Source organism: Neoarius graeffei, chromosome 25 (assembly GCF_027579695.1).
Source record: "Neoarius graeffei isolate fNeoGra1 chromosome 25, fNeoGra1.pri, whole genome shotgun sequence".
In the NCBI taxonomy this organism is placed as follows: Eukaryota; Metazoa; Chordata; class Actinopteri; order Siluriformes; family Ariidae; genus Neoarius; species Neoarius graeffei.
The window spans coordinates 20,544,949-20,833,306 of NC_083593.1; the positions used below are offsets into that span (position 1 = coordinate 20,544,949).

At 42.7% G+C, this 288,358-nt stretch overlaps 2 protein-coding genes across 7 annotated transcripts; one reads left to right on the forward strand and one right to left on the reverse strand.

Annotated features, from left to right (window-relative positions):
• Nucleotides 1-6,110: 6,110 nt before the first annotated feature.
• On the forward strand, nucleotides 6,111-236,959 carry fryb (furry homolog b (Drosophila)). 6 transcript variants are annotated; one of them, XM_060908228.1, is made up of 61 exons: nucleotides 6,111-6,134; nucleotides 118,727-118,917; nucleotides 124,677-124,730; nucleotides 129,558-129,697; nucleotides 130,170-130,260; nucleotides 130,394-130,473; nucleotides 131,359-131,439; nucleotides 137,870-138,038; nucleotides 138,707-138,799; nucleotides 142,223-142,321; nucleotides 144,563-144,664; nucleotides 148,243-148,346; nucleotides 148,466-148,574; nucleotides 148,787-148,873; nucleotides 150,710-150,881; nucleotides 155,775-155,907; nucleotides 156,372-156,479; nucleotides 159,579-159,813; nucleotides 165,346-165,519; nucleotides 165,811-165,897; nucleotides 167,012-167,271; nucleotides 171,617-171,806; nucleotides 172,090-172,217; nucleotides 174,547-174,604; nucleotides 175,106-175,197; nucleotides 175,301-175,473; nucleotides 176,106-176,266; nucleotides 178,601-178,711; nucleotides 179,090-179,244; nucleotides 180,941-181,040; nucleotides 182,989-183,160; nucleotides 183,282-183,538; nucleotides 184,035-184,181; nucleotides 185,603-185,771; nucleotides 185,875-185,965; nucleotides 186,120-186,202; nucleotides 187,671-187,821; nucleotides 194,264-194,367; nucleotides 197,752-197,937; nucleotides 201,346-201,547; nucleotides 202,394-202,515; nucleotides 205,065-205,252; nucleotides 205,329-205,423; nucleotides 205,676-206,292; nucleotides 208,526-208,623; nucleotides 208,793-208,969; nucleotides 209,695-209,835; nucleotides 210,702-210,884; nucleotides 215,861-216,025; nucleotides 217,906-217,980; nucleotides 218,204-218,371; nucleotides 219,267-219,467; nucleotides 220,860-221,003; nucleotides 221,387-221,547; nucleotides 227,059-227,269; nucleotides 227,482-227,631; nucleotides 227,777-227,875; nucleotides 227,972-228,055; nucleotides 230,247-230,357; nucleotides 230,582-230,781; nucleotides 235,508-236,959. In XM_060908228.1, exons 2-61 carry the CDS (start codon nucleotides 118,801-118,803, stop codon nucleotides 235,764-235,766), a joined length of 8,874 nt encoding a protein of 2,957 aa, XP_060764211.1. In that variant the 5' UTR covers nucleotides 6,111-6,134; nucleotides 118,727-118,800; the 3' UTR covers nucleotides 235,767-236,959. The 6 variants fall into 6 exon arrangements, with proteins under 6 accessions (XP_060764211.1, XP_060764205.1, XP_060764208.1 ...); XM_060908222.1 differs by lacking the exon at nucleotides 6,111-6,134 and adding an exon at nucleotides 61,602-62,077; XM_060908225.1 differs by lacking the exon at nucleotides 6,111-6,134 and adding an exon at nucleotides 61,602-62,077 and having other exon boundaries at nucleotides 205,065-205,246.
• Nucleotides 236,960-243,234: 6,275 nt separating this feature from the next.
• Nucleotides 243,235-254,227, reverse strand: zar1l (zygote arrest 1-like). Its single transcript, XM_060909719.1, has 4 exons — nucleotides 253,526-254,227; nucleotides 253,318-253,410; nucleotides 243,672-243,746; nucleotides 243,235-243,459 (listed from the first exon to the last, which is right to left on the reverse strand). Exons 1-4 carry the CDS (start codon nucleotides 254,117-254,119, stop codon nucleotides 243,316-243,318), a joined length of 906 nt encoding a protein of 301 aa, XP_060765702.1. The 5' UTR covers nucleotides 254,120-254,227; the 3' UTR covers nucleotides 243,235-243,315.
• Between the last annotated feature and the right edge of the window lie 34,131 nt (nucleotides 254,228-288,358).

The window sequence follows — 288,358 nt, forward strand, 5'->3', positions numbered from 1 at the left end:
TTCAAACAGAGTTGAAAGATGGCAGCCTCCGTGATCGAGCGTAAAGATGCAAATCGAGTTAAAGAAATCGACAGAATAGTGAAAAAAAAGTTCCGCTGGGAATGGTTGGAGAAAAACCGCGGCTCGCCTCGGGGCGAATTACGTCACAAGGCGCGGGGCTAGCGGGCCCTGCTCGCGCTGGTTCTTTGGGGGAGGGGGAGGGGTGAAAGAGAGAGAGAGAGAGAGTGTGTGTGAGAGTGAGAGAGTGTGTGTGAGTGAGTGTGTGTGTGTGAGCGAGCGAGAGAGAGTGTGAGAGTGAGCGAGAGTGTGTGTGTGTGTGTGTGTGTGTGTGAGAGTGAGCGAGTGTGTGTGTGTCAGAGTTGCATGTTGACCATTAAATTGGCTTGAATTTGTTAATCATGACAAGTTTTTTTTCTTGTGTGTTTGCTTGCCATTTTAGTACAATTTTTAAGTCAGAAAACCCCAGAACCCAGGAGCTTCGGGGGGCTTCCCCCCTTGTCCCCCCACCAGGCCGCTGCCCTGGACCAGCTGGGGGCCTGCGGCCCCCAGCCCCCCGGCTAAAATTTTCAGATAATTTCACCAGCCCCAAATCACATCCCTGTAATCAATTCCATCTATGGTTACCCTTGATGTGCTGTAAATCATGTTGCTGTCAGTGTTTTGGGCAATGTATGCCATGGCAATATCAGGGAGTGTGGAAACCATCACAGAAGAAACACTCGATGTCTGCTGGTGAGGTTTAAAGAAAGATGGGGCACTCAGATAGTATGCCATCATGTATTGATGCCTCCATGCTAATGTTTTTAGCGCATTCTTAAAGTTTTGTGTGTCATGAACAATACGCTTGAAAATGCGATGTTTACCCTCAAACCTAATCGTCCACAGGTGAACAACGGGGCCAAAACAACGAATGAGGTCGGGATAATGCTCAACATAGTGGTGTTTTGGGTGGAGTGTGACATTAGGAAAGACTTCCTTCAACATTTGCCGGTGGTCTTTTATCTTTGTCTCTAAATATTGGATAGCTTCCTCTGTAAATTTTGGGGACAGCACCAACTCAACTATTTCCTTCAAATCCATAAGCGCAATCCAAGCTCCATCATCCTCAGGAATTCTATCACCAATAATCAAAGGGAGTAACCTGAGCAATGTCATGTTCTCATGACCATTGCCTCCAGTGGTTTTCTTTTTAGCATATGTCTTTGGGATACGCTGGGGTCTGTCAACATTGTCTGTGTGCTGGTATGGAAATGATGCTATTCTTTTGTTCAAATACTGAAGAGTGAAGTATTTGGAACGGATCATCTTTCTAATACACAAGGCCAGTTCTACGGGCACAATGCCCTCCGACAGATCATGTAGGACATCAGGTGGGAAACCAGTGACAGTATGAAAATACTCCAACCTCTGGTTGAGAACACAGTCCCCTTGCACACCACGCTGGCTCACTTTCTCCCCCTGCTTCACAACATTCAAGTCATGATCATGGCTGGCTTTTGTCCTCACACTAAACTCCCCATCTGAAACCTCGTGAGACTGAATTTGGTCTATTGTAGCAGTTCAGAATCTGCAAAAAATATTTGGCCCTACAAGACTTCATAAAACCTGCAAAACAATGGGCTGCAAGATTGTCAGACACCACACACATGACAGTGCCCTTTACTACCTGACCAATGGATTCAATGAACACACCATCTTTTTCAAGAGTACAAAGTTCTCCCAAGAGAGGGCCAAGTGTTTTTTCATAACCAAATCTCTCAACGTCAGGGACTTTACATAATGCTGCAAGCTGAATTACATGCAAGTTTGACCTGTATTTACTAGGAAGATCCACAAAGGCCCAGTAAACGGCAGTGATTTTATGAATTTTTCTTGACGTGCCAAGCTGATTAGCAATTTCAAGATCATCAGTGTACAAAAGTAGGGGTAATGTTAGCTATTCTGAGGACAGTAGTTCATTATCTTTGAAATATGACCCATCTTGGTGGCTCATGTACTGACCTTGTTGTGCTGGTTCTGTTTCTTTAATTTTATCAAGAATGTCAGTATGTCTAAACATTTCCTGAATCATCTCAAGAATGGAAATGTGCACAGTAGTGTGTCCTGGCTCTAGTTCATACTGTACAGCCTTTACCACAGGGTAATATCTTTCAACATAAGTTTTCTGTCTCTTAGTCGTGGATAATAACTCACCTTTACCGGTTGCGCTAGTAAAAATGTTACAGCCCATAACAGCACTGACAAGCTCATCTAAACATGTTTCACTAACAACAGTGTCATGTCTCAATAAGACCTCTTGTATGGTCTTCTTGATGACGGGTTGGGACATGGAAAATATTTGAGACAAATGTTCTACAATTTCCTGAGTTGCCAAGTCAGAGACATGGAGAATAGTTTGGATCTTTAAAAATAATGCCGCCAAGTTATGGAGCAACTGGGCCCTCAATTCATCTGTGTCACTGTCACTCTCATCCTCAGTCTGATTAAAGTCATCTGTAGCCTCAAACTGAGCAGGCCCTTCATCAACACCATCAGCAGAAGATGCTGCTGGAGTGCCATCATTCTCTACAGACACCATACCATCTTCAAAATCTGAACTACCACCATGGGCTCTGCTTTTGTGTGCATTAAAGGAAGAATAAACATTTGTGCAGTAGTTACAGTTCCTGAATGGGCAAGCGACCATCTCATGCTTTCTCAAATGACTTCTCAAATGTCCAAACAGTACTGCCTCAGAAAAGGGATGCTTGAAGTTACACATGCGGCATGAATAATATATATGAGCACTCTTTTCTCTATCCAATCTTTCTGTATTGCTGTGACATCGTGATAGATGTGCTTTAAGTGAATCAAAAGACTGAAAACTACAAATGCAATCGTCATAGAGACATGGCAGAGGGCTAACTCTAGAAAAATTACTGTGTTGTAGGCGACAATGTCTGAATAATTTTACTCGGGACTGAAATGATGCAGTGCACAGCTTGCATTTCCACCCCATTTCCATCCTAACCGTAACTAGCCTTAAAGTTAGACCTGATACAGTACCAGGATTGAGGAGGAATTGCTTGTGCACTTCTCACCTTCCACTTGAGCCTACAAGAGAGAGCAACAATACAAATATTAACTTCACATAATACCACATTACTGTGAAATATAATAACAAAGTATCACATTTTGCATATATAATATATCCTTCAACTCGTTTAAACAAAATGCATCATGAACATGCATCAATAAGATGTACAATGGTGAACTTAATTTAGTCAAAACTCAATGTGGTCTTCTGGTCACACAGATCTTCCTCACTCCATCTCTAGCTGCATGTGCAGGCAACTCATTGCATCGCGAGCAAAAAAATAGGTTACCCATGAGAATCCGGCCATGTCTACATTCTTTTTTGCTTTAAGTTTTGTATAATTAAACATCCTTTATTTGCATGCTCAAATGTGCTTTCTAGCCGCAAGTTATTAACTTTACCCTAACCAACACTATAGCTTGCTAGTGGCAAAAGACAGCAGCGATCAGCTAACAATGGTTTGCGTGCGCAAACAACGTCAAAAACAACGACAAAAACATTTACTTACCAGATAAGGCCACTTAATACGAAAAGCAACGAGAATACTATAAAAGTATTTCCCCTGTTGAACACCCTTCCCACGGAGGCAACGTGCATGTAGAAATCAGCCCTGTCCGTCTCATCCACCAAAATTCTCCGCCATTTTCTTGATTCTGTTCAGATTGTGATCTGCAACGACGTCGGTGACGTCAGACGTCACGTTTGACTGATACTGAAAATATATTAGTAGTCAGGCAATGTGTACTCAAAAAAATAAATTCCAATACAATCAAAACGTGTTAACTTGCTCAGAAAACTATTACATTTATTGTTGGCTCAACTAAATACCAGGTTTTAAGTACTGAATAGATAAGTTGCAAGAACTGTTTGGGTTTACAGTACAGCTAAACCGTCTCAAAACGGTGCATTGGTTGAACTCGGCCCTGTTTTCTCTGTTGACATTTACTGACCTCGATCACGCAGACCTCTTCAGCATCAGCTCCCTTGTCACTCTCCTGTTCCTCACTCACTCTCTTAAAAAATTGTCGTATATCCATCTAGCCAATGAATTGAAAGGACACATTAAATCTTCTCTCGCCATAACTATTGCTACTAATGGCATTTAGTTTTCACTCGCAATAGCTGAAGAACATACCAATACACAGATGGGACAGAAGATAGAAAGCTGTCAAGTTTAACTGTTCATGCTAATATTGGCTAACATTTTCCATAAAGTTCAATTTAGCTGCCATAATGTTAAAAGGGACAAGTAGCCTACAACATCACATTTTCTTCCCCTTAGATAAACAGAGGTAACGTTAAGCAATTAACAATGACTGACATCAACTTACAATCTCTTGTTCACTGTATCATTCACTGCGAATTAAGTCCTCTTCTTCTCTTAACAACTCTGCCGGCCTCAGGAACGTAACATTACAGCAAGTAGGCCTAATAACATACAGCTCCTGCCTAAACTGTACATGCCCGCCTACCTGGCTATGCTGGGAAACATAACGATAATTTTATTCGTGTTGTAGCTAGAACTTGAAGACATATTATTGTTTGACTCGTTTTCTTGCTGGTTTATGTTATGTGCAAGTCTGCACTATTTTCAAAAAACACTGAAAATTATAGGGGGGCTTGGGAACATTTTAGGGGGGCTTAAGCCCCCCTAAAATGGACCTAACAACGTCCATGGAGGAAACCCACACAACATGCAAACTCCACACAGAAAGGCCCTCATCGGCCGCTGGGCTCGAACCCAGGACCTTCTTGCTGTGAGGCGACAGCGCTAACCACTACACCACCGTCCCACCCTGGGTGATTCTAATAAATTAAAATAAATGGTGTCAACAAACCTTAGACCACATAGTGGGGTTTCTTTATTTCATCTCATCTCATTATCTCTAGCTGCTTTATCCTGTTCTACAGGGTCACAGGCAAGCTGGAGCCTATCCAAGCTGACTACGGGCAAATAACGGGGTACACCCTGGACAAGTCGCCAGGTCATCACAGGGCTGACACATAGACACAGACAACCATTCACACTCACATTCACACCTACGGTCAATTTAGAGTCACCAGTTAACCTAACCTGCATGTCTTTGGACTGTGGGGGAAACCGGAGCACCCGGAAGAAACCCACGCGAACACGGGGAGAACATGCAAACTCTACACAGAAAGGCCCTTGTCAGCCGCTGGGCTTGAACCCAGGACCTTCTTGCTGTGAGGTGACAGCGCTAACCACTACACCACCGTCCCACCCTAGGTGATTCTCATCTCATCTCGTCTCATCTCATTATCTGTAGCCGCTTTATCCTGTTCTACAGGGTCGCAGGCAAGCTGGAGCCTATCCCAGCTGACTACGGGCGAAAGGCGGGGTACACCCTGGACAAGTCGCCAGGTCATCACAGGGCTGACACACAGACACAGACAACCATTCACACTCACATTCACACCTACGGTCAATTTAGAGTCACCAGTTAACCTAACCTGCATGTCTTTGGACTGTGGGGGAAACCGGAGCACCCGGAGGAAACCCACGCGGACACGGGTCCCACCACCGTCCCACCCTGGGTAATTCTTATAAATTAAAATAAATGGTGTCAACAAACCTTAGATCACATAGTGGGGTTTCTTTATTTATTCATTATTTATATAAATTAATTATGTCAACAATTTGGGTACCAAACTGCTCTTTTTGCATTTACGCCTTGGTTTGGTTGGATAAAATGCTCCTGCTCGCCTCCTTTACGTCTACTTGCTTGTTATGAATTTGTGCCCTCGCCATCAGCATCCCTCAGCATCCCGACAGGTGCAGCAACAGACCGGATATGCATGACGTGCTGCTCATCCAATCAGAGACGAGATCTGTGAAAGTCCTGTTTTTAATTGGTTGCCAAGGGCGGGGCCGCGCGCTCTCCTCACCCGCTGTCTGACAGTCGACGGGGGAAAAAACGGTTGAGGCAAAAAAAAAAAAAAAAAAAGACGCGAGAAAGAACAAGTGGAAGCAAAGCAGAATTCAGCGGTTCGGTTGAAGGAAGAAATGGCAGTTTAGCAAGACAAACACGGATATAAGGTAGGGAAAGACTGCGCGGCGCCTCAGTGACCCGGAGTGGATGGATGGCGTGTGCTGTGCTGTGCTGTGCTGTGTGTTGGTGCATTTTTCTCACTCAGGCGTTTGTGAGGCAGCGCGCGCGGCTACAGGCTGCTGAGCAGGATGACATCACTGTGACCGCAACAAACACAGCATTATTATGACTGTTATTATTATTATTATTATTATTATTATTATTATTTTTATTATTATTGAGTATATCCTTGGACGAGTATGCGCTGTAAAATTAGCGGTTAATATAAGCGAAGTGAAAGCGCTTTAACCCTGGCTGTGGCTTGCTCTGAGGAAATGGTGTCGGGGTGATGCGGTGATGCTGACGTCAACAAAGCAGCTGCTGTTCACGCGCACCAGGGTTTTAAAATGGCGCGTGCACTGAGCTCAGACTAACCCTGCCATTCAGATCCACCCGTGCTCGCTGTAGACGAGTCACACACATTATTTTGCTCCGTTTGTAATCTAATAGTAATCCAAAGACATACAATATGTGATTTGAAATGATTTCATCCTACATATTGTATAGTATTTTAATGCATTTGTATATTTGTAGGCGGCACGGTGGTGTAGTGGTTAGCGCTGTCGCCTCACAGCAAGAAGGTCCGGGTTCGAGCCCCGTGGCCGGCGAGGGCCTTTCTGTGTGGAGTTTGCATGTTCTCCCCGTGTCCGCGTGGGTTTCCTCCGGGTGCTCCGGTTTCCCCCACAGTCCAAAGACATGCAGGTTAGGTTAACTGGTGACTCTAAATTGACCGTAGGTGTGAATGTGAGTGTGAATGGTTGTCTGTGTCTATGTGTCAGCCCTGTGATGACCTGGCGACTTGTCCAGGGTGTACCCCGCCTTTCGCCCGTAGTCAGCTGGGATAGGCTCCAGCTTGCCTGCGACCCTGTAGAAGGATAAAGCGGCTAGAGATAATGTAATGTAATGTATATTTGTAGGTTAGCACTGTCGCCTCACAGCAAGAAGGTCCTGGGTTCGAGCCCCGTGGCCGGCAAGGGCCTTTCTGTATAGAGTTTGCATGTTCTCCACGTGGGTTTCCTCCGGGTGCTCCGGTTTCCCCTAAATTGACCGTAGAAAGAATTGACCTGGCGACTTGTCCAGGGTGTACCTCGCTTTTCGCCCATAGTCAGCTGGGATAGGCTCCAGCTTGCCTGCGACCCTGCCGGACAGGATAAAGCGGCAACAGATGATGGATGTAACGCTACGTTCACACTGCAAGGCTTAATGCTCAATTCCGATTTTTTTGTGAAATCCAATTTTTTTGTGAGGTCGCAATTTTTTTGTGAGGCTACGTAACGCTACGTTCACACTGCAAGGCTTAATGCTCAATTCCGATTTTTTTGTGAAATCCAATTTTTTTGTGAGGTCGTTCACATTAACAAATATATGCGACTTGTATCAGGGATGTGATTTTTCCGCGAATTCGCGGAATTCCGCTTTTTTCACCTCAAAACTTGAAAAAAAAAATGTTTCCGATTTTTCCCTCAAATCCACATTCGTATCCTATTCGTTCCGACTTTGTTTGAAAGATGGCAGCCTCGGATTTGCATCTTTACGCCTCGATCACGGAGGCTGCCATCTTTCAACTCTTTGTTTGAAGCGAGCGCATTCATTGGTTGTTACAGAGCGATGGCCCAATCATGTACCTCATTTCATCTCATTGACGTAATTACGTCATTTACGCAATTACGTCATTGAGATGAAACGAGGTACGTGATTGGCCCATCGCTCTGTAACAACCAATGAACGCGCTTGTTAGATAGCTGTACGTAAGCTCGCTTCAAACAGAGTTGAAAGATGGCAGCCTCCGTGATCGAGCGTAAAGATGCAAATCGAGTTAAAGAAATCGACAGAATAGTGAAAAACAAGTTCCGCTGGGAATGGTTGGAGAAAGAGGTTGCTACAGACGTTGGACATGAGACTGTGAGACATTTGTTCAGCGATTTCGTTCTTTGGGGAGAGGGCAGAGGACTCTGGCTGTCAAGTTTGGGGATACTGGGACCTCCCCTGCCCGAGCTACGAGCGTCCAAAGTCGGGTTGGAGCCCGGGATAGAAACGAAACCTAAGCGGAGCGCCGCGGCTCGCCTCGGGGCGAATTACGTCCCAAGGCGCGGGGCTAGCGGGCCCTGCCGCGCTGGTTCTTTGGGGTGTGTGTGTGAGTGAGAGAGTGTGTGAGAGAGAGAGAGACAGTGCGCGAGAGAGAGAGAGAGAGAGAGAGAGAGAGAGAGAGCGCGAGTGAGAGAGAGAGAGAGAGAGAGAGAGAGAGTGCGCGCGCGCGAGAGAGAGAGAGCACGAGTGAATGAGTGAGTGAGTGAGAGAGAGAGAGAGAGAGAGAGAGCGCGCGCGAGAGAGAGAAAGCGCGCGAGTGAGTGAGAGAGCACGCGCGAGTGAGAGAGAGAGAGAGCGCGCGCGAGTGAGAGAGAGAGAGCGCACGCGAGTGAGAGAGAGAGAGAGTGAGCGAGCGAGAGTGTGTGTCAGAGTTGCATGTTGACCATTAAATTGGCTTGAATTTGTTAATCATGACAAGTTTTTTCTTGTGTGTTTGCTTGCCATTTTAGTACAATTTTTAAGTCAGAAAACCCCAAAACCCAGGAACTTCGGGGGGGCTTCCCCCCTTGTCCCCCCACCAGGGTGCTGCCCTGGACCAGCTGGGGGCCTGTGGCCCCCAGACCCCCAGCTAAAATTTTCAGATAATTTCACCAGCCCCAAATCACATCCCTGTTGTATGTGATCCTCAGTATGAACGAAAAGCGACCTAAAAGTGTTCCGCATGCGCATTGCAGGATACGACGACGTCACACGCAGTGAGCATGGCCAGTGTTTACGGAAGTAAAACCGCCCGGTTGCGGTATGACCCATCCAATCTAGCTTGAATAGCTGTATCGCCCCCAAATGGAAATCAGCTCCCTAACCTCTGCGTCCTTCCATTGAGAAGATTCAGAACCTTCACAGCCCGAAGCGTCCCTCGCATTGATGTCATGCGCAGGGGCGCAGATACGTTTTTTGAACTGGGGGGGGACAAAGCTGCCAGCAAACCAACCCCAACCCCCAATATGCCTGTCAAACTTCTTGTGGGTTACCATAGCAACCAAGCTCGAGCTCGCAACCTGTGCAGGCTGCGCAGCTCAACCAACCGAATATCAGTCTTTGTTTTGTTTTATGTGAGTTGTTGCAACTATGTATACACTGCCGTGCACCTCAATAAACCGAATGGTAATTAGTCTTTTGATTTTTCCGTGAGGTTTGCCTTATGCAAAGAAAGACAGCATAGACGTTTTTTCCTCCCTATAAGTGGGGGGGACCGAACGAGGTGAATTTAAATCTGGGTGGGACGAATCCCACCCGTCCCACCCTCTATCTGCGCCCGTGATTATGCGCCATGTTGTTGTAACTTTTTTTGAGAGACCCGCCGCCTACTTCAGCGCAGAATAGTGATGTTTGTGGCTTGTTGATGACGTGTAAGTCGGATGAATGCGACCTGGCGGTTCAGACTGAAGTCGCATATGAAAAGAGCGGATAGGAATCGGAATTAGGACCACATATCCAAACGGCCTGGGTCGGATTTGAAAAAATCGGATCTGTGTCGTTCATATTGTCAATAAAAGATCGGATACAGGTCACATATGGGCGAAAAGATCGGATTTGAGTCACTTCAGCCTGCAGTGTGAACGTAGCCTAAGTGTTGATGATTCCAAGCACATACGGTAGGCATTTGAGTTTCTCCTCAATTCCTCCTTGTGTCTCTGTATCAACTTGTCCAGGGTGTACCCCACCTCTAGCCCATAGTCAGTTGGGATAGGATCCTGCGACCCTCCGGGTGCTCCGGTTTCCCCCGCAGTCCAAAGACATGCAGGTTAGGCTAATTGGTGGCTCTAAATTGACCGTAGGTGTGAATGTGAGTGTGACTGGTTGTTTGTCTCTGTGTCAGCCCTGCGATGACCCGGCGACTTGTCCAGGGTGTACCCCGCCTCTCGCCCATAGTCAGCTGGGATAGGCTCCAGCTTGCCTGCAACACAGGATAAAGTGGCTACAGATGATGGATGGATGTGTTCATCTGTAAGTGTTGATGATTCCAAGCACATAGCCATTTGAGTTTCTCCTTGGTGCTCATATATACTCATCTCATCTCATTATCTCTAACCGCTTTATCCTGTTCTACAGGGTCGCAGGCAAGCTGGAGCCTATCCCAGCTGGCTGCGGGCGAAAGGCGGGGTACACCCTGGACAAGTCGCCAGGTCATCACAGGGCTGACACATAGACACAGACAACCATTCACACTCACACTCACACCTACGGTCAATTTAGAGTCACCAGTTAACCTAACCTGCATGTCTTTGAACTGTGGGGGAAACCGGAGCACCCGGAGGAAACCCACGCGGACATGGGGAGAACATGCAAACTCCGCACAGAAAGGCCCTCACCGGCCACGGGGCTCGAACCCAGGACCTTCTTGCTGTGAGGCGACTGTGCTAACCACTACACCACCGTGCCGCCCTCATATATACTGTATGGCCAAAGTTCAGAGTTTTGTGGACACCTGATAACCACTCCCATATGTGCATATTGTACATCCCATTCCAGAATTAAACCTTGAGTGTGGCTGTGGGAATATTTATCCATTCAACCACAAAAGCTTTAGTGACGTCAGGAACTGATATCAGGTGAGGATGCCTGGGGTGCAGTCATTGTTCCGGCCATCTAAAGGCATTCAGTGGGGTTGAGGTCACGGCTTTGTGCAGGCCATTTGAGTCCTTCCACTCTTGTCTTCCATATCTTTCTGGATCTTGTTTTGGGGCATTGCCATTCTGGAACAGATTTGGGCCCCTTAGTTCCAGTGAAGGGAAACAGTAATGTTTCAAGACAGCTGTGCGCTTCCAACTTTGTGGCACCAGTTTGTGTAAAGACCACGTATGGGTGTGATGATGAGATGTCCACATAATTTTGGCCATATAGTATAGGTCTTTCTCACTTCTTTCTGGGGATCTGTCGTCCCCCCGACGCTGTCTCTCTCTTCATCTTGCTCTTATTCTGCTTTATTTTATAGATCAAAGAAATTTGCAACTGGATATAGCCTACAGTGCAAAGCATGTTTACAGTTATATCCTCCATTTGGGCATATTTGCCTACTGGTTGTTTTGAAGTTGCTGAATAATATGAGAAATGAGCAGTTATTGTTTAGGTCTATGATTCATGATCCTTCTGGACTTGTAGTAGCTGTGAGCTGTGTTGGTCATATGAAGCTTTATGATGTGATTCAGAAACAGTTTCTGTTTAGTTACAACACAAGCATTCGGCATGTTGTGTTATTACTATTTTATTCTGACTTTATCTGTCATTCTCAGACCCCAGGCACATTACCATAACTAATGTTGGTAAGTGTGTGCATACATTATATGATTGAATGTATGGGTATGTTTTTAGAGGAACTAGTGAGAGTGAGTGTATTTTGAAATTTCAGCTGGTTGCTTTTTTAAACATTAAATAAAAGTATTGGTACATCAAGGCCAATTCTTTTGGTTTTGCTTTCCACTGAAGACATTTGGGTTTGAGATTAAAATATGAATATGAGATGATAGATTAGAATTTCAGCTTTAATTTCCTGGTAGTTACATCTCGATGTGTTAAACAACTTAGAACATGATACCTTTAGTGGCAGACCATCCAATTTATAAGTGAACAAAATTATAGGAACAGATAGTTTTAAAGTGGATGACGTTTAATATCTGGTTGCGTATCCCTTGCCTGCAAAAACTGAATCAAACCGGTGATCCACTGACATCACCAAACTGTTGCATTCTTCTTTTGCGATGCTTTTCCAGGCTTGTACTGCAGTTTCTTTGACTTATTTTGGGGGATTTTTCGCTTCAGTCTCTTCTTCAGGAGGTGAAATGCATGCAGTTTGGTTAAGGTCGGATGATTGACTTTGACAGTCTAAAGCCTTCCACTTTTTCCACCGATGAAGTCCTTTGTTGTGTTGGCAGTGTGTTTTGGGACATTGTCTTGCTGCAAGATGAAGTTCCTCCCAGTTAGACTGGATGCATTTCTGTGTAAAGTGGTTGTTATGAGCAAAACTTCTGGTATCTAGCAGAAGTGACTGTAATAGTCAATGTGTGATGGAGTGTGTTTCTCAGGGCTTTCGGTAAATTACTATTGTTTGCTTGTTTTTTTTTCTTCGTGAGTTTTTAATACACACTGTAGTTTAACTATGTGGATCTTGAATCTCAAACCAAAATCCCTTCAGTGTACAGCAACAATGAAAGAATTGACTTTGCCTTCCAATACTTACGGAGGGGTCTGTAGAGATCCCTTATTCTTTCTGTGCTTCCGTAGGGATGACTATATCTTCAAAAGCACTAAAAGAATACATATATGTTATTTACCAGCTGGGAGGTCCGTATCGTGAAATACCGTGACTGAGGTCTTGAAAGTACTGAGCGAGGCCCTCTGGTCCGAGGTCAGTATTCAAGGCCGAGGTCACGGTATTTCACCATACGGACCAACCTTAAGCTGGTAAATCTCATCTCATCTCATTATCTCTAGCCGCTTTATCCTTCTACAGGGTCGCAGGCAAGCTGGAGCCTATCCCAGCTGACTACGGGCGAAAGGCGGGGTACACCCTGGACAAGTCGCCAGGTCATCACAGGGCTGACACATAGACACAGACAACCATTCACACTCACATTCACACCTACGGTCAATTTAGAGTCACCAGTTAACCTAACCTGCATGTCTTTGGACTGTGGGGGAAACCGGAGCACCCGGAGGAAACCCACGCGGACACGGGGAGAACATGCAAACTCCACACAGAAAGGCCCTCGCCGGCCCCGGGGCTCGAACCCAGGACCTTCTTGCTGTGAGGCGACAGCGCTAACCACTACACCACCGTGCCGCCCCTAAGCTGGTAAATAATATATTAATTTTTTTTTACCAAATTCTAACAGAAAACGAGAGCGCCCGAAAGAGAAAACCGAGCCGAGCCGCCATTTTGAATCCTCATTCACGGCTGTAATGCAAATTGCTTCCTCCTCGGTATACAAGTGCACTTCCATGGCAGGAAAAAAACTACATTTTGCCGCCTATGCAGTCCCCTATTTATACAAAATTGAGTCATTCAGGATTCAGCCATGTTTTTGCTCGGTGTTAGCAGCAGTTACAGGTTTTAGCTTTCTCCTGAAATGTTTTCTTTTATTTCTTCTTCCTCAGGGTAGTAAAACTCGCTTTCGCTGTGAACACTGTCGTTATCGCTATCCATGATGTAAAATTAATGCTATTCTCCTGAGAAATGCTGGCAAAAATTTATAAGATTTTTGACAATCTTATAAATAAATCTTGTGAAAAAAAAGATAAATGTTGACAAAAAATGCTACTATGTTTGTTGCTGTTGTGAACGAGCGAGTCGCCAGAGGTCCGTAATCGGGGTCTGTAACTGGGGTCCATATAGTAGGATAAAAAAATAAATCGCAATTATGGCGAAAAAAATAAATCGCAATTATTAACCAAGCATGAGGGGCCATACTCTATACTTATTACAGCACTTTTTGCCTGCCAGTGTTTCTTTTTCCTACCCTCCCTTGCTTTCTTTCTCACCATCTTTTGTTGACTTGGTGTGTGCTAGTGTCTGGCAGGCGTTTGTTTGACTAGCAGCTCGCAAAACCTTTCAACCCATGTACTGACTGTCAGTGCATGTGCTGTCTAATTACAGTTTTTGCACACTTATACGCTTGTTGTGGAATTTGGCTGATTGTGTCAAAACTCTACACACAAAGAAGTAAAAAACGTAGTCTTATTTAGACTACGTTCAGACTGCACCCTGAAACGACCCATATCCGATTTTTTTGCCCATATGCGACCTGTATCCGATTTGTTATTGACAATCTGAACGACACAGATCCGATTTTTTCACATGCGACCCAGGCCGCTTGGATATGTGGTCCTAAATCCGATGCATATCCGATATTTTCACATGCGACTGCAGTCTGACCGGACAGGTCGCATTCATGCGACCTACACGTCATCAACAAGAGACAAACGTCACTATTCTGCGTTGGCTAATCCCGCCTCTTTGGTGGAAAACAACAACATTTGTACAGTTTTCAGAATTTAAATAGACTTTTATAGAATTCATCAAGCTAATGGTGGATTTGGTAGGGACCTGGATGTTGATCTGTTAGCCTGATTAAATAAAACAGTTTCTATAACTGATTTATAACTTAAACCATCCTGTATTACAAGATTATAAGATTGTTCTGGAAATTTCAGGTAATTTGACACCTTCGGTCTCATTAGTCTGCTGCCCACATTAATCAGATTATTGTGTGAGTTCCGCCGCTGCCACAAAAACCACATCGCCAGGTCTCGCCTCATCTCCATAGCAAACTGCACTGGTGTTTCTGCACCTTGAGCCAGCGCTGAGAGAAGTTGCAGAATTCAGCTGGCTATAAACAATCTAAATAAATATTTATAAAAATGTAGAAAAAGTTTATTAATATGACGAAATAAATATGTGCAAATTATTAAGCCTGAATTAAGAGTTTGGTAATACAGCGGCCGTATCCCAAATGACTGCCTACTGAAGCTCGAGTGCACTATATAGAGTTTAAAAATCCATTACTTCCTAGTAACATGTAGTGCACTTATATAGAAATTAGAGAGACATTTAGGAGTCAACCCTCATTACCAGGCTACACGTTTTCATTTCAGTTCAGAAACAAAAACACACACGAGACCTCACACTTTAACACTAACCAGATAATTAAACAAACAAACAAAAAAGAAATAATTAAACATGACGAGTGCGGGGGCGGCACGGTGGTGTAGTGGTTAGCGCTGTCGCCTCACAGCAAGAAGGTCCTGGGTTCGAGCCCCGGGGCCGGCGAGGGCCTTTCTGTGTGGAGTTTGCATGTTCTCCCCGTGTCCGCGTGGGTTTCCTCCGGGTGCTCCGGTTTCCCCCACAGTCCAAAGACATGCAGGTTAGGTTAACTGGTGACTCTAAATTGACTGTAGGTGTGAATGTGAGTGTAAATGGTTGTCTGTGTCTGTGTGTCAGCCCTGTGATGACCTGGCGACTTGTCCAGGGTGTACCCCGCCTTTCACCCGTAGTCAGCTGGGATAGGCTCCAGCTTGCCTGCGACCCTGTAGAACAGGATAAAGCGGCTACAGATAATGAGATGAGATGAAGAGTGCGCTTTTTTTTTTTGTTTACGAATTACGTAGATGTGCTTATTACATGTCAATTTGCGCATGCGGGACACTTTTGGGTCGTTTTCCGTTCATATTGGAGATCGCATACAAGTCTCATATAATTGGTAATGTGAACGACCTAACAAAAAAATCGGATTTCACAACAAATCAGATATGGGTCGTTTCAGGTTGCAGTCTGAACGTAGTGTATGACACAACACTTGAAGATAAACATCTAATTTCTGTGTCAAAACTCTTACAATCAAAACCTAACTTTTTTTAACGATACACACATGCTCTTTCAAAGCAGCACCAGCACACTGATGTACAACCCAAAATCAGAAGAAATTGGGATGGTATGGAAAATGCGAAGAAAAAAGAAAGGAGTGATTTCTAAATTTACTTTGACTTTTATTTCATTGCAGGCAGCATGAACCCAAGATATTTCATGTCTTATCTGGTCAACTTCATTTCATTTGTTAACAGACATCCATTCCTGCATTTCAGGCGAAAAAAAATACAAAAAGTTAGGACGGGGGCAAGTAATGAGGTAAAACAATTAAATAACGATGTGATTTGAAAAAGGTGATGTCAAAAGATGATGTAATCATGATTTGGTAAAAAAAGAGTATCCAGGAAAGGCCTAGTCTTTGAGAAGCAAGGAGCAAAGATGGACTGAGGATCTCCAATTTGTCAACAAAAGCATGAGAAAATTATTGACGTATTTAAAATGTTCCTCAAAGAAAGAGATGAAGGGATTTGGATATTTCAGCATCTCTGGTGTATAATATCAGTGAACAATTGAAGGGATCTGGAGGAATTTGGGTAAGTAAAGGGCAAGGGTGCAAGCCTAAGAAGAAGAAGAAACCTTTATTTGTCACATGCACACTTCAAGCACAGTGAAATTCATCCTCTGCATTTAACCCATCTGAAGCAGTGAACACACACACAGAGCAGTGGGCAGCCACACTAGAGCGCCCGGGGAGCAGTCAGGGGTCAGGTACCTTGCTCAAGGGCACTTCAGCCCAAGGCCGCCCCACATTAAAGTGCCATTCCACCATTGGATGTATTTTTTTTGGCATAAAATACAATATATTTTATGACAACATGACTAGACAGAGAAATCTTTTAGCTTCAAAATGATATATAAAACATAATTTTTTGACAACGACAAGTATATTAATTTTGTGACCAAAGTCACCTACCCTTTTAATTTCCGCGCGGTAGTAAAACGTGATGTCATCGGCAGATTCCCCTTCTTGTGTACCACGTCACGTGTGACGTGGCACAGATTATCAGCAATGGCGGATAGAACGCGATTGTCAGCTTCAGAAAAGAAGCGAAGGAAAATAGCAAGTGATGCCCAAAGGAGACGGTCGATGGTGAATATCGGCACAGCAATCGACAAGTGGAAATCACGTTCTATCCGCCATTGCTGATAATCTGTGCCACGTCACACGTGACGTGGTACACAAGAAGGGGAACCTGCCGATGACATCACGTTTCACTACCGAGCGGAAATTAAAAGGGTAGGTGACTTTGGTCGCAAAATTAATATACTTGTCGTTGTCAAAAAATTATGTTTGATATATCATTTTGAAGCTAAAAGATTTCTCTGTCTAGTCATGTTGTCATAAAATATATTGTATTTTATGCCAAAGAATACATCCAATGGTGGAATGGCACTTTAACCTAACTGCATGTCTTTGGACAAAACCGGAGCACCCCCATGCAGAACATGCAAACTCCACACAGAAAGGTCCTCGCCGGCCACTGGGCTCGAACCCAGAACCTTCTTGCTGTGAGGCGACAGTGCTAACCACTACACCACTCGTGCCGCTTCCTCAGACAGCACTGCATCAAGAACCGTCATTCATTTATGACTGGTATAACCACATGGTCTCGGGATTACTTTGGCAAATCTTTGTCAAGCACTACAATATGAAGTTACATTCGCAAATGCCAGTTCAAATTTTACTGTGCAAAAAAGAAGTCTTATATTAACTGTGTTCAGAGGCGCCATCAACTTCTCTGGGCTTAGAGGCATCTGGCATGGATCATCACATAATGGAAACGTGTTTTGTGTTCAGACGAACCAGTATTCTGGGTCTTTTTTGCAATATATGGACACCATGCACTCTGAGCCAAAGTCGAAAAGGACCATCCAGACTGTTACCAGCAACAAATCCAAAAGCCAGGGTCTGTCATGGTATGGGGTTGTGTCCGTGCCCTTGGTAAAGGTAACTTACACTTATGGCAGCATTAATGCAGAAAAGTACATTAAGATTTTGGAGCAACATATTCTGCCTTCATGATGACATCTTTTCCAGGGATATTTCAACAAGACAATGCAAAACCACATTCTGCACTCATTTCAAAGGAATGGCTGCAGAAGAAGAGGGTGCTTGTCTGTTTTGTGGCGAATTTTGAAATGAAAAATATGACAACGGTGACCACAGACTGTTACACACGTTAAGATCTGTTTGCAGGAAGAATGGGATAAAATAACACCTGAAACACTTCATCACTTGATGTTTTTAGTCCCTAAATATATTTTAAAGGGGAACTGAAGTCATTTTAAAACTTGCTTTGCTTCTTAATTAACGTGTTATTCAATTACGTTTTCGCGTTTAGTAACCTTATATCGTAGCTCGTATTGGCAACTAATTGCAGTTAAATATTATACTTATTGGCCTATTCAGCTTTTAGCCATGTTGAATTTAGTTCGTTTGGTCCATGGCAGGCGTCGCTTATCCGCGCGATCTTCACGAGACTTGTGCGAGACTTCGAAACGTGAAGCGTCAGCCAGGTGTCAATGCCGCCATTTTGAAAACTGTTTTCCAAATGAAATATTGCACAAAAACGAGTTTAAATGACGATTACTGCCTACTTTTTTCAAACTTTCCTGATTGCTATCAAAACAAACAAAACTTCCGGCTTGATTACGTCAGCATTCGAAAGAGGGCGCGCGTGTCTTTTGACAACATTGGCAGATGTCGGTCACTTTGATTTCCGCTGTACGTTTTACTTCCGTCCTATGATGTCTCGCACAGGTCTCAACGAATCTCGCTTACGGCCATCGCTTTGACATATGGACTGATATATTACAGAGCATATTTCACACACACATAATTTGCTATAGCAGTGACAAAATCTCATCTCATTATCTCTAGCCGCTTTATCCTTCTACAGGGTCTCAGGCAAGCTGGAGCCTATCCCAGCTGACTACGGGCGAAAGGTGGGGTACACCCTGGACAAGTCGCCAGGTCATCACAGGGCTGACACATAGACACAGACAACCATTCACACTCACATTCACACCTACGGTCAATTTAGAGTCACCAGTTAACCTAACCTGCATGTCTTTGGACTGTGGGGGAAACCGGAGCACCCGGAGGAAACCCATGCGGACACGGGGAGAACATGCAAACTCCGCACAGAAAGGCCCTCGCCGGCCACGGGGCTCGAACCCGGACCTTCTTGCTGTGAGGCGACAGCGCTAACCACTACACCACTGTGCCGCCCAGTGACAAAATAACTATCAAAAATGCATTCTATATTTAATAAAATGAGAAATAGAATTTTGATAATAAAAAATTTGCCTTCAGTTCTCCTTTAAGTGTTGTGAGAAGGAATGACAATATTGCAAAGTGGTAAATGTGTTACCATCCTAACATTTTTTGAAATGTGTTACAGGAATTAAAGTCGATAACTGTTTATTTAGGGGGAAAAACCAACAATAAAATTCATTAGGTAAAACATCAAATAATGTGCTGTTGTATTGTTTTGAATGCACTCCAGGTAAAAAATTATTTACAAATCATTGTTTTTAGTTTTAATTTCAACATATCGTCCCAACTTTTTCTGAAATGTGGTTGTACTATACACAAAATACTGCTGTCTTTAGTACTTTGTATTCCTTTTTAATTTTCTCATACAGGCTTCTGTTCCAGTGCAGTACATCTATGCGCAATTCATTGAAAACAAAAACAGAAAGGCTTCAGAAGAAACAAAAACCCTCTAGTTTATTTTTTGCCATTCCAAGTTTGTACAACAGTAACAATCAAACCACAAAGAAAAGTAGAATTATGGTACAGTAATCAATGTAGTATGTTACTGTAAACTCACAGAAACAAAACGAATTACAGTAAAATTAAAGTGCAGTGATCCCCAAAAAATTAGTGTTGCAAGGGATTCCAACCCTACATTCACACCAAATGTAGCAAGAGTGCCAAAATGACTGGAAGTCATTAATTTTCTACGTGAGCCGGCGAGATCATTGGGGGCGCGTGTGGGGACGTCAAAATAAAGTTGAAGTACAGGCAACTTTATGATAATGAGCTATGACGTGGTTTAGCAGCAACTAATTGGAAATTAGAAGTGCTCCACTCTAAAGAATCCTGGAGAACACAGTCGTGTACATTTTAGTTCCAGGCAGACTGTTCCCAAGTAGCCATGGTAATTGCGGTGGTGGGTTTCCCCATTATTTATGAGTGTGCCTGTTTAAAAAAAAAAAAGCATGGACCAAGGTGTCTTTAACAATTCCATGAGGTGGGACAACGAGGAACTGGGAACAGGCACGACAATTCAAGGTGTGCTTTATTTTAATGCTCACTTTTTAATGGGATGAACACACATGTGTACACACACATTGGGGAACACAGCTCACTCTTTCGTTACTGGCGATCTGGAAGACACACAGAGACACACATTAATAGACGGCCAGTAATTAGACACAGATGTACTGTAACTCATCACATGTTACCTGCTGGCTCAGCCTGACTCCTCGCTGTTCACTGCCAACGCTCGACCACACCCTCGCTGCCACAGGGTTGGAAACTGTAGGTGTTTCAGGTGAGTTGGTGAAGTGCATCATATATTTTGTGAAAATAGGAGGGAAGTGTGGGGTGGCACAGTGGTGTAGTGGTTAGCGCTGTCGCCTCACAGCAAGAAGGGCCGGGTTCGAGCCCCGTGGCCGGCGAGGGCCTTTCTGTGTGGAGTTTGCATGTTCTCCCCGTGTCCGCGTGGGTTTCCTCCGGGTGCTCCGGTTTCCCCCACAGTCCAAAGACATGCAGGTTAGGTTAACTGGTGACTCTAAATTGACCGTAGGTGTGAATGGTTGTCTGTGTCTATGTGATGACCTGGCGACTTGTCCAGGGTGTACCCTGCCTTTCGCCCGTAGTCAGCTGGGATAGGCTCCAGCTTGCCTGCGACCCTGTAGAACAGGATAAAGCGGCTACATGAAATGAGATGAGACTTTTATTATTTTTTACAATTGTTAAGATATAAGATACCGGTTGACATCTTTGTTTATGGCCCTTTTAAATAAAGTTTGCAAGGGAAGCATTTTGAATGACTTTATAGCCGCCTATTGCATCTGCGTCACAGAGCATCCACAACCTGACCAGTGTTGTTGGAAGAGCAGCCAGAGTGAATTTTGATGCTCTCACTGCATTTGGTATGAGTGTAGGGTAAGGGTTAGGGTGGATGGTTTATGGATCCCACCTTCTGTTAGGGTCTGTCCACATCACCTCATCCTCATCCCAGGCTAGACAATGGGGAAAATATCGCTTTGTCTGCTGTATCTAACCCTGGACTGACCACAACTCAGTGTCTCTGCATGCTTTTTCTATTGCTTGCAGAAGAGGCAGGCGGGCATGTGGTTGGTGATTATACCCTTTCCAACACCAAGACACAAAGAATTCTTCAAGAAGATTGAGAAATGTGGAGTAACGGCCTTTACACACCGGACATGGCATGAAACTGCAGTGTGAAAACTGGGAAACATTTGTGTGCACAGACTGAGAATGTATGCAAACCAAGTCTGATGCATTTTTTTAAACAGATGATAAATTTTGCTAGTGATATTTAATAGTTAGCACATGCCTCAGTTTCCTGAGACATTAGGGGTGTTGATAATAAGTTAATAATAAGGAGACAGAAACTGAAGTGAACTACATACAGGGTGTTTCAAAAAAATAGATATTATTTGAGATGTAAATATCCCAGAAACTACATAGTCTAGGCAAATGAAACTGAACAGGCTTAAAGTGCATATCACGGGTAAATTCAGGAGCAAGCTCAATGTAATTCTCCTATTTTATATTAAACTTTGGTCAAATATCTGTCACATTTTGCATTTTGTGCAATTTTTTTTACCTTGCGCAATACCAGAAAAATTCAGTTGAAATCAAGCCATTTGAGGCGAATTGGTCCGCCTCTGAAAAAACTTGGCATTTGGATTTCCCGGCAAACGTTGATTTTTGTGACGTCGCGTGCAGGACGCCTCCCTCTGAATCCTACGTCAGCGCTGGTTTGTTTACGAGAAAACGACCTGGTGGTTTTCTGCAAATTTCTTCAACGTTATCACGTAATTATTAAAATGGTTAACAGATGTATCGTAGGAGGGTGTAGCAACACCAATCTTGATGGGATTAGTACTCATCGTTTTCCAAAAGACCGGACAATGAGAGAGAAATGGGAGCGCTTGGTCTACACAGGCTGTGCACTGAAACCGTGCAAAGCTCGCGCAGCCTGCTGGCGCTTCCACAGGTAACGTCACGAATCTGGCTCCAGACTCCCTTGGGATTTTTCCAGACGCGTTTTGTTATTTTATTTTTTTCTGCTGTAGACAGATGGCCTTGTGCAAAATTACCCTTCTGGATGAGTGTGTAAAGGGACATTCTTTCATATAAAAAAAACACGAAATTGGTCCAGGATATGCACTTTAATGTTGAGCAATATAAGATTTATTTCTGAAAATTTGAATGAGAAATTCAAAGGTATACAGTATGGATTCCATGAATGATCTCACAAATGTTCAATATGCACACCTAACCCTAACCCAGCCTTCCTCTTTGAACTTTTTGTGCTATGTCCAAATCTGCATTGCAGTTGGTGCATTTTTAGAGAATTCTCTCATAAATGCACGCTGCACAGTCTTGTATGACTGTGTTTGAGTGTACTCTAACAGAAAAAATGCTTTTTCTTTTCCAGTGAATGGCATTTCTATACAAAAAACATTCAACATAAAATGCTGACCTGTTTCCACACATGCTGTTAAAATATGAGGTCAACTGAACGAGAACTGGCAAAGTTATTAGATTGTGAAATGATATCAAATTTTTTGAAACACCCTGTACATTTAAAAAGAGCAGTGCAAAAATCAGTAATAAAGATGTCATAACCTTTGAATGTGTGTCTCAGGGAATGGTGGGAGATGGCTGTATGTGCAGAAGTACGCTTTATTAATAATAGTTACAAACAGGAAAACAATCCAAATCGGCAGGCAAGGTCATAAACTGGAAACGAGCAAAGGGCACAAACAGGCTATCACAGGAACAGGTGGAATCAAGAACGAGGAAACAAGAAAACAGAGATCAGGAAACCGGGAATGCAAACAAGGAACTACGGCTCGATAAAGTGTCCACAGAGTAACTCAATACTTCGCACTGAACATGCGTTTTCTCAGTCTTTATATAGGCATGCTGATGCGCCTTAATCCTGTGCAGGTGTGCATGATTAACAGCGTGTGTGCGAGAGTCCACTCAGCGCACGTGCAGTCCGGAGTGTGCCTGGAAGTCCGACAGGTGCGTGCGCCACGGTGCGCAGGTGTGACAGTGTGTGGGTGATAATATTTCTTGTAAAGTTAGATATAACCTCCCCAACCTATCTATGCCAATCTGCCTTAAAAATATCAGCCCAGGAAAACTTGACTTAGTCCCTGGTCTTTTCAATAGTTAGAAACGCCCTTGTGTCTGACCCAACCCACACTCTCACCCCAACATCAAGTGAAAATGTAGTCATTGTAATCCTGTGTTTTGTAATCTTAACTGTTGTTTTTGTCATGAGTGCTTTCACACAGAATGTGAATATTATGCAGCAAAAAAGCAACTTTTTTTTTTTGCACCAAGGTCAATTTTTCTGAGCTTTCTCACCGTGAATAAAAGCATCAACCTATCACATTGTGCGGAAAAGACCTCACATGGTGACATAGAAGACAGCAAGCAAAAAAGCCTCAAATGTAGTAATAAGCCTCTGTTATGCGCCAGAGTCACGTCCAGGAGCTGAGTGGCTATATTTCTCATCTCATCTCATTCATCTCATTATCTGTAGCCGCTATATCCTGTTCTACAGGGTCGCAGGCAAGCTGGAGCCTATCCCAGCTGACTACGGGTGAAAGGCGGGGTACACCCTGGACAAGTCGCCAGGTCATCACAGGGCTGACACATAGACACAGACAACCATTCACACTCACATTCACACCTACGGTCAATTTAGAGTCACCAGTTAACCTAACCTGCATGTCTTTGGACTGTGGGGGAAACCGGAGCACCCGGAGGAAACCCACGCGGACACGGGGAGAACATGCAAACTCCACACAGAAAGGCCCTCGCCGGCCACGGGGCTCGACCCCGGACCTTCTTGCTATGAGGTGACAGCGCTAACCACTACACCACCGTGCCACCCTTCTGCATAGGCTACATGTAGCATTAAAATGTGATTAAATTATGTCAGGGCAGCTATTGGTGTCTGCATGAACACAAATTGTTGTTGAGGCAAATAGACCACCACTGTAGATATTCATTAAACCACTCAAACTTTTGAGCTAGCCAGGCATACTAATCATACAGACCCGACACTGTAAATTCAACATAACTGGGCTACGTACACGGAGCGTTTTTTGTGCATCAACATAATGTGATATGTTACGTTGTTGATACATTCTATACATACACCCACAGTCGATGACTTACCATCTGTTTTCATCTTGAAAAATCCAACAATAAGGGATTGTTTTTCTGAAGTCGTCTTCCCACCAGTTCTGAATGTTCTTGTTCTGTTGATGGTTACCAAAATTTTGAATGTGTACTGTGCAGCGCTCAATGATTCCCCCCTTCTTTGGACGCTGTAAGTCTAGTTCCGATCTGTTTCAGTCAGTTATTTTCTATTAATCTCTTAGGTTTTTTTTTTTGAGAGTGAAAATACCCAGGACTAGGCTCAAAGTACCCAAGGCTATAGCTCTGAGTCATAGGGCCTAATGACACCACTGGTCAGACACATTCAGTCAAAACTACAAGCTGCAGGCAAGGCAGGTGGCTCCACAGACAACCCCCATGGTTGATAGTTTAATGGTTTGAGGTTATGCTGAAGAATTCTGAGGTCCTTCATTATTTCATCCACTTTGTGCAATGCAGCAGTTTCACTGGTAGCAAAACAGCCCCAGAGCATGATGCTACCACCACCATGCTTAACAGTTGGTACAGTGTTCCTCTGTCCCTCTGGTCATTGGGGCCAAACAACTCAATCTTAGTCTCATCTGACCATAAAACTTTCCACCAGAAGGCTTTTTCTTTGTCCATGTGGTCAGCTGCAAACTTAAGTGGAGCTTGAAGGTGTTGATTTTGGCGCAGGCGCTTCTTTCTTGTATGGCAGCCTCTCTGTTCATGGTGATGTACCGGTAACTCTCACTTGACTGTAAACACTGTTCTAGCAGCTTTCAGTTCATGGCAAGCCTGTGCTTTGGTGGTTCCTAGGTTGTTCCTGAGAATCCAAACTAAGTTCCTCTCAGCTGAAGGTGACAGTTTGGGTCTTCTTCCAGAAATTGGCAAAGTTGCTACACCTTCCAATAACTAGTGAAAGAAACCCTTATGTTGTGTACAGAGAAGCTACGAGCTGCTAACAGTAAGTTAAGAGGCCTTGTCCTTGGCAAGTTAAAAGACATTTGGAAATTTCAGCACCACTGAATTAATAATCTAAGTGGGTGTTCTAAGAACCAGAGTGCAGAGGCCCCAAATCCAAGACCGAGATATGCCAACCACCAATTCGTGTCTTTATGGACGATTTGACAGTGACTATTGAGTCAGTGCCTGGAGGCAGATAGATCCTGGAGGGTCTGGAGAGGCTGATGGAATGGGCAAGAATGTTGTTTAAACCAGCAAAATCAAAATCCTTTGTTTGAAGGAAGGCAAAGTAGTGGACAGATTTTGTTTTTCTATCTCAAAAACACCCATCCCTACCCTCTCTGAGAAACCTATAAAAAGTCTTGGAAAGATGTGTGGTTGGTAGAAGAGAGCAACTGGACTTGCCTGAAAAGTCTTGAAGACGTTTCGCCTCTCGTCCGAAAGGCATCCTCAGTTCTGTCTGTCTAATAGGGAGTATCAAGTATTTATCCTCTCATGGATCATCATAGAATCCGAATCAGAATGCTGATGGCTGCATTGTAGGTGGCTGATAGATGTCATAGACACCCACCTCTGTTCAGTGATGGTCGTTCCAGGTTGACAAAAATGAACGATCCTCTCTGGCTAAGATGTCTGCCAGTTTTCTGGAAGTCCTCTTGTACTCCCGCACCAGTCGAAGGGAACTCATCCCAAAGTGCATAGAAACATATCTGTGAAGATACTCAGTCATCCAGGTACATAGTAATCTGTGGTTGGTAGAAGAGAGCAACTGGACTTGCCTGAAACGTCTTCAAGACTTTTCAGGCAAGTCCCGTCGCTCTCTTCTACCAACCACAGATTACTATGTACCTGGATGACTGAGTATCTTCACAGATATCTTGGAAAGATGTTTGACAGCAGCCCCAGGTATTCACCAATCATAAAGAGCACCTGTGAGGAGCTGGAGAAATGGCTGTGGGATGTTGACAGGACTGGCCTTCCAGGGCATTTCAAGGCATGGCTTTATGAGCATGGAATTTTGCCCCAGGAATTTTAACCCTTGCTTCTCTATGACTTACCGATCTCCACCATTTCAGACCTGGAAAGGAGAGTCAGTCACTACCTGAGGAGATGACTAGGGCTAGCAAGGAGCTTGAGCAGCAAAGCCCTCTACAGAAACACCTGCAAACTGAGGCTACCCCTGAAATCCACTGAGGAGGAGTTCAAGGTCTTGTGTGCAAGGGAGGTGGTGCAGTTCCAAGAGTCAAGCGACCTTAAAGTCTCTGGGGCAGGGGTAGCAGTCAAGACTGGCAGGAAGTGGAGGGCAGCGGATGTAGTGGAGCAGGCAGAGTCATGGCTACACCATGGAGCCCTGGTAGGAGTGGTGACCAGAGGAAAACCCGGGCTAGGAACCTTCAGAACCATCCATGGAAGAATACTGCTAGTAGAGCTGGGCGATATGACCTAAAAAAAAAAATCTTCGATTTTTTCACAAAAAAATCAGATTTTTTGAAATGTGTCACAGTTGGAAAATGTGTCTGGGGCAGTCACTTGCTTTACTGTGGATGGTGCGCTCATGCTGCAGCTGTTTTCATTCCGCTGGGAGCAGCACTTCTCCTGCTCCGCTGCATGCTTCTGTTTAAGGGGTTGGAATAAATTCATCGTGCTGCTTCCTTTGGAAGCAACCGTTTTCAAACACACCTTACAACGAGGACTTGTTTGGTTTGCATCCGATGCCGCAAAACCAAACCAATTCCAGATCACGGAGGTAGTTACTCCTTTCTTGGGCACAAGTTGCGGCTTTCCCCCAATCGCTGCCATGCTGTTTGTGTGTGTCTATGGCAAGCACGCAGGAGGAGGGCTTATAGTGTCAGTGCCCGATCTGTTCTGCACAAGCATCGGTGGTGGATGTTAAAACAGAGAGAAAAACGATTTTCATAAAAACACATCGTCCTTAACTGTAAATTCGAATTAATCGATAAAATCGATTATCACCCAGTTCTAGCTGCTAGGGCACAAGTTGAGGCTTGTTCAACCTCAGTTGGGTCACCAGAGAGAGGGTGTTTGATGTCCAAAAGACCCAAAACACCCGATGACCTCTGGAGCATCCCTGAAGATGTGCCCTAGCACAGCATCGGAAGATGTTTCATTACAGCAGTATGTAAATTTTTGATCCTGTATGTATAATTCTGACCCTGTGTTGATTTCAGAAAACCCAAAATAACTTAAAACTTGTGCACTAAATTATTGGATTTTTTTTTTGTACTAAAGATGTATGTTGTACAGTCATTCATTTTCTGACTTCAGCTGTACCTCTTCATCCAGTTTACAAGTCTGTATTACGGACGCAATTGTGTAGCGATTCAAGTTGAGCTGGAATCTCTGCCTAGCCTCCCTCAACGTCAAGCCATGATTTATGACATGGTCCATCAAAGTGGCCCTAATGTCAGTGGAGATATGTCTCCATCCTTGGTCTCCTTCTTTGTTCTTGTCATCATCTTCCTGCAACTCCTACTCCTCTGTCTCTCTTCCTCATCCTTTTCTTCTTCCTCTGCCTCTTGCTGTCACTGTCTCCATGTTTGCAAAGTTCTCACAAAAGAGCTATGCTTACCTAAGGTCTATTTATAGTGCTAATGCTCAGATTGATTGGTGTTCAATTAGTGTAGAAGTGTTTTCATGTGTGTGTGTTGCCAATTTCAGGTATGTTTTGCATTTGAAACAGAAGTGGTTTGCCAATGATTGCGAGATATGTCATTCTTGAATGAAGTGTCTAATGTAAGAAACAGTGTGTAGTGTTTTGCAAGAAGTGTTTTGCAGAATTACAAAGTGCAAACTTTTGGTGACGTTGCTTAAGGCACGGTTACAAAAGTAATGGTTTTGATGCTTTTGTCTAAGCATTCACTTTCAGTGTGCAAGCAATCGACAAAAACTGTAACAGTTTCTGTTCCACTACAGGTCGAACCATGCCAAAGTTCTAAAAGAAATCCTTTACATTGTTTTTATTTTCTTATATTTAATTTCACCTATAGACTTCATATTAAAACAATAATGAATTTCCTGGTTACACAGTTGCACATTTTGACCACATAGGGCACACTTATAGAAGCAAGTTATTTATCATCACGCTATCTGTTATCACCCAAATGAGGATGGGTTCCCTTCTGAGCCCGATTTCTCTCAAGGTTTCATCCTCTTGTCATCTCAGGGAGCTTTTCCTTCCCACCATTGCCTGAGGCTTTCTCATTAGGGATAAATTTATTAGGGATAAATGTACAACCCCGATTCCAAAAAAGTTGGGACAAAGTACAAATTGTAAATAAAAACAGAATGCAATGATGTGGAAATTTCAAAATTCCATATTTTATTCAGAATAGAACATAGATGACATATCAAATGTTTAAACTGAGAAAATGTATCATTTAAAGAGAAAAGTTAGGTGATTTTAAATTTCATGACAACAACACATCTCAAAAAAGTTGGGACAAGGCCATGTTTACCACTGTGAGACATCCCCTTTTCTCTTTACAACAGTCTGTAAACGTCTGGGGACTGAGGAGACAAGTTGCTCAAGTTTAGGGATAGGAATGTTAACCCATTCTTGTCTAATGTAGGATTCTAGTTGCTCAACTGTCTTAGGTCTTTTTTGTCGTATCTTCCGTTTTATGATGCGCCAAATGTTTTCTATGGGTGAAAGATCTGGACTGCAGGCTGGCCAGTTCAGTACCCGGACCCTTCTTCTATGCAGCCATGATGCTGTAATTGATGCAGTATGTGGTTTGGCATTGTCTTGTTGGAAAATGCAAGGTCTTCCCTGAAAGAGACGTCGTCTGGATGGGAGCATGTGTTGCTCTAGAACCTGGATATACCTTTCAGCATTGATGGTGTCTTTCCAGATGTGTAAGCTGCCCATGCCACACGCACTAATGCAACCCCATACCATCAGAGATGCAGGCTTCTGAACTGAGCGCTGATAACAACTCGGGTCGTCCTTCTCCTCTTAAGTCCGAATGACACGGCGTCCCTGATTTCCATAAAGAACTTCAAATTTTGATTCGTCTGACCGCAGAACAGTTTTCCACTTTGCCACAGTCCATTTTAAATGAGCCTTGGCCCAGAGAAGACGTCTGCGCTTCTGGATCATGTTTAGATACGGCTTCTTCTTTGAACTATAAAGTTTTAGCTGGCAACGGCGGATGGCACAGTGAATTGTGTTCACAGATAATGTTCTCTGGAAATATTCCTGAGCCCATTTTGTGATTTCCAATACAGAAGCATGCCTGTATGTGATGCAGTGCCGTCTAAGGGCCCGAAGATCACGGGCACCCAGTATGGTTTTCCGGCCTTGACCCTTACGCACAGAGATTCTTCCAGATTCTCTGAATCTTTTGATGATATTATGCACTGTAGATGATGATATGTTCAAACTCTTTGCAATTTTATACTGTCGAACTCCTTTCTGATATTGCTCCACTATTTGTCGGCGCAGAATTAGGGGGATTGGTGATCCTCTTCCCAGCTTTACTTCTGAGAGCCGCTGCCACTCCAAGATGCTCTTTTTATACCCAGTCATGTTAATGACCTATTGCCAATTGACCTAATGAGTTGCAACTTGGTCCTCCAGCTGTTCCTTTTTTGTACCTTTAACTTTTCCAGCCTCTTATTGCCCCTGTCCCAACTTTTTTGGGATGTGTTGCTGTAATGAAATTTCAAATGAGCCAATATTTGGCATGAAATTTCAAAATGCCTCACTTTCGACATTTGATATGTTGTCTATGTTCTATTGTGAATACAATATCAGTTTTTGAGATTTGTAAATTATTGCATTCCGTTTTTATTTACAATTTGTACTTTGTCCCAACTTTTTTGGAATCAGGGTTGTATTAAGCGTATATGTTTAAAATCTGTATTTTTCTGTAAGGCTGCTTCATGACAATATCAACTGTTAAAAGGGTTATACAAATAAATTGACTTGACTTGACAATAGGTTGAGGTGTTTGTGTGCATATATGGGTCTGATGGTCAAGTCAAATATGGCTAGTGTAGTTGACCAGCAGGAATGGTAAGAAGAGTGCAGAATTGTTCTTCCTGTAGGCCACTAGAGGGCAGAATAATACCTCCTACTTCTGCTTAACTGTTTCAGTACTGAATAAATATGTTAACGCTCTGGTCCCCATGATAAATATTTTTGGCCAGAAATCATTAAAAAATTGACAACTGACGGAAACATTATTTTATTTATTTTTATATCATTCAGATCTGTCTTCAGTGTGTTCAATTTCGTTATCCCTTTCAACATCATCCATTTCAAATCCAATGTCTGATCGATGAGATTCATCATTGGCAATAATGTTCAACACATCCGCAGAATACTTTCCTTTTTACTATGCTTAGACCTTTACAATGCTTATTACTTCTTGATGACGCCATGGTAATATTTTCAACAAAACGGTGAAAGTACTTTAATATATTTACCATGCTGTCAACAACCGCTGAGTGTCACACAGTACTCTAAAACTAGGTTAGGCCATTGCTGCATATGTATGTGCCCTCTGGCTGCATGTGCCCTTTTATGAATGGTATTGACATTCACTACATTTGCAACATTTGTTGAAAACCACCATTGCTAGAAGCAGTCAACTTTGGTCAACTCCCAGATTGAAAGTGTTAAAGTGCATATCACGGGTAAATTCAGGAGCAAGATCAATGTAATTCTCCTATTTTATATTAAACTTTGGTCAAATATCTGTCACATTTTGCATTTTGTGCAATTTTTTTACCTTGCGCAATACCAGAAAAATTCAGTTGAAATCCGCTTCTGAAAAACTTGGCATTTGGATTTCCTGGGAAGCATTGATTTTCGTGACGTCGCGTGCGGGACACCTCCCTCTGAATCCTACGTCAGCGCTGGTTTGTTTATGAGAAAACGACCTGGTGGTTTTCTGCAAATTCCTTCAACGTTATCACGTAATTATTAAAATGGTTAACAGATGTATCGTAGGAGGGTGTAGCAACACCAATCTTGATGGGATTAGTACTCATCGTTTTCCAAAAGACCGGACAATGAGAGAGAAATGGGAGCGCTTCGTGCGAGGCACCCGTAAAAATTGGCTACATGCTACAGACTACAGCATTATTTGCGGTGCTCACTTCACAAGGCCCGACGACTTTGAGAACTATTTGCAGTGGGAAATGGGCTTCGCAAGGCAACTTGATCTGAAAAAAGACGCAGTTCCATCTGTCAGAATGCCCAAAGCAACACCGTCTCCATCTGTGTCAGCGTCACCAAAGGAGCCAGCCATGTTCGTCTCCCCTGACAGAAGGTGAAGTGCCACATCCACTGAGGCCCTCGAAGCCGAGGACCAAGCAGAGCCGAGAAAAAGACCAAGAAAATCGGCAATTCACAAGTTGACTGTTGCCTGGGTAAGAAATAATTCTGACATCTCTTTATATTCTTCATCCAAAGGTGAAGTAACATTGCGCTCAGGTGACAATTCCATATTTCAATGCAAAATTACTAGCTGTTAAACTTGGTCTACACAGGCTGTGCACTGAAACTGTGCAAGCTCTCGCAGCCTGCTGGCGCTTCCGCAGGTGACGTCACGAATCTGGCTCCAGACTCCCTTGGGATTTTTACAGATGTGTTTTTGTTATTTAATTTTTTTCTGCTGTAGACAGATGGCCTTGTGCAAAATTATCCTTCTGGATGAGTGTGTAAAGGGACATACTTTCATATTAAAAAAAAAACCCGAACTTGGTCCGGGATATGCACTTTAAAGCAAAGGTTCCTAGCCCTGGTCCTGATGTTCCCCCTGTCCCGTACAGTTTAATGTTTTCCTCATTTTGAAAGTTTGCTTGCAATACAGTTGATTCAGCTACAGTAAATAATCAGCAAATTAACTGATGAACAATCCTTCCTGCAGTTGAAGTGTGTGTTAGAGCAAGGAAAACACTGAAATGTGCAGAACAAGGAGTACTCCGGGACCAGGTTTAGCCAAGTCAAGTCAGTTTATTTGCGTTACAGATATGTGAGGGGGACAGAGACAAGCCTAATGAGAGCGCTATGCTGTTCGTTATTTACCTGTCACTGAAAATTATATTTGTCGAACAACTGAATTAAAATCAGCAAATCAGACCATGCTTTAGAGTTTATATAAATATATAAAACTTTGTGCAGCAGTTAACGTGAATGTATGTTTGACACAGTAGCGTGGCAAGATGCATCAGATAAGATAATAATCTGAGGTAGTTTCAGACTGTGGAAGTGTGACTATTTTCTATATTTAATCCAAAAGTTAGTATTAGTCAAGAGTGTGACCACCATTATTAATAGGTCTTATGACGTTCTGATTAAGCCCTACTGAATCTAGACTGGACACGAATGCTGTTTTCAGAGGGTCTTCTGATTTATCAAAGTGAATATTAAAGTCTCCAGCAACTAAAGGCCTCTGCATGCTCTTGCGACAAGGCTTTCGCAGATAGCTTTTCGCAGACAGTTGTAATTTATTGTTGAGCGGGGAGAAATAGGCGTGCGTGATGTTATACACCGGCACAACGCAAGGGGGCGCAAAGTCGCTAGGAGTAGTTGGTGGGTGTGGTTAGTGGAGTGTTTATCCTCCGGTTACTTATAATGACTAGAACTTTTTTTTTTATAATGACTAGAACTGGAGTCGTATAGATGTACGTACTTCCTCAATCAACCGCTCTTCGTGCTGCTCCAGCTTCGCTCGTGTTTTTAAAAATGCCGGTCGTGAAAACAAACCAAACCGGGAAAGTAGGGAAGCGGAAGTGCGTGTACAGCGGATGTAGAGTGGACCAATCAGAGCCCTCTTGTCTGCGGCGCTGTCTGCGAGGCTTCTGCGGTGGTCACAATTTTTGGGAGGTGCGCGCAGAGCGTCTGCGAAGGTGGGGGGGCTACGCAGACACTATCTGCGACACCGTCTGCGAGGACTGGGTTGTCAGCATAAATTGGCCTTAAGGCTTTGTCAAAGGAAACAAGCAGGTCTGAGATGAAATCTGCAAATTCAGAAAGGAACCTGTGGCTGAAAGCAATCTATAGGTTGAAAGAGTGTTGTGATAATTTACGTTTATCTCATTTGACTGATGCTTTTATCCAGGGCTGCATGGTGGTGTAGTGGTTAGCACTGTCACCTCACAGCAAGAAGGTTCCGGTTTTGAACCCCATGGCCGACGGAGGAGTTTGCATGTTCTCCCCGTGTCTGCATGGGTTTCCCCCACAGTTCAAAGACATGCAGATTAGGTAAAATACCCAGCCACTGGGGTTGTACCCGTACAAAACAGTGTGCACTTAGTGCCGGTCCCAAGTCCAGACAGATTGGGGAGGGTTGTGGCAGGAAGGGCATCTGGTGTAAAACCTATGCTAAATCAAATATGTGGAACAGGTCTGCTGTGGCGACCCCGAACGTACGGGAGCAGTCGAAAGAAGAAGAAGGCTGATGCTCTTATCCAAAGATGCTCTTATCTTCAAGTTGAAACAGGATACAGCTGAGTGTTAAAGGCCTTGCTCAAGGGCCCAACAGTGGTAGCTTGGTGGTGCTGGGATTTGAAATCATTATCGCCAGTCAGTATCCCAAAGCCTTAACCAGCTGACCTACCACTGTCCACTGATGATTTCACACACACACGTATGTTGTAGGTATCATGCCGCCATCTTGTGTCAGAACTACAATTCCCAGGCAACTTCCGTGTGACCTACGTCACGCGTGGGCGGGATCACCTACGTCAGTCTGCCATGCACGCATAAATCCAAGCGGAAGCTCCACCATCTTTGTCTCTCGTGTCCGGTTTTCAAGGAGTCTGGACGCATAAAGGGATGCCCTCTACCCAAAAAGACGTCTTCTTTCTTGCAAGATCCATCACTCAGCGCGATTTTCTTTCTTACCCTTGGCAAAGGTAAACTCTAGAGTCGCGCAATCTTTAAACTCAACCTGAGTTACAACCGGTTTACTTGCATTAGAAGTGACGTCACGACTGCAGCCCAGGCAGTCAAAAGTTAAGAAGCGATTGAATCCTTTTTAACTCAAAAGCGCTGTGCATCTTATTCTGATCAGAAACTTTTCCTCACGAACGCTGAGGTTCGGACCAAGAATCCTCTGCTTTCCATGGGAACCACCCAAGTGCTCCGCTGGACCTGAAAGTTTTCTGCGCCTCCATCACGAGCGGCTCACGTGCTCCCACGGCGAGGCCCGAAACTACACCGGCGAATAGTTCTTCATATCTTGCTAAAGGCAGGATTAAGTAAGATTTTGGCATTTGGGCATAATTAGGATAGTCTTAGGAATTTGCTTTTATTTGAAATAGTGTGAATTTAAACCCCGGTTTATCTGTTACACTGTTGAACACGCAGCGTGTTGATTTATTTTGATTCTATGTTCTCTCAATTGTTTAATAGATAGGCTGCGCATGCTTCTCTCTCTCTTATTCTGACTAACACCTTCATTTCCTTATCATACATTTTGACCTTATCAAGGCTTCAGTGAGTTTGGTAATGTTATGAGTGTGGAATCTTTTTGTTACCGAGAAAACACGTGCTCAACAGGCCTGACCAGGCCTGATACACTTTAGATAGCTTCCCTTTGTCTTTAGCTACCTCGTGCTCAGTAGGCCTCACCAGGCCTAACAAACACACAAGGCTAATCTAGGCCTCCACCACGTGTAGTTAACTACACGAGGCTAAACACATGGTCAAGTCCTAGACACACACAAGCACACGTTAGCAACAGAGCTAGTCCTTTGTTCTATTTAGATAACATTCTTTGGTTTTAGCTAGCAACAAGCTAGCCCCCCCCCCCCCCCCACACACACACACACACACCACACATGTATATACACACCTCACTGCTTGTATATATTGATTTATTATTTTTATCTTTGTTATAATAAATTCATTTATTAAACAAACTGTGTTTATTTGTGTGAACAACAATATGTGAAGTCCCCAATCTTCTCAAAGAATTCAAAAGGGTGCATATAAAAGTTATGTAATATGGTAAGTGATTGTAATAATTTGGAAATATACCATAATTTAGCTGTTTGGTAATTTATTGTTAAGCACCAGGATTAATGGTATGATTCATTAAATGATTCACTAAATGATTCATTGGTATGATTCACTAAATGATTCATTGAACGATTCACTAAATGATTCACTGAATGAGACTGATTCTATGGTATGATTCACTTCAAGTGAGTCAAAGTAAATGATTCAATGGGATTGATTCATTTTAATTATTAACCTTCAAAATTTAATGAGACTGATTTAACGAGCTTGATCACTTAATATCAATAATTAACTGATTGCACCCACATATGTACATACTTGTGTGTAAGAGAGAGAGAAAGCGAGCTTTGGAAAAAATTAAGAGACCACTGCATTTTTTTTTTTTATTAAATCAGCATCTCTATGTATGGCAGACATTTCATTCCAGTGTCTGTGCTGGAATTCCAACACAAATATACCTCATTTTACTTAATGATCTGATATAACGATGAAAAGTATTCAAACCACTGCTGTGGTCATTACTATCTGCACTACCTGCAATAGGACCACTTTGGATGGTAAAAAAACAGTGCTAGTAGTAACTTAAATTTAATTGGAATGCAAAAATATTTGTTCATCCTGCCAAAAGAGTTAAAAAGGAAGGTTGTGAGTGAGAAAATGAAGGGTTAAATTCTGCCTTTACTCGAAGAGAGCTACAGTGAGCGTCAGGTTGCTTCCATCCTCATTCATCTCATCTCATTACCTCTAGCCGCTTTATCCTTCTACAGGGTTGCAGGCAAGCTGGAGCCTATCCCAGCTGACTATGGGCGAAAGGTGGGGTACACCCTGGACAAGTCGCCAGGTCATCACAGGGCTGACACATAGACACAGACAACCATTCACACTCACATTCACACCTACGGTCAATTTAGAGTCACCAGTTAACCTAACCTGCATGTCTTTGGACTGTGGGGGAAACCGGAGCACCCGGAGGAAACCCACACGGACACAGGGAGAACATGCAAACTCCGCACAGAAAGGCCCTCGCCGGCCATGGGGCTCGAACCCAGGACCTTCTTGCTGTGAGGCGACAGCGCTAACCACTACACCACCGTGCCGCCTGCTTCCATCCTCAAAAGTTCAAAGACAGCAGTTCATAAGAACAAGGTCAAGCAACAGACATTCGGGACAACAAAGTTGCAAACTGTCAGAGGGCGAAAATAACTCTCTGCTGACCAGGATGATCGTCAACTTCTTCGAATGTCACTCAATAACCGTAAGATGACATCAAGTGACCTACAAAAAAAATGCCAAATGGCAGCTGGGGTTAAGTGCACAGCAAGGATGGTTCGAAACAGGCTCCTTCAGGCAGGGTTGAATTCATGCAAAGCTAGAAAAAAGTCCTTCATCAATGAGATGCAAAGAAGAGTCAGACTGAGGTTTGCGAAAGACCATAAGGACTGGGCCGTAGAGGACTGGACTAAGATCATCTTCTCTGATGAGTCCAATTTTCAGCTTTTCCCATCACCTGGCCATCTAATGGTTAACAAGTCTTGGAAACCATATGTTTCATTGAAAATAGTTTAAAGACAACATATCATATATTGAAATTGAGAATTTTTTTAAAAGATATATGCGCATTTTAAATTTGATGTCAGCAACATGTTTCAAAAAAGTTGGGACAGTTGCATGTTTACCACTGTGTTGCATCACTTCTGCTGTTAACAACACTCTGTAAATGCTTGGGAACTGAGGAGACCAATTGCTGTAGTTTTGAAACAAACGTTTTCTCATTCTTGCCTAATATGCAATTTCAGTTGCTCAACTGTTCACGGTCTCCTTTGTCGTACTTTGCACTTCATAATGTGCCAAATGTTTTAAATGGGAGACAGGGCTGGACTGCAGGCAGACCAGTTTAGCACCCGGACTCTTTTACTACGAAGCCATGCAGTTTTAATACCGTATGTGTATAAAGTGGTTTGGCATTGTCTTGCTGAATGAAGGAAGACCTTCCCTGAAAAAAGATTTTGTCTGGATGGCAGCATTTTGCTCTGAAATGTCTATATATCATTCGGCATTAACGATGCCTTCCCAGATGGACAAGCTACCCATGTCATGTGCACTAATGCATCCTCATGCCATCACAGATGTTGGCTTTTGAACTGTGCACTGATAACAAGCCGGATGGTCCCTCTCCTGCTTAGCCTGGAGGATGTGGTTTCCATGATTTCTCAAAAGAATTTATAATTTGTTTCATCAGACCTCGGGACAATTTTCCACTTCACCTCAGTCCATCGTAAAAGCGTTCAGGCCCAGAGAAGGTGGCGGCGTTTCTGGATATTGTTTATATCTGGTTTTAACTTGCATTTGTGGATGCAGTAATGAACTGTTTGCACAGACGATGGTTTTCTGAAGTGTTCCTGAGCCCATACAGTGATTTCCACTACAGACACGTGTCTGCTTTTAATGCAGTGTCTCCTGAGGGTGTGAAGATCACAGGCATGTCAGTTTTCAGCCTTGTCTCTTGCATACAGAGATTTCTCCAGATTCTCTGAATCTTTTTATGGTATTATGTACCATACATGATATGATCCTCAAATTCTTTGCAATTTTACATTGAGGAATGTTATTCTTAAAATGTTGTACTGTTTGCCCATGCAGTCTTTCACAGAGCGGTGAACCCCTCCCCATCTTTACTTCTGAGAGACTCTGCCTCTCTGGGATGCTCTTTTTATACCCAGTCATGTTACTGACCTGTTGCCAATTAACAAGTCTTATCGTACTCGAGTCCAGGACTCGAGTCCAACTCATGCCCTAATTTTAAGGATTCGTGACTTGACTTGGATTTGAGCACTGATGACTCAGACTTGGACTTCGGCACGTGCATTAACTGCATTCGGACTCGTAAAGTGGAAACTCGGACTCGGATTTTTTCTTTATTTTTTGTAACGTGCCATAATAATTTGCCATAAGATGTTTATATTTATATCTACATTAGTTTTTATACTAATTTTGTACAAGAGAATGGCCATTCACCTGTTCATATGTCATGTTCAGGAACAAACTAACATTAATGGCGCTAAAATGCCTGGAGAGAAGCCCCTAAGGTTGTCCGCTTTGCTTATACAGACTTCTCGTGCAGTGGGGAAAAATGCACTGCTATGTGCTCCATATGTAGAATAACTATCAAGGAGACGACGGGTGTGACATGGTTATGTTTTTGAAACGCACACAAGTGCATTTGTTACAGTAAAGCACATTAGAGTGTTATGTTTGTGAGAGTGTTATGCTTTTGACATGGATGCTTAACATTAGTGCTACTAGCCTTTTTCTAAATATTCCTGATAGAAGACATCTTTTTTGTGAATTTATTGTAGGCTATGCTATGGGACATATATTTTCACACTACTCAAAGCTATCAATGTGTTTTAAAGAGTGTGACAGCTGTGTCATTTGTGTCGGACTCGACTTGGATCAATAGTGGACCCGACTCCAACTCGTTTCAGAATTTTCTTTAATGACTTGACGTGGACTTGAACACTGGGGACTCAAGACTGGACTCAGACTCAGGGTTTAGTGACTCAACTACAACACTGCAATTAACCAATTTAGGGGTTTTTTTTTAGACTTATACAACTTTTTCTGTCTTTTGTTGCCCCTGTGCCAACATTTTTGAACTTTTGACATCAAATTCAAAATGAACACCTCTCATTCTCATCTCATTATCTCTAGCCGCTTTATCCTGTTCTACAGGGTCGCAGGCAAGCTGGAGCCTATCCCAGCTGACTACGGGCGAAAGGCGGGGTACACCCTGGACAAGTCGCCAGGTCATCACAGGGCTGACACATAGACACGGACAACCATTCACACTCACATTCACACCTACGGTCAATTTAGGCTACGTTTACACTAGACCGTATCTGTCTCGTTTTCTTCGCGGATGCACTGTCCGTTTACATTAAACCGCCTGGAAACGGGAATCTGCCAGCGTCCACGTATTCAATCCAGATCGTGTCAGCTCCGGCGCTGTGTAAACATTCAAAATACACGGATACGCTGTGCTGAGCTCTAGCTGGCGTCTCATTGGACAACGTCACTGTGACATCCACCTTCCTGATTCGCTGGCGTTGGTCATGTGACGCGACTGCTGAAAAACGGCGCGGACTTCCGCCTTGTATCACCTTTCATTAAAGAGTATAAAAGTATGAAAATACTGCAAATACTGATGCAAATACTGCCCATTGTGTAGTTATGATTGTCTTTAGGCTTCCCATCCTTCCACTTGCAAGTGGTAAGTGATATGCACTAGGATCACACACACAGCGGCTCAGTCCCGAATCGTGGCTTGTGCACTTCACTCGCGCGCTGTGTGAGCTGCGCAGGGCCGGAGTGCGCACCCTCCAGAGGGCACTCGCTGTTCAGGGCGGAGTGATTTGGAGCGCAGGATGCCTGCGGAGCCGAGCGTATCCGCGTATTGGTGTTGCTGTGTGCACGGCTAACGGTTTTAGTGTAAACGCGAATCGTTTTAAGAACGTTAATCTGATGATCCGCTGATTCGACGTAATGTAAACGTAGCCACCACCAGTTAACCTAACCTGCATGTCTTTGGACTGTGAGGGAAACCGGAGCACCCGGAGGAAACCCACACAGACACGGGGAGAACATGCAAACTCCGCACAGAAAGGCCCTCGCCGGCCACAGGGCTCGAACCTGGACCTTCTTACTGTGAGGCGACAGCGCTAACCACTACACCACTGTGCCGCCCAAAATGAACATATATTTTTCAAAAAACAATAAAATTTCCCAGTTTCGACATGTCTTTGTACTATTTTCAGTGAAATACAGGGTTTCCAAGATTTGCAAATCATCATATTCTCTTTTTTGATTTACGTTTTACACAGTGTCCCACATTTATGGAATTTGGGGTGTAGAAGAAAGTTATTTATAATCATCAACCAAAAGAGGATGGGTTCCCTTTTGAGTATGGTTCCTCTCAAGGTTTCTTCCTCGTGTCATCTGATGGAGTTTTTCCTTACCACCATTGCCTTGGGCTTGTTCATCAGGGACAAATAAATGTATTAGGGATAAAATTAGCTTGGGTACTGGCTGTTCTGTTCCTGTGTCCTTCTCGGTGCTCTGTAGGCTGCAGCAGGATGGCGGCAGAGATCTTGGGTGCTGTCGTTTGCCCATGGCTGCCCCAAGCCCTTTCTCATCTCAAGTGTAGAGAAGGCACACTCTTGGGCTGTGACCATGACCCATGGTGTCTTCGCTGCTTTTATCCCTACAGCTTTTCTTTCTTCCCCAGGGAGGGCTCTCAGGAAATTGTCAAAAGTGATGCGTTCCATTATTTCTAACAGGGCCAGCTCCTCTGGCTGGAGCCATCTTCAAGCGACACGCAGGAGGGTGTCCATCTGTCCCCAAGGTTCTTTGATGAGTTCATACACCCAGTAGTCGAACTCTGCGGCGGCTCGAGTGGAGGAGAGCCTGCAGCAGGCCGGAATCTCTTCCTTGAATGTAGTTATCTGCTGCTTCATCGGACAACACATAGTAGGCCTTCTGTGCTTCCCCAGTGAGTAGAGGGGCTAGGGCACAGGACCAGTGCCGTGTGGCCCAGGCCTCTCTGGTTGCAACCCAAGAACACCTCAACGTTGTCCTCAGTCGTCAGCTTTGTGATAGGGGTGTAACGATTCGTTTTAACAATGATTCGATTCGAATCACGATTAGTGGTTGCCGATACGATTCAAGGACGATTTTGGTTCATTTAGAACGATACGATCCGAAACGATTCAGTGACTTGAAATCGATTCAGTAACTTTTTAGCCAAAAATTAAACCAGTGTGACTGAATAAATATGTGGATACTGGACAGTGCAGGTGAAGTTTTCTAGATTCCTGTTGTTTCTTGTAAGGGAATCAGGTATATTTATGGATATAAACAAACAAGTAATGGCAAATGCATTGACATTTTATTTGAATTAAGTGCAACCAACACTTTAGGTTGAAAAAAAAATACTTCTAAAACTTCTGCTTTTGTTTTTCCAACACAAAAATATTCCAATATTATCAAATATAAATGTATATATAACCTTTTCTGAAAAGTGTGGTTGGCTCGGTATCTTGTACCTTGGCTCCAATGTTTGAATCATTTCACAGAACCCCGGATTTTCAACCACACTGTAGGGTCGCATGTCTTTGCAGATAAACTTGCCAATTGTTGCCGTGATGTTTTTCGCCCGAGCTGAGTTTTGGCCTAGTTTCTGACTAAACATGCTGGCAAGCCCTGAGGCTTCTGCAGAGCTTGCACCTTGCGCTGCTGTTGCAGCAGGAACGCTGTGAGAGGTGCCTGGCCTGTCGGTGTTAGTCGGTGAAATCCCATGGCGCCTCAGTAGGTGGTTGGAAAGATTCGTGGTGTTGCCGTGGTACTTAACTTGAGCTTTACATAGTCTACATACAGCGAGCGACTTATTTAGGACATCTCTGTCCTTGCAAAATCCGAAGTGTTTCCACACACTGGACCGTAGTACTGGTTTGAAAATTTCCCGCTCACTGGCTTTTCCTCTGCTATCCGCCATCATGCTATGTTTTGACTTGTGCTGCTGCTGGCGCGTGACGATGACGTCACAGACAGGCAGACTGAATCGGGTAACGTTTAACGCCTTTATCATTAAAAGTGCTAAAAAAACACACCAATATAAAGTCTGACGTGCTTAAATCCAATGCGTTATTTCCTAGTGTCGATACAATCGATTGATTACCTTTTAAAACGATATTAGATCGATGTATGTCGTCCGGAAGGCCAACTTGCCGAGCACAGATCGTTGTAGTTGGATCATAGGAAAATAAATCGATTCATCGATGTAGTGGATGAATCGTTACACCCCTACTTTGTGAGTAGACATTGAGTGTCTCAGGCCAGGTTTGGGAGGGGTATTGTTGCCACTGGGGTGGCCTGTTTGAGGGACAGGAGCTCTTGGGTGGCCATGTGGAGGCCCCTTGCAATCTCCTGTGAGAGCCGTGACTGCTGCAGGCTGATCTCAGGGAGATGCCACACGACTGGATCCAGGACAGGAGGTTTGGGATTTGAGTCTGTGCCTTCTGCCTGCATTCTCCACCAGTGTAGCGCCCCCTAGCATTTGGGCTTGGACATAGACTCAGGAGACAGACATTTCAGTGGGAAATCAGAAGTGTTCTTTTATTTACAAAGGTGGCAGGGAGTAGGGAAAAGGGATTGACGGTCCGAGGTGCTGGTGAATCTTCCCATCCTAGCGTGATAATATCCCTTGGAGACTGTTGAGGTTTCGCTGCTCAGGGGAAGCATCGGAGAACAGAGCCGCTTCCGTCTGAAGACCGGTGAGCGCTGTCGGAACTGAAATCTGTCGGCAGACAAAGAGAGCAGCACAGACTCATTACTTCCTCTCACCATCCTCCGACTCACCCAAATGGCGAAGCAGCATCCCTTTATATCCTCCCCCACGCGTCGTGGAGGGTGAGTGAGTATGCTGATTGCATTTTATATCCACCCCTCGGTTATTTGTGTGTTGTCTACCAGCAGTGGTACTGTGACAGCTCTGTCCCTTCAGCATCACTGCTACGAAGTGGGGCACTGTTTCTTCAGCACCACACACACACACACGCGCACACACACACACATACAGAGAGAGAGAGAGGCTTTTAGTTCAATTCAGTCTGAGCTCCTGATTGCGGGCATGTTTCTACTCACACACAGAGCAATTGCTTTAGCAGCTCATGTAGGCTAATGGCCTTGGGATAGCTGTTCCCACCAGCACTCACACAGCTGTCTGGAAATAGATGGACAGCCTACATACGAAAGGATTTAAAAAAAGAGAGAGAGAGAGACTCACGAAAGATCAGAATGATTTAGTAGATAATATTTTTTTTAAATAAGATGTAAGTTCAAGTAGAGTGTGAAAAGCAGCAGTCCATCCAAACCACACTCACTGTAACCGGTTTTAAAATACAACAACTGAGAAATGTCCTGGAATGACCTTCACTACTCACTCTTTCAGCATGTGCGATTTTGACAGTGTAAATTCCAATGGCCTGCTTTGGAACGTGTGTGTGTGTGTGTGTGTGTGTGTGCACGCTAGTGCTGAAACCATATTTAATCAATCATTCCTGTTAGTCTAGGTGAACAACAATCAGTCACACTGTGTGGGTGAATCACACACTGTGTGCGTGTGTGTGTGTGTGTGTGTGCAGGTTTTATTCATATTATGTAAACTGAGCTTTGACGCAGTGCGTATTGTTTATGTTTGGGTGATTGGGTGGGGGATTAAGGGAGGAGTGGGAACAGAGACCACTTCCATAGTTGTTTACTGGTTAGCGCTAATGAGTGGGTGTGCCCATGTGTGTGTGTTTTGTGCTATAGTTTGTCGGGATGAGCAAATCAGTAACCTGGGAGTCTGGGACAAGATTACGTGTCAAGGCTTTTATTCATAGTTGCCTGGTGGGCAAACAGGCTGAACAGGCTTGCAGTCACCAGCAATTTTTCTTCTTTCATTCAAATACCTGAACAACTGAGAAAAGTAAAATGCTGCATAAAGCTGCTTAGTAACTCTCCTGTTAGCACAACAACATCCTGAGAAAAAAATAAAGGCACCAACATCATGTGATTTATATAGTTTTTTTAATTTTGTTTTGTTTTTTTGCGATATAAAGAGAGAACACCATACTGTATCTCATAGCTGAATTTTGGCCAAAGACCTTTAATGTACGACTTCAAACATTTTCTTTGAAAACGATCATGATTATAGCAGAGTTGCCCCTACACATTAATTTATATCCTTTTTGTGTCTGTATAAACATATTCCAGCGAACTAGCTCACTATACTTTATTAAATTATATTATTACACGGCTTTTTTGCATAGATGATTCTGATTGGCCAGTTGAGGCATTCTACAGTCCGTTATTGCTATGACTAACAGACCATTGATATGGACTACATCATTATTGGAAAGCAATAAAATAAATTTAAATGAAAATTTTGTTTCAAATTATTGATCCCTCCATTGGGGGGGTTGTTTGTCATCCTGCATCACCCTCTCCCACCCCCATTATCAGTTTATTTTGTGATATTGACCAGCTTGCTGTACATTATGCCTTACTTAGCGACCACTTCTTTGCCCGATGGATTTGTTTCCAGGCAACCAAAACATAGGTAATGAATTTACACTTACCTGCCATTTAAAAAAAAAAAAAAAAAGTTGTGCACTCTAACCATAACTCTGTGTGCAGCACAGTGGTGTAGTGGTTAGCGCTGTCACCTCACAGCAAGAAGGTCCGGGTTCGAGCCCCGTGGCCGGCAAGGACCTTTCTGTGTATAGTTTGCATGTTCTCCCCGTGTCCACGTGGGTTTCCTCCGGGTGCTCCGGTTTCCCCCACAGTCCAAAGACATGCAGGTTAGGTTAACTGGTGACTCTAAATTGACCGTAGGTGTGAATGTGAGTGTGAATGGTTGTCTGTGTCTATGTGTCAGCCCTGTGATGACCTGGCGACTTGTCCAGGGTGTACCCCGCCTTTCGCCCATAGTCAGCTGGGATAGGCTCCAGCTTGCCTGCGACCCTGTAGAACAGGATAAAGCGGCTAGAGATAATGAGATGAGAATGAGATATATGTAGAGCTCTTTTCCAAAATGCTATAAATCCATTATGACATGTATTTACCCAGACCCATAAATTGTGCAAATATTTAATTTATCCTGTTATAATAGATAGTTGGTTCAGTCTGAACATTTTCAACAATAATTGACAGATCTAACAATGTTATTGATTATAAATCCAAAGTTTATTATATATATTTTTTCAAAACGCTATAAATCCACTCATTCTTTTTTCAAAATGCTATAAATCCATTCATTTTTTTCTGTCTTTCTGTTTTTAAAACAAGAGAACATGCTGTAGATATATACAGTGGTGCTTGAAAGTTTGTGAACCCTTTAGAATTTTCTATATTTCTGCATAAATATGACCTAAAACATCATCAGATTTTCACATAAGTCCTAAAAGTAGATAAAGAGACCCCAGTTAAACAAATGAGACAAAAATATTATACTTGGTCATTTATTTATTGAGGAAAATGATCCAATATTACATATCTATGAGTGGCAAAAGTATGTGAACCTTTGCTTTCAGTATCTGGTGTGACCCCCTTGTGCAGCAATAACTGCAACTAAACGTTTGCGGTAACTGTTGATCAGTCCTGCACACCGGCTTGGAGGAATTTTAGCCCATTCCTCCGTACAGAACAGCTTCAACTCTGGGATATTGGTGGGTTTCCTCACATGAACTGCTCGCTTCAGGTCCTTCCACAACATTTCGATTGGATTAAGGTCAGGACTTTGACTTGGCCGTTCCAAAACATTAACTTTATTCTTCTTTAACCATTCTTTGGTAGAACGACTTGTGTGCTTCGGGTCGTTGTCTTGCTGCATGACCCACCGTCTCTTGAGATTCAGTTCATGGACAGATGTCCTGACATTTTCTTTTAGAATTCACTGGTATAATTCAGAATTCATTGTTCCATCAATGATGGCAAGCCGTCCTGGCCCAGATGCAGCAAAATAGGCCCAAACCATGATCCTGCCACCACCATATTTCACAGATGGGATAAGGTTCTTATGCTGGAATGCAGTTTTTCCTTTCTCCAAACATAACGCTTCTCATTTAAACCAAAAAGTTCTATTTTGGTCTCATCCGTCCACAAAACATTTTTCCAATAGACTTCTGGCTTGTCCACGTGATCTTTAGCAAACTGCAGACAAGCATCAGTGTTCTTTTTGGAGAGCAGTGGCTTTCTCCTTGCAACCCTGCCATGCACACCATTGTTGTTCAGTGTTCTCCTGATGGTGGAGTCATGAATATTAACATTAGCCAATGTGAGAGAGGCCTTCAGTTGCTTAGAAGTTACCCTGGGGTCCTTTGTGACCTCGACGACTATTACACGCCTTGCTCTTGGAGTGATCTTTGTTGGTCGACCACTTCTGGGGAGGGTAACAATGATCTTGAATTTCCTCCATTTGTACACAATCTGTCTGACTGTGGATTGGTGGAGTCCAAACTCTTTAGAGATGGCTTTGTAACCTTTTCCAGCCTGATGAGCATCAACAACGCTTTTTCTGAGGTCCTCAGAAATCTCCTTTGTTCGTGCCATGATACACTTCCACAAACATGTGTTGTGAAGATCAGACTTTGATAGATCCCTGTTCTTTAAATAAAACAGGGTGCCCACTCACACCTGATTGTCATCCCATTGATTGAAAACACCTGACTCGAATTTCACCTTCAAATTAACTGCTAATCCTAGAGGTTCACATACTTTTGCCACTCACAGATATGTAATATTGGATCATTTTCCTCAATAAATAAATGACCAAGTATAATATTTTTGTCTCATTTGTTTAACTGGATGCTCTTTATCTACTTTTAGGACTTGTGTGAAAATCTGATGATGTTTTAGGTCATATTTATATGCAGAAATCTAGAAAATTCTAAAGGGTTCACAAACTTTCAAGCACCACTGTAATATCAGGAACTTTCATCATACAATTTATAATAAAATAAATTATCTCATCTCATTATCTCTAGCCGCTTTATCCTTCTACAGGGTCGCAGGCAAGCTGGAGCCTATCCCAGCTGACTACGGGTGAAAGGCGGGGTACACCCTGGCAGCGCTCGAAACTAACGGTGTCCCGATGTCCCGGGGACCATAAAAAATGTCATCGGGACACAAAATTATCATATCTGGGACAATCCCGGGACAATGGAAAAAAATAGATCTAGAAAAAAAGTTCTACATTAATATTATTTACAAAGCCGTAACACATACGTAGACATTCACTTAATTTGTCAATTTTAATTTTAAAACGTTAACAGCGAAAAATACATTAGTAGCTACACTTTCGATGCACCTGCATCCGTAGGCTACAGAGCAGCGCATTCTGTTCTAGAATCTTCGGCCGGAGTCCGCATTATATGGACTTGGAATGGAATTGCTACCGCACGCGCTGCGCCGACTCTTGCCAGAACAAAAATGCTGAAGTGGTTGAAGCGGACCGACCGCGGGGAAGAAACTGAAAGCCCAGACATAACGTCTCCGGGACCTTCAGGATCCAAAGTGTCATCGCCTGGTCTGCAGGCAACGCGAGCAACTGAATGAACTTAATGAACACTGTTAGACATGTTATAAAATACAACAGGAATGATGTGGATGATATTGACGGAAGATACCGTTCAACAGAATAAGTGAGTTTTCTTGGTGTCTTTCTAGTTCAGAAAGTTTAGTCAGTCAGCAGCACAACTAGGCTCGGACCTGCTGGCACTATGCTGATGTTGCTAACATTTGCACCCGGCAGCGAAAGTTCATAAAATGGATAACGGAAAGTTCATAAAAATGGATAACGGAAAGTTCATAAAAATGGATAACGGTAATGGATAACGGAAAGTTCATAAAAATGGATAACGGTAATGGTGAAAATGATAAGTTGGCCTTATAAGTGCCAACAGATATTCAAGGTATAAGTAGATGAAATGAACATAAAAGGGGTCTTATTTTCAACTAAAGTGTACTGCAGATGTAGGGAGTTGAAACATTTTCTGAATGAGCTAGTTGGCCCCTTTAAATAAACGGGTATCTATTCATACAGTGAGATCGCCAAAGTTTAATAAACTGAAAATGCAATAACTGTAATTTTGAAGTAGATGATGTATCGGACATGTGTCGCTTGTGTCTTGTGACTTATTGTAAAAATGATATAAAGGGTTCAAAATTGCATAGTTACAAATATAATAGTAACTTCATATGATAATATTAACCACTGGTTATTTCAGAGAGGAAAAAAATGGGGACACTATTGCTTCCATTCGGGACAATACAACACAGAATTCGGGACCACTGGGGGACACAAAGAAAAAAAGTTAATTTCGAGCCCTGCACCCTGGACAAGTCGCCAGGTCATCACAGGGCTGACACATAGACACAGACAACCATTCACACTCACATTCACACCTACGGTCAATTTAGAGTCACCAGTTAACCTAACCTGCATGTCTTTGGACTGTGGGGGAAACCGGAGCACCCAGAGGAAACCCACGCGGACACGGGGAGAACATGCAAACTCCACACAGAAAGGCCCTCGCCGGCCACGGGGCTCGAACCCAGACCTTCTTGCTGTGAGGCGACAGCGCTAACCACTACACCACTGTGCCGCCCCAAATAAATTATATAAACACTTAAATAACATTCATTCATTTATGTTTAATCTTACGTTTTAAGACTGTCCACCACAGAAAACAATGAACTAAATAACGAATGGCCAGTTAGTTCAATTCTTCAGAACCATCAAAAGTATTCACAACCACCATTTGCAAAAGTTATTTGTGCTCAAGAAGCTACACAAGCAAACAAAACTCCTCGCTTCAGGGCGCCGCCATGTGGGATAGTGTAGAACGCTGACCGAACTCTGATTGGTCTAGAGGAAATGTCGCATTCAGCCAAAAAACAGGTGTAGCGCCTATCGCGTTTGGAGAGAAACTACAATTTGCAGCACATATAAACAAGGAAATATAGCGATTTGGCATGAAACATTAATGGAGCAGTGAATAGGCTCAGTACACGGCAGAATAGCGCGACAAACTCGTTTTTTTTAAATTTGGCATTTATCGCGTTTTGTAAAAGAGCTCTTCTCATATATATATATGTATATATATGGCAGTGTTTGTGACATGGGTTTGTGAATGGAGGGCGGGGCTAGGGAAGGTGAGTGGCAAAGTCAAAACACCTGTTGACAATTAATGTTGTGTGTGTGTGTGTGTGTGTGTGTGTGTTTTGCAATGACGATGGAGGATCGGAGGATAGAAAAGGAGGGAGAGAGTGAAGGGAGTGGATCTCTCCCGACCAGAGCACATGTCTGTGTGTTGTATGCGTGTGTGTGACTGAACGAGTCAAGCAAAAGCTGAAAAGCAAAAGTAAAGAGAACCAAAATAAAATCTGTGTTAACATGATTTCCTGCCTGCTGCACTTCAGTATTCCACCTACGTCAGGGACCTATTACAATAAACAACACGTGAGTGGAATATATTGATAAATGTATATTTAAATAATATCGTCTGGCTTTTATTTTCATGGCATTTCAGATATATTCCATTTAGCTAGCATGACACTGAATGAGTCAAATGGCCCTTTTCCACTACCCTTTTTCAGCTCACTTCAGCTCGCTTCAGCTCACTTCAGCCCGACACAGCTCGCGTTTCGACTACCAAAGAACAGCACGACTCAGCTCGCTTCAGCCCTGCTTAGCCCCTAAAACTCGCACCGTTTTGGAGTGGGGCTGAAGCGAGCCAAACCGAGCCGAGTGAGGCTGGGGGCGTGAGCAGACACTCCCCTGTGCACTGATTGGTGAGGAGGAGTGTCCTCACATGCCCACACACGCCCCGCGAGCACGCTGGGATCTGTAAACACCGTAAACCCGGAAGAAGGAGAATTACGAATTACGAGAATTTCTGAAGCCTTATGCGCCTCGCCTCATCTATACGCTCTTGCCAGTATCTGTTGGCGTTGTCGGTGACAACAAGCCACAGCACCAAGACGAGCAACACTAACGACTCCATGTCCTCCATGTTTATTGTTTACTATTCGGGTTGTGAGACTACCGCTTAAAAGATCACTGATGTCACTGTTTGCGCCGCTTAACGACATCACGTGACGTCCACCCACTTTCGCTAACTCCACCCAATGTGTCCACCCACTTCCAGCCAGCACGGTTCAGCGCGGTTGTAGTCGAAATGCAACTTCAATAGCCCCGCTCAGCTCGACTCAGCCCAACTCGGCACGGCACGGCTCAGCCCGACTCAGCCGCGTTTGTAGTGGAAAAGCGGCAAAAGACAAGTTCAGTATCATGCTAGCTGAATGGAATATATCAGACATGCCACGATAAAAAGCCAGCCGATATTATTGTTATTATACATACACACTCTCTTTTCCAGTTTTTTGATGTCTGTTGGTATGTTTTTCTCTTGTAAACAGAGGGGAACCGTCAGGGCCTTCTAGGCCTTCAGAGAAGGCCCAAACATATCAGCATTTCAAAGGTTATATTTAATTGCGTTCATTCTTTGATAATTTCATTCTAATTATTCTGTTCTAATTCTAATTTGGCCTCCTTTTCTATCAAATTTGCTTCAGGAATGAAAGGGTTACTGTCCTGAAAACATTAAAATAGAGTTATCCTGTGAGATTTTTTTGTTTGTTGTCTCTAGGCAGAGAAGGGTTTCGAGCTGGCTCACTCATTGGTTACGATTTCATTGCTGGGACAGAAGGCCATGGCAGTGTATGTTTATGTAGGAAGTGACAGATGAATTAACCAATCAGATTTTGACTTTTAGTGGGAGGGACCAAAATTTTATCGCCCTAGACATTCTCAAAGGCCAACACTAGCTTAACCATGAATCAGCGCCGTTAGTACGGCAGTGAAGTCACCTTCCAGCTGGTGTAGCGTTCATCAGTAGTGTTAGCGAACGCTAATAAAGCAGTCAGGCCAGTGGTATCGAGAGCAAGTAGCACAGGCTAATGACTGAGAAACTAAGATTTCTGTCTCCAGACTCTTCTTCTACACACGCTCGTCACAGTATTTTTCACTTATTCTTGACCATTAATTTCCCTGTGTAATTTATTTAGTTACTTCTAAAATCAACATCGACAACGACACACAACAAAGCTACCTGGCAGCCTGCTGCTAATCCCTTGCAAAACCCTTTGCTCTGTTGCTTTTTTGGTGTGTCTGGCTAAGTTTTGGCTGAGCTGATAGTAACGGTTTGCCACTACTTGTAAATATGCGTGAAGAATATCTAATGAAGCTTTGGTAGCCTTTCGGGTGTTCAGTGCGTCTTTAGTTTCAGTTTTCAGTTTATTTATTTAATGCTTAATTATAGCCTAGCTAATCCTAGCATTGGATTAGCCTATTCTCTCTCTTTCCCAGTGAAAGAAAGAAATGGTTCTGCGCATGCACAGCAGAAAAGTTTCTCATTGGATATTCACATCAGCGCCGACTTGTGACATCATGTTGTCATGACAACATGCAATATCGTAAACGATTGTGGCAGTTCGTAGGAGGGGGAGGAGCACAGAAAGACGGCAGGCCAGAATAAAGCTCAATCACTGTTTATTTTTGCTCTTTTCATATGCAAACGACACTCTCTCAGCCATGCACGAACGCACACACACACACACACACACACACACACACACACACACACACACACACACACACAAGTCGTCTGGCTGGGGAGAGAGAGCTCCGTTCCTCTGCTCTCTCTCTCTCTTTATAGGGCGCGGTCACTGGGAAGACACAAACACAGGTTAATTGACAACAGGTGTAGTGATTCTGCCACTTACCTTCCCTGACTCCGCCCTCCTGTCACAGACCGGCGCTTGGCCATGCCCCCGCTGCCACATACCCCGGCCTGCAGCCGACTCCCCCCCCCCCCCCCCCCCCTTGACGGGAGAGGAAGTCCGCCACGACCATCTGCGCCCCCGGCCTGTGGACCACCTTGAAATTAAAGGGTTGGAGTGCCAGATACCAACGGGTGATCCGCGCGTTGGCATCCTTAATGCGGTGGAGCCACTGGAGGGGCGCGTGGTCCGAACAGAGGGCGAAAGGGCGCCCCAGCAGGTAGTAACGGAGGGCGAGGACCGCCCACTTGATTGCCAGGCACTCTCTCTCTATGGTGCTGTAGCGCCCCTCACGCACTGACAGCTTCCTGCTGATGTATAGGACTGGGCGGTCCTCCCCCTCCACCTCCTGGGACAAAACCGCCCCCAGCCCTCTGTCCGACGCATCGGTCTGTAATATAAAGGGGAGAGAAAAGTCAGAGGAGTGTAAAAGTGGCCCCCCACACAGTGCGGCTTTTACCTCAGAAAAAGCCCGCTGGCATTGCTCCGTCCACTGGACCGGATCTGGTGCCCCTTTTTTAGTGAGATCAGTCAGCGGGCTGGTGACGTCCGAATAATTAGGTATAAACCTCCGATAATAGCCAGCCAGCCCCAGGAACTGTCTCACCCCCTTTTTGATCTTGGGCCTCGGACAGGCCGCAATTGCTGCGGTCTTGTTAATTTGGGGCCGCACCTGCCCATTGCCCAAGTGGAAGCCCAGATATTGTACTTCCACCCGCCCAATCGCACACTTCTTCGGGTTGGCTGTGAGACCCGCTCGCCTCAGCGACCTAAGGACGGCCCTCAGATGTTTGAGATGCCTCGGCCAGTCATTACTATAGATGGTGATGTCATCAAGGTAGGCGGCCGCATAGGTGGCGTGGGGGCGGAGGACCCGGTCCATCAGCCGCTGAAACGTAGCGGGCGCCCCAAACAGCCCAAACGGAAGTGTGACAAATTGGTGTAATACGAACGGTGTGGAGAAGGCCGTTTTTTTCTCGGGATAGTGGAGTCAAGGGGATCTGCCAATATCCCTTTGTCAAATCCAGTGTCGAATAAAAGCGAGCCATGCCTAGTCGATCGAGCAACTCATCAATCCGAGGCATTGGGTACGCGTCAAATTTAGACACCGCGTTGACTTTTCTATAGTCCACACAGAACCGGACCGACCCGTCAGCCTTGGGTACCAAGACCACCGGGCTGCTCCAGTCACTGTGGGACTCCTCGACGATGCCCATTTCGAGCATGGCCTCGAGTTCTTCCCGAACCACCTTTTTTTTTGTGTTCGGGTAGCCTGTAAGGGCGGCTACGCACTACCACCCCCGGGGGCGTCTCTATGTGGTGCTCTATGAGGTTAGTGCGACCGGGCAGGGGCGAGAACACATCCGAAAACTCGGTCTGCAACTGGGCGACCTCCGCAAGTTGGGTTGGGGAGAGGTGGTCTCCACAGGGGACCGGAGGGATACATGACGCCAGTGCCCCTTTTTGGACCTCCGGCCCCAGCTCCGCCTTCTCCAGAACCACTGACACCAACACCACGGGGACCTCCTCATTCCAGAGTTTAAGCAGATTGAGGTGGTAAATCTGTAACGCCCCACCCCTGTCCGTTCGCCTCACCTCGTAGTCGACGTCCCCGACTCGCCATGTGACCTCAAAGGGTCCTTGCCACTTGGCAACCAATTTGGAGCTCGATGTGGGCAACAGTATGAGTACTTTATCTCCCGGTGCGAACTCTCTAAGGCGCGTACCCTTGTTGTACAGGTGGGTTTGCCGTTCTTGGGCCTGCCGCAAATTCTCCTGGATTAGGTGGGTGAGGGTGTGGAGTTTTGCGCGCAGGTCCATAACGTATTGAATTTCGTTTTTGCTTTGTGAAGGTCCCTCCTCCCAATTTTCGCGCAGCACATCTAGAATGCCGCGCGGCTTATGCCCATATAATAATTCGAACGGGGAGAACCCCGTGGAGGCTTGGGGGACCTCTTGCACTGAAAACAGCAAGGGCTCGAGCCACTTATCCCAATTACGTGCGTCCTCACTTACTAATTTTTTTATTATATTCTTGAGGGTGCGGTTGAACCGTTCCACTAAACCGTCCGTTTGTGGGTGATACACACTGGTGCGGATCGGCTTAATCCCCAATAACCCATACAGTTCGCGCAGTGTCCGTGACATAAACGTGGTGCCTTGATCAGTCAGAATCTCTTTCGAGATTCCAACTCGGGAGATAACGCGGAAGAGCGCCTCCGCAATACTGCGTGCTGAGATATTGCGCAGAGGCACTGCTTCCGGGTATTGCGTTGCATAGTCCACCAGAACTAATATAAAGCGGTACCCTCGTGCCGACCGATCTAATGGCCCGACAAGATCCATCCCAACTCTTTCAAACGGGGTCTTGATTAAAGGTAGAGGGCGCAAAGGCGCTTTTGGAATGGCCGCTGGATTCACTAACTGGCATTTGCAGCACGCCGTACACCACCTACAAACGTCGCCGCGAATCCCCGGCCAATAGAATCGGGCCATTATTCGGGCTAGTGTCTTATCCTGCCCTAGGTGTCCAGCCATGGGATTAAAGTGAGCCGCTTGGAATACCAATTCCCGGCGGCTCTTCGGAATTAAAAGCTGTGTGACTCGCTCCTTAGTTTGAGTGTCCTGCGTCACTCGGTATAACCTATCTTTCATAATCGCGAAGTAGGGAAAGGATGTGGTGGCGTTCGGCTGGAACGTTTGACCATCGATTACTCTCACTTGGTCAAACGCATGCCGCAGAGTCTCGTCTCGTGATTGCTTTAATGGGAAATCTGCGAGGGATTCCCCAACAGAGAGAGGAGGAGCCTGCTGCTCCTCACTCTGATGCGAAGATGACGTAGACGGCTCTGTGACAGCTGCTCCCGCCAAAGCGACACCGGGACCTCCCCCTGTTAAATGGCAGGACCCACTCTTTACTAAGTGTGTCATTAAATCCCAAAATCCCGGCCAATCTGTCCCCAAAATTAAAGAGTGGGTAAGGCGAGGATTAACCGCCGCCTTCACTATAAAATTTTCCCCTCTGAAAAAAATGTGGACCGACACCAAAGGGTAGCTGTGAACGTCCCCATGCACACACAACACCTTCACCCCCTGTGCTCCCCCCAGTGCCTCATCTTGAACCAGGCTTTGGTGGATTGAGGTCTGATTACAACCAGAATCCACCAACGCCTGATATGTATCCCCTTGGATACTCACCGGTATGCGATACGCTCCGGCCCGATCGAGGGCGGCTCCTGGCGCGTCAGGGATCCGAACCACCGCGCCCACCTCCATGACCGTGCACTGTTGTTGGAGGTGGCCCGGCTCCCCACAGCGCCAGCAACCCGGCTCGGGCTTCCTCTCCGCACCGGTGTTCTGGGGCTCACTCACCTGAGGTGGGGGAGAGACAGACACAGAAGGGAGAAACCGGAGGGCACCGCAGGTGTGGCGGGCCGGCACAGGTGGCGCCGGCCCCCGCGGTGGGGGAATGGGGCGAGGACGAGACACAGGAGGAGAGGGAGAGAGAGAGAGAAGAGGAGAGAAGAGAAGAGGCTGTCTGCTGTCCTGCCGCCGGGACAGCCGCCATATGGTCCTCCGCCAGCTCGACTGCCTGATCCAGCGACGCCGGGCGGTGGCACTGGACCCACTCCGTGGTTCCCGCTGGCAAGCGTGCGATGAATTGCTCCAGCACCACCTGGTCAATGATCCCCTCGGCGTCGTGGTTGTCGGCCCTCAACCACCGCCAGCAGGCGTCCCAGAGTTGCTAGCCGAACGCGAACGGCCAGCTGACTTCCTCCAAGCGCAAAGCGCGGAAGTGCTGCCGCTGCTGTTCCGGGGTGCACCCCACGCGCTGGAGGATGGCCCAGCGAAGGTCCGCGTAGGCCAGCCGGCGGTCGGCGGGGAGCTGTAGCGCGGCCAGCTGTGCCTCTCCCGTTAGCAGGGGGAGGAGGCGCGCAGCGCGCTGCTCCATCGGCCACCCCGAGGTTTCCGCGACTTGCTCGAAGAGCGTGATGAATGCCTCGGGGTCGTCCTGCGGGCCCATCTTTGTTAGGGTGAGGGGGGACGGGCCCGCGGTGGGAGTGTTGGTGGACCCCTCCGACGTGAGGAGGTGCCGGAACGCCTGTCGATCTTCTTGTTGGGCCAACACCAGGGCCTCGAACCGCTGTTCTTGCTCCTTTCGGAGGGTGAGTAGCGCCTGGTGCTGGCTTTGCTGGGCCGTGGCGAGGGCATGGACCAGTTCGGCGAACGGGGAGGACTCCATGGGGCTGTTAGGCTGCTGTGCTCCAGGTCCCAGGTTTCGGCACCACTGTGGCAGTTCGTAGGAGGGGGAGGAGCACAGAAAGACGGCAGGCCAGAATAAAGTTCAATCACTGTTTATTTTTGCTCTTTTCAGATGCAAACGACACTCTCTCAGCCATGCACACACACACACACACACACACACACACACACACACACACACACACACACACACAAGTCATCTGGCTGGGGAGAGAGAGCTCCCTTCCTCTGCTCTCTCTCTCTCTTTATAGGGAGCGGTCACTGGGAAGACACAAACACAGGTTAATTGACAACAGGTGTAGTGATTCTGCCACTTACCTTCCCTGACTCCGCCCTCCTGTCACAGACCGGCGCTTGGCCACACCCCCGCTGCCACAACGATATTGCAAGCTCATTCTCCATTGGGTAGAGTGACATAATACACGTAGGATAAGTGATATGCTAACAATATTGCATGCTATCAAACCAAATTAATGAAACCGGCTGGAAGGGAACAGAATACATGATTTTATTCCATCGAGAAAGTGTCCTGTATGTATAATAATTACCTCCTCCAAGGAGGTTATGTTTTCGGTAGCGTTGGTTTGTTGGTTTGTTTGTTGGTTTGTCTGTTAGCAACATTACAAAAAAAGTAATGAACGGATTGCTCTGAAATTTTTTCCAGAGGTGTGACTGGGCACAAGTAATAATCCATTAAATTTTGGCGGTGATCCGGATCACCTTCTGGATCCCGGATTTTTTTAAAGGATTAATTTTTTCCCCATTGAACTGAATGGACCCGCGACACAAAAAACAGGTTTTTCCTTCTGTAGGCCAAACCATAAGGTGTAAAGTCATGAAACTTGGTACACTGATAGAGGAGTGGACCCTGATTGAGTTCATCAAGTTTCATGTTGGTAAGTCTCGCGCTGTAGCGCCACCAACTGATCACAGTCTTACATGCGTTCATGCACGTAAATTTTGATCCGTATGTCCGATTTTCATAAGTCTGGTGCTGTTGGAATCCTTGGAGCTAGACGATTCCAACGCAGCCTATGTTGTCATTCTGTGCCTCATTAGATTTTCCGCCATTTTGAATTTTGTCCAAAGTGAAGGTAGAGTGACCCTGGCCACAGGTTTTGTCCGATCATCACGAACCTTGGCACACATGATCTCCAGTCTATGCCTAATGAATGACATTCGTTTCGCTCTCATATGTCAAAGCATTCGCCCGTGGCAGCCAATCAAAATCAATGGCAAAGCCACCAAACAGGAAGTGAGCTCATATCATGGAAATGCTTTGACATATCAAGACCATATTTAGAGGCATGACTTTGGACACCATCCAAACTACCCTCATCAAATATGGTGTCATTTGGCCACTAGGGGGCGTCACAATTGGCAAAAATGTATTTTTGCTCGTATCTCAGAAACGCTTTGACGTATCAAGACCATATTTGTTGAGATGACTTTCGGCACCAGTTCATGTACCCTCATCAAATTTGGTGTCATTTGGCCACTAGGGGTCTCCACAATGAGCAAAAACGTGTTTTGGGTCATATCTCTTTACGGATTTAGAATTACATCTAAATTTTCATGTAAGTGATGCTCTGGGATGTCCCTGTAAAGAACCTTGCCAGCCTGTCATCTCCGTATGAGAATCCGCCTTGTGTCTTGGCCAAACTTTCGTGTGTTGACACAAAACTTGTCGTGTGGGCGTGCGGTCGCCTCTCCTGCCGGGTCGCCATGGTGGCGCAACCTGAGCAAGCACACTTCCGCATTTTCTCCGGAAATGCATTCTAGTTATTATTATTACCTCCGCTAAGGAGGTTATGTTTTCAGTAGCGTTGGTTTGTTTGTTTGTTTGTTTGTTGGTTTGTCTGTTAGCAACATTATGGAAAAAGCAATGAACGGATTACTCTGAAATTTTTTCCAGAGGTGTGACTGGGCACAAGTAGCAATCCATTAAATTTTGGCGGTGATCCAGATCACCTTCTGGATCCCGGATTTTTTTAAAGGATTCTTGGCAGAGGTCTGCACTCTCCAAGTGCTTTTCTAGTTTGTTTGTTTGTTGGTTTGTCTGTTAGCAACATTACGTAAAAAGTAATGAACGGATTGCTCTGAAATTTTTTCCAGAGGTGTGACTGGGCACAAGTAACAATCCATTAAATTTTGGCGGTGATCCGGATCACCTTCTGGATCCAGGATTTTTATAAAGTATTCTTGGCGGAGATCTGCGCTCTCTGAGTGCTTTTCTAGTTAAATAATATTGTCTGGCTTTGAGTGGTTTATCAGATATAGTCCATTCAGCTAGCATGATATTGAACGAGTCGAAGACGAGTTCAGTATCATGCTAGCTGAATGGAATATATCTGATAGTCCATGAAAAAAAGCCAGCCAATATTATTAATATTATACACACTCTCTTCATATCAGCATTATCAAAGGCCAACGCTAGCTTACCCGTGACTCGGTGTTGTTAGCGTGGCAGTCCAGTTACCTTACAGCCGGTGTAGCAGTAGCATTAGTGAAGGCCAACGCTAGTTTGCCTGTGACTTGGTGTTGTTAGCGTGGCAGTCCAGTTACCTTACAGCCGGTGTAGCAGTACCGTTAGTGAAGGCCAATTCTAGCTTACCCGCAACACGGTGCTGTTAGCGCAGCAGTGCAGCTACCTTCCATCCGGTGTAGTGTTAGCGAAGGCCTAGTCTGGCTAACGCGACGTCAAAGCTCTACGAGCTATTGGTCTGGCCAAGATATTAAGCCCAACCGTTTCCCAGAGCCCGTGGTTGACCCGCCTCCCTGAAATGCCTCAGTTTACTCCTGGTCGAAGCCAGAAAAGACTGTGACGAAGCTTAAACCAATCACATCACTCTTTCCTCTGACGTATGTGACGCGACGGAAACTGGGGGCTAACTGGTAGATTAAACTCTTACCAAAGCCGGTCGGGAGCAAGGCGAAAACGTCCTTCCTTTCAATAAATACCTCCAGGGCTGCTCTTTGCTCCGTTTTCAATGAGAACTTCCCGTTGAATGCTTTCAATACAGCATCTACCGCTGTGTTAAAGGCTTGCCGCTGCTCCATGTTCGTGATGTGAATGAAGCGCTTCCGGCATAGATTCTGTAAACAATCTATGGCTTCCGGTCGCAGTTCTACTACGTCACTGCCTTGAACACGCCTCTACCCAGGGCCGTTGGAGATGCTCAAAGTTGATTGGTTCCCGATTTTTCGGGAGCTTGGAAGAGCTGTAGATAGCTTGCCTGGCCAGACTAAGCTCGCAACAGGCCCTCGTGTTGCGTCACGCTTAGGATGGGCGGGCCCAGGCTAGCGAAGGCCAATGCTAGCACAGTCAAGGTGAATATTATTATTATTATTATTTTCCCTGTGTAATTTACTTAGTTACTATTAAAATCGACATCAACAACTACACACAACGGAGTGACCTGGAAGCCAAAATTCTCTCAAAATCTTCCGCTTTTAACGAAGCAAACCTCACAGCTATGTTTGTTTACAAACTGTCACAGTCACTCGCTAGCACGGAAGTTTTACATCTCTGCTATGTCTCTTTTCTAGTTTTTCGATGTTCATTGGTATGTTTTTCTCTTGTAAATATGCATGAAGAATATATAATGAAGTTTTGGGAGCCTTTCGGGTGTTCAGCGCGTCTTCAGTTTTCAGTTTATTTATTTAGTGCTTAATCAGCACTGGATTAGCCTCGTCTTCTCTCTTTTCTGGTGGTCAAACAAATGATTCTGTGCATGCACAGCAGAAAAGTTTTGTCATTGGATATTTGCATGAGCTCTGACAAGTGAAGTTGTGTTGTCTTGATAACGTGCGATATTGTAACAAGATTGCACGCTTATTCTCCACTGGGTAGGGTGACATAATACATGGAGGATAAGCGATTTGATAACAATATTGCATGCTATCAGTAAACCCACGAGAAGGGAATAGAATACATGTTTTTATTCCTTCGAAAAAGTGGCTTATATGTATAATAATAATAATTATTATATTTATTTTTTTCGCAGTCTGGTTGCCATCAAATCCTGCGCTCTGATTGGCTGGTGAGTGGGTCTGTATCCTACGGTATGGACCCCAGTTACGGACCCTGGTTACGGACCTCTGGCGACTCGCTCATTCACAACAACAAACATAGTAGCATTTTTTGTCAACATTTATCTTTTTTTTATAAGATGTATTTATATGATTATCAAAAATCTTATATATTTTTGCCAGCATTTCTCAGGAGAATAGCATTAATTTTACAGCATGGATAGCGATAACGACAGTGTTCACAGCGAAAGCGAGTTTTACTACCCTGAGGAAGAAGAAATAAAATAAAACATTTCATGAGAAAGCTAAAAATCTCTAACTTGCTAATGCCAAGCAAAAACATGGCTGAATCCTGAATGACTCCTATTTGTATAAATAGGGGACTACATAGGCGGCAAAATGTAGTTTTTTTCCTGCCATGGAAGTGCACTTGTATACCGAGGAGGAAGCAATTTGCATTACAGCCGTGAATGAGGATTCAAAATGGCGGCTCAGCTCGGTTTTCCCTTTCGGGCGCTCTCGTTTTCTGTTAGAATTTGGTAAAGAAAAAAATAAATATATTATTTACCAGCTTAAGGTTGGTCCGTATGGTGAAATACCGTGACCTCGGCTTTGAATACTGACCTCGACCCAGAGGGCCTCGCTCAGTACTTTCAAGACCTCGGTCACGGTATTTCACGATACGAACCTCCCAGCTGGGAAATAACATATATGTATTTCACAGATGAGTGGAATAATAAATTCAATCTGCCTACCTTGAATAATAAAATCTAGCGATATCATTATTTATTATTAAATGTATAACACGAGTTGTCTTAATTAAGAATCTGCCTATCTTTTGTAAAATTTTCAACTTTAGACAAGGAGATAGAAAATGTTTTGAGCCATGAGAAGTTTCCAGGTTCCCAGCATGTTCTAGGGCATGGAGTCATAGCTCATGAATCAGGATCTCTTGCTCGGATCAGGTCTTATTGTTAGATGGCAGGAACAGGCGAATGAGGTATTTTGTCCTCTTGAGGGCATGGTTATCTTCTCTCTTACTATCCTTTTCTTCTGCTCTCTTCATCTTTTATGTTGTCTGTCCCTCTCTGTCTTTGGAGCCAAATTTCCAGGGCTCCAGAGACACAGAGAATACGACTCCACTTTCTGTGCCTGCTGAAAGAAAAATTACTTTACCAACTCAGTAATGCATGTCAGAGAGCAGGAGGTAATTTATTAGCTAACTTTAAACCAGGCTATAAAATACCTGATTTGAGACAAGTAGGTGTGGACAGGCTGCAATGCATATACAACTTCTTTTCCATCATCTTTATAACATCTCTTGGTCAGTCAGTATGCGTCTGTCAGCTTTATCGCTGCAGCCGATTGCAGAAAAGGTTCACAGTGGTTTAAAAATGCACATCCCAAACAAGGTTTACGTAAATCTGGATTTGGGCAAATGTGGAAACTTATAAATGGCAAGCTCAGAAGAGAGCATTTGGGCGAGACACTCAGGGGATGTCGTGTCTTGACGAATGTTAGAGAAACAGAGCACGCGCGCACACACACACACACCAATTTCTCATAATTGGTGTGTGTGTGTGCTACTTCAAACCAGAATAAGGCTACATGAAGACATGCAATTGCTCATTTCTTTTTTATAAGCATGAGAGCTTGTTTATCAAGAAAATCCAGAAAAAGGACTGCAATCACAGGAAAACCTGCTTCCTTTTCACACACACACCTTTACACTCCCTTCTACAGTTTACACCCATCCCTCCCTCTTTCTGTGCCTGTGAAAAGAGGCGGGCCTGGGTTGAGTAACCCTACACCTGCCTCATTCAGCAGTGTTACTGTAACAGGCTAAACAGTCTCGACCAGCGACAGCACAGGCTCCACCACACATGCTTGGCTGACAAACATCTAGGCTGCGCACTTTTACATGACATACAACGCACAGACAGTTAAGAGGAAATGCTGCTGACACGATAAGAGAAGAAAGTAGAAGACCACGAGCGCGGGGCGACTTCTGAAGACAATAGTTCAGAAAAGGAGAGGAAGTGAAGGAATATTGAAAGACAGTGGTGCCAGATTCTTGGACCCATGCTGCTGAGTGAGTGAACACGGTCGCTCTCAGTCACACTGGTATCGGATATGCCGAAAGAGGATGCGGTGCCAAGTGACACAAACTCCTGCGATGCCCAGAGCCAGGACAGCATTGTCCTGGTCCAGATGGCCAGCCTTTCCATGGATATGTTCACACCTGGAGACTTTAAAGGGAAGTTCCGAAAGATGCAGCCCAAGAAAAGACCCACGATTATCCGAGAAGTTACACCAGGTAGTGTAGTGTGTACTGTGTGCTATGTACTCCAGTGTATCCTTGGTATTCTATCTTCATACTGAACCTTCAAGTGCTCCAGCTTTGAATGTCCACAAGAGTGAATTTAAGTCTGTAACTGTTGATTCAACATTTTCATGTGTCTTGTTCTGACTTATAAGGTCTGATAAAACCTCTGCTAGATATCTTGCCAGAGCCACACATAGAGCCATGTAGTGCGTCTCTGTCTGAGGAAACTTTATTAAAGATGCGAAACTCTGGTATGACACAACATGATGTCATTGCAGAGTAATGACAGCCTTTGAAATGAGCACGCAAGCTTCACATGCTGTTACTAGACCAGCTCTTCGGTAGACTGTTTATAGCCAGACATTCTTACTGTTTTGCTTGTAATTTTAGTGAGCAGAGTGCTGGTGCTGGATCAGTCCCATAAGAACATTTTGTAGTAAAATGGGTATAATCAGATACTTAAGTATCTTACACTGAGACACATGAAAGGACAACAGTGCCCAAAAGCTGGCTGAGGCAGCTAACAATAAATGTTTTAGCAATGTGCTCAACTGAGCAAATAACAAGTTTATTGCAATTTTATTTACTCTTTTTTTTTCTTCTTCGTAACATTAGAATCATCCTATTTGTGTAGTACCATTTAGAACACATAAATAAGTCAAATGATTTTGACATTAGGGCGGCACGGTGGTGTAGTGGTTAGCGCTGTTGCCTTGTAGCAAGAAGGTCCAGGTTCGAGCCCCGTGGCCGGCAAAGGCCTTTCTGTGTTGAGTTTGCATGTTCTCCCTGTGGGTTTCCTCCGGGTGCTCTGGTTTCCCCCACAGTCCAAAGACATGCAGGTTAGGTTAACTGGTGACTCTAAGGCCCTGTCCACACGGCAACAGATTCAGGTGAATCCAATACAATTGTTTATCGTTTCGGCCTGGCGTCCACACGGCACCGGCGTTTTGGGTGCCCCAAAACGCAATCTTTTGAGAACGGGTTCCAGAGTGGAAAGATCTGGCAACGTTGCCGTTGCGAAGTCGTCTGGATGAGTAAAATGGATTTGTTTACGATGACGTCACAACCACATGACTGTGAGTGCTTCACGCCGGGTAGAAGTGTAACGAACTCGATGCGAGTTGTCAACAAATCCTATAACTTGGTTCATGAAACGCACTTACAAAATATTTTCACTGTGAATATTTATTGTGTAATGGTGCAAAGTAAGAGAGAGAGAGAGAGAGAGAGAGAGAATAGCCCTTAGGGCAGAGTCAATCCCGCCAGCAAAAATAGGGAAAAAAAAGGAGCAATCTCACCTCTTCAGATGTTGGTTTAAGTCCTACAATACATTCCTCAAAAAGGGCGTAGAAGAACAAATTAATCCATCAACGTGTAGCATTCAATTTATTCCGGACCATTAAAGACGCCGCCTTCCGCATAGAATCATACGTCATCCTCGCCGCCATATTGGATGGGTCAAAGCGGAGAATAAAGATGCCTCATTCATGTGCTGCGTTTAACTGTACCAGTTGGTTTGCCGTCCAAACGAGATCACATGGGATTACCTTTCACAGGTGAGACTGGAAAAATACTTTTCATTGTATTTGGTCATTATAATGTAATTTTACGAACAGATTTTTCTGACTTTGTGGCTAATATGAAGTCTCGCGCATAATAGTTTATGCGCATGCATCCTTACTTCTTCTATTGTTCTGGTGTCTCCGAAGGGACCGTCTTACAGTGCCCCTAGAGGTGTGGCATGTGTATTGCATCATTTTCAGCAAGCGTTGCGTTGCCATATGGACCTGATATTTTACTGATCGTTGCCCATTTGGACGCGATATTTTTTTAAATAACATCTCGTTGCCGTTGTCGTGTGGATGTAGCCTAAATTGACCGTAGGTGTGAATGTGAGTGTGAATGGTTGTCTGTGTCTATGTGTCAGCCCTGTGATGACCTGGCGACTTGTCCAGGGTGTACCCCGCCTTTTGCCCGTAGTCAGCTGGGATAGGCTCCAGCTTGTCTGCGACCCTGTAGGAATAATGAGATGACATCACTGTACTGTAAAAAGAACCGAAAACCCGGTTACTCATAGTTTACCAGTAAAGGAAATATAATTAAGCAGTTGTGCAAACTGTTGCATAAAAACAAGATTGCAGTCGTGCAGTTATACTGAATATCGGTCCAGTTGTGATTCGGCATTGTTATGAAGATGCGGGGCGAGTGCCTTAAGTGCTGATATTCAGTATAACTGCACTCTTGCTCATGCAACATTGCTTTTATAGAACAGTTCTATAAATGATAAATTAATATTGAGTAAGTGATATTGTGGGCACAGTATGGCCAAATACCCTGTTTATTTTTTCCAGTGGAAATAGATCCTAAAGAAGCCACATTCGCGTTATAGCACGCCAGGTAGTTGGCTAGTGAGCTCACATTGATCTGTGCATTCCTCTTAAAGGTATTTCTGGTAAAGCTGGTGTCCCTTCTTCCTTTTCATTTTCATCTTAGGGGCCTGCAAAAGTAGGTATACAGTAATGAAAAACAAAACGTTCGCACAAAACGTTATTTTATTGATTATACAAACATATCAGTAATAAACATATCAATTCCTCAAATGTTCAAACTGTTTGTCCCCGGCGTTCACACACTCCGCTAGTCGAGTGTGGGTGCCTGTGCACACTCTGGTACAAAGGTCTTTATCAGCATCAATTTCCTGGCAAGCTTCCCGTATGAACTGAATCATGGCATCAACAGAACGTGGCTTGCGTGCGAAAACCCTTTTACACATCCCCAGAAAAAGAAGTCCATGGGGTGAGATCCGGCGAACGTGGTGGCCAGTCAACGGCTCCCCGACATCCAATCTACCTGTTGGGAAATTCTTTGTCACGTCGCCTTGAGTGCAAAGTGCAGTGGCGCCCCATCCTGCTGAAAGTAGAAGTCGTCCTGCTGCTGCTGTTCATGTATAATCCTTACTGTATACCTACTTTTACAGCCCCCTGTATATACAGTGCTCAGCGTAAATGAGTGCACCCCCTTTGAAAAGTAACATTTTAAACAATATCTCAATGAACACAATTTCCAAAATGTTGACAAGACAAAGTTTAATATAACATTTGTTTAACTTATAACGTGAAAGTAAGGTTAATAATATAACTTAGATGACACATTTTTTCAGTTTTACTCAAATTAGGGTGGTGCAAAAATGAGTACACCCCATAACAAAAACTACTACATCTAGTACAACCCCGATTCCAAAAAAATTGGGACAAAGTACAAATTGTAAATAAAAACGGAATGCAATAATTTACAAATCTCAAAAACTGATATTGTATTCACAATAGAACATAGACAACATATCAAATGTCGAAAGTGAGACATTTTGAAATTTCATGCCAAATATTGGTTCATTTGAAATTTCATGACAGCAACACATCTCAAAAAAGTTGGGACAGGGGCAATAAGAGGCTGGAAAAGTTAAAGGTACAAAAAAGGAACAGCTGGAGGACCAAATTGCAACTCATTAGGTCAATTGGCAATAGGTCATTAACATGACTGGGTATAAAAAGAGCATCTTGGAGTGGCAGCGGCTCTCAGAAGTAAAGATGGGAAGAGGATCACCAATCCCCCTAATTCTGCGCCGACAAATAGTGGAGCAATATCAGAAAGGAGTTCGGCAATGTAAAATTGCAAAGAGTTTGAACATATCATCATCTACAGTGCATAATATCATCAAAAGATTCAGAGAATCTGGAAGAATCCCTGTGCGTAAGGGTCAAGGCTGGAAAACCATACTGGGTGCCTGTGATCTTCGGGCCCTTAGATGGCACTGCATCACATACAGGCATGCTTCTGTATTGGAAATCACAAAATGGGCTCAGGAATATTTCCAGAGAACATTATCTGTGAACACAATTCACCATGCCATCCGCCGTTGCCAGCTAAAACTCTATAGTTCAAAGAAGAAGCCGTATCTAAACATGATCCAGAAGCGCAGACGTCTTCTCTGGGCCAAGGCTCATTTAAAATGGACTGTGGCAAAGTGGAAAACTGTTCTGTGGTCAGACGAATCAAAATTTGAAGTTCTTTATGGAAATCAGGGACGCCGTGTCATTCGGACTAAAGAGGAGAAGGACGACCCAAGTTGTTGTCAGCGCTCAGTTCAGAAGCCTGCATCTCTGATGGTATGGGGTTGCATTAGTGCGTGTGGCATGGGCAGCTTACACATCTGGAAAGACACCATCAATGCTGAAAGGCATATCCAGGTTCTAGAGCAACATATGCTCCCATCCAGATGACGTCTCTTTCAGGGAAGACCTTGCATTTTCCAACATGACAATGCCAAACCACATACTGCATCAATTACAGCATCATGGCTGCGTAGAAGAAGGGTCCGGGTACTGAACTGGCCAGCCTGCAGTCCAGATCTTTCACCCATAGGAAACATTTGGCGCATCATAAAACGGAAGATACGACAAAAAAGACCTAAGACAGTTGAGCAACTAGAATCCTACATTAGACAAGAATGGGTTAACATTCCTATCCCTAAACTTGAGCAACTTGTCTCCTCAGTCCCCAGACGTTTACAGAGTGTTGTAAAGAGAAAAGGGGATGTCTCACAGTGGGAAACATGGCCTTGTCCCAACTTTTTTGAGATGTGTTGTTGTCATGAAATTTAAAAATCACCTAATTTTTCTCTTTAAATGATACATTTTCTCAGTTTAAACATTTGATATGTCATCTATGTTCTATTCTGAATAAAATATGGAATTTTGAAACTTCCACATCATTGCATTCCATTTTTATTTACAATTTGTACTTTGTCCCAACTTTTTTGGAATCAGGGTTTTATATTAAACTTTGTCTTGTCAACATTTTGGAAACTGTTTGTGTTCATTGAGATAATTGTTTAAAATGTTACTTTTCAAAGGGGGTGGACTCATTTATGCTGAGCACTATAAAATTTATATTCCTGAAAAGCATTGTTCACCATGTCTACTAATATCACTAGCTCTACTGCAGTAAACGTTTTGAACTAGGAAGTGCAATTTTATGTAGAACACAGATGAGCGGAGTGATGCATGCAGTGAAAAGTCCTAGTGCTGTTATAATAAATGCAGGCACTTTTGGAATGCTGCTTGCTCAGTCTTACTGTCGTGTAAGACCAGTTGTTGCAGCAGTTAATAGATGTTTAGAATATGTGATTATATCATGCAAAAACAACAACCTTTACTCTAACAATAACAATATGGTGATGAGGCAGGCGTGAGAGAAAGCAATGTTGTATGTAAGCTTTAGGAATTCTACAAAAACATCTTTGTTAAAATGTGTTTATTAAAGTGTTAATAGAGGAATGACCCTGTTGGCTTCCATTTTTTTCTTAGTACAGGGAAATGTGTCGATATGCTTGTCTGCGGTAATCTCATATGCTGCAGATGCAGTAGCTGGACTGGAGGTTGAAAAACATTGGAAATGTCCATTGCTGTTACAAAGAATATGTTTTTGGACTAAAATAAAAGGATTAGCATTATATTTAGGAATCCCTGTGATGAAAAAAAGACATCAGTCTTCTTCAGTTGCTCTCTGTAATTCAGGTGAATGTCTGTCCGCTGATTGCCTTTTCAGAGCGCTATTCAAACAGGTGTGTGAAAAGTCTGAGCTCAGGAATTCACATAGAAACCAGTGTTAACTCACTGAAGAGCGTCTTTGTCAAAGGGAATTCCTCTCGAGAGCTGTGTGTCCACAGCCAAGTTTGGGGCTTTGTTGTCCGTTATTAAGAGGCAGAATTTAATCTCTCTAAGTGAGTGCGCATTGATCTTGCATGGCTGATTTGTTTTTGTTGACTGCCATTTGACAGGCATCATTCTATGTTAGAAATGTCTAATCTTACGTTACTCAGCTGGGTCCGTCTAAAACTCCCAGCACTCCGTGACTTTACAGTGACTAAAGTACTGTAAGTACTTTACAGTTGAGTACACTATTGCATTCCCACCATCAGATGTGAACAGCTGGCTCGCTGTCAGAATGCCTGGAATTCTCGAAGACTTTTGTAAGTTGAGGATAATTGTTGAGAAGTAAAGACAAGCATGTTTATGGCAAAAGCTTCATTGTGGCTAAGTGTTCCTGTTGACGGTCCCGAAAACCAGCGCAACTGTATAACTCCGTGCAGAGTTGATGAATATATGTAATATGTCTTGCTATGGGGTGGGACGGTGGTGTAGTGGTTAGCGCTGTCGCCTCACGGCAAGAAGGTCCGGGTTCGAGCCCCGTGGCCGGCGAGGGCCTTTCTGTGCGGAGTTTGCATGTTCTCCCCATGTCCGCGTGGGTTTCTTCCGGGTGCTCCGGTTTCCCCCACAGTCCAAAGACATGCAGGTTAGGTTAACTGGTGACTCTAAATTGACCGTAGGTGTGAATGCGAGTGTGAATGGTTGTCTGTGTCTATGTGTCAGCCCTGTGATGACCTGGCGACTTGTCCAGGGTGTACCCTGTCTTTCGCCCGTAGTCAGCTGGGATAGGCTCCAGCTTGCCTGCGACCCTGTAGAACAGGATAAAGCGGCTAGAGGTAATGAGATGAGATGATGAGTGAAGTTTAGAAGATTCAAGAATAGCCTGAATAAATGTGACTGCAGCTCCTGTGGAGACAGATGGTGATTGCTGTGTGTGCTGTAAGAAGAGGTGGCTGGGATAGCTCCAAGCCTGCTAGGATGGCTCAGCAGTAGCAGAGGCCAATAAGGAAGCGCAAAAACTGTTAAGTCATTCCTTATATTTGGCCAGTGCAAACACTGTCATCAAATACATATTCATCACATTTAGTCGCTGCTTTTTATAATAATAATAATAATAAGTTAAATTTATATAGCGCCTTTCAAAAAAACCCAAGGACGCTTTACAATTATAGACAAGGAAAGAAAAAATAAATAAATAAATAAATAAATAAAAATATAATAAAAAAAAAGTAAAAAGTCCACCAAGTAGGGGTCAGGATGTATGTAATTCCCGTGGTGTAGCAGCCACAGTCCCACCAAAAGGCGCACGAAAACAAGTCCCACATCTCCAGCACCGCCGCCGTGACGCCGTCAGCAACATCGCTCGAACACCACGCCGTGGATCCACACAGCGAGCAGAGAAGCTCCGCCACGCAGAGCGCTGGTGTGTCCCAAACCGCCTGCACAGCCGCCGCGACGCCACCGAGCAACATCGCTCGGAACATCACGCCAAGCGTTAAAGCACAGAGCGCTGGACAACCACGATGTAAACTGAGCAACAGGCTCACTGCAGTCCACAGCTGGGAGTGCAGGCATCACCCACAGCGAACCAAGGCCTGGAGGGAACCGACGCCCCAAACTGGGTCCGGAGCTACATCACAACCGGCGGACAAAACACTCAAACAAACACCAAACTACACAAACACATAGGAAAAAAAAATAGAAAAAGAAATAAAATAAGAGCCCCGGTGAGAAGCGGCAGCCAGAACGCGCACGACGTACTCTCAACCGGAAACGAAAAAAAAAAACTTTGTTGGAGGAGGTTATGTTTTTGCCTCCATTTGTTTGTTTGTTTGTCTGTCTGTTCCCAACGTAACTCAAAAAGTAGAGAATGGATTTGGATGGAATTCTGAAGAAAGGTCGGCCATGAGCCAAGGAACAATTGATTCGATTTTGATGTGAATCCGGATATGTATGCGGATCGAGGATTTTTTTTTTGTCTGTTCCCAACATAACTCAAGAAGTAGTGAACAGATTTTGATGAAATTTGGTGGACAGCTTCATATTGTCCTCGGTTCAATATGATTTGATTTTGATGTTGATATGTGGCTTGGCAGAGGTATGCACTCTACCGTACCAAATGCCCTTCTAGTTCTATATGTAAATGGCTAACTGAAAGGTTACATTCTATGGTTTCTTAAGGATTAAGTATTATAAGTGTTTGGTATAGTCAGAAGTGGAAGATTACTCAATATTTCTGTTTGCAGATTCTGTTGGCATTGACGGTGATCAGATTAACAATCATCACTGACCAGGTTAATGCACCACATCAGCATTATATAGATATTTAAGCACTGCCTAAAAGCAGAGCTCCTGATGAGTGTATGAGCAAAATATTTGCAAGGGCACAAAAGCAACCTGAATAGAATAATAATAATATTAAAGCATATGAACCATCAAATTGTGTAGTGTTGTGTATTTCACGTCAATAAATTGCTGCATTGTCTTGTGTCAGTGATCCCAATAATGAGATACGGATCGCAGTTCCGAATACGTATTTATTCCTTTCTTTGACACCGCATGCCATGTGCCAGAAACAACACCACAACGTTTATTATGGTGTGACTCTGCTGGGAGCCTGCTGGACATTAGTGAACTAGTGCTTTCACTTTACATCATTACTATATACTGTAGTTACAATCGAGTACCAAACTTCATATGCCAAACAGTTGTCTGGTTGCATCTTTCACGTCCATGTGCATTGGAGCTCGGAACGCAGCCAGACTGGAAAGTGCACACACCATTAAGACTAAATAGTGTTTCTGATTAGGCCAAACAAAAAACCCCCTTTGTTTCCAGTTACCCGACCAACACCCCCCCCCAGTGATTCCGACCCCCTCTCAGTCTACAAAACGTTCATGCGATGCACACAGTGTGGTCGTCCCTGGTCATAGACCAACGTCCGTACGTTATGCATAGCACAAGTGTCTCTCACATCATAAATGGCCGATTGTACGCATGCGCGTGACTCCCTCTAACAGGAAGCAACGAAAATGGCGGTGGTTTGTGTGCTGAAAGACGCGTCTTGCACATCGCAAGCCCAGTCTTAGACAAATTATGTTGCTAGAAAAAGAGATATTTAAAGACATTGAATATTTGTTAGCTTGTACCAGTAGTTCTAGAGCATGGGTGTCAAACTCTGGCCCGTGGGCCAAATTTGGCCCGCAGTGTAATTATATTTGGCCCACGAGGCAATCCCAAATGACTACTCATCGGATTTGTGTATACGGCGCATTCACCGCTAATACTACAAATCCCATAATGCTCTGCTGTTGTTTTGGCGCGTCAATCAGGACAGGACCCAGAAACGCAGTAGGACGTCCAAACGCTGCAGTGAGGGCTTTTAAAACTAAACTGTGCCTGTGGGAGAATCAGATGCTGCAAGGAAACCTTGGCCATTTTCCCTGCTGCCAAACCATAAAAACGTACATCTCTACCACCGTGTTCCCATGCGCACAGTTTACTGAAAAACTCAGTGTACTTGGCGTTGAGTTTAGCCGGCGATTAGCCGACTTTGATGTCCAGAAATGTAGGTTTGAACTGCTCAGTAATCCCTTCGCAGTTGATGTGGAAAACGCACCAACCAACCTCCAAATGGAGCTGATTGAACTCCAGTGTAATGACACGCTGAAGTCAAAGTATGATGCTGTGGGCGCCGCACAGTTTCCACAGTTCATCCCTGACACAATGCCTCAGCTCCGCACCCAAGCTGCTCAGATGCTCTCCATGTTCGGCAGCACTTATCTATGTGAGCAACTTTTCTCCTCAATGAAGATGACCAAAACATCTCACAGGAGACGTCTGACTGATGAACACCTTCGCTCAATACTGAGGATTTCCTCAGCTCAGAGCCTGAGCCCAGACATTGATGAACTAGCATCCAAGAAGAGATGCCAGGTATCTGGCTTGGGCACATCAGATTAGATCAGTGTGTAGCAAACTGAGCAATAATTAACCTTTTCTTTATGCACTTTTTCTTGCTACTCCAAGGCATGGGCTTGAATGGTTGATTGATTTATTATTGTTGTTTTATTTTTAAAATTATTAGCCTGTGGAAAAAGTTTATTTTGATATTTAAATCAGAAGGCTGCAAATAGAAAAGAGGCATACTATTTTTATTTAAATTTAATTTAATAAATTAATGCCACTGATGTGTTTTTTTTTTTTTATTTGAAATTCGATTTAGCATGTCTGCACTATTGTTATATATTGTATAGTAATAAGCATTGCTTGTTCCATATTCAATGTTAAAGCAAAACTTGTTTGGGTCCATATTAAAAGGTTCATTTGTTTAATGTTGGCCCGCGACTTTGTTCAGGTTTTAAATTTTGGCCCACTGTGTATTTGAGTTTGACACCCCTGTTCTAGAGTAAATATAGAAATAATCTACGCGAAGCATCGGTTGACACACCGGCAACAAAGAGCACTCACTGTGTTGCCGTCAGAGTCCGAGTACACTTGCGGGGCGCCAGTAACACCCCCCGAACATTTTCTTGCCTCAGTTTGTGGTGTCAGAATGCCTCTCAACTGTGCAGATCCTGTTGAAATAGCCTACTATAGCAGTGGATTTGGAAGAACAGACATTTGTCCATATTGTCTTAAAGACTCTGTCTGTGGTAAACCAGATCTGAGAAAAAAGATTTAAAACAGTTAGGCCAAAAAAAAAAAAGATAGTGTGTTTCAGGTAACACGAAATACTAAAATAAGGTCGGTAGGTAGGAAAAAGTTTTTTTTTCTTAATTTTTTAAATTTTGTTCGAAAAAATTAACACAAGTAAACATCTTACAAAATAGTATTTTGGCACAGAATCCTTTATACCACACATCATCATAAAATAAAAGTGTTTTAAATCTTTAAACGAATAAAAAAAATATCGTGAGAGTTCGAGTTATGATCTACGGAAGCGTATTGCTGCCACACTCAAAAAAAAATTGGCTTAGAATCAAGTAATTACGTGAAAATATATTGTTAACAAAGTTATCACGTTTTTACAATATATTTATCATGTAATAACATAACATCACGTAATTTCATGATACGAACTTATCACGTTATTTCATGATATTTTCATGTAATAACGTGAAAACACCTTATCAAGAAATAACGTGAAAATAACGTCCTAGGCTAGGCTACTTCCATTAAAAGCAGACGGCCTAGCCTAGCCTACTGTAGAACTTGGGTCGAGCAAAAACACCGAGCAAAAACATGGCTGAATCCTGAATGACTCCTATTTGTATAAATAGGGGACTACATAGGCGGCAAAATGTAGTGTTTTTCCCTGCCATGGAAGTGCACTTGTATACTGAAGAGGAAGCAATTTGCATTACAGCCTTGAATGAGGATTCAAAATGGCGGCTCGGCTCGGTTTTCCCTTCCTCCTTCAGTATACAAGTGTGCTTCCATGTTTATGCAGGAGGGCTGATAGAAGTGGCGAAACATTTGACTTTTTATCGTTTCTTTCACAACTTGAATGCGTTGAAACAAAAAATTATGACAAACTCACGCCGCTTACACTAAAATATCGAGGGAAATTTGTAATAAAAACTTTACGGTCGGCAGTTTCGACGCGGAAATTCTCGATCGGTCGGGTTACCGGAAACACACTTTTTTTTTTTTTTGGCCTTATTGAAGTATGTGACAAGTGCCTTCAAACAGGCATAAAAGATATTTGCTACAGGCCGTATGGGAAGTAGACATTCAACAGCTGATCTTTACAGTTCAACGCACATATTCAGTGTGAGAAGTTTGTATATGGCTCGAAATAAATCTTTGAAAAGTGTTCTTTAGTGTTTATTTCTGAAAACAGAATACCTGCAAACATGCATTCAAACAGAGTGCTGGGTGGGTGGATATTTTATTGTGAATATGGAGGGAAATGAGTGGTGATAGCCATGGAAACATTTTTTCAAAAAAAAAAAAATCCCTACCGACCTACCCTAATTTTTCAAGGCATATAATAGGAAACAAACTTTTTTTTTTTTGGCCTTAGAGCTCAATCACGGCACATGCATATAAGGACTCTCAGTAACACACAGACTTTGTGAAAGCCTTGTATTTTGTATCGCTTTTCTGATTTTGACCCTGTTTGTGGACTGTGAGTATAGTATTACCTCTGATATCCTGTCTGTCTGTGCCTCACTTGACCACTGCCTGTTCTTCAGCTCTGCCTTTGTCTACATTTTGGATCTGTTTGCTAGCGTGCTTTCAATAAAACTCGTCCTGCACTTACATCCGTCTACCACCCTTACATGACAGAAACTGTCAACTGTCCAACAAGCTAGTGGACTAATAAAACTGTTTTAACTAGTTTTATATGAAACTGTTGTAGGTACAGCACATCTCCTCAACTACATTTCCCATAATTCCCTCAGTTCCTGCCCCGGACGATATCCGCTTCATCTCATCTTTCACTGCGCCACGATTGGGTAGCGTACTGCTGTGGATTGTGATGCAAGCTCGCCAATAAATTGGACGATCTGAGCGAATTTCGCTCTCTCTCCATTCTCTCTCTCGGTGCCCCGCACCTCCGCTTCTTGGACCGGCGTGCTAAGAAGCGCCTCTGCCTCTCTGACTCTATCTGCTTGACCTTCCAACATGAGCCTCGCCACAGCCACGTACGCGCGCAGCTGCCGGTGCCTTGCAACTCCGTCCTCCCAAAACCAGACGTGCCTTGCTCTCTGCCTCGCTCTCTGTCCGTTCTCTCAAACCCAGTGCTGTCTTTCTGACCGACGCTTTGTTGGTATTAAAAAGAGACACTACAGCTTGCAGGCAGAAGCGATGGAACAAAGAAACGAACATGCGTTGTGTACGGACCACTGGCCACGGTCAAAGGTGCTTCAGTCGCGTTGTTTCGCTTTTGTGGTGTTTGAAACTGGCCATTGTTATTATTACACCATAATAACGCAAATCAGGAAGATTAGGGGTGAGCGGTTCCCTCCACGTCTTCAGCGCACGAACTTTCAACCAAGGACCTTCTGGATCAACGAGATCCTACACGGGAAGGACTTTTGCAACAAAGCAGATCTGCATTAAACTGAATTGAAGCTGTGCTCCGCTCTTCAGAGATACACCGATACGGAAGATCACTGACGAACTCCTTCATGCTGCCACGCGAGAGTGGTCCCAAGTAAGCCTGGCATTTGGGCAACATTAATCTTAGTTTGATTAGTTTATGTGAAAAGTGCTATTTAAATCGAAGGTTGTTTCAAGTATGCACACAATAATCACATAGTTTTGGTTTGATCATATGTTATTTGTATTTCTCAATTTGACTCTGGTAGATAGATTTTGCATGCACTATCTCTATTTTTCTCTCTCTAACATTTTCTTACCACGCACTATTATGTACATCTCAACATTCAGACGTCAGGAAACTAATGTCTCAGTTGGTTAGAATGTGGTGCATATAATGTCAAGACTGGGGGTCTGAGCCCCGCATGGGCCAAAGATTATTTACGCGCCTTTGTCTAATCAGTCACACAGAGTGCCTATGGCCCTTTTTCACACGCTTTCACTACCCTGCAAGCACACACTTACACACATAATATTACTACCTCATATCACCATTTTGTGCCTTGATTGTTAAACTGCTGCTAGTATTATTGAATGTACCAATATTATCCTCACATGATTTTGTCATTTTAATAAATTAAATATTTACAAGAAACTGTATCTTGTCTGTTTTGCTGCAGTATTACTTGAAGCCATCCTCTGCCATCAAAGAATCCACATTGCCTTCACTGATCTAGTGTATCACAAGAGTAATTCATTTATTAATTTAATAATTAATAGAAATATCGATTAGTAAAATTAATGAACTGATATTTTATGAGACTGATTTAATAACGTAATTGCACCCACATAATTTTGGTGCCTCATGTGAGGACTGGTATTGTACCTACATAATTTTGGTGCCTCGTGTGAGGAGTGCAATTGCACCTACACTGTTGTGAATCTTTCCCATAAAACAGGTTAGTAAATTATCTCATGCTATTTTTTAAAAAGCGAATTAAAAATAAGTGCATACATGTCAACCTATACGGAATGTCCGTATTTTATACGGATTTGATTCAATAAACGTAGTATACGGGCGTACAAATAAAGTTATACGGATTCTTTTAAAAAACTTCAATATTTATTTAGAGCTATAATCAATTCCCACGATGATAAAAGAGCGCATAACGTTTACAAACATACTGTACACCACAGAAAGCACAGACAGCCAGTAAAGAGTCTTATGAAATCGCGTGTTATCTTGTGGTAGCGAGACTTCGTTCCACTTTTGATCATGCGCACACCGCATTGCGAGAATCCCGCCAACCGGGAAGTAACATTTTGTTTGAAAAGCGTCTTTCCACCTGAGCGACTTTCACTAGCGACTGAAAAGATTCTGAATGGGCACTCCGGCAAGATCAACACAGACACTTGCTGTGACATGCAGCCTCATGAGGTATTGGTGCAGACTGCTAAAAAAGCTGTCATGGAGTACAATTCAGAACATTAGGGTAACACTTTGTGTTTTTGTCAAACATTGCAGCTTTGTATTCATTCTGAAGGTTTATTGTTATTAATATTGAATAAAAAGTAACTTGGATATATCATTGTTAATTATCATTCAAATTTTAGGTAAATTATTTTAATTTGCATCTTATACGGATTTTATAAGGGAAATACGGATTTTGGAGGTTGGTTATACAGGTTTGATTGACCAAAGGTTGACATGTATGTAAGTGCTGGATAAAAACCCATCTATCTCATATAAATAAAGATACAGATTTCGTTGTCCAGTGGTCAAGTGTTTATGAGAGATATTGCCTTGCACTTACAGTTGGGTTCTCTGTGGTGGTACATGTTCGTACGGACAGACGTTGTACAGTCAAACCATCAAAAATCACCTCAATACATTACCATATCCTCTTAAATATGGGGCTCAGCTCCACGGTTAGCACGGTCGCCTCACAGCAAGAAGGTTCCAGGTTTGAACCCAGCGGCCGGCGAGGACCTTTCTGTGTGGAGTTTGCATGTTCTCCCCATGTCTGCGTGGGTTTCCTCTGAGTGCTCCGGTTTCCCCCACAGTCCAAAGACATGCAGTTAGTTTGACGTAGGGTGGCCTTGGGCTGAGGTGCCCTTGAGCAAGGTACCTGACCCCGACTGCTCCCTGGGCGCTCTGGTGTGGCTGCCCATTGCTCTGAGTGTGTGTGTGTGTGTGTTCACTGCTTCAGATGGGTTAAATGCAGAGGATGAATTTCACTGTGCTTGAAGTGTGCATGCGACGAATAAAGGTTTCTTCTTCTTCTTCAATAACTTTTGAACCCTCAAACATTCTGTGAAATTTTCATTACATGGCAGGTTGTTCAGTGTACAGTAAATTCCTTTCCTTTTTTACTCCCAACTTTGTACATGATTAGGTGACATTACTCACAAGTCAAATTATATTGTATTACACCGCAGCATGGTTGAATGCTTAAATCTGGTTGGTCAGTAGGTGTGCATTATTATTGTATAACACCACAGCTTGGACAATAGTTCCAGGTGTAACATGAATGATAGGTTAGTATTAATGTGCTCATTCTAATACAGTACGTCACTGTTTCTATAATAACAACTCCTACACAGGGACTTGTATTGCAGATAATATAAGACTAATAATAAACAGATTTTAAAACAATATCTAACAAAGTAAAGCTTTTGGTTAGAAGACATTTATTTAACATTTATGGAAGCAGTCTCAGTTGTAAGCGCTTGGAAAAAGTCAGTGCTTCAGCACAAGAAAGTCTCCAGGACAGAGTAGCTTATACTTACCGGGGTCTTTCTTTCTTTCTTTCTTTTTGTTTGTTTGTTTGTTTGTTTGAGAGAGAGAGAGAGAGAGAGAGAGGCTGGTGAGGGAATGACTGTTTATTATGGCTCTGACATAAGTAAAGGCCTCTGCATGCTCTTGCGACAAGGCTTTCGCAGATAGCTTTTCGCAGACAGTTGTAATTTATCGTTGAGCGGAGAGTAATAGGCGTGCGCGATGTTATTCACCGCTACAACGCAAGGGGGCGCGAAGTCGCGAAATCGCTAGGAGTAGTTGGTGTGTGTGGTTAGTGGAGTGTTTATCCTCCGGTTACTTATAATTATGCTTATAATGACTAGAACTGGAGTCGTATAGATGTACGTACTTCCTCACTTCCTCGATCAACCGCTCTTCGTGCTGCTCCATCTTCGCTCGTGTTTTTAAAAATGGCGGTAGTGAAAACAAAACAAACCGGGAAAGTAGGGAAGCGGAAGTGCATGTACAGCGGATGTAGAGTGGACCAATCAGAGCCCTCTTGTCTGCGACGCTGTCTGCGAGGCTTCTGCAGTGGTCACAATTTTTGGGAGGTGCGCGCAGAGCATCTGCGAAGGTGGGGGGGCTACGCAGACGCTATCTGCGACACCGTCTGCGAGGACTGGGTTGTCAGCATAAATTGGCCTTAAGGAGCTAACTTGTCTTTTGGACGTTCCACAGCATTAACTCAAACTATAAACTGATAAAATGCATGACATTTTGTGCGTTAATAAATTAGACACTGTAATTGTTGGCCGATCATTGTGGTGTAAGTGGCGTGCATTATTTTAGGCCCTGTCCACACGGCAACGGATTCAGGTGAATCTGATAAAATGGTTTATCGTTTCGGCCTGGCATCCACACGGCACCGGCGTTTTGGGTGCCCCGAAACGAAATCTTTTGAGAATGGGTTCCAGAGTGAAAAAATCTGGCAACGGAGCCGTTGCGAAATCGTCTGGATGAGTAGAACGGATTTGTTTACGATGACGTCACAAACACATGTGCTTCACGCCGGGTAGAAGTGTAACAAACTCGATGCGAGTTGTCAACAAATCCTATAACTTGGTTCATGAAATGCGCTTACAAAATATTTTCACTGTGAATATTTATTGTGTAATGGTGCAAAGTGAGAGAGAGAGACAGAGAGAGAGAGAGAGAGAGAGAGAGAGAGAGAATAGCCCTTAGGGCAGCGTCAATCCCGCCAGCAAAAATAGGGAAAAAAAAGGAGCGATCTCACCTCTTCAGATGTTGGTTTAAGTCCGACAATACATTCCTCAAAAAGGGCATAGAAGAAAGAACAAAGTAATCCATCAACGTGTAGCATTCAATTTATTCTGGACCATTAAATAATTCTGGAGGATATCAGAATGTTGGCGTACCGGCTTCCATCTACCCCCATTCCCTCCTCTTTCCGCATCTCCATTCAAAAAACGAGCACGTGATTTAAAGGGACTATATCCATAGGATAGGGAGTGAGAAAGTGTGTGCGTGTGACAGTGACAGGGATAGTCACTGTGCTCGTGCGCAGTTATGCGCATGCGTCTACTTCTATTGTTCTGGTGTCTCCGATGGGACCGTCTTACAGCGCACATAGAGTTGTGGCATGTGTATTGCATCGTTTTCAGCAAGCGTTGCTTTGCCATATGAACCTGATATTTTACTGATCCATTGCCTGTGTGGACGCGATATTTAAAAAAAAAAAAATCTCGTTGCCGTTGTCGTGTGGATGTAGCCGTAGTCATGAGTGCGGTCTGTTGTGTATTATTCCTTATGTAATCAGCGTAACGTAAGCCTGAAGCCAGGCAGAGCTGGCCGATTGCTTTGTACAACATGAAGGGTTAAGGAGTTAAGGAGTCTGTAGGCCAGCTGTGATAACGTCTGCCCCGAGTGCCGGTTAAAGGCCATCATCAAGACTAATTTACTTCAAATTGGTTCTTTTATCTATTTCTGGCCTTCTTAGTCTTGAAGTGAATGGGGGAGGGTACCAATCATCCACAAAGAACAGGAACATCTGTGAAGATAAAGAGAATAGGGAAGATTGATTTTAGTTATCTGCCAAGTGCTTGTCTCAGACTTGAAGTCTAACTACTTTCACGTGGAAGTCATTTTTACCAGAACTTGTAAGTCGGCTTGTCGTTCGTGCTCCTCTGACAGTCAGGATAGCATTCCAGCTGAGTGCTGGATGAATACCAATGTTGATACTCATCAGCAAACAGTGCAACATGCAGTCATATTTGTTCCAGCCTCCTAGAGGGTCTGGAAAGTCAGACCTGGAATATGCTGGACTAATGATCACAACAGAAAATCCAGTCATTTTTGTGCGACATCATATAATCCTGACAACAAGACAACTTATACAGTGGTGCTTGAAAGTTTGTGGACCATTTAGAATTTTCTATATTTCTGCATAAATATGACCTAAAACATCATCAGATTTTCACACAAGTCCTAAAAATAGATAAAGAGTTAAACAAATAAGACAAAAATATTAAACTTGGTCATTTATTTATTGAAGAAAATGATCCAATATTACATATCTGTGAGTGGCAAAAGTATGTGAAGTATGCTTTCAGTATTTGGTGTGACCCCCTTGTGCAGCAATAACTGCAACTAAATGTTTCCGGTAACTGTTGATCAGTCCTGCACACCGGCTTGGAGGAATTTTAGCCCTCCGTATAGAACAGCTTCAACTCTGGGATGTTGGTGGGTTTCCTCACATGAATGGGGGGGGGGGTGTTAGACCAAAAATTTTTTTCTACCCCCTCCAAAATATGGAGATATCTAAGTATGGAAATGCCAATATTAGGCCAACTGAAAAGTGCTAACCCCCCTGTACTGTGCATACCCTCTGAAGTTAATAACCCCTCCAAATAGTCCCTCCAAAACTGCCTTTTTTACTAATATAAGCATTCCTTAACGGAAATAACTCTTAAATATAACATCAAAAATCACAGTAATAACATTTTATTTCTCACAAAAAGAGTTGTTAGAAACCCTCATTTTGTCTCTGTTTACGGGTTTGAATCAGAGTAACAAATTCTCCATAAAGTTTCAAGATACAGTATGCTTCTTTATATGTCTGGTGTGGATGGCGTATAAGTTACAAAATAACCAGGGCTCTTGAACAAGTTCTGCCAGCAACTGAGCAGCAGCATCCCTGGATCTCTGTGCTTGACCAGCACGCTTCGGCCGCAGCAGATAGAGGATATTCTGAATGATGTCCTTCCCTGTTGGAAGCATCCCAGAAGGGAACTCAGCCTGCTCTGTGTACTCTACTACACCTAGTATCTTCTTAGCTTTTGACTGTGTTGCAACAGAAGCCATTATTTACCTGCAAGAATACAAATAATGACTATTTAGTACATTGGGAGATATAATTCACGTATGAATCATTTCTGCATACTGGTTCTTAAAACTAAATTAATAACCTTAAGTAATGATCCTCTGTGCTTAAAAATAGTTCATATTTGAGGCATTACTGAAGAGTGTGACATTCATCAATAACTTTAAAACTTGCTGAAAAAGAGCAGAATTACCATATGTTTAATTTACTTGAATGTAAGGTTACTTGCCACTAAGCTTATTACCTTAAAATAATGATCATCTGCACTGAAAATGTTGTAGTCGTACCTAGTGGCATACCTGAAGAGGTTCGCATTCATCGATAACTTTAAAACACATTAAAAAAGCAGCATTCTAATATCAAACAGCACTGTAATGTATTTTGTCATATTGTAAGAATGGAAACTTTCAGAGGGTATGTACAGGGGAGTTAGCAAGGTTCAATTTAATAAAATTTGACATTTTCTCACATAGATGGACCATCTCCATAATAGGGGAGTAAAACATGGAAAAGTCAAAATTCTTAAAATAACAACCCCCCTAACATGAACTGCTCGCTTCAGGTCCTTCCACAACATTTCGATTGGCTTAAGGTCAGGACTTTTGACTTGGCCATTCCAAAACATGAACTTTATTCTTCTTTAACCATTCTTTGGTAGAACGACTTGTGTGCTTAGGGTCATTGTCTTGCTGTATGACCCACCTTCTCTTGAGATTCAGTTCAAGGACAGATGTCCTGACATTTTCCTTTCTTATGCTGGAATGCAGTGTTTTCCTTTCTCCAAACATAACGCTTCTCATTTAAACCAAAAAGTTATATTTTGGTCTCATCCATCCACAAAACATTTTTCCAATAGCCTTCTGGCTTGTCCATGCTTTAGCAAACTGCAGATGAACAGCAATGTTCTTTTTGGAGAGCAGTGGCTTTCTCCTTGCAACCCTGCCATGCACACCATTGTTGTTCAATGTTCTCCTGATGGTGGACTCATGAACATTAACATTAGCCAATGTGAGAGAGGCCTTCAGTTGCTTAGAAGTTACCCTGGGGTCCTTTGTGACCTTGCTGACTATTACATGCCTTGCTCTTGGAGTGATCTTTGTTGGTCGACCACTCCTGGGGAGGGTAACAGTGGTCTTGAATTTCCTGTATTTGTGCACAATCTGTCTGACTGTGGATTGGTGGAGTCCAAACTCTTTAGAGATGGTTTTGTAACCTTTTCCAGCGTGATGAGCATCAACAACGCTTTTTCTGAGGTCCTCAGAAATCTCCTTTGTTCGTGCCATGATACACTTCCACAAACATGTTGTGAAGATCAGACCTTGATAGATCCCTGTTCTTTAAATAAAACAGGGTGTCCACTCACACCTGATTATCATCCCATTGATTGAAAACACCTGACTCTAATTTCACCTTCAAATTAGCTGCTAATCCTTGAGGTTCACATACTTTTGCCACTCACAGATATGTAATATTGGATCATTTTCCTCGATAAATTAATGACCAAGTATAATATTTTTGTCTCATTTGTTTAACTGGGTTCTCTTTATCTACTTTTAGGACTTGTGTGAAAATCGCTGGTTACGAATGTAACCGTGGCTCTATGACTAAGTGGAAGACCGCCAGGGCGGTGCTGAAAGCACTAGTGGAAGCATCTTTGCATCCGCGTGTTTCGAGAACCGCATACAAAAGTTGTCATCTCATGACGTATGACGTGCCTGCCTACATAAGGCAACATCCCACGTCATTTGGCCTCAAGATCATTCTTGCGCAATCCGAGTGACCAAAGACCCTGGCGTCTTCCACTTAGTCATTGAACCACGGTTACATTCGTAACCAGCGTTCTATTTCCTTCACTCCAGACCACCAAGGCAGTGCTGAAAGCACTAGTGGAAGACGAATATCAACCCAGTCATGAGGAATTCAGAAGAGCATCACCACCTTCTGGAAGAACAGCTGCACACAGCAATGGCATGGATGCAACATTTAGCCTGTAGTACCGGGCAAATGTACATGTATTTGACCAAGTTGCAGCAGCACAAATGTCAGAGAGTGGTATGCCCCGGAGAGCTGCCCATGATGTTGCCTGAGCACGCGTCGAATGGCAGTGGACAGGAGAGGGCACAGTACGTCCCATAGATTCATAGGCATAGGTGATTGCCTCCACAACCCAACTGGAGAGCCGCTGCTTGGACAGAGGCCTTCCTCTCGGAGCACCACCAAAACAAACAAACAATTGGTCTGTCGTATGAAAGGCTGCTGTCCTATCAAAATAAAACCTCAGAGCCCTGACAGGGCACAACTCTGCACGCAAGTCCGTCCTGTCCACCGGTATAGCAGTCAGCAAAATCATCTGGTTGCTAAACTGGGGCGATAAGACTTTTGGGAGGAAAGCTGGGTTAGGCCACAATGAAACACTGTCAAACATAGGGCCCCAACGAAGACAAACAGTACTCACTGAGAGGACATGTAGCTCACTCACACGCCGGGCTGTTGTGATGGCAAGAAGAAAAGCCGCTTTAACAGATAGCCACTTAATGTCAGCTGCTGACAGGGGCTCATAAGGAGGCAAGCAAAGGGATTCGAGCACAGTGTTCAGATCCCATGATGGACTCCGCACAAAATGAGGAGGATTAAGACGAAATGCCCCTCTCAAAAAGGCTACCATCAGCCGGTGGGACCCAAGTGAAACACCTCCAACCTCTGAACGGTGGGCTGTTAGTGCTGCAACATACACCTTAAGTGTAGATGCAGCCCTGCCAAGCTCTAAAAGGTGCTGCAGGAAATCTAAAGTCTGTGGAAGAGAGCAGCTTAGGGGGTCGATGTTGCGTTCCGCACACCAATCACAGAACACCTTCCACTTGCCTGCATGCAAGCGTCAGGTAGATTCTGCATGTGCATTCACCACAGTGTTCCTGGTCCCTTCTGAACACTCCAGTAGTAGCCCCAGGGCCCCAAGGGCCACACTCAGAACTTCAGGCGTTCGGAACATGGGTGTTGAATCCTGCCATCCATCTGCGTCAGCAAGTCGGGCCTGTTGGGCAGCTGACAAGGGGATCCCACTAGTAGTGACAGCAGGAGCTGGAACCATGGCCTGGATGGCCAATGAGGAGCTATCAATAGCACATGGTGACTGTGATCACGCACACAGCAGAGAGTCCTCCACAACAGTGGTAGAGGGGGAAAGGCATAAAGGATGGCCCTCGGCCAGTCGTGGGCCAGAGCATCCTGGCCCAACACTGCCGTTTTTTTCCCCAGGGAAAACCATATTGGACAATGAGTTGCCTGACTGCTCGCAAACAGGTCCACAGTCGCTCCCCCACAGGTTTTCCAGATCTGTTCCACCATGTCTGGATGCAGTTTCCAATCCCCTTGAGACACCTTGCCACGTGACAGAGCATCTGACACGCTGTTTAGGCGTCCAGGTAGATAAGATGCTCTTATGGAAAGGAGGTTGTCCTGAGCCCATACTAGGAGACTGTGAGCCACCTGAAGCGCAGCTACAGACCTTGTGCCCCCCTGATGATTGACATAGAAAACAGTTGCCACATTGTCTGTACGTACCAATACATGTTTGCCCTGTAGCACTTCCTGAAAGTGGCGCAACGTCAGAAACACTGCCATCAACTCCAGTGTGTTGATGTGGGACATGTGCCATGGAGCAGGCCAGGTGCCGTTCACGCCTTGCCGATGCCAGACTCCACCCCAACCCATGAGGGAAGCATCTGTCCGGATAACCTCCCACCGTCCCGGTGGGGGACCAAGTGGAACTCCACGAGTGAGAAAGTGTGCCTGGGACCAAGGTCTTAGCGTGAGCATGCAATGGCGTGTTATTCTCACTCTCATGTGTCTGTCTCGCACTGGACACAGACGCAGTTGAAGAAGCCATCTCTGAAAAGCCCTTAGCCACAGAAGACCCAGAGGAATGACTACTGAGGCCGCTGTGAGTTTCCCCAACAGCTGAAGGAGAGAAACATAATGCTGAGTTCCCCCGACACGAAGGTGGTTCACTCCAGTGAGAATTGAACTTATTCTGTCTGGCGTGGGACTGGCCAGCATAGTGTTCGAATCCAGGGCAAGGCCGATGAAATGTGTTGCCTGAACTGGGACCAGTTTGCACTTCCTCTGGTTCACCCTGAACCCCAGAGCCGTAATGTGTAGTAGCAACTGGTGAACATGTTCCCTGGCCTGTTTGAGCAATGCCACACAAAGAAGCCAGTCGTCCAAGTAAGGGAGCACTCTTATGCCCTCCTTCTGAAGGGGTTCTAGTGCTACTTGGACGCATTTTGAGAACACCCTTGGTGTCAGAGAAAGTCCAAAGGGGAGAACTCTGAACTGAAAAATCTTTCCCATGAACGAAAAACGAAGGAAGCGCCTGTGGTCCGCGGCAATGGGTATGTGAAAATAGGTGTCCCCGAGATCTACGGTCACAAACCAGTCCTAGTTTGTGACCGCTTGCAGTACATCTGTTGTTCTTAGCATTTGAAAAGGAAGCACCTACAAGAAACGGTTTAACCTTCTTAAATCTAAAATCGGCCTGAACCCGCCATCTTTCTTTGGAACGAGAAAATAAACTGAAAAGAACCCCCCTGGGTGAACAATGGGGTCGACCATCTCTATGGCTCCTTTTTGTAGTAACAACTGAACTTCTCTCGACAAGGCTTCTGCCTGTCTTGGATTGGTTATAACTGTCTGCCTCACACCCGAATGCATTGGTGGCTGGCGGCGGAATTGCAGGCAGTACCCTTCTGAGAGGGTTGTGAGTAGCCATTGGTTGGTTGTTATTTCACGCCAACACGCTAGCTGGCTGCCTGTAAAAACTCCTGCCACTGGCCCTGACCTGCCAGTGGTCCTGTCTACATTTTTCAGAAGGGATGGGGGGGCGACGACGGCAGGGAGGACCCGTCTGTCGAAAAGGGCGAAAACTCACGTGTGGCTGAGCGCCACCCTGTCTGGCTGAGGGAGGTGAGGGAAGTAGGGGATTGGGGGCCTGTTGCTGGGGTCGATGGGGAGACCTTTGTGCAGCTCTAGGGGCCACATGCCTAAAGCGTGAGGCAGAAGGATTTAGCGGAGCTCTGAAGGTGGGTGCTACGCCCACATGATGGGAGCGAGACTCTGTAACAGACACATGTCTGTCAAGGGCCTCTTGTGCTGCTGGCCCAAAGACCTGTCCAGGTGCCAGTGGGAGGTGCCTCAGGTTGTTCCTGCATACTGTACTTCTGGCAGAGGCGATTGAGCCAGCCACACTTGTCGACGGGCTTGCAGCAAGGTGCCCAAGGTAGTGCCACACTGGTTGGCAATGACACCCATAGCCTGCAATGCAAGTTCCAGTAGCTCAGCCGCCAGTGGGTCTGCCGATGATGTGTTGAGTGTCGAGTGCAGCATAACAAGCATGTGTGCCAGTGAGTTAGACACCCTGCCAAGAAAGGCAGTAGAGTTGTAAGCACGAGAAAGTAGCTCGTCTGTGCGGCGGCACTCAGCGTTAGGGCAACGCACCTGCTCCCGAAGTGCTTCATCGGGAGACACAATGAGCGAAGCAACGTTTGATTCGACTACTGGCATGCTACCCAAGCCAACAGCACCGGGGTCCTGCATCGCCGCAAGCATGCGAGACATCTGGTCTGGACGGGCAGATTCCGTAGCAGCCTCCAGGGCAGAGGCCACCACAGGAGTAAAGTCACAACACTGTGGAATTACCAGAGAGGCGCGCTGAACACGGCGCAGGAACATGTTCTCAGATCCAGTAGGAGGCGCCGGGGTGTCCAACTGCAAACGTGCTAGCAAAGCCTTCAGTGTGGCCTCCACCGAACCCACCACTGAGGCAGACTCCCCAGATCGCCCAAAGGTAACATCACTGCCCGAATCACGGGGCTCAACACCTGGCAGGACTTCGCTTGGTGGCTGTGCCGAGGAAGAAGACTGACTGAAAAAGGTGTCTGAGGCAGCCACAGACATCACTTCCTCTTGGTCAGGTGGCTGAGAACATGAGCCAACGGGTGACAAGGAGGCAGGTGGTGCAGGCTGTTCCTCTACATTACCTACCTGTGCCCCTGCTGTAGGGGGGCTTGCAAGCAGAGGCAGCAGACGCGCCACTGTAGATGAGAGCAGTTCCACTTTACGCTCTAACTCAGAAAACTTAGATTTTTTGCGCTGTTTTGCATGCACTGGTGGTGAAAGCCTATGCTTACGCTGTGTCTGAGAATCCGAGAGCAGAAAACTGCTAGACGCACGTTCCATACCAGCCAACCGCGCCTGTCTAACAGTAAGCGGCATTAACGCACAGGAAGGGCATGGATCAGACATTGCCTCCCTTAGATGTTGCATGCCAAGGCACTCCGTGCAGCGATCATGTGCATCCAGCACCTCCATTAGGTTGGGGCAAGTGGAACACCTCACTGAATCCATCTCAGTGTCTACTCACCCACGATTTTTTTTTTTTTAGAAAAGAAGCAAGGTGTAGCGCTGCTTGCTAGCCTGGCAACCAAGGCTAGCGAGTTTGCAAGCGCAACTTTACCGCTACAGACAACGATTTACTAGCAACCAGAAAACCGATGCTCACGTAAAGTTGTAAGTACACGTTAACGTTATTGACAACCAATTCGCTAACTCACTCAACACTGACAAACCTGCCGGCAACCGAACAGTTTGTGACAAGACCGATATAATAGCCGTCCCTGAAAATTTGGCAGCCAAGATTCAGTGACTATTGATACATAAAACAATCTCAAAATAATGTTAACCAAGTTACCTTAGCAACCAAACAGCTCGCGTGGAGTCGAGTCCCACTGAAGTCCTCTTCAGTCACGAGCTGCACTGTAGATTGTCACAGGTATTCCCACAGTTAACTGATAACACACACAGAATTCCAACAGAAGAGATGCGATTCCAAAAAGAAGAGGCCAAATGACGTGGGATGTTGCCTTATGTAGGCAGGCACGTCATACGTCATGAGATGACAACTTTTGTATCTGGTTCTCGAAACGCGCGGATACAAAGATGCTTCCACTAGTGCTTTCAGCACCGCCCTGGCGGTCTGGAGTGAAGGAAATAGAACTGATGATGTTTTAGGTCATATTTATGCAGAAATATAGAAAATTCTAAAGGGTTCACAAACTTTCAAGCACCACTGTAAATCTTAAGTATTTGATTTTTTGATGCTGTTTAAATGCAATCATACAGTATCTTTTTAAATTCATAATTATTTTGTAGGAATATTTGCAGTGAAATGCTAATTTCATTGCACAAGTACAAGATTAAGTTTGCAACATTTGTACTCAATGCTAAAAAAAACATTCGGGTAAAAAAGAACAGCAAATAAAATAACAAAATTGCTAATTGTTACTTAGCAATAAGTAACAATAAAGTAATGAACAGTATGAATAGTGTCTGGTGGTGGTAAATAGTTCAACAGCTCAGATGTGCAGTGCAGCACATCTCTCTGCCTTGCACGTTCCCTGCTTCCTTTGATACCTTGAGCACAAGCTATAGTTTATACATGCTATTGAGAGTGAACTCTAAATAAAACCCATCAGGTCGTACTCTGCCCGTGAAGCTTGAATACACATGGGATGGGTTTACAGGCAAAGTGAATGCTCTACATCAGGGGTCACCAAACTTTTTTCTCTGGGGGCCACATTGTCGTTCCTGACTGTGATGGGGGGCCGGGGTCGGGTCAGCTATATCACATAGAATTGTATGACCCAGACAAATATGACCACTAGCAGGCCTCATTGTGTAGTAGAGATTACTAGCCTGGCACGGCCATCCCCACTACTATATCCATACTACTATATCCCACACTACTATATCCCCACTACTATATCCATACTACTATATCCCACACTACTATATCCCCACTACTATATCCCCACTACTATATCCACACTACTATATCCCCACTACTATATCCCCACTACTATATCCCCACTACTATATCCACACTACTATATCCTCACTACTATATCCCCACTACTATATCCCCACTACTATATCCCCACTACTATATCCCCACTACTATATCCCCACTACTATATCGCCACTACTATATCCCCACTACTATATCCCCACTACTATATCCCCACTACTATATCCCCACTACTATATCGCCACTACTATATCCCCACTACTATATCCCCACTACTATATCCCCACGGTCCTTACACTCATAGTTCGAATTACGTGGGAGCCAATGGGAGCTGAGCTCCCATTCCCTCAGGCTCCCATGAAAGAAGCAAACTTAATTTTCTGTGGAAGTCTCTCAAATACGTCATATATCACCATAATAAGCTTGAATAGCCTATATCACATATAAATATAAATAAAACTCATTTCATTTCCGATCACCATGCAGCCATAACTTTGTATTGAACGTGTTATTAAACCGCAACATGTACGGCTGTACTTCACCACCACACCACTATGCGCGCAAACTGAAATTTGCAGCCTGCGAAATCGAATGTGAAGTTAAGTCCGAAGAAGAATTGTCCTCTATCTCACAACGATCTTCCTTTGTTTAACAATATATATAATTATATATATATATATATATATATATATATATATACACACAATATATATATAATTTGTTTAACTATATATATATATATATATATATATATATATATATATATATATATATATATATATACGCAACACCGTGTGTGTGTGCGTGCATGCGCGCGCCTGTGTGTGAAAGCTGTGCACTGCAGTGCGCAAAAGTGCGCTGGTCCAGGAGAGCGAGTATGCATTGCTTTTTTTTTTTTTAAATAGAGACCCCCATAGGGTCAAATTTATAATTCGAGCCCTGCTTACACTGAACGAAAAAATAATCGGTGGTCCACTGTTCTTTAAAAACTCTGCACTCTGTGTCAGCTTTTCGCTGACCGCTAGCCATTTTGCTGTCCTGAACACTGACAGTTCTCTGCGCGTGCGCTGCCTGTCACTGCTTGATCGCGAGCATATGACGAAAATTCGGAAAATATGAATAGTTCATTTAATAACTAAATATCAATTTTAATTGATAAAATCAACAAAATACAAGATGCAGACATGTTATTATTTGCCGAAAAGCAATTTAAAAAAATAGGCCATGACCACTTTTGGGGATTGCCTCATAGGGCCGGTTCAAGTGATGGGGGGCAGAGGGGCTGGGGGGCCGGTCAAAGGGGGGTGGCGGGCCGGATCTGGCCCGCGGGCCGTAGTTTGGTGACCCCTGCTCTACATGCTGCAGAGGTTCCTGTACATGACTTTGGCACATACACGATTCTCTCGTAATTTTAAGCATGATTTGAGAAGAATTGAGATGAAAGTAAATTAATCACTGCTGCCATTATCTGTGATTTCTGTGTCGAGAAGCTTTTATGCTTTTGTGCTGTTTGAAATTTGAACATAGAATAACAAATTTGAACGGTAGTTCTTTGAGAGGGCGGCACGGTGGTGTAGTGGTTAGCACTGTCGCCTCACAGCAAGAAGGTCCTGGGTTCGAGCCCCGGGGCCGGCGAGGGCCTTTCTGTGTGGAGTTTGCATGTTCTCCCCGTGTCCGCGTGGGTTTCCTCCGGGTGCTCCGGTTTCCCCCACAGTCCAAAGACATGCAGATTAGGTTAACTGGTGACTCTAAATTGACCGTAGGTGTGAATGTGAGTGTGAATGGTTGTCTGTGTCTATGGCCACATCCACACGACAACGGCAACGTGATGTTATTTAAAAAAAATATCGCCTCCAAATGGGCAACGATCAGTAGAAATCAGGTCCATATGGCAACGCAACGCTTGCTGAAAACGATGCAATACACATGCCACACCTCTAGGGGCGCTGTAAGACGGTCCCTTCGGACACACCAGAACAACCCATACGAAAAAGAACAGTAAAGAACTTATAAGAGTTTACCACTGTCTTAGTAGTAAATCCTTATAAATATAAATAAATATATATATGCCATGTATGATTTACTCCCGAAAGTGGCCCATTTTGCATTTTCCTCATGCAAATTTTTTATGAAAATCTAGTATGTATGAAGTGAACATTGTGCATGGTTTTTACAGATAATGTGTATGATGAATTACACTGTCTTTGTATGCTTCATGTAATGTTTGTAGTTTTAAATTATATTTTACAGTTTAAAATGTATATGCCTTTTATATGTAAATCCAACACAAACATATGTGGATTTACATATAAAAGGCATATACATTTTAAACTGTAAAATATAATTTAAAACTACAAACATTACATGAAGCATACAAAGACAGTGTAATTCATCATACACATTATCTGTAAAAACCATGCACAATGTTCACTTCATACATACTAGATTTTCATAAAAAATTTGCATGAGGAAAATGCAAAATGGGCCACTTTCGGGAGTAAATCATACATGGCATATATATATTTATTTATATTTATAAGGATTTACTACTAAGACAGTGGTAAACTCTTATAAGTTCTTTACTGTTCTTTTTCGTATGGGAATAGAAGTAAGGACGCATGCGCATAAACTATTATGCGCGAGACTTCATATTAGCCACAAAGTCAGGAAAATCTGTTCGTAAAATTACATTATAATGACCAAATACAATGAAAAGTATTTTTCCAGTCTCACCTGTGAAAGGTAATCCCATGTGATCTCGTTTGGACGGTAAACCTGTTGGTACAGTTAAACGCAGCTAATCTTTATTCTCCGCTTTGACCTTTCCAATATGGCGGCGAGGATGACGTACGCGGAAGGCGGCGTCTTTAATTGTCCGGAATAAATTGAATACTACACGTTGATGGATTAATTTGCTGTTTCTCACCTGTGAAAGGTAATCCCATGTGATCTCCTTTGGACGGTAAACCTGTTGGTACAGTTAAACGCAGCTAATCTTTATTCTCCGCTTTGACCTTTCCAAAATGGCGACGAGGATGACGTACGCGGAAGGCGGCGTCTTTAATTGTCCGGAATAAATTGAATGATACACGTTGATGGATTAATTTGCTTTTCTACGCCCTTTTTTGAGGAATGTATTGTAGGACTTAAACCATCATCTGAAGAGGTGAGATCGCTCCTTTTTTCCCCTTATTTTTGCTGGCGGGATTGACTCTGCCCTAAGGGCTATTCTCTCTCTCACTTTGCACCAGGCATTACACAATAAATATTCACAGTGAAAATATTTTGTAAGCGCGTTTCATGAACCAAGTTATAGGATTTCTTGACAACTCGCATCGCATCGCAATGAGATCATTGGCACTACTGGTGTTAAGAATCAGACCATTTTATAAATGAATATTTTGCTGTAGAGCTGCAGTGTTTGTACAATTGCATGTTTTTGCTTCACTATTACTGTCACTATTCTGCTTCTTGCCTTACTACTGTGAACTAACACTGAACATAATAATAATAATAATAATAATAATAATAATAATATCCAAGCTCGTGTTTCACTCTCACTAGTGCTCTGTAAGGCTTTTTCCTGGTGATATTCGTTACACTTCTACCTGGCGTGAAGCACTCACAGTCATGTGGTTGTGACGTCATCGTAAACAAATCCGTTTTACTCATCCAGACGACTTCACAACGGCAACGTTGCCAGATCTTTCCACTCTGGAACCCGTTCTCAAAAAGATTGCGTTTTGGGCACCCAAAACGCCGGTGCCGTGTGGACGCCAGGCCTAAACGATAAGCAATTGTATCGGAGTCACCCGAATCCGCTGCCGTGTGGACAGGGCCTATGTGTCAGCCCTGTGATGACCTGGCGACTTGTCCAGGGTGTACCCCGCCTTTCGCCCATAGTCAGCTGGGATAGGCTCCAGCTTGCCTGCGACCCTGTAGAAGGATAAAGCGGCTAGAGATAATGAGATGAGATGAGATGAGTTCTTTGAGAATATCAGATTAGTCAGTGCACTCACAGCATACGTCCTCGTGATTTGCTGGTGTGCTGTTTTGATATGGGGTATGTTCGCAGCCAAAACTTGTCACTTGTGACCGACAATAATTTGTGAGATCTTTATTTATCCTTATGTCCTTATTTTCTAATTATAAAACCTGAAACCTGATTGTGCAGCCTTTTTTTTCTTTTGCAGCATGCCTGTGTTTATCATCAAACTCGTACATGTTGTATCAGTGATCAGAATGTGATGGGGAGACGACTACAAGCTTGTACTTTTCATCACTAAACATACCCGTGAACAATGTTTACTTGCCATTAGAGATGAAACAGTAGGAAAATTTATTATCAGGATTATCATGACCAAAATGATCAGAGTTATTAGTATTATCAGTGTATGGTTAAATTCTGCTGAAAATGTCAAGTACTGATATACAAACTGGAATAATTTCACCAAGTAGTATATTGAAAATATACTTCAATATACGGAGCTCAGATATCAATGCGCTGCTGAAGCGCGCAGAAGGTGTTAGTACGCCTGTCATTATAGTGCAGACTTTCCATAGCATAGAAAATCGCTACGTTTCAATTTGTGTAACTGAACTTGTTTCATGTCACTGGTCATATAAACCTATGTAAACAGGAAAAACGCGGAAGAGTTTGGTCGCATCTAACTACAGCCCCAAAAAATACCATTGGCCATACTGAGCCTAGCTACATTGCTAACAGGAGTGACAGCGCGTCTGACTGCGTCTGACTGACTGGGAGGTCGCGCAAAGCTCGGAGAGGTACGGAGCAGCTCGTCTCAATTCAGATAAGAGCATATTTCATTATGGAAGTACGGTGGACTGTTCCTTTAAGCTGGTAAATAATATATTTATTTTTTCTTTATCAAATTCTAACAGAAAACGAGAGCGCCCGAAAGGGAAAACCGAGCCGAGCCGCCATTTTGAATCCTCATTCACGGCTGTAATGCAAATTGCTTCCTCCTCGGTATACAAGTGCACTTCCATGGCAGGAAATAAACTACATTTTGCCGCCTATGTAGTCCCCTATTTATACAAATAGGAGTCATTCAGGATTCAGCCATGTTTTTGCTCGGTTTTAGCAAGTTACAGGTTTTAGCTTTCTCCTGAAATGTTTTATTTTATTTCTTCGCTTTGGCTGTGAACAATGTCGTTATCGATATCCATGCTGTAAAATTAATGCTATTTTCCTGAGAAATGCTGGCAAAAATTTACAAGATTTTTGATAATCTTTTAAATAAATCTTATAAAAAAAGATAAATGTTGACAAAAAATGCTACTATGTTTGTTGTTGTGAATGAGCGAGTCGCCAGAGGTCCGTAACCAGGGTCCATAACTGAGGGGTACGGACCCGCTCACCAGCCAATCAGAGCGCAGGATTTGGACCGCAAAAAAAAAAATTTATTTTTTTCCCGGTCCAAATCCTGCACTCTGATTGGCTGGCGAGCAGTTATGGACCCCGGTTGCGGACCTCTGGCGACTCGCTCATTCACAACAACAACAAACATAGTAGCATTTTTTGTCAACAGTTATCTTTTTTTATAAGATTTATTTGTAAGATTATCAAAAATCTTGTACATTTTTGCCAGCATTTCTCAGGAAAATAGCATTAATTTTACAGCATGGATAGCGATAACGACAGTGTTCACAGCCAAAGCGAAGAAATAAAATAAAACATTTCAGGAGAAAGCTAAAACCTGTAATTTGCTAAAACCGAGCAAAAACATGGCTGAATCCTGAATGACTCAATTTTGTATAAATACGGGACTACATAGGCAGCAAAATGTAGTTTTTTTCCTGCCATGGAAGTGCACTTGTATACCGAGGAGGAAGCAATTTGCATTACAGCCGTGAATGAGGATTCAAAATGGCGGCTCGGCTCGGCTCGGCTTTCCCTTTCGGGCGCTCTCGTTTTCTGTTAGAATTTGGTAAAGAAAAAAATTAATATATTATTTACCAGCTTAAGGTCGGTCCGTATGGTGAAATACCGTGACCTCGGCCTCGAATACTGACCTCGACCCAGAGGGCCTCGCTCAGTACTTTCAAGACCTCGGTCACGGTATTTCACCATACGGACCTCCCAGCTGGTAAATAATATATATTTATTTCCATGGTTCCACAGAAATAAAAGTGCTAACTTGTCATTTTGAAAGAAAACAGAAGTGATCCACAAGGGCAGGTGGGCGTGAACTTGAGAATACAACGCGGATCAAATTACTCAATCAAAAGAAACATTAAAAGGGGCTATGTTAAGTCTGGGTCCAGTGTGTAATTGAGCCATGATTTCTGACCCTCCCAAAAAAATCCTGAACACCAAAATGATGAAAAACTGTTTACCAGTTTAACTGCACAATTCAGTACCACATACAGTAGTTCACAGTCTTTTCACATGTTTCATCATGTATTTTGTCTGAATTTGCTTGACATCGACTTTAACACCAGCTTTTCAAAGTGTAGTAATCAACTCTATCATTTTAATGATAATAACATTTGTAATGGTAATACTAGCCCTGTGATGACCTGGCGACTTGTCCAGGGTGTACCCCGCCTCTCGCCCATAGTCAGCTGGGATAGGCTCCAGCTTGCCTGCGACCCTGTAGGACAGGATAATCGGCTACAGATAATGGATGGATGGATGGATGGATGGATGGATGAACGGTAATACAAACCATCAGGAATTTTCCCTTCGTCCCTACTTTCCACTAACCGTTTCAAAAAAGCCCTTTCTTTGAACTTTATATTTTGTAACTAAAGATGCAGTGCTCTTTGAACTGTTCTAATTCTAGTGACTCTATCTTGCTGCAACAATTCATTACGTCACTGTGTTTAAAAGTTTTTCTCCACATAAATCATCGCACAGAGGCACGGAGAGCCAGTCGGGTTGATTCTGAAGCTTATAGCCAGCTAAGAGTGAAAAAGAAACAACGCATCTGATGCTGAGACGAGATCAGAGCTAGCGGTGCCCGAACACATCCCTGCCGAGGAATATTATTGTGTCTCTGCCTTTTTGTTTGTCTTTTATTAGAGACCGGTGTCGCCGTTTTCCTGATTTCTTTTGCATTCCGTTTTCCTGATGAGTCATGTTTATCTGTTTGTGTTCAGTGTGTCTGATTATATTTTTAATTATCTCAATCACTCTGTTTTATAAATAAATTGTATCGCCCAAAGATGTAAAGAGCACAGTGTGATGTTTTAAGGATTGTTTGTGTGATGCCTCAGGATGTCTCTTTCCATGTCTCCTGTACTAACAGCTTAGGATGTAATTAGTACGCTTTCTCTCTCTTTCTCTCTCTCTCTCTCTCCCTCTTTTAATCTCTATCTCTCCCACTCTCTGTGTCCCTCTGGACAGTTCTGTGCAAATGCTCGGGCCTTTGAGCCAATCCTCTTAAAGAAGGGAGGAATGAAGATGGAGGGGGATGAAAGCATGTCAGGGTGTGTGTGTGAGAGAGAGAGAGAGAGAGAGAGAGAGGAAGTGAGAGTTGTTGTTGCTCATTGCTGATCCAGGATGAGCTAGCAAGGAGGCTCTTTCTATTTCTGCTGCATCTCTTTTCTGTCTCTCCTTCATCCCTATATCCCTGCATTGCCGCAGAGACAGCACAGACATGACGAGTCAGCAGGACTCAGGCTTCTTTGAGATCAGCATCAAGTCCTTTCTGAGATCCTGGAGCAGCCGTGAGTACACGCCACTGCTTCTCTCTCTCTCTCTCTCTCTCTCTCTCTCTCTCTCTCTGTCTCTCATATGGCTCCAAGTTGCCTCCCTCTGTACTCTCTGTTCTGTCCTTGATACACTATGGAGTGAAGATGACTGGCTTGTACTCACCAACATACAGACAGGCATACATGTCGAACCTTTAGAATGAGTATGAGGACAATTGTGTGTGTGTGTGTGTGTGTGTGTGTGTGTGTGTGTGTGTGTGTGTGTGTGTGAGTGAGTGGGTGGGTGTAGCTGTGTGTGTTCAGTCTGGACCTCCAGAAGTGGTCTTATATAATAACTGCAGGCACGACTCGATGTGAAGGTTATTTGCTGACCTTCGTCTGTATTTGTATATTAAAGAACTTGATTGTTTTTGCTAGTACAATGAGAAAGTGCGTCCTGTGATGACCTGGCGACTTGTCCAGGGTGTACCCCTCCTCTCGCCCATAGTCAGCTGGGATAGGCTCCAGCTTGCCTGCGACCCTAATGGATGGATGGATGGATGGACGGATGAGGAAGTGTGGTGTCATTTCTATGAGTTTTAGCTCCCGTGTTCTAAAGTGGTTATGGATGGCAAAGTAAACGTGATGGCAAGTGTGTATCTGATTTCTCTACATCATCAGAGCAGACACTTTTGCCCACTGGTGTCTTTCCACTGTTTAGCGCTCATGCCTTATGCATAGAAAAGCCAACAACTTTATCACTTCAAACCTGACAGTAAGTCTGCTAACTCACTGTGAACAGAAGCAATAAGTACGTAAGTACTGACGGAATGATATGAGGGTTCAGCGTGCCGTGTCCGTCAGATATCAGTGTTGTTAACCACTCAGCAAGTCTCTCTCTCTCTCTCTCTCTCTCTCTCTCTCTCTCTCTCACATGCTTCTCTTTCTCAGAAAACAATGACATTCACGGCAAAAAAAAATCTTTGGATGTATCCCTGGTGATGGTAATCACTGTTTTTGCTAACTATTATGTTAATTAGTGGGAAAACTTTGAGAGCCTAAATATATAGACTAAATGTATGACATGACATGAATTTGCTTCAAAGGTTCTCTGATTAACCATAATGCTGTAAAACCATCAGTCATTATTATTAATAATAATAATAATAATAATAATAATAGGGGTGGCACGGTGGTGTAGTGGTTAGCACTGTCGCCTCACAGCAAGAAGGTCCGGGTTCGAGCCCCGTGGCCGGCGAGGGCCTTTCTGTGTGGAGTTTGCATGTTCTCCCCGTGTCTGCGTGGGTTTCCTCCGGGTGCTCCGGTTTCCCCCACAGTCCAAAGACATGCAGGTTAGGTTAACTGGTGACTCTAAATTGACCGTAGGTGTGAATGTGAGTGTGAATGGTTGTCTGTGTTTATGTGTCAGCCCTGTGATGACCTGGCGACTTGTCCAGGGTGTACCCCGCCTTTCGCCTGTAGTCAGCTGGGATAGGCTCCAGCTTGCCTGCGACCCTGTAGAAGGATAAAGCGGCTTGAGATAATGAGATGAGATGAGATAATAATAATAATAATAATAGGGGTGGCACAGTGGTGTAGTGGTTAGCACTGTCGCCTCACAGCAAGAAGGTCCGGGTTCGAGCCCCGTGGCCGGCGAGGGCCTTTCTGTGTGGAGTTTGCATGTTCTCACCGTGTCCGCGTGGGTTTCCTCCGGGTGCTCCGGTTTCCCCCACAGTCCAAAGACATGCAGGTTAGGTTAACTGGTGACTCTAAATTGACCGTAGGTGTGAATGTGAGTGTGAATGGTTGTCTGTGTCTATGTGTCAGCCCTGTGATGACCTGGCGACTTGTCCAGGGTGTACCCCGCCTTTCGCCCGTAGTCAGCTGGGATAGGCTCCAGCTTGCCTGCAACCCTGTAGAACAGGATAAAGCGGCTAGAGATAATGAAATGAGATGAGATAATAATAATAATAGTGAGGATGGCATGGTGGTGTAGTGGTTAGCACTGTCACCTCACAGCAAGAAGGTCCGGGTTCGAGCCCCATGGCCGGCGAGGGCCTTTCTGTGCGGAGTTTGCATGTTCTCCCCGTGTCCGCGTGGGTTTCCTCCGGGTGCTCCAGTTTCCCCCACAGTCCAAAGACATGCAGGTTGGGTTAATTGGTGGCTCTAAATTGACCGTAGGTGTGAATGTGAGTGTGAATGGTTGTCTGTGTCTATGTGTCGGCCCTGCGATGACCTGGCGACTTGTCCAGGGTGTACCCCGCCTTTCGCCCGTAGTCAGCTGGGATAGGCTCCAGCTTGCCCAAGACCCTGTACAGGTTAAGCGGCTACAGATAATGGATGGATGGATAATAATGGTGCAGCATGGTGGTGCAATGATTAGCACTATTGCTTCACAGGAAGAAGGTTCTGGGTTTGAACCTCACGGCTGGCGAGGGCCTTTCTGTGTAGAGTTTGCATGTTCTCCCTGTGTCTGTGTGGGTTTCCTCTGGGTGCTCTGGTTTCCCCCACAGTCCAAAGACATGCAGGCAGGTTAACTGGCTACTCTAAATTGCCCGTAAGTGTGAATGGTTGTTTGCCTGGCAAAGCTGTGACAGGCCTAGCAAGCCGGCGGTAGATGAAGTGTGCTCAAGCTGAGACGCAGGCCAGTTGGCCTACATGGTGTACGGTGGTGGGGGGAGTTCAATTTCTACAGCACCTTTCACCATCCTAAGGTTGCTTTACAGACATGATGAGGGAAGAGACTAAGCAGAAAGAGAAATGATCATGGAAAAGATAAGTCTTTTCAAGAGATTTGAAAGAAGAGCAGTTATGGTGAGATTAAGGAAGATAATTCCAGAGTTTGGGGCCAATCCATTGAAGGTGCCATGGTGGAAAGTCTGGTGGGTGGGACAGCAAGTAAAAACCTAAGTGAGCGAGAGGGGGTGTAGGGGGTCAGTAGTTCCCTAAGGTATGTCGGAGCAAGATTACGCAAAGCTTTGAACATAAGAAGCAAGATTTTAAATTTAATCTGGGACAGAACTGTTAGCAAGTGCAGCTGAGAGAAGATAGGGGTGATGTGAGCGGAGCGTTTAGTATGAGTTAGAACTTTAGCTGCGAAGTTCTGAGTATATTGTAGCTTTTGTAAAGACTTTGCATGAAGGCCAATGAAGACTGAGGGTGTTTTCACACCTGGTCCCCTTTAAAGGAATCAGACTCAGTCCTCTTTAGGGGTGTTTTCACACTTGGTCCCTTTCAGCCATCTAACCGAACTCAGATTGATGACTCAGCATTTTTTGCGCATATGTGAACACTCCAACCGTACCTAGACCCCTTTAAAGCGAACCGAACTGAGACCACCTCAGGAGGTGGTCTCAGTACGGTTCGCTAAAAATCAACGGTACGGTTCGCCTAATCTGCGCATTGTGAACAAAAAGCGCACCGGGTTCACTTTGCCTTTTTCACTGTAGTTTAACCTTCTTCATTTGCCGTAGTTGGTCACGTGACTGTAGCAGGGAAAGTCAACTTCCTTTTGGAACTTACCACAGCCGCTGGAATAAATTTATTTTCCTTAATCCGCACTATTTTGATCAAAGAATACAGCAGGGCAAGCATGGCAGCAGACATTTTGATTCAAGAGAAAATTACCCAGAATTCCGTGCACTGGGGGTCTGAGGGCTCTAGAGGACCTGGTGTGAACAGAAAGAGGACTGAGACCCCATCAAAGCTTAACTGGACCAGAAAGAGAACCCAGTCCTCTTTGTAATAAATTCACAGTGTGAACACAAAAAGAACTGAGTTCTTTTTCTGTTGGTCCACTTTTTGGTCCACTTACAGTAATCTTAAAAGGACATAATGAAAGTATGATCCAGAGTTTGTGCATCATTACTAGTCAGAAAGGGATGTAGATGAGCAATGTTACGGAGGTGAAAGAAAGCAAAAAAAGATTAGGTGTAGTATATAATTTTAGATGTAGTATGGTACATTGTTTGTTTTTTAAGATTTTTTTCTTTTATCTTCATTCTTGATGGCAGGATGAGACGGTGGGTTGCTACCTCGCAGCCCCAGGATCCCAGGTTGAATCCTGAGCTCAGGTTACTATCTGAGTTTCTTACATCCACGTTATTTTTCTCCAGCTTCTCTGGTTTTCTCCCAACATGCAGTAGGTGGATTGGCTATGGTGAACTGCTGCGAGGTGTGAATGAGCGTGAATGCGTATGTCACGGTTTGCCCAATGCAAAGGTTCCCTTGTGTTTGTATTGCAACCCTGGCTAGGATAAATCAGTTACCTAAGATGAATGAATGAATAATTTAACATGATAGGCTACAATAGAAAGAAGGACGTTAATATCATCTCCAGTTTCCGGTAGCTGAAAGTGCAGTGAAGTGCTGGAGGCTCTGACTTGAGCAGAAGAAGTTTGCTCCAAACATGATACAGTTTTGCCACACTCACCTAATGTGTGTAGTACGTATGAAGGTTTCTTTGCTGTGACGTAGTGTAACATGCAATGTTTCTTATGTTTCACTGGTTCATCATGTTTGCTGTAGTGAAAGCCATGACTTCTCGAATGTCTAATTGGTAAATGGTAAAATGTCTAATCGTTGCTACCATTTATCTTGACTGTTATGTCTTGAATACAGTAACTAACTCTTCTACATTTTCTCTCTCAGGGCTAAAATGAAAAAAAAAAGTAAATACCATTATTTTTTTCGCGGTCCGGTTTTCATCAAATACTGCACTCTGATTGGCTGGCGAGCGGGTCCGTATCCTATGGTACGGACCCCGGTTACGGACCTCTGGCGACTCGCTCGTTCACAACAACAGCAAACATGATAGCAATTTTTGTAAACATTTATCTTTTTTATAAGCTTTATTTATAAGATTTTTATCAAAAATCTTATAAATTTTTGCCAGCATTTCTCAGGAGAATAGCATTAATTTTACAGCATGGATAGCGATAACGACAGTGTTCACAGCGAAAGCGAGTTTTACTACCCTGAGGAAGAAGAAATAAAAGAAAACATTTCAGGAGAAAGCTAAAACCTGTAACTTGCTAAAACCGAGCAAAAACATGGCTGAATCCTGAATGACTCCTATTTGTATAAATAGGGGACTACATAGGTGGCAAAATGTAGTTTATTTCCTGCCATGGAAGTGCACTTGTATACCGAGGAGGAAGCAATTTGCATTACAGCCATGAATGAGGATTCAAAATGGCGCCTCGGCTCGGTTTTCCCTTTCGGGCGCTCTCGTTTTCTGTTAGAATTTGGTAAAGAAAAAATAAATATATTATTTACCAGCTTAAGGTCAGTCCATATAGTGAAATACCGTGACCTGGGTCTTGAAAATTCCTTATTTTATTCAGAATAGAACATAGATGACATATCAAATGTTTAAACTGAGAAAATGTATCATTTAAAGAGAAAAATTAGGTGATTTTAAATTTCATGACAATAACACATCTCAAAAAAGTTGGGACAAGGCCATGTTTACCACTGTGAGACATCCCCTTTTCTCTTTCCAACAGTCTGTAAACGTCTGGGGACTGAGGAGACAAGTTGCTCAAGTTTAGGGATAGGAATGTTAACCCATTCTTGTCTAATGTAGGATTCTAGTTGCTCAACTGTCTTAGGTCTTTTTTGTCGTATCTTCCGTTTTATGATGCGCCAAATGTTTTCTATGGGTGAAAGATCTGGACTGCAGGCTGGCCAGTTCAGTACCCGGACCCTTCTTCTACGCAGCCATGATGCTGTAATTGATGCAGTATGTGGTTTGGCATTGTCATGTTGGAAAATGCAAGGTCTTCCCTGAAAGAGACGTCATCTGGATGGGAGCATATGTTGCTCTAGAACCTGGATATACCTTTCAGCATTGATGGTGTCTTTCCAGATGTGCAAGCTGCCCATGCCACATGCACTAATGCAACCCCATACCATCAGAGATGCAGGCTTCTGAACTGAGTGCTGATAACAACTTGGGTCGTCCTTCTCCTCTTTAGTCCGGAAGACACGGCGTCCCTGATTTCCATAAAGAACTTCAAATTTTGATTTGTCTGACCACAGAACAGTTTTCCACTTTGCCACAGTCCATTTTAAATGAGCCTTGGCCCAGAGAAGACGTCTGCGCTTCTGGATCATGTTTAGATACGGCTTCTTCTTTGAACTATAGAGTTTTAGCTGGCAGCGGCGGATGGCACGGTGAATTGTGTTCACAGATAATGTTCTCTGGAAATATTCCTGAGCCCATTTTGTGATTTCCAATACCTGTGCATGCCTGTATGTGATGCAGTGCCGTCTAAGGGCCTGAAGATCACGGGCACCCAGTATGGTTTTCCGGCCTTGACCCTTATGCACAGAGATTCTTCCAGATTCTCTGAATCTTTTGATGATATTATGCACTGTAGATGATGATATGTTCAAACTCTTTGCAATTTTATACTGTCGAACTCCTTTCTGATATTGCTCCGCTATTTGTCGGTGCAGAATTAGGGGGATTGTTGATCCTCTTCCCATCTTTACTTCTGAGAGCCGCTGCCACTCCAAGATGCTCTTTTTATACCCAGTCATGTTAATGACCTATTGCCAATTGACCTAATGAGTTGCAATTTGGTCCTCCAGCTGTTCCTTTTTTGTACCTTTAACTTTTCCCGCCTCTTATTGCCCCTGTCCCAACTTTTTTGAGATGTGTTGCTGTCATGAAATTTCAAATGAGCCAATATTTGGCATGAAATTTCAAAATGTCTCACTTTCGACATTTGATATGTTGTCTATGTTCTATTGTGAATACAATATCAGTTTTTGAGATTTGTAAATTATTGCATTCCGTTTTTATTCACAATTTGTACTTTGTCCCAACTTTTTTGGAATCGGGGTTGTGTATATATATACAGTGCAATGCAATAATGAGTACACCCTCTTTGAAAAGTAACATTTCACACAATATGACAAGGAACACAAAGATATATTTCCAAAATGTTCCCAGACTAAGTTAAACACAGGTTCTGTTGAGCTTTTGAACTCAAAACAAAGGCTAATAATATAACTTAAATGATTTTTATTTCAGTTTTAGTGAAATTTGTGTGGTGCAGAAATGAGTACACCCCACTGAAGGGCTCTGAGTAAAGCAACTTTTTAGGCTACCAATGTGGACCTGAACAAACAATTAACCACAGGTGAGTCTAATTAGTCATTACACAGGTGTTAATTAGGCAGTTGGCTACAAAGGGCTGTTACCTAAAGCAAACCACCCTTTCCCATTTGACGCGGTACGCGGTGGTCCGGACTACCGTTGTGGTCCGGACCACGCCGTTTTCAGGTGTGGTCCGGACCACCAAGTTCAGAAGACAAATAAATTTTAAATTTTCAGCTACTTCTTCCCCTAATTTAGAATAAATTCTTTCCTTTGCCCTTTCTTCTGTTGCTTTGTAGTCTCTAGCACATTTTTTCTTATTCCTTAGAAGCTGTTCATAACCACCCTGAGACATAATGACGAAAGTTGGTAAAATTATTTTTCACTTCCCTCGTGGCAGCTCCCGCTTTTTTACATGCGTTAGAACTGGTATCTTTTATTGCGCGTGTGTTTTACACATGCATTTCTCTTCCGGTTTGAGAAAAAATAACAAATGATGTACGACTTTGTAAAAAAACTCGTATTAAATGACAAACACAGTATGATTTTGGTAAGTTTTTATTTATATCGTAATATAATACAGCATACGGTGAACCGGACCACAATCCAGGAAAAATAATTAATTAATGCCCTCGTTTTGTATGGAAAATACGGTGATCTGGACCACCGCGTACCGCGTCATTTCCTGCTGTCAGTAATGGCACCTCATGGCCAGGAAATGTCTCTGGATCGGAGAAAGCGGATTATTGCTTTACACAAGAGAGGTGAGGGCTACAAGAAGATCAGTAAAGCCTTACTTATCAGTAAGAACACGGTTGCAAAAGTGATCCAAAAATTCAAGACAGATGGAACTGCAGCCAAAGTACAGAGACGTACAGGCTGGCCAAGAAAATTAACACCCAGGCAGGAGCGGCTTGTAATGAGAAAAGTTGAGGAAAATCGGCATGCAAGTGCACAACAGGTATCTAAGGAAGTAGAGACTGAAATTGGAGTGAATGTGTCACGTGACACAATATGCCGTACAGTGCAGCGGAATGGCATGCGTGGGTGTCGTCCCCGAAGGAAGCCTCTCCTAAAGCCCAGTCACAAAAAAGCCCGTCTAGAGTTCGCCAGGGCACATGCTGAAAAGGATGAAGGCTACTGGGACTCTATACTCTGGAGTGATGAGACCAAAATCAATCTTTTTGGAACTGATGGCTTCAAAACAGTCTGGCGTCGCAAGGGTGAGGAGTACAAGGAAAAATGCATGGTGCCCACAGTGAAACATGGAGGGGGTAGTGTTCTTATGTGGAGTTGCATGAGTGCTGCGGGTGTTGGAGAACTGCATTTCATTGATGGCATCATGAATTCTCAAATGTACTGCTCTATACTGAAAGCTAAGATGCTTCCATCACTTCGGGCCGTTGGTCGTCGTGCCATTTTTCAACATGACAATGACCCAAAACACACACCTAAGGCCACTGCTGACTTTCTGAAGAGGAACAGGGTGACAGTGATTCCATGGCCAAGTATGTCACCTGATCTGAACCCTATAGAGCATCTTTGGGGAATACTGAAGAGGCAGGTTGAGCATCACTCTCCATCCAACATCCAGGCTCTGAAAGATGTCATCCTTGAAGAATGGAAAAAGTTTGATGTAGCCAAATGCTGTCAACTTGTGCACTCCATGCCAAGGAGACTTGGGGCTGTCATTGCAAATAATGAAGGCCATACAAAGTACTAAATGTACTGGATGTAATTGAGTTTGTTGTGGGGTGTACTCACTTTTGCTCCACCCCACTTTCACGGAAACAGAAAAATATGTAATTTAAGGCATCTTTTCACCTTTCTGCTTGAGTTATAATGTAAGAACATAGTGCAATAAACATCATCAAGGAACTGTTTGGGACATATTGTTTGTGTTCATTTTAATACTGTGAAAAATGTCGTTTTTCAGGGGGGGTGTACTCATTATTGCATTGCACTGTATATATATATATATATATATATATATATATATATATATATATATATATATATATATATACTATTGTTATCTTCTTTGCAGTTACTATGGTTATAATAACTCAATGAAATATATTTAATAACTTTTGAAATGCATAAGCAGACATACCTTTGATCTGATATAATCAGCATCTGTACTGTATGTCTGTTGTACAATGCATCATGTCAGAGGGGTTTTGTTCCCCTCTGACCTCACCAGCTGACACAGTGTGAACATGTGATGGTGATTACAGCATCATGGTCTATCTACAGTATGTTATATGCTTGCCACCTTTTCTGTTCCTCTAAGCACTACTGACTGCGCGCGCACACACACACGGAGACTTCTAATTATGTTTTTGTCCTAAAGCTGTCCAGTCTTCTCACTCATGCTGTTCTATACGCAACTATTAATTGTAAGTAAACCTGTCACAGAGCCACAGAGAAAAACATCTGCAAATCATGATACATACAGAGAGAATACATGGCATTAATATTTATACATTTCCACTTGGCATACACTTTTTATACAAACAGACTTGCAAGTGAGATGTTGAAATGTAGATAATTGGACAAGGAGTTGTGCCATATGTTCCAAACAATCTTCAAGATATTCATTCATTCATTCATCTGCAGTAATCTCTTTATCCTGGTCAGGACTACAGTCAATTCACCTCAGAATCCTTTATCTCAGGCCACTATGTACACTCATTCACATCAAGGGGGGAAAACATGTGAAAGTCCACCCAGACAGTAACCTGAGCTCAGGAACGAACTGGGAGCCATGGCTGAAAAAGTTTGATAGCTTCTTGAATCTTAAACAGTGGTGCTTGAAAGTTTGTGAACCCTTTAGAATTTTCTATATTTCTGCATTCAGATTTTCACACAAGTCCTAAAACATGAACATTAGCCAATGTGAGAGAGGCCTTCAGTTGCTTAGAAGTTACCCTGGGGTCCTTTGTGACCTCGCTGACTATTACATACCTTGCTCGTGGAGTGATCTTTGTTGGTCGACCACTCCTGGGGAGGGTAACAGTGGTCTTGAATTTCCTCCATTTGTACACAATCTGTCTGACTGCGGATTGGTGGAGTCCAAACTCTTTAGAGATGGTTTTGTAACCTTTTCCAGCCTGATGAGCATCAACAACGCTTTTTCTGAGGTCCTCAGAAATCTCCTTTGTTCGTGCCATGATACACTTCCACAAACATGTGTTGTGAAGATCAGACTTTGATAGATCCCTGTTCTTTAAATAAAACAGGGTGCCCACTCACACCTGATTGAAAACACCTGACTCTAATTTCACCTTCAAATTAGCTGCTAATCCTAGAGGTTCACATACTTTTGCCACTCACAGATATGTAATATTGGATCATTTTCCTCAATAAATAAATGAGCAAGTATAATATTTTTTGTCTCATTTGTTTAACTGGGTTCTCTTTATCTACTTTTAGGACTTGTGTGAAAATCTGATGATGTTTCAGGTCGTATTTATGCAGAAATATAGAAAATTCTAAAGGATTCACAAACTTTCAAGCACCACTGTAACGATTACTAAAGAGGTGGAACATACAGTATGTCACTATATTGAATAGTTTGTTGTCGAAATCATGCTGACTCCCAGCAAGTTTTCCTAGCTGAATCATGCTTTAAAGATGTTCTCCATCCACACCCTGTATAATTTGTTTCGTCTTAACTTTAACTTGTGTTTTGGAGTTGTTGTTGTTGTTTTCCCATTTATTTATTTATTTATTTATTTATTTTTACCATTGTGTATGACTATCATATTTCAGGGCAGCAGTGGCTCAGAGGGCATGGCTCTGGCGTTAAAATCCTGGCACCACTAAGATACCACTGTAGCACCCTTAAGCAAGGCCCATAACTCTCACCGGTTTGCACTGCATCCACGCTGAGTTGTAAACCACTTTTGGATAAAAATGCCTTACTGAGTATATTTGTATATAATATAAATCAGGGTTTGTATATTGGTGGTCTTGTTATGATTAGCACGAGATGTAGATGATGAGCTAATATGCTTGTGAAGAAAGCACACTAGCAGAGAGAGAGAGAGAGAGAGAGATGTGTACCAGAAAAGTTTTGTTTTTGCTATATCAAGAAAACCCAGGCTTGCTAGTTGCCATGATTTCTGAATGAAAACATACATTTGCACACAAAACGGCTCCCTGAGTGATATGTCGATGTCACTGTTGAGGAGCATGTTTGCACGCTTGTTCACAGTAATGCGAGATTAATTGTGCATATGTGCAAAGAGTGTGAATGTATTTGTGTACATGTATGTGTCTATGTATCAGGGCTGAGGTTAAATTTAGCTCCATATTGGCCCTCCCTCCTCTCTCTTTGGGCTTTGCTGAAATTCCAGCCTGACCTTCTCCTCAGAGAGGGCTCACTGCTATCACACATGGCTGTGAGGATTCACACAGGAAGACTGTTTTCCCTTCACCTTACCTTAACTCAGCAGGCTAGGGTCTTTTTTATGTTCCGCACCACTGGACTGATCCCACACTCTCAACCCGAAGCGAGCCTCCGGACAAAGGCAACATGAACACGGACACGATATGGCACAACTAGGATCACTTTTATGGAGGTTACTGGAAACGGCTGGAGATGATATGGAGCTAGTCGGCTAGATTGTTTGGGATTATTGGAAGAGGGACAGTATGGAGGTGACACCAGTGCGCTGGAGCCGGACCAGCTTTATCAACTTTATTAAGGGTCTGGGTAGGTGCTCCTGGCTGGACACTATATTTATTGTGTACGTGTAATGTGTATATGTTTGTCCATGTGTCCGTTTGCCAATGCCGAGACAAACTGTACAATGGTAGTGAGTATATGTTTATGTTTTGTAGCCTCTGTTGAGGGAGGATACATTCTGGACATACTTTGTTGCTTTGCCCAGAAGGATAAATCAGGCAAAACATTTCACAATACCGTCCAGACTGCACCCTGCTGTGTGACCCTCCTCCTGTCTTCCTCTTCTGGGCTTCCAACCTACAATGCACTCTCCTCTCATTCCCTTAAGCTTATTAGTGAAAAATAAAGCCTGTTATTAGAGTTTAGGCTCCAGTCTCGGCCTGTCAAAACACAATACAGTCCACGCAACCTTGATATAGGCACTGTACATATTAAACATGAACGAATGCAGTCTTGTAGCACGTAAGCCATCTGTAACTGATGTACTAAAAACAGCTTTGCTAAATGTTATTATTTCTACTCAAAAGTCATCCACAGTGACTCATATGTGTTACCCAAAATATTTCAACCATGCTCAGTCATATTTTCAGCAGCAAAAGTCCTCTCACTCTTTACAAACCAAGCATCATAAATTGCTGGGTTTCACGTGACGTCACATCCGCCTCACTAGTTCTTCAAAACTTTAGCTGGCGGTCTACCAAAGCTCAGTTGACAAAGTATTTGTACGTGGAAGGTGCGTTGCTCGCATGAAAAACGCCTTACGCTTGCGTTGTTTTAGGTTGTTCGAATCGATCAAACTGTGAAACTGATAAAAGTTTCTTCAGGGTTCCCCGTGAGCTAATAAAAAAGGGTGAACGAACACAGGATTTCACAAAAAGACGTCGAAAAAGGTGGCTTTTGAACCTCTCACTGAAACCGAAGGGAGCCGAGTCGAAGCATTGCAGTGGTCACTCCGTGAAAGGTTTGTATCTCCCTCTCAGCTCTGTCCTTAGTACGTAGTGGATGTTCATTATGTCTAACTATTACAAATATTTTAAGTTCGTTTCTTAGACAAGGATATTTTTTAAGCTTGTTACCTCGTTAACAGTTTCGGCGAGAATCTCCCGCCTTCTTCAGAAACAGTCACCAGATGTCGAGTGGTGACGTGCCTTATCAGCTGATGTTGCGTTACGGAGGCGTGAACGTCCCGCCCAATTTGACAGGTAGTTCACGCCTCCTGCTGTCAGGTCGCTCCTCCAGGACGGCGCTCCAGGAGGAAAAGATATGTTGATGACATTCTCGAAATAACCAAAACAGGACACACACAACAACTCACGGATCATTTAAACTCCATAGACAAGACAGGCAACATAAAATTCACACACGAAGAGGAAACGGACAAGACAATAGTTTTTTTGGACTTAAAAATACACCACACAGAAGAAGGGAACATTAGAATTACAACATACAGAAAACCTACACACACCGACCAATATCTTCTCTGGACATCTGAACATCCCATAGCACATAAAATGTCAGTAATCAGAACACTATACGACCGAGCACAGAGCATCACAGAGGAGAAAGACAGACAGGAGGAGGACCAACACATCCAACAGGCATTAAAAAACTGCCAATATCCACCGTGGGCAATTCGGAAAGGGAAATTACAGACACAAATAAAAGAAAATAAACAAACAAGAAAAAACACCGAAAAAACAAACCGGGGCTTTGTCACACTACCGTACATAAAAGGAGTCACAGAACATATCCAACGATCCATGAGGAAATACCACATCAACACCCCAGTCAAACCATACAAGAACCTCCGACAGCTGCTAGTTCACCCCAAAGACAAAATACAACTGGACAATAAATGCAACGTCATCTATGAAATCCCTTGCCGTTCATGTAATAAAGTCTATATTGGTGAAACGGGCAGATGCTTCCATACTCGAAGGAAAGAACACCAAATAGAATGTGAAAAAGAAACAACAAGAAGACTCACAAGATCCGAAAAAGAAAAAGCACACCAAGAAAACCTAAAATCAGCCATTTCAGACCACTGCAAACGGCAAAATCACATAATGAATTGGGAAGAGGCCAGAGTCATTCGCGCTGAAGAAAATAGATTCCAGCGTTGGATTTTAGAGGCAGTGGAGATACGTAAGCGGGCGCAGAGGACGATGAACCGGGACGAGGGAGCGTATGCACTGTCGCACACCTGGAGCGCCGTCCTGGAGGAGCGACCTGACAGCAGGAGGCGTGAACTACCTGTCAAATTGGGCGGGACGTTCACGCCTCCGTAACGCAACATCAGCTGATAAGGCACGTCACCACTCGACATCTGGTGACTGTTTCTGAAGAAGGCGGGAGATTCTCGCCGAAACTGTTAACGAGGTAACAAGCTTAAAAAATATCCTTGTCTAAGAAACGAACTTAAAATATTTGTCCTTAGTGTTTTCCAAGTACTTTTCAAGTCAAGTCAAGTCAACTTTATTGTCAAATATGCTATACAGGCTCGACATACAGCACAGATGAAATTTCAGTCCTCTCTGACCCACGGTGCAAACAGGCAATGCAATAAATAAAAAATAGAATAATTGAAATAAACAATATAAACAGTATAAACACTCTAGATAAGAAATAGACACAGAATAAACACTCATACACACACACACACACACACACACACACATATGTATATAAATTGGAGCAAAAGGACATAAAATAAACAGTCAAGGGCACTTGAGGTATAGCAGGTAAACATGAAATAAGCAGTATAAACAATAAACTAATAGCTGTTAAGGTGAGGTAGTGCGGAATAGTGCAAATGAGCGAGGTAAAGTGAAATGTGCAGTCCCTGAGTTCAGTGTGTGAATGAATGTTGAGAGTGTGTGTGTTGGGGGGGGGGACTGTGAGGGTGACATGTCAGATGCTGAGGGGGGGCAGGGGGGTGTGCGAGCAGAATCTGTGGCAGAGGGGGGAGGAGGGGCAGAACAGGGAGGGAGTTGAGCCTCCTGACCGCCTGGTGAAAGAAACTGTCCTTGAGCCTGCTGGTTTTGGCCCGGAGACTCCGCAGTCTCCTCCCCGACGGCAGCAGACTGAAGAGGCTGTGAGATGGGTGGGTGGGGTCACCTGCAATCCTGATGGCTTTGCGGGTGAGGCGGGAGTTATATATATCCATAAGAGAAGGGAGAGAGACACCAATGATCCTCTCAGCTGCTCTCACGATGCGCTGCAGAGTCTTGCAGCAGGACATGGTGCAGGCGCCGTACCACACGGTGATGCAGCTGGTCAGGATGTTCTCGATGGTGCCTCTGTAGAATGTGTGCATGATGGGGGCCGGGACTCTTGCTCTCCTCAGTTTGCAGAGGAAGTACAGACGCTGTTGGGCTTTTTTGGCCAGTGATGTGGTGTTGTTGCTCCAGGACAGGTCTTCAGAGATGTGCACACCCAGAAACTTGGTGCTGCTCACCCTCTCCACTGCAGCACCGTCGACACTTAGTGGAGCATGCTGGGTGTGCGCTCTCCTGAAGTCCACAACAATCTCCTTCGTCTTCTCCACGTTCAGGCGGAGATTGTTGTCCTTGCACCACATGGCCAAGCGGCTCACCTCACTCCTGTAGATTGTCTCATCGCCATTGTTGATGAGACCCACCACAGTCGTGTCGTCCGCACGACTTTTCTAGCTATGTGTCATTATTTTACGGTACTTCACGAAGCGCTAAAGTCCCCAGTTGTTTCTTTGTTTACTCCTCACAAAGTCCATATGCGTGAAGGTCGCGACAAAATTCTTACCCAGCTATACAGTTACAATGCGCCGTGATCACGTCTCCGTCTGTTTAACTAAGATCCAGGTCTTTAAAGGGGTTTCTGATGATCTTTGTGAATTATTTACCTGAGAGATAAGAGCCAGCACAAGTGAGAATCAAGCCAACTGTTGTTTGTTTCCACTTCATCTTGCAGCACTTTGTTGTAAAGACGCAAACAAAAAGCTTAAAAAAAACCCATACTTACACGGGCAAAAACAATACAGGATTCATTCAGCAGCAACTTGATAGCGAGGTCCTTTACCCAGCCATGTACAACAAAGTTGTAAGCCTCCATACTCTTCCACGCTTTCATCTGTTTTGCGGTGTAGAAGGACGTCTGCAACACCAGATAGTTCGAGATGTCGGGGAACTCGACTGAAGGGTAGTTTTCGAGATCGTATGACAAATCCTTCCTTCCCAGACTGTAGGGGTCGATTCCATTGCACATAACAATCTTCTGAATAGATCTAAAGTGAGCAGTGGCTTCTAGATTACGAGCATACTCTGATAAGTTATCGCTAGTTATTTGCACTACGGCAGCCATTTTAGTTTGCTAGACCACCAGCTGTTTTACCGGAAGTGAAATCGCTAAGAAAATCACGTGAAACCCAAGAATAGAATAAGCATTTAGGTTCATTCACCCTTTAAACAACACTTGAGTTCCAGTTAAGACGAGAACTCTTTTAGATATCCTGGAAAGTTTATAAATAGTTGTTATGCTGCTCATGTTGTTACATTTAACAGCATAACGCAATATTACAATATAATACTTTAAGCCTCCGTCACACTTATTCGGAATTCAAAGAGAATGCAGCTCGAATACTTAGAATGTACTTCGAATGTGCTTAGAATGTAGCATGAATGTCCCGAGTGTACCAAGAATGCCACTGGAATGGTCCCCGATAGGGTATAAAACGCTGCCGAATCTAGCATTTTCATCAGTCTCAGCCCAGACACCATAGAGTATGGACCCCCTGGACCATGTTGCTTTGCTCCAGATTGCTGTCCTCCAACAAGACCTGCTTGAAAGAGATGTAGAGGCGGCTAGGAGAAGAAACATTAGGAGGAGAAAACCCAGAAGGTATCAGACCCGACCATGGCCGCGGCCAGTGGTGGAGTTCTTGACCTTGGCTCCCTTCTTCCTTGGTGGTATGACGTGAGAAACTTGGGAAACTTTTTAAACTTTTTAAAACAATGGACAAAAGGTTGATGTTGAGCAGGCGACTCCTCAATGCAGACCGAAGTTCCAGCAGCAGCTAGCCGCGTTTTTATGCGATTCGGTGGTGTTCTGAATCACGTCCGGACTCATTCGAGAGCCAATCAGGACATTCCGACTGCATTCGAGATGTATTCGAGCGGCAATCAAAATATTCAGATGGCATTCGAAGTGCAATAGTCCAGCTGAACTATTTTAATATCGAAATAGATTCCGACAGCAATCGAGATGCACTTGAGGTGCATTCCAGCTCATTCGAGGCACATTCGGGACATTCTGGCAGGATTTGAAGTGGCTTGCCATTTCGATTTTTCCCTCGAACGCGATCAGAATGTTTCGAATGCGGTAAGAATATTTAAAATGCAGTTAGAATACACTTCAAATGCCGTTCGATATTTCTCCTCTTCAAATGCACCTCGAATGTTTTGAGCATGAGCAAAACATTCGGGCCGGCCACAAGAAGGGGCCCGAATGTTTGGAATGCACTCAGAATGCAGTCAGAATTTTTAGAATGCACTTCGAATATCCCGGAATATACGAAGAATTTTCATTCTGACGGCATTCCGGCTCATTCCGCCTCTAGTGTGACTACCCTATTAGTTTGTTACCTGTTGAAGACAGATTTTATTGTTTTCATATCTGTGAAATAAATTCTCATCTCATCTCATCATCTCTAGCCGCTTTATCCTGTTCTACAGGGTCGCAGGAAAGCTGGAGCCTATCCCAGCTGACTACGGGTGAAAGGCGGGGTACACCCTGGACAAGTCGCCAGGTCATCACAGGGCTGACACATAGACACAGACAACCATTCACACTCACATTCACACCTACGGTCAATTTAGAGTCACCAGTTAACCTAACCTGCATGTCTTTGGACTGTGGGGGAAACCGGAGCACCCGGAGGAAACCCACGCGGACACGGGGAGAACATGCAAACTCCGCACAGAAAGGCCCTCGCCGACCACGGGGCTTGAACCCGGACCTTCTTGCTGTGAGGTGACAGCGCTAACCACTACACCACCGTGCCGCCCCTGAAATAAATTCTATTGAACAAATTATAATTAAATAGTTTGGCCAATATTTTTAGTGAACTTCGGAAACTGTATATTGAAGAACTAGTTTCTAGATGTCTAATAGAGATTTTCCACAATGAATGAATGTAGCAAGTTACTGGAAAATCATGATTCAGTGTATAACTTTTGATTTTCATTGTTATTCAGTGTTATGCAAATAACACTGCTGGTTCCTCTCAATGAAATTATTTTCCAAATCAATGGCAGGAACATTCTTAACTGCTACAGAACAGTCATGTACTAAGATCAGCTATGAGTGCTTAAATAGAATTGGCTTTATTCCATTTGGGATATGAAATTTGATCTGAGTCTTGTGCTATGTGTGGTAGTGAAGAGACATTTCACATGTCACATATGTCATGAGCTTCCGCAGCCACATGAGTAGGGCTTCCTCAACCTTCCAGCCGACTCCAGCGACACGATCATGGCTAAAATGAAAACACCAGCTGCTCTCTGTGACCACCTTTGAAGCCAGAAAAGCTTTCTTCAATTTGCATTTTACATTCAGCGCATAAGCCAATATTGTATTGGCCTTTATAAGATTTTATGAAGTAGGCCTTAACAATGTAGGTTTTTTTATTTTATTTTATCACAATGTTGTCCTTTACAATAATGATCTCATAGAGTTCCAAAGTGTCAACAAACATTTTTTTTGTTAGGATATCAAACAGCATTCTAATTTCATTAAATCCAAGGCTCATAATCAGTGTTCAACCAAATATCCATAGACAGGCGAAAGCGAACACCAACTGGACTAGCAGGCAGGAGAAATTAGATCAGAAGGTGTAAGCTGAAGTACAGTGGTGCTTGCAAGTTTGTGAGCCCTTTAGAATGTTCTATATTTCTGCATAAATATGACCTAAAACATCATCAGATTTTCACGCAAGTCCTAAAAGTAGATAAAGAGAACCCAGTTAAACAAATGAGACAAAAATATTCTCCTTGGTCATTTATTTATTGAGAAAAATGATCCAATATTACATATCTGTGAGTGGCAAAAGTATGTGAACTTTTGCTTTCAGTATCTGGTGTGACCCCCTTGTGCAGCAATAACTGCAACTAAACGTTTCCGGTAACTGTTGATCAGTCCGGCACACCGGCTTGGAGGAATTTTAGCCCATTCCTCCGTACAGAACAGCTTCAACTCTGGGGTGTTGGTGGGTTTCCTCACATGAACTGCTCACTTCAGGTCCTTCCACAACATTTCGATTGGATTAAGGTCAGGACTTTGACTTGGCCATTCCAAAACATTAACTTTATTCTTCTTTAACCGTTCTTTGGTAGAACGACTTGTGTGCTTAGGGTCGTTGTCTTGCTGCATGACCCACCTTCTCTTGAGATTCAGTTCATGGACAAATGTCCTGACATTTTCCTTTAGAATTCGCTGGTATAATTCAGAATTCATTGTTCCATCAATGATGGCAAGCCACCCTGGCCCGGATGCAGCAAAACAGGCCCAAACCATGATACTACCACCACCATGTTTCACAGATGGGATAATGTTCTTATGCTGGAATGCAGTGTTTTCCTTTCTCCAAACATAATGCTTCTCATTTAAACCAAAAAGTTCTATTTTGGTCTCATCCATCCACAAAACATTTTTCCAGTAGCCTTCTGGCTTGTCCATGTGATCTTTAGCAAACTGCAGATGAGCAGCAATGTTCTTTTTTGGAGAGCAGTGGCTTTCTCCTTGCAACCCTGCCATGCACACCATTGTTGTTCAGTGTTCTCCTGATGATGGACTCATGAACATTAACATTAGCCAATGTGAGAGAGGCCTTCAGTTGCTTAGAAGTTACCCTGGGGTCCTTTGTGAACTCGCCAACTGCAACCCCGATTCCAAAAAAGTTGGGACAGCTTACATACAACATTGTTTTCTCTCATGTCTGCCTCATCACCATATTGTTATTGTTAGAGTAAAGGTTGTTGTTTTTGCATTATATAATCACATATTCTAAACATCTATTAACTGCTGCAACAACTGGTCTTACACGACAGTAAGACTGAGCAAGCAGCATTCCAAAAGTGCCTGCATTTATTATAACAGCACTAGGACTTTTCACTGCATGCATCACTCCGCTCATCTGTGTTCTACATAAAATTGCACTTCCTAGTTCAAAACGTTTACTGCAGTAGAGCTAGTGATATCAGTAGACATGGTGAACAATGCTTTTCAGGAATATAAATTTTATATATATAGTGCTCAGCATAAATGAGTCCACCCCCTTTGAAAAGTAACATTTTAAACAATATCTCAATGAACACAAACAGTTTCCAAAATGTTGACAAGACAAAGTTTAATATAAAACCCTGATTCCAAAAAAGTTGGGACAAAGTACAAATTGTAAATAAAAACCGAATGCAATGATGTGGAAGTTTCAAAATTCCATATTTTATTCAGAATAGAACATAGATGACATATCAAATGTTTAAACTGAGAAAACGTATCATTTAAAGAGAAAAATTAGGTGATTTTAAATTTCATGACAACAACACATCTCAAAAAAGTTGGGACAAGGCCATGTTTACCACTGTGAGACATCCCCTTTTCTCTTTCCAACAGTCTGTAAACGTCTGGGGACTGAGGAGACAAGTTGCTCAAGTTTAGGGATAGGAATGTTAACCCATTCTTGTCTAATGTAGGATTCTAGTTGCTCAACTGTCTTAGGTCTTTTTTGTCGTATCTTCCATTTTATGATGCGCCAAATGTTTTCTATGGGTGAAAGATCTGGACTGCAGTCTGGCCAGTTCAGTACCCGGACCCTTCTTCTACACAGCCATGATGCTGTAATTGATGCAGTATGTGGTTTGGCATTGTCATGTTGGAAAATGCAAGGTCTTCCCTGAAAGAGACATCGTCTGGATGGGAGCATATGTTGCTCTAGAACCTGGATATACCTTTCAGCATTGATGGTGTCTTTCCAGATGTGTAAGCTGCCCATGCCACATGCACTAATGCAACCCCATACCATCAGAGATGCAGGCTTCTGAACTGAGCGCTGATAACAACTTGGGTCGTCCTTCTCCTCTTTAGTCCGAATGACACGGCGTCCCTGATTTCCATAAAGAACTTCAAATTTTGATTTGTCTGACCACAGAACAGTTTTCCACTTTGCCACAGTCCATTTTAAATGAGCCTTGGCCCAGAGAAGACGTCTGCGCTTCTGGATCATGTTTAGATACGGCTTCTTCTTTGAACTATAGAGTTTTAGCTGGCAACGGCGGATGGCACGGTGAATTGTGTTCACAGATAATGTTCTCTGGAAATATTCCTGAGCCCATTTTGTGATTTCCAATACAGAAGCATGCCTGTATGTGATGCAGTGCCGTCTAAGGGCCCGAAGATCATGGGCACCCAGTATGGTTTTCTGGCCTTGACCCTTACGCACAGAGATTCTTCCAGATTCTCTGAATCTTTTGATGATATTATGCACTGTAGATGATGATATGTTCAAACTCTTTGCAATTTTACACTGTCGAACTCCTTTCTGATATTGCTCCACTATTTGTCGGCGCAGAATTAGGGGGATTGGTGATCCTCTTCCCATCTTTACTTCTGAGAGCCGCTGCCACTCCAAGATGCTCTTTTTATACCCAGTCATGTTAATGACCTATTGCCAATTGACCTAATGAGTTGCAATTTGGTCCTCCAGCTGTTCCTTTTTTGTACCTTTAACTTTTCCAGCCTCTTATTGCCCCTGTCCCAACTTTTTTGAGATGTGTTGCTGTCATGAAATTTCAAATGAGCCAATATTTGGCATGAAATTTCAAAATGTCTCACTTTCGACTTTTGATATGTTGTCTATGTTCTATTGTGAATACAATATCAGTTTTTGAGATTTGTAAATTATTGCATTCCGTTTTTATTTACAATTTGTACTTTGTCCCAACTTTTTCGGAATCGGGGTTGTATTTTAATGAATATTGTATCTGAATGATTTTTCTCTATCAGTGTCCCTTTTTTCAAAACGTCTATTTGTGTATTCTTATGATTGCATACTTTTTCATTCATATTTATAAGTAGAAAATCAGGACGTGTGTGTGTGTGTGTGTGTGTGTGTGTGTGTGTGTGTGTGTGTGAATTACCAGAAGTACATTAAAGAACAAGAATAAACATGTCTGCATACTTGTTTCCCTTCATTCTACATGTACTGTAGTTTGTGTTCACAAAATTTCCATGTCATAACAACCAAAACTAATGAAACTAAAGATAAACTTTTTAGCCAAAAAAAAAGTCAAATGTAAAATGTGATTTATCCAGCAGAGGCACAGATAATCAGCAAAGTAGAGACAAAGTGCTAGTTTCTAACTTGTGTTTGTGTGTGTTTGTGTTGTTAGCATCCCCTCTCGGTAAGCCCCCTCTGCCACAAGCAACCACCAGTCAGGGTGAGAGAAAAGGGCTTCCTGCCATCATGCCTCTCACTGTGGACCCTGAGAGCAAACCGGGCGAGTATGTGCTCAAGAGCCTCTTTGCCAACTTCACGCTGCTGTCAGAGCGCAAGATACGCATCATCATGGCAGAGCCACTGGTAAACGATGTTCAACTATTATTTTTGTTTGTTTGTTTGTTTGTTTGTTTGTTTGTTTTACGTTTCACTTATGAGTGTATTGGATTCTGTGATGATGTTCACTGGAGACTGAATGTAATTTCTTGCACAGTTTAACCTGATACATAAAATAATGTGTATATTAATGCACGTTCAATATTCTATATGTTACCATTGTGTCTATTTTATGCATCTGATATACCAAGCTGGTTAATTTGTATCTACAGAACAGCCAAAGGTCTACTACCAAGCAAAGTTTTGACTTGTTATAATGCTCAAACAAGATTTTATTTTGAGGTAATATCAGATGATGATGGCGGCACGGTGGTGTAGTGGTTAGCGCTGTCGCCTCACAGCAAGAAGGTCCGGGTTCGAGCCCCGTGGCCGGCGAGGGCCTTTCTGTGCGGAGTTTGCATGTTCTCCCCGTGTCCGCGTGGGTTTCCTCCGGGTGCTCCGGTTTCCCCCACAGTCCAAAGACATGCAGGTTAGGTTAACTGGTGACTCTAAATTGACCGTAGGTGTGAATGTGAGTGTGAATGGTTGTCTGTGTCTATGTGTCAGCCCTGTGATGACCTGGCGACTTGTCCAGGGTGTACCCCGCCTTTCACCCGTAGTCAGCTGGGATAGGGTCCAGCTTGCCTGCGACCCTGTAGAAGGATAAAGCGGCTAGAGATAATGAGATGAGATCCCTGTGCAGGACTTGTTACTATAGAAAAGCTATTATTGTTGCGTTAATATAAACTTGTGATTTGCCTTGCAGCCAAAAATTAATGAAAATTATTCAGTCAGCACCTTTTGATCCATCAGATTTGGGAATTCGACAGCACGGTGGTATAATTATCTGTATAACGAAGAAGAAGAAACCTTTATTTGTCACATGCACACTTCAAGCACAGTGAAATTCATCCTCTGCATTTAACCCATCTGAGGTAGTGAACACACACACACACACACACACACACACACCCAGAGCAGTGGGCAGCCACACTAGAGCGCCCAAGGTTAGGTACCTTGCTCAAGGGCACTTCAGCCCAAGGCTGCCCCATGTTAACCTAACTGCATGTCTTTGGACTGTGGAGGAAACCCACGCAGACACGGGGAGAACGTGCAAACTCCATACAGAAAGGCCCTCTCCAGCCGCTGGGTTCAAACCTAGAACCTTCTTGCTGTGAGGCGACAGTGCTAACCACTACACCACCATGCCACCCATGTAAATTTTCACTTAAGTATAAACTAAGTAAGGTATTAGTTTAATCATTAAATGATCAATGATTAAATTAAATTGACAGAATGAGAAAATTAATATTTTTGGGAGTTAGAAACTTTGTCAACGTATCAATCAGGGTTTTTTGGCTGAGACAGGCTTTGATGGATGAACTTCCGTAGAGTGAGCAAGAGACTCTGTTTCTAAAACTCCTCAAGTGTTTTCCTTCTTCAGATTTTTTTACATGTGTAGTCTGGAAAAACAGGTAGTGCATGTCAGTGCTCAGTCAGATGACGAGGGACGTTTGGCTGTAACTGACACGCTCCAAATCCTTTAATTAAAGCACCAACTCACGTGCTCTCATATATCAAGGAAGACGTGTGAACTTGGCATCAGGTTGCTTGTGAATACTTGCCTCCTGGCACATGTATGCACTCGTGACCAAGAAGACGTGTTATTGTTTTAATTCATAGACAGTGTGTATTCTCCAGAACCACTTCATAACCTACCTATAATATAAACCACGCGAAGCAGTGCTTTACACACTGAACTGCTCCTGTGGTGAGTCAGTGCTACAGTAGTTTAGGTTTGTAGGACCAAAAACATTTCCTATCCTCTCGCATCGCTGTTCATACTGCATCTCTTTACATCACCTCAACGTTGCTGAACTCTCTGTAGGGCCTTTTCCACCAAATCAGTTCCAGGGCTGGTTCGGGGCCAGTGCTGGTGCTGGTTCACAACTCGTTCAACTTGCAAGCCAGCTGAGAACCAGTTTGCTTTTCCATAGCTCGCAGTGCTAAGGGAAGCCACGTCATTACGTCGTTGTATACGTCAGTTACGTCGCTGTATATGTCAGTTACGTCGCTGTATACGTCAGTTACGTCGCTACGTTTGCATAAACCTTGGCGCGATATCGAAGCAAAAACAGCACGGAAGAAGCAGCAGCAGCAACAACAACAACAATAAAAATAATGGATGACTTCGCATTTGTACAGCTGCTGCTTCTCGTCGCTTAAAAATGGCGATCTTTCGCGGTCTTGTTATTGTTGTTGGTCTTAACAACTCCGCCCCCCGCTGACGTAAGCGGTTCTTTCCTCTGGCCCAGCAGAGAGTTGGTGCTAGCCTGGAACTGGTTTTTCTGGCCCCAGAGCCAGTTCTTTGTCAGTGGAAACAGAAAACCCGGTTCCAAACTAAGCACTGGCCCCGAACCAGCCCTGGAACTGCTTTGGTGGAAAAGGGGCATGTGATGGATTGTTAGTGAGGTCAGATTAGTTGAAGTTGGAGCAGGAAGCGAGAAACCTGACTTACAGGCATGTGAAAAAATTAGGACACCTCATGAAATCCTGTGTATTTTAAAATATATTTGGACATATGGGTATTTAATGTAAATTTTAATTAAAATGAGGGATCCAAGTAATATAACTAAACAATAAAAAAATAAGAAAAGCCTTTTTAAAACTTTCTGTAAAATTTAATTAAAAAATAATGCAATTTCTGGTGAGGAATAAATTAGGACACCCCCCTATATTATCCCTCTTAAAATGTTGAAAATCCCAAACAGGTGCATCACGTCAGGTGCACATGATTAGTACATCGTTACCCAGCATTTGAATGGAGCCTTGCCCTATTTAAACCTCAAATTTAGTTTGGTGTGGCCCTGACAGTTGGGATGTTGAGGTGAGCGCCATGGTGAGGTCTAAAGAGCTTCCTGATGCCCTCAGAAAGAAGATTGTGGCCGCTTACGACTCTGGTAAAGGATTCAAAAAGATTTCAAAAGCATTTAACATTAGCCATTCCACCATTCGCAAAATTATTTACAAGTGGAGGACATTTAAAACAACTGCCACCATGCCAAGATCTGGCCGTCCGAGCAAGTTTACCCCAAGAGCAGAACGCAAGATGGTCAAAGAGGTCCTGAAAAATCCTAAAGTGTCATCAAGGGAATTACAGCAGGTTCTGGCAACTGTCAATGTGAAAGTGCACGACTCTACCATCAGAAAGAGACTGCACAAGTGTGACTTGCATGGGAGGTGTGCAAGGAAGAAACCTTTGCTCTCTAAAAAAAACATCAAGGCCAGACTGAAGTTTGCCAGAGAGAACATAGACAAAGACCACGACTTCTGGAATAAGGTTCTTTGGACAGATGAGTCTAAAATTGAATTATTTGGACACCAGAACAGAAGACATGTTTGGCGTAAACCAAATACAGCCTTCCAAGAAAAGAACCTCATACCAACTGTAAAGCATGGAGGGGGCAGTGTCATGGTTTGGGGATGCTTTGCTGCAGCAGGACCTGGCCAACTCACCATCATAGAATCCACCATGAATTCTACTGTGTATCAGAGGGTGCTTGAAGAAAATGTGAAACCATCTGTCAAAAAATTAAAGCTGAAGCGTAACTGGATACTGCAACAAGACAATGACCCAAAGCATACCAGCAAATCCACCAAGGACTGGCTAAAAAAGAAGAAGTGGAGAGTCCTGGAATGGCCAAGTCAAAGCCCTGATCTTAATCCCATCGAAATGCTGTGGGGTGACTTGAAACGGGCTGTACATGCAAGACACCCCTCAAACATCTCACAGCTAAAAGAATTCTGCATTGAGGAGTGGGCCAAACTTTCTCCTGATCGATGTCAGAGACTGGTAAAAGGCTACAAAATGCGTCTCGTTGAAGTTATATCAGCCAAAGGGGGCAACACTAGCTACTAGGGGGTAGGGTGTCCTAACTTTTTCCTCCATTGAAATACATACTTTATTTTTTTTCTTTTTTTGGATTTGTCAAACAATGTTCATTTTTGTTGTTAAATTGCAATCAAATCACTTTCTTTTTGAAAAATACATAAAAACATGCCTGGATATTGGTATGTGTACCATTTCTAAATAAAAAGCTGATTATTTAATGGGGTGTCCTAATTTTCTCACATGCCTGTACTTTTGCCTGTATGTCAAGCATATTATAGATTCGCTGATCGAGTCTGTTGTTTCCTAGAGCTTAAAATAAATCAACGTATTTGGATTACTTTGTGTGTGTGTAGGCTCATTCCAACTGTTACCAGGCAGGCAAAAGGCATTGTGGGTAATGTAGGAAACCAACATGCCAATAAATAGATGTAGACTGCATCTTCTTTTACACAAGTGACAATTTACTAAATGTAACCAGCCACAGATCTTCATACACACCAGGAACAGCCAGATGTGCTTTCACTGCTGCTATACTGTACATGGCTTTCAGTTTTCAGAAGCAGACTCAGGCTTGACTGCTGACAGTCCTAATAGGGTTTTGTTCCCATTCACTTTCTCCAAACATGGGTGCAAGTTCTCTTGTCCTGTCCTGCTCAAAGACTAATTTTGATTGTTTGTGTTCAAGCTTTTCTCTTTGGGCTCCTGATGCTGAATGGATATGCCAGTCAAATACCAACCGTAATAATAAAAAAATCAATTATGCAGTGTTTTGTAAAGATACATTTTATAGATTTGATTGATGTAATATTCACAACGATGTTGGTGCTAAAGTTCTTGCATTATTTCTTTGTGCATGTTTTTATCAGGTCTTCATAAAGTCATTTTCTGAAAAAAAAAGAAAAAGAATCCTGTTGAGTGATGCTGCTTATTATTCTTGCAGTTCTCACTTCGTACCAGTGCTCGACTTGAAAGACTTCATAATGTCATCATTGTAATAAGATCTCTTAAAGTGCATATCACGGGTAAATTCAGGAGCAAGATCAATGCAATTCTCCTATTTTATATTAAACTTTGGTCAAATATCTGTCACATTTTGCATTTTGTGTAATTTTTTTACCTTGTGCAATACCAGAAAAATTCAGTTGAAATCAAGCCATTTGAGGCGAATTGGTCCGTCCGCCTCTGAAAAAACTTGGCATTTGGATTTCCCTGCAAACATTGATTTTCATGACGTCGCCTGCGGGACGCCTCCCTCTGAATCCTACGTCAGCGCTGGTTTGTTTATGAGAAAACGACCTGGTGGTTTTCTGCAAATTTCTTCAACGTTATCATGTAATTATTAAAATGGTTAACAGATGTATCGTAGGAGGGTGTAGCAACACCAATCTTGATGGGATTAGTACTCATCGTTTCCCAAAAGACCGGACAATGAGAGGGAAATGGGAGCGCTTGGTCTACACAGGCTGTGCACTGAAACCGTGCAAAGCTCTCGCAGCCTGCTGGCGCTTCCGCAGGTAACGTCACGAATCTGGCTCCAGACTCCCTTGGGATTTTTCCAGACGCGTTTTGTTATTTTATTTTTTTCTGCTGTAGACAGATGGCCTTGTGCAAAATTACCCTTCTGGATGAGTGTGTAAAGGGACGTACTTTCATATTAAAAAAATAAACAAAATCGGTCCAGGATATGCACTTAAATATTAAGTTATATAATCAGATATTTCTTCATTATATCAATGGATTTTTTTTTTTGCCAAATTCAGCAGACACTATCATGATAAATTGTAGGAAATAGGTGTCGGATTAAATAAATGTTTGTTTCTCTGGTTTTTAAAAGACCCCTTGCTTCTTTTTGCAGGAAAAGCTGCTCACCAAATCTCTCCAGAGGGGAGAAGACCACCAATTTGATCAGGTAAAAAAGAGCAGATTATTGATCAGTAAAGGGTTCCTGATTTTCATAGAGAAATGGAATGAATCTTCTCCTTACATCTTTTCTCCCAGTTCTATGTGTGGTCGATGTGGTTAGGTTGAGCTGATGGGGTTAAAGGAAAACTCCAGGGTTTTAAACCGGGGCCCTATTTTCTCATCTCTTTTGGTCCATATATTTACTGAGGACAAAAACGTTTGAAATCAGTCCAGTATTGAGTTAGAACAGTATAACTGGCAACCACAAAACGGCTATACAATGTAATTGTCTGGAGAAGTCATCCGCGTTGACGTAAACCGCTTGTTTTCACCACTGACAGGTTCATATTGTTATTATAAGTGTCTGACAACGTGGAAAGGATCCCTGCAGAGATATATCTGTGTCTGTTTCCCTCAATCACTGTAAAGAAACGATAGAAAAGTACTGTTTCTACACATTGTTTTTCATTTCTCTGTTCCTGATTTCTGACACAGCACCCCATTCAGTTACCGTTTGTTTGATTAGCGTTTGCCTGTTGACAGTTATCCTTTCCATGTTGTCAGACATTCATACTGTTGTAATCTACTAAATTTTCAGGCATTGCTTTAGAACTAGACTTATTCACAAATTCTGCGTGACTTCTTTTGTAAACATGAGAGCACAGCCCCTGTGCAATAATCGACTGCAGGCACTGAATGGAGTGCTGTGTCAGAGACCGGAAGAAGATTGCAGCATTTTTTTGTTGTTGTTTTAATGGAGTCATACAGTTACGCTATATGGCCAAAGGTTTGTGGACACCTGAGCATCAACCCCATATATTCTTTATAGATGAAAGTCTTCTGGATTTACCTGGAAATCCGGATATTTGACAAAACTCTTGAAAATCTCCAGTTTTCCGAATGGAGAAATTTATTTTTCGGATTTTTCGCGTTCCTAGACGCGGCATAATACTTCGCATCGTCCTTGCCTGGGCGCGGTCCTTAAATAGCCCAAACATAGTTCATTGATTAAAGACAGGTGTTCTTTGTTAACGGCGTGCATGCCGGAGCTCGTTAGGCGCGCGCGCCCAAGGCGCGCCTTCAGGTGCACGAGCTAAGGCACGCAGGACTGACACCGTTCTGCGCAAGCGCAACACGATCGCACTAGAAAGCATGTTTAAGCTGCCAGTGTAGCTGCAGTCTTTTTAGTGCGAATTACGAGTGTTTCCTTTTGTGTTAATAATTCGCCATGTCACAACAAGCGAAACTTTCCTCCTTCTTTCGACATGAAGAGAGGTAAGCAATTTATTATATAATTTTTTCCATCAAAGTTGCATTTTGTGGCTTCGAAGCTAAGTTTTAGTGCCGTTTCTAGAACACAACATCAAGAAAACGTGGAAGAAGCAGCAATAATGGAAGAGCCGGTTTCTAAGCTGCCTAAAACTAGCAATGGTGATTTATTTTTTTGTTACATAATGTACTCAGGCTGCCAGTCAGTGTGTGACACACACACCCTGAAAAATCCTAGCTACGCCCCTGATTTACATGAGAAATTTGGTATTCATTGGTGTGTTTAAATTTACAGACAATACGAACTAATGTAAACAGTTTGCTTCAACTCGCATAAATATGAATTGGAAATTTTTAGTTCACTTTAGCTTACGCAAACGCACAACTCTACTAAAAGATTGATAAACGAGGCTCAACGTCCCCAACATTGAAACCTGAAAGCTTTAGAAACTCTAACAGACCTTTACTTTTTAACAGTACTGTTTTGGGATTTTGCTGAGTTTACCTTCAACTGTCTGATTTTTTTCAAAGTAATGAACCGTGTAGCAGGAAAATCACGTTTTCTAAATGCACTCCTGAAAATTACTCATTAACTAGGGGAATTAAATTAGATATTTTTGACATGTTAATCATTAATGTACATGAAAGAAAAAGGCTTAAAAGTTATAACTTGTTTTAGTGAAAATACCAGTCCCCCCAGGATTTCATGGGCCTTTTTTGTGATTGTTGCGGGGGTTTTCCAAAAAATTGCGATGAAAATTGCGGTGTTTTTTAGGTTTTTGTTGTGATTACATTGCGGGAGGAAGTGAAAGTTGCGAGAAATTGTTGTGATTTTCTCTTTTTGTGATTAAAATTGAGTGATATGTTAAATATTAAGTTATTACTGAAAAACTATTGATTAAAAAGACACTGAGAAATGGTCCTATAAACAACTTTACCAATATAAAAGATTACCAGGACTACAAAAATGCAGAAAAATCGGCTTTACTTATCCAAATGCACCTGTTGGTTCAAAAGTTAAAGTGCATAGAACCTCACAGCACAACATGAAGTTACCTTAAAATATAATATAAATGCCTCAGCTTTCATGTAAGAAAAAAAACTATTAATACTAGTACTGTGTGCAGGCAGTCTCTCCTGAAGACTAAATTAAACAATAATTATAAACTAATAAAATAAATGGCTCAGGCTTCATAGAAGAAAAAAAAAACAATTTGAACAGAATCTCACAGTATGATGCTGAAGCTGCCTAAACAATGGAAAATAAAATACTATTTTGGCAAAAATGTTGGCATCCATTAATTTCTTGTATTAAGTAAAAAATAATGTAAAGTGCACATAGTCCTTCACTGTAAACATAACACACTTTCAGTAGCAGAATTTAAGCCTACAGAAACACTGACTCGCACATGCTGCTTCTCTTGAACGTATACACGGAAGTAAGCAGTGTTGCCAGATACTGCTGACGTTTTCCAGCCCAAAATATGTTCAAAACCCGCCAAAATGCACTTGAAACCGCCCAATCTGGCAACACTGGAAGTAAGGCGGAAGGTAGTTTGTCGACGTCACCTCAAGACGACGCCAACGATTGGTCAAATTTGCGGGAAAGTTGCAGTGATTGGATATAATTGCAACACCGCCCTGAATTCGTGGGGATTGGTTGAATTTGCGTTGAAGTTGCAGATCGCAACATCGTGAAATCCTGGAGGGTCTGATAAGTACTAAAATGCACTAGAATGCAGGGCTTTGCATGTTATGTTATTAAAATTATTTCGGGGGACGTAGCCCCCCAACTCCCCATCTTAGTTTAATAATAATAATAATAATAAGTTCAACTTATATAGCGCCTTTCAAGAAACCCAAGGACGCTTTACAATTATAAACAAAGAAAAAAATAATAACAATAAAAAATAATAAATAAATAAATGAACAAATAATAAAAAATAAAAAGTCCACCAAGTAGGAGTCAGGATGTAACTCCAGTGGTGTAGCAGCCACAGTCCCACCAAAAGGCGCATGAAAACGAGTCCCACATCTCCAGCACAGCCGCTGTGATGCCGTCAGCCACATCGCTCAAACACCACGCCGTGGATCCACAAAGCGAGCACAGAAGCTCCGCCACACAGAGCGCTGGTGTGTCCCAAACCGCCTGCACAGCCGCCGCGACGCCACCGAGCAACATCGCTCGGAACATCACGCCAAGCATTAAAGCACAGAGCGCTGGACAACCACGAATGTTAAATGAGCAGCGAGCTCACTGCAGTCCACAGCTGGGAGCGCAGGCATCGCCCACGGCGAACCAAGGCCTAGAGGGAACCAACGCCCAAAACTGGGTCCGGAGCTACACCACAACCGGCGGACAAAACACTCAAACAGACGTCAAACTACACAAACACACAGGAAAAAAAATACATAAAATGAAAATTGAAAAAGAAAGAAAATAAAAAAAATTAAAAAAAAAAAAGCTCTGGTGAGAAGTGGCAGCCAGAATGCGTACGACGTACTCTCAACCGGAAACAGAAACCAAAAAAAAAAAAGTTTGACTTTCAAAAGTTCAGGATTTTTTCTTTGCTCCACTTTCATCTCTAATTCTTGACGCAAATCCCATTCCAAATGTAGTCCCCACTTGTCAGTTATAATAAACTCCTGGGAAGGCTTTCCACTAGATTTTGGAGTGTAGCTGTGAGGATTTCTCCATTCAGCCACAAGAGCATTAGTGAGGTCAGGCACTGCTATCAGATGAAGAGGCCTGGGGCACAGTCAGTCCAGTTCATCCCAAAGGTGTTCAGTGGGGTTGAAGTCAGGGCTCTGTGCAGGACACTCAGCTTCTTCCACACTAACCTTTGCAAACCCTGTCTTTATCAACCTCACTTTGTGCACGGGAGCTTTGTCATGCTGGAACATGTTTGGGCTCCTTAGTTCCAGTGACGGGAACCTGTAATGTTACAGCATACAAAGACATTCTATACAATTATGTGCTTCCAAGTTTGTGCCAACAGTTTGTAGATGGTGAGGTGTCCATATTCATTTGTCCATATAGCGTATAATGAGAGAGAATGTCAGATATACGAAATAGTTTGGCTTGGTTTGCTAAAAATAGTTTTAAATGGTAAACTCCATTTGCTCTGATGTAGAAATACCATTGTGAAACTGTGTGTGTGCGCGCGAGTGCACGCGTGTGTGTGGGAATGCTGAGCATCCTCATGCAGACACTCCTCCCTTCCTGTGTTTGGTTTAGCCCGTCCACACCCCTCATTCTAGACTATGACTTTATCACTTTAGCCTGAATTCCAGCTCAAAATTCTCAGCCTCCACAGAGCTGCATCAATCACCGGTTCCTAGAAGGGCCCTCTCCTTTCCAAACTTCTCTGTCATTTGTTTGGTCAAATACACTCTTTTGGCCAGCGTGTGTTTACAAGTGGTTTTAAGGAAGACACATTTAATTAAAATCAGTGAGAAAAGTTCAGTTCAATGTAGCTTCGTTGACTTGAAGCTATTTTTTAAATTAAGACCTAAGCACAGTGTGCTTAAGAAAAGTAATCAGTTAAGAACATGTCTCTCCCAGGTGATTAGCACTATGAGTTCTCTGGCTGAATACTGCCTGCCGTCGATCCTGCGCACGCTCTTTGACTGGTACAAGCGGCAGAACGGCCTAGAGGACGAGTCTCATGAGTACCGACCTCGAGCCAACACCAAGTCCAAAAAGTAAGCTCTCCATTATTTTGCCAGGAAGTTACATTATTCCTGTTAGCTAATCATCTACTAGCCCTAAGTTTGTGATTACAAAACGCATTACATATTTTTTTTAACTTATTAAATTTGGGCCAAGCTATTTAATATTAATTTCACATACTAGCCCAGCTTACTGTGTGAACTGATGAAGAGTTAATATTTGTATATTTAGGGTCCCCCCCCCCCATAATTCATTATTATTATTATTATTATTATTATTGGAGCTGACTGTTTCCATATATATAATACACGTCAAAAGGATGTGATTGGTAACACAGAGTGATACCGTAATGTTTAGTGTAAGGATTTCACTTAGCCACCATTACGAAAACTAGGCTTGGCTCAGTTTACCAACAGCCTGTCCCACTCATGCAAATATGTTTTAGTACCACTAGAAACCACTACTACAAAATTATTGTGATCTGTTTGTCTGTCTTGGCCTCAGTGATGAACAACAAAAGGATTATCTGTTGGAAAGGAGAGATTTAGCAATAGACTTCATATTTTCTCTGGTACTCATTGAGGTTTTAAAACAGGTAAGTTGCACATATCTTAATCTTCGAATGTTTTACTGATAATTTGGTGAGAACTTAACATGCTCATCAAACTGAGATGGCATTTATGAGGGGGGATTCTTACTCAGCTGTGTCTCTGTCACTGCGGCTCTAGATCCCTCTCCACCCTCTTCTGGATGGCCTCATTCAAGAGGTCATTAACCTGGCCTTTAAGCACTTCAGATATAAAGAAGGGTAAAGATCTAATTTATTTCTGAATTCCTATGTGTATAGTCAAACCCTATACGGTGATAAGGTTGAGAACTGTATTTATTTTTTTTCGCGGTGTGGTTTCCATCAAATCCTGCTCTCTGATTGGCTGGCAAGCAGGTCCGTATCCTATGGTACGGACTCCGATTACGGACCCCGATTACGGACCTCTGGCGACTCGCTTGTTCACAACAACAACAAACGTAGTAGCAATTTTTGTCAACATTTATCTTTTTTATAAGATTTATTTATAAGATTTTTATCAGAAATCTTATAAATTTTTGCCAGCATTTCTCAGCATAATAGCATTAATTTTACAGCATGGATAGCGATAACGACAGTGTTCACAGCGAAAGCGAGTTTTACTACCCTGAGGAAGAAGAAATAAAAGAAAACATTTCAGGAGAAAGCTAAAACCTGTCAGTTGCTAACGCCGAGCTAAAACATGGCTGAATCCTGAATGACTCAATTTTGTATAAATAGGGGACTATTTATACAAAAAATATTTCCTGCCATGGAAGTGCACTTGTATACCGAGGAGGAAGCAATTTGCATTACAGCCATGAATGAGGATTCAAAATGGTGCCTCGGCTCGGTTTTCCCTTTCGGGCGCTCTCGTTTTCTGTTAGAATTTGGTAAAGAAAAAAATAAATATATTATTTACCAGCTTAAGGTCGGTCCGTATGGTGAAATACCGTGACCTCGGCCTCGAATACTGACCTCGACCCAGAGGGCCTCGCTCAGTACTTTCAAGACCTCGGTCACGGTATTTCATGATACGGACCTCCCAGCTGGTAAATAACATATATGTACTATAATTCATAAAAGCCACATATGGTGTTGATTTTTGAGTGATGTTCTGTGCCACAGGTACACAGGGCCCAACACATCCAACATGCACCTTGTGGCTGACCTTTATGCTGAGGTGGTTGGGGTGGTGGCTCAGTCCAGGTATGTTTTAAACATTAACATGTTTGTTGTTGTTGTACCTTCCTAGATACTAATTTCAGAAACACCAGCTGTCCCAAGTTTGATATAGTATGCTAAGGTGTATAATTATCTAATTGTGACTAAATGCTTTAATCATGACTGCTATCAACAGTCAGACTCCACAGTTAAGTTTCCATTTTTTCCAGACTAATTGTCAGAGGAATGTAGTTGGCAGTGCAGAATCCCTCAGCAGACGTGAGGTTCACTATCAGTAATGTCAGGTGCGCGAGAGAGGTGGATGTAAGTGCAGAAATGTTTATTATTACACAGTGCGATCTACACAAAAAGTGCAGGAAACACACACAACAGCAAACAGTCCAAATCAGCAGGCGAGGTCATAAGCACGAAAACAGGCAAGAGGTTGATCGAGGCGCGAACGGGATATCGGAGGCAAAACGAGGATGAGAACTAGAACCAGGAACAGGAGTCGAGAAACCAGGAAAACCCCAAGGACGGGAAACAAGGCTCGGTAATGCGCACGGAACGTGGCATAATATTTCGCGTCGCATTACCATCAGAACAGTCCTTAAATAGCCCAACCCTTAGTTCTCTAATTGAAAACAGGCACGCCTTGTTCACGGTGCGCGCGCAGCCTGAGGCGCACCTTCAGGTGCACGGGCCAAGGCACGCAGGACTGACAAATAAGTTCAGTATAATCAGTAAATTTTATTATTATTATTATTATTATTATGTAATTTTCTAATGTAACCTGCACCTATTTAGTGGTATATGAGAGGTAACCTGGCCACTATTTCTTTAAAATAAAAAAATAAAAAGGTTTTGTGCTAATTAACACATATCCAGGTTAACCACTCACACAAGTGCAGGCTGTTTTAGTTTCAGTGTCATAGAAAACTAGCCTGGCAAGCCAGACTAAATGTGAATATTTAGTCTGGCCTCGCTCGTAGACATTTCCGAAGGGGGTGGGAGGAACAAACCGCTGTCTTTCAAACTGTCTCTGTGCGTATAGGCCAACGCTCTGACCAATCAGCGCAACAGTGACTGTGACGTAGTCAGAGCGACAGAAAGCAGTGGGCGAGGCCTTGAAATAAATAATTTTTCAAAATGCGTATTAATTAATAAACAGGTTCTAGATATTAAGAAGTTTGGAGATAATGACCACAAGTTTGTAAAGCTGCTTTGCGACAGTGTTTATTGTTAAAAGCGCTGTACAAATAAACTTGATTTGATTTGATTTGAAGTTTGGAGTCTGTACCACATACTTAACATACACTCTTTTTCAAGTGTTTTTCAAGGGTTTGCTTAAACTGTTTTTGAGAGTTTTTATTTAGTGGTGTTTGGTGAAATAATTTCCCTTAAATTTAAAATAATGGGAAAATAAGAAACAATCAAAAAGTAATGTTTCAAAGCTGTTTATTAATTCTTCGTACTGCACAAACTAGCCCCATCCTTTTGGCTACGAGCGGAGCCAGCTGGTAGATCAGACTTTTGCCATAGCCGGTCGGCAAAACAGCGAAAACGTCCTTCTTGAAAAGGAATGAGCGGAGAGCCTCTTCCTGCTCATGTTTCAACGAAAACTCCAAGTCTAATTCTTCTAAAACTGATTCCAAAGCGGAGTCAAACTAGCGCTGTTCACTAGCCGTAGCCATCTTTCCTGCTGTGCTTTCTCCAGCGTCACGCAGCCTTGTCGTCACTCCTGCAAAAGCCCGCCCAAAGAATCCAAACAAAAACCTTGCGTTGTGATTGGCGGGCACGATTGGATGCCCGGGGTGTTTTGTTGATATGGTGCGAGGCTAGACCCACTCGTAGGCAAAAATATTTTTGGCCGCTAGGCGGGTGGGTCTAGTTTACTAGGCTAATAGAAAACCTGTACTATGTAGAAAAGATTCACAGCGGTTAAAGAAAGTCAGAATTCACTCACGTCAGCTAAGTGTGATGTCAAACAGAATCTCAGCGATGATAACAAATGATAAATTAATTATTCTATAAGAGCTGTAAACACACCACAGAGTGTCTGGTGTCTCCACAGAGGAGTGAAAGGACACACATGATGGCCAGCAATTAGGGAATGCTGCTTGTTAAAAACACAATCATTATTAACCCCGCCGACAGTAGTCGGAGGGGTTATTATTTTCACCTGCGTCAGTCTGTGTGTCTGTATCTGTCTGTCTGTCTGTCTGTCTGTGTGTCTGCAAGATATCTCAAGAACCAATGGATCGATTTGGACCAAATTTTGTACATGTGTTGCCAATCACCCAGGAAGGAAACCATTAAATTTTGGAGGTCAAAGGTCAAAGGTCAAGGTCATGGCAGAACTTCGAAATTTTCGCCCAATGTATTTTAATAAGGAAAAGGCGGGGTTTGCACTCGTTAGAGTGTCCCTGTCTAGTTTATTGTATTATAATGTATTGTACGAATAAAGGAGAATAGTTTTTCTTAAAAATAGAGCCCAATAAATTAGTATATTTCCAATCTGAGTGTGCAGTAAATCAGGATTTGTTCTGTTTAGACCTGGTTGTTATGCCTCCGCCACCGTAAGGTGCAGGAGGCATTATGTTTTTGGGTTGTCTGTCTGTCCGTGCGTCCATGCGTCCATCTGTGTGTGCGTCCGTCCCGAAACCTTGTGAACGTGATATCTCAAAGGCTAATGAAAGGAATTTCACCAAACTTTCACCATTTGTGCGCTTTGGGACAAACATGAACTGATTAGATTTTGAGATCAAAAGGTCTAAGGTCAAGGTCACTGTGAGGTCAAATGTCTGTCCGAAAACCTTGTGAACACAATGTCTCCAAGGCAGATACAAGTAATTTCACCAGGTCAAGATTACTGTAAGGTCAAATGTCCATCCCCAAATCACAACTTAATAAGGCGTGTAGTCTACCGGCGGAGGCATCCCCATCGACACCATTGGCGTCAAGTTCTATCTAGTTATTATTAAATAACTTCTTTATTACTTCATTAATGCATTTGTTAATAGTTTTTATGTACTATGTTTAGGTTATTGCTTGTGTGATACCTTTTTTCTTTTTTTTTTTTTTACAGTACAATACACCTTTATTAATTCTCCCAAATGGGTTTTTCAGAATTAATTTACATGAAGCTTAATATTAAAATATAAATAAAGGAAACTACATCCTTAATTACAATAATAATATATAAAAATTATATAGTACTAGAATAAATGATGTAAAATAATAATATATGCATATATACAAAATTAAAATCAGCGTCTTTTCAGTTCTTGTCTTGCTTGTCTCTTGAAGGAAGCGAGTGTTGTCGCGTTCCTTACTTCCGGTGATAATTCATTAAAAGAATTTACGGCTCTGAAGAAAAAAGCGTGCTGCGCTGTTGCAGCGCGGCACTTACTGTAGGTACATTTAAGAGATCCTTGCGTCTGGTATTATACCTATGAACATCAGAACGTTTGGTAAGCCTTGTACTTAAGTAGTTAGGTGCCAGGTTATTTAAACATTTATAAACTATAGTAACATCGCGCAGGCGTAACATATTATCTACAGTCAGCCAACCAAGCTCATTTAGTGTAGGAGAGATGTGGTCGTATTTTCTAGTATTAGTAAGTATTCGTGCAACAAAGTTTTGCATAAGTTGCAGCTTGTGGATGTTTTGTTTGAAAGTTCCAAACCAAACACTAGAGCAGTACATTAATTTGCTAAAAACAAAAGAGTTCAAAATTACATGCAAAACTTCCTTGGAGAATAAATGACGGACCCTACTTATTTGACATAGATTAGACAAAAGTGATGAAGACGGTGCAGAAATATGATCAGTAAAGGTCAAGCTGGAGTCCAGTATAGCACCCAGATCTCTTGCGGATAGTACAGGTGTTAACTGTTTGCCCAGGAAGGGTAATGTGACATCAGATAGCTGGGATAAAAGTTGGCTCACTCCAAACAGCACGAGCTCGGTCTTGTCGGGATTAATCAGAAGATGGTTTACACAGCACCAACCTGCCAAAAGAAGAAGGTCTTCAGCTACCTGGCCGAGGCATGTGTCGAGGTCCATAGTTGAAAAGGACAAGTAGATCTTCGTATCATCAACATACAACTCAATGTTACTAAACTTGATTACTTTGTGTAAATCATTCAGATACACGTCAAACAGCATGGGCCCTAAAACTGAACCCTGAGGTACCCCATGTGTTATCGTAAGAGGTTCCGATAAGGATGTCCCAACTCGAGTACGTTGTTGTCTGTCCCTTAAATAGCCGTCGAACCAGTGGAGAGCCCTATCAGAAGTGCCCAAGCTTTGCAGTTTACTAAGTAGTGTTGAATGACACAAACTGTCAAAAGCCTTGCTCAGGTCAATAAGCACCATCGCAGTGATTTGCTTATTGTCCATGGCTTGGAAAATATGGTCGGTAACTAACAAACTCAATGTTTCGGTTGAATACGATTTGAGATTTTTGTTTATGAAGTCTATACTACAGAAAGAAATTTAACTTATATAATGTTCAGTGTCAGTAAATGTCTGTACTTCTTTTGGTTTTCATGTATTATTAACCTAATTACAGCCTTATCTTATTACAAGTGGATGAAGTTGATTTTCTTTCATTATTACATATTTGTATTAAATATTTGCAATTATTCGTATGACCATTCATTATCAGCTAAAAGTTTATAATTATGACAGGCCTTAAAGTGCATATTCTGGACCGATTTGGTTTTGTTTTGTTTTTATATATGAAAGAATGTTCCTTTACACACTCATCCAGAAGGGTAATTTTGCACAAGGCCATCTGTCTACAGCAGAAAAAAATAAAATAACAAAACGCGTCTGGAAAAATCCCAAGCGAGTCTGGGGCCAGATTCGTGACGTTACCTGCGGAAGCGCCAGCAGGCTGCGCGAGCTTTGCACGGTTTCAGTGCACAGCCTGTGTAGACCAAGCGCTCCCATTTCTCTCTCATTGTCCGGTCTTTTGGGAAACGATGAGTACTAATCCCATCATGATTGGTGTTGCTACATCCTCCTACGATACATCTGTTAACCATTTTAATAATTACACGATAACATTGAAGAAATCTGCAGAAAACCACCAGGTCGTTTTCTCATAAACAAACCAGCGCTGACGTAGGATTCAGAGGGAGGCGTCCCACACATGACGTCACGAAAATCAATGTTTGCCGGGAAATCCAAATGCCAAGTTTTTTCAGAAGTGGACCAATTCGCCTCAAATGGCTCGATTTCAACTGAATTTTTCTGGTATTGCGCAAGGTAAAAAAATTGCACAAAATGCAAAATGTGACAGATATTTGACCAAAGTTTAATATAAAATAGGAGAATTACATCGATCTTGCTCCTGAATTTACCCGTGATATGCACTTTAATGTATGGGGTCTTGAAATATTTTACAAACCATATTTAGTAATTTGTAACACTGCTGAAGGCCTCGCGTCTTTCTGCTTGCAACTGCGTTCCTCTTAATTCTGAGCTGGTTTTAAGCAGACTCTTATGGGTGTACCGGTATGTTTTTCCTTTAACTGAGTATAACATGAGCTGGAGCTTTAATGATGACCATTACCCTTGATGGAGGATGTGTCAGCATAAATTCTGAGTACGTTACATCAGTGTCACACAGAAATGGAACCCAATCCTATTTTAGCAGAGTGACTTGGTTTTAATGTTAATGCCACTGCTTCATATTTAATGACCTGCTAAGTGTTTTTCAGACGTTGTGTAAAAAGACTGTAGCTACGGGAGTCAAAATTCTGTTATTTGTTCAGGCTGTCTTTTGAATCGGTGTACAGTACATGCAGTCACATCAAGCCCGTCAATCCCCTTTATATGTACTGTAAGGGAAGAGTACTGGCTATCAAAACTGAGCCATTAGAACTGAAAGAGAGAGACGGTCAGAGAGAGTGAGCAGAGTTCTCCTCCCATTTCTCCCTTTCCAGATGCCTTTCTAAATATAGAGCTCAAGATCGCTCCCGGTGTCATAGCAATCAAGCCTCACACACATCCACACTTACACACACACACACACACACACACACACACACACACACACACACACACACACACTCATACACAAACAAATTTACTGAAATTTACTTTATTCTCCTTGGTTTTCTATTGATGCAGCAACTTCTGTCATATTTATCAGTATGTGCGCTGTGGTTGTCCTGGTGTCCCTAGATATCCTTTTTAGGTGCATTTTAATCCGACCAAATGGACACATGAACAAAACGCACTTCTCCCATTCCCCACACGTTGAGGCAGTTTGGAGAGTTCGTACCGTAGCTCACAAGATATCAGAAACAAAGTGATTTTAAAATGCAAATTACCAGGAAAGGAAATCTTTCACACTGGGTACATTGGTATTAATTACACTTAACCATCCTTTGTCTGATCTGTCTCTCTCTCTGTTTCTCTCTGCCTGATTTCCATTTCTTCTTTATTTCTGTCTCTTAGGTTTCCCGCAGTAAGGAAGAAGTTTATCTCCGAGCTGAAGGAGCTCAAGCAGAAGGAACAGAGCCCGTACGTAGTCAAGAGCATCATAAGTCTCATCATGGGGGTCAAGTTCTTCCGTATTAAGATGTACCCAGTGGAAGACTTTGAAGCATCATTCCAGTTCATGCAGGTACAGTGATCTTTCTAGCACTGCAGTTATGATTGTTCTATTCTGGTACAGTGTTAGAAATATTAGCTGTATATACGTATACTCTCTAATATTGATCCACGATGTCTTTGGAATAATCTGAGAACGATGTGCAGCATTATCAATGGAATGGTAAGCCTATAAATTAACATTAGAAAGGACATTCGGGGGCGGCACGGTGGTGTAGTGGTTAGCGCTGTCGGCTCACAGCAAGAAGGTCCTGGGTTCGAGCCCCGTGGCTGGCGAGGGCCTTTCTGTGCGGAGTTTGCATGTTCTCCCTGTGTCCGCGTGGGTTTCCTCCGGGTGCTCCGGTTTCCCCCACAGTCCAAAGGCATGCAGGTTAGGTTAACTGGTGACTCTAAATTGACCGTAGGTGTGAATGTGAGTGTGAATGGTTGTCTGTGTCTATGTGTCAGCCCTGTGATGACCTGGTGACTTGTCCAGGGTGTACCCCGCCTTTCGCCCGTAGTCAGCTGGGATAGGCTCCAGCTTGCCTGCGACCCTGTAGAACAGGATAAAGCGGCTAGAGATGATGAGATGGGATGAGAAGGACATTCAGGGGAAAAAAATAGTTCTAAGACATAATGGGCCTGTAGTAGAACTTTTGGGTGTGTACATAATTAATTGTCGATGTCTGATTACTTTTGCAGGAATGTGCCCAGTACTTCCTAGAGGTGAAGGATAAAGATATTAAGCACTGTCTAGCTGGTCTCTTTGTGGAGATATTGGTCCCAGTGGCAGCTGTAAGTTCTCACATCTCGCACACGGGTTTGACTGAAATGTATTCATTTTCTCACTGTGATTATTACTGTAGAAATTACTGGAATTAAGTTGCTGAACATGATGCACAGTAACTCTGAGATGCTGGAATGATACATTTCAAGAATAAGAACAACAGCACAAGTTTAATTGATATAGCGGCTTTCACCAACCTAAGGACGCTTTTCAAATTTTATCATTTCTACTGTACTGTTTTACAGTAGTATCTATTCAGTTAATATTGCAAATGCAGTGTCTCTCACTGTATTAATATTTTCAGTAATAATCAATGAAATGTTTACATTATCATGTTACTCTAATTCTGCCAGTAAGGCACCATAAAAATAACTTTTATAGTTTTATTTTTCCTGAAACATGTATTAAAACTTACTAAACAAAGTAGATTTTATTTTCATTATTCAGACATAATTATTTTAAAAGATCATAGCAAACACAGATTAAATAATTTAAAAAACATATAAAATGAAATAGAAGGCGGCACGGTGGTGTAGTGGTTAGCGCTGTCGCCTCACAGCAAGAAGGTCCGGGTTCGAGCCTCGTGGCCGGCGAGGGCCTTTCTGTGCGGAGTTTGCATGTTCTCCCCGTGTCCGTGTGGGTTTCCTCCAGGTGCTCCGGTTTCCCCCACAGTCCAAAGACATGCAGGTTAGGTTAACCGGTGACTCTAAATTGACCGTAGGTGTGAATGTGAGTGTGAATGGTTGTCCGTGTCTATGTGTCAGCCCTGTGATGACCTGGCGACTTGTCCAGGGTGTACCCCGCCTTTCGCCCGTAGTCAGCTGGGATAGGCTCCAGCTTGCCTGCGACCCTGTAGAACAGGATAAAGCGGCTAGAGATGATGAGATGAGATATAAAATGAAATAGGGCGGCACGGTGGTGTAGTGGTTAGCACGGTCGCCTCACAGCAAGAAGGTCCGGGTTCGAGCCCCATGGCCGGTGAGGGCCTTTCTGTGTGGAGTTTGCATGTTGTCCCCGTGTCCGCGTGGGTTTCCTCCGGGTGCTCCGGTTTCCCCCACAGTCCAAAGACATGCAGGTTAGGTTAACTGGTGACTCTAAATTGACTGTAGGTGTGAATGTGGGTGTGAATGGTTGTCTGTGTCTATGTGTCAGCCCTGTGATGACCTGGCGACTTGTCCAGGGTGTACCCTGCCTTTCGCCCGTAGTCAGCTGGGATAGGCTCCAGCTTGCATGCGACCCTGCACAGGATAAGTGGCTAGAGATAATGGATGGATGGATAAAATAAAATACATGACCTTCATTCCAGCCAGTAAAAGATAAGTCATAATAACTTGTCATTTAAACTATTTATCTATTCTCCAAAAACATTTTTACATTTTAAAATAACCCATTCAAGTTTAATTATATTTGTACAGTGGCATGCAAAAGTTTGGGCACCCTTGCTGAAAATGTCTGTTACTATGAATAGTTAAGTGAGCAGAAGATGTACTGATCACCAAAAGGCATAAAGGTAAAGACGAGACATTTCTTTTCAGCGTTTTATGCAGGATGTGTGTATTATTTTTGTTTTGTACAATTGGAGAGTGAAAAAAAGAAAAGGAACACCATGCAAAAGTTTGGGCACCCCAATACATTTGAGTTCTCTTGTAACTTTTACCAAGCTTCCAGACCTTAATTAGCTTATTGAGCTGTGGCTTGTTCAAATTCTTTGGTAGGAAAGGTCAGATGATGCAGATTTCAAAGCTGTTTAAATTCTCTGACTCCTCAAACGTGTCCCTAAAATCAACAGCCATGGGCTCCTCTAAGCAACTCCCTCGCATTCTGAATAATAAAATATTTGATGCTTACAAAGCAGGAGAAGGCTACAAGAATGTAGCAAAGTGTTTTCAGGTAGCTGTTTCCTCAGATCGTAATGTTATTAAGAAATGGCAGTTAACAGAAACAGTGGAGATCAAGGTGAGGTCTGGAAGATGAAAACTTTCTGAAAGAACTACTCGTTGGATTGCTAGAAAGGCAAATAAAAACCCTGTTTGACTGCAAAAGACCTTCAGAAAGATTTAGCAGACCCTGGAGTGGTGGTGCACTGTTCTACTATGCAACGACACCTGAACAAACATGACCTTCATGGAAGAGTCATCAGAAGAAAACCTTTCCTGCGTCCAAGCCACAAAATTCAGCATCTGAAGTTTGCAAACGAACATCTAAATAAGCCTGATGTATTTTGGAAACAAGTCCTGTGGACTGATGAAATCAAAATAGAACTTTTTGGCCACAGTGTGCGAAGGTATGTTTGGAGAAAAAAGGGTGCCAAATTCCAGGAAAAGAACACCTCTCCAACTCTGAAGCATGGGTGTGGATCGATCATGCTTTGGGTTTGTGTTGCAGCCAGTGGCACAGGGCACATTTCATTGGTTGAGGGAAGTATGGAGTCGAATAAATACCAGCAAACTCTGGAAGCAAACATCACGCCATCTGTAAAAAAGTTGAAATTAAAAAGAGGATGGGTCCTACAATAAGACGATGATCCAAAACACACCTCAAAATCTACAGTGGAATACCTCAAGAGGCACAAGCTGAATCTTTTTCCCTGGCCCTCACAGTCCCCTGACCTAAACATCATTGAAAATCTGTGGATAGATCTCAAAAGAGCAGTGCATGCAAGACAGCCTAAGAAACTTGTAGAACTGGAAGCCTTTTGCAAGGACGAATGTGTGAAAATCCCCAAGGTAAGAACTGAAAGATTATTAGCTGGCTACAAAAAGTGTTATAAGCTGTGATACTTGCCAAAGGGGGTGTTACTAGATACTAACCATGCAGGGTGCCCAAACTTTTGCTTCAGGTCCTTTTCATTTTTTGGTATTTTACGCCTGTAAATGATGGAAATAAAAATGTAATCTTGCGGAAAATATTAAAGAAATGTCTCGTCTTTACCTTTATGCCTTTTGGTGATCAGTTAACCTTCTGCTCACTTAACTATTCACAGTAACAGACATTTTCAGCAAGGGTGCCCAAACTTTTGCATGCCACCGTATATTTTGGCAGTAAGCTTTAAATTTAAAAACAAAACAGTGATAATTGTGTGCATTTTCATTCTAAAGATTTTTTTTTCATAAGCATTAGGTCTAATACTTTATTTTGTTCAATTCTGTGAGAATTTATATATATACTTTTTTATATATTTTTTTATTTCGTTCAATTCTGTGAGATGGAATAAACGTGTTAAGATGTTTGTTTTATGAATAAAAAATGTGACGTCTCATCACCCTCTGCGATAGCTGATAGTGGGTTGTTAGGTTGTCATACTGTGAATTTTTTATACCCTTCTCTCCCTAGTTCTGACGCCAACACACACTGAATAGAAATATGATAATGTCGAACAATAATCCCAGGGCTGTAAATTGAGAATGTCTTTGTATTGCATCCCCGTTCAGAGCGTGAAGAACGAGGTAAATGTGCCATGTCTGCGGAACTTTGTGGAGAGTCTGTATGACACAACCCTGGACCTTTCTTCCAGGAAGAAGCATTCTCTGGTGAGTGATTCAGTCTTCTCCTGTTCTTGGAGCAGGGGAACTCGTCTCACCAAACCCTTCTCATAGCTGGCATGTTTGTGGCCGCCGTCTTGCACAGCACATTTCAGAGTTAGCTAACCACTACACATAGAGAGGTCAAGCATTCCGCATGAGCAGTGAATGCGAAGGATACATGTGTATGACTGGTTTCCTTGTCGTTAATTGTTAGGCTGACGTTCCCTAAGTCATTCTCTTCATGGTAAATCTTTAATTAGAGCTGCCTTATCAGACAGAAAATGGGCTGTGATGAGAAATTATTATTTATAATGTCACGGGGAGTTTTCCCTCTGCTCATAAGGTTTGATTAATGCATTCTTTGAAAGGTTGTTTTTGCTGAGTCTCTGTATTTAATCGTTTGGAACGGTAAGATGATGCTATAAATCATCAACTGGCAAAACACAGTCTGTATGCAGAGCCACGGAAGGATTTCAGCTGATTTAAAACTAAAATACTGTAACAGAACTGATCAACATACAAAGGGAAAAAAAAAACTGGCTGTAATTTACTGTAGCAGCTCCAGTTTTCTAAACATGAACCATGGCAGCCTCTGAGGCAACTCCTCTGCTGCGACTTTTATTGCATTGCAACTAGTTATATACATTTATATAATTTATTTAGCTAAAGAATGTGTAAAGATGATTGGACAGAGAAATATGCAGCCGTTCTCCACTTATTTGCTTATGTTCAAGTGCACGTCTCATCTTTTCAGAGTCCATGTGCTAGTGCTAGTGCTCATTTTATGTTCCTTCGTGTAGCACTTTGGTTCAACACCTATTGTGTTTAAATGTGCTTTATAAATACATTTGACTTGACGAGTGAGGAGTGATCAAATGAAACAGCACTATGAAAGTGAACAAAATCATTTCAGGTTACAGCCATTAACGAATCACTAATGGTTAAGCATTAAAAGGTAACTGTTGTCAACATTCAGTCATGTTAATTGCTTTTCCAGACATTAACTAACTGAGCCTTCACTAATTTTACATGAATACCCCTGTTATAAATGGACATTCACGGCAGCAATTTTAAAGTGCATATTCTGGACCAATTTCGTGTTTTGTTTTTTTTTTATATGAAAGTACGTCCCTTTACACACTCATCCAGAAGGGTAATTTTGCACAAGGCCATCTGTCTACAGCAGAAACAAATAAAATAACAAAACGCGTCTGGAAAAATCCCAAGGGAGTCTGGAGCCAGATTTGTGACGTTACCTGCGGAAGCGCCAGCAGGCTGCGCGAGCTTTGCACGGTTTCAGTGCACAGCCTGTGTAGACCAAGCGCTCCCATTTCTCTCTCATTGTCCGGTCTTTTGGAAAACGATGAGTGCTAATCCCATCAAGATTGGTGTTGCTACACCCGCCTACGATACATCTGTTAACCATTTTAATAATTACGTGATAACGTTGAAGAAATTTGCAGAAAACCACCAGGTCGTTTTCACATAAACAAACCAGCGCTGACGTAGGATTCAGAGGGAGGCGTCCCGCACGCGACGTCACGAAAATCAATGCTTCCCAGGAAATTAAAATGCAAAGTTTTTTCAGAGGCGGACCAATTCGCCTCAAATGGCTTGATTTCAACTGAATTTTTCTGGTATTGCGCAACGTAAAAAAATTGCAGAGAATGCAGAATGATACAGATATTTGACCAAAGTTTAATATAAAATAGGAGAATTACCGTACATTGATCTTACTCCTGAATTTACCCGTGATATGCACTTTAAAATATTTTGTTAAACTCTCTCATCAAGTTAAACCTAAAACATTAAACATTTTCTTGCCCAACTTGATTTTAGCACTCAATTCCTACTTCACTTCAGATATTCCTGAATGTAACCTACACACTAACTAATTCCAGTAATTATGTGAAGGAGAAGAAGAAGAACAACAACAACTTTATTCATCACATGCTTGTGAATTTCCTCTCTGCATTTAACCCATCTGAAGCAGTGAACACACACGTGAGCAATGAGCACACACACATACCCAGAGCAGTGGGCAGCCATGCTAACAGCGCCCGGGGAGCAGTTGGGAGTTTGGTGCCTCGCTCAAGGGCACCTCAGCCCAAGGCCGTCCCATATTAACCTAACCGCATGTCTTTGGACTGTGGGGGAAACCGGAGCACCCGGAGGAAACCCACGCAGACACGGGGAGAACATGCAAACTCCATTTCAACAACTTCTCTGGATTTGTGTGTTTTGCAGGCTTTATATCCGTTGGTAACATGTTTGCTGTGTGTCAGTCAGAAGCAAGTGTTCCTCAACAGATGGCATGTCTTCCTCAACAACTGCCTGTCCAACCTCAAGGTGGGGTTCGAAAACATATAAGCATAGAGTGCAACACATGTCAATCACTTTTATATACAACTCCGATTCCAAAAAAGTTGGGACAAAGTACAAATTGTAAATAAAAACGGAATGCAATGATGTGGAAGTTTCAAAATTCCATATTTTATTCAGAATAGAACATAGATGACATATCAAATGTTTAAACTGAGAAAATGTATCATTTAAAGAGAAAAATTAGGTGATTTTAAATTTCATGACAACAACACATCTCAAAAAAGTTGGGACAAGGCCATGTTTACCACTGTGAGACATCCCCTTTTCTCTTTACAACAGTCTGTAAACGTCTGGGGACTGAGGAGACAAGTTGCTCAAGTTTAGGGATAGGAATGTTAACCCATTCTTGTCTAATGTAGGATTCTAGTTGCTCAACTGTCTTAGGTCTTTTTTGTCGTATCTTCCGTTTTATGATGCGCCAAATGTTTTCTATGGGTGAAAGATCTGGACTGCAGGCTGGCCAGTTCAGTACCCGGACCCTTCTTCTATGCAGCCATGATGCTGTAATTGATGCAGTATGTGGTTTGGCATTGTCATGTTGGAAAATGCAAGGTCTTCCCTGAAAGAGACGCCGTCTGGATGGGAGCATATGTTGCTCTAGAACCTGGATATACCTTTCAGCATTGATGGTGTCTTTCCAGATGTGTAAGCTGCCCATGCCACACACACTAATGCAAGCCCATACCATCAGAGATGCAGGCTTCTGAACTGAGCGCTGATAACAACTTGGGTCGTCCTTCTCCTCTTTAGTCCGAATGACACGGCATCCCTGATTTCCATAAAGAACTTCAAATTTTGATTCGTCTGACCACAGAACAGTTTTCCACTTTGCCACAGTCCATTTTAAATGAGCCTTGGCCCAGAGAAGACGTCTGCGCTTCTGGATCATGTTTAGATATGGCTTCTTCTTTGAACTATAGAGTTTTAGCTGGCAACGGCGGATGGCACGGTGAATTGTGTTCACAGATAATGTTCTCTGGAAATATTCCTGAGCCCAATTTGTGATTTCCAATACAGAAGCATGCCTGTATGTGATGCAGTGCCGTCTAAGGGCCCAAAGATCACGGGCGCCCAGTATGGTTTTCCGGGCTTGACCCTTACGCACAGAGATTCTTCCAGATTCTCTGAATCTTTTGATGATATTATGCACTGTAGATGATGATATGTTCAAACTCTTTGCAATTTTACACTGTCGAACTCCTTTCTGATATTGCTCCACTATTTGTCGGCGCAGAATTAGGGGGATTGGTGATCCTCTTCCCATCTTTACTTCTGAAAGCCGCTGCCACTCCAAGATGCTCTTTTTATACCCAGTCATGTTAATGACCTATTGCCAATTGACCTAATGAGTTGCAATTTGGTCCTCCAGCTGTTCCTTTTTTGTACCTTTAACTTTTCCAGCCTCTTATTGCCCCTGTCCCAACTTTTTTGAGATGTGTTGCTGTCATGAAATTTCAAATGAGCCAATATTTGGCATGAAATTTCAAAATGTCTCACTTTTGACATTTGATATGTTGTCTATGTTCTATTGTGAATACAATATCAGTTTTTGAGATTTGTAAATTCTTGCATTCCGTTTTTATTTACAATTTGTACTTTGTCCCAACTTTTTTGGAATCGGGGTTGTAAAAAGAGATTAGCAGAATTAAATTAAGGCTCTGAATATTAGGTGTGAAAATTCTACAGTGTAGCAGGAGTGTGAAGAGAGCGCTTATTGGATGAACAGTTGAGCCGTCCTCTTCGTTCATTAACCTTTTAATGTCCTAGCTTATTATTCTACAACGGTATTTATCTGAAACATGTTGTTCACTGTGTACCTAGTTATGAAAGTGAGAATGTGATCTCAGTGAGTGGTGGTGCCAGACAAACTGGCTTGAGTATTTTGGAAACTGCTGATTCCCTGGGATCTGAGATTGGTCACACGCAACAGTCTGTAGACTTGAAATACAAAAAAAAAAATAATAAATCCAGTGAGCAGCAGTTCTGCAGGTGGAAACACCTTGCTGATAAGAGAGGTCAGAGTAGAATAGCCAGACTGGTTCGAGCTGACAGGATGACTACAGTAACTCAGATAACCACTCTTTAAAACCATGGTGCATAGAAAAAGATCTCGGAATACAGAATACATCAAACCTTGAGGTGGATGGGCTACAATAACAGAAGACCAAATCATGTTCCACTTTTGTCATCCGAGAAGAAGGCTACAGTGGGCACAGGTTCATTGAAACTGGACAGTTGTAGATTGGACACATGATTGGATAATTTCATGAATGAGAAGCTGTACAGCTGTGGCTGTTAATGTGGCTGTTTAGTGTATGCTGAAGACTTCTGGGAATTAGAGCAGTTAAGTATTTTAATTCCTTCTCTTTCTTTATTGTTATTTCAGTTGATTAGATTATTATGAAGTGAATTGACAAACTGAACAGGTGTCTTAAGCCTCGGTCACAACCGGCCGTACAGTACGTGCTCCTACGGCCGGTCTACGTGCAAAAAACGCAAGAAATGCACGAAGGGCGCGCGTTAGGGTTATGACTGTGAAAGTGTTTTCAAAATTTCTACTTTCCTGATGTTGCATTTGGTGAACTTTTACTCATATATTACTTTTTTTAAGTTATTTTTATTGGGTCATGCAAAAACCTCCCGCACCCAACATTATAATTATTATTACAACAACTGTTAAGCAATTTATTGTTATATAAAAGTACTTTACACATCTTTCAATGAATTTATTTTATAATTGTGATTTATTTATTTAATATACATGTATTTATCAAAAGTGAGGTGATGTTGGGTGCTGGAGGTTTTTGCATGACCCAATAAAAATAACTTCAAAAAAGTAATATATGAGTAAAAGTTCACCAAATGCAACATCAGGAAAGTAGAAATTTTGAAAACACTTTCACAGTCATAACCCTAGCGTGCGTGTGACGAGCTGTAGACTGGTCGCGGACCGGCCACAGAGGTTCTTTGTCATGTCAAACAAACTCTACGGGCGCTTACGTTTTTTTCAGGTTGCAAGACAAACTTACGGCCAACGTGCGTCTTTCTCCACGAACAAAAAAAACGCAGCAATTTGGGAAACGCCAAAAAATCGTACATCCGGTTGTGACCTAGGCTTTAGAGTAGATAAAACACCGCACTGGAGAGGTGAACCTCTTCAGTACCCAGACAGTGAGAGTATTTTGCTGTACTGGGATTTAAGCAAGACGGAGAAGGCGAGAGATGTGACCAGAAGAGCCTAGAGGGCTGAAGCTCAAGTTTAATCAGTTTCCGATACTATACCATGTCCTGTGTTCTGTCTTTTTCTCTTTGTGTTGTACATATTCCATTTATCCTTCCTTTTGAAAGGGCTGTGTTTTAACTATTAACACAGACAACGTCAGGCCTGAGATTTAATATAAATTGAGATTATCAGTTTTCATAAATAGGTGGATAGATATCTCAACATTTCAAAATAAATAGAAGAATAAAATTAGCAATTATAATAAAAATACAATTAAATGACTGCACTGTTTTCATGTAATCTGTTTTTTTTTTTCCAGAACAAGGATCAGAAAATGGCCCGTGTAGCGCTGGAGTCATTGTATCGGCTACTGTGGGTCTACATGATCAGGATCAAGTGTGAGAGTAACACAGCCACACAGAGGTAATTGTATTTTCTCTTGATATAATCGCATGCAGCTTCAAATGCTGTCGGTGATGATAAATGTTGATACCGGTAATAATAAGTTGACTAAAGATGATTTTCTCCAACTTTCTCCTCAGCCGTTTGACCTCCATCATTTCCACCCTGTTCCCTAAGGGATCTAGAAGTGTTGTCCCTCGAGACATGCCTCTCAACATCTTTGTCAAAATAATCCAGTTCATTGCACAGGTGTGACTTGAACTTTACACCTGTATGCCCACAGAGAGAGCGACAAATATTTGAAAAATGTCTCATTTCGCTTTTTCTGATCTCGACTTCACGCCTTCACACCTGAAAGACAACTGAATTTTCTATGAGCAGTACTGATTATCTGATCACAGTTCTGACACCTGATGATGCATTCAAGCCTAATCTAAATTCTCCATCTCTTTCTGCAACAGGAAAGACTGGATTTTGCAATGAAGGAAATTATCTGTGACCTCCTCAGTGTTGGCAAATCAGCGAAGGCATTTAGTCTTAATCCTGAGGTAAAGTTTCATCTGTAATCTCCTCTTTCCAACTTGCTTGAGTTTTAGCATAATCAGTGGCTCGTAAATGATGAACGCAAACGTATAAATTTGTTTTTGAACAATAAATGGATGTTTCATTTTCACAATGTTTCCTTCAGTGACATTTTTAATGTCCTGTTCATTCTATAATTTGTTTTTGATATCATTTGGTTATTAGAGATTATTAGCTTTAAATTAGATTTTAGGGAAGACGGGGGCATAGCTAGGATTTTTCAAAGGGGGGGTCACACACTGGCTGGCAGCCTGAGTACATACCTGCAGGTTTCTAAATGAAAAAATACATTGAATACATTTGAGAAAATAACACGGCCTTTGCACCATTCTTTCATCTCATGTTGCGAGCTGTTGAGATGTCGGACAATGATTAGGCCAAATCAGCTTTATCCGGCAGTGTATGGATAGCGGCTCGACATCTTACCCTAGTCAACCGATGCAGATCTCTCTATTCTTGTTGTCTTACTGCTCATCGGCCAAAAAGATTATTTCATCTGAAAAATCAAGAACGCCTACTTCGACCAAAAAGAATGGTTGAGCTTACTGACCGTAGTAATGTCTCATCTCATCTCATCATCTCTAGCCGCTTTATCCTGTTCCACAGGGTCGCAGGCAAGCTGGATCCCATCCCAGCCGACCACGGGCGAAAGGCGGGGCACACCCTGGACAAGTCGCCAGGTCATCACAGGGCTGACACATAGACACAGACAACCATTCACACCTACGGTCAATTTAGAGTCACCAGTTAGCCTAACCTGCATGTCTTTGGACTGTGGGGGAAACCAGAGCACCCGGAGGAAACCCACGCGGACACGGGGAGAACATGCAAACTCCGCACAGAAAGGCCCTCGCTGGCCACGGGGCTCGAACCCAGCCCTTCTTGCTGTGAGGCGACAGCGCTAACCACTACACCACCGTGCCGCCCCGTAGTAATGTTTTGAGCTAATTCTATCAAACCAAACAAAAGCGACCATAGCTTAAGCAAACCAAGCTCACTCACCAGCAACTGCCGCTTGGGCCGGTGTTTCTTGGTCTGCCGAAGGCGATGATGCATCTTGTTTTGAGTCTATTTTATCATAAAAAAACTGACTTAGTACTAGAATAGAACTATGAAAAAAATGTGACAAAAAATAATTACCATTGCTAGTTTTAGGCAGCTTAGAAACCGGCTCTTCCATTATTGCTGTTTCTTCCATGTTTTCTTGATGTTGTGTTCTAGAAACAGCACTAAAACTTAGCTTTGAAGCCACAAAATGCAACTTTGATGGGGAAAAAAATATATAATAAATTGCTTACCTCTCTTCATGTCGAAAGAAGGAGGAAAGTTTCGCTTGTTTCGACATGGCGAATTATTAACACAAGAGGAAACACTCGTAATTCGCAACTAAAAAGACTGCAGCTACACTGGCAGCTTGACCACGCTTTCTAGTGCGATCGTGTTGTGCTTGCGTAGAACTGGGTTTTCGTGCCCAAACCACAGGAAGTCCATACAAGGTTATAGAAACCCTAATGAGGCTGAGGTGACAATCTAGTTTAAAAAAAAAGGTTAGAAAAATTACAGTGGGTGCTTCTCTAATATTCTTATGCAGCTATTGAAAAAATGTATGGTCTGACAAAGGGGGGGTCACGGGCACCCCAGGACCCCCCCTCCACCCCAGCTACGCCCCTGGAAGAGGATACAGGAAGATACGTTTTGACAATAATTGTTAAAGTTCAAAACTTTGTCGTCTGTCAAACTAACTGTCTATATAATGAAATACCTATTGAGAGTGTCTCACTGTGTGTGTCTGTGTTATACAGAGAATGAATATTGCTCTGAGAGCATTCTTGGTCATAGCTGACAGCCTGCAACAGAAGGACGGCGAGCCACCCATGCCCAACACCGGCGCTACACTGCCCTCAGGAAACACTCTAAAAAAGAAGAAGACCTACCTGAGCAAGACTCTAACAGAAGAGCAGGCTAAGCTCATTGGTGAGTGTTCAGCTCATATACAAACACAAGAGTATGGTGGTTTGTGGCTTTGTGGATGTCTGACCATCAAATCCATATGTGATCCTTCCCCAAACTGTTGCCACAAAGTTGAAGTACGTAATTGTATAAAATGTCTTTGTATGCTGTCACATTGGGATATCCCTTCAATGGAACTAAGAGGCCCAAACATGTTCCAGCATGACAGTATGCACACAGTGAGTTCCATAAAGACATGGTTTGCCAAGGTTGGAGTGGAAAAACTCAAATGGCTGAAACAACGCCTTGACCACAACCCCACTGAACACCTTTTGGATGAACTGGGTTAGGTTTAGGGTTAGGTCTGGTCTCCTGGCCTCCTCACTCATCATCGCTAATGCTCTTGTGGCTGAATGGGTAAAAATTCAGCCACACTTCAAAATCTAGTGCAAAGCTTTCCCAGAAGAGTGGAGGTTATTATAACAGAAAAATTGGGACTAAATCTGTAATGCGTTATGCAAAAAGAAGGGTGTGATGATAAGGTGTCCGCAAACTTTTGGCCATATAGTGTATTTAACACACTTGCAACTTGGGGAATGAGGAAATGGGAGACAGACGTGATAGCTCAAGGTGTGCTTTATTATAGTCTACTTTTCATTTTTGCTCTCTGCACTTTAGACACACACATGCGCACATGCACGACGTTGGGTTGTTCAGCTCTCTCTCATTACTGGCTTCTTTCTGCAAGACCACAAGAGACACATAAATAAACTGATCAAACAGAGGTGAAACATCACATGTCACCTGCCGATTCTATCTGACTCCTCGCCGCCCACAACTGATGCTCGACCACCCCACACACCACTGCCACATACCCCCACTGGGACGCCACGGAGCTGTCTGGCCTGCAGCTGACTCCGTTGCTTGCCCCCCCGAGGGAGAGGTTATCTGCCACCACCATTTGTGCCCCTGGCCTGTGGGCTACCTCAAATTTAAAGGGTTGAAGAGCCAGATACCAACAAGTAATCTGTGCACTGGCATCCATGTGGTGAAACGGGGTATGGTCGGAACAGAGAGTGAAAGGGCGTCCCAGCAGGTACTTTGAGGACTGTCCATTTGATGGCGAGACCCCCCTTCTCGGTCATGCTGTACTTACTCACCCACATGGAGAGCTTGTGGCTGATGTACAGCATGGGCCGCTCCTCCCCCTCCAACACTTGGGACAAAACAGCCTCCAGCCCTCTGTTCGATGTGTCTGTCTGCAAGACCAAAGCCAGGTGACTGCAACAGCAGGCCCCCACTCAAACCCCTTTAACCAGGGAAAAACTTAGTTCAAATGGCTCTGTCCACCAGACTGGATCTGGTGTCCCCATTTTAGTGAGGTTAGTCAGCAGTCTGGTGACATACGAAAAATTAGGTGTAAGCCTTCTGTAATAGCCAGGGAGCCCCAAGAACTGCCTCACCCCTTTGGTCTTGGGTCTCGGGCAGGTCACAATCGCTGCAGTTGGGGATGCAGCTTATCAAGTTGGGGAAGCATCTGCCCATGTCTGGGCCATGTCTGGGCCCAAGTGGAAGCCCAGATACCGTACATCCACCCACACAGTTGCACACTTTCTTGGGTTTGCTGTGAGTCCTGCGTGTCTCAACGATTTCAGGACAGCCCTCAGATGTTGTAAATGCCACAGCCAATCATGACTATAAATAATGGTATCATCCAAATAGGCAGCGGCATGTGCGCTATTTGGGCAGAAGATTCTGTCTAGGAGTTGTTAAAATAGCACTGTGGCTCGAAACAACCCATATGGAAGGGTGACAAATTGGTGTACAAAGAATGGAGTGGAAAAGGCTGTTTTTTTCATGGAATAGTGGATTCAAGGATATCTGCCAGTATCTCTTCATCAAATCCAGGGTTGAATAAAAGCAAGCTGCATCTAACCAATTGAGCAGTTCATCAATGTGAGGCATTGGATATGCATAAAATTTTGACACCGTATTGGCTCTTCTAAAGTCTACACAGAACTGGTCCAACCCATTGGTTTTGGCAGCCAAAACCATCAGGTTCCTCCAATCACTGTGTGACTCTTCAATTACCCCAATGACAGGCATAGCCTTGAGTTCATCCCAAACCATTTTTTTTTTTGTTCAGGAAGCCGAAACATGCAGCTCCATACCACCACCCCTGGAGGAGTCTCAATGTGGTGCTCTATGAAATTACTGCACCTGGATAATTGCGAAAACACATCTGAGATTTCCTCCTGCAACCTGTGCTCTCTAGAATGGCAAGAGGTGGTCTCCAGAGGGGACTGGGGTGAATTGGGCTGAACTTTTTAGCCTTAGCTCTGGTCCCAGCCCCTCCCTCTCAGAAACTACCATTACCAGAGCCACAGGAACCTCTTCTCTCCATGGTTTCAGGTGATTGAGGGGGTAAACCTGGATTGAATTGCCTCTATCTGTTCTCCTGACTTTATAGTTGACTTCTCCAACTCACCGTGTGATGTCAAAGGGACCTTGCCACTTTGAGCACTTTGTGAGTAATTTAGAGCTTGACATGGGCAGCAAAATTATCATTTTATCTCCTGGTGCAAATTCCTGGAGCCCCCTTATTATACAGCTGTGATTGCTGCTCTTGCATCTGTAGCCAATTCTCCTGGGTTAAGTGACTCAGTGTGTGGGGTTTTGTTCTCAGGTAAAGAACATATTGAATTTCATTTTGCCTAATAGAAGGTCCCTCCTTCCAATTTTCCCTAATGATATCCAAGACGGGCGGCACGGTGGTGTAGTGGTTAGCGCTGTCGCCTCACAGCAAGAAGGTCCTGGGTTCGAGCCCCGGGGCCGGTGAGGGCCTTTCTGTGTGGAGTTTGCATGTTCTCCCCGTGTCCGCGTGGGTTTCCTCCGGGTGCTCCGGTTTCCCCCACAGTCCAAAGACATGCAGTTTAGGTTAACTGGCGACTCTAAATGGACCGTAGGTGTGAATGTGAGTGTGAATGGTTGTCTGTGTCTATGTGTCAGCCCTGTGATGACCTGGCAACTTGTCCAGGGTGTACCCCGCCTTTCGCCCGTAGTCAGCTGGGATAGGCTCCAGCTTGCCTGCGACCCTGTAGAAGGATAAAGCGGCTAGAGATAATGAGATGAGATGAGATATCCAAGACGCCACAAGGCTTGTGATCATACAATATTTCAAATGGAGAGAACCCTGTGGAAGCTTTGCATGACCTCTCATGCTGCAAATAAGAGGTGTTCCAACTGTCTATGCCAGTTTCTAACTCCGTGATGAAGGAATTTAGGAATCACATTTTTAAGCATTAGATTAAATCATTTGACCAGCCCATCCATTTGTGGATGGTAAACACTGGTACAAATTGATTTAATCCCCAGTAATTTGTACAGTTTGCAAAGAGTGCGTGACATGAATGTTGTGCCTTGATCAGTCAGGATCTCTTTTGGAATCTCAACTCAGAAGATAACACAGAAGAGTTCTCCCGCAACACTTCATGCAGAAATGTTGGGTAGAGGCACTGCTTCCAGGTATCGCGTTACATAATCCACTAAGACTAACACAAAGCAATACCCTCATGCAGATGGATCTAATGGCCCGACAAGATCAGGGCATGGGCTTTGGGGATATTGTCCCCCGTTTCTGCAGTGTGGGAATAGGGGAGGGGCAAGAAGACACAAGAGAAGGATGAAAGAGAGAGAAGAGGTGAAAGTGCCTGCTCCCAAAAGCATTGACAGATGGTTCTCTGCCAGCCAGACCGCCTCCTCCAGTGAAGCTGTGCTGTGGCACAGAACCGAGGCCAACGTTCCCCTGGGAGTCGAATGACGAACTGCTCCAGTACCACTAGATTGATGATGTCCTTGGTGTTGCACTCTCTAGTCAGCAGCCACCAGCGGCAGACGTCTCAGATCTGTTGGGCGAAGGCAAATGGCCAGCCGATCTCACTGTATGCAAGCGTGCGAAAGCGCTGGCGATGTTGTTCCAGGGTGTGGCCGACCCACTGTAGAATAGCCAGCTTCAGGCCCAGCAGGTACTCCAGCAGGTTGGTGGCTGGGAGCTGTAGAGTTACAAGCTGGGCTTTCCCCAGCAGGACCCGTAATAGGCGGTCTGCCTACTGCAAGGTTAGCCATGCTCAAACAGTTTCACAAAAGCTTCCGGGTCATCTTGCAGATCCATCTTGAGCAGTAGAAGGTGTGGTTTGGTTGCAATATCCATGGGAGTGGTTGCAGGAGTAGCCACTAGCTGGACCAGGGTCTGGATCACCTGCCAGTCCTCTGCCTGGGCCTGGAACCGAGCCCAGCAGCAGTGCTCTTCCTCTGTGCACAGCATGAAAAGAGCCTGATGTTAAGCTTGATGGTTGCTGATGAGAGTCTAAAGGATCTCAGCAACTAATATGACCTCCATGACAGCACGTTCTCCTCACTTCTGGGTTTCAGCACCAGTGTAACTGTCTTGTAGCTGAGGAAATGGGAGACATAAATGACAGCTAAAGATATGCTTTAATTTAGTCTACTTGTCAGCGACTTTATTTTCACTCTCTGCGTTTTAGACACACACACGTGCACACAACCATAGCACTGGGTTGCTCAGCTCTCCCTCTTGTTACTGGTTTCTTTCTGCAAGAACAAAAGAGACAAACATAAATAAATTGCCAGTAATCAAACTTAGGTGGAACTCATCACGTGTGACCCGCCAGTATTTAACTGCGCTAATAAAATAACCCGAGTCAGTTTTGTTTGAAATATGAAAGTGTGTATCTGTGTGTATATGTGCACTTTTGTGTGTTTTTCTATCTTCAGAGGTCTCCATAATGACAGGAAATCATAGAATTTCTGATATTGCCTTTGGCTAGTAAATGTAGGGGCTATAAATAAGGTGTGTGTAAATAAGGTGACATCGTGTTCTCTGCGTTCCCCTCTCAGGTATGGCACTGTACTACTCACAGGTCAGGAAGGCCATTGATAACATCCTGAGGCACCTGGATAAGGAGGTGGGCCGCTGTATGATGCTTACCAATGTGCAAATGCTCAACAAAGAGCCAGAAGACATGATTACGTAAGTTTCACCTGTAGTTCCAGGCGTTATTGCAGGTATCGTTACAAAAACGGTATCTGAATGTTATAAACACAAAGGATGACATTCACATCTGAACCTAACCATACCGTAAACCAGATTTAAGCCCGTGTATATTTTGCAAACAACCTAACCCAAAGCATAAAGATGACATGTGAATTCATGTTTTCAGATTGTCCTTTGTGGTTATATCACAAGATAGCAACTTTTACAAGGTGATGTTATGCTGCAGATTGCACTCGTGTGGGTGTTTTGCAGTGCTCTTGTTTCAGCCTGGCTGGATCAAGCTTCAGTTGAATGGCTTTTAAAAGTCACAGTATCCCCTTTCATGGTCTGGTATTTACCTGTGTGTGAATGTGTGGGAAACAAGGATACTCATAACAAGGTATCATGAGTCATCCGTACATCTCTCTCTCTCTCTCTCTCTCTCTCTCTCTTTCTCCCAGTGGTGAGAGGAAACCAAAGATCGACCTGTTTAGGACGTGTGTGGCAGCCATTCCCCGCATCCTTCCAGACGGCATGTCAAAACCTGAACTTATTGACCTGCTAGCTAGGTGAGAGAGCTTTTTGAATCAGCATTTCTGCTTCTAAAGGATACTCATGAAACCAACAAAAAGGCTGCAAAATGCTGCAAAAGATGAATTCAACATGGGGCAGATACCAAAGACATTACATAGAATGCAGAGAGCTTGGAGAAACCTGATGTCAGTAAACAATATAGCAAAGATCTTTAGCTTTAATAACAGTAATATGAGAAAAAAAAAATATATATATATATATACACACTACCGTTCAAAAGTTTGGGGTCACCCAGACAATTTTGTGTTTTCCATGAAAAGTCACACTTTTATGGCCCTTTTCCACTACCCTTTTTCAGCTCACTTCAGCTCGCTTCAGCTCACTTCAGCCCGACACGGCTCGCGTTTCGACTACCAAAGAACAGCACGACTCGGCTCGCTTCAGCCCTGCTTAGCCCCTAAAACTCGCACCGTTTTGGAGTGGGGCTGAAGCAAGCCAAAGCGAGCCGAGTGAGGCTGGGGGCGTGAGCAGACACTCCCCTGTGCACTGATTGGTAAGGAGGAGTGTCCTCACATGCCCACACACGCCCCGCGAGCACGCTGGGATCTGTAAACACCGTAAACCCGGAAGAAGAATAATTACGAATTACGAGAATTTCTGAAGCCTTATGCGCCTCGCCTCATCTATACGCTCTTGCCAGTATCTGTTGGCATTGTCGGTGACAACAAGCCATAGCACCAAGACGAGCAACACTAACGACTCCATGTCCTCCATGTTTATTGTTTACTATTCGGGTCGTGAGACTACCGCTTAAAAGCTCACTGATGTCACTGTTTGCGCTGCTTAACGACATCACCTGACGTCCACCCACTTTCGCTAACTCCACCCAATGTGTCCACCCACTTCCAGCCAGCACGATTCAGCGCGGTTGTAGTCGAAATGCAACTCCAACAGCCCCGCTCAGCTCCACTCAGCCCAACTCAGCACGGCCCGACTCAGCCGCGTTTGTAGTGGAAAAGCGACATTATTTCCCACCATAAGTTGTAAAATGAATAGAAAATATAGTCGAGACATTTTTCTGGCCATTTTGAGCATTTAATCGACCCCACAAATGTGATGCTCCAGAAACTCAATCTGCTCAAAGGAAGGTCAGTTTTATAGCTTCTCTAAAGAGCTCAACTGTTTTCAGCTGTGCTAGCATGATTGTACAAGGGTTTTCTAATCATCCATTAGCCTTCTGAGGCAATGAGCAAACACATTGTACCATTAGAACACTGGAGTGAGAGTTGCTGGAAATGGGCCTCTATACACCTATGGAGATATTGCACCAAAAACCAGACATTTGCAGCTAGAATAGTCATTTACCACATTAGCAATGTATAGAGTGGATTTCTGATTAGTTTAAAGTGATCTTCATTGAAAAGAACAGTGCTTTTCTTTCAAAAATAAGGACATTTCAAAGTGACCCCAAACTTTTGAACGGTAGTGTATATAGGGGAAGCATAGAAAAAGAGACAGGTGAGTGAGCACCCAGCTTGAAGAACAGTTTCATAGAAAATTACAGAAATGACAGAATCCTCAGAATACAATAGACAATCAGGTCATTAGTAACTTTATGGACATCTCATCTCATCTCATTATCTCTAGCCGCTTTATCCTGTTCTACAGGGTCACAGTGATGAGACTTTATGGACGTTTCATTATAATTAGGTGTTAAGTTTAGCAGTATCAGCAGTCATTTCCTCCTTTCATTGATCCTTTCATCACCGTTCTCGATAATTGTTAGTGATCAACACAGAAGCTTAGGTGAGTTAAGCCTTTGTTTTATGGCGTTCACAGATATTGTTAACTTGACTGCGGGCTTGACTACTTATTATTTGTCTCTGGTGGGAAGAGGAACGCAGGGCTCAGGGCAGAGCATTTTTTAAGGATTTTCCACTAGGAGACCAACTGGTCTGGGCAATACAATCACAGGCCCCAGAGTCCATGCGGCTGCACCGCTGCGGCATATTCTGTGATGCAAATTGCCGCATTACGAATCCTCGTTTCAGCCAGCATAATATCAACATAGTTAATGCAGTGTCAAGTTACCATAACTTCATCCTAAGTATGGTAAAATACTAAAATTACACTATGAGTTTAAGTTATTGTTTTATCAACTTTCATAATATTATGTATTTTAAGAAACAGTGAAAAATAAGAAATAAGAAAATCTTCAATTTTATTGCTCAATGTGAAACATAGTATCAAATAACTGTATATTTAGTCTATAATTTGGAAATTGGAACAGTCTTGACAACCCAACTTCAATATTTCTTAAACATTCCAATCCAAAGAAAACAGTCTTATGAATTTGGACTAGCAATTCAAGCATCTCCCATAATCCCATTTCAGGTTTACCTTTCAGCATCAATCTAACATAACTTGGTTTAAAATTTGGTCTCCCAGTGAAGCTGGTTTGGCATTGACTTGGAGACCAAATCTGGCCACTATGTTAAAAATGTAACTATGTTAAAAAATGCTCTGGCTCAGGGTGTCATGTAAGCAGGCGAATGACAGATGTAATTGCAAGAAGAGTGTTTATTTATAAACAGGCAGGCAAACAGTTCAAAAACGTAAGACAACGGGAGGGTCATGAAATGGGCAATGGTCAAGTGAGGCACAAACAGAATGGTGGAGGCAAAGATAAAAGGCAGAGCCTAAATACACAAAACGAAGTCAAAACCAGAAAGGCAATACACAGATACAAGGCTTCGTAACGAGAGACCAGGTACAGCGCGTAAACTTCGCCAAGTCTGTGTGTCATTATAAGCACGCGCTGTGATCGTGCTCTAATCCGAAACAGCTCCATAGCAATTAGTCCTAACGGTGCTGCACGTTCCGAGCATGAATGCGTGTGGACGTGACACGGTGATGTTTCTTCTTTGAAGACTCCGACTCATTGTCAGTAAAGGCTGGGGGACACAAACTTAGTTTGTTATATGCAAAAGTTCATAGTAAAAGTGTTTGTTATAGCGGAGTTGCAGAGTGTTGTTGTTGTTAATCTTTTCTTGCCTTTGGTACAATGCTGCCATGGTGAGAATTTTCAAATGTCGTGTGTGTGTGTGTGTGTGTGTGTGTGTAATGTGATTTAGGCTGACAGTCCATATGGATATTGAGCTCCGTCTAATTGCCCAGAACTCCCTCCAGAGTCTGTTGCTGGACTTCTCTGATTGGCGAGAGGATGTTCTGTTTGGTTACACAAACTTTCTGCTGCGAGAGGTGCAGGACACCCAGCAGGGGCTTCAGGACACTTCAGTAAAATTACTACTGCAGCTGCTCACCCAGTGGAGACTGGCACTGCAGGCTCCGGGCAAGCGCTCAGCAGAGGTAATACTGCAATGATCAGTGACAACACTTCAGATCAACAGTGCTAACTCAACACAGAACAGAAAATATTCACAATGCCAGTACACTGCAAGGCCTTCTTTCCATATGAATTCAAAATGGTAAAGCAAGCATTTGTACTAGTACATTACTTTAAATGCTTCTTACTGCTAAGTTACAGTTTGTCCTTCTTACTGCCAATACATTACACAAAAAACGTAACATTTCCAATGTTACGGTATAGAATTCTGCCAATACATAAGATTATTTTTTCGCGGTCCGGTTTCCATCAAATCATGCGCTCTGATTGGCTGGCGAGCGGTCCGAACTCCTACGGTACGGACCCCAGTTATGGACTTTTGGCGACTCGCTCGTTCACAACAAGAACAAACATAGTAGCATTTTTTTGTCAACATTTATTTTCGCATTTCTAAGTATAATAGCATTAATTTTACAGCATGGATAGCTATAACGACAGTGTTCATAGCGAAAGCGAGTTTTACTACCCTGAGGAAGACGAAAACCTGTAACTGTTGTTAACACCGAGCAAAAACATGGCTGAATCCTGAAGGACTCAATTTTGTATAAATAGGGGACTACATAGGCAGCAAAATGTAGTTTTTTTTCCTGCCATGGAAGTGCACTTGTATACCGAGGAGGAAGCCATTTGTCTTACAGCCGTGAATGAGGATTCAAAATGCCGGCTCGCCTTGGCTTTGTTTTCCCTTTTGGGTGCTCTCGTTTTTTGTTAGAATTTGGTAAAGAAAAAAATAAATATATTATTTATCAGCTTAAGGTCGCTCCGTATGGTGAAATACCGTGACTGAAGTCTTGAAAATACTGACCGAGGCCTCTGGGCCAAGGTCAGTATTTTCAAGGCCGAGGTCATGGCATTTCACGATACGGACCTCCCAGTTGGTAAATAACATCTATATTTTTTTTTTTTGCGGCCCAAATCCTGCGCTCTGATTGGCTGGTGAGCGGGTCTGTGTCCTACGGTACGGACCCCGGTTACGGACCTCTGGCGACTCGCTCGTTCACAACAGCAACAAACATAGTATCATTTTTTGTCAACATTTATTTTCGCATTTCTCAGGAGAATAGCATTAATTTTACAGCATGGATAGCGATAACGACAGTCTTCACAGCGAAAGCTAGTTTTACCACCCTGAGGAAGAAGAAATAAAATAAAACATTTCAGGAGAAAGCTAAAAACCTAACTTGCTAGCGCCAAGCAAAAACATGGCTGAATCCTGAATGACTCCTATTTGTATAAATAGGGGACTACATAGGCAGCAAAATGTAGTTTTTTTCCTGCCATGGAAGTGCACTTGTATACCGAGGAGGAAGCAATTTGCATTACAGCCGTGAATGAGGATTCAAAATAGCATTAATTTTACAGCATGGATAGTGATAACGACAGTGTTCACAGCGAAAGCAAGTTTTACTACCCTGAGGAAGAAGAAATAAAAGAAAACATTTCAGGAGAAAGTGAAAAACCTGTAACTCGCTAACGCCGAGCAAAAACATGGCTGAATCCTGAATGACTCCTATTTGTATAAATAGGGGACTACATAGGCGGCAAAATGTAGTTTATTTCCTGCCATGGAAGTGCACTTGCATACCGAGGAGGAAGCAATTTGCATTACAGCCGTGAATGAGGATTCAAAATGGCGTCTCGGCTCGGTTTTCCCTTTCGGACGCTCTCGTTTTCTGTTAGAATTTGGTAAAGAAAAAAATTTATATATTATTTACCAGCTTAAGGTCGGTCCGTATGGTGAAATACCGTGACCTTGGCCTTGAATACTGACCTCGGCCCAGAGGGCCTCGCTCAGTACTTTCAAGACCTCGGTCACGGTATTTCACGATACGGACCTCCCAGCTGGTAAATAACATATATGTACTTCACTCACAGAATGGTACCAATAAATATCAGTTAACAACCAATATATTAAAACGTCTTGTTATCTCACAAAATGTTTTTTTTTTGTGAAGAAATAGTTTGCTTTTACAAATGCATCTCTTTATGATTACATGCATCTTTTAAAATTAAAAGGCTATGATATAAGTTTTTTTTGTCCAAAAATGGTTTTGCGTGTATCTGTTGTAACTACTAATATGTCAAAATTTATGTATATACAGTCTCCTCCAAAAGTCAATGACAATGCCGATACTTTTGTTTTTGCTATATGCTGATATTTGGGTTTGAGCTCAAAAGATGAGTATGAAACAATATTTCAGAATTGCAGCTTTCACTTTCTGATAATTACATCTAGATGTGGTAAACCTCTTGGCACCTTTTGTTTGAACCTAAGCGATTAAAGATATTGGAACATGATAGGTGTCAGCCCTGTGATGACCTGGCGACTTGTCCGGGGTGTACCCCGCCTTTCGCCCGTAGTCAGCTGGGATAGGCTCCAGCTTGCCCACGACCCTGCACAGGATAAGCGGTTACGGATAACGGATGGATGGATGGATAGTTATGTAACCGCTCAAGCAGATTGCTTTCTGTACCTGTAATCTTCTACGCATGTTCAGTATGTCTTTGCACAGTGAGGTGCTTTGTTTGTGGTCTCGTGGTAAGAACGGTACGTACAATGTCACATGCTGCTCCAGGAAGTATTGGATAATTATCCCAAGATCCCCATTGTCTATTGTTGCAAGACAAATGTTTATATTCACTTTGCCAAGATATATGTTATAGTAATTCGGAATACGCAGCAAAGGTGTGACTCTGTACAGGACAGCTTTCCAAAACAACTTATCCTGTGCTTGCTTTCTCCTGTTCAGCATTACTATGAGGAGGTTTCTTTCCAATTGTTGTGAAAATAAAATAGATAAAAGAAGCACGATAAGATTGGCTGAAATACTCACCATGGCCGAGTAAGCCAGCTTTGCAGGATTTTGCCCATATCAGAAATTCTATTCTGATTGTATGCTTGGGACATATAAGCACACACATCTATCAGATTGCATTCATGTATGAACATCCGGAATTGCTGATCGGAATGAATTCATTCAAAGTGTAAAAAATGTGTGATTTGTATATACAGTGCTGAGCGTAAATGAGTGCACCCCCTTTGAAAAGTAACATCTCATCTCATCTCATTATCTCTAGCCGCTTTATCCTTCTACAGGGTCGCAGGCAAGCTGGAGCCTATCCCAGCTGACTACGGGCGAAAGGCGGGGTACACCCTGGACAAGTCGCCAGGTCATCACAGGGCTGACACATAGACACAGACAACCATTCACACTCACATTCACACCTACGGTCAATTTAGAGTCACCAGTTAACCTAACCTGCATGTCTTTGGACTGTGGGGGAAACCGGAGCACCCGGAGGAAACCCACGCGGACACGGGGAGAACATGCAAACTCCACACAGAAAGGCCCTCGCCGGCCCCGGGGCTCGAACCCAGGACCTTCTTGCTGTGAGGCGACAGCGCTAACCACTACACCACTGTGCCGCCCAATATCTCAATGAACACAAGCAAATTTCCAAAATGTTGACAAGATAAAGTTTAATATAACATCTGTTTAACTTATAATGGGAAAGTAAGGTTAATAATATAAACTTAGATTACACATTTTTCAGTTTTACTCAAATTAGGGTGGTGCAAAATGAGTACACCCCACAACAAAAACTACTACATCTAGTACTTTGTATGGCCTCCATGATTTTTAATGACAGCACCAAGTCTTCTAGGCATGGAATGAACAAGTTGGCGACATTTTGCAACATCAATCTTTTTCCATTCTTCAACAACGACCTCTTTTAGTGACTGGATGCTGGATGGAGAGTGATGCTCAACTTGTCTCTTCAGAATTCCCCAAAGAAAATCATTTCTTTACACCACAAAGGTGAAGGCTACAAGCAAAGTTTTACTTATCAGTCAGAATACTGTAGCAAAAGTGGTACAAAAATGTAAGGAAGATGGAACTGCAACCATCTCACAGAGACGTCCAGGTCGTCCACGGAAGTTAACACCTCGACAGGAGCGTCTTCTGATGAGAAGGGTTGAAGAAAATCGGCATGCAAGTTCACTGCAGTTATCTAAAGAAATAGAAAGCCAAACTGGGGTGACTATTTCCCGTGATACAATACGGCGTATGCTGCAGAGGAATGGCATGCATGGATGTCGTCCACGAAAGAAGCCTCTCCTAAAGCCCAGGCACAAAAAAGCCCGCCTAGAGTTTGCCTGGGCCCGTGCTGACAACGATGAAGACTACTGGGACTCTATACTCTGGAGCGATGAGACCAAGATAAATGTTTTTGGAACTGATGGCTTCAAAACTGTATGGCGTTGCAAAGGTGAGGAATACAAAGAAAACTGCATGGTGCCTACAGTGAAACATGGTGGTGGCAGTGTCCTTATGTGGGGCTGCATGAGTGCTGCTGGTGTCGGGGAGCTGCATTTCATTGATGGCATCATGAATTCACAGATGTATTGCTCTATACTGAAAGAGAAGATGCTACCATCACTCCGTGCCCTTGGTCGTCGTGCACTTCTCCAACATGACTAAACACACATCTAAGGCCACTGTTGGATTTCTGAAGAAGAACAGGATGAAAGTGATTCAGTGGCCGAGTATGTCTCCTGATCTGAACCCAATCGAACACCTACGGGGAATTCTGAAGGGACAAGTTGAGCATCACTCTCCATCCAGCATCCAGTCACTAAAAGAGGTCGTTGTTGAAGAATGGAAAAAGATTGATGTTGCAAAATGTCGCCAACTTGTTCATTCCATGCCTAGAAGACTTGGTGCTGTCATTAAAAATCATGGAGGCCATACAAAGTACTAGATGCAGTAGTTTTTGTTGTGGGGTGTACAAATTTTTGCACCACTTTAATTTGAGTAAAACTGAAAAATGTGTAATCTAAGTTATATTATTAACCTTACTTTCACGTTATAAGTTAAACAGATGTTATATTAAACTTTGTCTTGTCAACATTTTGGAAATTGTTTGTGTTCATTGAGATATTGTTTAAAATGTTACTTTTCAAAGGGGGTGCACTCATTTACAACGAGCACTGTGTGTGTGTGTGTGTGTGTGTATATATATATATATATATATATATATATAGTGTGTGTGTGTGTGTGTGACTAAAGTTTGAACAAACCTTCAGATTTGATGGCTTTTCAACTCCATGTCTTCACGTAATGATGAATGTCATTTCATTTTACTTAGCTGCGCGGTTCTTAACATAATATGGATTACTACAGTTGCTGAATAGTGCTCTTTACTGTATTTTTATTATTTACTATTTCCTGTTTGATCTCAAATGCATCAAGAAAACAAGAAATTGCACTAATTAACTTTTTGCCAAGGCACACCTTTTAATTGAAAAGCATTCCAAGTGACTACACTTTTTTTGTTCGCCATACAAGTCCGTATGTCATACTTTTGATGTCCTCAGTATTGTTCTGCAATGTAGAGAATAGTCAAAATACAGAAAAACCTATAAACGAGTAGGTGTGTCCAAACTTTTGACTGTTACTGTATATATAAATATGATAAATGTATACATTCAGGCTGGTGGGAGCTCCAGGTTGCCAGTGGAACGCAGCCCTCACTCCACGGTGCTGCATGCTGTCGAGGGTTTGGCCCTTCTTCTACTCTGTTCTTGCCAGACGAGCACCCGCAAACTTGCTGTGACTGTGCTCCGAGAGATCCGTTTGCTCTTCACAGCCATAGGCCAAGCAGAGGTAAGATTTGTCTCACCTTAATGATTATTTTGATATCTGATAATGATTTTTTTTGTTGTTTGTTTGAATTCTTGTACAGCAGAGCTATTAATGACAGGTAGGTCATGGATGGCAAAATTATAAAGCATTGCCGATCCCAAATAAGTGAGGTTGTCAGTGAAGCACTGCGTTGATTATTGTAACCAGTGTAGCAAGATGTATACTGAAAACAAGGGCACGTTTATCATAATTTACAGGCCTGAGTTCCACAGTAATACAAGTGCTGGATTTGTCTTATCTTTTTGCTTTCAGGATGATGATAAGCCAATGATCGAGGTGATGGACCAGCTCAGCCCCATAGTTCTGGATAGCTTTGTCCATGTGGCTGTGTCTGATTCAGTACGTACTCGAATTTCATTTCGCTGATAACACATTTGCAGGGCTCGAAATTCGCGGTGGTCCGGTCACCCGAGGCGACTTAATTTGTCATTTGGCGGGTAATTCCTGTCACTAGGCAGCCCAGCTGGCTAGTTGAAAATAAAAAATATATATGAAGCAAAGATTCAGACTGTGCGACATATCTCCGAAAATTCTGTGTGAGATACATGTAATTATTATATTGTAACTATCGAGTATTTTATGGTCATCTGCCGACTTGCATTTGTTTCGTGTTTGTTGCGTTTGTTTAAAACCTTTTCCGGTGTTTTTCTCCCTGTCCCTCAGGCAGTAACGTGAGAGGCTGCCTAAGGGTAAAAATAAACAAACAATAACATCACACACTCGCCAACCAATCCCGGGCGACATCTCGGTGCTGAAAGGAACTTGCGGGAAGATTTCCTAGTTTCAGTTTACAGCGCTGACTCAGTTCGTGCAATCGCTGGTGTTGCACAGGCTACCATGTAAGCTCTGTCAATTTCAGCAACAAATTAAAAATGGAAGCGGACGAACTGGTTCGTAAAAGAACTAGTAAGGGGTCAGTCATCTGGCATTTTTTTGGATATCGCGAGGAGGACATGGAACAGCAAATGCCAGTTTGTAAAGTGTGCAAAAAAAACAGTATCAAAATACTCGGGTCTTGAAATAAATGCACATTAGTCATGAACAATGGTAACTACTCTCTTTTGCGTTATATTTGACAGAAGTAAAATTCATACATGAACAAATTTTGGCGAGTTGATTTTCTGTTTGGCGAGTTACTTTGGAAGGTAACTAGTCCGGCTGGCTGGTGAAAAAATATATGAATTTTGAGCCCTGCATTTGTGATTATAGGTGTGTACAGTATTCACAACAGCTTATTTCCACTCTGTTGTTCTTTTTCTTCTTCAGCAGTAGATGTCCTACTTACCTGGACCTTAGTCTGAGCACATTAATTTAAGGGTCACCTGGCAATCTGGCTAGCGCCACTGTAGCAATGTCAGAGCACTTGTGCTTCCAGCCACTCTGATGTGAATCTTTTCTGTTATTATGTGTAGAATGATAAAGTCCTGCTTTCTGTGACTTTCTGTATCTTCAGGCCACTCTGCCACTGAGTCACCATGTGGACCTACAGTGGCTGGTGGAGTGGAATGCACGTCTGGTCAACAGCCACTATGACGTTAAGAGCCCGTCTCACGTGTGGATTTTCGCCCAGTCAGTGAAAGACCCCTGGGTTCTGTGTCTCTATAGTTTTCTTCGGCAGGAGCACCTGCCAAAACACTGTCCCATGGCTCTGAGCTACGCTTGGCCATATGCCTTCACACGTCTGCAGCTGCTCATGCCCCTGGTGGACCCCAAGTGAGTTCGGAAGCAATCAGTTTAATAAATGTAAATTTAAATGCATTTTTATTCTGATTTGGTTAAGCAATCTGTACAGTTGGGCCCACTTCTAATTCATGTCTAATTAAAAAAAATAATACTCGTAAGAATAATTTTTAATTGTATAATTTCACAAAATTGTACAAAGTTTTATATTGATCACACACCATTTGCTTTTTTTTTTACACACCCCATATTTAATTGAAACTCTGGAATTACTTAATTGGAATCCAAAATGCTTACATTAAAAAATTCTTATCCACAGCTCGTTGAAAAAAGCTAAGAAAATCTGTGTTCTAAACTTTAACCTGTTAACACGTGTACAGCATTTTGTAAGCAGAAGAATGCCTTACATTTGAATGTTGTGGCAATACATTGTTTTCTGTATGTCTTGTTTTACTGGAAGTAAAAACACATTCACGGGGGTGTCGTGGCTCAGGTGGCTAAGGCGCCATGCCATAAATCTGGGGACCCAGGTTCAATTCCAACCCGAGGTCATTTCCCGATCCCTCCCTGTCTCTCTCTCCTGCTCATTTCCTGTCCTGCCTTTACACTGTCCTATCCAATAAAGGGGAAAAAAGCCCCAAAAAAATATTTAAAAAACACACATTCATTTGCTTAGCATAGAAATAAGCAGGAAAAAGTAAAAGGATGTTCCTACTGATTCATCATATCCAAAATGCTGTTTTTAGAGTCTAAGGGTGTATTCATACTAGCGCCCTTTTCACACAGATATTCTGTAAAATTGGCCTAAAAGAGGCACATTAAAGTGCATATCACGGGTAAATTCAGGAGCAAGATCGATGTAATTCTCCTATTTTATATTAAACTTTGGTCAAATATCTGTCACATTTTGCATTTTGTGCAATTTTTTTACCTTGCGCAATACCAGAAAAATTCAGATGATATCAAGCCATTTGAGGCGAATTGGTCCACTTCTGAAAAAACTTGGCATTTGGATTTCCCGGCAAACGTTGATTTTCGTGACGTCACGTGCGGGACGCCTCCTTCTGAATCCTACGTCAGCGCTGGTTTGTTTATGAGAAAACGACCTGGTGGTTTTCTGCAAATTTCTTCAATGTTATCACGTAATTATTAAAATGGTTAACAGATGTATCATAGGAGGGTGTAGCAACACCAATCTTGATGGGATTAGTACTCCTCGTTTCCCAAAAGACCAGACAATGAGAGAGAAATGGGAGCGCTTGGTCTACACAGGCTGTGCACTGAAACCGTGCAAGCTCGCGCAGCCTGCTGGCGCTTCCGCAGGTACCGTCACGAATCTGGCTCCAGACTCGCTTGGGATTTTTCCAGACGCATTTTGTGATTTTATTTTTTTCTGCTGTAGACAGATGGCCTTGTGCAAAATTACCCTTCTGGATGAGTGTGTAAAGGGACATGCTTTCATATAAAAAAACAAAACAAAATTGGTCCAGAATCTGCACTTTAATATTACAGCTTTAGTGATTTACAGTGAACTGAAAAAAGCTGGCATGAAGCCACGCCAGCGCATTTTTACATTGTGAGCCGGTGTTCCGCAACCAGAGGCGTGACGTGTCACAACAGGGTGTCGGCGTCTAGGGTGACATATCTACGCATCAGAAATATGAATACCCCGAGCATACCGGCGCTGCTTTAAAAACAATGTCGAGTGTCAAGGTGCTTTTTTATTTAGCCGTGCACATTTATACCACTCTTCAAGCACAAGCAAAGTTACTGAGCATCATATCCAACATGTAATCACTTCTGTTAAATAATTCACTTTTACAACCTGAGCTAGCTTTTCAGGGAAAAAAAAGTGTCACAGAAAACTGCAGGGATCGAAACGGGCGGTCGCCCACTCGCCAATGCGAGTTGGAAAGGGTACGGGCGACTAGTGGCAACATGTACTCGACCGAGTGGGCGACTGGCTCGCCACGCTATATATATATCAAACTACTCACTGCCTCAATGGTTTCTATCAACCATTCTCGCCCATTTTAAGCAAAACTTGGTCTATTTTACCGTTTTGTAGGATAATTTCAATAGATTTTGTGAGACATTTGTCAAGTTGGCATAGACGCGGGCGCCGCCATATTGTTTACGTGCGCAGTATACACCGCTACATGCAGCATGGCTGCACGAAGTTTCGTTTCTTCCCGTTCATTTTCGTTGCTGCCCGTGAAGACAAATGTAACTTGAACCGCTATTGGTCAGATAGATTAGACCCCCGCGAAGTTTAAAAGTCCTTGGCTTGACATTTCTGACAGCTATCAAAACAAACGGATATCGCTCAACAAGTATGATGAGCCAGAGCAGCCTGCAGGTGATGAGAGGGAGTATGTGGCAGGAGATGTCGAGCCCCAGGAGAGACAGAATGAGGAGGTGGAAGATGAAGATGACGAGGAGGCGCAGCATGATGTGGTGTATGACCCAATAGATGATGATGACGATCTGGATGAGGGTTTCGAAGATTGTGATGATAATGAGATGACTGAGGAAGAAGTTTATAGACAGTTGAAATTGATCACTCATGTATAATATGGTTGTATTATATGAATACATATATAAAATCGGCTTGAAATTTGTAATTATAAATACGGACCAGTGCTACTCCATTCGGACCAGTACCTCTGAGAGGCAATGGACCAGTGCTCCCAAATTCCTGTTTCGATCCCTGAACTGTACTCGAAAACAAAAGAGAGAGAAAGTGAAGTAGGAAGCAATTTGAAGCAGAAAATCGTGTGGACCTTAGATGACGTAGACTGAGATGTTTGAATTCACGCAGGTCTCGGAAAGTAGAATGTCAAGGTCAAAAATGTCACACCTCTGTCCCGCTGTGCCGGCTGTCTCTTTTACACAGACGTAGATTCCGGCTCTGTGACTAGCAGTCGTTCCAGCTGAGAGGCGGAACAACACAGACCCCTGTTCCGCATTCAGACATTTTTGTACAGACCGCGAGGCGGAATAAAAGCGAAAGAATTCCACCTTGAACAGGCTTAGGAATAATTGCCTTGTACCTCTCCCAAGAGCAATTGTCCCCCTGCTCCACTCCCCCCGCTGGTCTGCACTCACACTGTGCTTTATGTTCCGGTCCCCAGTGCGCTTACGTCATCACGATGCAGCTTTACTCGCCAACTACAGTTCGTTCATCAATAAGGTGAGAACCAGATCTGTTATTAATCCAAATGTTCTCCAGTGAATTGAAAAGTTCACGCTTTAGCGTTTGAGTTCCGTGTGGTTAGCAATCACACTGTACACGAGCCCAACTGAACCGCGCCTGAGTGCAGCTCTTTCAAGAAGACCAAGTGAACCACACCCGAGTGCAGTACACAGCGATCACACTAGTCAAATGAACTGGACTTTGGGGTTCAAACACACTCGGGTGCGGTACAGATCGCATAGTCTGAGTACACCCTTAAGCTAGCCACACACTACGCCGATCCACGCGGTACCGAACCGACCCATTTCAGAGCCGACTCCCGACAGGGCACGCACATATCCCCGACTAACTCACGACTGAAAGAAAGCAGAGGTTAATATCTTGGGCCATTATTAAAAAATGTTCTGTTTCCGGTCCACCGGCCGGGTGAGTGCCGTTTGTGCGGGTGAAATTTTTTTAATGCCGGTTTTTCGACATTTTTTTCGGGTTCGTAAATCTAAAATCGAACTTGACATTTCCGCATTCCCAGGGCTTTCCACTAAGGCTCATACTAGCCAGCCATGACAAATAAGTAGCCAGCCGGGGGGAGTAAACAAAAAATAAACTCCTGTGCACGCAGTTCCCAGGATTAAATGTATTTTCCACAGACCATTTATTTATTCACTTTACTCAAATACAAAGTAAAATGGAAGTAAATCTCTCTTTTCTTGCGTATTGCATCATGAGGCGTTCCTGGCTTGTAAATCTCTTATTTTCGGTGCATGACACATTCACGCAACTGAGCATGCGCCGAGTGCGCGCGCACACCGCATGTCGGGGCGCGGATCTCCCTTGATCAACGGTTCAGTTTGACATTATTGTCAGTCCGTACATTTTTCGAAAAGATAGAAGTCACATGATCACGAAATATCACGTGTTATATGCGAAAGATATGATTGGCTATTGCTAGCGACTCTCGCCGATCAGTCTGGCTCCCGATTAGTTTTTCGAATCGGCTGTGAGATGAGTCAGTACCATCGAAAACTAGTCTTTACGCCTGACTCGCGACTTCAGTTGGCTCGGTACGCTGAAAATCGGCGTAGTGTGCGGCTAGCTTTAGGCTTAGCAATAATCAAAGGAGAAAGTTGAATTGAGGGAATTTAATCAAACTGACCATTTGTCCTACCCATGTCCCCCCTGCAGTAGTCCAGTATATGCCAAAAAGACAAGCACAGCCGGACCCACTGATAGCTACGTGACCCTGTGGAGAAACTACCTAATCCTGTGCCTAGGCGTAGCCAAGCCAAGTATCATGAGTCCAGGGCACCTGAGGGCCTCCACCCCTGAGATCATGGCTACCACTCCTGACGGCAGTATCACATACGATAACAAGGTATATGCCCCACATGGTATGACCATTCTGATGGTTTTATCATGCACTCTAGTGGAGGTTGCATACCAATGTGCACTGATAGCAAAGGCCTCCACCCATAAGATTTGGTATGTTTTGACACAACTCCTTGTTGAGTAGGAATTGAACACATCCGAGGCATCCTTTTAAGTCAAGTTATGCCAAGTCTTAGTATAGATCAATACCATATCAAATCCATAAGATCAAAAATTAGTTTTGGACAAGTGTGTGTGTGTGTGTGTGTGTGTGTGTGTGTGTGCGCAAGCAGGTGATTGGAACTCCGTCAGTAGCCTGGCTCCTCAAGCAGTTGGTGCCTCTCATGCGGATTGAGAGCATTGAGATCACAGAGTCTCTGGTGCTGGGCTTTGGCCGGACAAACTCCCTTGTCTTCAGGTAACGTGCAAAAAAAGCTTCTAGGAGAGACATGAAACACTCTGAGGACTCCAGAGAACATAATCACAGTACACTAACAGGGTTGCATTAGATTTATGTTAGACTTTTGCTTCAGAGCCTGAGGGTTAGAGTTGTCCATTACTGATCATCTGCATTCGGGAAATAAAACTTTGTGCCAGATTTCTGTGGGGGAACTTGTAAAGCATGCATTCACTCATAGCATGCGTGCTTGGTATTTTCTCATAACACAGATGGCTGTCTGCACTCTGGGCACTTGTCCTTACTTTGAAGTGAACATAATCCATAAGATGTGGTATGTTTTGACACAACTCCTTGTTGACACACGTCTCCCGAAACAACCCTCTTATACGGCAGCGAGACATGGGTGACATATCGCAGACACCTCAAAACCCTGGAGCAATTTCACCAATGTTCCCTACGAAGAATTCTTGGGATCTCCTGGAAAGACTATCGGACAAATGTCAGCATGCTGGAAGAAGCAAAGAGTACCAGCTTTGAATCCATGGTCATGAAGAACCAGCTACTCTGGGCAGGGCACTGTGCCAGAATGGATGACACACGTCTCCCGAAACAAATCTTCTTTGGAGAGCTTGAGGTGGGAACTCGCTCTCAGGGAGGTCAAAAGAAGAGATACAAAGACACTCTGAAATTATACCTCAAAAAAGGAAAAGTCGAGCCAAATGACTTTGAAAGTCTCACCTCAGAGCGCTCCTCCTGGTGCCGGGCGACAGCCAAAATAGTCGAGACCTTTGAATCCGAACGTATAGACGATGCTGCTCGAAAGAGACAGACCCGAAAAGCAAGGCAGCAAGCCCCAAGCACACCAACTCTTCCAGTTGGAACAACCTGCCGTAACTGCGGCCACACATGCAAATCGCGAATCGGCTTGTTCAGCCATATGAGGAGCTGCAACAGCTAACTGTGAATGAACGACATAGACAATACCTCGCCATACTCTCCGGAGTGGCCGTTACTAATGAGCCATGACAGCATTTTATCCAAGAAGATACATTTTTTCAAGTGAAGTTATTTAACTTACAGAATGCTTCATTGTTTAGGAGTGAATACAAGATCATTTGAGATATGAGAACAAATTTCAGTAATGCACGCTTGTCAGTGGAGCGGCACGGTGGTGTAGTGATTAGCACTGTTGTCTCACAGCAAGAAGGTTCTGGGTTCGAGCCCAGTGGCTGACGGGGGGCCTTCCTGTGTGGAGTTTGCATGTTGTCCACGTGGGTTTCTTCTGGTTTCCCCTACAGTCCAAAAACAATCAGGTTAGGCCAATCGGTGACTCTAAATTGACCGTAAGTGTGAATTGGTGTTTGTCTCTATTGCCGCTTTTCCACTACAAACGTGGCTGAGTCGAGCTGAGTGGGGCTGTTGGAGTTGCATTTCGACTACAACCGCGCTGAACCGTGCTGGCTGGAAGTGGGTGGACACATTGGGTGGAGTTAGCGAAAGTGGGTGGACATCAGGTGATGTCGTTAGGCGGCGCAAACAGTGACATCAGTGATCTTTTAAGCGGTAGTCTCACGACCCGGATAGTAAACAATAAACATGGAGGACATGGAGTCGTTAGTGTTGCTGGTCTTGGTGCTGTGGCTTGTTGTCACCGACAACGCCAACAGATACTGGCAAGCGCGTATAGATGAGGCAAGGCGCATAAGGTTTCATAATTCTCGTAATTCGTAATTCTCCTTCTTCCGGGTTTACGGTGTTTACAGATCCCAGCGTGCTCGCGGGGCGTGTGTGGGCATGTGAGGACACTCCTCCTCACCAATCAGTGCACAGGGGAGTGTCTCCTCACGCCCCTAGCCCCACTCAGCTCGGTTTGGCTTGCTTCAGCCCTACTCCAAAACCGTGCGAGTTTTGGGGGCTGAGCAGGGCTGAAGCGAGCTGAGTCGTGCTGTTCTTAGATAGTCGAAACGCAAGCCGTGTCGGGCTGAAGTGAGCTGAAGCGAGCTGAAGTGAGCTGAAAAAGGGTAGTGGAAAAGGGCCATATGTGTCAGCCCTGCGATGATCTGGCGACTTGTCCAGGGTGTACCCCGCCTCTCTCCCATAGTCAGCTGGGATAGGCTCCAGCTTGCCGTGTACACGATAAGCGGTAATGGATGGACAGACACTTGTCAGATAAGAATGGAAAAAGTATCAAATATAGGCTCAATGCTTACTTAATTTTTATTTGGCATGGTTTATTTTGAGTTTTTAAACAAAAATATGCTTTCAGGAAATTATTAGTGTGTTGTAAATGATTATGTATGCTCATATGTGTTTGGCTTTGTGTATCTCATTACTGTTGTGTGTTTAGGGAGCTAGTGGAGGAACTCCATCCACTCATGAAAGAAGCATTAGAGCGAAGACCAGAGGTAAGTTTGATTGAAATCTCATGTTTTAAAATATACAGTATATATAATTTTTTGTTTTGGGTGGCACGGTGGTGTAGTGGTTAGCGCCGTCGCCTCACAGCAAGAAGGTCTGGGTTCGAGCCCCGTGGCCGGCGAGGGCCTTTCTGTGTGGAGTTTGCATGTTCTCCCCGTGTCCGCGTGGGTTTCCTCCGGGTGCTCCGGTTTCCCCCACAGTCCAAAGACATGCAGGTTAGGTTAACTGGTGACTCTAAATTGACCGTAGGTGTGAATGTGAGTGTGAATGGTTGTCTGTGTCTATGTGTCAGCCCTGTGATGACCTAGTGACTTGTCCAGGGTGTACCCCGCCTTTCGCCCGTAGTCAGCTGGGATAGACTCCAGCTCGCCTGTGACCCTGTAGAACAGGATAAAGCGGCTAGAGATAATGAGATGAGAATTTTTTGTTTTTCTAGTGGGCAGTTGTTATACTACATGTGCGTATTATATCTTCTCTTCCCTCTGAAGAATAAGAAACGTCGAGAAAGGAGAGATCTGCTGCGGCTGCAGCTACTCCGTATTTTTGAGCTGCTCGCTGACTCAGGGGTCATCAGTGACAGGTGGGCTGCACAATAACTCACTGAACTGACACCAGTTCTGCAATTTCTCTCATTAAAGTTTTGGTTAAGAATATAACATTAACCAACCCATTTCATTCTCCAGCACTAATGGTGCATTAGAGAGGGATTCTCTGGCTCTAGGTGCTCTTTTCCTGGAGTATGTGGACCTGACACGCATGCTCCTGGAGGCAGAGAATGATAAAGAGCTGGAGATCCTGAAGGATATCAGAGCTCATTTCAGCGGCATGGTGGCCAACCTCATCCAGTGTGTGCCAGGTATCTACAGTAACTATCTGTTCACCTGGTTTTTGTGTCCAGTGAGTCTCTGTTGCTGAATTCTAGTGGAGACTAATTATTTAATTTCTTTTTTTTTTAATTATTTTCAGTAGTTTCAGAATTATAATCGACAATCGGCTCTCAAGACTGTGATCTGGTCTAAATCAGAAGCGCTATGGTTGACAAGCCCTAAAAATTTCTTTTAAATGTACATGGCCAAAAGGAAGCATTCCATTTCTTGGTAATATAATTCCTCCTAGCCTCTCTAATCCTGAAGAGATACATTTTGAAATCCTCTTTCCTCTTAGATAAGCAGCCTCCCTCCCACCTCTCCATGTGGGGCAACATTCTTGACAAGATGAACCTTTTTTTTTTTTTTTAACTTAAGATTTTCCTAGTAACGATTCCTATCAAATACTTGAAGATATAAGAAAAGCTTTGTTCTGAACAAATGCGTGTTGTAACACTGAACTTATTTGAAGAACAATCACCTTATTACTGTTATTATTAACTGCATTCATGAATGTTTTTCATTTTCTTTTTTTGCTTCTCTTTTCTATGTGACTATATTGCATGTGATGAATGCATATATATATATATATATATATATATATATATCGCTCTCCATCTAGTGCACCACAGGCGATTCCTCTTTCCTCAGCAGAGTCTGCGCCATCATCTCTTCATTCTGTTCAGCCAATGGGCTGGTCCCTTCAGTGTCATGTTCACTCCTCTGGACCGCTACAGTGACCGCAACCACCAGATCACACGCTACCAATACTGCGCTTTAAAGGTACAGCACATTCCCAAATCCCTGATATTGCTAATATGATAAAGATAGGCGTGCAGGAGTGCTGTTGACCGATCACATTCACTTTATATAGATGAAAGTCTTCCGGATTTACCCAGAAATCCGGATATTTGACAAAACTCTTGAAAATCTCCGGTTTCCCGAATGGAGAAATTTATTTCTTGGATTTTTCGCGTTCCTAGACGCGGCGTAATACTTCGCATCGTCCTTGCCTGGGCGCGGTCCTTAAATAGCCCAAACACAGTTCATCGATTAAAGACAGGTGTTCTTTGTTAACGGCGTGCGTGCCGGAGCTCGTTAGGCGCGCGCGCCCAAGGCGCGCCTTCAGGTGCACGAGCTAAGGCACGCAGGACTGACATCGTTCTGCGCAAGCGCAACACGATCGCACTAGAAAGCGTGTTCAAGCTGCCAGTGTAGCTGCAGTCTTTTTAGTTGCGAATTACAAGTATTTCCTCTTGTGTTAATAATTCACCATGTCGAAACAAGCAAAACTTTCCTCCTTCTTTCGACGTGAAGAGAGGTAAGCAATTTATTATTATTTTTTCCATCAAAGTTGCATTTTGTGGCTTCGAAGCTAAGTTTTAGTGCCGTTTCTAGAACACAACATCAAGAAAACGTGGAAGAAACAGCAATAATGGAAGAGCCGGTTTCTAAGCTGCCTAAAACTAGCAATGGTGATTATTTTTTGTTACATAATGTACTCAGGCCGCCAGTCAGTTACCCCTTTTCCACCAAATCAGTTCCAGGGCTGGTTCGGGGCCAGTGCTGGTGCTGGTTCACAACTCGTTCAACTTGCGAGCCAGCTGAGAACCAGTTTGCTTTTCCATAGCTCACGGTGCTAAGGGAAGCCACGTCATTACGTCACTGTATACGTCAGTTACGTCGTTGTATACGTCAGTTATGTCGCTGTATACGTCAGTTACGTCGCTACGTTTGCATAAACCTTGGCGCGAATATTGAAGCAAAAACAACGCGGAAGCAGCAGCAGCAGCAACAACAACAACAACAAGAATAATAATGGATGACTTTGCGTTTGTACAGCTGCTGCTTCTCGTCGCTTAAAAATGGTGATCTTTCACGGTCTTGTTATTGTTGTTGGTCTTAACAACTCCGCCCCCCCCGCTGACGTAAACGGTTCTTTCCTCTGGCCCAGCAGAGAGTTGGTGCTAGCCTGGAACCGTTTTTTCTGGCCCCAGAGCCAGTTTTTTGTCAGTGGAAACAGAAAACCCGGTTCCAAACTAAGCACTGGCCCCGAACCAGCCCCGGAACTGCTTTGGTGGAAAAGGGGCAAGTGTGTGACACTTTTAGTGTGTGACAAGTTTTTAGTTCACTTTAGCTTATACAAATGCACAACTCTACTAAAAGATTGATAAACGAGGCTCAACGTCCCCAACATTGAAACCTGAAAGCTTTAGAAACTCTAACAGACCTTTACTTTTTAACAGCACTGTTTTGGGATTTTGCTGAGTTTATCTTCAACTGTCTGATTTTTTCAAAGTAATGAACCGTGTAGCAGGAAAATCACCGCGTTTTCTAACTGCACTCCTGAAAATTACTCATTAACTAGGGGAATTAAATTAGATATTTTTGACATGTTAATCATTAATGTACATGAAAGAAAAAGGCTTAAAAGTTATAACTTGTTTTAGTGAAAATAAGTACTAAAATGCACTAGAATGCAGGGTTTTGCGTTTTATGTTATTAAAATTTTTTCAGGGGACGTTGCCCCCCCCATCTTAGTTTGACTTTCAAAAGTTCAGGATTATTTCTTTGCTCCACTTTCAGCTCTAACTTTATTTCAGAAAATACATCTGAAGGACTGATTTGCAGTACAGGGTTTCTGGCTACTTTCTTCTTTACATGTTGTCAAATTTTTGTCAGCTCTGCCCCAGATACAACATAGCTGGTTAGCTTAAACTCTTTATCTAAATAGCAGGTACAGGACATTGCGATGACAAATTTGGGTCGGTTGCAGTGAAGACCAAGGCTTGTTAATGTTTTCACTGCAATGAAATTCCTCACAGGCATCTAAAAATTACAAAGAGCTCCTTAAAAGGCATTAGATTGCATCAGTGTGGTGATATGAAGGTACAGTCTGCTATAGTATGAGATCGTACACTACTACTACTGTATTAGTAAAGTTTAATGAGCGCACCTTATATATACTAAAAATACTTTTTCTGATACATTGTTAATGTTAGTGTAATTAATTCTATAGTAGGTGAATGAGGGGAAAAAAAGACAGTGAATGTATTTAAACATGCCATGTATCTAACATAGTGATTGTGTGTCTGTTTGTGTGTATTTTCCTTTTAGGCTATGTCCGCCGTGTTATGTTGTGGGCCTGTCTTTGATAATGTGGGCTTGTCTACTGATGGCTATCTCTACAAGTGGCTCGACAATATCCTTGGGTGTCATGATCTGCGAGTAAGACTGTGTTTGCTATATTCTGTGTCTGATTATCATAGTCAAAAGCAATCAAAATCAAAATAAAAGACAACAGTAAAGGATTGAAGTATCGGCGATAATAAAATGTAATTTAAAAGAAACCGCATCATTAAGAAACCGATGGCCTATTTGACCCCTGGTTTTTTTTTTTAGTATGTTACTTTGAGTCCAAAAAACCCTAAACAAATTCTCCATAATTTAAATAAAGTCTTCCTCATGTTGGAAAAAAATTTATTGATTCACTATTACTAAAAACATCAAATAAATCATTGTGAAATGAGCATGAGTGTAAAATCAGTAAAAAGATGGTGTCTGACTCATAAGTTTTTATCCCACATACACTGTCCTGTGCTGCAGGTGCACCGACTGGGCTGCGAGGTAGTCATTCTGCTGCTGGAACTGAACCCAGATCAGTCAAACCTGTTTAACTGGGCAGTGGATCGCTGCTTCACCGGCTCCTACCAGCTGGCCTCCGGCTGCTTTAAAGCCATCGCTACAGTGTGTGGGAGCAGGTAGGAAAATCATCATGCCTCAGTACGCTAGGGTGTAAGGGCACGCATTGATAATATTTATATTAATAGTAGATAATTAATATTATTTTTTTCGCGGTCCAGTTTCCATCAAATCCCGCGCTCTGATTGGCTGGCGAGCGGGTCCGTATCCTACGGTACGGACCCCAGTTACGGACCTCTGCCGACTCGCTCGTTCACAACAACAAACATAGTAGCAATTTTTGTCAACATTTATCTTTTTTATAAGATTTATTTATAAGATTTTTATCAAACATCTTCTACATTTTTGCCAGCATTTCTCAGAATAATAGCATTAATTTTACAGCATGGATAGCGATAACGACAGTGTTCACAGCGAAAGCGAGCTTTACTACCCTGAGGAAGAAGAAATAAAAGAAAACATTTCAGGAGAAAGCTAAAACCTGTAACTTGCTAACGCCGAGCAAAAACATGGCTGAATCCTGAATGACTCCTATTTGTATAAATAGGGGACTACATAGGCGGCAAAATGTAATTTTTTTCCTGCCATGGAAGTGCACTTGTATACCGAGGAGGAAGCAATTTGCATTACAGCCGTGAATGAGGATTCAAAATGGCGGCTCGGCTCGGCTTTCCCTTTCGGGCGCTCTCGTTTTCTGTTAGAATTTGGTAAAGAAAAAAATTAATATATTATTTACCAGCTTAAGGTCGGTCCGTATGGTGAAATACTGTGACCTCGGCCTTGAATACTGACCTCGACCCAGAGGGCCTCGCTCAGTGCTTTTAAGACCTCGGTCACAGTATTTCATGATACGGACCTCCCAGCTGGTAAATAACATATATGTATTTTTTTCGCAGTCCAAATCCTGCGCTCTGATTGGCTGGCGAGCGGGTCCGTATCCTACGATACAGACCCCAGTTACAGACCCTGGTTACGGACCTCTGGCGACTCGCTCGTTCACAACAACAACAAACATAGTAGCATTTTTTGTCAACATTTATCTTTTTTTATAAGATTTATTTATAAGATTATCAAAAATCTTGTACATTTTTGCCAGCATTTCTCAGGAGAATAGCATTAATTTTACATTATGGATAGCGATAACGACAGTGTTCACAGCGAAAGCGAGTTTTACTACCCTGAGGAAGAAGAAATAAAAGAAAACATTTCAGGAGAAAGCTAAAACCTGTAACTTGCTAAAACCGAGCAAAAACATGGCTGAATCCTGAATGACTCAATTTTGTATAAATAGGGGACTACATAGGCAGCAAAATGTATTTGTTTTCCTGCCATGGAAGTGCACTTGTATACCGAGGAGGAAGCCATTTGCATTACAGCCGTGAATGAGGATTCAAAATGGCGGCGCGGCTCGGTTTTCCCTTTCAGGCGCGCTCGTTTCTGTTAGAATTTGGTAAAGAAAAAAATAAATATATTATTTACCAGCTTAAGGTCGGTCCGTATGGTGAAATACTGTGACCTCGGCCTTGAATACTGACCTCGACCCAGAGGGCCTCGCTCAGTGCTTTCAAGACCTCGGTCACGGTATTTCACGATACGGACCTCCCAGCTGGTAAATAACATATATGTATGTAGGTGGAGAGATGAGCACTCATATGGCGTTTCATACAGTGTTTGTTATTACACACTTTTGGATTGATTTAGTAGATTTTTCACAATGCAAAATCAGACAGGGAATCTTTCTTTTTCTTTCTTCAGAAACTATCCATGTGACCTTGTTACCCTGCTGAACCTGGTGCTTTTTAAATCCTCTGACACCAGCCGAGAGATATATGAGATCTCCATGCAGCTTATGCAGGTATGAGACAGGGATTTTCTTTCATAAAAGTTTCACAGTATATGATGCTTAAAACACTAATATGAAAGAAATGTTTTCAATATTTAATGTGTCATTTGTTTTGTTAATGATGTTTTTGTAAGATACAGGTCTTAAAGGTCATAGGCAATGGTCAGAGGTGAAACGTAGAATATCAACTTTATTTTCTAGAAGAGCGACCCAAAAAGCGAATTCAATCTTCCTGGTGTCTAATTTGCACCCTAAAATTGAATAAAATGGTTAAAATATACTGTTTTGCCCAATTTCCAAAGGTTTGTTTACATCTCACTTATGCGCACTTTCACCGCCAGGGGGCTGTCGTCGTGACGTCATTCAAGCCAAACAGACCGGGAGCAGTTCTGTGTTTACTTGCGAACCGAGCACACGTGTACAGACTTTGGTCGTGAGCGGTTGTGTAAAATGTCTGAAAGCGATAGCGATTTTGAAGTAGGAACTCTCCAAATTGAATATTGAGAGGTGAAACTGTATGAACCTATGGCCGTTGCGAAGCAATCGGTGAATGTGGCTCACTGGTCTGACCGTGCGGCCTCGGAATCGGACAGCAACTCGGCTGACTCTGATTGCGGTGACCCCGGACCTCAACAAGACTCGCACCCAAACGATTTATCCTGGTAGTTATGATAAATTCTTACTTTCATCGTAATACTAAATAAGAGCCCTTTTGAAGAATAATGAAACCGCCCTCCCTAGTGGATATAGGGAATGATTACTGGACAGTGCGCCGGTAGGCCACATTAGCCTGCCATCCGCGGCATTATACTATTTATAGCCGACTCTAAGCGAGGAAATATCCCTTTGTCTTATTTCCACAATGATTGTACAGGATCCCTCAGGATTCTTGACTTATCAATTGCAAGCAAAGGTAAAAATGTTTACCTCCGATCTTCTCCTTTTTGCTTGAGTGTTGCTGCTCCGTTTCTTCTTTGACTGCTTGATTTTGTTTCACGCGCACAATCCACTCTCTCCGCCTCGTCTCCTCTTCCGGAAAAAGGCAACCCACTCTCTCCGCCGCTTCTCCTCTTTCAGAAAAAGCCAACCCTCTCGCTCCGCCTCTTCTCCTTTTTCAGAAAAAGCCAACCCTCTCGCTCCGCCTCTTCTCCTTTTTCAGAAAAAGCCAACCCTCTCTCTCGGCCTCTTCTCCTTTTTCAGAAAAAGCCAACCCTCTCGCTCCGCCTCTTCTCCTTTTTCAGAAAAAGCCAACCCTCTCGCTCTGCCTCTTCTCCTTTTTCAGAAAAAGCCAACCCTCTCGCTCCGCCTCTTCTCCTTTTTCAGAAAAAGCCAACCCTCTCGCTCCGCCTCTTCTCCTTTTTCAGAAAAAGCCAACCCTCTCTCTCCGCCTCTTCTCCTTTTTCAGAAAAAGCCAACCCTCTCGCTCCGCCTCTTCTCCTTTTTCAGAAAAAGCCAACCCTCTCTCTCCGCCTCTTCTCCTTTTTCAGAAAAAGCCAACCCTCTCGCTCCGCCTCTTCTCCTTTCTCGGAAAAAGGTAAAAACTTCTTCCTGAACCGGTCCCGTTGTTACAGTTTACTGCACAACAATAAAGCATGGTTTTTTTTGTAAATTCTCGAACGCACGTCTGCAATCAAGGCAATGAAAATACACGGAAGTGGACTCAACTCAAGCGGTTTATTTGTCTTAAATGACGTCACACGCCGAGTGGTCACAAAAATCGCCGAACAGAAATTCGCCACGATCCTCACTAACTTATTTTAATTATTACGTATTAACAAAATACTTCTTGGGACCAGAAGAAAATTACAGAGGGTTTTTTAACATATAAAGTTTCAAATGTACATAAAATTAAAACCGTTGCCTATGAGCTTTAATCGCCAAAGCTGAAGATTTATTCCTAGTCTAACTGATTTTTCTCACTTGTTCTACTGCTCTTTTTCTTTTGCTGCATGTTGTGCAGGTTTTGGAGGCAAAGCTATCTGTGTACGCTACAAGAATTGTGGGCCAAAAGACAGGGAACATCTTGTATGGCACCCATGGCCCTTTGCCTCCACTTTACAGTGTATCCCTCTCACAGCTCTCTAACCAGCTCGCCTGCATGTACCCAGAGCTCACTCTCCCCCTCTTCTCAGGTAGCATATTTGTATATTTGTTTGTTCCAGAGCAGTAGCACTGAGTATATAGTCTGGAAGAGGGAGCCCACAACAATTCACTATTCCCCTTTTTCCCTTCTTTTTCTTGACACATGTACAGAGGTCAGTCAGAGGTTTCCTACCACTCATCCCAATGGTAGGCAGATAATGCTCACCTACCTGCTGCCTTGGCTGAACAATATCGAGCTGGTGGACACGGGTCTGCTGCCCCCAGCCTCCAGTCCCTGCACACCAGAGGAGGACGGGCAAAAGCATACAGATGGCATGGGCCTCTCACACCCACTCAAAGGCAGTGGGTGGGGATCCCTGCAGGCCACCTCTCTTATTCTCAACAACCTCATGTACATGACTGCCAAGGTACAATTAAATAGTCCATCCATCCATCCATTCATTATCTCTAGCCGCTTTATCCTGTTCTACAGGGTCGCAGGCAAGCTGGAGCCTATCCCAGCTGACTACGGGCGAAAGGTGGGGTACACCCTGGACAAGTCGCCAGGTCATCACAGGGCTGACACATAGACACAGACAACCATTCACACTCACATTCACACCTACGGTCAATTTAGAGTCACCAGTTAACCTAACCTGCATGTCTTTGGACTGTGGGGGAAACCGGAGCACCCGGAGGAAACCCACGCGGACACGAGGAGAACATGCAAACTCCACACAGAAAGGCCCTCGCCGGCCACGGGGCTCGAACCCGGACCTTCTTGCTGTGAGGCGACAGCGCTAACCACTACACCACCGTGCCGCCTCATGAAGGACATTTTAAACTAAATATTGCCTATTGCTGCTTGATTTTGTGGTGCCCTTTAATTTTATAAATCCATTTTACATTGTGTTTTCTCCTAAGTATGGTGATGAGCTTCCAGGCCCAGAGATGGAAAATGCATGGAATGCCCTCGTGACCAATGAGAAATGGAGCAACAACCTGAGAATTACACTGCAGTTCCTTATTAGTCTGTGTGGAGTCAGCAGTGACACCACACTACTTCCTTATGTAAGGATGCACAAACATCATTACTGTCTCTTACAGTCTCTATGACGCATATATCAAAATTAGTGCTGTCAAAAATGTCGCATTATTATCGCGTTAACTTGACTCAATTTTAACGGTGATAATTTTTTATCGCGAGATTAACGCTCTGTGACATGATGTAGGTTTTTCATAAGCTTTTGAAACTGCCAGGAACTTGGAACAGAGACTTTGCTTAGAAAAACGGTAGCAGCTAGACTGTAATGCCACGCCCTGCACAGGGTGGCGGTACTGAGCGATACAGTTGCAAACAGCCAACAAAGAAGAACCCAACTGAGCAGACAAGTTGAAATGGAAGCAGGACGAACACTTCTAGACGGAAAGTTTCAATTTAAAACATTAAAAGATGGCTCGGTAGATAAAACTAAAGTAATTTGCACTTACTGTCGATGTGAACTTAGTTACCATCGGAGCACATCCAGTTTGAAATACCATTTGATGGCCAAACACACCAGTGATTCAAATTCGACGCCTCCTCTGCGCCACAACCAGGCAACAATGGATGGGTTTCGACACAGGCACATGGATGCTGCAACTAAAAACAAGCTAACTGCAGCCATAGCTAAATGGGTGGCTACTGCATGCAGGCCCGTTAGCATTGTGGATGATGAGGGTCTGACCGAGATAATTCGCATCGCATCCAACGACTGGACCTACGAAACTCCTTCCAGAGCTACTATCACGAGCCGCATAGAAACTTTGTATGAAATGGAGAAGTCCCAGTTACAACAGGCGTTGGGGGCAGACAGACATAGTTGCGCTAACAGGAGATTATTGGACGTCACTCAGTAATGAGAACTACCTCGGGGTCACAGCACATTATTTCACTCCACAGTGGGAACTTCAGTCCCATGCTTTGACTGTTATGAAGACAGAAGAGAGGCACTTCGCTGATACTGTTGCTGAGCACTTTATGAAAGTAGCCAGAGAGTGGAACATCGAAAAAAAAGTTGTCTCACTGACCACAGATAGTGCACGCAATATGATATGCACTTTATTTTTCATCCCTTGGTTTTCTCATCTAATATGGAAGTTATGGATGTCAGTGGCTGTGACAAGACGTGTTATGCTCTGCAATAAAAAAAAAAACATTGGTACAAAGCAAGCCCATTCACTTTTTTATGCTGATAAGAGAATTACAATGGTTTTTCATGTGACAAAAATGTGCGATTAAATTGCGATTAATCGTGAGTTAACTATGACAGTCGCGACATTAATCGCGATTAAATATTTTAACCGCTTGACAGCACTAATCAAAATATTTCTTTTTTTTTTTCTTTTGGGACCATTGATACACGTCATGATACATTATGTGGCACCAGATACAAAGATCTCAGTGTCGAGTATTCAGGTCTTATAAGCCTGTGTTTTCTGTATGTCTCTAGATTAAGAAAGTAGTGATCTATCTGTGCCGTAACAACACCATTCAGACCATGGAGGAGCTGCTGTTTGAACTTCAGCAGACCGACCCTGTTAACCCTGTCGTGCTGCATTGTGATAACCCACCTTTCTACCGCTTTGCAGCCAGCAGTAAGATCTCTGCTGTGGCCTCAGGTGACCATAGACAAGAAATACTGTATGACTGCTCTTCGTTTAATGCTCCTTATGATCTGTTTTTGGTTGGTCTGATGTTTGTTTTGTTGTGTGTTTGATGAAGGAACAACATCCAGCAGCAACACTGTTGTAGCAGGGCAGGAAAACATCCAAGACACGGATGAGGCAAAGATTGCTCGAGAGAATGAGGAGAGGTAATTGTGCCCATAGATAAGAGTTTCTCACGTTAAAACAGTCCTTTTTAGTGTATAATTTCCTTTCTTGGAGATTAATTTTTCGTGCTTTTGTGCTCTGTGTGTGTCCTCAATGCTGATGCTTGAATGTGTTTGTTTTTGCGTGTGTCTGTAGGTTAAGTAAAGCTGCACGAGCACATAACCGGCTCGAGTCACGTTACAGTAACAGCTCCGGAGGCTCCTATGATGAGGAGAAAAGTCAGTACATCATTATTGTTGACCTCTGTCCTCTCATTTTTGACCTCTCAGTTTTGAGATTTCGCTCATTTTAGCTACTACTGACTGTTTACTATGGCCAGTAATGTCCAAACTACACGCACAGAGCAGCAGGCATTCCACACGTTACATATACGTGTGTATGACTAACATTCTGTATTCATGTAACAATGGGGAGCCAAAGGCAGTTGGATGCAGGTGCAGGTTAGCTTGAGAATTGTCATAAGCTGTTGTCATTCGCTCACACTGCTTGGAGAATCTGTACTTGGTCATGCATAAGAAAGTAATCATATGAAAACCAAAACCAGACACTCACATCTGAGTGCTGCATAAATATAGCCTGAGAGTTTTAATAGCTCACTACTGAATGGAGGAACTAAGGAATTATCAGCGTGATCACCTTTTAGGAATTTCAGTAATGCTTTGATCATTACGTTGTCATCATTCGCAAATTTTACTTAATCCAACACTTATGTAGTATTTTTTTCAGCCCAGCTTGTTTCCAGTGCAGAGAACTGCCTAAAGTTTGTGTATCCACATATACTGTGCATACTTGTGTATGCGTGTATGTATGAATGTGTATACTGGGTGTGTCTGTCATGTTTCTGGTCTGCATACTTGGCGTGTCTGCTCAGAGAGACCATTCTGGAGATTAATGATATGCTGCTGATGGTATAGCTTTAGAGGAATAGTGGCACTTTGTATAGTCAAGTGAAGTGGCAGAAGCTGTTCTTTACAGGTTTACTCAGATGGCTTTATTCAAGAATCCATTTTAAGCCTCGGTCACAACCGGCCGTACGCGCTCCTACAGCCGGTCTACATGCAAAAAACGCAAGAAACGCACGGAGGGCGCGCGTGCGACCTGCTGATTTTCGAGCCGTAGACTGGCCGCAGAGGTTCTTTGTCATGTCAAACAAACTCTACGGGCGCTTACGTTTTTTTCAGGTTGCAAGACAAACTTACGGCCAACGTGCGTCTTTCTCCATGAACAAAAAAAAACGCAGCGATTTGGGAAACACCAAAAATCGCACGGCCAAAAAATCGTACGTCCGGTTGTGACCTAGGCTTTTGAATGATAGAACACAGGTGCCCCAATACACGGTATTAACTGTTCTTGTCTTGCAGTTAACTAGTGTCAGTATAAGCACTTTGGTTTTGTATGCATAATTCTTATCATTTTAGTAAATAAAATGAATTGTTAATGTTAATTATGAACGATACGTCAATGAGCTGTGACGTAATCTGGTCTGAGACGTATACCGTAATTTGCCAAGTTGTTAAAGACGTTCTTAAATGCATAAAGAACAGGTTTTACCCTGCTGTAACTGTTTTAAAGGAATACTTGACTAGAGTTGTTGAAATCTGGCTCCAAAAATCAAATCAAATTATTCGTTATTTTTAAATAGAACATAACTGTTTTAAATACCTGCTGATTTCATGGTCTGTGCAGATGATCCTCTGCCCCCGTATGCTGGCTGGCTACTCAGTGTGTTGGAGACTAATCGGCCCCAGCCTTTGCCTATGCCAATTAACGGAGGTTGCTGGGCACCGTTAGTGGACTACCTGCCTGAAACTATCACACCACGAGGGCCGCTCCACAGGTAATAAAGCTCCGCCTTCTCCTGAGTCTCATTATTTCTGCTTACTTTGTATCGCATATACATTTGACTCGGTTCAATTAAAATTTTAGGATGCCAAATTTATTATTGCAGCTGCATTGTAAACGTACACTAACTTCCACACACACTGACAAAACATACAATAATACAACAGTAATGTAGGGTCTGTTCAGGCCTAGTATGCATGGATGTAACATGGATGCTTTCTTTCAGTTTCTGTATAAACATTTTTCAAACACTGTACTTAGCTACAGCAATACCATGTCAGTTTCCCTCAAAGATGGAATGTGTGTGTGTGTGTGTGTGTGTGTGTGTGTGTGTGTGTGTGTACTTGCTACATATTGAGGACAACAGAGTTAGTACATTTTTGGGAAGTGAGGACATTTTGACTGGTCCTCAGTTCTTCAAAGGGCTGTTTGAGGGTTAAGACTTAGTTTTAGGGTTCAGGGTAGAATTAGGTTTTGGTTAGGGTTAGGTTAATGGTTGGGGTTAGGCATTTAGTTGTGATGGCTGGGGTAGGAGGCTTGGGAATGAATTATGTCAGTGAGTGTTCCCACAAAGATAGAAGCGTAAGTGTGTGCATACCGTATTTGTATATCTTGTTAGGGACCAAGTGTTCCCACCAGTAAAGGACTGTCTGGCAGTTTTGACCTTGTGGGATGGTTTTAAAAATCAGCTGGTCCCCAAAGAAATGTCCCATATTTGGTTTTCTTACAAATACTATCAATAGAATAGCTGCTTTTTGACAGTGTGTGTATAGTTTAACATGCTGTGTACATAAAAATGAATTGAATTGACTAATACAATAAGCACAGCTAGTAATATATATATATATATATATATATATATATATATATATATATATATATACTAGTGCATCTCAAAAAATTTGAATACCATGAAAAAGTTCCTTTTTTTCATAATTTAACTCAGAAAGGTAAACTTTCATATATTCTATATTCATTACATGTAAAGTGAAATATTTAAAGCCTTTTTTGTTTTAATTTTGATGATTATGGCTTATAGCTCATGAAAATCAGAAATCCAGTATCTCAAATTATTAGAATATTCCCTAAGATCAATCAAAAAAAGGATTTACAATACAGAAATGTCCAACTTCTGAAAAGTATATTCATTTATACACTCAATACTTGGTTGGGGCTCCTTTACCATGAATTACTGTATCAATGCGGTGTGGCATGGAGGTGATCAGTCTGTGGCACTGCTGAGGTGTTATTGAAGCCCAGGTTGCTTTGATAGTGGCCTTCAGCGTATCTGTATTTTTGGGTCAGGTGTTTCTCATCTTCCTCTTGACAATACCCCATAGATTCTCTATGGGGTTCAGGTCAGGCAAGTTGGCTGGCCAATCAAACACCGTAATATCATGGTCAGCAAACCATTTGGTCGTAGTTTTGGCACTGTGGGTAGGTGCTAAGTCCTGCTGGAAAAGGAAATCAGCATCTCCAAAAAGCTCGTCAGCAGATGGAAGCATGAAGTGCTCTAAAATCTCCTGGTAGATGGCTGTGTTGACTTTGGATTTGATAAAATACAGTGGACCAACACCAGCAGATGACATGGCACCCCAAATCATCATAGACTGTGGAAACTTCACACTGGGCTTCAAACACCTTGGATTCTGTGCCTCTCCACTCTTCCTCCAGACTCTAGAACCGTGATTTCCAAATTAAATGCAAAATGTACTTTCATCTGAAAAGAGGACTTTGGACCACTGAGCAGCAGTCCATTTCTTTCTCTCCTTAGCCCAGATAAGACACTTCTGACATTGTCTCTGGCTCAGGAGTAGCTTGATATTAGGAATGCAAAAGTTGTATCCCCTTTCTTGAAGATGTCTGTTCGTGATGGGTCTTGATACACTGACACCAGCCTCAGTCCACTCCTTGTGAAGCTCTCCCAAGTTCTTGAATCAACTTTTCTTGACGATCCTCTCAAGACTGCGGCCATCCCTGTTGCTTGTGCACCTTTTCCAGCCACCCTTTTCAGCAATGACCTTTTGTGGCTTACCCTCCTTGTGGAGGGCATCAGTGATCATCTTCTGGACAACAGTCAAGTCAGCACTCTTCCCCATGATTGTGGTTGTGTGTACTGAACTAGACCGAGAGATACACTGTGTTCATACTGTTTTACTCAAACTCGAAATGAAATATTCTAATATTTTGAGATTTTTTTAAATGTTTTTGTACTGTATGCCATACTGATTAAAATTAAAATAGAAAAATGCTTGAAACATTTTAGTTTATGTGTAATGAGTCTATAATATATAACATTTTCACTTTCTTAAATAACTGATGGAAAATATTGAACTTTTTCACAATATTCTAATTTTTTGAGATGCACTAGTGTGTGTGTGTATATATATATATATATATATATATATATATATATATATATATATATATATATTATGGCATGCCGTTCAGGAAATTAATCTTTGAATATATTGAATGAATCCCCGAATATATTGAATGAAACTTTGAATATATGGAATGAAACTCTGAATATATTGAATGAATCCCCGAATATATTGAATGAATCCCTGAATATATTGAATGAAACTTTGAATATATGGAATGAAACTCTGAATATATTGAATGAATCCCCGAATATATTGAATGAATCCCCGAATATATTGAATGAAACTTTGAATATATGGAATGAAACTCTGAATATATTGAATGAATCCCCGAATATATTGAATGAATCCCTGAATATATTGAATGAAACTTTGAATATATGGAATGAAACCTTGAATATATGGAATGAAACTCTGAATATATTGAATGAAACTCTGAATATATTGAATGAATCCCCAAATATATTGAATGAAACTTTGAATATATTGAATGAATCCCCGAATATATTGAATGAAACTCTGAATATATGGAATGAAACTTTGAATATATGGAATGAAACCTTGAATATATGGAATGAAACTTTATATTCTGCCCCCGCTCCCACAGCTCGGCAGACAGACAACAGGTCCCAAGAAAAACTCTGACTCAGAGGAGAGTATTAGAGTATATTGAGAAACGCTGTAAAACTCGACAAACAAAATTTACAAATTAGTTTATATACAGAAAATACCGTTATACAAATATGATCCACGAGGGAAATGACTTTGTCACCGTAGCTTCGTTGCACATAAAAGAAGTAAACACTAATAAAACCACAAGCATTCGCCAGAGTGTTAACAATGTCTTTATTGTTTAAAATAGCCGCAACCAAATCCCGAGCCGACTGACTCATTTTTACTGCAGGACGGCGGCAGTGCCATCATGATGTCAGCCAATTTCATTCCATATATTCAGAGTTTCATTCAATATATTCAGAGTTTCATTCCATATATTCAGAGTTTCATTCAATATATTCAGGGATTCATTCAGTATATTCAGAGTTTCATTCAATATATTCAGAGTTTCATTCAATATATTCAGAGTTTCATTCCATATATTCAGAGTTTCATTCAATATATTCAGAGTTTCATTCAATATATTCGGGGATTCATTCAATATATTCAGGGATTCATTCAGTATATTCAGAGTTTCATTCAATATATTCAGAGTTTCATTCAATATATTCAGAGTTTCATTCCATATATTCAGAGTTTCATTCAATATATTCAGAGTTTCATTCCATATATTCAGAGTTTCATTCAATATATTCGGGGATTCATTCAATATATTCAGAGTTTCATTCAATATATTCAGAGTTTCATTCCATATATTCAGAGTTTCATTCCATATATTCAGAGTTTCATTCAATATATTCAGAGTTTCATTCAATATATTCAGAGTTTCATTCAATATATTCAGAGTTTCATTCAATATATTCAGAGTTTCATTCCATATATTCAGAGTTTCATTCCATATATTCAGAGTTTCATTCAATATATTCAGAGTTTCATTCAATATATTCAGAGTTTCATTCAATATATTCAGAGTTTCATTCCATATATTCAGAGTTTCATTCAATATATTCAGAGTTTCATTCCATATATTCAGAGTTTCAATCAATATATTCAGAGTTTCAATCAATATATTCAGAGTTTCATTCAATATATTCAGAGTTTCATTCCATATATTCGGGGATTCATTCAATATATTCAAAGTTTCATTCCATATATTCAAAGTTTCATTCAATATATTTGGGGATTCATTCCATATATTCAGAGTTTCATTCAATATATTCAAAGATTAATTTCCTGAACGGCATGCCATAATATATATATATATATGGGTCCGTCTCAGAAACTGGTCTCTCATTTGGGACATTATGGCCAAAAAATAAATTTTCTAATTTTACTTTTTTTTTTGCATTTTCCTAACACTCAATGTTTCTTTTGTCATGTTTAATAAGAATAAAGATAGTATCTTGCTTTATCTGGCCTCCACTGTGGAAAAATTTTTTGATTACAATTCAAATGCTTTTGTAAAATTAATTTACATAAAAAATAACTACATCACGAAGAATTAAAGCCCCTCCTTCACAGATGAGTGAAAATATTGAATAAATGTCCTCTTTTTGATTGCTTGGGTTAAAAATGCCAAGTTATGATTGAATTGATTATTCACTTAAATATGAATAATATGATAGATTTTGGGTATTTGATATGGCGAAATAGGACACAATGGAAAAATCAAGAACACACCGGAAAGATGAGAATAACAGCGGTGGTAAAAGAACAGCGACTGTACCGGCTGAATCGCGTGAGTCTCTGCTGCGGCGCGCGAGCAACGGGACATCACTACCGCACCGACGGAGCGCGAGGCGGGGGCGGGGCAAAATGACTGGCCGCAGATTCTATCAAAAGTTCGATCTAAATTGACCATGGCTGCAAAATATTGGTCAAAAATACGCAAACACTATGAAATATGAAAGTAAGATGAAAAAGAAACCGTTCTATTGCCTTATACTGCAAGACTAAAACAAAATAAAACTGTCGAAACTCACCTTTTCAGTGATAACGTCCGAACAGATCACCCACGTAACAGAAAGACCGCAAATGGAAGCACGATCAACTTCTAACTGTTGGAGAGGAAAATTCCATTCTACACATGTAAATTGTTAATGTGTGTCCTTCCCCGCACACAAATAACATGCTACGGTAAAAAATAGACCACAACTCATTTTATAGCTCAGAAATTCATACAAGACCAGCTACCATCGTAACATTCTGTAAGAAACATTCTATACCTAACTCTCAGCTTTCTTTTTAAAAAACAAAATCGCAGATTTCTAACTAAATTTTTATATGGCGTAGTGATTTTAAGTTACTACTTTTGGTGAGGTAGTGACCTTGACCCTGAGGCTTTCTGTTTAGATCAAAACACACGATCGTATTGGTTTTGCGGAAAATGGAGTTACAGCAGTGATCAAATATTTTGCATGATGTTTTATTACGGTTATGATTATTCTGTGAGCGCGCCGATCCTTAGGTGTATAAAGTTACAACTTAAAATACAATTAGTGATAACTGTAGACTTTTCAGTGGACTACAACCTTTTTAAGGGAATGCGATGTAGTCAACCATTTATCATGTCCCAGATCAAGCCGCCATTTTTCCACAAATCTGCAGAAATTTTGCCAAATTCTGAATATTCACATCAAAGATTTAGTTTTATCTGTATTATTTCTTTCATCATTTTATTTCAAATTAAAACCAACATCACCATTCAAAACCGTATAGTTTATTGACTGTGAGTAAATTTAGTGGGGTACCCCCACAGTACCCAGTTTCTGAGACAGACCCGTGTGTGTGTGTGTATATATATATATATATATATATATATATATATATATGCGGCGGCACGGTGGTGTAGTGGTTAGCGCTGTCGCCTCACAGCAAGAAGGTCCGGGTTCGAGCCCCGTGGCCGGCGAGGGCCTTTCTGTGTGGAGTTTGCATGTTGTCCGCGTGGGTTTCCTCCGGGTGCTCCGGTTTCCCCCACAGTCCAAAGACATGCAGGTTAGGTTAACTGGTGACTCTAAAGTGAGTGTGAATGGTTGTCTATGTATCAGCCCTGTGATAACCTGGTGACTTGTCCAGGGTGTACCCCGCCTTTCACCCGTAGTCAGCTGGGATAGGCTCCAGCTTGCCTGCGACCCTGTAGAACAGGATAAAGCGGCTACAGATAATGAGATGATATATATATATATATATATATATATGCGCACCCAGATGCACTGTTTAATATCATTTTTGACAGTCATTTTAACCAACAATGTGCCCATCGCACTTAAAAAAACTAAAACAATGTGTCCTTCATTTTCTTTTTATATTACATATATTTTGAAAGCTTTTAATTTAATGCTCTTGTTGTTAAATCACAAAAATAGCAGCTATGATCCGAAGAAATGGTGATCTCACTCCACTGCTTGGACTCACGGAAGTGTTGATGTATGTTGGTAGGTGTAATATAGCAGTGATCTTCATGACCGAGATGGTGGTGGACCACAGTGTGCGAGAGGACTGGGCTCTGCATCTGCCCCTCCTGCTACATGCCCTCTTCCTTGGTAATATCACTTCACTCTTACTCCTGATGCCTTTCATTCATTCTTTTCTCTTCTCTGTCTTTCATTTCTGACTTGAAACTGATACCTTGATAACAAGTAATTGTCATGAGTAATGTTTTAGGCATGCATCCCATATATATGTGTGCGTGTGTACTAAATGTAAATACGCCTTCATCAGTGCATGTGTGTCATTAATGACATCCACTGTGATAAGAATGCCCTTCTTTGGCCTTCGTTCCCTTCTGTGACTACATTCCAAGTTGCATTTGCAGCTTCCAGGAAAGCTGAATAACACGACTGGGATGCCATGCCAAAAATGTGAAAAATCTCTATGGTAAAAAAGAGGGAACAACAGGGCGAGGAGAGATATGCCATAACTCATAGCTTATCTCTCTCAGACTCTTTGTGTCGTCATCACAATGCTGTCTCTGTTGCGCTCTCATCAACAGATTTGTGCAGAACTCTTCCTCTGATATTTTATCCACAGTCAAAACTATTGCAGGCATGTTTATCACACAGATGAAAGCATGTGAATGTCTCTCATCTGCACTAATGCATATTTAATATAAATTAAAGCAGAACGTTTTGTTTTAATTTAGTTCAGTTCAACTGTTAATTTCTAGTTGCCTCTTTCAGACCTCTGTCAAAATTCTGTTTCATTTTTTTCCTCTTTTTTATGTACTTACAGTAATTCTTTTTCAAACACGCAATAATTGTATTGTGTCAAATTGTGTAAATAAGCTACACGTTATATTTTACTGAATTTTTGCACATCTTGCTTCTTTAGATTCAGGTATCAATGCAGCTTAGAGTATTGATGCAGAAAATGACATTGTACAGTGTACACCTTCCAAATTTTCGATGTGATGGACATAATGAATGAATGAATGAATGAATTTATTTATTTCGAACATGTATAAAAATGTATGTAACTATTTGTACATACAAAAGAAAGAAAATGAAAAAAGTGACAAAAAAAAGAATAAATAAAATAACATAAAGAGCTAATACATTACAATACACCACACATTGTTTGAAAAAGGAGTGGGAAGAAGTACAATACTTTTTAATTTCCCACCCCTTTTTAACTACCCCGAAATCCAAACTACATTAATACACCTATAAAAATATATACCATATATACACTTCATGATTATCCATATAAATATATAATTACAAAAATAAATATATACTACATACCATATCCATATATATATACACATATACTTACACACACACATATTTTATATATACACACACATATATATACACACATACATATATATATATATATATATATATATATATATATATATATATACATATATATATATATATATATATATATACACACACACACATATACATACATACACACATACACATACACTTCATAAATATCTATATAAATATTTAGTTACAAAATTAAATATATACTTCATTCCATATATACACTTCATAAATATCCATATAAATATATAATTACAAAAATAAATATCTACTACATACCTATCCCTGTAAATATGAAGATATCTATCCCCATAAATAAATATATACCATATACTAAGTTAGTTCTAATATAACAATCAACCCTATTCTATTTATCCCTCATCATCCTCCATTAACATACTTCCTCTTCAATATACTTGTTTAAAAATATTTTTTTGTACCTTTTTTTAAACAGATTTATATTTGCACTTTGTTTTATTTCTGTCTCCAGTCTGTTCCATAAAGTCACCCCACAGCTCGATACGCACATGCTTTTCATATTTGTTCGAACCTTTGGTTTTTTTTAAATTTAGGTCTCCCCTAGATTATATCCCCCCTCTCCCTCACTAAACATTCCTTGTATATTTTTCGGCAATAGATTATTTCTTGCTTTGTACATTATTTGTGCTGTTCTGAATTTGACCAGATCCATAAATTTCAACATGTGTGTATCCTCTGTATCCTGTTTTGTTTATTGTCCTTATTGCTCTTTTCTGTATTGTACATATCGGCTGCAGAGCATAAAAGGTTCACATGAAATATTTGTAGTAGGTCACTCCACTTTTTAGTGTCGGCAGTCAGGTCATGAAATCTGTTTTCAAATGCATTGCAAGTACTTTTTCCCACTTTCCTACTTTTTTGCTACTGCAGACACTTCACTTTAGCTATTTACAAAAGTATATTAAATTAACAATAAATGTATCAGAAAGCCTCAGGAGTTTTGTCCTTGCTTGAAATATAAAGCTTTTTTTGTTTGTTTGTTTGTTTGTTTGTTTGTTTGGTTGGTTGGTTGGTTGGTGGGGCGGCACGGTGCTGTAGTGGTTAGCGCTGTCGCCTCACAGCAAGAAGGTCCTGGGTTTGAGCCCCGGGGCCAGTGAGGGCCCTTCTGTGCGGAGTTTGCATGTTCTCCCCGTGTCCGCGTGGGTTTCCTCCAGGTGCTCCGGTTTCCTCCACAGTCCAAAGACATGCAGGTTAGGTTAACTGGTGACTCTAAATTGACCGTAGGTGTGAATGGTTGTCTGTGTCTATGTGTCAGCCCTGTGATGACCTGGCGACTTGTCCAGGGTGTACCCCGCCTTTCGCCCGTAGTCAGCTGGGATAGGCTCCAGCTTGCCTGCGACCCTGTAGAAGGATAAAGCGGCTAGAGATAATGAATGAATGAATGTTTGGTTGGTTTTATCCCATCTGCAAACATATGATATGTTGGGTACTTGCTGTCAGTGGTTTTGAACAAAACCCTTGAATAAAACAAGATTTTTTTCAATCCACTGAATATCTTGGGTGGCACGGTGGTGTAGTGGTTAGCGCTGTCTCCTCACAGCAAGAAGGTCCGGGTTCGAGCCCCGTGGCCGGTGAGGGCCTTTCTGTGCGGAGTTTGCATGTTCTCCCCGTGGGTTTCCTCCAGGTGCTCCGGTTTCCCCCACAGTCCAAAGACATGCAGGTTAGGTTAACTGGTGACTCTAAATTGACCGTAGGTGTGAGTGTGAATGGTTGTCTGTGTCTATGTGTCAGCCCTGTGATGACCTGGCGACTTGTCCAGGGTGTACCCCGCCTTTCGCCCGTAGTCAGCTGGGATAGGCTCCAGCTTGCCTGCGACCCTGTAGAACAGGATAAAGCGGCTAGAGATAATGAGATGAGATGAGTAAGCTCACTGTCATGACATACACGATTTCTTCCTCAGTCATAAAGACTCATTAAGACCAGCGCAGTAAAGTGTCTAAAAAGATTTCCAGTCAGGTTCCAGCTGACAAATCCTGATAGTTGTACCATCCACATAGTTTGTCTGGTTCATGGACCTGGAGAGTCATTGTTTTGGCATACCGGTACGTGTATATGAATGAGTTGGCAGTAAAATTTACTTCATTGACTACATTGAGTATTTTGCTGTTCTTTCAGGTTTAGATCACTACCGGCCAGAGGTTTTTGAGCACAGCAAGCGGCTGCTCCTGCATCTACTCATCGCTCTGTCTTGCAACAACAACTTCCAGGTCATTGCTTCTGTGTTGTTGGTCACCCGGGAGATCAGCGACAACAAAACACTTACCATTAAATCCAGCTTTCAGCCTGAATACCTGCATACAGGTACAGAAACTAACGGAAGTACAAGCAAAGTATGTGAAATTGCCAACAGCATGACCAGATTATAGTGAAATGGCCTGCTGGAAAAGTTTTACTGGAGAAGTATACACAAACACAGTCAACGATAGCACCACAGAGGAACCCAGCCTTCGCAGCAGCCATCACATTTCCAAAATACCTGTATATGAATTAGTATGTGATCAGATTCCGAGTTATAATGGTTTAAAGTGTGCAGGTTGATACAGTCTGGGAGTAGAGGTGATATTTATGGTGTCAAAGCCTGAAAGTGATGAGGTCTGAGTTACAGAAGGAAGAATATGCACAAAGTCTCACCACAAATAATCATGTACCAGCCAACCTGAGAGAATTAGTATTTCAATTGTCTTGTGAAATAATAAGATAGGAGATTAGAATGAGACATCATAACTCTTGTTGCCAGTCAAATCATCTGCATTTTTCAAATTGATAGTGCTTTATCTATGTGTCAAATAAATGGATGGGGATTGAAAAAGAAATCTTATTGTTTTTTGAAAGCTATATGCTCATTTTAAATTTACTGTTAGCAAGGCATTTCAAAAAAGTTGGGACAGGGGCAACAAAAGACTGAAAAATTTGTGTAATGTAAAAAAGAGAAAAAACAAAAAACTAATTAGGTTAATTGGCAACAGGTCAGTAACATTATTTGGTATAAAAAAAGAGCATCCCAGAGAGGTGGAGTCTCTCAGAAGTAAAGATGCGGAGGGGTTCACCACTCTGTGAAAGACTGCGTGGGCAAATAGTGCAACAATTTAAGAATAACGTTCCTCAATGTAAAATTGCAAAGAATTTGGGGATCACATCATCTACGGTACATAATATCATTAAAAGATTCAGAGAATCCAGAGAAATTTCTGTATGCAAGGGACAAGGCCGAAAACCAACATTGGGTACCTGTGATCTTCAAGCCCTCAGGTGACACTGCATTCAAAGCAAACATGACTCTGTAGTGGAAATCGCTTTATGGGCTCAAGAACACTTCAGAAAACCACTGTCTGTGAACACAGTTAATCACTGCATCCACAAATGCAAGCTCGTTTACGACTGAAGCAAAGTGGAAAACTGTCCGTTGGTCTGATGAATAGAAATTTAAAATGCGTTTTGGAAATCATGGACACCACGTCCTCCAGGCTATCATTAATGCTGAATGACATATACACGTTTCAGAGCAATATGCTGCCATCCAGACAAAATCTTTTTCAGGGAAGGCCTTCCTTCTTTCAGCAAGACAGCGCCAAACTGCTTTCTGCACATATTAACATTGCATGGCTCCATAGTAAGAGTCCAGGTGCTAAACTGGCCTGCCTGCATTGAAACCATTGAAACCATTTGGTGCATTATGAAGTGCAAAAACTGAAACTGAATATCAGGCAAGAATGGGACAAGATTTCACTTTCAAAACTACAGCAATTAGTCTCCTCAGTTCCCAAACATTTCCAGAGTGTTGTTAAAAGTAGAGGTGATGCAACACAGCCCTTAGCAAAAAGTAGTATACTTAAAGTTCATTTTATTAAGTATGCTTCAGTATAAGTATAGCAAGTATACTACAGACCATGTACTTTTAGTGTACTAGAAAATATACAAATTTAATACATTTTCGGACTAAATTGGAACATTTCAAGTTTATAAAAGTATACTTTAAAGTTCATTTTAAGTTTGCAAAAGTACACTTTAAAGTATACAACAAATACACTCATCTACGGTATATCCTATCAATGTACTTGGTATATCCCTCTTGTATGCTTAAAGTATACCACAAGTACACTTATCGATATACTGCCATTGTACTACTTCGAGTCCCTATTTTTAGCTTATTATTGTATACTTTAAGTATACTGTTATAAACATTGGTTATTTCACTAGTTTAGTTGTTATACTTTAAGTTTGCTTGGCATATTACTTTTTTTTTTTAAGATATATTTTTTTCCACTTTTATTGGATAGGACAGTGTAGAGACAGGAAGCAAGCAGGAGAGAGAGACAGGGAGGGATCTGGAAATGACCTCAGGTCGGAATCGAACGCGGGTCCCTGGATTTATGGCATGGCGCCTTAGCCAGCTGAGCCAGAAATATACTGGAAATATACTCCTTAAAGTATTCTTAAAGTTTACTCATACTGTATGTACACAAGCGTGTGATGCATTTACAAAATCACAAGACAAAATGTTGAAAACAAGTTTGATATATTTTCAAACATTTCAAAAACAAAGACCTATGAAATCAAGTCCTTCCTTACTGGAGAAAATGAAAGGAAAAAGTGCACATTTGCATGTAAAAATGTAAACATAATGGTCTCTTGATCAATAAAGTCAAGTCAAAAGTTTTTCTGTTTTTGTGTATGATTTTAAGGTACATAAAGATAATGCAATTGAGCACACATACTATATACTGTAAAGTTTTAAACTCCAGCATTATATTATATTAACATATAAATTAAATGTTAAGCATGAGTCAATGACTTGACCTTATTATGCATTTGGAGCAAGATATACTAAGTATTAGTACTTTGTGGCAGAAAAACGTAAAAAGTATACTAAAGTATAAGTTTTAGTATTAAAGTATAAGTGTAAGTCTTAGTATTAATGTACTTAGTCTTAGACTTTTGTTTATACTTTTCGGTATAAGCCAAGTATACTTCACTATACTATTCTTAAGTATATAAAATATAGTTTATAAAAAGTCAACTTCAAGTATACTTCCTCAGTTTTAGTAAAAAATAAGCATACTCATAGTACACTTGAATAAACTTCTTTTTGCTAAGGGAGTGGTAAACATACGCCTGTCACAACTTTTTTTGAAATGTGTTGCTGGCATCAAATTCAAAATGAGCATGTTTTTTTTAAAAAGCAATAAAATTTCTGTTTCAACATTTGATATGTTGCCTTTGTACTACGGTATTTTCAATGAAATATAGGGTTTCCATGATTTGCAAATCATCGCATTCTGTTTTTATTTATGTTTTACTCAGCATCCCAACTTTTTTGGAATTGGGGTTGTACATCTTACCACAGATAACAACTTAACTACCAATGCAGAAAGTGTGATAGACAGGAAAGAAACAGAGTGAGGCACATTTTAGAGAAACAGTGAAAGAGCCAGTCCAGTCATGATATCAGATCGGCTTACAGACCCCTGACAAGTATCCTGTATTTTCATTCCATTACAAAATGACTTATGTTTTCATCTTGAACATTATGAAAATGATCATAATCAACACCCCCATCCCATGTTTCTACCTGTATCATATAAATGGACTGGTGTTAGAGAAGAGCATCAAGAAAAAATAGGGACAAAAAGAAGAGTGTTAACTACCGGTAGGATTGAGAATACTGATGTTTGAATTATGATGCAACCTTATTCTCTTCCTTCCAAACAGGTGGTCTGGACTTCCTACGGGAGTGGCAGGCATCTCCTGTGGCAGATTCGGGTCTGAGCTCCTCCTCCACCTCGTCCAGTGTGAGCCTGGGGGGTAGTATGGGGAACCTCCCCCAGATCACAACTGAACTTGAGGACCTGGAGGAATCTCCAACTGAGTCTGAGGAAAAAACCAACAAACTCATTGAGTTCCTCACAACCAGGTATTTCACATGACCGAGTAAACCACCTATCATAATCATATGATTGGTCTGGTGACTTCAGTCCTTTTTTCCTGGTTGAGATACACTATATGGCCAAAAGTTTGTGGACATCTGACCAATCACACCCATGTGTGATTGTTGAACGTCACAGTCCAGATTATTTACCTTCACTCTTCTGAGAAAGCGTTTCACTAGGTTTTCTGTGGGGCGGCACGGTGGTGTAGTGGTTAGCACTGGCGCCTCACAGCAAGATGGTCCTGGGTTCGAGCCCAGCAGCCGGCGAGGGCCTTTCTGTGTGGAGTTTGTATGTTGTCTGCGAGGGCTTCCTCCGGTTTCCCCCAAAGACTAATTGGTGGCTCTAAATTGACTGATAACCTGGCAACTTGTCCAAGATGTGCCCTGCCTCTTGCCCATAGTCAGCTGGAATAGGCTCCAGCTTGCCTGCGACCCTGTAGAACAGGATAAGCGGCTACAGATAATGGATGGATGGATAGATTTTCTGTGCTTGCAATTTATGCAAACAGTTTGGAGAAGGTCGCATATGACTATGGTGGTCAGGTATCCACATACTTTTGGCCATATAGTGCATTTTGAAAAAAAAATTTTTAATTAAGTTAATGAAGTTGTAAAATAATAATAATGGTTTGTTGAAGCCAGGTTATAATACCACATTGCTATGTGAAAACCAGGACATTGCAAATCTAAAATGCAAATCTCATATAAAGTACAGGTTAGCCGCATTAGTAGTCCCAGGGTCCTGTGAGGAATCGTCTCTTCGTTAATTCTGATCTTGGTGGTGGTTTTATGGTGAAACAGTTCCTAGACTACTGTCCTGTCATTACTCAGGGCCTTTGGACCTCTATGGTGTCACGAGGACATCACACCAAAGAACCCTAACTCCAAGAGTGCAGAGCAGCTCACCAGCTTCCTGCGTCATGTGGTGTCCGTGTTCAAAGAGTCCAAGTCAGGTAGCTGTTAGTGTGCTTCAGCTCAAAGGAAACTTGCAATCAGTCACTTTGCTCTTGTGTTTTAAAGTGTGCCGACAGTATGATTGTGCGTAACACACTTGTGGGTGTTGTTCATGATGAAGATCAAACATATTTTAGACTAAAAGGGATAGTTGTTAGCTAGGTATTTAACCCCTTCAGTGCCCTTGGACAAGTCACGTACGTCATGAAACCTTTTACCGCTGGGTGGTTAGCAGTGGCGGCTGCTGGTTTTTAAAACAGGGGAAGCCCATTTTACGCATTCATCGTAAAACCTGTAGGCCGGATATCAAAGCATAGAAAAGTGTGCCCCATTAGCACAGTGAACTAGACAACCCTACCTAGTGGCAGAAAGTATTTTTGCTTGTACATTTCATGTTATAGTCTGGCTTGCCAGGCTAGTGCCTCATATCCTTAATTAAAAATATCAAACATCCAAAAATCACTGGCTATTCAACGAAGGGCCTTGAACATCATACCCTGATATGCAACACAGAGTCTTTAACACAACACCCAGCTGTGCAACACATCCTTGAACATCTTCTGCAACACAGTCTGGAAATTCATAACCAGGTAGGCTATGCAACACACAGAACCTTGAATATTATACCCAGGTATAACCTATAACGCAGAGCCCACCATTCTCTTAACATTACTGAACAATATACACACTTCAGATTCATGAACATGAACACTATTTATACACACATTCTGCCCTCCGCTCCTTTTCCAGAAAATGGTCTGTGACCCTGTCATACCAGCTGGTTGTGCTTTCCAGAGACTTCACCAATTTCTGTTAGCAGCTAGCACTGCAGATCCCAATAAGGCTCAAGCTAGCCTACAACCAGATTGAACTACAAATGAAATAAACGAGTGAATTCGCGAATGATCAAACTGATAGAATGGATGAAAGTTAACGGAGCACAACGAGTAATATTTACATTTATTTACAGAGTAATGTACAGAGACATCAATGAGAAGAAACGTTTATATGAAAAGAAATTCGGACAGCACTTTGGCACACGACTACACTTTCTCGACATCCGCTAGGGACTGACTGATCATACTTCCGTGTTCCTCGCCGAAGTACCGCCCTCCTCATGTCTTTCAAACACTACCTCCAATAATCCTTCATCAGCCCGGCTTCTTGTCCCTCCCACTGTCTCGTTTAGTCCCAGAGAAGCCCGGCTTCCCTGGAAGTGACGATTTTGTTGATTTTAACCAATAACAACTAGCCGAAATTGGCTGTTCAGAGCCGTCTCGTAGACTGCAACGGATACCCGGCTGCCAGTCAGTGTTGCCAGATACTGCTGACGTTTTCCATCCCAAAATATATTCAAAACCCGCTAAAATGCACTTAAAACCGCCCAATCTGGCAACACTGCTGCCAGTCCATAGAGCCCATTGAAATAAGAAAGGTTACAGCCTGGCAGCAAAGGTGATTCTCGTAGCGAACTGCAAGTTCGTCAGACATCACTCAAATAAGTTACAGGATAGTTATGAACATAAATACAATCTTGGGCATATATTATGTTATGTAAGTTATTGTTTTAATGAGAATTCAACGTCGTAGACGCCGCAGTTTGGGGAGAGAATTTTAGGGGAAGCTCGGCTTCCCTTGTTGTCTCTGAGAAATCGCCCCTGGTGGTTAGCGCTGTCGCCTGTTTGCATGTTCTCCCCGTGTCTGCGTGGGTTTCCTCCGGGTACTCCAGTTTCCCCCACAGTCCAAAGACATATGGTTAGGTTAATATGGGACGGCCTTGGGCTGAGGTGTCCTTGAGCGAGGCACCGAACTCCCAGCTGCTCCCCGGGCGCTGTTAGCATGGCTGCTCACTGCTCTGGGTATGTGTGTGTGCTCATTGCTCATGTGTGTGTTCACTGCTTTAGATGGGTTAAATGCAGAGAGGGAATTTCACAAGTGTGTGATGAGTAAAGTTGTGCTTTCTTTCTTTTCTTTCTTATGACGTACGCGACTCGTCATAAACACCTCCTTTTATGTACCTTACACGGTACATTACTTTTACTTCACAGTGGCACATATGAATTACAGTCAATGCCTAAAACATTCTTCCGTCATGAGGCACAGCGGTAAAAGATTTCATGACGTACGTGACTCGTCCAAGGGCACTGAAGGGGTTAAATCAGAAAATCGTGTAACACCACAGAAGTTTCATTGTTTCAGTGTGTCTGTCTAAGCTTAGGATGGCAGGTTATGATGGTGTGTTTCACCTGATGCAGAACCACACAGCTTGTGTTAAAATGCAGTATTATATTGGAAGTTGTGTCTTATGTCAAATAAATAAACATCTTTAAAGATAAATTTTACATATTAAAACTTTGGAGTTTTTCTATTTAGGTGAAAAATCTCTGGGAATAAAACTGTTTCCATCCTCAAGACTAAGGCGAATTAGTAGAGCCTCAAAGCCAGTCCAGTTTACAGCCCTAGTGGTACTCTGCTGTTTCTCTGTAATAGACAATGTATCTGCTTTTTTTTATTTTTCTTTTTATCCACACTTGTCCATCTTCTTCAGACTTCCACCTGGAACAGCAGTTAAGTGACGTGGCTCTGCAGACAGCTCTATGTAGCTCATCGCGTCACTATGCCGGTCGCTCCTTTCAGATCTTCAGAGCTCTCAGACAGCCACTATCCGCCCACGCTGTTTCAGACCTGCTGTCACGCCTGGTTGAAGTGGTGGGAGAGCACGGTGATGAGGTACAGGTGTGTACAGATGTTCCCGTGTGCGTGCGTGCGTGCGCGTGTGTGTATTCACTGTTGTTTTATTGATTGCTCTCAGGGTTATGTGATGGAGGTGCTGCTTACTCTAGAGTCAGTGGTGGATAATTTAGCCGAATGCCTCAAAAACAGCGACCTGATGGCAGCGTTGACTCGGTGAGGATTTAGCACGAATCCTAATACAGTGCACAAACGTATCAGTAAAGGATTTTATAAAGTGCAGCATGATGGTGCAGTTACTGAAAATGAATGAATGAATTTTAAAAAGTTTTTATTATTATTCAAGTGTAAATCACATTTCTGTGTTTTTGGTTGATTTGGCAAGAAGTGAGTCTTTAATAGGCATACACTGCTCTCATATGTCATATTATTTCACCTATCCGTCCACATCCTCTTCTTTTATCACAGATCCTCATCGCCGGACTTCCTAGTGAGTGGGAAGCTCTGCTCCAACCGCAAGAGCACAGGCCAGCTCAACCTGACACAGGATGGTACAGCTGAGCGCAGCAGACATCAGCGGAGTTATTCAGTGCCCAAAAAGTTTGGAGAGAGTGGGGAACATTCTTCTTCTGACCCTCCGCGCAGTGCCACCTTAGACCGTATTCAGGCCTGCACCCAGCAAGGCTTGGCACGCTCAGTTCGGAGTGCCTCATCCACTTCCTCTGCCCGCGCAGATGCTAGTGCCAACCCAGCAGAGTTAAGCCACGCCAGTCATCCTGCCAACCTATTAGCCACCATTTTCTGGGTGGCCGTGTCTCTCATGGAGTCAGACTTTGAGTTTGAGTACCAAATGGCACTGCGGTTGGTGCACAAGCTACTGGCACGAGTACCCCTTGAACAGCCCGAGAACCGTGAGCGCCTTGACAAGCTCCAGGCTCAGCTTAGGTGGAGCGGCTTCTCTGGCCTGCAGCAGCTCCTACTCAAAGGCTTTACCTCACCAGCCACCAGCGACCTTACATTGCAGCTCTTCTGCCAGCTTACACCAGTCTCTCGAGTTCCTGTAGTAGACATATCTCAGTCTATAGGTGAGCAACATGTACTATTCAAACCATATTCAGTCAAACACTATTTTGTTGGCATACCTAATAAAATACCCTCAATGTTGTGCGTTTATATAGTTGGTAGCATCATAAATGCACAAAAATAGACACCCTTTAGATACTTAGGGATCCTCTTAAAGTGCATATCCTGGACCAATTTCGTGTTTTTTTTTTTTTATATGAAAGTATGTCCCTTTACACACTCATCCAGAAGGGTAATTTTGCACAAGGCCATCTGTCTACAGTAGAAAAAAATAAAATAACAAAACTCGTCTGGAAAAATCCCAAGCGAGTCTGGAGCCAGATTCGTGACGTCACCTGCGGAAGCGCCAGCAGGCTGCGCGAGCTTTGCACGGTTTCAGTGCACAGCCTGTGTAGACCAAGCGCTCCCATTTCTCTCTCATTGTCCGGTCTTTTGGGAAACGACGAGTACTAATCCCATCAAGATTGGTGTTGCTACACCCTCCTACAATACATCTGTTAACCATTTTAATAATTACATGATAACGTTGAAGAAATTTGCAGAAAACCACCAGGTCGTTTTCTCATAAACAAACCAGCGCTGACGTAGGATTCAGAGGGAGGCGTCCCGCACATGACGTCACGAAAATCAATGTTTCCCTGGAAATCCAAATGCCAAGTTTTTTCAGTGGCGGACCAATTCGCCTCAAATGGCTTGATTTCAAGTGAATTTTTCTGGTATTGCGCAAGGTAAAAAAATTGCACAAAATGCAAAATGTGACAGATATTTGACCAAAGTTTAATATAAAATAGGAGAATTACATCGATCTTGCTCCTGAATTTACCCAAGATGTGCCCTTTAATGGGGAGTACATGTGCACAGAAAGATAAAGTGTCATGTAGTAAAATCAATACCTTGTTATATATATTTTTCATTATAATAACCATATTTTGAATGATTACTGTCAGGTTAAAATGACCTGCACATCATTTCTCGAATGTAACTTCAATCTTCCGTTACATTTCTGTTTAATTTTTAGTATTGTTCTGTATGTAGTAAAAAGTTTAAATGATCATTATGTCCCAAACAGAAAATATCAAGTCCTTCCCACGCCATGTGGCACATAGGCCGGCACCGATCTCTGTTTCCATAGCCCTCGGCCTCTCGCCTATTACATAGCTAGGGTTATAGTGGGGGGCTGGTCCTCTGGTAACCACGAGAGTTTGACTCCCTGCTTGCATCTGTATTGCAGCGTGCCTTGCCAGACGGCAGTAGGTACCATTTTTATGATAGTCTTTGGTATGACCTGACCGTGAGTAGAACTTGCAATCTCCTGATCAAGAGGCGGACACGCTAACCACTAGGGTAATAATAATAATTATTATAATAATATCAAGGGGCGGCACGGTGGTGTAGTGGTTAGCGCTGTCGCCTCACAGCAAGAAGGTCCAGGTTCGAGCCCCGTGGCCGGCGAGGGCCCTTCTGTGCGGAGTTTGCATGTTCTCCCCGTGTCTGCGTGGGTTTCCTCCGGGTGCTCCGGTTTCCCCCACAGTCCAAAGACATGCAGGTTAGGTTAACTGGTGACTCTAAATTGACCGTAGGTGTGAATGTGAGTGTGAATGGTTGTCTGTGTCTATGTGTCAGCCCTGTGATGACCTGGCGACTTGTCCAGGGTGTACCCCGCCTTTCACCCGTAGTCAGCTGGGATAGGCTCCAGCTTGCCTGCGACCCTGTAGAACAGGAGAAAGCGGCTACAGATAATGAGATGAGATGATTAGAATAGCTATTCGCCACCTTTCTGTAGAGGCACAAACTGGTGTTTGATCTTGGTTCCAGTGTTCCTGTTGCTTATTCACTGGGTTCAGATTGAATGGGGCTTAAAGAGGAAATACAGCCGGAGTACAAACCCTCTCCAAATATCATGGCCAAAATCCTAAGCCGCATTTTCTTGGTTGGTTCCAGAGCAGTGTTTTGTTTACTCCTGTTGTTTTAGTGGCACATTTAACTTTTCATCCACTGCCTAGCATTATCAGAAAATGATAAATAGGGATAACCTTAGACAATTTGATAATAACATTGATTAAAACAAAAATGTTGCTAGATAAAAAGGCTGAGGCAGCCACTGTTATTTTCCGGCACTGTTACTGCTGTTACTTTGAGATGCATAATACTGTGGTGCCATATAGTCCCTATGACTTTTTTGTCTTCTAACTGTCTATTGTTTTTCTCTTCTTTTTTTTTCTACCTCTCACTCAGGCTTCCCTCTGAATGTGCTTTGTCTGCTTCCTAACCTGGTGCAGCACTTTGAGTCCCCAACGCAGTTTTGCAAAGAGAGTGCTGAGAGGATAGCACAGGTCTCACTTTTCAAACCTGTCCATTTTAAAGCCGTGGTCTGAATGACTGCAGTTTAATCCTGCTATGGCTGCTGTAACATCTTTTAAATGAAACATGTTATTCTGCCAACTGATAAACCATGTAGTTTTCATTATAAAAAACAAACGTGTGTAATTCCTCTTTCTGCAGGTATGTCTGGAGGAGAAGGAGAAGAACGCAAAACTCTCTCACCTGGCTCATGTGATGACTCTGTACAAAACCCGCTCTTACACCAGAGACTCGTTCTCCTGGGTCAGTGTGGTCTGTCGCTACCTGCATGAGGCCTTCTCTGACATCACATTCAGCATGGTCACATACATGGCTGAGGTGAGTCTCATTCATGTCCATGTCTTAATTTTAATGGACTCAGGTTGAGCAAATCCAGTTGTAAATGTTTCTGGCCAAAAATATAATGATATACATATGCTGTATGCAGATGGCTCATGTACACTACCGTTCAAAAGTTTGGGGTCACTTTGAAATGTCCTTATTTTTGAAAGAAAAGCACTGTTCTTTTCAATGAAGATCACTTTAAACTAATCAGAAATGCACTCTATACATTGCTAATGTGGTAAATGACTATTCTAGCTGCAAATGTCTGGTTTTTGGTGCAATATCTCCATAGGTGTATAGAGGCCCATTTCCAGCAACTCTCACTCCAGTGTTCTAATGGTACAATGTGTTTGCTCATTGCCTCAGAAGGCTAATGGATGATTAGAAAACCCTTGTACAATCATGTTAGCACAGCTGAAAACAGTTGAGCTCTTTAGAGAAGCTATAAAACTGACCTTCCTTTGAGCAGATTGAGTTTCTGGAGCATCACATTTGTGGGGTCGATTAAATGCTCAAAATGGCCAGAAAAATGTCTCGACTATATTTTCTATTCATTTTACAACTTATGGTGGTAAATAAAAGTGTGACTTTTCATGGAAAACACAAAATTGTCTGGGTGACCCCAAACTTTTGAACGGTAGTGTAGGAGCAAAAGTACTGGGATGATAATGGAAAGGTCACACTGTCAAGTGATAGTGGTGCTGTTCTCTCTCTCGTAGTTATTGGATAAAGGCTTACCCAGCATGCAGCAGCCCCTGCTGCAGATCATCTACAGCCTGCTAAGTCACATGGACCTGGCAGCTATTCAAGTTAAAGCCTTCAATGTGGAGGTGCTCAAAACCATTGAGAAGTTTGTACATGTAAGTTTCACCTTCAGAATGGATCCTGCACCTTGACGGTGTGATCCATTACTTACCGTATGGCACAGAGTTCTATAATTTTGGGGTATTACAATACAAAACAGCCTTACGATATTTAAAAGTGCATTTAGTAATGGAATACGATGATCTACCATGTATGGCGCCTTCCCCCATGAACATTTACATTTTGTAGTGTTTCAACATGGAACTGAAACGAACTTAAATGGGATTATTGTTATGATTCAACACAAGATAGGCCATAATATTTAAAAATCTATACAGCCTACACTTTCCACTCCACTGGCCTTTGAGTGGCAAGCCATTTGAAATTTGGATGCAACACACTGCCAAAAGAAACCCATATAAGTGGAAAAGGGTTCTCTGGTCTGATTAGACCAAAACGTTTTTTGTGTTTTTTGTGTTTTTTGTTTTTGCCTAAGTGCTACAATTGGATGAAATCCTTCAGAGTGGTTCAGAACCAAGAAAAATATCTTAGAATATGAATTGGGATTCTTGAAAGTTGCTGTTCACCAGTGGTCTCCATTCCAACCTGACAGAGCTTGAAAGATTTTCCCAAGAAGAATGAACAGCATTCATATGTGTAAGGCTGACAGAGACAAATCCCAGAAAACTTGCAGCTTTAATTGCGACCAAATGTGTTGGTGAATACCAGTGCAACCAACAAATGTCTGCTCTTTTTTAATTAGCTTTTATGTCACAATAAAAATATTTTGCACCATGAAATTGTAGACACTGTGTGATTTTGAAAAAGTAAAAATACAAGTCCCAATTAAGACCATTTGAACCAAGGAGAATAAAGTCATTTTCAGTAAATTTGTTTGTGTATGAATGTGTGTGTTTTTCAGACAGTTCACTGGAAGGAGGCCCTGAATGTGCTGAAGCTAGTGGTGTCTCGCTCAGCTAGTTTGTCCCTGCCGTCCTATGCTCACGGGGATTTGGTCAACCTGGAGGTGAGCCGCATGATGTGGGATGGCTCATCCAAAGCTCTGCCTGGCAAAACAATGGAGTTCCACTTTGATATTTCTGAGGTAAGACTAGGACAGTTTCACTCGCTAAATTCAAAGTTCTTTGTTGGCCGTGAACTGTTGTTTGATGTGCATGTAGCTGATCATAATTCCAACCAAAGTCAGTAAGTAGTATTCCCACGAAGCCTGAGATAGGAACAGCAGTTGAGTGATGGTATGAAGATGATATTGAGTCTTTCAAACCACATGGCCAATGGCATAAATGTCTCCACATTCTTGTTGAGTTTTGGCTCTGCTACCAAGCTGCATTTTCAAAAACAGAACACTTTGATTTATTTCATTCAACTGCATACATATTCTGTTATTACAACCCCGATTCCAAAAAAGTTGGGACAAAGTACAAATTGTAAATAAAAACGGAATGCAATGATGTGGAAGTTTCAAAATTCCATATTTTATTCAGAATAGAACATAGATGACATATCAAATGTTTAAAGTGAGAAAATGTATCATTTAAAGAGAAAAATTAGGTGATTTTAAATTTCATGACAACAACACATCTCAAAAAAGTTGGGACAAGGCCATGTTTACCTCTGTGAGACATCCCCTTTTCTCTTTACAACAGTCTGTAAACGTCTGGGGACTGAGGAGACAAGTTGCTCAAGTTTAGGGATAGGAATGTTAACCCATTCTTGTCTAATGTAGGATTCTAGTTGCTCAACTGTCTTAGGTCTTTTTTGTCGTATCTTCCGTTTTATGATGCGCCAAATGTTTTCTATGGGTGAAAGATCTGGACTGCAGGCTGGCCAGTTCAGTACCCGGACCCTTCTTCTACGCAGCCATGATGCTGTAATTGATGCAGTATGTGGTTTGACATTGTCATGTTGGAAAATGCAAGGTCTTCCCTGAAAGAGACGTCGTCTGGATGGGAGCATATGTTGCTCTAGAATCTGGATATACCTTTCAGCATTGATGGTGTCTTTCCAGATGTGTAAGCTGCCCATGCCACACGCACTAATGCAACCCCATACCATCAGAGATGCAGGCTTCTGAACTGAGCGCTGATAACAACTTGGGTCGTCCTTCTCCTCTTTAGTCCGAATGACACGGCGTCCCTGATTTCCATAAAGAACTTCAAATTTTGATTCGTCTGACCACAGAACAGTTTTCCACTTTGCCGCAGTCCATTTTAAATGAGCCTTGGCCCAGAGAAGACGTCTGCGCTTCTGGATCATGTTTAGATACGGCTTCATCTTTGAACTATAGAGTTTTAGCTGGCAACGGCGGATGGCACGGTGAATTGTGTTCACAGATAATGTTCTCTGGAAATATTCCTGAGCCCATTTTGTGATTTCCAATACAGAAGCATGCCTGTATGTGATGCAGTGCCGTCTAAGGGCCCGAAGATCGCGGGCACCCAGTATGGTTTTCCGGCCTCGACCCTTACGCACAGAGATTCTTCCAGATTCTCTGAATCTTTTGATGATATTATGCGCTGTAGATGATGATATGTTCAAACTCTTTGCAATTTTACACTGTCGAACTCCTTTCTGATATTGCTCCACTATTTGTCGGTGCAGAATTAGGGGGATTGGTGATCCTCTTCCCATCTTTACTTCTGAGAGCCGCTGCCACTCCAAGATGCTCTTTTTATACCCAGTCATGTTAATGACCTATTGCCAATTGACCTAATGAGTTGCAATTTGGTCCTCCAGCTGTTCCTTTTTTGTACCTTTAACTTTTCCAGCCTCTTATTGCCCCTGTCCCAACTTTTTTGAGATGTGTTGCTGTCATGAAATTTCAAATGAGCCAATATTTGGCATGAAATTTCAAAATGTTTCACTTTCGACATTTGATATGTTGTCTATGTTCTATTGTGAATACAATATCAGTTTTTGAGATTTGTAAATTATTGCATTCCGTTTTTATTGACAATTTGTACTTTGTCCCAACTTTTTTGGAATCAGGGTTATTATTTTGGTCAGAGCACAGGTGCGTCTCCAAAGGAAATGTTTATGAAGAAAAAGGTCTGGTAACTTTCTAAGGAGACACTATAAAACCGGCTGATGTTTTTAAACAAATGACGAGTTTAAACAGATTATATAAACAAATTCAGGCTAAAGAAGTTAAGATCTGCCAGCCAAATTCATTTGGAATGTTTAAAGGTTTAGTAGCAAATGTATCAAGATGTCAGACCTGTGTTTGGAGTGGAGTACTGGAGATCAGTGTGTGAGGGGGTTTGAGAACCAAGTCTAAATTGTGTGGAGGAGGCCCTCATAGTTCTGTAAAATTATTTCAGACTTAAAAAGGTCAAGAAAATGTTTCTGTCTGACTTCAAACGGCATGAGGGAAGCAGAGTAACTTGCAAAGAGTTATTCTTTGTGGTTTTACGCAATGGATTGTGCGAATATAACAGGATGGTTTTGATCTGCACGAGGAACGATGCACCACTCTGTTATTAATGTAGATCCTATTCGTTTTGTTCCCCAAAACAAAACCTTTAGGGCCTTATGAGCATGTTATGTATAGTACATTTTGCATATTTGTGTTATGTACTGAACACAGGAAGCACTCTGTTTCCCAGAGCACAGTCTCAGGCTCTTGTATGGCCTAATGAAAGCAGGAATATCCGGTCCAGATGGAATAAGTGCAGACTGATAAAAGCCTTGGTAATTATGCTGTTTTCCACATGGAATTACAGTGCTTATCGACACAAAGGCTAAGACTGCCGACCCTGTTTGGGGACAGTTTATTGCCATTTAGACAGTAAATGACTTCTTTCATCTTATACAGTTCAGTCAATTAATGAAATTATTTCACTCACTCTCACAAAACAAGCTTGTAACACTCTTCATTACAAAGATTCATGGTTACCAGAAAGTGTACCCCAGTACAGTTATGTCTACAGCACCACAAAACCTTATCAGTTATATATATATATATATATATATATATATATATATATATATATAGGAGGACACTCTAGATGACACTGCCTCTGAGCCACAGTTTTAAGTCTTTAGGGACTTTGACTTCCTTGACGTGGAGCTGTGCCTATATATATATCTCATCTCATCTCATTATCTCTAGCCGCTTTATCCTGTTCTACAGGGTCGCAGGCAAGCTGGAGTCTATCCCAGCTGACTACGGGCGAAAGGCGGGGTACACCCTGGACAAGTCGCCAGGTCATCACAGGGCTGACACATAGACACAGACAACCATTCACACTCACATTCACACCTACGGTCAATTTAGAGTCAGCAGTTAACCGAACCTGCATGTCTTTGAACTGTGGGGGAAACCGGAGCACCCAGAGGAAACCCACGCAGACACGGGGAGAACATGCAAACTCCACACAGAAAGGCCCTCGCCGGCCATGGGGCTCGAACCCAGACCTTCTTGCTGTGAGGCGACAGCGCTAACCACTACACCACCGTGCCGCTGCCTATATATATCTCATGGTTTTCCCCAAAGCGTTTGAGCGTATCGGGCCTGATACGCTTGCTCTGCCTGCCGATACGCTTAGTCGCTTTAGTTAAAATCCGATACGCTTAGGTTTATACCGATATGTTAAATGTCCTACCCACAAGTAACTAGATACATAGGAGAGCAAATAACAGATCCATTTACATATTGATTGATATTTGTGTTAAATAAGCGCTCTTTTTCCCCAATGTTTGTGTTGATTCTGTCAAAGTAATATGTCGGCGTGGTATGATGTAAAGAAACTAATCTGTTGGCTATGTCAAGATCACGTGTTCAAACCGTCCAGTAAAAATATAGAAAGAAAACGTCAGACATCCCGGAATTTTCCGATTCATTATAAGCGATCTCATTGGCTGCCGATGTTGTCCCCGACCAGACGGTAAAAGCTGACTGATTTTAATCACAAAAGTTTGACCTGGTCTATTATCATTCATGAATGTGTTTATAAGTACATAATCTTTCTGCCAACTTAAATGTATGAATTAAGTTCTCTTTTCCGGGCAGCACGGTGGTGTAGTGGTTAGCGCTGTCGCCTCACAGCAAGAAGGTCCGGGTTCGAGCCCCGTGGCCGGCGAGGGCCTTTCTGTGTGGAGTTTGCATGTTCTCCCCGTGTCCGCGTGGGTTTCCTCCGGGTGCTCCGGTTTCCCCCACAGTCCAAAGACATGCAGGTTAGGTTAACTGGTGACTCTAAATTGACCGTAGGTGTGAGTGTGAATGGTTGTCTGTGTCTATGTGTCAGCCCTGTGATGACCTGGCGACTTGTCCAGGGTGTACCCCGCCTTTCGCCTGTAGTCAGCTGGGATAGGCTCCAGCTTGCCTGCGACCCTGTAGAACAGGATAAAGCGGCTACAGATAATGAGATGAGATGTTTTAATCTTTAATCTAGTCCATTTAATAAAGTGCCAAAATTTAAACTTTATAATATGTAGTTGCCTTACTTTTCTTTTCAGTGTATCTTAGTTATACATATATTATGGCAATTGCATCAGAAACATTCTAAATCATTACAGTTATAGTAATACAGCAACTTACTTTAAGGTGGCAGGTCTTAGGTTCAGATCCCTTTGTGATCAACAGGAGGTCATGATGATCGATTCTCTTCATTGGGTTGCATAAGATGGAGCAAACCACTGTTCATATTTTCGTGCACATTTTTGTTACAACACTACTCGATCATAGATAATTAAGGGATCCCCGTAGATTTTCAATCTATCATATACCTCAGTAATCTATAACAGAACAGTTTAACTTGCATGTTGAACTTTAAGGTGAAGTTTCAAACATGTATACATTAATACTATTTGGTCAAAAATCATTGAAACACTGGGAAAATCTATCCTATAATTATGTATCTAAAACCTCTCAGAGACCCTGAAAATGCACCTGAGAGCATCTATTTTCAAAAAATTTTCCGGGGGGCATGCCCCCACACCCCCCTAGTTTCGCTTCATGCCGTTGGCGCTCAATTGTCTGTGTATTATCATGCCAGAATTTAGGGCTTTAATTTTTTTTCTGGGGAAAACGCTGATATATATACACGTGTGTGTGTGTAGACACCGGTGATTGGACGTCGGTATGATGAACTGCAGGGTAGAGGAGGTAGAGATGGAAAAGCCCGTGCCATTGCAGTGACCCGGAGCACCTCGTCCACCTCGTCTGGCTCAAGCTCCAACCCTGTCCTAGTGCCTGTCAGCTGGAAGAAGCCACAATCCTCACAGGTGAGACATGGATATTAGTGTCATACCTCTTCCATGCCTTCTGAATGCACATTTTAAATACACATTTAATTTTTACCTCCGCCAAGGAGGTTGTTTTCGGTAGCGTTTGTTTGTTTGTTTGTCTGTCTGTCTGTCTGTCTGTTAGCAACATTTCGGAAAAATTAATGAACGGATTGCTCTGAAATTTTTTCCAGAGGTGTGACTGGGCACAAGTAACAATCCATTAAATTTTGGCGGTGATCCAGATCACCTTCTGGATCCCGGATTTTTTTAAAGGATTAATTTTTTCCCCATTGAACTGAATGGGCGCACGACGCAAAAAACAGATTTTTCCTTCTGTAGGCCAAACCATAAGGTGTAAAGTCATGAAACTTGGTACACTGATAGAGGAGTGGACCCTGATTGATTTCATCAAGTTTCATGTTGGTACATCTCACGCTCTAGCGCCACCAACTGATCACAATCTTACATGCGTTCATGCACGTAACTTTTGATCCGTATGTCCGATTTTCATAAGTCTGGTGCCGTTGGAATCCTTGGAGCTAGACGATTCCAACGCACCCTATGATGTCATTCTCCGCCTCATTAGATTTTCCGCCATTTTGAATTTTGTCCAAAGTGAAGGTAGAGTGACCCTGGCCGCATGTTTTGTCCGATCATCACGAAACTTGGCACACATGATCTCCAGTCCATGCTTAATGAATGATATTCGTTTCGCTCTCATAAGTCGAAGCATTCGCCCGTGGCAGCCAATCAAAATCGATGGCGAAGCCACCAAACAGGAAGTGGCTCATATCATGGAAACGCTTTGACGTATCAAGACCATATTTAGTGGCATGACTTTGGACACCATCCAAACTACCCTCATCAAATATGGTGTCATTGGGCCACTAGGGGGCGTCACAATTAGCAAAAACATATTTTGGCTCATATCTCAGAAACGCTTTGACATATCAAGACCATATTTGTTGAGATGACTTTCGGCACCAGTTCATGTACCCTCATCAAATGTGGTGTCATTTGGCCACTAGGGGGCGCCACAATGAGCAAAAACGTGTCATATCTCTTTACGGATTTAGAATTACATCTAAATTTTCATGTTAGTGATGCTCTGGGATGTCCCTGTAAAGAACCTTGCCAGCCTGTCATCTCCGTATGAGAATCCGCCTTGTGTCTTGGCCAAACTTTCGCATGTTGACACAAAACTTGTTGTGTGGGCGTGCGGTCGCCTCTCCTGCCGGGTCGCCATGGCGGCGCACCTGAGCAAGCACACTTTCGCATTTTCTCTGGAAATGCATTTTAGTTATTATTATTACCTCCGCCAAGGAGGTTATGTTTTCGGTAGCGTTGGTTTGTTTGTTTGTTGGTTTGTCTGTTAGCAACATTACAGAAAAAGTAATGAACGGATTGCTCTGAAATTTTTTCCAGAGGTGTGACTGGGCACAAGTAACAATCCATTAAATTTTGGCGGTGATCCGGATCACCTTCTGGATCCCGGATTTTTTTTAAAGGATTCTTGGCGGAGGTCTGCGCTCTCCAAGTGCTTTTCTAGTTACATTTTACATCTGATTTAGCTCACATATACTTTTCAGAATATTATCAAAAGCTTTTTTTTTTAATATTCAGGAGCTTTTTTAAAAGTTGTAATAATGCATATGAACACATATTTTGAGAATTAAAGCCGAAATGAAAGCAAACTGTTAGTATTACGCTCCTTGTGTTTGTTCTCACTGTTGCTTTAAAAATGATTTCTCAAGTGCTGTTCTGAGATCAGTTTACAATATACGTATGTATAATAAATGATAAGCGGAAGCTGTTTAAGTTAGTATATTCGCTTCCCCTCTGGAGTAGACTTATGACAGTCTCCTTTGTGTTCTCAGAAGCGAACACGTGAGAAGCTGGTGAACGTGCTGTCTCTGTGCGGCCAGGAGGTCGGCCTCAGCAAGAACCCGTCTGTAAGTGATCACTCCATCCCTTTTATTACCATGAATCTGAGCTGTATCATATGATGTTAATAAAATTACCCATAAGACTGTGCCTACTATGGCACCACCTGATTTTGACAATGATGGGGTTTATTACGGAATTTTAAATTTGATTTGTCCCCATTAAATTTATGTGATTTAACTGAGTCAATGTTTTGTTTGTTTGTTTGTTTGTTTTTGTTTTTTCTGCCAGGTGATCTTCTCCTCCTGTGGTGATCTGGACCTCATGGAACGCCAGCCCAGCCAGGTGTCCTCCGAGGATGGTACACGAGAGGACACTCTGGATGACACTGCCTCTGAGCAGCAATTTCGAGTCTTTAGGGACTTTGACTTCCTTGACGTGGAGCTGGAAGATGGAGAGGTAACGACAGATAGAGCTTATTGTTCAGCTTAATCTGTGTCTTCAGTTAGAAACAGTAATTGTTCGAAAACATATCCTTGTGCATGCACAGATCACATAATGTATAGCGGTTGTTAATGAGTTTTTCACAAACAGATTTTGACATCAGCTTGACAGTATTATTGCAGAAAATTATGGTACACTTTAATTACCTGGTTTTATTCTTATTATAATTTCTAAAATAAAAAAAAAACTTGCCATTTCTGCAGTACCTGTTTCTCTTTCTTTTCATTTCCTTTCCCTGGTGGTGTATTAACAGTCTTCATTTGATGTCTTCTCTAACATGGTTTGCTTTATCACTTTCTTGCTGTGTGGATAACATTGTCTCTCTTTTTCTCCTGTGCTGCCCAGGAACTGCAGGTAAGCATGTGTGTGCCAGTGACTGACCTAGAGAATGACAGTGGCCTGTCTGCTGTAGGTGCATAGAAGCACTCTGTGTGTGTGTGTGTGTGTGTGTGTGTGTGTGTGTGTGTGTGTGTGTGTGTGTGTGTGTGTGTGTGTGTTATAGTCAGGGTTGTAGCTGCAAGTTCTTAGGAATAGAACATTGAACTGACTTTTCATTTGATTTCTTGTCATAAATGTCAGCAAGTGGCCAAGTTATATAAGTAGTGCTAGACATTAAAGTCTTATTTTATATAGAGGTTTCAAAAATGTAACAAATTCCTCAGCAGTACAGTTTCGAAATGAAAATACAGTCTACACGTGTGCATGTGTTCTTTAGCATGTGAGATAAAGCAAACAGTAAAAGGTTAAAAGAAGACCAATTAGGCATCTATTCTGTCAAATGTGTCTTTAAACAGGCTGTTGCAGTGAATCTTTTCGTACACTAAGGTGTGTTTATGGACGTGTGTTGCAGGGTGAGAGCATGGACAACTTTAACTGGGGAGTTCGGCGGCGCTCTCTGGACAGCACAGACCTGACGGAGCTGCTGGAGGAAAGTCAGCACTCGGACAGCACACCTAGCCTCGGGCCCCTTGATCCCCAGCACGACTCAGATGACTCATCTGAGGAAGAGTCAAACTCCACCAGCCAGAGTCTCTCGCATCACTCGCAACTCGTACGGGACACAGTTATTGCAAAACTTCTTTTTATGCCTCCGCCACTGTAAGGTGCAGGAGGCATTATGTTTTCGGGTTGTCCGTCCGTGCGTCCGTCCCGAGACCTTGTGAACGCGATATCTCAAAGGCTAATGAAAGGAATTTCACCAAACTTTCACCATTTGTGTGCTTTGGGACAAACATGAACTGATTAGATTTTGAGATCAAAAAGTCTAAGGTCAAGGTCACTGTGAGGTCAAATGTCTGTCCGAGAACCTTGTGAACACAATATCTCCAAGGCAGATGAAAGGAATTTCGCCACACTTTCACCATTTGTGCATTTGGGGACAAAGATAAACTGATTAGATTTTGAGATCAAAAGGTCTAAGGTCAAGGTCACTGTGAGGTCAAATGTCTGTCCGAAAACCTTGTGAACACAATAGGGGTGTTCACACGGCACATATTTGCATCGATGCTGCACCGATGTATTTTGTTGCGATATATCTTACACCGGTGTAAATTTTGTGGAGCGTTCACATGTCACAAACCTGCTTACTAGAGAGAAGCGTGTTAGCACCGGTGCAGCCCCACTTGCGTTCACATGGCAGTTTTTCGCGACCGTGCTATACGTAGTTATTACATAGCGGGCATTGCATAATTTACGATACTATTATTGCGCGCAAATGCGAATATGCAAGCTTGAACAACTGTACTTCCTTTTCCCGGTTGTCATTGGCATCACCAAGCGCCGGGAAAACAACGTGGATGAAGACACCAGTGTTGCCAGATACTGCTGACGTCTTTCCCAGCCCAAAATATGTTCATGCACTTAAAACCGCCCAATCTGGCAACACTGGAAGACACGCAGTTCTGTTGTTGTTGATATTCGCCATTTTGGAAGCGCAAAATACTAGGATGCAAATTATGCAATGCCCGTATGTAATCAACTCTCCTCACGCGTAGCGAGTCTACACCTGTAGCGTTCAGACGTCCCATTTTATATCGGTGCTGCCCCGCAAACTAGCATTTACTCTGGAGTAAATTTCTTAAACCACCTCCCGAGCAGGGTTAGATTTGCACCGGTTTAAGCAGCTTTCAGGGGCTACACTGGTATAACTTTGTACCATGTGAACGCTCTACCGGGGCAGCCCCGGTGCTACACCGGAGTAAAAGTTGCCGTGTGAACACCCCTAATATCTCCAAGGCAGATACAAGTAATTTCACCAGGTCAAGATTACTGTGAGGTCAAATGTCCATCCCCAAATCACAACTTAATAAGGCGTGTAGTCTACCGGGTGGAGGCATCCCCATCAACACCGTTGGCGTTGAGTTCTATCTAGTTTTTTTTTTTTTAATTGGTGCACATTTAAACAGAGTAACAGTCTCTTTTAATATTTCTCTCACCCTTTCAGACAATGAACCTGTCTCCTTCAGAGGACACCAATCATACTGACTCTTTGTCCACGTCGTATGACACATCTGCTGACCCAAACTCTCTGAATGCAACCACACCAGGCATGGGGATGTCTCTTCCAGATGACACCATCATTCCACCTGTGAGTAAGATTTTGCCTGGCATTTCTTTTTCTGCTAACTGTTTAAAGATCTGTGAAGGAATGGTTGAATTTTCTTTTTTTTTTTCATAATTACCCCTTTCAAAATGCATTTTATTTAAAATCCTATATTACAAAGATTAGGACTGGATCATTTTGACCAAATAATAACAAGTAAAACTATTAGAAATGTCTGGTATTTGTAAAAAAATTAAATTTGTCCAGGACGTTTTTTGTTTTCATATAAATTTTAGAAATATGTTACTACAAAATCATGGCTGGGGGCTATATTGCTAATACATTTCTAATGACTAAACAGAACATAAGAGTTAACGGGAAATAAGAAGGCAGGGATTATTGACTCCATGTTGTGCATTTTTATATAGCCACTGCCTGAAGATGAGGGCAGTCATGTCCAGGAGGATGACTTGTTGTTTTGTGTGAGTGAGCTGCCTCCGGGGTTTGACTGTGGCTCCAGCTTCACTTTGGATATTCCGCGAGAACCTGATCGATCAGAGGTGGAACTGGACCCGAGTTTTCTGCAGGGGTATGCTGATATGCTGCTGCTTTCAACCAAACTTCTCATCTCATTTCATTATCTCTAGCCGCTTTATCCTGTTCTACAGGGTCGCAGGCAAGCTGGAGCCTATCCCAGCTGACTACGGGCGAAAGGCGGGGTACACCCTGGACAAGTCGCCAGGTCATCACAGGGCTGACACATAGACACAGACAACCATTCACACTCACATTCACACCTACGGTCAGAGTCACCAGTTAGAGTCACCAGTTAACCAGTTAGAGTCACCAGTTAACCTAACCTGCATGTCTTTGGACTGTGGGGGAAACCGGAGCACCCGGAGGAAACCCACACGGACACGGGGAGAACATGCAAACTCCGCACAGAAAGGCCCTCGCCAGCCACAGGGCTCGAACCCAGACCTTCTTGCTGTGAGGCAACAGCGCTAACCACTACACCACCGTGCCGCCCCTCAACCAAACTTACTTTTGTAAATAAATAAATGAATGAATGAATAAATAATAATAATAATAATAGTAATTTCTTATTTCTGTTGTGGCTTTTGCATATTTCAAGTGTCAGGTGTTCAATTTGCCAAATACAGAAGAGTAAGAATTTTAAAGAAAACCCAAAATAAGTGTCTTAGTATGATGTCAGGCCTCTACGAGCCACCAGAGTGACTTCAGCGTACCTTAGTATGAATTATACAGTTCTCTGGAACTGTAATGGAGGAATGAACACCATTCTTCCAAAAGATATTCCCTCAACTGCTATTTTTGATGAAAATGGTAGCAAGCATCAGTGTTGTAGTCGAGTCACTAAACCTCAAGTCCGAGTCCAGTCTCGAGTCCCCAGTGTTCAAGTACAGGTCATTTAAAGGAAATTTCGAGTCAAGTCCAAGTCGAGTCCACTATTGATCCGAGCCGAGTCTGAGAACAACTTGACGGCGGCTGTTTTAGTGCCATTAACATTAGTTTATTCCTGAACATGATGTATGAACAGGTGAATGTGCTTCTCTTTGTCAGGGAGTGCGAAGTATTCTGTCAGAGATGGTTGGGAGACGGATGTAAGTGCAGAAGGTGTGTTTATTAATACCAGTGAAAACTTGTAAACGATCCAGAACGGCAGGCAAAATCGTAAAACAGTGAAACGGGCAATAGGTCGAGCGAGGCACAAACAGGCTATCGTAGACTCAAAGAATCAAAGACGAGAAACAGGAAATCAGGGATCAAGAAACCAAACAAGGAAATGAGGCTTGGTAATGTGTCAGCAACGCAACTCAATACTTTGCAAAGTAAGCGCGTTTTCACAGTTTTTATATAGGCGCACTGATTGCGCCTTAATCCTCTGCAGGTGCAAGTCGTCTACAGCGTGCACGTGAGAGTCCGCTTGGCGCACACGCTGTCCAGATCGCGCTTGAGTCTATCTGATGCACACGCCAAGGTGCGCAGGTGTGACACTCTTGCACGAAATTAGTACAAAAATTAATGTAGATATAAATATCTTATGCCAGATTAGTATGGCATGTTACAAAAAATAAAGGAAAAATCCGAGTCCTCGTCTCCAATTTACGAGTCCGAATGCAGTTAATGCACGAGTCCAAGGGATCAGTGCTCAAGTCCAAGTCAAGTCACAAGTCCTTAAAATTAGGGCATGAGTCGGACTCGAGTACTACAGGCCTGGAGAGCACTGTCTAACGCTTCAGTCCAAAATGTCCCATAGAGCTTCAATTGGACTGAGATCTGAAGGCAAATGAATTATATAATTTTCATACTCATAAAACCATTAAGCTCAGGATGTGGACATTGTCATCCTGGAATAGACCACTGGATCAAGATAGAAATGTTTCATCATAGGATAAAGGCAGTCAGTCAGAATAACTTGATTGATTTTCAGTGATTCTTCCCTCAAAGGGGACAAGTGGACCCAAACCATGTCCGCAAAATGACCCCAGAGTATAACAGAGCTTCCAGACCCTCTCACTGTAAGGGTCGAGCATTCTGGCCTGTACATTCTCTTGGTGTACGCCACACATTCACCCACCCACATGTCGAGAATATGGTGAAGGAAAAGAATGCCTCATCTGACCATATCACTTTTTTCCCACATCTACAGACCACTGCCAGAGTTCACAGGGTTTTGCACCACTGAATTATCAAATATGTATTTGTAATGAGGTGTTTATGCCCTGCAACCCTACTACAGTGCTCAGCGTAAATGAGTGCACCCCCTTTGAAAAGTAACATTTGAAACAATATCTCAATGAACACAAACAATTTCCAAAATGTTGACAAGACAAAGTTTAATATAACATCTGTTTAACTAATAACGTGAAAGTAAGGTTAATAATATAACTTAGATTACACATTTTTCAGTTTTACTCAAATTAAAGTGGTGCAAAAATGAGTACACCCCACAACAAAAACTACTACATCTAGTACTTTGTATGGCCTCCATGATTTTTAATGACAGCACCAAGTCTTCTAGGCATGGAATGAACAAGTTGGCGACATTTTGCAACATCAATCTTTTTCCATTCTTCAACAACGACCTCTTTTAGTGACTGGATGCTGGATGGAGAGTGATGCTCAACTTGTCTCTTCAGAATTCCCCGTAGGTGTTCGATTGGGTTCAGATCAGGAGACATACTTGGCCACTGAATCACTTTCACCTTGTTCTTCTTCAGAAATCCAACAGTGGCCTTAGATGTGTGTTTAGTCATGTTGGAGAAGTGCACGACGACCAAGGGCACGGAGTGATGGTAGCATCTTCTCTTTCAGTATAGAGCAATACATCTGTGAATTCATGATGCCATCAATGAAATGCAGCTCCCCGACGCCAGCAGCACTCATGCAGCCCCACATAAGGACACTGCCACCACCATGTTTCACTGTAGGCAGCAGGCATTTTTCTTTGTATTCCTCACCTTTGCGACGCCATACAGTTTTGAAGCCATCAGTTCCAAAAACATTTATCTTGGTCTCATCGCTCCAGAGTATAGAGTCCCAGTAGTCTTCATCTTTGTCAGCACGGGCCCAGGCAAACTCTAGGCGGGCTTTTTTGTGCCTGGGCTTTAGGAGAGGCTTCTTTCGTGGACGGCATCCATGCATGCCATTCCTCTGCAGCGTACGCCATATTGTGTCACGGGAAATAGTCACCCCAGTTTGGCTTTCTATTTCTTTAGATAACTGCAGTGAACTTGCATGCCGATTTTCTTCAACCCTTCTCATCAGAAGACGCTCCTGTCGAGGTGTTAACTTCCGTGGACGACCCGGACGTCTCTGTGAGACGGCTGCAGTTCCATCTTTCTTAAATTTTTGTACCACTTTTGCTACAGCATTCTGACTGATAAGTAAAACTTTGCTTGTAGCCTTCACCTTTGTGGTGTAAAGAAATGATTTTCTTTGGGGAATTCTGAAGGGACAAGTTGAGCATCACTCTCCATCCAGCATCCAGTCACTAAAAGAGGTCGTTGTTGAAGAATGGAAAAAGATTGATGTTGCAAAATGTCGCCAACTTGTTCATTCCATGCCTAGAAGACTTGGTGCTGTCATTAAAAATCATGGAGGCCATACAAAGTACTAGATGTAGTAGTTTTTGTTGTGGGGTGTACTCATTTTTGCACCACCCTAATTTGAGTAAAACTGAAAAATGTGTAATCTAAGTTTATATTATGTATTAACCTTACTTTCCCGTTATAAGTTAAACAGATGTTATATTAAACTTTGTCTTGTCAACATTTTGGAAATTGTTTGTGTTCATTGAGAGATTGTTTCAAATGTTACTTTTCAAAGAAGGTGTACTAATTTACGCTGAGCACTGTATAATATCCCTCATAATGTGGTTGTGGTTGCTGACTGCCTGATCATGTCCTGCACTGACACTGTTAGTCCTCTGAAGAAGAGTCGCTCTTTACATATCGCACTGTTGCATCACAGTCAGGATTTACTGATGTCTATCTGAAAGATCTAAACGTACTTTAGTCATTGCTCATATAGAAACACAGCTAGTTGAGAAGTCGTTGTGGCTGAAGCTCCTGCCATCCGTGCCCACAATAATGATCCCTCTATCAAAGACATCTCTCTTGCCATTTTGATCCAAAATCAATGTCAGATGGCCTCAGTCTTTTTTATGCATACTGTACCATGGAGCAAGGTAGGATATTAATTGCTTAATTGTATCATGCAGGGGGCGGCACGGTGGTGTAGTGGTTAGCGCTGTCGCCTCACAGCAAGAAGGTCCGGGTTCGAGCCCTGGGGCCGGCGAGGGCCTTTCTGTGCGGAGTTTGCATGTTCTCCCCATGTCTGCGTGGGTTTCCTCCGGGTGCTCCGGTTTCCCCCACAGTCCAAAGACATGCAGGTTAGGTTAACTGGTGACTCTAAATTGACCGTAGGTGTGAATGTGAGTGTGAATGGTTGTCTGTGTCTATGTGTCAGCCCTGTGATGACCTGGCGACTTGTTCAGGGTGTACCCCGCCTTTCGCCCGTAGTCAGCTGGGATAGGCTCCAGCTTGCCTGCGACCCTGTAGAAGGATAAAACGGCTAGAGATAATGAGATGAGATGAGATAATGAGATGAGATGAGATGTATCATGCAGAATTGAATATGTTTCTCCACTCATTTACTCAGATTTTCCTTTAATATTCCACACACCTGTCAGTTTATTGAGGGTTGATGTTAGTCTGGCTAACGCGACTTCAAAGCTCTGCGAGCTATTGGTCTGGCAAAGATATTAAGCCCAACCGTTTCCCAAAGCGTGTGGTTGACCCGCCTCCCTGAAATGCCTCAGTTTGCTACTGGTCGAAGCCAGAAAAGGCTGTGACGAAGCTTAAACCAATCACATCACTCTTTCCTCTGACGTATGTGACGCGACGATAGGATTCTCGCTGAGCTCCATTGATTTGGCTACCAGCGGGGCTAACTGGTAGATTAAACTCTTACCGAAGCCGGTCGGGAGCAAGGCGAAAACGTCCTTCCTTTCAATAAATACCTCCAGGGCTGCTCTATGCTCCGTTTTCAATGAGAACTTCCCATTGAATGCTTTCAATACAGCATGATTCTGTAAACAATCTATGGCTTCCGGTCGCAGTTCTACTACATCACTGCCTTGAACACGCCTCTACCCAGGGCCGTTGGAGATGCTCAAAGTTGATTGGCTCCCGATTTTTCGGGAGCTTGGAAGAGCTGTAGATAGCTTGCCTGGCCAGACTAAGCTCGCAACAGGCCCTCGTGTTGCGTCACGCTTAGGATGGGCGGGCCCAGGCTAGGTTGATGTTATCTTTAAAGCTAATTATTCCAAGCTAATTATAGGAAATTTGAGTAATACACTTGACACAAACCAAAACATTGATTTTAAATGACTGGTAAAAGAGAACATTAGACATCGTCCCCTACTGAGTGATGTATTGTTACACTGTTATGTTGTTGTTGTTTTTTTCTAATCCTCAGGTCTGAGTATATATTGCAAAATCTGTTCTGCTACACACATTATACATATACAGAACTGCATGAAGAGTGAGCGCCTTTCCGCTTTTTACCATAGCTATAGTTATGGAGAAGAGAGAGACGACTTGGATGAACTGGGGTTTCCTCCACCCCCATCACCCTTCTTTTCCGCCATCTTGGCTGCGTTCCAGCCCACGGTGTGCGATGATGCTGAGGAGGCATGGCGCACACACATCAATCATCTGCTGAGTGACTCAGATGGCTCATGTGCTGTGTATACCTTCAGCATCTTCTGTTCCCTGTTCCAGGTATTATGGCTCCTACTGTTGCTGTAGCTCATACCACAACTCACACACACACGCATCATACAGATGTAAATTAAAGTATATAGACATTTGATATACTAGTCAGAGTTATTGCCAAGTTGCCAATTATTGCCGAGTTACTTCTACTTGACGTTTTTGTACTGGAGTCCATGGTTGATGGTCAGTTATTTGGAAATTAAAATTTCTGTCTTCAGAACATCCAGAACAAGTTTTACTCCCTAACCAGCGATGCTGCTAGCTACCTTGCAGATGGCTTAAAGGGCATTGGGGCAAAGTTCATGAGGTCCTCTCATATGCTGAGGACATGTTCAGACTGCCCCATGCTTTTTGTGGATGCTGATACAGTGAGTATCAGCCTTAGAGAATGTGATTGCATGCTTTGTCTGACTTTCTATTATTGTGTAACAAACCTGAATTGTTCCAATAAAGTGAAGCCCAGCATCTTACTTGTACTTCTTCTCACATTGTTTGACCTCATTTGCTTTGTAGATAATGTCCTGTGGGCTTTTGGAGAGTATGAAGTTTAGCGTATTGGAGCTGCAGGAATATCTGGACACGTACAATAGTCGAGAAGATGCGGCCATCACAGTAAGTTAAAACTACACACGTAAGGTCACTCGCACTTTCATAGAAAAGTACGGTAAATGTATATTTGACATGCGTACATACGTCTGTTTCCTTCAGTGGCTTCAGAATTGCAAGTCCACATTTCCCAGGTGTCCTGATGATGGGGTGATCACCTGTCAACCTGGAGACACAGAAGAGAAGGTTTGCAGATAGGCCTCAGTACACTGCTCATACACAGCTCTCAGATCAGTCAAAACTCATGCAAGGGTCCCAGGGATATACTTGCTCACAACCAAAAAAAGAAATTTTTTTTTTGAATATTCACTGGATTCAAGTGATTGGATACAGATGTGAGTGGGGAGTCAAACTCTCGTGGTTACCAGAGGACTAGCCCCCCACTGTAACCCTAGCTATGTAATACTGTAGGTGAGAGGCCGAGGGCTACGGAAACGGAGACCGGCGCCGCCCTATGCGCCACATGGCATGGGAAGAGACTTTGACTTTTTTTTTTTTTTGACATTGGATTCAAGTGCATTAAAATAATCTCATCTCATTATCTCTAGCCGCTTTATCCTGTTCTACAGGGTCGCAGGCGAGCTGGAGCCTATCCCAGCTGACTATGGGCGAAAGGCGGGGTACACCCTGGACAAGTCGCCAGGTCATCACAGGGCTGACACATAGACACAGACAACCATTCACACTCACAGTCAATTTAGAGTCACCAGTTTCTTTTTTTAAAGATTTTTTCACCTTTATTCGATAGGACAGTGTAGAGACAGGACAGGAAATGAGTGGGAGAGAGAGACGGGGAGGGATCGGGAAATGACCTCGGGTCGGAATCAAACCCAGGTCCCCGGATTTATGGTATGGCGCCTTAGCCACCTGAGCCACGACGCCCCTAGAGTCACCAGTTAACCTAACCTGCATGTCTTTGGACTGTGGGGGAAACCGGAGCACCCGGAGGAAACCCACACGGACACGGGGAGAACATGCAAACTCCGCACAGAAAGGCCCTCGCCGGTCACGGGGCTCAAACCCGGACCTTCTTGCTGTGAGGCGACAGCGCTAACCACTACACCACCGTGCCGCCCCGCATTACAATAATGTCACATACAAATATGATTGTGAGTCTAATATGATTATAACTGTTCACGCTACGGTGCCTTTCAAATTATCACTCTCTTTCCCAGTCATTTCAAAAACTGGCACAAACTGGCCCATGTTGCCTTTCGTGTTACTTTTTCAGTTGCTGCAAAGCCTATAGAAATGGTCAAAGCACTCATTTAGTATTGGCTACAAATTACTACAGAATCCTTTAATGGTCACGTACAAATGAATTGGAAGACTTGAATGAATTCTCACTCAGTCCACATGCATTACCACATCAGAGTAAAATCAAGATATCCTGCAGTACCCTTCAATTTAACTCAGTTCGGTTTCATTTGCATTGTGCTTTTAACAAAGCAGCTTTACAAAAATCCATATGCAGATTTAGAATCAGAAGTGACACTGGTCAAGAAAAGCTGCCCGAGATGGCATGAGGAAGAAACCATGAGAAGAACCAGACTGAAGAGGAAACTTATCCTCTTCAGAGGGCTGCAAAAGTAGGTATACAGTAATGAAAAACAAAACGTTAGTATCAAATGAAACCTGGCACCACTATTGTAATACTGGGATAATCCTTACTGTATATCTAATTTTGCAGCCCCGTGTATAGTCAGTCGTCATGTATAGGTCCACACTCTTTTGTATTTTTCATAATCTAACACACAAGATGATCACACTCATCAACTCATTTTTATTTCAAATCTTTATTAGCTGATTATGGTGAGAACAGGTAAAATATGCGCGCTTTCCTGGACAGGAAGAATGTCCTGGGAAAGAAATCACAAATGATAAGAATGTCTGTCAGAAATTCCGCTGCATTGCAATGTTGCAATCTTTATTTTATATTAAGACATGCCATGGCTTTCTTTCTGCTTTGGTGGAACACGTGCTGTTTCTGTCCTTCACCGCCTCTATCTTCCGCATGAATAATGTAAGCAAGCTCTAAGCCTCAGTCTAATACTAATGATCCACTAATCACAAGATGATTTTTGCTACTGGGTTGAATCTCACTGTGTGCACGCTCTTTTATTAGCACCTTGTATTTCTCCTCTCTCAATTTCATCTTGTCTTCCGACATGCTTACACTGCAGCAAATGGAAACACTGGCTGTAAGTCCAAAACAAGTTCTCTCATATGCCGTGTTAACATTGCCAGTCCATGAGAGACTGTGTAGACCAAGTACACTGTCTCTTATTTGCTCCATTCTATCCCGACTATATGAAAATATGTCATGTGTTTCCGACTCTGTATCACGTCTGATATTTCTCTATTTTGTTCTTTTCAGCAACTGGAACTGTGTCAACGTCTGTACAAACTGCACTTTCAGCTCCTACTCCTTTTTCAGTGCTACTGTAAACTGATCAGTAAAGTCAGCGCTATCAGCACAGTACCAGAGGTACTGTGACCATTTCTAAACTACATGGTACTAGCATATATGAAGTGTGCATGCCCAGATCAATGCTACAGTACTATTGCTATACACGCACAAAGTGACCCGGGTTAGTAGTGCATCTACTGAGAACTAGTGCAGAAAATTGTCAAGTTGTAATGACGGTTTACAAATAGCATTTTGAATTATTCCCATCCCATTTTGACTCCTTATTCTCTTCTGTTCCGCAGCTGTTGAACATGTCCCGTGAGCTTGGAGAGTTGAAAGCCTGTCTACGGTTGGCAGCAGGAGTGGCCAGTAATCAGGAGGGCCAGCAGCAACCCAAAATGCAATCCATCTTCACCACCTCTGAGGCGGCAGTGCAGGCTGTGCTTGAGTCCCTGAGGAACAGGCAGTATACCACAGCCATCTGCCACATCCGCCAGTGCAGGTCATACATGCGCCCACACACACACACACGCCTAAATCTATCCCTAACCTAAGGAACTAAAACAGAGGGTTTTGAATAATACCTGCAGGATTTTGTATAAAAGGTTGTTTTCCTTGTTGGGACCAACCAAACGGCCCCGCAGTTTCGGAGCTGTCAGATATTCCTCACCTTGTGTGGGGGCTTCCCTTCCCACTGACACCTCTGAATGGCTCATTGGAAATCTAAATCTGTATCTGGATTTCTTATAAAGCTGCTTTGTGACCGTGTCCATTGTTAAAAGTGCTGTATAAAATTAAAACCTGAATTGAATTGAATATTTAAAACATGCCCCTCTCACACAAACAAAACTACTAGCTTAAGGCCCGGTCCCACTGCACTTACGGATGCAAAGAGGATGTAAAACGTAAAAAAATCTTTGCCATCCGTTGGAAAACGCCGTTGTGTACTCATTGCATACGTGCTTCATACGCTCTATCCATCGAGCATCCGTCCACTGTGATTTCATCCGCGCAAAAAGTTTTGAGCTGCACAAAACTTTTAGAACGGATGAACTTTCCGCCGTGTACGATGTAAATCCGCGACATATACGAGCAACAAACGTTTTATGTCCGTTATCATCCGTTAAACGTCTGCTGTATCCTCTCTGCATCCTCTGGGCATCCTCGCAACTCACATCCGCTGCAGCTGAAAACGGAAAGAGGGAGGAAAGATAAGGTACATGAAACGTCTATTCATCGTTAGTAGCACGGAAATAGAAAGGATGTAAGCGTATGCATCTCGTATATAAAGTATTCAAAACGGACAAAGCGTTTATATCTGGGATGTATCTCGTATATTTAGGATGTCTGGAGTATGTCTAGAGTATGTAGAAGGACACCTAGCGCAGTGAACGGTCTGCATCCGATATACATCCACGCAACATCCCCTTTGTTTCCGTTAGGCGTACGTGATGCATCCCCTTCACCCGCTATGCATCCGCTCTTTCTGCTATGCGTCCGCTTCTCAGTTATCACCGGTAACCCCTTCGGAGCTGTCATCCACTTCCATCCGCTAGGCTTCCTATGAACATGCGTTTAACATCCCCGCTACATACTACCCACGTCCGTTCTTTTCCGTTCTGTTTTCGCCAATTTTGTCCATTTCTGGAGCGGATGAAAACGGATAGAGCCACCCCCGAAATTTTGCTCGTCCACTGTGTCCTTTTTGCATACGTTTTGTGTCCATCGGCCAGTGGGACCGGGCCTTAATGGGTTGTTTTACAATCAGGGTACAAAGTTTGTGTCACAGGGGTCCAAAATTCAAATTGATTCAAACTGGTTCTTGTACCAGTTTTTAAGTGAAGGACAACTTAAAAAACAGATTTCAGGTAATTTTTTGACGTGTGTGTATGGTAGTTTTGTGTAATCTGCTATAAGATGGGAGAAACAAATGAAGTGATTCTCGGAGAGGACATTTTTTTTTTGACAATTTAGAATCCACTACTTCCATAGTGCTTTTAAATATAAGGCTGTAAGCTTTGTGTTAGTTGTCTCTAATATTTATGTCCCAATATCTTGACCACATTTTAGGATGAAAATAATTATTTTAGATATGTTATTTTATATTGAAACATTAGCTGTCTGTCTCGGAGAGGACATTTTTTTGACACAATTACATACTAATTTGATCAAAATAGTCTGAAAACTTACTGGCATTCAACATTAAAACTTAACTATGTTTCCAATGATATGGAACCAAATATGTGTTTTATGATATAAAGAATGATTTAAGTGCATCCCTTCTGGAGCTACCTGTGGTCAAAAAAGCACTTTTTCTAAATGACATGAGTAATTTTGCTAAATATGACATATATTGCCATACATTCACCAAAAATAACGTTATCACCAATTTTTTTTTTTTGCATGGTAAATGGAGCTATCACAGGGCTACAATAAACAACCATGTTTATTTAGTCAAGCCTTTTGATATTGAAGATAATAAGTGTTAAATGTGATTTTTAGCTTGCGTACCCTGATTGTAAAACAACCCTTATATAAAATGTAGACATCCTGAAAAGTTTCTTGGCAACATCCATCCATCATCTGTAGCCGCTTTATCCTGTTCTACAGGGTCGCAGACAAGCTGGAGCCTATCCCAGCTGACTGCGGGTGAAAGGCGGGGTACACCCTGGACAAGTCGCCAGGTCATCACAGGGCTGACACATAGACACAGACAACACTCACATTCACACCTACGGTCAATTTAGAGTCACCAGTTAACCTAACCTGCATGTCTTTGGACTGTGGGGGAAACCGGAGCACCCGGAGGAAACCCACGCGGACACGGGGATAACATGCAAACTCCACACAGAAAGGCTCTCACCGGCCACGGGGCTCGAACCCGGACCTTCTTGCTGTGAGGCGACAGCGCTAACCACTACACCACTGTGCCGCCCCCTTATGACTACTAGATTTTCAAAATGGCACGCATGATTAAAAACCATGTTGTGGGGGAATTTGTCTGGGACACTATTTCCATGCACATATTTTTTTTTACATTTGAAATGAATTAATTCATATTAGCAATTCGAAACATACCGTTTACGTACATGAAAATGATCGGATAGATGCGCCTGTTTATATGTACCAAATGTACAGTTGGAATAGAATTTCTGACATGCACACAATGCTGCATGGCTGGCTTACTCTGTTCCATAAAGATGGACATGGCGAGTATTTTAGCCAATCTATTTTATTTAAGCAATAATTTGTAAGAAACCTTCTGCTCATAGAAGTACTGAGCAGGAGAAGGCGAGCACAAGATAGTTTGTTTCGAAACGCCGTCCTATACAGAGCCATACCTTTGCTGCCAATTCTAATTGTTCATTTAATTAATTGTTAATTCAATTGTCTTGCAAGAGCAGACAAGGGAGATCCTGACACAACTGTCCAAAAGACTGAAAGTCTTTAATTTTCTCTAAAGCTGCTTTGCGACAATGTCTGTTGTTAAAAAGCACCATACAAATAAACTTGACTTTACTTCCGGAAGCATCATGTGGCGTATCCACTGTTAGCACAAGACTACAAAGAAAGCACCTGGACATAATCACTGCACGAAGGCATACTGAATATGTGCAGAAGGAAATCTAGAGTGTTTCCATGGCTAATATTTTCTTTTGATCAGTTTATAAAAATGGGCGGCACGGTGGTGTAGTGGTTAGCGCTGTCGCCTCACAGCAAGAAGGTCCGGGTTCGAGCCCCGTGGCCGGCGAGGGCCTTTCTGTGCGGAGTTTGCATGTTCTCCCCGTGTCCGTGTGGGTTTCCTCCGGGTGCTCCGGTTTCCCCCACAGTCCAAAGACATGCAGGTTAGGTTAACTGGTGACTCTAAATTGACCGTAGGTGTGAATGTGAGTGTGAATGGTTGTCTGTGTCTATGTGTCAGCCCTGTGATGACCTGGCGACTTGTCCAGGGTGTACCCCGCCTTTCGCCCGTAGTCAGCTGGGATAGGCTCCAGCTTGCCTGCGACCCTGTAGAACAGGATAAAGCAGCTACAGATAATGAGATGAGATGAGTTTATAAAAAGGTTTAAACCTACCCCTCTGCAGCCGATTGAAATTTCTATCTGTTTGGGTGTTTTTATTCAGACTGAGGTGTTTATATGAAGGATTTTTATTTGGTTTGAGCTTTTAAACCAGTTATAATTGGAATATTAGGCTCCATGTAAACCCAGCCACTGTTGTACAAAGGCCCATGCAGAATAGGCCATGTGGGTCATTCGATTTCAGCTTTGTAGTGTGTAAGGGTGGTTACTTATGGCAACATTACCCCAACGATATATGACTTTGGCCACAAGGGAGAGACCAACCACTGTAATAAGGTGAAGTGGACCACTCATGCCCTTTGTCCACCAAATCAGTTCCAGGGCTGGTTCGGGGCTGGTGCTGGTTCACAACTCGTTCAACTTGCGAGCCAGCTGAGAACCAGTTTGCTTTTCCATAGCTCAGGGTGCTAAGGGGAGCCACGTCAGTTACGTCTCTGTATATGTTAGTTACGTCGCTGCGTTTGCATAAACCTTAGCGCGAATATCGAAGCAACAACAACAACAACAACAATGGATGACTTCGCGTTTGTACAGCTGCTGCTTCTCGTCGCTTAAAAATGGCGACCTTTCGCGGTCTTGCGATTGTTGTTGGTCTTAACAACTCCGCCCCCACCCCCGCTGACGTAAGCGGTTCTTTCCTCTGGCCCAGCAGAGAGTTGGTGCTAGCCTGGAACCGGTTTTTCTGGCCCCAGAGCCAGTTCTTTGTCAGTGGAAACAGAAAACCCGGTTCCAAACTAAGCACTGGCCCCGAACCAGCCCCGGAACTGCTTTGGTGGAAAAGGGGCATTAGTTACAAGTTTGAGCACCAATATATAAAACACCACCCAGTTCACCCCCCCCCCAAAAAAAAAGTCCAAAGACAACGTAACTCGACACTGAGAAATTTTATTGTTTGAAAGCATTTCCATGATTTGCAAATCACCACGCTCTGTTTTTATTTACATTTTACCACCTTTTTTGGAAACGGGGTTATAAATGTACATATTTAAATCAGGAAATTTAGAGAAGGATGCTGAAGACAGGGAGCAATGGAGATGAAAGATCCGCTGTGGCGACCCCTAATCGGGAGCAGCCAAAAGAAGAAGAAGATTTAAATCAGGAAACAGAGTAAATTTATACGTTGTCTTTTTTCCTTCCTTTCTACAGACAGCTTTGGCCAAATGACATCTTTGGCAGCAATTCAGAGGATGAAGTCCAGACCTTGCTGAACATCTACTTTCATCACCAGTCTCTGGGCCAGACGGGCATGTTTGCCCTGGTGGGCTCTGAGCAGGATGCGGGGCGGGTCAGCACCGAGCTGATGGAGCTCAGCAGCGAGATCCGGGATATGATCCGGCGCGCTCAGGACTCCCGGCTCATCTCATCATGCCTCCCGGACTCCAGCGCTTCAGCAGTGAGTCTCTGACAGGAAGTGTGCAGCACTCCAAAACAGCGCTGGATCCCTCCTTAGATACTCAGCCCCTCCTCTACACTCATTCACTACTTCCCCGACCTGATCCAGGCTATACCCACGGCGCTGCCTGGGAGTGCTGCAGCCCTCTCACAGCTCTGTCCGACAAACTTGCACACTACTTCGGAAAAATCAGAGAATTGCCCTTGACTGCAATGAATAGGAAGAAGGGAGTCCTGAGAGTGAGCTTGTCTTCAGGCTCTCAAATGTGCAGCAATTCTGGAGAAACACAACTGCTCCTGTGTGACGCTTCAGACTGAGTCACGCTCTCACATTTTTATATGTTTATGTAATTGCACTATGTTGAGCTTTCAACATCAGACATCACAAAGGAAGATTAGGTTGTTTGCTACTGAGGACAAGTGCTGTTTGTTTGGTTTTTTTTTATAAGGAAACAGCTAAGCTGATTAGAACTTGTACCAAATGCATCTGCACTGTATATTGTTCATTGGGAAATGTGCAATGAAGGATAAACTGAATTGGATGCCTTTCTACTGCTACTGAAGAATGTTCTGTGAATTAGACACACTAGAGAAAGCTTTCTTTTTTGTAACGGTGTTTATGAGCCTGTTCATCACTATTTAACACTGAAATTAACATTTACGTGCACGCGCGCGCACACACACACACACAGGCATGCTGACATTTAGCTGCCATACAATACAAAACCAGTAAGCTGGTAAATATCAATGTATCCAAGGTGTTGGTTAATGTTAGTGACACTATTAGACCCTTTACTTTTTGAAACGTGTCACTTTCTACTGTATACAGACTTGCCTCTTGCTCACCTGTATTGTCAAGATATACCAACATGTATTTTCATCTGAGAAATCGTTCCATAACGTGTCATTCAAAACTGCCAAGCATGCATTGTTGTACTTATGATTTATTAAAACTATTTAAATTAACTGGGCAGAAAAAAAAAAAACATTTGTACAAAGTCCAAAAGGGAGCTCTGCTCATGCAGGTCAGTTGTTTTATGTTCAGAAACGTGCATGCCAGCAGAGATTCTACATTGTTTTCCTAAGGGAAAAAAGTCTTAGATTAGGGGTTTTACACTGTGTATATAGCTACTTTTACAGGTTTTGTGAAGTAATTTTGTGTGGTGCTGTCAAGTGTCATGTAAAAATAAAGGCTTAGCAGATAAATTATTTGTCATCTGAATCACAGCACTACTTTACAGTCACAAAACATTACCAAGACTTCATTTCGATAATTGCGTTCGTGTCCGTCTCAGAATAAGGTAAGTGCTTAGATATATTTAGCTTCAATTTACTTGTCACAGTTTTTTTTTTTTTTTTTAGATTCCTGACATTCACAAACAGGGCACGTCACTACACAGATGAGCTCAGTGTACAGTAGCAAAAATTCATTCCGATATATACTGTAGCGAAGAAAAGAGAAATAACCCACAGACAAGATCATTTTTCAAATTTTGCCATCGACATTTTGTAATCTATAATGTAACCTTCACTAAAATATAATAATAAATTTTATTTATAAGCGCCTTTCATGACACTTTACAAGAATAAAACATAAAATAAACAACAGGTAAAAACTAAACATTAAAAGGGAAAAAAAAGTTTAAATTATAATGTAAAACAACCTATAAATATGACAACTATATGGGTGATATGCATTAATTTCAATTTACACATCAAAGTTTATAGATGATTTTTGCCAAACTTGATTTTCTCTTCAGGGCGGCACGTTGGTTAGCACTGTCGCCTTACAGCAAGAAGGTTCTGTGTGGAGTTTGCATGTTCTCCCTGTGTGGGTTTCCTCCAGGTTCTCCGGTTTCCCCCACAGTCCAAAGACATGCAGGTTTATATATATATATATATATATATATATATAAAATGATAGGGGCGGCACGGTGGTGTAGTGGTTAGCGCTGTCACCTCACAGCAAGAAGGTCTGGGTTCGAGCCCCGGGGCCGGCGAGGGCCTTTCTGTGCGGAGTTTGCATGTTCTCCCCGTGGGTTTCCTCCGGGTGCTCCGGTTTCCCCCACAGTCCAAAGACATGCAGGTTAGGTTAACTGGTGACTCTAAATTGACCGTAGGTGTGAATGTGAGTGTGAATGGTTGTCTGTGTCTATGTGTCAGCCCTGTGATGACCTGGCGACTTGTCCAGGGTGTACCCTGCCTTTCGCCCGTAGTCAGCTGGGATAGGCTCCAGCTTGCCTGCGACCCTGTAGAACAGGATAAAGCGGCTAGAGATAATGAGATGAGATGAGATAAAATGATAGGCTGTTCCTCACCTCTGAATACATAATCAGCTGAAGAAGTGCAGATTCATAAGCATAGGCCCTGATGTTACAACCTCTTTCAGGTCTTCATCTCGTCTGGCTAGCCCTTTTTTGATGAGATGTTTAAAAAAAAAAGATAGAGGCTAGGAAGAATAACTTTATTTTTTAATGTCTGAAATCAGCAGACATGTGCATACAGTACCTGATTGTATGTGATTGGTTCTGGGAACACGATTATTCCTACTTTTTCCTGGGGCTTCGGGGGCAAACACAACCATATGCCCCCACGTATTGCGTTTCTGTGAGTCCTCAGTGACATTTCTTCAAATCAGCTGTAAGCAAAGCCCTTAACAAATCTTCACCTCATTGAAGTCTCTCCAGTATCCCCCAGAGGTGAACCTGATGTACAGCTCAGCTCTTCAAATGAAAGATGATGTCACCCACTTAGGCTGCAGCATAATGTCTGAGGTGTTGGAAGGTTGCAGTGACTCTGTGGAGCCTCTATGTATTGCATGTTCAACATACAGTGTGTCCAGTGTGCAGCAAATGAGAAATAAAACAAAGCTCAGACCGTGGACATGCTTGCATTCTCAGAGTGGACATCGTTGGCCATTTGTGTGACAAATCTCAGTTCACTCACAATCTGGCCAAAGCAAGCCCCCCCCCTCCCCATTTTTCCGCTGCCAATTCCCACCCACCAGCCAGGTTTCCCTACATGCTTCCTCTGAGATGTGCAAAGCCAACCAACCTCAAAAATTTAATGTGATGAAGGCTTGTGATATGTAGATAGGCTCATGCCATTACAATTTCAAATTAAAATGCAAACATTTGAATTCATTATACCATCTGTAACACGGCATGGCTGTGTAGTGGTTAGCACAGTTGCCTCACAGCAAGAAGGTCTGGGTTCGAGCCCAGTGGCTGGAGAGGGCCTCTCTGTTTGGAGTTTGCATGTTCTCCCTGTGTCTGCGTGGGTTTCCTCCAGGTGCTCCGGTTTCCCCCACAGTCCAAAAACATGCAGTTAGGTTGACGTGGGGTGGCCTTGGGCTGAAGTCCCCTTGAGCAAGGTACCTGACCGCTCCCTGGGCGCTCTAGTGGGGCTGCTCACTGCTCTGGGTGTGTGTTCACTGCTTCAGATGGGTTAAATGCAGAGGATGAATTTCACTGTGCATATGACAAAGGTTTCTTCTTCTTCACCTGAAATTGAATTTTGTGGTTTGCAAAGGAACAATCTGAAATCTCAAACCAAATTTCACACTTTAATCTGGCCAAATCACCCTTCCCAGAAGCCTCTGCGCCACGTGGTGTGTCACCATTTTCTCATCAATCAATATTCCACTGTTTGAAAAATAATCCACAACAATACGGCAACATCCTGATCATAAATAGTAACAAAATTGAAGCTATTTTGTCAAATTGGTTCTATTTGAAATTCTTTTGATCTGTTGTTTCCATACGGTTATTCCATTGTAATGGACATGCACCGGCCTCGGTCGTCTCATAGGTTGCCATGAAGGAAAGAAAATATCAAGCATTTTCTATTCAAAACTTCCACATATTACACAGAAAAAGTTCAAGATGGGATCTGAAGGGATCAACAGTGAATTTTCACAGGTTTTGCTGGACAGAGAGCTAGCCGAGTAGCGGTCACATGCTTTCAAAAACAATGACGACGACGACGAACTGGATTCTGGGAAAGGTGAATCAGCCCTTGAAAATACTTGTACATTTGAGGTTCAAAATTATTTGTGTAATTTGTCTCATTTGTATTGAATATATTAATTCACTTTTTAGATTCACTATAAATAGATCATCCAGGTAACTTACAGGCAATATAAATATTTGCACAAGCAGATGAGAAGCTCTGAGGGAGAGGGGTTTGGGGCTTAGCAAAATTACAGCAGAGTACAAAAAGAAAAGTTTAGCGCCATCTTAATTTTTTATATTACACGCCACAATTTGAAGGATGACATACAGTGAAGAAATCATTGAATGGAAACTTGCATACAACAAAGAAGCAAAACAAGGTTCAGAGTGGATATGCTTGCATTCTCAGTTCTTTTGGTTTGATCAATCTCAGCTCACTAGTCCGATTTGCCAAAGGCAATGCTTCCCCACCCAGTTACCAACTGGGAAGGGTGAAGGCCAACACATGCTTCCTCCAAAGCCTGCAAAGATCCCAATTGCATCTTTTCAAGCATACTTATGCTGCATCACAGGGCAATAGAAGAACATGCTCAGGAAATCTCCCTTCTTCCCTACACAAGAGCTCACAGATGCCCAGGATTAATCAGTGTTGCTATGATTGAGCGGAGAAAGTATGCCATCCCTTCCACCAGAAAACACAGCCATTTTTACCTGCTTGATTACAAGCTATGCATAACTATTATTGATAGGACTTTTCTGCTTGGTTGTTTCACATCGAGTTGGATTATGGAGTCACTTAAAATAGTGACTCAATTTGTTTGCATTTGAAAAAAAGTTTAAATCTGTTGCACCTAGGTTTGTGTAGAACCCTACACATTTTCATACAGTTGTGTTCAAAATAATAGCAGTGTGTTTAAAAACGTGAGTAAAGCTCAAAATCCTTATAATAGTTTTTATTTCCATGCATTGGGAACAATGCACATTATATTCTACATCAAAACATGAAGAAAAATGTATCAATGTTTTAATTACTTTACAGAAAATGAAAAATGAACATTGGGCTGTTCAAAAAAATAGCAGTGTCTGCATTTTTCATTACAAACTCCAAATATTTACTGTATAAACTGAAAAAATCTTAAGGATTTAGTATTCCTGTGAATCACTAAACTAATATTTAGTTGTGTAAACACGGTTTCTGAGAACTTCTGGCACCTGTGAACAGGTATTCCAGCCCAGGATGATTTGACAACATTCCACAATTCCTCTGCATTTCTTGGTTTTGCCTCAGAAACAGCATTTTTGATGTCACCCCACAAGTTTTCTATCGAATTAAGGTCCGGGGATTGGGCTGGCCACTCCATAACTTTCATTTTGTTGGTCTTGAACCCTGATGCTGCTCGCTTACTGGTGTGTTTGGGGTCGTTGTCTTGTTGAAACACCCATTTCAAGGGCATTTCCTCTTCAGCATAAGGCAACATGACCTCAAGTATTTTGATATATGCAAACTGATCCATGATCCCTGGTATGCGATAAATGGGCCCAACACCATAGTAAGAGAAACATCCCCATATCATGATGCTTGCACCACCATGCTTCACTGTCTTCAGAGTGTACTGTGGCTTGAATTCAGTGTTTGGGGGTCGTCTGAAAAACTGTCTGCGGCTCTTGGACCCAAAAAGAACAATTTTACTTTCATCAGTCCACAAAATGTTTTTCCATTTCTCTTTAGGCCAGTCGATGTGTTCTTTGGCAAATTGTATCCTCTTCAGCACGTCTTTTTTTTAACAGTGGAACTTTGCGGGAGCTTCTTGCCGATAGATTAGCTTCACACAGGCATCTTCTAATTGTCACAATACTCACAGGTAACTTCAGACCGTCTTTGATCACCCTGGAGCTGATCATTGGCTGAGTCTTTGCCATTCTGGCTATTCTTCGATCCATTCGAATGGTAGTCTTCTGTTTTCTTCCACGTCTCTCTGGCTTTGCTGTCCATTTTAAAGCACTGGAGATCATTTTAGCTGAGCAGCCCATCATTTTCTGCACTTCTTTACAGTATACGTTTTACCTCTCCAATGTTTTAATCAAAGCACGCTGTTCTTCTGAACAATGTCTGGAACGACCCATGTTTCTCAGGTTTTCAGAGAGAAATGGATGTACAACATGTGCTGGCTTCATCCTTAAATTAGGGCCACCTGATTGACACCTGTTTTTTTCACAGAATGAATGATCTCACTAATTAAACTCCACACTGCTATTATTTTGAACACGTCCCTTTCAGTTAATTATTCGATTACACAGACTCAGGAGCATGCATATCATGAATGTTGGGTCTGTTGGTTTTCTATGACTCTACTACACCTACTGGTAAATTATTTGCCATGTAGTAATATAATTTCCACCAAAAACAGTGATTGATCTGGTTAGTCATGTTGGACTGCTATTATTTTGAACACAAGTGTATGTTCCAAACAACATTCTTAGAGGTAACACTCAATCTAAGACCCCTTTGCAGGCCTTACATTATTCACCTCTGAATAATGACTTGAATCCACTGTCTTCATGTTGAAATACTCAAAGTATAGTACGGTACATGTACCATCACAAAAGGTAGGCCTATACTCAGTCTACAACACCTAAGGGTCATAGTTATCCCTTTGCGGAACCTCTGATGAGTAAGGGTTCCAAACTAGAACCTTTAACTACACAAAACCTACTGAAGAACCCCAGTTCACCCAAATTCCTGCCCCCTGCTTGGAAAGTGCAAAAATATCCCATGTTAAATGGATATTGCTACACAGTTTAAAAGAGAAAAAAAAAAAAAAAAGCCCAACAAGTGACATTTACCTACAAAGGCAACCATGGAGGCAGGGGTGGGAAGAGGAGTGTAAGCTAAGGAAGCACTCTGTACCAGCTTTCTAAAAGTCATTGACAGAGGCATGGAACCCCCAATCTCCCACTCACTTGCCAGCTCTCCTCCCTATAATGGCAGGGAATCAGGAAGGGTTGGTGCTTCCTCCAAGATGCATGAAGGAAGCCACAGTGCAGGCACTTTTGAACATGCCATCTGCACTCTTCCACATACATGAGCTCTCAGATGCTCATGACAGGTTAGTACTCCGTCAGAGGTGCACATGAGCCAGCCCACTCCATGAGCAAAGCCAATTATAGGCTCTAGACTCCTGGCCACAGATGGTCATTCAAGTCAAATTGAGAACTTGGCAAGTCAAAACAAGTACTCTGGTCAAGACTAGGCTGACTCTTTGGAGACTAAAACAGCCAGGAGAATCTTGTCCAACTCCCAGCACTGAAGTTAGTCATGCAGAAGGCACATGGGGCTTTTCAGCATTGATTTGAGACCAGTAAATTGCATTTGGAAGAACAATTCAAATGGTTATCCCACAGAGGGGAATAGAAAAAGCCAGACAAACCTCATACTCACTGATATACCCAGCCACACGATGCTAGTGTTTTGACATCTCAATTGCTGACAGGCCAGAACCCAAACACTTAAGACAAGACAATGCTGCAGTACATTTTATTCAGGAATATAATACACAATACAAAAATTCATGGTCATCAGAATTATAAAAAGATTGTTAGAGAGACAGGTCAGACTATGTATTTGAAGCTGTAGGTGGTGTCACAGGACAGCCTCTTGCCCTTGCAGCGGCCACACAAATCCTGGCGGTGAGGACGACGAATGTCAATGTGCCTCTGCTTCTGCTCACAGCAGCAGCGTGTCCGTGCACATACCTGAGCAGAAAATAAAGTGGGACTAATAGAAAAGCTGCCGTGTGCTCATAGTGCTTGATTAGTAAGATACAGGACTTAAAAGGAGCTACAATAGATTTAATTTGGGAAACATTCAGGAGACTTGGTTGCTTGACACATTTACACTGCATTCCCCCTCACTGAGGAGATACAAGCCTACAAAGTCATGCTTACTAAAACCAGCAGTACCCAACCTGACACTGAATAGACTCCACTCTGTAGGGGTTCAGTCCAGCTTGGCACTTTCTGCAGTGTTGCTTGAAGTAAACCTGGTAGAATGTAGAGCGTTACAAGGTTACACATTTTTGAAAACAAATAAGCTAAGGCCAGAAACATACTCCATGCCAATATACAAACATTGTACTTTGCAAGACCCGTTTCACACCCCAGGTACACTCCAACATATAAAATCAAGACAGCTTATGTAAGGCAAACATGCTGCACCAAGAGTGAGTAAGGCCTTGCTATAGCACCCTTATGTACAAAGTCATTTCCCCCCCCATGGGCACGGTGGTATGCAGCAAGGTTCTCATGTGTTACAGCATTGGTTCCCAAACATGGTCCCCAAGTATCCCTTGTACTGTTCATTTTGATGTTTAGCACACAATTAACTAATCAGCCAAGCAACAGCCCTTGAGTTGAAGTGGGTGGGTTTTTTTTGGGGGGGGCCCCCCCTCACACTTCAATAAGGTGTCCAGGACTGGAGTTAAGAACCTGTTTGATTCAGGACTGGTGGTGAAGCAAGCTGTAGCTCAACTGTTATGCTACAATAATGGGTTCTACTCATTTAGGCATGCATTAAGAAGGGAGCTCCATACCCAAGAATTCCAGGACCAACACATCTGAATAACCTAAGCTTCAAAGCACTACTGATAAACCTAATGTTCTGTTTCAGCAACACAGTTCATTTAAAAAAGAATGAATCATAGATTGTTAGGTTTTGATCTGAATAAATTCAACCTCCTTCCATACAAAGTATGATCCAAGAACGTAGACCTCTGCCACCTAAGATTCTGCCTCACAGATTGATCTGGGTGCAAACAGTTACTGACAGCTGTTCAGAGATCTGTTTATTGTAGGACAAACTTGCATTCAGAAGTGTGCTGTAGCTATGGATTGGATGAAGTGACCAATGAAGCCAAGTTATCCATGGATAAATGGCTGATGAAGCATTACACGACTGGTTTAGACTACACTGTGCGAAAGACATTATGTACCATTACACCAGTCAGGACCATAGTCTTATGGAGAAGAGAAAAAAAAACAAACCCACACACTACTGGTCAACATAACCTTCATTAGCAGAAGGTGCAAGTGAAGATGAATCAAGGATTTAACCAGCCAAAACAGGACTGCCTGTACCAGTTACAAGCATGCTAAACATTCCCATCACATGCAGCAATGTTCTATACATGAACATACAAGTAGACGGTTTGCATTTGTCACAAATCTCCCATGATGCTGATTTTGTTGTGATCACCTTTGCAGGATAACATCCATGTGACTGAGGAGAGTACATTGGCAAGCTATTTTTTGCAAATATCACATTGAGTAATAGTAACAAGGTCGGGTACAGGAAGAGACTGTTCAGGGTGGATCTGCACAGCAACATTGTAGAGTATGACGACCCTGCACGGATGTGGCCACGTGTGAATTACACAGACTGAATTACCTGGTGTCAACTACTGCTTCCGAGTGACAAAGCTAGATGAGCGCATACAAAAGTTTAGCACAAGTTTACTGTAAGGATCTAGTAGGTTCCTGATGTGAGCAAAGGTTATCCAAGACAAAGTTGATGTCCAAGGCAACATTAACTGAGCTCAGCTACCTACATTTTACTGGGGCTTTGTGCTACCCATTTGTAACAATATAAATTGGAGTCACACTTACTTGCATCACATCATATACATTGTCTATGGTCACAAAATTGTAGAAATACAAAACTTACCCTTTATAAAGTGATCTGTACATACTCACATTTGTAGCCGGTCTCATGTCCAATGTATGGGTTAGATCAGGGGTCTTCAATCCCATCCACAAAGGGCCAGTGTGGCTGCAGGCTTTCATTCCAACCAAGCAGGAGCTACACCTGATTTCACTTGTTTAATCATTTCACCCTCGTCTCCAGTCAACAATCAAGTGATCCTCTAATTTGGCTGTAATGAAAGCCTGCAGCTACACTGGCCCTTTGCGGATAGGATTGAAGACCCCTGGGTTAGATCTTCCATTAACAGTGGTAAACTAAACAATCTGACTCCAGCCTTAGCAGTTGTTTGAGCAGCCAATAACTGCACAAATTTGCAGCACTTTGTATTAAGGTACTTGAGCTACATATGCATTATTCCACAAAGATGGTGGACAGCTAAATCAGAGAGGGTCATGGGACATGTCATGTGCAAACACTCATTTTAAAGGGGAACTGAAGGCAAGGGGTTTTTAACCAAAATTCTCTCATTTTATAAAATATAGGAATGCATTTGAGCCATTATAACTTGCTATAGCAGTGACAAGAGTGGTTGAAACAGTATGCTATGTAATACTAGTCCATGTCAAAGCAATGGTCATAAACAAGATTTGTTGAGACCTGTGTGAGACATTGTAGGATGGAAGTAAAAATGTACAGTGGAAATCAAAGTGACCAACATCTGCCAACACTGTCAAACCCCCCCCTTCGAATGCTGACTTAACCAAGCCAGAAGTTTTCCCTGCACCTGAAATTACTCCCTACTCACTATACAGGGCACTATATAGTAGGGACAATTTTGTAGTGTTGTCTGAAACCTTAGTGAGGATTGTGGGAAATGCGCCCAGTACAATATGTATTTATTTTGAAAACCCACCAGCTACCTGATCTGGTGGGTTTTAATTGCACAACAGTAGTGATGTAAATACCAGCATGACAGGATAAGGACTAGTCGGTCATCTTCCCAACTCTTCAGTTGGCTCAAAGTCATATGGAATAACCTCCAAGGTCACGTACACAAGGGAGGCAGATGCATGTGCAGAAGTATGCAGTTTAATAAAAAGTGCAGAATATACACAATCCAAAACTGCAGGCTAGCTCAAAAACACAGGCAAAAAGGGTCAGTCGAGGTACAAACAGTACAAAGGCTAAGCGAGGACAAGAATGAGAAACAGGCACAAGGCTTGTGAAACAGGAAATCAAGACAATGGGTAGAAAGGCTTGGTAATGCGCATCATAATACTTTGCAATGCAAATGCATCAACAGTCCTTAAACAGGCAAACAGTTCCTTAATTGAATTCTGGTGCACCTTGTTCATGGTGCGTACTGGAGTCCACTTGGCGCACACGCAGCCCAAGACGCACCTTCAGGTACACATGCCACAGCACTGACACCATCACTGATGAAGCGGTCAAATTGAAGTTAATCTAAATTGGAATGATCTGACTGCTGTGTAAACAGTTTTCAAAATGGCAGCACTGACACTTCATGTTTGAAGTCTCACAAGTCTCATGAAGATCATGCGGATAAGCGACACCTGCCATGGACCATGCAAACTACATTCAACATGGCGAAAAAGCTGAAGTGTAATATGCCAATACGAGTCAAGGTTAATAAAACCAAAAATGTAATTGGACACCACATTAAGAAATAAACCAAGTTTAAAAAAAAAAAAAAAGACTCCAGTTCCCTTTTAACAGGAAGAGGAACAATTAAAGAAACCCACACTGATTTTTCCTTTAATATCAGTACTGTTCCCCCAAACAGGATAAAAATCCAGAGAAAGTTTTCTGCAAAGGACAGTGTAGTATTGGATGAATGTGTACTGAGCAGTGAGGCCACACTGGCTGCTGGTGAGACATTAGTTCTCTCCCAGTCTCCTTTGAGTGCAGTTTAACCCTTACAGTGATCTGAAATATTCACACCCATGTATACAGAGACCCCACACTTGAACACTGGTTGTGCTTAGCCTGGGCCCACCCATCCCAAGTGTGATGCAACACGGGGGGCTGTTGCAAACTTAGTCTGGCAAGGCAAGCCATCTCCAGCTCTTCCAAGCTCCCGAAAAATCAGGAGCCAATCAACTTTGAGCATCTCCAACAGCCCTGGGTAGAGGCATGTTCAAGGCAGTGACGTAGTAGAACTGCAACTGGAAGCCATAGATTGTTTACAGAATCTATGCCGGAAGTGCTTCATTCACTAGAAACATTACAAACATGGAGCAGCGGCAAGCCTGACACAGCGGTAGATGCTGTATTGAAAGCATTCAGCGGGAAGTTTCTCTCCATTTCTGCTCGTGTTATCATCTTCCTCTTCAGCTCCTTCCTGTTACTCAAGCAGTTTGCTGCATCACATACGTCAGAAGAAAGAGTGATGTGATTGGTTTAAGCTTCGTCACAGCCTTTTCTGGCTTCGACCGGTAGCAAACAGGCATTTCAGGGAGGCAGGTCAACCACGCGCTTTGGGAAACAGTTGGGCTTAATATCTATGCCAGACCAATGCTCACAGAGCTTTGAAGTTGCGTTAGCCAGACTAGGTTGTGCTGCCATTTGAGGTGTCCCCCATAACCCGGCACAGAAAGTATGAACCGGAAGGTACATTACAATAATGTTATGTTTTCTAACTATTCAAGGGTTTCATACTTAACATCTTGTACTCACATGCATCACCATCATGCATTTGATTATCCAGTATTATATCCTGTCACATTGTATTCACATTATTTCAATCGAAATTGATCTAATGGCCCTTTTCCACTACCCTTTTTCAGCTCACTTCAGCCGGACACGGCTCGCATTTCAACTACCAAAGAACAGCACGACTCTGCTCGCTTCAGCCCTGCTTAGCCCCTAAAACTTGCACCGTTTTGGAGTAGGGCTGAAGCGAGCCAAGTGAGGCTGGGGGCATGAGCAGACACTCCCCTGTGCACTGATTGGTGAGGAGGAGTGTCCTCACATGCCCACACGCCCCGCAAGCACGCTGGGATCTGTAAACACTGTAAACCCAGAAGAATAATTACAAATTACGAGAATTTCTGAAGCCTTATGCGCCTCGCCTCATCTTGCCAGTATCTGTTGGCGTTGTCGGTGACAACAAGCCACAGCACCAAGACCAGCAACACTAACGACTCCATGTCCTCCATGTTTATTGTTTACTATCCGGGTCGTGAGACTACCGCTTAAAAGATCACTGATGTCACTGTTTGTGCCGCCTAACGACATCACATGATGTCCACCCACTTTCGCTAACTCCACCCAATGTGTCCACCCACTTCCAGCCAGCACGGTTCAGCGCAGTTGTAGTCGAAATGCAACTCCAACAGCCCCACTCAGCTCGACTCAGCACGGCACAGCCCAACTCAGCCGCGTTTGTAGTGGAAAAGCAGCATAAAAGCCCAGAACTACAATTACAGAATACACCTTTGGCAGAAATACTAAAAACATTTTTTTTCTTCTAACTATCTAAGTGACAGGACAGGTTCATCTATAAGAGGCAGGATGATTAATGCAAGTACCAATTAATAAAATGGTGTACGTGACAGATGTCTGAAACAAAAAGATTATACATTATGTAAATAAAAGGTCACAATGGTATTGCAGGACAGAACAGCATATAAAAACCCAGAAGGCTAATACAAGAATACATGACACCATGTTAAAATCAAGGGCGTAGGTTTGGTATCAACATTGGTGGGGACAAACCCCAATGCCAACCCCCAGTGGCACCAACTTCAGGTCAACATTAGAGGGTCTCAATATTTTGCTCTGTTGTGTTCCACCAAAAAGAGTATCCATCATCTCACCAAAGTCCAGACTTTGGAAATTTGAAGTTCAGAACTGTAGTAAGTCACAAATAATAAGCAATTCATTTGATTAATTGCAAATCTTGCATGTGGTTAACTCATTCTACCAATTTGCAAAATGTGTTTTACAAGCAAATAACACATTGACTGTCAGGAGGGAGTATGTTCTTTTCCCCTCATAAATGGAAGTAAAACAGAGCCTCAACACTGCGTTCCATTAGGCTGGCAGGGGGAGTTGGCTCTCTTCGGTGGGATCTTTAGTTTTAGAATGCTAGTTTAAGCTGATGTGATTGAACCAACTGTAAAACAGGACGAGGGCTCTAGAACTGACATGTTGAAAAGTTACAATTTTACTTGGCAACAGAATGTATCTGAATTCTGATTGGTTATATTATTGCCCTACTGTTGTCTTCTTGAGCCCAGAGGAGAGGGAGAGACAGGGTTCTACAGAGAAAAGTTTAGCCACAGCTTTCAAGTGAACCCCCTTGAAAACCAATCAGTTCAGCATTTGCATGTACTCTGACATTTTTAAAAGAGGTGGGAGTAACCAAAAATTTCTGATGAAGGCGGAGGCTGTTATGCTATGTGAAAATGTTTTATTTGATTGAAAAGGTGCCTGGGCCATGCACAATGTTCACATCAGGTTGTTCACATGTGTTATGTTACATGAACTTGGTCAAGGCTCTGCAGGTCTTAACTGAAGCACTTCAAATTAAGAGTTAGTGTTGCGCTAAAGTTTGTAGGCACTTCACGCAAGACTAGGTGCAATATTGGCACAATTTGATTGCATTCTCTCTAGCCACTTTATCCTGTTCTACAGGGTCACAGGCAAGCTGGAGCCTATCCCAGCTGACTACAGGCGAAAGGCAGGGTACACCCTGGACAAGTTGCCAGGTCATCACAGGCCTGACACAACCATTCACACCTACGGTCAATTTAGAGTCACCAGTTAACCTAACCTGCATGTCTTTGGACTGTGGGGGGAAACCGGAGCACCCAGAAGAAACCCTCGCTGGCCACAGGGCTCAAACCCAGACCTTCTTGCTGTGAGGCAACAGCACTAACCACTACCACCACCATGCCACCTAGGCACAATTTGATATGTATAGGTAATTGTATGGGGCAGAGTAAAATTACAGATTAATTTCATGAGTGATTTCAAAGTTCTGAAAATTGCCCGAGTCAAAGCAATGAGAGCAATTTCAAAACTTTGAAATCACTCATGAAATTAATCTAATTTTACTCCACCCCATACAATTACTTGTTTATAACATAGGACCAAATTCATACTTCAGAAGCCATTCACATTCTCTGAACCAATCAGGGCACAAGACTATCTTGCACGTTTGAATCAGTTTCTAAAGCATTCCTTGTTTTCACAAATCTCTTGCTTTTCCCCCCTCAAGGACTGAGATTCTTGAAAAGTAACAGCTTTCAGGATTGATCCCGGATATTTCTCGTCTCAGATGCCAATCCAATGCCGCCTACATTACTTTAAGAGAGTCTGGTTCATAGTCCCCCTCCCCCATTTTCTTTCCTCACTTCTGCATAAAACTGCAATAGCACCTTGTCTAACTCTCAGCATTCGTATGCCACTAGAGAGTTGCTTGTCTTGCTGCAGCCCATTTCTTGAACATGGAAAGCCAAAAACTTTTGGTATTTTCATTTTCGCTTGCAGCTTTCAATTGGTTTATCATTTCTTCATCAAATATAGCAAAATACAGCATTGCTGAGTCAGCCATTTTGTTGACAATTTGCTCATTTTGTAACTAACCAAGCAACGAACTAGCCAATAGCATTTCAGAAATACAGCCCTGTTGTGTGCGCGTGCGTGGGGGGGTGCGCGCAAGTCCTTTAAAATGTGCAATACCTCTTCTGTTGCCCCTCCCCCCTCATCTTATTCTTTTTTATATTTGTATATGCAAATACCCAATTTAAATTATCTAGAAGTTTCTCCATTTCTATTTTCTTTATCCTGTAGTGATGCTACTGGAATTTTAATTCCCCTGAGGGAACCCACCCAAAGGGATCAACAAAAGTTCTCATCTAATCTTGACTGACCAATCAGAATTGAGTAATTTGGCCCTGTGCATTATAAGATTTAATAAATGCCTGCAACCTTAATGAACACCAGTTAGTATCAAGTCGGATTGTTATTTACATGCCACACACTTATTCGTATGTTGTTTTTACACACTGAAAATGAACTGTTAACTGATTCATTTTACAAGCTAATCTAACATTACGTTCCTCAAGAACAGTTTGCTAGCTAGCAGCCGGTCACTGCACTGCAACTGCACTTGCTAGTTGACATGGTAGCCAAACTGCTTGCCGTTTTCACAACCACGCCCCCAGAGCTAATATTCATGAGCAAATTTTGCATGGAGTTTCACCCAGTGGAAACCTACAGTAACCATTTGTGTACAGGGCACTGGGTGATTTTTCTTCAATCAGAAATATTGATAGGGATATGGGTCCATCTCAGAAACTGGTCTCATTTGGGACACTATGGTCAAAAAAATTAATTCAAATCACTTTTTTTTGCATTTACCCAACACTGCTTCTTTTGTCATGTTTAAGAATAAAGATAGGATCTTGCTTTATCTGACCTCCACTGTGGAAGTTTTTTTTTTAATTACAATTCAAATGCTTTTGTAAAGTTGCTTTACATACAAGATAACTACATGAATTAAAGCCCCTCCTAACAGACAAGTGAAAATATTGAATAAGATTCTCCTTTTGATTGCTTGGGTTAAAAATGCCAAGTTATGATTGAATTGATTATTTACTTAAATATGAATGATGCATTTTGGGTATTTGATATGGCGAAATGGGACAATAGGACACAATGGAGAGAAAAAAAGTCAAGAACACACTGGAAAGATGACGATAACGCCAGTGGTAAAAGAACAGCGACTGTACCGGCTGAAGGTTGCACGGGTCTCTGCTGCGGTGTGCGAGCAACGGGACATCACTACCGCACCGGACGCAGCGCGAGGCGGGGGCAGGGCAAAATGACTGGCCGTAGATTCTATCAAAAGTTCGATCCAAATTGACCGCGGTTGCAAAATATCAGCCAAAAATACGCAAACACTACGAAATATGAAAGCAAGATGAAAAAACAAACATTCTATTGCCTTATACTGCAAGACAAACAATAAAACTGTCGAAACTCACCTTTTCAGTGAAAGTCCGAACAGATCACTCGTGTAACAGAAAGACCGCAAATGGAAGCACGATCAACTTCTAACTGTTGGAGAGGAAAATTCCATTCTACACATGCAAATTGTTAATGTGTGTCCTTCCCTGCACACAACGGTAAAAAATAGACCACGACTCATTTTATAGCTCAGAAATTCATACAAGACCAGCTACCATCGTAACATTCTGTAAGAAAACATTTGATACCTAACTTCCAGCTTTCTTTTTAAAAAACAAAATTGCAGATTTATAACAATTTTTATATGGCATAGGGATTTTAAGTTGCTACTTTTGGTGAGGTGGTGACCTTGACCCTGAGACTTAACGATCGTATTGGTTTTGGGTCTGTGGAAAATGGAGTTACAGCGGTGATCAAATATTCTGCATGATGTTTTATTACGGTTATTCTGTGAGCGCACAAATCCTTGTGTATAAAGTTACAACTTAATACAATTAGTGATGTGTAGAATTTTCAGTGGACTACAACCTTTAAGGGAATGCGATGTAGTCAACCATTTATCATCATGTCCCAGATCAAGCCGCCATTTTTCCACAAATCTGCAGAATTCACCAAAATTCTTAATATTCACATCAAATATTTGTTTCTGTATTTATCATTTTATTTCAAATTAAAACCAACATCACCATTCAAAACCGTATAGTTTATTGACAGTATATTTAACGGGGTACCCCCACAGAACCCAATTTCTGAGACAGACCCAGATAGCAGCCGCCATTTGATAATAAGGACGCCCAGACCCAATTCTACGCCTATGATTAAAATACGTGGCGGTACTGTTCTGTTCCGGGTTATGCGAGTTGAGGAGGAATATGTTTCCGGTTTAGCAGCCAGTTAGCATGTTCTGCTGCTACCTTGCAAGTTCCAGAGATGCACCAGACGTATGCGCTTTCCCAGCGAATGTTGCACTTGCTGCAGTGGTAGTAGCCATATTTCTGCTCCAGAAACTAGAAAGAGGACAGAGAGTCTTAAAGCATTCTTACGGAGCTCATAAAATCCCAAAAAGGTGATTCTTCGTACTTTAGAAGGCATTAAAATATAAAATAAAACACTTCAACCAACCTGAAAGTTAAACCTTGCGGGCGCGCGACTCTGAAGCTCGTTCCCCTGTGCATTCTCGGTCTCGCGCGTCTCTACTTCCGCTGCGCAGTTTTCTTCTTCGCCGCTGCCCAGCTTCACATCCTTACTGTCCGGCTCATCAGCATGGGCTGGCATGGAGAAAAACCTGCGGTCAAACACGGGCGAGTAGATCGCCACGGGCCGGGAGAAGCGCACATTGTTCACCGGGGTGCTGGGAAGCTCGAGTCCCAGCGGACTGCTGGTTTCCGGAGAATCCCGCTTCTCCTCGCGATAGAACAGCGTCTTGGGTCCGAGAGAGCACTGGACCGCGGCGCTGACTTTCGGATTCACCTGAACCCCGCACTCTTTAGTGTTGGCTTTACGCAGGCGGGGGGTTAAATTTGGGTTCACCTGAGACAAAATAGCTTTTAACTGAGCGCGTTTGTAGAGTTCAAAATAATCAGGAATCTCAGGCACGACACCAAAGCTGCCCTTTCTGCTCCAGGGCTGGGGTTTGAATTTCGTGTTCCCATGGTAAAGAGGGAAATAGCCCGGATAGCCGCCGAAGTTATATGCAGAAAGGGTTAAGGCTTCCATCGGGATAGATGTGTACAGGACAGCATGGCTACGGCTGTGTATTTATTCCTGAGGCTGATCTGGCCTGTGACAGTGATGAGCTGATGAGGAGATTGGCAGCAGGTGCGAGGCGCCTAATGAGGCCGCGTTATAACATGGGCTCAATTCCAAATGTCTCCCTGTTGAATTTATAGTGCACTTCATAGGGTATATAAGCCATTATTTTATACCTCAGTGTCACAGGGAGTGAGTGTCATTTTGTTTTATCCAGCTACAGGACTGATTGTGGAATGAGTGAGACAGCAGGCCAGTCCAAGCCCACTGTGTTTCGTTTCGTTTCGTCTCGTCTCATCTCATCTCATTATCTCTAGCCGCTTTATCCTGTTCTACAGGGTCGCAGGCAAGCTGGAGCCTATCCCAGCTGACTACGGGCAAAAGGCGGGGTACAGGGCTGACACATAGACACAGACAACCATTCACACTCACATTCACACCTACGGTCAATTTAGAGTCACTAGTTAACCTAACCTGCATGTCTTTGGACTGTGGGGGAAACCGGAGCACCCGGAGGAAACCCACGCGGACACGGGGAGAACATGCAAACTCCACACAGAAAGGCCCTCGCCGGCCACAGGGCTCGAACCCGGACCTTCTTGCTGTGAGGCGACAGCGCTAACCACTACACCGCCGTGCCGCCCTTAACACTACTTGTGTAAGTCTTTTAAAATGATATGAGCGATATGGTTTGTATCATGAAGAGATTAAAACTGAGAAAGCAATCTTTTGTACCAAATCAAAAAAGAAAGAAAGAAATCACAACTTTTATTCATCACACACTTGTGAAATTTCCTCTCTGCATTTAACCACCCAGAGCAGTGGGCAGCCATGCTAGCAGCGCCCGGGGAGCAATTGGGAGCCAGGTGCTTCGCTCAAAGGCACCTCAGACCAAGGCCGTCCCATATTAACCTAAGGATGGTTCTCCACTATAGTTGCAAATTGGTGTCACCTCACTTAACAAGTATTCTGAGACCAGGCCTTTAAATAAAATCAGGGTGTCTGTGTTCATATGCCTTCCTACTGATTATAAAAATTAATTGATATTAAATTTTATCCACTCAAATATAATAGTGCTGGTAGAATTTTTCATTGGAAGTACCCAAGGGGGTCCAAAATGCGTGTCTCATACATCCCAGAAGGAAAATAAACCCTTGCTGAAAAATATTTATTGGTGTTATTATTTTGTGTCACCCATTTAAATATGATCAGTATTGTCCATGCAGCATGAAGAAAAGCACATTTTGAAAATATTTCCAATACTAGTCAGAAATTTTCCCGCCAAGAAATTGATTTTTGGTGTCCCAAGTAATTAAGTCAGTACACTAACAGTACTAACTACTAGAGACACCTGGGGAAAATGGACAGAACTATTCTAATGAGATGACTGCAGTGCATTGTGGGAATCCCACAAGTTCAAGGGAGGGAAACACTGAATTTCATATTGTGGTAGTTTTCCAGCATTGTTCAGGTTTGTATGGCAATTTTTAACAGAATTTATAATAGCAGTCAATACACTAACACTTCTAGAATGATGTAGGCCCAGCTTTGTCATGAAAACATGTTTGTGCCATGAATGTGAGTTAGAAGACCTTTCAACTAGACTACAATGCACAGGCATCATATACACATCTGCACCCTGGTGACCAGATGATGAACTATTTGTCCATACACTAACAGTCCATACACTAACACCGGGGTCTGTTTGTGTACTGACTATTGTGTTAGTGTATTGACCAATTTGATAGGATGACAGTCTGATGTCTCTCGATCCCTTTTGTCAACCTACTAGTATATAGGCCTATACCTAGTACATGTATCCTACCAGGATATCTTTAAAGGTTTTCTGATTAGGCCTAGTCAATTTCTGAGAGTGTCCCCGTCACCAGAAATTCCAAGAACTCTAGGCACATGATGATTCCTACATCTACATGGACCCAACTAGTAAAAAATCACCCAGATTTGGTGTAGTGATTGGGACATTTATCCAGCGCCTGGTGTAGTCATGAATTTGGACATTGTTTGGATTGACTAAAATGTCAAAGGCACGGGCAAATTTAGAAAAGTGAGGAAATGTTAATTAGGCTACTTTATAATTGGTGTCATGAAATGTTGCCTTGGGTTCTTATATGTTTTGTTCCTAATTTTGTTAACACATGGTTAATGTTGTTGCCATTTTTGAGGTTCAGAAATTAAATCTATTACTGTTCTGCTCAAATAATCAACTTCGTTGTCTTATTTTTGAACATGTCAGTACACAAACATGCTGTCAGTACACAAATGCTGCACCCTTTTAATACATATATTTATTGTTCTATTGTGATAAATATACATTTTCAAATAGAATTATTTATAATAAGGCCCAGATTTGTAATTGGGGTCAATTACATTTTGATTTTGGTCAGAGACTATGGATTTATTAGGCATTTCAGAGACCTGTTTGTGTACTGACAGAGACAAGGGCAACCTTGACCTTGAAATGACCTTGACCTTTGACCTTGAATTTTGCCATATCGAGCAATAAGAAGATACTTTGATAAAACTCCAAAATTGGCTACCAGAATTCTGCCTTATGAACTTATCAGTTTGCTCAAGGTCCATATCCCAATTTGCAACTATAGTGGAGAACCACCCCTAACCTTTGGACTGTGGGGGAAACCCACGCAGACACGGGGAGAACATGCAAACTCCACACAGAAAGGCCCTCGCCGGCCGCTGGGCTCGAACCCAGAACCTTCTTGCTGTGAGGCGACCGTGCTAACCACTACACCACTTTTATTGGGCGTGAAAATGAATTTGTGTTCTTGTAAACTTTAATTCAAAGAAATCATCTTTTGGCTGCTCCTGATTAGGGGTCGCCACAGCAGATCTTTCGTCTCCATTGCTCCCTGTCTTCCGCATCCTTCTCTACCACACCTGCTACTTTCATGTCCTCTCTCACCACATCCATGTACCTCCTCTTTGGCCTTCCTCGTTTTCGTTTGCCTGGCAGCTCCATCCTCAACATTCTCCTTCCAACATGCTCTGCCTCACTTCTCAGGATGTGCCCATACCATCTCAGTCTCATCTCTCTTGGCTTATTTCCCAAGCTCTCCACGTGTTCTGTCCCTCTGATGTGCTCTGTGAGGCGACCGTGCTAACCACTACACCACTTTTATTGGGCATGAAGATGAATTTCTTGTGTTCTTGTAAACTTTAATTCAAAGAAATGAAGGAGCATAATTATGGACGAGTATTTATAACTATCATAAAACAAGAGATAGAAGTAAATTTGCCTATAATAGAATAATTAGCATACTCTGATGTTGCACTGGGTGGCACGGTGGTGTAGTGGTTAGCACTGTCACTTCACAACAAGAAGGTTCTGGGTCCGAGTCCAGTGGCCGGCGGGGGCCTTTCTGTGTGGAGTTTGCATGTTCTCCTCGTGTCTACGTGGGGGTGCTCTGGTTTCCCCTACAGTCCAAAAACATGCAGATTAGCCTAACTGGTGGCTCTAAATTGACTCTAGATGTGAGTGTAAATTGTTGTTTTTCTCTATGTGTCAGCCCTGCGATGACCTGGCGACTTGTCCAGGGTGTACCCTGCTTCTCGCCCATAGTCAGCTGGGATAGGCTCCGGCTTGCCCGCAACGCTACACAGGATAAGCAGTTATGGATAACGGATGGATGGATGATGTTGCACTAAAATATGCATTTTATTATTTATTTTTATGCAACATGAAATCACCTTTGGGCGGCACGGTGGTGTAGTGGTTAGCACTGTGGCCTCACAGCAAGAAGGTCCTGGGTTCGAGCCCAACGGCTGACGACCTTTCTGTTTGGAGTTTGCATGTTCTCCCCGTGTCCGCGTGGGTTTCCTCCGGGTGCTCCGGTTTCCCCCACAGTCCAAAGACATGCAGGTTAGGTTAACTGGTGACTCTAAATTGATCGTAGGTGTGAATGTGAGTGTGAATGGTTGTTTGTCTCTGTGTCAGCCCTGTGATGATCTGGCAACTTGTCCAGGGTGTACCACGCCTCTCGCCCATAGTCAGCTGGGATAGGCTCCAGCTTGCCTGCGACCCTGTAGGACAGGATCAGCGGCTACAGATAATGGATGGATGGATGGATGTATAAAATCACCTTCTGCCTTGAAATTAAAACTGTCACTTTTACCAGTCAAACATGGGTAAGTATTTATGAACATGTTGCAGCCTACAATAAACAGGCTGCTTGAGTACTTGCATTACCAATATAAGGCAGTCATTGTTATGGACATACCATCCTTGTGCCCCTCAGTAGAGCACCAACAGGGGGACTCGGACCTTGGCGGGAGCTCCTCTGAAAGATGTAAGTCTTTCAGAGAAGTGTGAGGCTTCTGACATAAAGTTTACAATTTAGCTGAGCTAAGTCCGATATCAAGTCTTCTGTATGATCAGTGATAGCATGTCTTGCACTTTTTGATCAGCTTGTAATCATCAATACATTACATTAATGGCATTTAGCAGACGCTCTTATCCAGAGTGATGTACGACATATCCAGACCAGCCTGGGAAGCAGTCAAGGGTTAGGTGTCTTGCTCAAGGGTGCTTCAGCCATTCCTGCTAGTCCAGGGAATCGAACTAGCAACCTTTTGGGCCTAAAGCTACCTCTCTAAACATTAGGCTATGGCTTCCCTCCATCATGCCTGAATGTTTGCAGACTGTTTGTATTCCAGAATACAGGTGGATGCATTTTACCAGCTTCCATTCTTAAATATGGTTATATTGTTTATATAACCATGCAACTTACAAGGGGTAACATATGTTGGCCTCAAATGTAGTTTATAAAGAGTGTTTCACAATTGGGTCACCTGAAAAATAGTTACAGGAGTGCGATATTATATTAAAGTGCATATCACGGGTAAATTCAGGAGCAAGATCAATGTAATTCTCCTAATTTATATTAAACTTTGGTCAAATATCTGTCACATTTTGCATTTTGTGCAATTTTTTTACCCTGCGCAATACCAGAAAAAATTCAGTTGAAATCAAGCCATTTGAGGCGAATTGGTCCACTTCTGAAAAAACTTGGCATTTGGATTTCCCGGGAAACATTGATTTTCGTGACGTCACATGCGGGACACCTCCTTCTGAATCCTACGTCAGCGCTGGTTTGTTTATGAGAAAACGACCTGGTGGTTTTTTGCAAATTCCTTCAACGTTATCACGTAATTATTAAAATGGTTAACAGATGTATCGTAGGAGGGTGTAGCAACACCAATCTTGATGGGATTAGCACTCATCGTTTCCCACATTGCGCTCAGGTGACAATTCCATATTTCAATGCAAAATCGCTAGCTGCTAAACTTGGTCTACACAGGCTGTGCACTGAAACCGTGCAAAGCTCGTGCAGCCTACTAGCACTTCCGCAGGTGACATCACGAATCTGGCTCCAGACTCCCTTGGGATTTTTCCAGACACGTTTTGTTATTTTTTTTTTTCTGCTGTAGACAGATGGTCTTGTGCAAAATTACCCTTCTGGATGAGTGTGTAAAGGGACATACTTTCATATAAAAAAAAAAGAATTTGGTCCAGGATATGCACTTTAAGGTAGGTCAAGCGCCAGGTAATGCCTCCACTGGCTACACTGTTATTACATCCATGGTATACACAGGTAGCAAATGTTGGTTCCAAATGTACTGTAGATTCTAAAAACATTGCATGTTTAGGCCACACCAATTTAATTAGTTGGTTCTCGGATTTTTTCAGGAGAAATATGAAGCGAGCGCGTGAAATAAAAATTAAATTTAAAAAATGCTCTGATGGTAAAATTAGCGGTGGAAATAGAGGGCTTTCATAATAGAGAAACAAAACAAAGACAATACATTATTGTTACACATTTCATATGGCTCTTTTAATAGCTTATCTTATTTCCACCCATATGCATTAAGGGCTAGCTGGCTGCACGTCTTTTATCAGGCAAACCAGTAAACAGATAGGCTAAATAAATGATTGAATTACAGTCAATTGAACATCTACAATGCACAGAAAAAAAGATTTGACCAGGAGTAGGCTACTTCTGATGGCTAAATACTTCGAATGATTTTTTGTTTGCCTCTCACATCAATCAGTGAAATATATAAATCAAACCCACCTCCACAGAGTTGTTGTCCAAGTTGGCACATCGCAGGGTAACAAGCTCACGGCATCTTGAGTACAACTGTGCAAAGTTTTCCCCCTCTTGAATTTCGACACACCTGTCAAATATTTTACGCTTCTGTTCGCTGAATATCCTAACAATCACAAACACAGGCTTTGCAGGATTCCCCTCCACAGGCATGTTTCTTCCACAAGTCTTTATCTAAAGTGAAAGGGGCGATTTGATTGGTTTTCGACGTCACGTGACCTCAACCTGCAGTAGATTTCGATTTTTTTTTTCATTTTGCATTTTCTTCAAGCGGCGATTCCGAGAACCAACTAATCGAATTGGTGTGGCCTTAGGTTACCAGAAAAATAGTTACAGCAGTCCAAGAGACAATGCTGAATCCAAGAGCCCCTAGTACACAGGGTTTCTATGCTCTCAGGTGGCAATTGTTCTTCAAGTGGTGAGCACTAGCCTTTCTACACAAACTACTAGACAATGAAAGGACATATTCTATGTTGAAAGTGTATGTGGTGGCTGTTACAGTGCATCACAATACTGTGAATGGTGCTTCACTGGGGACTCAAACTTGTGGCAGTTTTTCTGAAGGGAGCAATTTGCCTTTTACATCACACTCCCCCAAGAACCCAGTGTAGGGTCACATCCTTGTACTAGAGTCCTTTAAGACCTTCCTTTATGAACCCATACTGTACATGCATACACACTTCAAAAGAGTACATAGGCACAAACAGATCTGAGAGCTTTGTCATGCTAGAAGAACGCTATAACATTTTAGGGACTTAAAGGAATAAATAGTATACATTTTTCAAAAGAATTTAGATTAGTTTCATAGATGTGATATACATGTAAAATAGTGTTTGACAGACTACTCTTTCAAGAACTTGTGGGGACAATATTGGGCAGGTCAAAAAGTGGTAAGAAGTACATAAATTATACAAATTGTAGTGTAGTGGTGTGAGGAAGTAGATATTAATTTGGGATGCAGCCATGAACTGCACTCTTGTAAAATTCAGTTGCAGGGTTGTCTTTTCCTTCTTGAAACCGTGAAAGTATCAAATTCAATTTACAACCCCAAATCAGAAAAAGTGGTACTGTATGTTGAAATAACAGCACATTATTTGATATTTTACCTCATGAATTTTTTTTGTATCTTTCTTTCTTTCTTTCTTTCTTTCTTTCTTTCTTTCTTTCTTTCTTTCTTCTTCAATAAACACATTTCCAAAAAAAAAAGTTGGGACTGTAAAACATTTGCCACTTTGTAATGTTGCCATTCCTTCTCACAACACTTCAAAGATGTTTAGGGACTGAAACCACCAAGTGATGGAGTGTTATTTTTTTCCCATTCTTCCTGTAAACAGATCTTAAGGTGTGCAACAGTACCGGGTCATCATTGTCTCAATTTTTGTTTCAAAATTCACCACTTTGCACTTGTTGCTGGTAACATTTTGTCTTTGGTCCAGAGCACATGGCATCCATTTCTGACAAAAAAGACCTCATCTCATTATCTGTAGCCGCTTTATCCTGTTCTACAGGGTCGCAGGCAAGCTGGAGCCTATCCCAGCTGACTATGGGTGAAAGGCGGGGTACACCCTGGACAAGTCGCCAGGTCATCACAGGGCTGACACATAGACACAGACAACCATTCACACTCACATTCACGGTCAATTTAGAGTCACCAGTTAACCTAACCTGCATGTCTTTGGACTGTGGGGGAAACCGGAGCAAACCCATGCGGACACGGGGAGAACATGCAAACTCCGCACAGAAAGGCCCTTGCCGGCCACGGGGCTCGAACCCGGACCTTCTTGCTGTGAGGTGACAGCGCTAACCACTACACCACCATGACGCCCACAAAAAAGACCTGAAATATTGATTCATCTACCACAGTACACGTTTCCATTGTGTGATGGTCCATCCCAGATGCCTCTGAGCCCAGAGAAGTCGACTGCGCTTCTGGACACAGTTAACATAAGGCTTCCTTTTTGCACAGTAAAGTTTTAACTGGCATTTGTGCATGTCACTCTGTATCATAGTGCTTGATAAAGTTTTGCCAAAGTAATCCCGAGCCCATGTGGTTTATATCAGCTATAGATGAATGACGGTTCTTGATGCAGTGCCGTCTGAGGGATCAGAGATCACAGGTGTTCAGCTTAGGCTTGTGCCCTTGCCCTTTACGCACTGAAATTCCTTCAGATTCCTTGAATTGTTTAATGATATTATGTACCACACAGGGTGAAATATCCAAATCCCTTCCTATGGTTCTTTGAGAAATTCATCTCATCTCATCTCATCTCATTATCTCTAGCCGCTTTATCCTGTTCTACAGGGTCGCAGGCAAGCTGGAGCCTATCCCAGCTGACTACAGGCGAAAGGCAGGGTACACCCTGGACAAGTCGCCAGGTCATCACAGGGCTGACACATAGACACAGACAACCATTCACACTCACATTCACACCTACGGTCAATTTAGAGTCACCAGTTAACCTAACCTGCATGTCTTTGGACTGTGGGGGAAACCGGAGCACCCGGAGGAAACCCACGCGGACACAGGGAGAACATGCAAACTCCGCACAGAAAGGCCCTCGCCGGCCACGGGGCTCGAACCCGGACCTTCTTGCTGTGAGGCGACAGCGCTAACCACTACACCACCGTGCCGTCCTCTTTGAGAAACATTGTTTTTAAATATTTAAATAATTTTCTCACAAATTTGTTGACAAATGAAATGAAGTTAACCAGACAAAACATGAAATATTTTTGGGTTCATACTGCCTACATTGAAATACAAGTCAACGTAAATTTAGAAATCACTGCTTTCTTTTTTTAATTTGGATTTTCCATACCGTCCCAACTTTTCCTGATCTGGGGTTGTATAATCAATTGACATGACTTTTCTGTATGTGTATCTGAAGGACACTTCAACAGATTTCAAAATATTCTACCCTGCCAAAAACAAAAATCACGCACTGTAATATTTGGTTGGACCACCTTTAGCTTTGATTACAGCATGCATTTGCCATGGCATTGTTTCGATAAACTTATGCAATATCATAACATTTATTTCAGTCCAGAATTGTATTAATTTTTCACTGAGATCTTGTGTTGAGGTTGGGAGAGTCAAACCACTGTGTAAAGACTTCTCCAGCACATCCCAAAGATTCTCAGTGGGGTTAAGGTCGGGACTCTGTGGTGCCAATTTATTTGTGAAAATGATTCCTCATGCTTCCTGGAAAACTCTTTCACAATCTGAGCCCTAATTTTATGCCTGTGCCATCAGGGAAGAAAAAAAATCAATTGACGTGATAACCTGGTCATTCAGTACATTCAGGTCATCATTTTATTGCTACATACTGTAATGTTGCTGAGCCTCAACCTGACCAACTGAAGAAACCATGGATCATAACACTGCCTCCAGAGGCAGTGGCCACTATGCATGATGGATGGACCACTTCATGTGCTTCTTTTCTTACCCTGACACACCCATCACTCAGGAATAGAGTAAATCTGGATTTATCAAACCGCATAACCTTTTTCTGTTTCTCCAGAGTCCAGTCTTTATTCTCCCAAGCAAATCGAAGCCTTTTGTCTTGATTAGTCTCACTTACAAGTGGTTTTCTTATGGCCACACAGCTGTTTGGTACCAATCCTGTGAGTTCTCATCACATTATGCATGTGGAAATGCTCTTAATTAAACATAGATGTGAGTTCTACTGTCTATTTTTTTAATTTTTTTACAATTTGACTTCACTAAGCATTTAAATGATCTCTGATCATGGTCAGTCAGGATCTTTTTCCAACCACATTTTTTCCACGAACTTGATGGTTCACCACTATCTTTCCAGGTTTTACTAATGCGATGGACAGTTCTTAACCCAATTCCAGTCATTTTCAGCAATATCCTTAGCCCATGTTTACATTAGACCGTATCAGCGGATCATCAGATTAATGTTTTTAAAACGATTAGTGTGCACACAGCAACACCAATACATGATTTGCGTGCACACAGCAATACCAATACACGGATACGCTCGGCTCTGCAGGCATCCTGCGCTCCAAATCACTCCGCCCTGAACAGCGAGTGCCCTCTGGAGGGTGCGCACTCCGGCCCTGCGCAGCTCACACAGCGCGCGAGTGAAGTGAACAAGCTGTGATTCGGGACTGAGCCGCTGTGTGTGTGTGATCCCAGCGCATATCACTTACCACTTGCAAGTGGAAGGATGGCAAGCCTAAAGACAATCATAATTACACAATGGGCAGTATTTGCATCAGTATTTGCAGTATTTTCATACTTTTATACTCTTTAATGAAAGGTGATACAAGGCGGAAGTCCGCGCCGTTTTTCAGCAGTCGCGTCACATGACCAACACCAGCGAATCAGGAAGGTGGATGTCACAGTGACGTTGTCCAATGAGACGCCAGCTAGAGCTCAGCACAGCGTATCCGCGTATTCTGAATGTTTACACAGCACCGGAGCTGACACGATCTGGATTGAATACATGGACGCTGGCGGATTCCCGTTTCCCGGCGTTTCCAGGTGGTTTAATGTAAACAGACAGTGCATCCGCGAAGAAAACGAGACAGATACGGTCTAATGTAAACGTAGCCTTAGTTGTATTCTTTGCTTGCTGAAGGCCAATAATTTGACCCTCCTGAAACACAGTCACATAATTTTCATGAGAATGGGGTATGTTTTCTGACATGGCTGTTTAAGAAATGAGAAGCTACTCACTGCATTATCCATCCATTATCTGTGGCTGCTTATCCTGTTCTACAGGGTCGCAGGCAAGCTGGAGCCTATCCCAGCTGACTATGGTCAAGAGGCGGGGTACACCCTGGACAAGTCGCCAGATCATCGCAGGGTCTGACACAGAAACAACAGCCATTCACACTCACATTCACACCTACGGTCAATTTAGAGTCACCAATTAACCTAACCTGCATGTCTTTGGACTGTGGGGGAAACCGGAGCACCCGGAGGAAACCCACACAGACACGGGGAGAACATGCAAACTCCGCACAGAAAAGCCCTCGCCAGACACTGGGCTCAAACCCAGGACCTTCTTGCTGTGAGGCGACAGCGCTAACCACTACACCACCGTGCCATCCCTCACTGCATCATTTAGAGTTAAAAGAATTGTTGCCAGCTGAAACACATTAATCCAGTCAAAGGTTCTCATGTATTTGCTTATTTAAATCCAAATGGTGACTTTTTTGGGCTGGGTAGTATATATATACAGTGCCTTGCAACTTCATACCCCTTGAACTTTTTCACATTTTTCCACCTTACAACCACAAACTTAAAAGTTTTTTATTGAGATTTTATGTGATAGACCAACACAGAGTAGCACATAATTGTGAGGTGAAACGAAAATGATAAATGGTCTTCAAACTTTTAAACAAATAAAAATCTGAAAAATGTGGTGTGCATTAGTATTCAGCCCCCTGTACTCTGATACCTCTAAATACAATCCAGTGCAATCAATTGCCTTCAGAAGTCATCAAATTAGTTAATAGAGGCCTACTGTGTGTAATTTACTCTCAGCATAAATACACTTGTTCTGTGAAGGCCTCAGTGGTTTGTTAGAGAACACTGAAGAACAAACAGCATCATGAAGACCAAAGAACTCACCAGACAGGTCAGGGATAAAGTTCTAGAGAAGTTTAAAGCAGGCGGCACGGTGGTGTAGTGGTTAGCGCTGTCGCCTCACAGCAAGAAGGTCCTGGGTTTGAGCCCCGGGGCCGGCGAGGGCCTTTCTGTGTGGAGTTTGCATGTTCTCCCCGTGTCCGCGTGGGTTTCCTCCGGGTGCTCCGGTTTCCCCCACAGTCCAAAGACATGCAGGTTAGGTTAACTGGTGACTCTAAATTGACCGTAGGTGTGAATGTGAGTGTGAATGGTTGTCTGTGTCTATGTGTCAGCCCTGTGATGACCTGGCGACTTGTCCAGGGTGTACCCCGCCTTTCACCCATAGTCAGCTGGGATAGGCTCCAGCTTGCCTGTGACCCTGTAGAAGGATAAAGCGGCTAGAGATAATGAGATGAGATGAGAAGTTTAAAGCAGGATTAGGTTATAAAAAATATCCCAAGCTCTGAACATCTCAAGATGCACTGTTCAATCCATCATTCAAAAATGGAAAAAGTATGGCACAACTGCAAACCTACCAAGACATGGCCGTCCACCTAAACTGACAGAGCGAGCAAGGAGAGCACTGGTCAGAGAAGCAGCCAAGAGGCCCATGATCACTCTGGAGGAGCTGCAGAAATCCACAGCTCAGGTGGGAGAATATGTGCACAGGACAACTATAAGTCGTACACTCCACAAATCTGGCCTTTTTGGAAGAGTGGCAAGAAGAAAACCATTGTTGAAAGACAGGCATAAGAAGCCATGTAGGGGACACAGCAAACGTGGAAGAAGGTGCTTTGGTCAGATGAGACCAAAGTTGAACTTTTTGGCCTAAATGCAAAGCGCTGTGTGTGGCGGAAAACTAACAATGCTCATCACCCTGCACACACCATACCCACTGTGAAACATGGTGGTGGCAGCATCATGCTATGGGGATGCTTTTCTTCAGCAAGGACAGGGAAGCTGGTCAGAGTTGATGGGAAGATGGATGGAGCTAAATACAGGGCAATCCAAGAAGAAAACCTGTTGGAGGCTGCAAAAGACTTGAGACTGGGAAGGAGATTCACCTTCCAGCAAGACAATGACCCTAAACATACAGCCAGAGCTACAATGGAATGGTTTAGATCAAAGAATATTCATGTGTTAGAATGGCCCAGTCAAAGTCCAGACCTAAATCCCATTGAGCATCTGTGGCAAGACTTGAAAATTGCTGTTCACAGACACTCTCCATCTGATCTGGCTGAGCTTGAGCTATTTTGCAAAGAAGAATGGGCAAAGCTGGTAGAGACATACCACAAAAGACTTGCAGCTGTAATTGCAGCAAAAGGTGGCTCTACAAAGTATTGACGCAGGGGGGCTGAATACTAATGCACACCACATTTTTCAGATTTTTATTTGTTTAAAATTTTGAAGACCATTTATCATTTTCATTTCACTTCACAATTATGTGCTACTCTGTGTTGGTCTATCCCATAAAATCTCAATAAAAAACTTTTAAGTTCGTGGTTGTAAGGTGGAAAAATATGAAAAAGTTCAAGGGGTATGAATACTTTTGCAAGGCACTGTGTGTGTATGTGTGTATATATATATATATATATATATATATATATATATATATATATATATATAATGTGTGTGTGTGTGTGTGTGTATATATATATATATATATATATATATATATATATATATATATATATATATATATATACACACACACACACACTACTTCTATGCCTTAGAAATATAGCTTTATGATCTAGCTGGGTGGCATTTGCACCATAGTAGGCCTGAATCCTACCTCATCCTAGATAGACAACGGAAGAGTTATAAAACATGATTTTCCATGCTACTTTCATTAACACAGGTAAATAAATTAAGCAGCAATAAAGATATGTCATCTAGCAGCCAAAGTGAACTGAGAGGATCCACTGTACAAGTGGCCTGCCAGAATAGGGATAAGGCATATTTGTAGTGTCCCAATAATCAGTACATCTTCATTAAAAGACAAAAGGGCAGAAGCCTTTAGCGTCACTGCGCACACACACACACACACTGAAAGGCGCCTTTGGCTTCACAATACTGATGCATTCCCTAATCCTGTGGTTAACAGTTAAACTTAATTTCCTTCAGGTTGCAAAGTGAATCTTTTATTGGCTTCAAAGGTCAACGAACGAACAAAACATTTTCATGATATCCATTTGTGTTCTTCCTTAATGCTAGATCTGTAAAGGGTCATGATATTTTAATTATGGTATTTATCAGTAGGCAACAGTTTATTACTTATTTGAAGTCTCTTCATTAACATTATTTCTGGTGTTTTGAGGGTCATTTTTGGAGTTTTGGGGAAATTTAATATGCCTACAACAGTCTCCTATAGTTAAATGTAATTCTCTGACTTTCCTATATTGTCAACCATGCATTCATTTTAGTGCTTTATCCCATCCATCTAATATCTATGTCATTTATCTGTCAGGGTTGCACAGGGAGCTGGAGCTAATCCCAGTTGACTTTGGGCAAGAGGTAGGGTACGCTCTGGGCAGTTCGCAAACCTGTCACAGAGAAGAACAACTATTCACACCTATGGGTAATTTAGAGTAACCAGTTGACCTAATCCGCATGTCTTTGGTAGGAAATAAGAGCACCCAGAGGAAACCCACACAGACACCATGCAAACTCCATACAGAAAGGCCCCAGTCACCCCTAAGGTTCAAACCCAGAGTGTTCTTGCTGTACGGCAACAGTGCTAACCACTGCACCACCATGCCACCCTAGAGCTGAGGATAGACTAAAAACTGGTTCATAATTACTTCATTTTTTGTGATTGTAAGGGTGATTGTTATGTACGGTAATGGTGCAATGTTATTACAATGGTTGTACACACCTGTATGTGGGCCTTCCCTAAACGGCTAAAATTAAAGTTCAAAGCACGCAGTGGGTTAAATTGGGATTGGTTATGTGGGGGGGCTCTGCCTCGTACCCGCCCCTGCCCCCGCCGCCCTGCCCCAATATACTTTTTGGAAAATAACCCTCTAATTTGATAACCATATCATACTGCACAGAGATATACACCTTATCTGTGTGTTGTAGGCCTATGTGTGTCTTGTAGTGCCCCCCTACACATTATGGCAGTTTGAATGTAGATTGGTTGGCCAATGTAACAGATTGTACAGGTTGTTGTACATTGGTTTGAAGGAAATGATTAGTGGGGGGTCTGGGGGTCCTCCCCCAGAAGTTTTTTATTATCATACATGTTATTTGCTGAATTCTGGTGCATTTTAATAAGTTGTTAGCTGACTTTACAGAGGTAGGTTGAGCAATATCATGTTAAATCTTGTCACATGCCTACAGGTGAAAAATGTGAAGGAGAAATGTTCAGTGAGAAAATTTGAAGGCTTGCACAATCTTAAACCAAAACAGTTGATTTATTTTGGAGGATAAATGTTAAATATGCCAAAACACTGTCAGTCAAATTGTCAATCAAATATATTCATGCAGTGAATGCAACCAAATACAAACAACACTATAACATTGGAAGCATTTATTATTATTGTTATTATTATGTATTCAATTATTTATTTGGCATGTGGTGCTTTTTGTATTGTCTAGAACATACATAAGATGAGCATATTATAGCAGCAAAATAGAAGCACAATCATTTGAATGCAGCAAAAGTTTTGCTGCATTCAAATGATTGTGCTTCTATTTTGCTGCTATAATATGCTCATCTTATGTATGTTCTAGACAATACAAAAAGCACCACATGCCAAATAAATAATTGAATACATAATAATAACAATAATAATTACACTAATAATACACTAATAATATTAACAATAAATAATAATAAATTAACATTAAATTAAATATTAACAATAAATAATAAAACACTAATAATATTAACAATACAGTGAACATAATCATTATCATATTTTTTATTATTAAAAACAAAGTATCAAATAATACTGAAGAGGGGAAAAATAATACTGATCTAAATATGTTGTGTTTTTATTTTTAGACAGTATGTGTTTTGCTAAACACATACTGTCTAAAAATAAAAACACAACATATTTAGATCAGTATTATTTTTTCCCCTCTTCAGTATTATTTGATATTTTGTTTTTAATAATAAAAAATATGATGCTGCCCACCTTTTGAAGAAATCTGTAAGCTTCCTCCTCTTTGCTTTCCTCATTTTTAACCTTTAGCTGCTGACCTCTAAAAATCCAAGACAACAAAACAATTTATTAACCTTCTTGTATAAAAGTGAAATTGACTGTATCGACAGTTAATTAAGGCTAGAGCACAAGACGAGTGTTTTGTTTATGTTTGCCAAAGGTAGCTAACTTGAGGCAACGTTAGGCTCAACTTTTGGTCAATCTCAGTAGCTAACTTTAACTGACATCTCCCCCTTCCCCCTGGCTAATTTCTGTCGATAACTGGGGACTATGGAAATTGAACTCGCCAAATGCACAGACAGTTCGTTCAAGCACCTCTGATGGATTAGGATCGTATGCAGGTAAAAGGGGAGACGGTGTACGGAGAAAATTATAAACAAGTCACAACGCTGAAACACAAGCCCAAAAACCCGCAAACCACGACTTCTGATTTTTTTTTAAAGCGAGCTCACAAAAAAAGAAACCCCAAAGTCGCTTATAAAAAGCGGAATTGGCAACCCATGCAGTGTTCCAGAAACCAGAATCTCTGATCGCAAGTTCTGTTCTAAATAGCTTTGACAGGTCGTCTTGTTATCAGGAAAACTATGATCTCATAAAAGTCATGGGTTTATTGATTAATAAAACGATATTTAATTATTCAGAACTGAAAATCGTGAAAAGGGTTTGTTGCTTTTGATGTGTGCGTGATCATATGCCATCCGCTCCGAGCTTATGTGCCGGGGCTCAGCCCCGGACAGCCCCGGCCCAATTTAACCCCTGCACGCAGTTGTATAGGATGTCTTTAGCATTACAATTTCCTTTCACTGGAACTAAGGGGCCCAAATCTGTTCCAGTATGACAATGCCCTTGTGCACAAAGTCAGCTCCATGAAGGTTGGAGAGAAAACACTCGAACCTTCACAGAGCACTGACCTCAACCCCACTGAACACCTCTGGGATGACCTAGAACACTGACGGCGCCCCAGGCCTCCTCACCTGACATCAGTACCTGACCATACTAATGCTCTTGTGACTGCATGGACAAATCAGCCTTGTTCCAAAATCTAGTGGAAATCCTTCCCAGAATTTAGTGAAGGTTATTATAACAGCAACTGGAATGGGAATGTTCAACAAGAACATATTGGTGTAGGATTAGTCAGATGTCCACATACTTTTGGCCTTGTATAAAGAAGGTTATTATTACAGTATCAAATCACGTGCCTGCATTCATAAGAATTTCCTGTTATCACTCCCCACAGAGTTGTACATATAAATGTATTGCCTTGCTCTTTCTCCAAATGTTCATGCTAACCCAAACATTTTTGCTCACGTTCCAAAGAAACCCACTGAAATATTAACATACAGAAGAATCCAAGATGGAGCCTTGCATGCATGTAGCCTCCAATACAACTGGCCCTGTAATCATATTTACAGTAAGAAAGTTGGACCAGGTTTCATCTCGACTGCACAGTAGTGGTTAGAGCTTAACACAACAAAAAGTGTAGTTGCCAAAAAATGTACTGATTTAAATATATGTCTGATTCAGCTTTAGGATGCTTTGGCTAATATTGGGTTCCACAGGGAATGATGTGGCTAATTTACAAACAAGATAAGAAAAAGAAAGAAAAAGCTCCCAGAGAAACACAAGGCTTTTATTTTGAATAACAAAAAGTATGTTTAAACTCTATTTATGTAATATAATTTGCTTATATGCAAAATTAGTGTGTAGCCTGTGTGCAACTATATACACAGTATACGGGTTATATAAGGGTTCGATTCGAATCATATAGGTGTTAAAGCAAATAACTGATTCAGAGATTTGACACAGGCAGGTAAATCATTATAATCAAACAGTAAAGCACTGTATAATTACGGTAAAATATGTTTGATGCATTGGTAGTATTTCACACTTTGACAGCTACTTAGTATAATAACTTAATGATAGTGACAGAGGAAATAGTTTTAACTGATGGTAAGCTTTATTACAAAGGTTTGTTTTGTATTTTAATACAAGTGACACTTGAAATCATTGAAACAGTACAAGTGAAGAAAATGTATCCATGATGGTATAGTGGTTAGCACTGTAACCTCACCACAAGAAGGTTCTGTGCTCAAACCTCACAGCCACAACTGCGGATTAGGTCAACTGACTATTCTAAATTGCCCGTGAGTGTGGAAGGTTGTTTGTCTCTGTGTTAGCCCTGTGATAGATTGGCAGCCTCCGCAGGGTGTACCTTGCCTCTTCCTTGAAGTCAGCTGGGATTGGCTCCAGCTTCCCCCACAACCCTGAGGGATAAGCGGAATAGATGATGGATGGATAAATGCAAAATTTTTGTGAAGAGCTCTTCAACTCCTTCCAATAATCTGTATTATTATACATACAGGACGCTTTTTCGATGGAATAAAAACATGTATTCTATTCCCTTCTAGTGGGTTTCATTCATTTGGTTTATTGTTAGCATATCACTTATCCTACATGTATTACGTCACTCTACCCAATGGCACTGAATATGGTTTACGATGTTGCATGGTTGTCAAGACAACATGACATCACATGTCGGAGCTGATGCAAACATTCAGTGAGAGAGATTTCTGCTGTGCATACGTAGAACCATTTCTTTGTTCGCCAGCAGCTGCGGCACCCACAGTAAACTCATTGGTAAATAACCCTCTGTTCTTAACTTTTTGTAAAATCTATAATTGTTCCATCAAATGTGTATATATAATAATAATAATAATATTGGTTGGCTCTTTTTCATGGTATATCAGATATATTCCATTCAGTTAGCATGATATTGAACTCGTTCAGTATCCTGCTAGCTGAACGGAAGATATCTGATATACCATTCAACGCCAGCCAATGTTATTTAATTATATACACAAATAAAAATAATCATTATACATACAGGATGCTTTTTCGATGGAATAAAAACATGTATTCTATTCCTTTCTAGCAGGTTTCATTCATTTGGTTTGATAGCATGCAATATTGTTAGCATATCGCTTATCCTATGTGTATTATGTCACTCTACCCAATGGAGAATAAGCGTTGAGTATGGTTTATGATATTGCATGGTCGTCAAGACAACATGACATCACATGTCGGCGTTATGCGAATATTCAATGAGAGAGTTTCTGCTGCGCATGCACAGGAGCATTTCTTTGTTCGCCGGCAGCACCCGCAGTAAACTGTCGCAGTGAATTGAAAACGCCATAAGATACGTATTACATGTAAAACTTCCATGCTAGCGAGAGACTGTGAGAATTTGTAAAACATGGCCGCCAGGTTAACTTTTTGTAAAATCTATAATTGTTCCATCAAATATGTATGTATAATGATAATAATATTGGCTGGCTTTATTTTATGGTATATCAGATATATTCCATTCAGCTAGCATGATATTGAACTCATCTTTGATTCGTTCAATATCCTGCTAGCTGAATGGAATATATCTGATACACAACTCAATGCCAACCAATATTATTTAAATATATACCAAAAATAATGTAAATTTATGTTGAATGACTTTACATAGCTGTCAAAAATAGATCATGTGTCTAAGCAGAGAAAATCTCTGGGCTAACACAGCTCTGTGTTTACTTACAGGGTTTGCTATGCAGATAGAGGTTTACTCAGCGTTGCCAAAAAAAACCCTCACCAGAAATCATTATCCACTCTCTGAAATGTCACTAAATGTCACTAGATTGCATGACAACATCAAACAAAACATAACCATGTCTAACTTGCATATATCACATACAGTGTTGCCAAAAAATATCACCAGAAGTCACTACTGGGTCTCTGAACTGCCGCCAAATTTGGATGTCGGATGCTAAAATGTTGCCAAATTTGTCACTAGTCGCTAGGTAAGATTTCAAAATCTAGCAACAAGTTTACGAAATTGGCAACACTGGGTTCACTAACTAAGAGGGTTGAAAAATTGATGTGAGATTCTGATTGGTCATTTTGTTTAGTATATAATGGTGTTTGTTTGATTAGCTTTATGATATAATTTAACTTAACTTTTCATAATTTAACTTTAGAAAAAAAATGTATGAAATGCAATCAGTCACCAAATCATGAAGAATGAAGTAACTGCGAGGCAGTTTTTATTCCATTTTAAGCCAGGGATTGACATAATGCCTTTTATGTGATGATAAATGTTCATATTCCAGGGTTTGTGTTTATTTCTTGTAACTGTGGGAAGGCAGGTTTTGTAATGTGATGTTTTTGCGCATGCGCAGCGATTTGAATCAAGCCATAAACTGTTCAGGCATGTGTGGCAAGACGCATCTTGATCTACCTGACCATATCCCCTTCAATCTTTAAACCGTGCATGGTGCAAAACAGGCAGGTAATGTGGTTCAGGTAATGGTGCTTTCAATGTGAAGTTGCAACTTGTAATTCCCTGCCTACAACCAGTTAAAAAAAAAATATATATATATATATATATATATATATATATATATATATATATATATATATATATATATACTAGTGCATCTCAAAAAATTAGAATACCATGAAAAAGTTCCTTTTTTTCATAATTTAATTCAAAAAGGTAAACTTTCATATGGTCTATATTCATTACATGTAAAGTGAAATATTTAAAGCCTTTTTTGTTTTAATTTTGATGATTATGGCTTATAGCTCATGAAAATCAGAAATCCAGTATCTCAAATTATTAGAATATTCCCTAAGATCAATCAAAAAAAAAAAAGATTTACAATACAGAAATGTCCAACTTCTGAAAAGTATATTAATTTATAAACTCAATACTTGGTTGGGGCTCCTTTACCATGAATTACTGTATCAATGCGATGTGGCATGGAGGTGATCAGTCTGTGGCACTGCTGAGGTGTTATTGAAGCCCAGGTTGCTTTGATGGTGGCCTTCAGCGTATCTGTATTTTTGGGTCGGGTGTTTCTCATCTTCCTCTTGACAATACCCCATAGATTCTCTATGGGGTTCAGGTCAGGCAAGTTGGCTGGCCAATCAAACACAGTAATATCATGGTCAGCAAACCATTTGGTCGTAGTTTTGGCACTGTGGGTAGGTGCTAAGTCCTGCTGGAAAAGGAAATCAGCATCTCCAAAAAGCTCGTCAGCAGATGGAAGCATGAAGTGCTCTAAAATCTCCTGGTAGATGGCTGTGTTGACTTTGGACTTGATAAAATACAGTGGACCAACACCAGCAGATGACATGGCACCCCAAATCACCACAGACTGTGGAAACTTCACACTGGGCTTCAAACACCTTGGATTCTGTGCCTCTCCATTCTTCCTCCAGACTCTAGAACCGTGATTTCCAAATTAAATGCAATTTCATCTGAAAAGAGGACTTTGGACCACTGAGCAACAGTCCATTTCTTTCTCTCCTTAGCCCAGATAAGACACTTCTGACATTGTCTCTGGCTCAGGAGTAGCTTGATATTGTTAGGGTTTTGCTGGGATTCGAACCTGGTTCGTTGGTGTGATAATCCAGCAAACCCCCACTAGGCCACCAGGGGGATGACTCAAATGCAGAGGCGTGAGGCGGAAGTAGAAAAAGAATCAAAAGGTTTATTTAAACTATATACACTATATACAGGGCAAAACAAAAGACAAAAAAAAAAACCAAAGAGTATAATCCAAAAGAAAAGCAAAGTGCAAAAATTCAAAAGCTAAGAAGATCAAAAAACACAGTACAAAGGAAACTGGAGATAAACATAACAGCACAAAGACTCCGTGACAAGAGGACTGAACTCAGGGGTATAAATAGACAAACTAATTAAGGACACAGGTGAAGATAATTAGGCAATTAACACAAACACAAAACACAGGAACAGTGGCGGCCTCTAGAGGCCAAAATAAACACGACATGAAAAGGAAATAACAGCGGCCTCTAGAGGCCAAAACAGTCCTAGTCCTAACAGGACCCCCCCCTCTAGGAGCGTCTCCTGACGTTCCCAGGGCGATCCGGATGGGCCGAATGGAAGTCCCGACATAGTTCTTTATCAAGGACATCCCGAGCAGGAACCCAGCAGCGCTCCTCAGGACCATAGCCCTCCCAGTCCACCAGATATTGTAACCCGCCGCGGACCCGGCGGGAGTCAAGCAGGCGATTCACAGTGAACACAGTCTGCCCCTGGAAGATGCGGGGGGGTGGGGGGTTCCTAGGGGCAGGGGCATACGTAGACGTCAGTACGGGCCGTAACAGGGAAACATGGAAAGTGGGGTTGATCCTCAGAGTCCGGGGCAACTGGAGCCGGTAGGAGACAGGGTTCACCCTGCGCACCACCTTGAAGGGGCCAATGTAGCGAGGAGCAAGCTTGCGGTTCTCCACCCGCAGTGGAAGGTCCTTAGTGGACAGCCAAACACGCTGCCCAGGGCGGAAAGCGTGTGCAGGTCTTCTATGGCGGTTGGCCTGAGTCTGGTTGGTTCTGGAGGTCTGTATGAGGGTCTTCCTGACCTTGCTCCAGGTCTTGCGACACCGTCTCACATATTGGTTGACCGAGGGCACCCCCGCGTCCTCCTCCTGGTCCGGGAACAGAGGTGGCTGGAACCCGAATTGGCACTGGAATGGCGACAGCTTGGTGGCCGATGACTGCAGGGTGTTGTGGGCGTACTCCGCCCATGGCAGCCAGGTGCTCCACGATGTCGGGTTATCCATAGCCAGGCCTCGCAGGGTGGTTTCCAGGTCCTGGTTGAGCCTCTCCGTCTGACCATTGGACTGTGGGTGAAACCCAGAGGAGAGGCTGGCAGTGGCTCCGATGACCTTGCAGAACCCGTGCCACACTCGGGAGGAGAACTGGGGCCCTCGGTCTGAGACGATGTCCTGTGGAAGACCAAAGACTCGGAAGACATGATTAAACAAAAGTTTCGCAGTTTCAAGAGCAGAGGGGAGTTTGCACAGTGGTATGAAGCGGCAGGCCTTGGAGAATCTGTCAACTAAGACCAAAATGACCGTGTTACCTTGTGACTCAGGGAGACCCGTGATAAAGTCGACTGCCACGTGGGACCAGGGACGCCGGGGAATGGTCAGAGGATGCAGGAGACCCTGGGGACGCTGTCGTGGGTTCTTGGTTCTGGTGCAAACCTCACAGGACAGGACAAATGACCTTACTTCCTTCTCCATGTTAGGCCACCAGAAGCGTCTTTTCAGGAAGTCCAGGGTCCTCCGAGCTCCCGGGTGGGCGGTGAGAGGGGAAGAGTGACCCCACTGGAGAACCTTGGCCCGGGCTTGATGTGGGACGTACAAGAGGCCTGGTGGCCCCGTCCCAGGACCGGGGTCCTGGCATTGGGCTCGTCGGACAGCCTCCTCAATACCCCAGCGGACAGGGGCCACAATCCGGGACACAGGGATAATAGGCCCGACTTCATTCTCCCTGTTAGTGGCAGAGAACAGTCTGGACAGTGCGTCAGGTTTGGTGTTCTTGGAGCCGGGGCGGTATGAGAGGGTGAAGTCAAACCGACTGAAAAACAGGGCCCACCTAGCCTGTCGAGGGTTCAGTCTCTTGGCTTGCTGGAGGTACTCCAGGTTCTTGTGGTCAGTCCAAACCAGGAATGGATGTTGTGCTCCCTCCAGCCAGTGCCTCCACTCCTCAAGGGCCAGTTTGACCGCTAGCAGTTCTCGATCCCCCACATCGTACCGGGACTCAGCAGGACTCAGGCGGTGGGAGAAGTAAGCGCAGGGGTGCAGCTTTCCTTCCGAACGTTGAGAGAGCACCGCGCCGACACCACTGTCCGAGGCGTCCACCTCCACGATGAATGGTTGGGAGGTGTCCGGGAGAACCAGAATGGGTGCCATGCAGAAGCGGTCCTTGAGGTCTTTGAACGCCTTTTCTGCCTGAGGAGACCAGCCATAAGATCCACCTGTCCCTTTGGTGAGGTCTGACATGGGTGCTGCCACAGAACTGAAGTTCCTGATGAACTTGCGGTAGAAGTTAGCGAATCCTAAGAACCGCTGAACCTCCTTAACGGACTTGGGAGTAGGCCAGTCCCGGACGGCCAGGGTCTTGGCAGGGTCCATTTGGAGTTGGCCTGTCCGTACAATAAATCCCAGAAAGGAGACCTCGGGAACATGAAATTCGCATTTCTGGGCCTTGGCGAACAGATTGTTCTGTAGCAGCCTCTGGAGAACCTGGCGGACATGGTGGCGGTGCTCCTGCACGGTCTTGGAAAAGATAAGGATGTCGTCGAGGTAGACAAAAACGTATAGGTTAATCATGTCCCTTAAGACGTCGTTGATTAGGGCCTGAAAAACAGCTGGTGCGTTGGTGAGTCCGAAGGGCATCACCTGGTATTCGTAGTGCCCAGACGGGGTGTTAAAGGCAGTCTTCCACTCGTCTCCCTGTCGGATACGGATGAGGTGGTATGCGTTCCGTAGGTCCAACTTGGTGAAGACGGTGGCGCCTTGGAGCAGGTCGAAAGCTGTGGACATCAGCGGAAGGGGATATCGGTTGCGCACAGTGATCTTATTCAGGCCCCTGTAATCAATACATGGTCGGAGCCCCCCATCCTTCTTGCCGACAAAGAAGAAGCCGGCTCCAGCAGGTGAAGTGGAGGGTCGAATAAACCCAGAGACCAGGGCATCTTTGAGGTATTCCTCCATGGCCTTGCGTTCTGGCTGAGAGAGTGAAAACAGTCTGCCACGAGGAGGGGTAGTCCCAGGGAGCAAGTCGATGGCACAGTCGTAGGCCCGGTGCGGAGGAAGAACGGCGGCCCTGCTCTTGCTGAATACCTCCTTGAGATCCCAGTACTCTGTGGGAACTTGAGATAACTCGGTGAGATCAGGGGGCTCGGCAGGAGACACAGGAGAGCTAGAGAGCAGACAAGAGGCATGGCATGCAGGGCCCCATTCCACAACCTGGCTTGTTACCCAGTCTATGCGAGGGTTGTGGCGAGTAAGCCAAGGAAGGCCTAGAATAACTGGGAACTCAGGTGAAGGAATCAGGTGCAGGGATATTTCTTCCTTGTGACCTTGAGACTGGAGGAAAACTGGAGAAGTAACTTGGGTGACTCTTCCATCACCTAACGCTTGGCCATCGAGGGCAGACACAGACAGTGGGACTTCAAGAGGTGCAGTCGGAATATTGATGCTTTGGGCGAAGTGAATATCCATAAAGTTCCCAGCCGCCCCTGAGTCTATCAAAGCTTGACAAGAGTGGACAGACTCACCCCAGGAGATGGAGACCGGGATGTAGATTCCTTGACCAGGGAGTCCGGGAGAGAGGGTAGGCCCCGTCACAACCCTCCCTCGGCTGGACGGGGCGGTCCTTTTCCCAAGAGTTCGGGACATGATGCTCGGAAGTGACCAGGCTTGCCACAGTAGATGCAGCACTTGTCCCTCCTTCTGCGCTCCCTCTCAGATGCGGAGAGGTGAGTACGACCCACTTGCATGGGTTCTGGACAGTCACTGAAGGAGGTAGACGGTCTCCAGGTAGAGGTAGGGAGGCTGGGGGGGCTCAAGGCTTGGTGGCGTTCTCTCATCCTGTTGTCCAGACGAATAGCATGTGAGATGAGGGTTTCGAGGTCACTTGGGCATCCAATAGAGGCCAGACCGTCCTTGATGGGGTCAGACAGACCATGGTGGAAGGCTGACACCAGGGCAGTCTCGTTCCATCCACTTACTGCTGCGAGTGTTCGGAACGAGATGGCGTAATCTGCGACGCTTCCTCCTTGCCGGATGGACATGAGCTTTCGGGCTGCGTCGGTACTGATGTCTGCCTGATCGAAGACCCGAAGCATCTCTTCAGAAAACAGCTGGAAATCAAAGCACTCAGGTCCCTGTCTTTGCCAGATAGCAGTAGCCCAGGCTCGCGCCTTACCAGCTAATAAGGTGATCACAAAGGCAATCTTGCGGCGATCCGTAGTGTAGGTGGTAGGCTGAAGCTCAAAGGTGAGTTGACACTGGGTAAGGAACTCTCGGCACTCACTGTGCTTGCCGTCATACCTCTGTGGTGCAGGAAGGCTGGGTTCGCGAGGTGAAGAAGGCAGCATTGCAGGAGGCACTGGAGCAGGAGTGGGAGCTGGATCAGGAGCAGGAACTGGATCAGGAGCAGGAGATGCAGGCAGAGATGTCAGCTGTGCCAGGGTTTTCCCAATTTGCTGAAGCAGTTCCTCGTGGCGAGCGAGGGCCTCACGTTGGCTGGTGAGCGTACGTCCATGAGCGTCCATGGTCGCTCCGAAGCGTGTCAAAGCTGCCATAATTCCCTGAAGGTTGGCCGGGTAGACAGTTGAAGCAGCCTCTGCTGAGTCGGTCATGACGGAGTCTTTCTGTTAGGGTTTTGCTGGGATTCGAACCTGGTTCGTTGGTGTGATAATCCAGCAAACCCCCACTAGGCCACCAGGGGGATGACTCAAATGCAGAGGCGTGAGGCGGAAGTAGAAAAAGAATCAAAAGGTTTATTTAAACTATATACACTATATACAGGGCAAAACAAAAGACAAAAAAAAAAAACCAAAGAGTATAATCCAAAAGAAAAGCAAAGTGCAAAAATTCAAAAGCTAAGAAGATCAAAAAACACAGTACAAAGGAAACTGGAGATAAACATAACAGCACAAAGACTCCGTGACAAGAGGACTGAACTCAGGGGTATAAATAGACAAACTAATTAAGGACACAGGTGAAGATAATTAGGCAATTAACACAAACACAAAACACAGGAACAGTGGCGGCCTCTAGAGGCCAAAATAAACACGACATGAAAAGGAAATAACAGCGGCCTCTAGAGGCCAAAACAGTCCTAGTCCTAACAGATATTAGAAATGCGAAAGTTGTATCCCCTTTCTTGAAGATGACTGTTCGTGATGGGTCTTGATACACTGACACCAGCCTCAGTCCACTCCTTGTGAAGCTCTCCCAAGTTCTTGAATCAACTTTTCTTGACGATCCTCTCAAGACTGCGGCCATCCCTGTTGCTTGTGCACCTTTTCCAGCCACCCTTTTCAGCAATGACCTTTTGTGGCTTACCCTCCTTGTGGAGGGCATCAGTGATCATCTTCTGGACAACAGTCAAGTCAGCAGTCTTCCCCATGATTGTGGTTGTGTGTACTGAACTAGACCGAGAGATACACTGTGTTCATACTGTTTTACTCAAACTCGAAATGAAATATTCTAATATTTTGAGATTTTTTAAAATGTTTTTGTACTGTATGCCATACTGATTAAAATTAAAATAGAAAAATGCTTGAAACATTTTAGTTTATGTGTAATGAGTCTATAATATATAACATTTTCACTTTCTTAAATAACTGATGGAAAATATTGAACTTTTTCACAATATTCTAATTTTTTGAGATGCGCTAGTGTGTATATATATAGAAAACTTCGACATCCAATCTACATGGCCACACACACTGTGAACAGTGTAAAGTCCCTTTTCTCTAGTTTTAAGAAGAAACCTTTATTTGTCATATGCACACTTAAAGCACAGTGAAATTCATCCTCTGCATTTAACCCATCTGAAGCAGTGAACACACGCGCATACACACCCAGAGCAGTGGGCAGCCACACCAGAGCACCCGGGGAGCAGTCAGGGGTCAGGTACCTTGCTCAAGGGCACCTCAGCCCAAGGCCACCCCACGTCAACCTAACTGCATGTCTTTGGACTGTGGGGGAAACTGGAGCACCCAGAGGAAACCCACGCAGACACGGGGAGAACATGCAAACTCTACACAGAAAGGCCCTTGCCGGCCGCTGGGTTCAAACCCGGAACCTTCTTGCTGTGAGGTGACCGTACTAACCACTACACCACCGTACTGGCTCAATATCACTTATTGTACTGTGTCTGTATAAAATTATCTGTTGCATAGATGTTTGAAGTTCACTACAGTAGAAGAGAACCAATAACCACTCAGGTCTGTAACTGTAAAAGTACAGTAAAAAGGTAACTTTTGTGAGTTTAAATGTAAATGTGGTTACAGAGCAGTATAGTGAAGCCAAAGGCATCATTCTATGTATGTGCAGTGATGCTAAAGGCTTCTGCCCATGCTTCAGTAATGGGTTGGCTGGCCTTTATTGCTTAGCAACTTCCAGCATCATGAGCCATGACACAGGTACATCTTCATTATTGTAAATGAAATTTTGCAGTAGAAAATTAATTTAAGTGTGTACACAGTGACACAAGAACAAGCATAAAAGCATACTGAGAACCAATTAAGGTGTGTCCCAAAACCAGGCTGTATTTCTTATTACTTTGAAATAATCCTGGTAAACATTGCAAAGTCATCAGCTGACAAGTAAAATGTACATCGTTTAAACAAGACAGTACATTATGTTTCCTTTTCCTACTGTGCACAGAAACTGTTAAACAATAACTCAGACAAAAAAAACAACCATTGAGTCTTCTTTCACATGAATGTAAGCCTAAAGGAAGGAAATAATCAATGAAACAAAATGAATAAAATCAGCAATGGAATTGTATTATCTAACCAACTTTAAACTTAATAAATGGATCACCAAGATTGCCCATAGGATATGAGCGATACCTAAAATAGCCTGTTTGTCATTTGGCAATGGTCAGCTGGTTGGCAAAAAAAAGATACCAAACAATCTCTCTCACTCTCTCTGTGCAGGACAGTGAGTCACCAGGACTAGAATGGAGAACCCGTGAATTGAGAGAAATGAACACATGCACAGCTGTCTCATGTAGACCAAAAAGAGTGTATTTAATTGTCTGTGGTTGACTCTAGCCAGTCATCCTAGTTAAATCATTTGTGATTTACGTTTATTTACTCATTTAACCCCTTGAAAGCCCTTGGACGAGTCACGTACATCATGAAATATTTTACCGCTGTGCCTTATGATGTACGCTACTCGTCATAAACACCTCCTTTTATGTACCTTACGTGGCACATTACTTTTACTTCACAGTGGCACATATGAATTATAGTCAATGCCTAAAACATTCTTCCATCATAAGGTACAGCGGTAAAAGATTTCATGATGTACATGACTCGTCCAAGGGCATTGAAGGGGTTAATTCAAAATGGTACATTGGAGCTGAGCAGATAAAGGTTAAGGGTTTTGTTAAGGGTTCAACAGCTTGCCTAGTGCTGGGATTTCACAACCTTCTGGTTAGCAAAGCCTTAACCACTGAGTCACCACCACCAGCACACATCATATGATCCCCAATACATAATCCTGATTTCAATACACATCTAAATATCTGGTCATTTATGACTGTAACCGTTCAAGATGTGTGGGTGGAGCACAGAGGACGGCAGGACAGAGATCAGGTGTCAACAAGGCTTTATTGCCACACTTTTCAGTCTAACAACATATATCAAACACACAGAGACACACACATCAGCGTCTCATCCAGGGATCAGCCCCTCTGCTCTCGCTCTCCCTCCTTACATAGGGCGCGGTCACTGGGAAGACACACACAAACGCAGGTTAATTGCCGTCAGGTGTAGTGATTCTGCCACTTACCTTCCCTGACTCCGCCCTCCTATCACAGACCGGCGCTTGACCACGCCCCCGCTGCCACAATGACATTGTTTGCATTGCATGAAGTTTTGGATCTCTCAGTAGAATCAGCAGTTCAGGAGCACCTGCTCAGCTGAAAGACATCCGTGACATTGAGAAGAAGATTGTGAGTTGATGTCGTATTGATATCTTGATCAAGAAATCTCATCTAATTCTTTCCTTAATGACACAAAGGCATAAGGTCATCAGAAAGGATAAGATCTGTAAGTAAGATCTGTAGCTGCAGTACTTGCTTTGCTTTTATCTTCTGTAGACAACCCTGTAGGATAATCTTTACTAATAATAACCAATGTACCGTGCTCGATTAGATTACACACACTCATCTTCAAGGGGTCCACGGCACTCATGCTTATGCTAATGTCAGATGAACTTACTGTCCTGATAACATAGGCTTTTCCGCTTCAGATATCTAATAGAATTGTAACTGGGAACATGATATTATGACCTTTTGCATACAACACTATTGATCTCTGCTTCACAAGACTAGCTTGTGATGAAGATCTTTTCAATTATAATAATTCTTTTTTTTGTGAACCACAACCCTAACTGGGCGGCACGGTGGTGTAGTGGTTAGCGATGTCGCCTCACAGCAAGAAGATCCGGGTTCGAGCCCCGTGGCCGGCGAGGGCCTTTCTGTGTGGAGTTTGCATGTTCTCCCCGTGTCCGCGTGGGTTTCCTCCGGGTGCTCCGGTTTCCCCCACAGTCCAAAGACATGCAGGTTAGGTTAACTGGTGACTCTAAATTGACCGTAGGTGTGAATGTGAGTGTGAATGGTTGTCTGTGTCTATGTGTCAGCCCTGTGATGACCTGGCGACTTTTCCAGGGTGTACCAGCTCATAGTCAGCTGGGATAGGCTCCAGCTTATCTGCGACCCTGTAGAACAGGATAAAGCAGCTAGAGATAATGAAATGAGACAACCCTAACCAGGATAAAATAGTTACTGAAGATGAATAGTTGTGATGAATAGTTCTGAGTCTATAGACGTCACATGTGATGGTCAAACCCTTGCCAATAAAACCTGTGTTAAATATTTAGGAGTTGTTCTTGACCAGGGAGCCAAAATCACTGACACTGTCATTAGCAAATCCAATGCTAAACTTAAATTCCTGTATAGGCAGACCAGACAATTTGACTTAGCTACCAAAAAGCTTTTAGTGTCAGCTCTAATACAGTGTCATTTTGACTATGCCAGTGCTTCTTGGTACTCTGGTCTTACCAAGAAAAAGCAAGATCGTCTGCAAACAACTCAGGACAAAATAGTTTGATATCTACTCAGTGCCTCTCCTAGGACCCATATATGTAACCCATGTTGAGTTTGAGCAGGTCAAGATGTTGCCAGTGACGAGTCAAACAGCTTAAATTACATCACATGCACAACATCTCATCTCATCATCTCTAGCCGCTTTATCCTGTTCTACAGGGTCGCAGGCAAGCTGAAGCCTATCCCAGCTGACTACGGGCGAAAGGCGGGGTACACCCTGGACAAGTCGCCAGGTCATCACAGGGCTGACACATAGACACAGACAACCACTCACACCTATGGTCAATCTCATCTCATCTCATTATCTCTAGCTGCTTTATCCTGTTCTACAGGGTCGCAGGCAAGCTGGATCCTATCCCAGCTGACTACGGGCGAAAGGCGGGGTACACCCTGGACAAGTCGCCAGGTCATCGCAGGGCTGACACATAGACACAGACAACCATTCACACTCACATTCACACCTACGGTCAATCTAGAGCCACCAATTAACTTAACCTGCATGTCTTTGGACTGTGGGGGAAACCGGAGCACCTGGAGGAAACCCATGCGGCCACAGCAAACTCCACACAGAAAGGCCCTCGCCGTCCACGGGGCTCGAACCCGGACCTTCTTGCTGTGAGGCGACATCGCTAACCACTACACCACCGTGCCGCCTATGCACAACATTATTCATGGTAATGCGCCACAATATCTAACATCTGCCTTTATTCCAAATTCTTCCCGCCATAATACCCGTTCAGGCCCCCTCTCTCTGTTTATCCCTTCTGTTAGATCTTTTGGACAGTCCTCTTTCACATATCCTGGTGCTTGCCTTTGGAATGGTTTATCTAGTCATATACAGTCTCAGTCTTCCAAAAGTGCTTTCAAACATCTATTCCGAACCTTTTTATCTCAACAGCTTTTAGAGGAAGAACTCAACCCTTTTGTTATGTTATAATCTAACTAGTCTTCTGTTATTATATTGTCTTTGTCCTGTTAATTTTGATACAGGTATTTGTTTACTCGTATTTTGCACTAAGTACTTTTGTACAGTATTATCTTTTGATATTTATATTATTTTCATATTTATTTATACTACTCATGTTATTTGTTATCAACGTACAGTATATATACCATATTTTGCTTTATTTTAATTTTGCATTCTATATTTTCCCTTCATTTTGTCACTTGAGTTTATGGACCACAATGGTAATAAGTGTTTTCACTTTCTCGTGTCATCCATGTATTTTTAATGTATTTACAGTTGTTTGTATGTATTTACAATGGTGCTTGAAAGTTTGTGAACCCTTTAGAATTTTCTATATTTCTGCATAAATGTGACCGAAAACATCATCAGATTTTCACACAAGTCCTAAAAGTAGATAAAGAGAACCCAGTTAAACAAATGAGACAAAAATATTATACTTGGTCATTTATTTACTGAGGAAAATGATCCAATATTACATATCTGTGAGTGGCAAAAGTATGTGAACCTCGAGGATTAGCAGTTAATTTGAAGGTGAAATTAGAGTCAGGTGTTTTCAATCAATGGGATGACAATCAGGTGTGAGTGGGCACCCTGTTTTATTTAAAGAACAGGAATCTATCAAAGTCTGATCTTCACAATGCATGTTTGTGGAAGTGTATCACTGCATGAACAAAGGAGATTTCTGAGGACCTTAGAAAAAGTGTTGTTGATGCTCATCAGGCTGGAAAAGGTTACAAAACCATCTCTAAAGAGTTTGGACTCCACCAATCCACAGTCAGACAGATTGTATACAAATGGAGGAAATTCAAGACCATTGTTACCCTCCCCAGGAGTGGTCGACCAACAAAGATCACTCCAGGAGCAAGGCATGTAATAGTCGGCGAGGTCACAAAGGACCCCAGGGTAACTTCTAAGCAACTGAAGGCCTCTCTCATATTGGCTAATGTTAATGTTCATGAGTCCACCATCAGAACACTGAACAACAATGGTGTGCATGGTAGGGTTGCAAGGAGAAAGCCACTGTTCTCCAAAAAGAACATTACTGCTCATCTGCAGTTTGCTAAAGATCATGTGGACAAGCCAGAAGGCTATTGGAAAAATGTTTTGTGGATGGATGAGACCAAAGTAGAACTTTTTGGTTTAAATGAGAAACGTTATGTTTGGAGAAAGGAAAACACTGCATTCCAGAATAAGAACCTTATCCCATCTGTGAAACATAGTGGTGGTAGTATCATGGTTTGGGCCTGTTTTGCTGCATCTGGGCCAGGATGGCTTGCCATCATTGATGGAACAATGAATTCTGAATTATACCAGCGAATTCTAAAGAAAAATGTCAGGACATCTGTCCATGAATCTCAAGACAAGGTGGGTCATGCAGCAAGACAACGACCCTAAGCACACAAGTCGTTCTACCAAAGAATGGTTAAGGAAGAATAAAGTTAATGTTTTGGAATGGCCAAGTCAAAGCCCTGACCTTAATCCAATCGAAATGTTGTGGAAGGACCTGAAGTGAGCAGTTCATGTGAGGAAACCCACCAACATCCCAGAGTTGAAGCTGTTCTGTATGGAGGAATGGGCTAAAATTCCTCCAAGCCAGTGTGCCGGACTGATTAACAGTTACCGGAAACGTTTAGTTGCAGTTATTGCTGCACAAGGGGGTCACACCAGATACTGAAAGCAAAGGTTCACATACTTTTGCCACTCACAGATATGTAATATTGGATCATTTTCCTCAATAAATAAATGACCAAGTATAATATTTTTGTCTGATTTGTTTGACTGGGTTCTCTTTATCTACTTTTAGGACTTGTATGAAAATCTGATGATGTTTTAGGTCATATTTATGCAGAAATATAGAAAATTCTAAAGGGTTCACAAACTTTCAAGCACCACTGTACATTGAATTTAATCAATCAATCAATCAATCAATCAATCAATCAATTCAGTACTATTTCAGTTACTGAGGGCAAGCAGTGATCTACACTTTCTACAAAAAATGTTAAATTCTGCCTTTATTCTGACTTTTTCATATTTAAAACATTATACGGTATATAAAACATTTTGATCACATGTCTCCAGCCGCTTTCATTCAGTACAAAGAAAAAAAAACAAGTAGTAGCCCTTTATACATTTTCAAAGGGATCAAGCTAAAACCAGGTTGTGTGTAAAATTGTTAAGGTGCACAACTTATTTTCAGTTTAAGTGGAAACATGGATCTGGAACTCACAACTCCTTATTTATCAGGCACACATACTTGTACTTTGTGACTATATAGGACACATTTATAGAAGCAAATTATTGATAATCATGCTATCTGTTACCACCCAAATGAGGATGGCTTCCTCTGAAGGTTTCTTCCTCATGTTGTCTGAGGGAGTTTTTCCTTGCCAGCATCACCCTAGGCTTGCTCATCAGGGATAAATAAATTTATTAGGGATAAAAATAGTTCATATGTTTAAAGTCTTTATTGTTCTGTAAAGCTGCTTTGTGACAATGTCTGTTGTACAAATAAACTGATGACTTTTTAACCTGGTACATGGTTTCTCTTCAGATGTTTTAAATACATATACAGTACCAGTCAAAAGTCTCTCTCTCTCGCTCTCTCAGTCAAAAGT

Excerpts from the sequence above, each read along its gene's own strand:
- fryb (XM_060908222.1), top strand. The coding sequence starts at position 61,894 with ATGCCGAAAGAGGATGCGGTGCCAAGTGACACAAACTCCTGCGATGCC. Across the intron at positions 138,039-138,706 it reads CATCATTCCAGTTCATGCAG|GAATGTGCCCAGTACTTCCT; the intron begins GTACAGTGATCT and ends TTACTTTTGCAG. Across the intron at positions 187,822-194,263 it reads CCACGAGGGCCGCTCCACAG|GTGTAATATAGCAGTGATCT; the intron begins GTAATAAAGCTC and ends GTATGTTGGTAG.
- zar1l (XM_060909719.1), bottom strand. The coding sequence starts at position 254,119 with ATGGAAGCCTTAACCCTTTCTGCATATAACTTCGGCGGCTATCCGGGC. Across the intron at positions 253,411-253,525 it reads CCGCAAGGTTTAACTTTCAG|TTTCTGGAGCAGAAATATGG; the intron begins GTTGGTTGAAGT and ends TCCTCTTTCTAG. Across the intron at positions 243,747-253,317 it reads GCATCTCTGGAACTTGCAAG|GTTTACTTCAAGCAACACTG; the intron begins GTAGCAGCAGAA and ends ACATTCTACCAG.